At 48.7% G+C, this 287,114-nt stretch overlaps 3 protein-coding genes and 3 long non-coding RNA genes across 12 annotated transcripts in view; 2 read left to right on the plus strand and 4 right to left on the minus strand.

Moving 5' to 3' along the window:
- PACRG (parkin coregulated) overlaps positions 1 to 4,383 on the plus strand; it is a 469,671-nt gene extending 465,288 nt beyond the window's left edge. Inside the window, exon 5 of the mRNA XM_066371685.1 lies at positions 4,223 to 4,383. Within this exon, the coding sequence (XP_066227782.1) occupies positions 4,223 to 4,383 (161 nt within the window). The remainder of the gene's footprint in view (positions 1 to 4,222) is intronic.
- An 18,744-nt stretch (positions 4,384 to 23,127) lies between these two features.
- Positions 23,128 to 29,092, minus strand: LOC136398625 (uncharacterized). Its single transcript, XR_010750008.1, has 3 exons — positions 28,192 to 29,092; positions 26,310 to 26,857; positions 23,128 to 25,955 (listed from the first exon to the last, which is right to left on the minus strand). It is a non-coding gene; the product is annotated as an uncharacterized lncRNA (long non-coding RNA).
- A 58,096-nt stretch (positions 29,093 to 87,188) lies between these two features.
- On the minus strand, positions 87,189 to 91,082 carry LOC136398628 (uncharacterized). The gene is made up of 4 exons (XR_010750010.1): positions 90,994 to 91,082; positions 88,857 to 88,955; positions 88,427 to 88,483; positions 87,189 to 87,828 (listed from the first exon to the last, which is right to left on the minus strand). It is a non-coding gene; the product is annotated as an uncharacterized lncRNA (long non-coding RNA).
- On the plus strand, positions 90,465 to 228,083 carry QKI (QKI, KH domain containing RNA binding). Of its 7 annotated transcripts, none has more exons than XM_066372803.1 (8): positions 90,465 to 91,084; positions 131,076 to 131,218; positions 150,654 to 150,770; positions 190,888 to 191,031; positions 216,585 to 216,672; positions 218,080 to 218,376; positions 221,212 to 221,286; positions 225,107 to 228,083. In XM_066372803.1, the coding sequence occupies exons 1-8, from the start codon at positions 90,943 to 90,945 to the stop codon at positions 225,121 to 225,123; spliced, it is 1,023 nt and encodes a 340-aa protein (XP_066228900.1). In that variant the 5' UTR covers positions 90,465 to 90,942; the 3' UTR covers positions 225,124 to 228,083. The 7 variants fall into 7 exon arrangements, 6 of the variants coding, with proteins under 6 accessions (XP_066228900.1, XP_066228901.1, XP_066228905.1 ...); XM_066372804.1 differs by having other exon boundaries at positions 90,467 to 91,084; positions 218,101 to 218,376; XR_010750009.1 differs by having other exon boundaries at positions 90,469 to 91,084; positions 218,077 to 218,376; positions 220,430 to 221,286.
- Positions 228,084 to 261,588: 33,505 nt separating this feature from the next.
- On the minus strand, positions 261,589 to 262,344 carry LOC136398107 (uncharacterized). The gene has a single exon (XM_066372516.1). It carries the CDS (start codon positions 262,342 to 262,344, stop codon positions 261,589 to 261,591), a length of 756 nt encoding a protein of 251 aa, XP_066228613.1.
- A 3,637-nt stretch (positions 262,345 to 265,981) lies between these two features.
- On the minus strand, positions 265,982 to 269,054 carry LOC136397082 (uncharacterized). Its single transcript, XR_010749837.1, has 3 exons — positions 268,928 to 269,054; positions 267,522 to 267,614; positions 265,982 to 266,399 (listed from the first exon to the last, which is right to left on the minus strand). It is a non-coding gene; the product is annotated as an uncharacterized lncRNA (long non-coding RNA).
- Positions 269,055 to 287,114: the final 18,060 nt, after the last annotated feature.

Here is a 287,114-nt window from a genome sequence, read left to right on the forward strand (position 1 = left end):
CCCTTCGCAACGACGTGTCATGGCCGCCAGGCTCCAGGGCAGGACACTTTAAAGAGGGTTAGATAGAAAAAAGAAGAGCACACGTGTGTTAAACATACTGCATACACAACCAAGAACAATGTCAACGTGCAGAGTAACGAGTGCATCAAAATAATTCCTAACCAGGAATGACGTCCCATCCGTCGTCACATGCCTCTCGCACGCAAGAATCCCTGACGTCACATGCCTCCCAAGAATCTCTGATGTCACACGCCTCCCGCACGCACGCAAGAATCCCTGACGTCACACGCCTCCCGCACGCATGCAAGAATCCCTGACGTCACACTCCTCCCGCACGCACGCAAGAATCCCTGACGTCACACGCCTCCCGCACGCACGCAAGAATCCCTGACGTCACACGCCTCCCGCACGCACGCAAGAATCCCTGACGTCACACTCCTCCCGCACGCACGCAAGAATCCCTGACGTCACACACCTCCCGCACGCACGCAAGAATCCCTGACGTCACACGCCTCCTGCACGCACGCAAGAATCCCTGATGTCACACACCTCCCAAGAATCCCTGACGTCACACGCCTCCTGCACGCACGCACACAAGAATCCCTGACGTCACACGCCTCCCGCACGCACGCAAGAATCCCTGAGAAACCGAACCCTCCGGTTCTGCACATTCTCTCCCTTTAGGAGCGCAGACTGCTTTAACCCTTTCCTGCAGTCCCTCTGTGTTTGGTTATAAATAAAACATAGCTTTTCCTCAACATCAATGTGTCTTTTTAGCCACTGGTAATAAAGTAGACTCCTAGCTTTCTAAATTGAAATGGTATCTTCCTAATCAGCATGGACAGTTGTAGATAACCAATTTTTTTTTTCTTTTTTAAAGATCCTATGCTTACAACCTCATAGGTATTTCAGGCCATGAGCTCACATGAATCCCCTCAAATTCAGGTTTTTGATTTTTTTTTTTTTTTGGACAGAGACAGAGAGAGAGTCAGAGAGAGGGACAGATAAGGACAGCAGACAGGAAGGGAGAGAGATGAGAAGCATCAGTTCTTTGTTGTGGCACCTTAGTTATTCAATGATTCCTTCTCAAATGTGCTTGACTGGGGAGCTACAGCAGAGCGAGTGACTCCTTGCTCAAGCCAGTGACCCTGGGGTCATGTCTATGATTCCACGCTCAAGCCAGCAACGCTGCGCTCAAGCTGGTTAGCCCACAATCAAGCCGGCAAACTTGGGATTTCGAACTTGGGTCCTCCGCATCCCAGGCCAATGCTCTAGCCACTGCGCTGCCGCCTGGTCAGGCTCATGTTCAGATTTTCAAAGACGCTGACCCTCTTGCAGCTTTGGAAGGGAGACCTCCAGTACCCACCCGCCTCTCCACGTGGCTGGACGCTGAACCCGCCCTGGTGTCTCCCAGCAGGCACAAGAAAGGATTGTTCCTCCTCTGGCCTTTCTTTCTGCCCAGTGATACATATTCTGCAACCACAAACTATTTCAACTCCAACTCACTTGTTGAATAAGCAACTTCAGCTCTGTTCTTCTTATCAGGTTTATATACTGCTGAGAAACAAACAAACAAAAAAAAGCAACATAGTTTGCTCACTCCTACAGTCAAATATTTTTTAAAAAGTAAGAATTGGTTTTATTATTGGAATGAAGTGTTGCTTGTCGTGGTAGCATTCTGGAAGGCAGCGGAAAAAACCAGGGTGGGTTAAGCTTTCCTTTGTATGCGGACTTTCCAAACCCCCTCCGCCTCCACCAGGAAAATCTGTGCCATGGTCTATTCAGTGCTTGACCTTTTGACTAACATGCCAACAAGAGGCACCATTTATTAGTGATTAATTTACGCCTCTCTGTCCGTGAGGAACCGGTTCAAGCCTGTCACGACTTGGCACCGTCACCAGTTCTGTCTCGCATGTGCCTGCAGGGAGGTTTGCAGCCTGGGCTTGGCTGTCCTGTGCACACGTAGGTAATGCCACCTCCCACCTAGGTCCACCTCTCGTGACCAGGAGGGGTTCATCAGGAGTGTCACGTGGAGGACGAGACACACGACAATCGGCCCCTCTGACGGGAGTCCTGGGGAGCTGAAGGTGTTTCTGACAGATGCGTTCTCCAAGAGGCATCTCCCCTTCACACACACCATCTGTACCGTCCCTCAGGCCCCTCCTCTGACACCTTTGTGGCTTTTGTCCTGCCCTCTTTGGGATTTTCTTCCTTAACATGTTTTCTTCACACACACACCCCTCTCCCTTCTTCTTCTCTCTTAATTCAACCCGAAGACCTCCTATTGTAAAGTTCCCCCAAGTGGACTGGTACTACTCTGCCCTCTATGAGTGCAGGGACTTAGACTACTGTGTACATTTTTAAAAGAAAGAAAGAAAGAAAGAAGGAAGGAAGGAAGGGAGGGAGGACTGTTTACTTTGTGTATTTGTCTATATTTTGGTTTCCAAAAATTTTATCTTTTGCTGAAAAATGATCGGGCACAAACACTTTTGGTCAAACATCTTATCTTTGCTTTGTTCTTTGTAACTCTCATAGATGGGACTTTTAGATGATCTTCTCATCTGTAACTGAAATTTTCATTTCAATCCAGCTTTCCCTGTGACAGCAGGAGGGCTTCCGCCGTGAGGAAGAACTATCCCACCGCATTACAATGGTTCTGTGGACCATTTGAAGTCCCCCCCCCCCCGTTGATGAAAATTGGATAGGCGCTATAGCTGCATGACTCATCACCTCTTTCTCCTTCTATAAACTGGGAATAATTTCCCCAGCCTTCACCCTCACCCAAAGACACAGATCAGGAGCCCTATTCATTTTCTCTGTGCCGTGGAACACAGTGATCTTTCTCTAATAAGATTCCGGGGAAAACCACGCAGAAGAACTGTGTTTCTATGCTGTGTGGGACTGTAATTGTTACTTTGACTCCTATTCCTCAGCCTTTTTTTTTTAATGTCCAGAAAAACTAGGGGAAAAAGGCTTGAAATCCCATTTATTTTCCTTCTGTTATTTTCACGTCCAAGCAGGATAAACATTCCGGAGCCATGTTTGAAATGTGAATAAACTAAGTACTTTATGCGGTAAAGGGCACACTTCTGAGGCTGGCCTCCCCGCCCTGTCTTCCGAGCTCTGGTCCCCCACCCTGAGGCCCTCTCAGTCCACCTTGTGTCCCTTGACTTTCATTGTGGACAAGACGGGGTCACGTCAGCAGAGGCACAGGGATGTCTTGTCCACGGGAGTAAATGTTGTTGACGTCCTTGGAACCCGGGAGTGGCAGGCAGCCCGAGTGTGTGTAATGACTCGCTTTAGAGGAAAAGAAAAGCATACAGTTTTTATCCTCTGGATTGAACCCAAGGGCCTGCATTTTTGTCAAATGGCCGTGCACTTGGGTGATTCCTCCATAGGGCTGTCTCAGAGGCTGGGGGCCCCAGGCACCCCTCACCCACGTGGTCTGAGACTAGTTCCCTGGGTAGAGTAGAGAGCATCCAACGTGGGTCCCCGAGGCCGTCGAAGGCCTGCCCCAGGAGCCCTGCCCTGGCAGGGTGTCAGGGGCAGCTGCGGTGGTCACTTCAAGGCTCCGTGAGGCTGGGCCTTCGTAGGGTCCTCCAGGCCCCCGACCTGGGCTGCCTGGACTCAGACTCTAAAACCAGCAGAAACGCCCTGTGAACCATAATTAAAGCTGCCATCCAGACATTCAGGGGTCAGCCAGGAGCCATCACAGAGCTAAGACAGGGTGCATCCAGAGGGTTGGCACTAACTCCAGAGAATGAACGCATGGATTAGTGACACTTGGAGGAGAAAGAGCTGAAAAGTATGTGCAAAAGTAGCAAAGACACAGGGGTGGGCCGAGCCCCTCGTTCCAAAGTGTATCCACTTAGGGGACCTGGGCCCCCCCCAACGTGATGCTAGACCGCTGCTCATGAACAGTCTCTATGTCATTGTCAGACATGAGAGTGTCCCTGACGCGTGACCTGTACCGGTAGCCATGACGACCTCACTCTCAGTTGGTCCGTTATTTCTTCAGTTTAGAAGGATTTCCATCTGCTCCAACCTGGGACCTTCTGCTTCCGTACATTAGTCGCCCCTCCTCAAACCCTGCAAGATCATGCAAAAAAAAAAAAAAAAAAAAAGGTTCGGTGTTTGCGTCCCCTCACCAGCACGCAGAGGAAATGCCTAGACATGAGGTGGCGGAGAAATAACGGCCTCTCTGTGTGTTTGCCTGCCCCAGTGAACTCCGGAGACGGCATCGACTACAGCCAGCAGAAGAGGGAGAACGTGGGGGACCTGATCCAGGAGACCCTGGGGGTCTTGGAGCGCTACGGCGGGGAGGACGCCTTCATCAACATCAAGTACATGGTCCCCACCTACGAGTCCTGCCTGCTGAACTGACGGGAGTCGGGTGTGGGGGGGGGGCGGCCGGGGTTGGAGGGAGGTCCCCTCGTGTTCCCATCCAGCGTGTCCGCTGCTGTGCTCCTCGCCCTCTGCGGCTTCCCGGGCCGCTGCCGTGGCGGCTTCTGGGCCACTGGCCGGCCTGCCCTGTTGAGAGCGAAGCCCTCCCGACACATAAATAGCGCCTGTTTCTTCCATTACAATGGCGTACTGTGCTTCTTTCTCCAAGGAGAAGAATTACTCCTTTATGCGGCTCGGACAGAACAGGAGTCCGGGTTAAACCTTCAGTTGTATGTGAGACAATAAACTATAATTTTCAGACGCAATGCAGCAATTGCTGTTCTGTGTCTGCCTGCCCCGGGGGCGTGATGTCAGAGGCCGCGAGGCGGGGGAGGGGTTCAGGTCGGCTGCTTAATAGGTGTTTGTCACGGGAGACAGAGGCCAGCTCAGCGGCGCCCCCCGGGCAGCTGTGCCGGAGGGCGTGCTCTGACATTGGTAACACGGATAAACCTGTGTTCCGAGGACAGGAGGGTGGGTTTGCAGCCCATTCTGAGCCTCAGCTACCTTCGTAATGAGTGTTTCCAGCCCAGAGGGATGTGGGCTTGCGGGAGCTTTCCAGGTTATATAAATATGTGGGTACGGTGGAGTGGGGGTCAGGGGAGGCTGGGGTGGGTGGGTGGAGGGGTGCAAGGTTCGGTGCGAAAGGGTAACGTGGAAAACACGATTTCACATATTTTCAAAGACTTTGAAAACACGATTCCAATGCTTGTTCCCCCACACTCTGGAATGCCACACCAGGGCCTGGGTGTGCTGTTGACAGAGCGTCATGCACCGGTTCGTCTGGGGCTTTTGATCGTGTCTGCAGAGGCGTCTCCACGAGTCCGTCATCGCGTCTCAGTGGGTTCCCCTTGCCTTGCCACACACCGGCCCTCCTCCTTGGCTCTCCTCACGCCGCTTGGATGGGTTCTCAGAGCAACTCTCTCTGTAGGTCTGGTGGCAGCATTTTGAAATTTTATGGAGGCCAAAAATAAAAATAAAAAGGATAAACAAAGAACATGCACTTTTTCATTCAACTGAGTAAAACAGAAACAGGCCCCGAAAAGAAGACCCAATGGAGGGTTCTCAGCCCCAACAACGGCTGGGCAGGCTCGCCGGGCGGTGGGCTCGGAGCATTTGAAACTCAGCCCAGAAAGTGTCACGAAGCCGAACGTCGACTGCGCAGACGGCAGGAACGCCGTGACCGCCCAGAGACGCGTCCACGCCCGGCGGGAGGATCCCACTCCGCAGCCCCGCGCCGCCCGCCCTGCGCAGAAGTGGAGGTGGCCCGAGATGCGCGCACACCACGCACGCACGCGCAGAGCGTCGCCCTGGAAGGTATTAGGGCCGCTAATTGTTTAAGACACGGGTTTCCAGAGGCAGACACCGCCTTTGAAGACGGGCTCCTGACTCATCTTCCTGGACGCCCGGCTCTCTCGACAGGTGACATCCCACGTGGTTTCGGGACGCGTGTTTCAGGATAATAAAGGGAGGTGCGTGCCGGTGGGAGGCAAGTTGGCTTCCGTGAGCGATCTTTTGAAAAGACAGGACTAGAAGCGAACATCAGCAGGTTAAGGCAGGCTTTCCTCTGCTCTCTGATGTTCAGTCGTGCCCACAGCTCTGGTCCTGGCACCAGCGACGCGTGCAGAGGGGCACCGATGTCCATGCTGCCCTTGGAAAGTGGGCGGTTTGTTGGGGCCTCTGGACGTTCCTACGGGAATTCCCTGCATGGCTCTGTTAGGACTTGGAACGGCAGGCCTGGCCTCTCGCTCTGGGTCGCGCTCACAGAAACGTGCCTGGTGTAGGAGTAAAAACGACCTCCCCCTGCCCCGACTTAGCCAAGAGCCCTACCTTTGGTTTGGAATGAAAACATCTGGGGTTCATTTTCCAGCTCAGTTACTCGTGGGCTGCGTCAGCCTGGGCAAGCTATGCGACCTCTCTGAGCCTCCACTTTCCCCGGGGGGTACACGTGTGAGATGATGCCTGCCTTCAGGAATGCCGTGGGGACCGGAGTGGATCTATGCAAAGTGACTCACACTTTGGGTTCCCTGTCCCCACTGGCCTTTTATTTCAAAAAGAAGCCACCTATAAACAATGGCTACTCTCCACCCCTGCAAAGCAGTACGCCTTTGGAAAATCTTCGGAGGACAGAGTGCTTCCCCCAAGGCAACATGGAGGTCTTCGTTTCCAGGAGATAATTTCGCAGGAAACCGACATAGGCTGCGCAGTGTGTTGTGGAGACTTTGAAACGAGGGTTTAGTCGAAGGGAAGCGGGATCAGCCGCTTGTTCTCTCTTCTCTGCACTGTGTCTGCCGTCCTCTCCGCCCGGGTCACGTCTGACCAACCCAAACCGAAGCAGAGACTGGCTGGCTGCAGCCCCCCCTGAGCCTGCCTCTCCTCCCCCCCCCCAACCCCATGGCGTTTTTACATGGAAACTTCCCTTCAAGGGACAGAAGGGAACGCCATGGGGGGAAGTGGGATCCTCCTGGTGAAGAGCCCACCTGCGTTCTGAGAGGGAAAGGCCATTTTGAAAGGAGGCGGCCCTGCCCCCAGTCGACTCTGATTGTCACCATGATGTCCTAAGTCAACAGACAGTCCAGCGTCCTCTCTTCCCTGAGGTGGGGAATGTCACCGCACAGGCGTCCTCGGCCTGCTCAAGAGCCCTTTGCAACAGGAAAGCTCAGATTGCGTTGAATCTGATTCTGAAAACACATCTCCCGTGGCCTTTGTCTCTCGGGCGGCCTTGGACCGGTGAGCATGTCCACACCGGGTGGAAACACTGAGCCCCGCCTGGCCAGGCTTTCCTCCTGAGAAACCCTAGCTAAGACTGGTCCGCCCTCCAGTCTGAGCGCGGACAGGGGTGTTAAAGCCGAACCAAGTCCACAGGATCGCTCAGCGCAGTCGCCGTGGCAAAGGGCGACTCCGCCCTGTTTGCTCAGATGCCCTTGTCCAGTTCAGACCTCACCACTGATGCCCTTCGCAGCTTTTGAACTAGTCACTGGGCAACCCGACCGCTCTCCGTCCCTAGCTAAGGATGTGGACGGACAGAGAGTGGGAAATGCTCCTTGCACACTGGTCCATTTGCATCTCTCTGTGTCAGGGGTTGGCTTCTCTCGTGTCCCCGGTGGGAAGGTTTGGATTCTGTATCTGTTTTTACTTTGCCAAATTTCTGTAAGTTTAAATCTGGGAGAAAGGAGATTCTCCCAGATTTTTATATATATATATATAAAAATATATATATATTTCCCCTCTTCCTGTGCTCAGTACATCTAAAAAATTATTGCTTTAGTTTCTTTTTTCTTCAGAAACTATTGAGAAACAGCCCCGCGTCTTGCCTACAGAACAGGTTGGGAGCTGCACTCCCTCCCTGACGCTCGGCCTTTGGCCAGATTAGAAACTCTCTTGTTGAAAGGTCAAGCCAGGGTCACCTACTAAGAGATTGCTTCCACTAAGAGAAGGAGAGGAGAGGACGTGCTGTGTACGCGCTCAGTGGCCACGGCCCCAGGGACACTGCGACAAATTGTGTTAAAGAAGAGGCCTTGTGACCTTCAGACTCCTGTGCCGCCTGCTCTCCTGGGCTGGGGCCTTCCTCCCTAACCTCCGAATGTGGCTGTCCCTCCCTCTCTTTCTCCACCGGTGCCCTAGGTCGTGTCACCTCCAGTCCCACGGTTTCACATGTCATCTGGACACCCCCAGCAGTCCCATTTCATGCTGACTTCCCTGATCCCCACTGAGCTGACCACGGGCTGCCCAAAGGCATCTCAGACGTACTTGTGAAGTCCCCGGTTCCTTCCTCCCTGCAGTCTCCTCCTCAGTCCTCAGAGATTCACCCCTCACTCAGGTCAGATACCCAGAACCACTCTGAACGCTCTTCTTCCCTCCGATCCTGTCTATGAATTTTTCTGTGAAACCGTCACACAGGCCGGGTATCGAACGGGGTCCTGACGCCTCCCTCCACCCTGCTCAGCCCCAGTCCCCACCTTGCCCAGCGTACCACCTGCCTATGGGGGGGGGGCTTTGCTCAGCATCAGCGACCCTGAAAACACAGACCCCAGGGGATCCCTGAGCTCTCCTGCCTATGGGGTGGGGGGGCTTTGCTCAGCATCAGCGACCCTGCAAACACTGACCCCAGGGGATCCCTGAGCTCTCCTGCCTATGGGGTGGGGGGGCTTTGCTCAGCAGTCAGCGACCCTGCAAACACTGACCCCAGGGGATCCCTGAGCTCTCCTGCCTATGGGGTGGGGGGGCTTTGCTCAGCAGTCAGCGACCCTGCAAACACAGACCCCAGGGGATCCCTGAGCTCTCCTTCCTATGAGGGTGGGGGGGCTTTGCTCAGCAGTCAGCGACGCTGCAAACACAGAACCCAGGGGATCCCTGAGCTCTCCTGCCTCCGGCAGCTTCCACCTCCCATGGCGGAGGGTCTCGCTATGGCCAACGTGCTGCATGCCCCCTGCGGCCCCTGGCTGCTCCCGCACACCCCCCTCCCCCACCCTCCTGGTGTGGCAGCCTCCCCCTGTTCTCACCACACTGGCCTCCTCCCTGCCCCACACAAAGGCCCGGGACCTCCCCAGCCCAGAGCGTGGCACGCGCAGCCCCCCAGATGCGAGCTCGCTCTCTGCTGGCTTCTCCCTGGTCTCTGCCATGTGTCACTTCCCCAGAGGGGCCCTCCTCTACCCTCTTTCCTCGAACTCCATCCCTGCTTTTACCCTCCCCGCCTCGAGACCCAGCTGAGCTCTGGCAGGAACGTGCGCCCGTCCTGTGTGTTGACAGGAAGCGGGCAGCTCAGCGCGATGTCCCCGTGCCGGGAGGTGCGCCCCGTACCGTCGGCCCGTGGTAAACATTCATTCGTTGAGTCAATGATTCGTCCTCACATCAAATGGCACAGACGCCCCCCCCCCCCCGGGCACCCAGCCTGACGTAGTGAACACGGAACCTTCTCGGGTGTGCTGTGCCAGCACGTGGCTGTCCCGGGGGCGGCAGGACCTTCCGTCCCGCATCAGGTTTGTTGAAGATGCTCGGACAGACCTGGGTAAAGGCTCTGCTGTCCTGGGGAGGGGCAGTCGTCACTCTGTTCACACCGAGTCGGGGTAACGCCTTTCGATGGCCTCAGAGCTCCTGGAGACCTGGCCAGTCTGGTTTCTCAATACGCACCCGTGACCTTCGTGTGAGCTGTGACACAGGCGTCACGGGGCTCCCCCGGGAAAGCCTCCGGGCAGCTCGGATGAGTCCAGTGAGGCTTCGGCCAGAGTGCTACTTCCCAACACCCATCCGTGTGGATATTCCCGTAGGGGGCCCCGGGCACAGACGGACTCTGAGGTCCCTTTAAATCCATGTTCTCAAGGACGCTAAACAGAAAGAGCCCCAGTGACCCAACTCCAGTGACCGCAGAGTGACCCCAGCACGTGGCAGGCGGCACAGGGTCCTCAGAGCGGGTCCGGCCCAACGGCATCACGCCACCAGGCACCTGGCGGCCCCTGCGCTGACCCGCTGAGCCGGACAGACACTGCAGCGGGCCGGCCCTGTGTCTGAACCATGGTCCCGGGGGTTCCGGTGCACTGGGAAGTTTGGGGACCACTGTTCCAGACCAAGGTCGCTGCCCGACATGGATGCCAGCCCCTCGGCGGACCCAGTGGGGCTGGAGGTCAGGGTCCCACCAGGGCATCTCCGTCGGTGCCAGTGTCCACCCAGCCACCTCGCCGTCTCGCAGTGAGCGACGAGCCTCGCAGGGAGATGAGCCTCACGTAGCCTCTGGGAAGAACGGGCGAGCCCCCACTGCCCTCGTCGGGAAGAGAAACAAATCGTTGGCCTCAGTCTGCAGCGTGAAGGGAGGGTTGGTGTACATTCAGAGGACATGCTCGGACTCCCGCAGCAAGATGCCAGTGGTGAAAACCTATCGTCTGGCATTATCAGAAAAATAAAAGACCAAAGAGTCTCACTGTTCCAAAAAAAAAACCCACCAAAAATGCATTTCCAAACAGTCAATGTCATTGTCACCTTTCTACCTGAAACTCCAAACGTGAACAGGCTCATGAACATTAATAGAGAATAGGAACTTCCTTGGGAACGGCTCGGAATTCCAACGACTACCGTCAGGTGTTCTAAAACCAGCCACGGAGGACTACGCCCACTGGACACCCTCCCCCAGCCAGCGGTGAGATGTGTCTGCATTCGTGTCTGTCCCCGGCCCCAGGTGGGCATCTCTGTGGGTCCGCCAAAGCAACCTGCAGCGAAAACCATGTCCTCACTGTCCCCGGCCCCAGGTGGGCATCTCTGTGGGTCCGCCAAAGCAACCTGCAGCGAAAACCATGTCCTCACTGTCCCCGGCCCCAGGTGGGCATCTCTGTGGGTCCGCCAAAGCAACCTGCAGCGAAAACCATGTCCTCATTCAGCACGGCCGTGGGTCACTTGATCAAATTCAATGCATAATGGGAGCATTCTAGAGCAAGCGCTGTAAATGGCCTTTTTGTCTCCTCCCTCACACATCTGGGGCAGTAAACATTACATTAAAATTCAGCAAGAAAAATGTCCCCATAAAGAACTTTATTGATTAAAAAAAAAAAAAGGTAAATTTTTCATAACCCTTCAGCAGGCTCCATTCAGGAGGGGTGGAGGGTGCTCTGTCCCCTGGGCAGGACGGGTGTCCCTTCTCCCGGGAACTCTCCACGTTAGGAGAATGTTTTCCGTGTAGATGGAACCCAGCTGCAAAGCCTTTTCGAGCTGTGACAATCTCTGCCCCAAACCCAAAGTATTTGGTGGGTCTTTGTTTGCCGAGGGGGGCATATTTTTTTTCCCCCTTCCTTCAGAGACCAGCAAAAATGACCCAAAAAGTAAAACTGATGGAAGCGTGTTGTCAGGAGGATGCCAGCCGCACCTTTCAGACTTGCTTAAATTTCTAATAACGTCACCAACACAGCAAAGGCCAAATATCCAGCAAACCCCAAAGCATCTCACAAGAGGCTCCCCGTCCATCCGGCTGAATGAAGCCTTTCTCCGGACAAGGACCCTCAGGATCTACAAAGCATTCAGACCAGGCCCAACCGGGCCTGTTTCTCCAGCAGCCAGAGGGGCCGCTCCCAGGGGCTGGCCTCCCGGGCCTTCATGGGATAACTCCCGTGAACACTCAGCCCCGTGCGAACGCCGGGGAATTGTGAGCACCGGGCTCACTGAAGCTTGGACCTCGTGCTTGTTTTCTGAGCAGAGCTGAGAACAAGCCGGCCAAGATGTCAGGGTCTTTGTGATATCCCGGGGGGGAATGCTTAGAGCTGGAGGGGCCGGGTTTGGATGTGCAGGTATTCCAGGCCAGCTAGAAAAGAGAGAGCTCTAATTCTAATCTCAAAAAAATAAAATTAGGCCCTGGCCGGTTGGCTAAGTGGTAGAGCACCGACTCAGCGTGTGGATGTCCTGGGTTCAGTTCCCATTCAAGGCACACAGGAGAAACACCCATCTGCTTCTCCACCCCTCCTCCTCTCACTTCTCTCTCTCTCTCTCTCTCTCTATTTCTTCCCCTCCTGTAACCATGGCTCGATTGGAGCAAGTTGGCCCCTGGTGCTAAGGATGATTCCATGGCCTCACCTCAGGCACTAAGAAAAGCTCTGTTGCTGAACAACAGAGCAACATCCCAGGTGGGCAGAGCATCTCCCCTAGTGGGATTGCCAGGTGGATCCTAATTGAGGTGCACACAGGAGTCTGTCTCTTTGCTTCTCCTCCTTTACTGAATATAATAATAATAATAATAATAATAATAATAAGTCCAGAGATGAGTGAGGGCTGGAAGTGGGGAGGAATGGTGAGTTGGGATTTGGCTGGGATTCAGGCCGAGGCCAAGGCTTGAATGGTAGCTCCACCACCACTGGCTTTCCATCCATCGTCTGAGCCTCAGTTTCCCCATGTGAGAAACGACAGGAAAGAGTATTTCAGAAGGCATTGGGAGAAGTAAAAAAGATATTTGGTGAAAATCGCTTAAAACTGTGCCTGAGACTTAATGTCTCAGTAGAAGGCATCCCGAACACCTAGCTATCAATATTTTATAAACGTAAAACAGTAATGTGAATATAAATCCATACACGGAAATCCCAGACACACTCCTCTCCACGTTCGCTGCCGCTCAGATGGTGAAGAAGACACCACCCCGGCCCGTGTCCCTGCGATGCCGTGTTCCTTCAGTGTGGGACAGGGTGTCCCGTCGCTGACCCACTCACGGACGGGCCTGCTTGCTTGCAGCTGAAAAGGACATGAGATGCAATTATTTTTTCCCCAAGTTTCACACCTGCCAAGTGATTTTTGGTGTTACTACGGAATCTCAGCAAGCATTTATTTTTAGCCACAGGGAACATAAGACTATCTATCGCACGAAAGGGTTTCCTCCGCAGTGTATTAGTGAGCGTGTCGGCTGAGGCTCGGTTCAGCCTGCCAAGACGGGTCCCCACGCCTCACAGCCACCGCGCCTCTGGGTCTCCCTCGACTCGGGGAGGCTCGGTCCCTCCTGGCTTCACCACCGGCTGCGTGGTCAGGGGTTGGCCAGACCCTCTGACCTTCCTGAGAACCACAGGAGCCGGCCGAAAGCATGCCTGAGAGGTAATTTGTGTGTTTTCAGCTCCTGTGAAAGCCAGGCAGTTAGTCCCCACACTCTCTCCCGGGTCCTTAGTGTGCCGGGGAGGTCATGGGGGGGCCGCTGGCAGTCTCCTCTGCTTCCTCCCTCCCGCAGAAACGGGCAGAGGCTCCAGGCGTGGACATGGCCGCCTGCTCTGTGCCTTCAGCGGGAGGAAGGGCGCTCACGGGGCCCATGCGTGTGTTAAACCAGTTCCACCGCCTGTGGACGGGCCGTAGCCACTCTGCTCTGTCACCCGAGGCTGCTCCACGGCCAGGCCTCTTCGGCTGAGGCCGTGCTCCTGCTGCCTACGGTGCCTCCGCCCCAGGCCAGGCCCGGGAGAGTCACAAGTGACATCAAGAACACGCAGGAACCAGGACGTGTGGCCTGGAGAGTCACTGGGCACCACGTACTGGGCAGAGGTGCCCACTAACCGTCACAACCGCCCTGCAATGGGAGCGTTGGGGAAACTGGCGTGCGAGAAGATAAACCATGGGTCCGGGGTCACCCAGCTGGGAAGCAGTGACCTCAGAGGGCCCGGTGCTAAGCGACTCCCGGGTCCCTCTGGCCACAAAGGCTCCAGCGTTTCTGAGGGGGCCGAGGGGACGCTGGTCAGGCTCGCTGCTCTGGAGAGCGGAACCCCCCAGGAGCTGAGCTGGAGGTTTGGGGGAACACCACGGTCCGGGCCCCGGAGCTGCAGGCCTGCCTTCTCTCTGGAAGCCTCGGGGAGGGGCAGTGACCATCGGAGAGTGTCCAGCGGGGCTGCCCGCTCAGGACGGGCTGTTGGGCCTTGGACTCTCAGAAGTCCCTCCCCACCCGGACACCCCAGTGCATCCTCGCGGTAAAATTAGACTCTTCAGAAATTTGGTGGCACGGTGAAGAGCGTTTTATCGGAAGGACAAAGTAAGTAGGGGGGAGGGCGACGGCCAGGGCCCCCACCCACCCATGGGCACCCCTTCCTGGCCCCTTTGCCCTGTCCCCAGACGCGGATCTAACCGGGACTTCTCTCATAGGGTTCAAGCCAGGACAGCGTCCCTAACTGGGTCAGGAACGTCCCCCCTCCGTGTCCTTCCTTCTAAGGTCACAGGGTCTGCTCTGAGCTGGGCCTCAGGAGGCTGCTTTCAGAGCGGGCTCTGCCACCGCACAGCTGGGAGCACGTGGCCAAGGAGCTGCAACGCTCTGGGCCTCAGTTTCCCCCTCTGTCCCCTGAGGCGCGAGGGCCAGCTCTCGATCTCCAAGTTCCTTCCGAGGGGTAAGAGTCTGGGCTTCTACTCTGAGACAGCGGAGGCTCATGACTACATGGCATGTCCCCCCACGGGCCCTGGAAGGGGTAACGAAAGCGCAGTAGTCTGGGCCACTCCGCAGGGGAAGGAGCTGGTCCCCACCTTCCCTGCAGCCCCTTCCTGCCTGCCTGCCTCACGGAAAAGGCCAAGCTGTTCCGGGGGGGGGAGTGGGGGGAGGAAGTAGAGCTTGGCCCAAGGTTGTGTGCTGGGGCCTGGGAACCCGCCATCCCAGAGGGGGCGAAGCCACAAGCTTCCTGTGCCAGCCCGCGGCCCCCCTGGGTGCCGGGGGCCCCCGTGCCAATGGCTGCTTTCTCTGGGGCTGACAGGGGCCAGGCTCACACGCTCCCTGACCGTCCCCTCCGCTGGCAGCACACTTGCCATGGCAGTCACGCAGAGGAGCTGCTTTGTCCGCCTGTGGGCTGCCCGGTTTCCCCCCGCCTCCTCCGCCCCCCTCTAATCCTTGTTGGCCTGGTACGGGCATACCCCAGAGGCTGCGGCTCCGTCCCTGGTGACCTCTCGAGGCGGGGCCCCACGCTGGGCCTGTCCCACCGCGGAAAGGAGTGAGGACAGCAGCCTGATCCCGTCGCCACTGAGAACCCAGGAAGAGGGGACATCGTTTTATACCGCAGGCCCCCACCCTGTGACAAGGGCCCCGTGGTGACAGATCTGCTTGGGTTGCAAAGTCATCGTCTCATAACATCCATCGAAGCCATCGACGACATGGGTGTCACCAGACGTGTCTTAAAGCCACCGCGGAGGTAAAGAGGACCCTCCAGAGGGCTAAGGGCCGCCGGCCTCACCTGCCTCACGCCCCCCAGGGAGCACAGGACTCGGCGGTGGGCAGGAGCAGCAGAGCTGGGCTGGCACTGCCCACCCCTCCCCACGCACCTTCCTCCTTTTCCTTCTCCGTGTCCCGTTTGAAGGGCTTCGGGCAGGGACACGCTCGGGAGCTCGCAGGCCCACAGTGAGACGAGACATTGTAAGTGAGGGGGCATATCAGTGAGAGCAGGTCCGGGCACCTAGAGAAGGACAAGGATGGGGGATAAAGGAAAGGAGACTGGCCCTCGGTGCTGGCTGGGGCCCGAGTGCCCGGCGGTCACTTGATGACCAAGTTGTCCCCTTTCAGACCACCCGAGCCGGCGCAAAGGGTGATGATGCACGCCAGTCTCTATTGAAGAGCAAGGTCCGCTCTACCTGAGACCTGAAGGCAGCTGCTGGCTGTGGCTCCCCAAGGCCAAGAGCACACAGTCCTGGAGGCCTGCTCCCTTCGTCCCTGTTCTCGGCTCCCATCGCATCCCAGCCCACAGGTGACCTCTCTAGGGCAGAGCGGTCTTCTCCGCCCTCTCCCCCGCCCCCACCCCCGCCCCTGCAGCATCAGAACCCTCTACGCCAACGCCACACTCACAGCAGCTCCTGGCCCGCTCACCTCCAACACCTGCTCGCGAGGGACCCGCCGGAAGCCCGGGCGGCGGGAGTCAGAAATAACAAGGTGAAACCATGTGACCCGGCCTCCCCTCACAGATCCCTTCCCATCCACAGGTCTTGAAGGGTCTTTGCTAACAGGTGCGTGAGAAGTTCAGTGTCTGTGTCGAATGCCCGTCTGCGTCAGTTCGACCACAGCTCTAAAAGAAGAACAAGAAAAATTCACTTAAAAAAGTCACTGTCCCAAAAAATAGACACAAATGGCGATGAGCATGTAGAGAAGTCCTCGTCATCAACAGTCATCGGGGAAATGCCAGGCAGAGCCACACTGAACTACCACCCCACGCCCACCAGCAGGGCAAAAATAGGAAGGTTCAGACTAGCTGAGACCCCGTCCAACGCCGATCGGGGAGCAGAAAGTGCAGGCAATGCTTCGACCACGACCCACGAGTCTGTCTCGTGGATTTTGACCCAAGAGACTGAAAACATTGGCACACAGAATTACTTGTACAAGAATGCCCATCAAGACTGACCTGTGGTGGCGCAGTGGATACAATGTCAATCTGGAATGCTGAGGTCGCCGGATCAAAACCCTGGGCTTGCCTGGTCAAGACACATATGGGAGTTGATGCTTCCTGCTCCTCCCCTCCTTCTCTCTCTCTCTCTCTGTCTCTCTCTCTCTCTCTTCTCTAAAATGAATAAATAAATAAAAATAATTTTTAAAAAAGAATGCCCATTGAGCTTTATTCATCATCACAAAGAACTGGAAACTGCCCACGTGTCCATCCACAGGAACTGAGGGGACAAACCGCACGGGCTCACAGACGCAGCCCTGCTCAGAAAGGACGGGAGTGGTCTACACTGATGCCCGCTGCAGCACAGCTGAACCCCAACTACACGGGCTCGAAGGGACCGTGCTGTGACTCCACTTACGTGAAGTTCTGAAAGGAGCCAAATGGACTGAGGTGGAAGGAGATGAAATAGTGGGTACCTCTGGGTAGAGCGGCTGACTGGGCAGGGGCGCGAGGGGACCTTCTGGGCGATGGAATGTTCTGTCTCTTGATAGAGGTTTATGTTATATAAGTGGATGCATATGTCAGAACATCATCAAGTGCACATGAAGTTTGTGAGTTTCATTATAGATCGTTCCTCTAAAGCAGTGGTGGTCAACCTGATCCCTACCGTCCACTAGTGGTGGACAACCTGGTCCCTACAGCCCACTAGTGGGTGGTCCAGCTTTCATGGTGGGCAGTAGCGGAGCAACCAAAATAGAAATAAAAAGATAGATTTAACTATAGTAAGTTGTTTTATAAAGATTTATTCTGCCAAACTTAGCGAAAATCCAACATAAAGTACTTGGTAAGTAATTATTATTATTATATGCTTTAACTTGCTATAACTATGCTTTATAAATTTTATAAAGTTACTTCCCTACTTTATAAATCACCATGACTGTGGAACTGGTGGGCGGTTAGAAAATGTTACTACTAATAGAGATACAAAAATGGGCAGTAGGTATAAAAAGGTTGACTACCCCTGCTCTAAAGGAAGAAGAAGAAAAAAACACTGTAAAATGTTGGCGAGAAGGAGCTACGGTCCTTCCCGGAGGCGATCTAGGAGGAAGATGGCAGTCCACCAAAGCCCCGTGGACAATCACAGGGGCACAGGTCTGCTCTCACCACGCATCGGTGGACACGGTGTCAGGAATCTGAGGACAGGTTGGTCTTCATAGAACTGGGAGTCTCCAGGTCAATGTGATCCCCAAAGGGCACCCTGTGTAGCTGAGTGGATCCTGCACTTCCGCTCCCAGGACAGCCACCATCAGAAGAAAGGACAAGCCCCTGTCTCAACTATCAGAAACTTTCAAGATGCCAAGTTCTCAGTGTCACAAGGAGCATTCAAGGTTGTCAGACGCCAACTCCATTCAAAGCAGAAAGCCCCCGGGCACCATCCCCACACCTGGCAAGCCCTGACATGGGTCAACCAGATGTCCCGGGTCTCCTGACGTGAGGGACTAGAAGAGCCTGCTGTACTTTCCACCCAAAACCATTTCACTCGAGCCTGCAAACAGTGACCACAGGCCCCAGTTTACAGGCAGCGCCAGGAACAGACGGACAAGCTAAGCACCACCACAAAGCAGCAGCTGGAGCGTACTGTGTGGCCTAACCGGCCCCAACAAGTCACGGTCATGAAGAGACAGGCACGGATTACAGAGACCCCAGGGGCATCGTGGCAGAGAGTTACGACGCGTCGCGGTGGCTTGGCTATCGGTGTGTCGGTGTGAGCCAAGCTCCTTTACAGAACACAGTTGGCAGAGAGACTGGGCGTTTGGCGAGAAGAAATTTAATGAAGGAGAAAGGTAGAGGTCATTGAATAAAGCCAGCACAGAGCTGTATATAGAGTTTGTCCCTTTTTAAGATTTCTTTTTTTTTTTTTTTCAGGACATGCTTGAAAATATCTGTAGCAGTGATCTCTGAGCGTTGTAGACCTGTGAAAGTTCTTCGTTCTCCTTTGCTTGTCTCCATTGTGCAAGCGTCTACGGTGTGTATGTGCTACACCCGTTAGGGATGGCGCTGTGTCTCCCCCAAAAGTCCGTGTGTTAGCGTCCCGGCCCTCAGGAACCAAGAATGTGACCTTACTGGGAAACAGGGACCTGGCAGTTGTAAATAACTTCAGATGAGGTCACATACTGGAGCAGGGTGGGCCCTGTTCCAATGTCACTGGCTCCTTCTAACAGGGGGACATCGGGGCCCGGAGACACACACAGGCAGGGAGAATGCCACGTGAAAGTGGAGGAGGAGATGAGAGCCACAGAACGCAGAAGCCGGCCGGGGAAGCGCACCGGAAGCCGGGGGACCGGCCAGTGAAGCGCACCGGAAGCCGAAGCCCGCCGGTGAGGCGCACCGGAAGTCGAAGCCGGCCGATGAGGCGCACCGGAAGCCGGGGGACCGGTGCAGAGCAGGCCTGCCCTGACAGCCCCGCCCTCCGCAGCGCCCCGCCCTCCGCAGCGCCCCGCCCTCCGCAGCGCCCCGCCCTCCGCAGCGCCCCGCCCTCCGCAACGCCCCGCCCGCTGACCGCCGTGATCTTGACCTTCCGGCCTCCAGGACTGGGAGACCACCTGTGGCTGGACGTTCCCAAGGCCCCCGGCTTGCAGCACATGTTGCAGCAGCCTGACCAAGGAATAGAACGTCTATCACAAATAACAGATCCGACGTCAAACATTCAAGCAGGATGACGAGGGGCCTGGGTCAGGGGCCGTGCCGCGCGGGGTGTCGCTCTCACCGGGTCGGGAGCTTCTTCCTGTCTCTCGGGGCAGCGGTTTCCATTTTTATAAACAGCTTTAATGACGAGAACATTCTTCCCTCTGTGAAGCCGAAGGCTGCCTCCCTCCGCTGATCGCATGAGTCACCCCCGTGAGTCACGCTGCTCCCTGGAGCTGTGCACAGGAAGGTCTAGCTCCCGGGGGCCACCAGGAGAAGCCCCGCTCCACCCTCCTGGGGCCTCCTCTTCTCCCACCGCCTGCCAGCACCGGGGGCACCGGGGAGGGGCCAGGGCCCCAGCCAAGGGGGTCCCAGCCAAGGGGGTCCCGGCCCTCCTGCCTGAGCGCTGAGTCTCTTATTATAATGAAGCACCTCCTCGCGCCAGGACGTGGCCCCCAAGCCGGAGCACAGGAACCTGGGCCTAAGGGGCCGGCAGATCGCACCCGCTTCCCGGAATAACCGCGGCCGGCCCCCCGCGCCCTGCCCTGGAAGCCGCCCTGCCCTGGAAGCCAGCCGGCCGGCCGCCACTTCCTCTCCGCGCTGCCCGGGAATGAGGTTATCATGTCTCGCACACGGCCATTCCATACACTGAGACAATCGGAGGAAGTGTGGGCCTTTCTCCACACGGGGAGCCAAACGGAACCCTGCTTATCAAAGGGACTAGATTTATTCAGTTGCTACAAACGGCCAAAGACTTCCTTTCCCAAAAGAAAGGCCGGGAGGAAGGGCATGTCCTGCGGCCACCTCCAGGGACACAAGAGCCCCATCTGCTTTGCCTGAAGCCGGTCCATCCAGCACAAACCCCCCACCCTGGCTCCTGGATCTAAGGGGAGGGAGTGTCCACCAATCAAGGGGGCTGGGTGGAGGGACACGCAGTCTCCTCTCAGACCAGGCGGTCCGCAGGGACGGGAGAGCTGGGGGGACTGAGGCGTGTCCCATCTCCCACCTGAGGGGAAGGGACGAGGGCCAGAAAGGTAAGTGAGGGGGGGAGGGGCGGGACATGGGGGTCTGGAGAGGGGGAGGGGAGGAAGGGAACGAAGGGAGGGGCAGGGGCAGCAGGAGGGAGGGTGGGGAGGCGGCCGTCCATCCCCGGGGTCCCAGCAGGCCCATGTCCAGTCCTAGGTCCCTCACCTGCATGCCCTGCCCTCTCCTCTCCCGGGGGCCAGGTGGAGCCTCCCGCCCACCTCGCTGAGCCCAGGCCTCTGCGCAGGCTCTCTGCGCCCTGGGCCCCTCCACTGGCTGTGGTCCACCAGCGAGGTGAGCAGAGAGCACCCCGGAGCCGGGTGCAACTCCGACAGCCACCCCCTAACCTAACACCGATGGCGACAGTCGGACAGGGGGCACCCCTCCCATCTGCGTCGGCCACCTTGGCCCTGAGGCACTGCCCAGTGACCCCAGGACAGAGGAACCGCCCCCTGGGGCGAGAGCCGGTCTCACCCCGCACAAGGCTCACTGCGCAGCGTGGCCGCCATCACTGTCTGAGCAGGAGCCCGCCCGGGGGGGTGGGCCGGAGCAGACTTACCAAGACGGGGGAACCGGAGGCCAGTCTAGCGCTTCCACGGAGGTGGAAGCGCATCCCCCTGGCCCTGGAGGACACCGGCCTCAGAACCAGACTCCCGACTGGACGTCGGCCTTGGTTAAGAGACATATACAGCCACTCTTGAGAGAGTCTCTGCTCTGGAGTCTCCCTGATCCAAAAAGCCAAGAACCAGGCCCGACGTGTGAAGGACAAAGCTTTGGCCTGAATGTGTTGCTTCCCCGCCCATTTTGTGTCCACAGGAAACTCGAGGAAAAGTCCGGCTAAATGCAGGCGCCCCTTCAGAATCCCGCCCGACACTGCAGCTCACGCAGAGTGGGCCTGTAAGTGGACGTCTGTTTCCCCTGCACGCCGCCGAGGAGGACGACTCTACCGTGTCTCCCCACCCGCAGATTGGTACCCGGGCCGACTGGGTCCTCTCGGGGGCACGCCTCTCAGTGCAGCACCCGAAGGCCACCCCCCTATCCCCCCGCCACTGGCTCTAACATTCAGGCCTCTCTGGCTCTCCCTCCCGCACCCTGGCGGCGCTGAGCGGTGGGCTCGAGTGTGGGAATGACACACTCCAATCAGCAGGGTCCTCGAAACACGCTCATCAAATCCCCCCAGCACCTTGACAGCTCGGAGGCATGTCCAGGGTTTCTCTTCAGTCCGTCCATCAATCAATCGGTCACTATGCACTGAACACCTTCTGCACATCCTTCACCCGGGGCGGGGAGAGGAGGGAGGCTCAGACCCATTGGATCATCTAATGCAAACCCTTAATGACCATACTGATGGCATGTGTATCAGCTCTAAGAACAGAGGAAACACGAATGAAAGAGCCCTGAGACGTGGGCCCTGTCCGGTGTCGCACACAAGCTCAGAGGCAAGCGCTGAGGGCTGGTGGAGGCAGCTCCCGGTCAGCCAGGAACGTCCCAGGCGCTTCCCAACGTCCCCTTCGCCTCCTCATCGCATTGCAAGGACGTCTGGTGACGAGGCCTGCGCCCCCAGGTCTTACCCCACTGGTGAGGGCACCCTTCCCTGGAAATTCCCGGCCAGCGTCCCCTCGGACCCCACTGACGCAGAAGGTGACAGAAGTCCCAAGTCTACACCAGTCACCTACAGGGGAAAGGAAACCTCCCCCCTCAAACCCCAGGGGCTTATGTGCCTCCAGAAGCCACGGATCCCTGTTGGGAGGCCACACAGCCACTGCCACTATTGTCACAAACGTAGCCCGTGACTGCTAGGGCTTCATGGGCGCCCCCTAACATCTCTCCAGGGACCACATGTTAAGAACCTCGGGGCCCATGGTGTCAGCGTTGTGAACAGGACACAGCTCCCCTGGAGAAGCGTGCATTCGGTTAGGAGGGGCCACACGGGGGTCTGCTCGTTCCAGAGACACTGACCGGACAGTGATTCCCGTGGTAAATGTGAAAACAGAAATCGCGGGCCAGCCCACGACCGCCATGCAGACCCCACGGAGGCCGGTGGCAGGTGGTCTGGGAAGACGGGGAAACCGAGCTTGCAGAACGGACTGGATTCCAGGGGGCAAAGGCAGGAGGAGGCGTGGCCGACAGACTTCTGGACCCGAAAAAAGCCCAAGAGTTTTTCACAGGACAGAGGAGTTTGCAGCTGTGGTGGCAGCTAAGCCCCTGGCCAGCCCTCTGCTCTGTTTGCATTGAGTCCGTTTGACGACAGCATGAATTCTGAGAACAAAACTTCCAGGCTCGGGCTGTGTAACTAGAACCCAGAGACAGAAATAGCTTCTCCGCACATGCATGGGTGCGGCCTGGTCCGCGGCTCCAAGAACAGGTTTGTTTTTATGGGTTTTTTTTTTTTTTTTGTCTTTTATAAAACTTGGAGGTTTCCTCAAAATCCACAAATCAGGTGAATGACCCAGCATTTCTGTTTGGCTAGTTTCGTCCCGTGTAATATTCTTATAGTCGTCGGGTATTGTCCTAATTAGTTTTTCCTTCTTTAATTGGAAAATCCCGGTGACTTTTGAAGCCACGTTTTCAGGTAGAATAGAGAATAATTGAGCAAAGGAAAAGGTAGCAGTTCCTACAATATGTCATCAAAGGGAGTATCGGGAGCCAGGTGCAAATGTTGAGCAGTGAGTTTTCCTTAGAAAAACACACACATGTGCCCGGGTGGTGTTTCCAAGTCAAGTCAGGACCGGCCCAGAGAAGACATGGCACCCTGGGGCCGTCCCTCAGCCCCTCAGCTGGGTTCTTGTACGCTAATATAAGTCAAAAGAAAAAGTCAACCTTGAGGAGCCACAGACTCATCACGGGTAATTTGGAGAAATAAAGATCATTCATTATATGTATTTTAATACATGTATTTATTAATAAAACAATACACAAGTAATTATAACCCAACCTCTTTACCAATAGAAAATGAATTACATTTCCTTATACCTCCCTTTCTTCTGTATCCAAATATATTTGTTATTTTTAAAGTAGCAATAATTAATATATCATATGCTTACCTGACATTATTTTATACATACTCTATTTTGTGTACCCACATTTTTTTAAGTGAGAGGAAGAAAGATAGACACCTGCATGCGCCCTGACTGGGATCTACTCATAACCTGCCCCCCCCCCCCCGTCTTGGGCCAATGCTTGAATACTGAACTATTTTTCAGCACCTAAGGCTGACAATCAAACCAATAGAGCCACTGGCTAAGGGGAGGAGAAGAGGGAGAGAAGGGGGAGAGAGAGGGGAAGAGAAGCAGATGATTGCTTCTTCTGTGTGCTCTCACCAGGAATCGAACGTGGGACTTCCATACGCCGCTGAGCCTTCAGCCAGGGCTGTACACATACACAATCACCGTGTAACATGTGATAGAGTGAGCATTCTATGAAAAAGTAGCCATTTCCGTATTATGAAATGTTTAAAATACTTGCAATCTTACCTACACACCTCATCATAAGTATAGCTTCTTAATTTGAATTATTTCTTCCTCAGGAACAGAGTTATGGGAGCAAAACGTAGACTCGCATGGTTCTTTCAAACTATCTTCCAAAGTAATCTAATCTGCAGTTCCATCAGGAGTCCCTGAATGTTCCCAGTCAACCGCCGTTTTGCCAGCCCCTCTGTTGTTGTGACGGCACTTGGCATTGGCACGACTTTGTACTGCGCGATCAGTGAGTGTAGTGAACCAAGAAGAGGTGTTGTTTCTCTTTTTCTCTCTAATATTGAGTTCGTCCACGGACGTCTATCTCCACTTCCGTAAACGGGGAACCCTGGACCGCGTCTTAGGGATTCCCACGGGCAGGCCGAGCTGTGAGGGCCCTGTCTGAGTTTCGGTTTCCCACACTGAATCTGCTGTCACTGATCACACGGGCACTCGCTGCAGCCACCATATTATTCGTCGCCTTGGTTGCTACTCTGTGCTGAGGAACTGCATTAGTACAACCCTCTAAGGCAGAATTAGTTTAGAGTGGAGAAAATCCCCACTTTTCACTTGAAAGTAGACTTGGGGTGCCACCACCTTACATATTTTGGCCAACGTCACAGGGTTAGGAAGTATCAGCCCTGACGCTGGACGGTCCCTTACTGCCCGGCAGCCGCTCCTGAGGCGTTTGCCCAGTCTCACTGTCTTCCGGTGCCTTGGGTTTCACGACACTGTGGCTTTTAATTCCATGTGATCGTGTATGTCCACATTGCCTTACGTTTTCTTATCTGTGATTGTGGGGACCACTCAGTATACATGCATTGATTTTTACTTGATATGGGTATTTTCATAAGCCCCGGGGACCAGCCCCGTGATTATTTTGCAGAGGGATTTTGACATCCTCGTCACTGCTCCAAGAAGACTGTCACCGGACGTGGGGACCTTTCTGTTACACACAGAGCCTATCCAACTTCATTCTAAAATTCGCATGGGTAGTATCATTTTCCAGGTGGGAGAAGAAAAACGCTTTTAAATCATCGTGCTTTGGGGCCTGGGCCGGGTAGCTCAGTCGGTTAGAGCGTCATCCCCACAGGCCAAGGTTGTGAGTTTGATCCCCGGTCAGGGCACATACAATCAACCAATGAATGAATGCACAAAGAAGTAAAACAACAAGTCAATGTTTCTCTCTCTCTCTCTCTCTCTCTCTCTCTCTCTCTCTAAAAATCAATAGGTAAATTTTAAAAACAATTAAACAAGGGTGCTCTGGTCAAAGAGTAGAAATGCACTAACTGTGCAGATGGAGACCTGTCTGCCTTGCCCTCCTGTTCGGTCACCGTGGCCTGAGCCAGACCTGAACAGCCAGGCCCTGGCGACAGGCGGAGACGCCACCCTCTCGGAAGCCGCCCAGCCATCGCGGTGATTGAGAGCTTGAGTTCACACAGCCCTCCCTGGCTCCTGTGTCTCGCCTGCTGTTGACCTCTGGTCAAGTTCAGACACAACCCTGGAGCCTTTGGAACCTTCTCGTCTAATCCCAAATGGGGCCCTGGCTTCCAGCTTGGCACACGAGGTGTCCTGGGGTGATGCCCACATGTCCACGGCCAGCCAAGCGCTCGCTTTAGCTCTCCTGCCACAGGCCTGCCCGGACGGAGGGGGCCGGGTGCGGACCAGCCCTGGGCTGTGAGAACCCTGACTCGGCCATGTCTCCAAGGTAACAGCGGGATTCCTGAGCCACCCTGGCTGTCGCTTTGGGAGACAGACCCTTTGATGTCCAAAGGGCTGCTTTGTCATTCTGAGTGACTCTGGTGACAGAGGTGCTTATCAAAGCGTCAGTTCCCGGGATTGTCCTCGGCCCAGACATCAGATTCCTGACAGGTGGCTCATTCTCTCCCTGCCGCTGGGGGAGGTGACAGAGGGCACCCACGTGTCCCTGGGGTCCCGCTCTCCCCACGGCGCTGCCTCTCGGCCACTCAGCTCAGCAGTTCAGCCCCTGCTTCCTGCGGGAGCTTCCTGGACAGGCCACTGAAGCCCCTTCCCTCTCCAACCCCGGAGCTCGGACGCCTGCTGAATCCCGGGCCACACCCGCCTCTCCTCTCTGTGCTTGCCGCTTGCCTCTCCCGCCATCCTCAGCAGTCACTACCGCAGCAGGCCTGTGGAGCTCTCCATGGCGCCCGCCCGTGTGGGTTGAGCTCCCCGTGATTTGGCCGCATCTGACCGCCCGGCTGCTCCACTTCCGTGTGTGCGGGCTCGCCCTGCTGTGGACCTCACGCGGACATTCTCTCTTCTGGTCCAGAGTTTATGCTGAGGCTGTTAAGATGCCCCCCGCCCATATGACAAGAGCAACGTCCAGGTTTATCACAAGGTTGAATCAGTTTTTAGGAGTGAGTGAAACAGGCCATGCCAGTTTCCCAGGGCCACCGTCACCACGGACATAGCCCGAGGGGTGGACAACAACAGAAACCAGTTCTCTTCCGGTCCTGGAGGCCACGCGTCTGAAGTCCAGGCGTTGACAGGGCCACGCTCTCGGCAAGGCTTGCACAGGAGGGTCTTTCCTTGGCTCTTCCAGCTCCTGGAGGCGCCGGGCATCCCTTGGCTTGTGGCCACCTCCCTCCCTTCTATGTGCAAGGTTCTGTGCGTCTCTGGATCCCCCTCCTCTTATAAGGGTCCTAGTCTTGATGGATTAGGGCCACTCTAATGACCCCCGCAACAACCCTGTCTCCAAACAAGGTCACACTCACAGGTGCTGGCGGTTACGATTGCCACACATCTTCCTGGGGGACATAACTGAGCCCCCAACACAGGCGAAGTCTGTGGTTGGCCTCCTTCCCGATGATCCCCTTCAGCCCGCCCTTCCCCTGCCCCCCTGGTTCCCCTTCCTGCCCCTCCCCTCCGTCTCCGGCTCCCCGCCCCCTCCAGAACCCACCTGGCAGGAGGTAGGGGGCAGATCGGCTCATGCTGAGGTGGCACTCAAAGTGCAGCTCTAAGAGCACGATGCACACAGTGATGGAGCGGGGTGAGTCCATGAAGGAGGACCGAGGGGGGCGGCTCAGGAGGCCCCGAGGTCATTCCAGGAGGCACGGGATTGGCTTGCTGTCCGCGAAGCCAGTGCTTGTGCTGGAACCCAGACCCCCTGACCCAGGTCTGGGTGCCTTTGTCTCTCCCAACGGTCCTCAGCACGGGCCACCTGACTGTGGGATGGACCCTCAGGAAGTGCCCAGGCTCCTGAGGACCACGAGGGGTGCTGTGAAGATGCAGGGGGGGTCCAGACCGGGCCGGTCAGCATCCCCACTTTAATGGAGGAACCATGTCGGGGGACGCTGCGCTCACAAGCCCGGGTCAGGATGAGGAATATAAGCGACACGGGTGCTTGGGCCCCTTCCCGGCACCCACGGCTGACACCACCAATCAGGTAAGTAGAGGTGGCTGGTTCCTGTCCACATGGAGGTGTCCTTGAAATCCCCCCAACAGCTTCTGCAATTAGAATGAGTTGATACATTGATGAATGAAATGTATCAGTCATCCCTCGTGCGGTGACCCTGGGGGGGGGGACAAACATCTCTCACGTCTGAACTTGAGCTGCCTTTGACGCTGTGGCCAATCTGCCCAGCAGATCCGCCTTCCTCCTTGGCTCCTGGCTGGTGGGACAGGACTGAAGAGGAGGGTGAAGTCCCTGATTAAAAGTCCAGGGGCCACACTCCTTTAGGGAGTAGGGACCACTTTCTTGCGCCTACCTAGATTGGACACTGCAGCCTGGGCCCAGGGCTCGGGCCGGCCTGGAAATCGCATTGTTCTTTGACCTCTGTCCCCTGCTCAAGGTTAAAAATGAAATCCTGCTGGTCCTAGCTGTTGGCTTGAAAGGCTGGTGGTTAGAAGGGAACCTGGGACCGCTCACAAGCACGCTATTTGGAAAGTATTTATAGCTGGAGGATGTAGTATCTGAGATATTTTGGAATCAGCTATCTCTTCTAAAATTACACGTATATCCTGTTTTGTTTTATTTTAATTTTTAAATATGCTGCATCAAAATTCAAATTCAAACTAGATAGAGCAGTTACTCAGCGAAGAAGTAAGTTTGGGTGCCTCCCCCGGCGGTGTTCTTTCTAAAGAGAGGCATCCTGTATCCTTCTGGTAGATTCTTCTCACACATCTTCAAAGACTCATTCTTCCTAACAACCTGTTTGGACATAAGCTGCATGGGGTACAGGACGTCTGTCTGTATGTGAGGCGATAAATTGAAATACTCCGGTTTGCTGCATAAAAGTTCTTTTTCACCCACCACTTATAAGACATAGAAAGAAATGTCAGATACCTAAAAATAAATCTGTACCTTGGTGATCAGCTCTCTGAGCAGTCCAGTGAACCTGCCACCAACCCCTGCCCCAGGGGACACGTCTCCTGGTGACACACTCCGCCTCCCTCTAGGCCCCGCCTCCCTCTAGGCCCCGCCTCCCTCTAGGCCCCGCCTCCCTCTAGGCCCCGCCTCCAGGGCCTAGCTCCAGGCAAACTCACCAACTGCCAGTGTGGACTCAGGGACCCAAACACCAGCTGGGAAATGGGACACCCCCTTCCTGTTCCGACCCCCGACTGGAGCCCTGTGTTTAGAAACGGGAAGGCAGCATGCTCCTCCATGGCTGACTTGTTAGCTCACATGCAGCTGTTGGCTAGGAGCTCACACCCCCATTCCCGATTCCCTTCTGCAGGACATCAGCCACACGCCTTCCCTTACTGCCTGCCCCCCTCCCTGTAGCCCTGCCGCTCACCTTCGCCCCGAGGCCAAGCCTAGACCCCAGAAAGAATGCACTCACCTTGTCTGTACTGGGAGATAACCGGTCAGTTACAACTCCCAAGTCCACTCCCCTCTGTGCCCTGTGCCCGCCGGGTCCTCCGGCAAGCAGAGGCAGGTGCAGGGAGGGCAGGAGACTTGGGGGATCAGGCCTGGGAAGGAGGAAGGTGGGGAGCAGGACCAGACTGCGACGCACTGTGACCAAGCCTCCCCGCTCCAGCTCCGGGGCATGACAGCCCACGAGAGGACCAGAGCTGGGACAGATGTCTCACACCTCCCGCCCGAGCCCAGTCCCTGTGGCAGGAGCTCAGGAAGCGCGGGGCCTGGGCGGATACGCTGAGTCCAGTCTTGAAAGAGCCAGTAACTTCTTAAGGAAAGAGGATGTGATCCTGCTGGTTCACCCCCAAGGCTGCCCCAGCCAAGTGTGTTTTTGGGTGGGGTGTGTGTGTGTGTTGTTTTGCTGCTTCGTTGAGGTTCTTTCTAAAAAGGAGCCATCTCGTCTGTTCCCTGTCCTTGAGCGTTAATGGGGCCACCGGCTTTTCCCAGGTCCCTCTCCCCCCAGGGTCCATTTTTAAGGCGCTATGTGAGATCACTGCGTCATCACCCAGCCAGACACACCTTCCGCCTCGGAAGGACAGCGAGGCTCACACAACCTGGAGAATCAAGACCTTGCTTGCCTTTGCTGGGACTTTTCTTGCAGAGCCCGTGTGGCCGGCAGGACACTGAGCACCCCCACAATAACGCAGGTACGTGGGGGCCAGGCCAGGCCCGGTCAGCAAAGTCACGGCCACCTGGGAGGCCAGAGAGGACTGGCCTCTGCAGACCGGTGGGCCCACTGAGTCTGCCTGGCAGCTGACCCAACCGCTGCCCACCCACCAGGAGTCCCGGTGGCTCCAGCCCAGGCCTTCACGTGTCTCGGCCCCCAGGAAAGGGAGTCGCAAGGGTGACCCATCGGCTCTGAGGACTCCTTGGCTGCCCTGTCCGTCCATCCCTCTGTTTCTGGTCTCGGCAACCTGTTAAACACATCACATCAAAACATCTCTAAAAATAAGGGCTGATGTCATGGGGCTGGCCACTGAGGCTCAGAGAACAGGGCAGGAACAAAGAACAACCCCCAGGGGTGCTTTTTACTACTAAGTCTCTTTTGCTGGGGACACCAAAAAAAAAACAAAACAATGATTAACAAATGGTACCTTTCAACTTCAGAAATACCCTGAAATGCTTCCTTTACAGTGAAGTTTTTTACAACAGGAAACTTTTCCAAAATTTGTTTCCTCTGATTTGAACTCAGCACAAGTGTGTCCCTTCTACGCGGGGCCACACACGGTCCTCCTCCTCCTGGCGCCCCTCTCCTCCCCTCCCCTCCCCCTCCTGCCTCCCCTGCCCTCAGCTGTTAGGCCCCTGCGGGTCTCCAGGTCATCAGAGCTGATCCTGACTCCCGGGGCGGGCCAGCCCCGCTGTTAACTTCCAAACTGTTCTCACAGATGTGGTCTGAACAAGGCCAGGGACAGCCCCGGTGGCCTGGGCCCACGGGGGTCTGGGCAACGAGCAGGGTCAACACCCAGGGAGAAGCTTCCAGTGGGCCGGGGCCTGGGAAGCCCAGAGCGCCAGCACCAGGCATGGTTGTGCGTTGTGGACCTTAACACACTAGAAGCTCATGACACGGCCAAGTGGTTAGGAGCTCAAAAGCTTTGTGAGGGATTTTCTCAGAGGACCCGTTAATGCGGCCCTTTAATGGAATACTCCCCAATTGGAGTCCCTCACTGCAGCTATAAATAGGCTGATAAGGACTGGATGGGGAGACAGTCCTCACGCCCCCCACCCCTGCCCTCCTGGTCCAGTCCGGTCCTGTCCAGGGGCGCTGTTTGCAAAGTCCTCGGAGGGGGCCGGGCCTGGGGGTGGGGGGAGACAAGGGGCAGTTCTAGAAAACGTGCTTCTCGGCATTGAAAACACGCAGGAGCAGCAGGCAGGTCGGGACGTGCTACGTCCAGAGAGCAGTGTCCCGCGTGCTTCAGCCACGTCCCGCAGCATGCGCTGGGGAGCTGACTCCGGCACCGCAGTGAATTGCGGAAATTTCCACCCATGAACACAGCCGTGAGCATGAGCGTGGCCCCGCCCACCCCCAGGCGGCAGGTATTCCCGCAGCACCTGCGCTGTGGCTCCCCGTGGACGTCCCGGCCCGTCCTCCTGTCCTCCTGCCTAGAGCCCCGCTTCCAGCGGCCTTCCCGAAATATACATGCGGGAGGGAGGCTCCTGGGGATATTTTTGGGAGACAGCTGTTAGTGACTCTAGCGGAGTTAGGGGTGGCACTGGCAGTGGGGGCCGCGCAGGGAATGGGAGCTGGTGGAGGTGGGAGGGCTGGAGGAGGTGCAGGGAGGGGGGGAGGGCTGGTGGAGGTGCGGGGGAGGGGTGGGGGGCTGGTGGAGGTGCGGGGGAGGGCTGGTGGAGGTGCGGGGGGGGGGTGCTGGTGGAGGTGCGGGGGGGGGTGCTGGAGGAGGTGCGGCGGGGGGGCTGGTGGAGGTGCGGCGGGGGGGGGGGGCTGGTGGAGGTTGGGGGGCTGGTGGAGGTGCGGGGAGGGGGGAGGGCTGGTGGAGGTGCGGGGGTGGGGGTGGGGGGCTGGTGGAGGTGCGGGGGGGGGCTGGTGGAGGTTGGGGGGCTGGTGGAGGTGCGGGGGTGGGGGTGGGGGGCTGGTGGAGGTGCGGGGGGGGGGGCTGGTGGAGGTGCGGGGGGGAGGCTGGTGGAGGTGCGGGGGGGGGGCTGGTGGAGGTGCGGGGGGGGGGCTGGTGGAGGTGCGGTGGGGGGGCTGGTGGAGGTGCGGTGGGGGGGCTGGTGGAGGTGCGTGGTGGGAGGGCTGGTGGAGGTGCGGGGGGGGGGCTGGTGGAGGTGCGGGGGGAGGGCTGGTGGAGGTGCGGGGGGGGGGGCTGGTGGAGGTGTGGCGGGGGGGCTGGTGGAGGTTGGGTGGGGGCTGGTGGAGGTGCGGGGGGGGGGGGGGCTGGTGGAGGTGCGCGGTGGAGGTTCACAGTGTCCAGGAGAGGCTGCCCATGTGGCTGGGGCAGTGGGGAATGTGTGTGCTTGTGTGTGCGCACATGTATGTACATACGTGTATGCCTGTGCATGTGTGTGTGCATCGGTGTGTGTGTGCGCACATGCCTGTGTGCATGTGTGTGCGTGTGAAGAAGAAAAGATCCAGTGCTCATCCGCCGCCAAGGTAAAGTTCCAGCCAACCCGATCCCAGGTGGGCAGCTCCAAGATGGAAGTCCAGATTGTCACCCAGGAACGGCGCTTCCGCAGAACTCGGTTATCCAGGGGACAGGCGGTGGCCTGCTGGGAGTGTGAGAGCCGCAGGCCTTGTCCCCTGTGCGCAGCACGTGGTAGCAACACCCCCAACCGGGGTCAGTCCGTGGGTCTCCTCGCAGGACCTCGTGCTGCCCCCCCCCCCCCCCGTGCGTGCAGAACACTTTTTGCCGTGGGTGGTAGACAGAACAATGCCCTTCCCCCAACCAGCGCTGTCCCCATCCTAATCCCCAAAACCTGTGAACGTTTGCCTCACCTGGCAAAGGGGTGTTAATGATCTGAGTAAGAACCGTGAGATCAGGGGAGCCTGGGTCCCCCAGGTGGGCCCAATCTGATCACCAGGGTCTTTACACAGAGAGGCAAGAGGAAGGAAACACCAAACAGAGTTTGGAGCGCTGGGTTTGCAGGTGGAAGGGAGGCGGGGACCCGCACCTCAAGGTAGGTGGGCGCCTCCGGAAGCTGGCGGAGCCAAAGGAACCGGTCCTCCCCGGAGCTGCAGGAAAGATCGCAGCCCTGCCCACACCTTGAGTTTGGGGCCCGGTTTAGAGCTCTGACCCCCAGAAGCAGAAGAGAATGAACTCATGTTTACCTAAGCCCCTGCAAGCATGACAATGTGTCACCGCGGCAGGAAGAAAGGAGCACACAGAGTAAGTGTTTACGTCTCACATTCCACGCCTAGAATTCAGGAAGCAGAGGATGTCCCTGCTTCATGGTCGGCCGGAGGAGAGTCCCCCAGCCAGCCTCCTGGCACTCCCCACAAAGCTGGGCTCCAGGGTCCCCTGGGGTTGGGGTTGGTGAACATGGTCACGGTCGCGGAAGGAGCACGTTGTCTGGAATCAAGATATATGGTGTCACCCACTTTTTCAAATGCTGTGACCATCGAATGGGGTGGCAGGGGCTGAGTCATTTCATGGCCGGTGCCAAGCAAAGCTGTGAGGAGTTTGGCCCCGGGGAAACCCAGCCGGGAGAGGTGGAGGCTCTGCAGGGTTGTATCACGGGGTGGTGGTGGTGGTGGTGGTGGTGGTGGTGGGGTGTTGGGGAGAAGGTCTCCCGCAGTTTGGAATGCGTGTCCTCGACATCCTGGTGCTGCCGGGCTTCTCTAGCACGTCTAATTATCCGGGCTACACAAAGACACCTTCCTGATTCCTTCCAGAAGCAGGTCTAAGTCAGCCTTCAGGGCTAGGAGTCACAGTGGCTGAGATGCTATGTAACCAGGCCCTGAAGGTTTGTGGTGAAGGAAGGTCAGAGGGACTGGGGGGGAAAAATAGATAAAAAAAGCATAAAGCCACCCTGCCCAAGTGTTGCAAAGAACGGGATCAAAAACAGCATTGCTGGAGGAGAAGAATAGCTCCAATTCTTCATTCTCCACGTGTGGGGTGTTTCGTGCAAGAATTCAGTGGTGTTGTTGAAACCCACAGGCCCCTGGCTGTGGATCCCACGACAATGGATTGTCCTCCCTGGGCCGCCCCACCCAGGGGCTGAATGTCGCCATAGGCAGCTTCACACACACAGGCCTTTGTGTGCTGCCTCCGGCCCTTCCTCCATTGTTTTCTTTAGCACTGTCTCCCCCGTCTCCGGGCAGCGAGCCCTGCGTCCCCAAGGCCGGGCGGCTCCCATCCGCCATCCCTGACCCACCAGCCAGCGTGTCCCGAACTCACTGTCCTGGGTGAGTCAGACTGACCCATCCAGCGGCCATTCCCCACGCTGAGTGTCGGAATCACACGCCCCCCTGGGCCTCCTTCGGCCACCAGCTCACGGAGGATCTGTCCCCCTCAGGGTCGGGCCGTTCACACTGCAGACCCTGGACGCCCACGCCACCAGCTCCAACAGAGAGGGGGATGCGTTAGCTCAGTGGTCCCCAACCTTTTTGGGGCCACAGACCGGTTTAATGTCAGAAAATATTTTCACGGACCGGCCTTTAGGGTGGGACGGATAAATGTATCACGTGACCAAGACAAGCGTCAAGAGTGAGTCTTAGACGGATGTAACAGAGGGAATCTGGTCATTTTTTTAAACTAAAACATCGTTCAGACTTAAATATAAATAAAACGGAAATATGTAAGTTATTTACTCTTTCTCTGCGAACTGGTACCAAATAGCCCACAGACTGGTACTGGTCTGCGGCCCGGGGGTTGGGGACCATGGCTTTATAGGATAGGCAAGCTGGATCCTGAGAGTTTACCACACTGGAGTGAAATAAGACAGAAAAGGACAGCCACCATGTGATGTCGCTCTTAGGGGGGCTGTAAAACCAAGGACCCCCAACGAACAGACTCACAGCTATGGAGAACAGGAGGGTGATGACCAAAGAGGCGGGGCGTGGGGAGGGGCAAAGGGCTCAAATGCAGGGCAGTGGACGGACACTGGACGTCATCGGCGGTGAGCCCACCATAGGGTATACAGATGTTGTCTGACACCGCCTGAATGTATATAACAGGTGTCCCCAAACTACAGCTCGCAGGCCACATGCGGCCCCCTGAGGCCATTTATCCGGCCCCTGCCGCACTTCCGGAAGAGACACCTCTTTCATTGGTGGTCAGTGAGAGGAGTACTGTATGTGGCGGCCCTCCAACGGTCTGAGGGACAGTGAACTGGCCCCCTGTGTAAAAAGTTTGGGGACCTCTGGTATATAATGTTATTCACCGACGTGACCCCAAAAATCTAACTTAATAAAAAAAAAAAAGGAAAGAATGCTGGTTTATCTGCTGAAGCCTAAAGTGGACTTCGCCAGTTATCCGTCCAACATCCCTCCTGTCTTCTGTATGTGTCACTTTCCGAAGGTGTCGAGAGCCAAGGGATGCAGACGGTGGCCTGGACCACAGGAGTCTCACTGCTGTGGGGGCCGCACGTCTGAGATGGAGGTGTCAGCGGTGGTGGGTCCTGCTGAACCAGCGCAGTGAGGGAGGGGCTGCCCGGGGCTGTCCCCCGGCTCCCGCTGGTGTCCTGGCCCCCTCGGCAGTCCCGGGTTGTAGCACCGTCACCCGGACCCCGGCCTCCACCCTCACATGGCGTTCTTCCCGCGGGAGGGTGTCCACGTGTCCTCTCTTTATGAGGGCGCTGGTTCTATTGGACGAAGGACCCACCCTAATGACCTCATTTGAACGACTTACATCAGTAACTCGTTAACTATTTCCAAATAAGGACCCATTCTGAGCTACAGAGGGGGGGGGTGAGAGAGATGCAACTCAACCGCGACACTTTGTAACCGACCCAGGGAAAGAATTGTTTCTGTGGTTTGTTCCTAAAGACTATCATTCTCAATAAAAGTGACTCTATCTTACGAAGGAATGAATGAATGAATGAACAGATTGAGGTAGCAATGTGTCCAGTTAAAAATGCTTCTCTCCACACTTCCCGTTATCCAGAGACTCAGTTCTGGCAAATGAGATGCGAGTAAAACCAGTCAGATGGGGCCTATGGAGAAGCCCTCACCCGCCCCCTTCTTTCTCCCTGAGCGCGGACATGACACATGACACACAAGGTAATGACACACAAGGTAGGGAAGGCATCTTGCCATGTGAGGGCAAACTGGTGGGGACGGTGTCAGAAGCAGCCGGGGTCCCTGCTGACTTCTTCGAGCTTCTCTGAGCTGTCTTCAGCGCAATCTCTGGCCTGCCTCCTTGGCATGCGGGAAAAGAAACGTCTCCTTAGTTGAAGGAGTAGTTCTCGACCAGAAACAATTCCGTGCCTCCCGCCTCCGTGTCCTGGGAGACCTCTCGTGCTGCTGTCTGAACACATTTTTGGATGTCAGAGTGAGGGGGGGGCCCTACTAGTACTGGAGGGTCAAGGCCAGGGGTGCAGTGCTCAGAGTAGCCCCCCCTAAAACCACTGCATCACGCTGCCCCAAATGTCAACAGGGCCAAGGTTGGAGAAGCCCTGGTTAGTCACGGGCACAGACGTTTGCTACATGAATTGAACTGATAGAGGAAGTTCAGCAGAGCCTGAGAGAGCCCAGAACCAGGACTTGGAAGCCACCAGGAGACCCACTTCATTCCCTCCGGGGTTCCAGAACCCCCCAGCTCCCCTTTCTGTGGCTCTCCGCAAGCCTGTACTCGTCTCCTCTCTGTGGGCGGAGGTCCTTTGCGTCTCTAAGGACACAGCGGACATAGCAGTCCCTTCTCTTCCCAGGTCACCTGTCCCGACTTCCAGATGCTTAGGGGCTGACTTGTATCTCGGAGTCCAAATTCCTCATTTCTTGGAATAAAAAAAAAATGTGATGTGCACCAAATAAAGAATTTTAATAGGGCCCCAAATCAACTCTGCTCAAGGGAAGCAAGGTGTGTGTCTACACCAGGGGCGCTGGGACCCTCCCTCGGGGGGCGAAGCGGCAGGATCAGTAAGAAAGGTTTCTAAAACTGAGGTCACTGGGCGGGAAGACGCAATGCGTGTCCCCCGATGGGGAAGGGGGCACATTTTCTCAGGTCTGTACCCTTGCCAGCCCCCAGCCCGGTGACTTACTTGCATACGGAAAGAGCGCAATGAACAAATACCACGCGGCTCAGGTGACAGAAATAGCAAGGTGCTCCGTGGGTGGGGGCCCGTGTCATGACACTATTTGTTGAGGAGCCCCAGGGCCCCGCTGCGTGGTGAGGGAAGAATCTTTTCCACACACAAAGATGAAAAGTAAGTGCCCTCCACCCACACCTCCCTCCAGTGTGTTAACCCCCCGTTTTTCCAAGTTTCCAGAATTCTTTCAGGCCTGCAGTGTATTTATGGGGCTTCTATTCGTATTCACATTCGGACCCGTTGCTTCATTTTGAGGCTCTTTACCTGGAAACGCCTCTGGGTATGAATAAACATATATTGAGCATGCTATTTGAAAACAGTTGATACGCTGTTTAAAAATAAACGTGTCTGGGCCTCACAATCTTTTGGACGCGTGGCAAACCCCTCTTCCAGCTGAGCTCGTCCCCCCGATGCTGCCCTATTCCCACCTTCTCTCCTGCTTCTCCCCTGTTGCCTTTGGGGGGGCTTCAACCCTTCCCACCCACTACCTGAGGCGGTTCTCACACCACGCTGCAAACCGGTCTGCATCCTGTCCAGTTGTCAGGGTCCTGCTGGGCAGCTAACAGCTGACCTGATAAAACTCCGTCACACAGAGCGGTTCCTCGGTGGAGAAAGGGGTCTTTTCCCAGTCCCCTGTCCCCCACACCCCTGCCCCTCCCAACCTAGAGTACAGTTTGTGTTTCAACAGGAGCCTTTGAAGGGGGTAATCTAATGACTGATTGGTGGCCGGAGGGTCATCCATTGGCTCAGCTGGGAAGATAAGTTTGAGTGAGGGGCTTTTCCCAGGACCCACCGAACCTTCCCAACATCCCCTGCGCTGAGCCCTGGAAGTGGGGGACCAGCCGTGCCCACACACAGTATATCGCCCGCTAACAAAGACTCGTCAGGTGGACACAGCCGTCTGCCAAGTGCTGAGTTGGAAAAGGGGGCACAGGAATTAACCAACGTTCCCTCCCGAGGCCACACACAAATCAGGACTGGGCCTGAGGTCGGACCCGGGTCTGTCTCTTTTCTTTTTATGCGAGGCAACCCATGCCCATTACATTGTATCCAATTGGCTACTCAGTGAGCTCAACAATAGCCCCTTCAGAAACATGTGCGTGTCCCCATCGGGCCCCGGTGGGGGTTGAAACACAGTCGTCCCTCGCCATATCACGGTTCACTTTTTGTGGTCTCACCGCACGGCGGATTTTTAAATTGTATATATCTAATTTTGTATCACGGATTTTTTGCTATATCACGGGATTTTGTGGGTCTAGAGGTATTCTTATATATTTATTATTTTAATTATTGGTGCAGTAAAATAAGCATTTTCTAGCCTAAAATGTTTGAAAACAATGTAAAAAACATTAATTAAAACATATTAAAAGAATATTAAATCATCATCATCTTCATCATTCAAGTTGTAGTATATTCACTGGTGAGTACCCATATAGAATTTTGTATGTTGTTAAAATTACGTAGGTTTAAGAGTGTAGAAAGTGTTTAAGGGCACAGGAAGTGTTTATAAGAGTGTGGGAAAGGTTAATAACAGTGTGGAAGAGGTTTATAGGAGTGTGGGGAGGGTTTATAAAGCCTTAAAATGTATATAAATAATAAAATAAATATAAGGTCGCTACTTTGCAGATTTTCGCCTGTGGCGGGGGGTTCTGGAACCTGACCCCCACGACAGCTGAGAGACCACTGTATTACTTTCAGAGGGCAGGGTCTCCCTGCTGACCTCCTGCTGACCACCCTGGAGGAGGACCTGACCGCCACACAGTCACATGTGCTTCTGCACCTGCTGTGTCGAGACTAACCAGCGCCACCTCTTTCCTCCGACCTCTTTGTCCCCACGTCCAACTGTGAGCATGCTCCTGAGCCCCCTGGCCCGGGAAGAGACGCAGTGAGGCTGGGGGCCACTGTGACCGCAGGCTCCTCTTCTGTGGCCACTCCTCAGCTCTCCCAGGGAAATCCAAGAGGGCGTCCTCCATGGATTCTGAACCTCGGACTCAAAACTCATGGCCAGGCTGGATTCTGTACGTTATCTACCCTAGAACAATCTTATGTTCAAAGAATTTTTACAAATGAAATCATAAGCGCATTTGAGTTCATTATATACTACTATGAAGTTCACAGTTGTGTGAAAGTCTTGGAAAATGAAGACTCTTTTTCTGATTAAAATAAATAAATCTCAGGTCACCTCTTTGGCTTTCATTTTCTGTGACACCCCTTGTGTAAAAAGTGAGGCAAACTCACATTCCAAAAGTTGCTGTCAAAATGCAGGTTTAGGAAAAAAAGAAAAATTCTAGGAACTTTTGGTCAACTGGAATCCCTGTCCTTTCCTAAACATTGAACATCGTCAACAACAAATTTCAGCCTGCACTTTTTTTTTTTTTTTTTTTTCCCCAGAAGAGCTCAAATGTTTGGGGTTTGGGTGGATGGTGGGGGTGAGGTGAAGGAAAAAAGCTAAGGATTCAGTCTCCTTCTGTTGTGGGACGGAAACAATAGTCAGATGTCTGAAGCGAGAAATAAAACCCAAGTCTTCACTGAGCCCAGTAGCACTGAACTTGAGAAGAAAGCTGTGTACTGAACTCGGCAGCTGCGGAGGCCGCCTGCCTGGAGAATGTGGGCAGCCCGTCTTACGTAATTTGCATAAAAATGTCTGGAATGCGAGGGTGTGAAATATTAACAACGCGCCTTATAATTATTAAGGGATTTTTCTTTTCCAGAGTAAAAATAAATAAATAAAAGGATTGTGATGGAGCTTAAAGGCCAAGAAGACTGTTTCATTCACTCTGAAGTTTCTTTCAGACCAGTGGGAACTGAATGTATCCTCCCGGAGGTCTCCTTGGCAAAGCGTGAGGAGGCTGTTGCTGACGACGGCTACAAATGCTGCAGGTAGCTACTGTCGTTATTAAGAGAAGTCGCCTTCTTTCAAACGGGGAAAGCTGCAACAGTGAGAAGGGGGAACATATAAGATGTCCGAGTTTTTAAGGCACAAGGAACTTTCTTTAAATGGGATTCACGCCGGTCAGCATTTTGGGAGTGGGGGTGTCACTTTTGAGGAAGTGGCACCAGGAGATGTTTTGCCCTCAGAAAGCCGTGATCAAGAAAACGCCGCATGCTCTCTATCCACGGGTGCCGTCCAGCGCTGGGGCACACGAGGGAAAATCAGACACTGGCTTCTGCGTTTCCTCCCTGCGGTCCACGGACGGAGACCTGGCTTGCAGGAAGCATGTGCCAGACGCAGGAGAAACTGGCCTGCAGCAACACGCAGGGGTGTAGACAGTGCCCCAAGGGGTAGCATGCCCGCCTACGGGAGGGTGATGGAAGATGCACAGCTTGCTACATTCATTTCCTTTTTCTGATTTCTTGGGAGGCTGACTTTCACTTCCCCAAAATCCACGCAGGGCGGGCATGGAGCGCCCAGCTTGGCCAGCCCCCTGGCAAGAGCTGTGGATGAAACCCTGAGATTTGGAACCAACCGTTCAGAAGCACAAGACACTGTGAACTCCCTCAGACCTGGTGGCCTTGTGTGTGGTGGCCACGCAGCTCTGCAAACGTGGTGGGTGGAGGGCTGCGTAAGGAAGCCAGGTCACAGGGCTCGTGGGCACCAGCTGGCATCTGTGGGTGGCGCGTGGGGTCTGCAGCTTGTGAGCAAGAGTTTTCATCAGAAACATATTCCGAGGCACTTCAGGTCAATGTACAGCTTTTTAAGATACTTCCTGCCGGGCTACCAGTGTCCCGAGGAAGTGAATCTGCCCTCGCTGCCGACCTCATTTCCACCGTTTCTCAACAACGCGGCCACCCGTCAGGGGGACGCTTACTCAGCAAGTCGTTCAGGCTGAGGGTGGAGGACGGTGCCAGGGACAGGGGCTGCAGCTGGCGCTTTCTCTTCTGCTCCCCCTCACGCCCCCTCGCCCCCCACAGGCCCCCAGCCCCGCCCACCTCTCCGCCCTGGATGGAAAGGTCGTGACCTGCCGTGCCATGCCAGGTGACTGCCATGCCATGCCAGGTGACCGCCATACCGAAGAGTCAAGAGCCCAGGTGGACAGGATCCAGCTGATGGGTGCGGTGGTTAGTTATGTGTGCAGAGACCAGAACCGTGACAGGGATAGAGGTTTCCTGTGACCATGCCCTGGAATTAATCACCCAACGGAATCAGCAAAACATCTATTATTGATAAGGTTTGCCAAACTGGTGCTTTATCCTGACCCAGTGACAGTGACGAGTGACTATTATCAAATCAATAGATCAATCCAAAGCCAATAAGTCAAGACGTGCAGAGGTCGATCAAAGCAACGTACTGTCACAGGGAGCCCAGAGGTCAGCTGGCCACGCAACGAAAGGGAGCAGGGAACAGACTGAGACAGCCTCGCGGTGAGCAGAACGCTCCACCCACGGTGCTCCCTTCTCCGCTCAGTTCTTCAGCGTCAAAGAGGAGCAGAGACAGGCCCCTCTGCAGTTCTCCGCGTGGTTGGACGACGCACAAGAGGATGTGGTCACCGTGGGACCCCTTGGAAGGCGGCTCCGTCATGTTAAAGTCTTCCACCGGCAACGCCTCTCCCCGCGCCCTTTCTGTCCCACCCAGTCCTCCTGTAGGTTGTCCTCATGTGATTGTTGGTACCGTCACCATTTTACAAGGGAGGAGCTGGAGGATCCGGGGGTTGGGGTGGGGCGGGGTGGGTGACCATGCCGGAGACAGACGGGGGCACGGCGGAGCACGTGTCAGTGTGGGGCCCAGACCTCCAACCGCTGGACGGCCTCAGCCGGTGCCACGGCCGCAGTTCCCCGGCCGTGGTCACCGTGGAGGGAAGTGTGCCGACTCCGGCCTGTCCCTCCTCCCCCACCTCACTCTGCGCCCACCGCCGCCTGCCTCTGCTCCTGGCCAGCCGCGAGCAAGGCTGCACAGGGCTTCTGGCTGCTTTCCTCCACACACAGCACATGCATGATCATGAGTGCACACACGTGAACATATAGACGCACACTCTCACAAATGCACACTCACAAACCTACACACACACACACACACACACGCACGCACACACAGACATACACACACGCACGCACACACGCACACGACCCGACCCCAGGGCCGTCCCTGGTGGCGCCCCAGTGAAGGCCGGAGGTGGCTCTGTCCCTTTCCTGTCCCCCTAGTCCTGACCTTCTGCCTCGTAGGCTCAGATGGCCGGCAGGAGGTTGGGAAAGACCATTAGTTTTTCACGTGACCACTCGAAGAGAGAAGCAGAGAGTGTGAGCCAAGGACAGCAGCGGCCACTCTGAGTAGGAAAAAGTCCCGGGCTCCGTGTCGGAAAGAGAACCCAGCACTTACTGGGACCGGGTGGAGCGTGGTGAGCATGGCCGCCCTCTGGCCATCGGGCAAGAAAGGGAAATGCTGTGACCACATTTTTTTTAAAGGTTCCTCCCAGCTGGAGAAGAGTGGGGGTGTTTGAAGTGGGGTTTGGGCTTCCTGAGTACATACTGAGCGGGATGAAGTTGAAAGCGGGTCTGATGCTGGTGCAAGGCTCACAGATCAGTGTGGACGCTGTGTTTGTACTCCTGCAGCTTAGCCGCTCATGGGGCCCTGGGGTCTCTGTCTGCAGTGACTTCAGGCTGACTTGGATAAGTCTCCGGCTAGTGGATTAGATCTCCAGTTAGGCGGTGCCGCTTGAAGCCTGGCAGTGGACACCCCCCACCCCCCAACAACGTGAGCAAAATGCTCCTGCCAGAGAGGGCCCAGGGTGGGGGGGGAGGGAACAAGAAACTGAACAGACGAACGTTGTGTCTAATTGGACACTCCTGTGCAAACCACACTTTGCCAAGCTGCATATACAGGGGAAAAAAAATCCTGTCCAAATAACACTTCCCCAAACGCCATGTCTTTTAATAAAATAGGAAGCTCTTCAAGGACACAGAGCCTGAACCCAACCAAAATGCTTGTATTCAAGTCAAGCCCAGCAGACGAGGATTACAGAACAGGAAGAATATATATACATTTTATAGCTGTTCGTAAATGTCAAGGAGTCGCTGCAGCGGCTGGAGTGGCTTGGCATCCCGAAGGGAATGTGACTCAGAAGGTTCTTAAAGGCTTGTGATGAGGTGTGGGAGGAATGCGGGTTGGTGTCCAGGAGGGAGGCGCCCGCCAGAGAGACGCGCCGCAGGGAACACGCTGGGCCCCAGAGCCATGCGCCCCAGCCGCGCACGCGCACTTGGGGGCGCCCCCAGAACGGCTAGGGGGTACCTCCTCTGTCTCTTAGGTAGAAGGGACGCAAATGAGAGGCACTGAGACTTCCAAAGAAAAGGGCCCCTTGGCCAGGAAATTCTGTGGATGCAGAACAGGAAGGTGGAGGATTAGAACCGCCCCCTGCGCGGAGGGAACTGGGAAGAGGAGAGAGACGCCTTCACCGGTAACTGGAAGTTACTACCTGGATGATGGAGATGCGGTCCCTGAGAAACGGGAGAAGAAATTAGAGCAGGGGGGAAATGGGACGTGGATCTTGGCTGTCGTTCTGTTTAACTTGAAATACTAGTGGAATTCCAAGGAGACACTGCCTACCAGAAGAGAACAGTGATGTTTGGACGTGCTCCGGACAGCGCAGTGGACCACAACAGCCTTGGACACGCAGCGTTCTGGAACCAGAAACACGCATGCACTGCGGGTGGGGGGGAGGGGAGAGACATTGGGGATAAAGACCCCGTTTCAACGACTGGGAGAAGTCCAGTCCAGCGCCATCTGGCCCACAGGGAGGGAGAGGTTGGTAGTCAGATTCAGTTTAAAAAAAAAGTACTGATTAGCGGACTGGTACTCACTGGCAGCGGGGTCACCGCTAGAAAATCACAGATGTTTTCATCTTGTCTACTGAACATTATTTAAAATGTGATGTATCTTCCTTTGTTTTAGTTTTAATTTTTAATAATTTAGGGGGGGTAGAGGAATAATTCTACGCAGAAAAGTTGCAAGAATAGTACCAGTGCATTGCCAAGATTCTTCCTTGGCCTCCTCTGCTCTGTCAGTTTCTCGGGGTTTCCTTGTTTTTGGTGGCTTGACAGTTTTGAGAACTACTGGTCAGTTATTTTGTAGACTGCTCCTTAATCTTATTTTATTGATTTTTTTTTTCCTCATGACTGCGGTCAGTGACTTTGGGGGAGTGAAGGAAAAGCCACAGAGATGAAAGAGTCGTTCTCATCACGTCACATCAAGGACACACACTGTCACCATGACATATCAATAATGACATTACCCTTGATCACGTGACCAAGGTAGTGTTTAACAGGTTTATCCGGTGTAAAATTACCACCGCCACCCCCACCCCGCAACAAACACACAGTCACACGTACACACACACACTGTTCTTAGGAAGCAAGTCACGAAGTCCGACCACATTCAAGGGCAGATCGTTGGGGTGGGGGTCGTAGCTACACAAAGTATTTGGGATTCTTCTGTAAGAAGTATTTGTTCCTTTGCTTCCACTTCTAGGTTTATTTCTCTCACCCAGGCCTCGTGCTGATTTATTTTCCACTTTGAGTTAGAATACAGGTATTTATGTTTCTGCCCCATCATTATCACAGCTCTGGCCATTGAGAGCATCTTCGGGTCAGCCCTTGTGTCCATCTGACACGACCCTGTCCTGATGTTTTTTGAGCACCTCCTCACTTTTTGCTATAAGATGCCCCAGGCTCATCTTATATTTGCCCTGACCCAGTCCTGGGATGAGCTACTCTCCAAGGAGCCCTGGCCTGGCCCCCTCTCTGGGAGAACTGCACTGCGGAGCTGAGACGTGGGTCCTGGCTGTCCTTGATGCTCCTGGGATGTCCCTGCATCTAGGCCCCCTGAGCACACAGAGGGAGGAAACATGTGTATGTCCACTAAGGCACAGACACACGTATCTAAAGTGACCTTTTTATCCGCCCCTCTTCGTCTATGCTGTTGACGTGCGTACAGGGTGCTCACATGTCAAACGTGCGCACGGTGAACGTCTGGAGGAAGTGTCAACACCCACGAAGGAATCGGGATTCTGAAAGACCCCGGTGGCCTCAAACGAGGATCCCAAGTAAAATATGAACCACAGGACACACGCGTGTTCGGCAAGAAGTAGTTAACATTGGGGAACAACGGCGGTCAGCCTCCACAGCCATTCGTCGGCAAGGGCGAAGGGACGGAGGTAGCTGGCTGACCACCAGCTCGGGGCCTGGCCGGGCGAACCATCACCGACACCGGCGGAGCCCAGAGTCGGCACTCGTGCGAAGAGAATATCCCGTCCGAGGTGGGAAAGCGCTCGCCGTCAAGGTGCAGGTCAGACTCCAGCCCTGCAGGTGCCAGCGTCTATATCCATCCTGCAGAGGAGCGCGCAGAAGAGGGCAGAGCCACGCCGCAGGGATAGCATCACACTCCCAAAATACCAGCAGGGATTAGATGTACCCTGCGCCACTCCAGAGGACAGAGCGGAGGCCGAGATTCCTAGGATCTCTCCCAGACCAGTGGGGCTGGACAAGGGCGGGGCAGGTCAGCTGCCCCACGCACACGCCTGACGTGGGGACCGCCAACAGCCCAGCCAGGACCCGGCAGTCTGGAGGGCGACGCTGGAGGGCGTATCCTAGAGACGGCTCCCAGGGGTGGTCGGCTGAAAGCCCACAGGGTTGTGACTGACAGCCCTTTGGTGAGAAGCGTGACTAGGATGCGGAACCAGAGCAAAGGAGGTCAGGACGGTGGAGACGGGGCAGGAAGGCGGCCCCGGAACGCTCCTCAGGCTGAAGTCTCCCCCCTCCCCCCCCTGTTCAGTTTGGTCCCTGCCTGCTGACCGCCCGCCTGCGAGCCAGTGGGAGGGGCATGGGGCACACACGGGTCCGTGAGGACAACAGGGAGAGGAAGGCAGAGTCTGCGTCCTCCGTTAGAAGGGAAGCTTTCTAACGATCAGAGTTGTCCAGGTATAAAACGTGGTCCTTATCCAGAGAGGGGTTCAGACAGTGGGTCAGGCAACAGTAGCGGGATGGCCGGCCAGTGACGAACCAAGGCAGACTGGCCACGATGACCAGAGATGACCAGAGGGCGCCCAGGGAGGCCGGGGTCATTGGGGATGGAGGGCCACTGAGCCGGGGGAGTTGGTGCCCCCCCCCCCCCAAGGAAGTCAGCAGTCACACTGCTCCACACCTCAAGGTGTCGGGGGTGAAGGAACACGTGTCATTTCCACAGAGCACCAGAAACCTCTCTGATCTGCTGTGGCAGCAGGAGTTGATGTTGTTCTTTCTCATATATACATAATCTGTATTAAAAAACAAAATACACCCTGCGTTGAGTCAGGAGGCTCAGTCTAGGATCCCAGTCCCGCCCCAGGCGCACCCGTCCCAGCAGAGCTGGGGCACGCCCCACGCAGGCTCTGAACCTCCCTCTCCAGCCACGAAAGAACGGGATTGGCCAGAAGGGGTCCCAGGCCCCACGCAACACAGGCTCTGAACCTCCCTCTCCAGCCACGAAAGAACGGGATTGGCCAGAAGGGGTCCCAGGCCCCACGCAACGCAGGCTCTGAACCTCCCTCTCCAGCCACGAAAGAACGGGATTGGCCAGAAGGGGTCCCAGGCCCCACGCAACACAGGCTCTGAACCTCCCTCTCCAGCCACGAAAGAACGGGATTGGCCAGAAGGGGTCCCAGGTCTCACCAGCTCTGATATTTATCTTTAAGGAAAGGTGATGCTATTTAACATGAGACTATGTAAATTGTGATTTATTCTTCCCCAAGAAGACAGCCCAGTCCCTGTCCCAACCCTGGGCGTGCTTTCTTTGACACCCTCGTTAGCAGAAGGAACACGGGTTGAAGGAAACACAAGTACCTGACTTCCCTCCGGGGACGCTGGTTCAAACAGCTGGTGAGGAGGATAAAGATGTGGATGGAATTAAAAACTTACCAATAAAGGAGCCCAAAATGTCCGCTTGGGACACCCCCCACGTGTGCCCCCTAAAGTGACCACAACGTGTGAGAGGCGAGACAAGACGTGATGTCAGCTCGGGTTTAGAAAGGGATAGGGCCGCACAAAGGCCAGAGCTATTTTGGTGTGCGCACGGAAGACATCCTGTCATGGGGTATTATATTCCGTGTGGGCAGCTCGGAGCGGAGCAACAAGGACTTCCCAAGGGATGGATCGGACGGAAGGATGAGAATTAGCACAGCAGCCGGGAGGCGAGTGGGTGTAGCTCAGAGTCCGGGGCCTCCCAGGAGCTCGACAAACGTCAGCTGAATGAATCACCCAAAACCAACAGAAGAGTGGGGGGCCGGGGGGAGTGAGCAGATGTTTCATCTATAAAATGTGAATAAATAAATACCTGTCCAGCAGGAGACTAAACCCCGTCTGCTATTAATATCGGCACGCGTACATGTTTGCAAGTCTTTTGTGAACAGGTGTGACGCCTGAACCAAGATTCTGAGAGTAAACGTATGCAGACTCCCCAGCAGAAAGCAGACAGGGCTCCCAGGGAGCTGTGAAATTACTTCCCGAAAGGATCGGGGGCAGCCCTGCGTACAGTCAGAAACTATCCTGGGAGCCTCCCCCACCCCATCCACCTGGTAGAAGTCTTATCTTCACAAAGAAGTGTGCGCAGGGCTTGGGCGGAGCCACCTCGCGGGTCCTCTCTGTGTCTCCGTAGGTCTGCATTCCTCTGCAGACCCGACTGGCCCGGTGGCACACCAGGACCATGAGGGAGGAGGTTCCGGGGACCTAGGAGGTCCCACCGCGCCCTGCAGTTCTGGGGTTTGGGGAAAGACAGCGTGAGTTATTTAGAAGGAAAGAAAGGCGTGGCGTCAGGCCCTGCTGCGCACTCCGCTAGCCTGTCGGCACACCTGCTGAGCTTCCGGGGCGGCCATCACACTGAATGGAGGAAGGGAGTTGAAACAGAAAAGTCACCTCCCCCTTAAACTCCAATCACAATGTCCGAGGAGGAAGAAAGAAAACAGAACATTGATCATGAAAATGGGCAGCAACTTGAATCAATATTAAAGTAACAAAACAAGTATTTCTTTTTAATTAAGAAAAGAACAATAAAGGAACGTATGGAAATAGTTTGCAATTAAGATAACTGGTTATCGGGTCCTTGGTGATGGCCAAGGTGGGGTCAAGCTCTGCTGGCAGCTTTGTCCCCTGAGGAAGAACTTGGGAAGGCTGAGGGGGGTGGTCGACCTCGGTGGAGCACAATCCCGGGGGCCAGATTCACCATGCCCCCCCCCCCCTAGTTAACCCTGACCATCCTGAGAGCCCTGGTGAGGAGGATGGCTTTTAGTCTGCAGGTCAAGAGACGGAGTCTCAGAGAAGTGAGCTCACTTGCCCAAGTTCCCACAACGAGTAAGTGGAGGAGCAGAGATTTCGACCCCAATGGGCCCCAAGGTGCACCTTCCTCCCACTCATCTCCACGGCCACGTGATTGGGGAAATTGATTTCTAAACCGTGTCATCCTTGGGCGGCCACGAAGGAGAGACTCACATGCTGCTCCTGCCTTGGAGTGCCTGCCGGGCAGCGGCTCTGAGGACGGAGCGCACGCCCTCTGCCCCCACATCTCGGCGTTTGCCTCCATCTTTTCCACAATTCTCTTTTTCCGCCGTGTCCCCCGAGCAGGACCGGCCGTGGGACTCAGAGGGGGCCTAGAGTGTGGAAGAGTGGGGACGCTCCTGTCAGCCGTGTGTCACCTTGACGACCACGTATCTCTCCGCCCTGGGCCCTCCCTGCCCTCCTCTCCAGATCTGGCCCCACAGTCAGACGGGGAGCTCAGGGGCAAACATGGAAAGCACAGTTTGCTTCACATTTGTTCATCGCCTTTTCTTTGTTCGCCTGGAACCGAAAAACATCATCAGACTCCACGGATGGACTACTTGAGCGGAATTCCCACCCACGGAGAGAGAATCGCCGAGGCTGCTGGGAGGAGCTGTTTTCCCCTCCTGGGTCCCATTCTGCTTCCCATTGCCTCCTCTTTCCCCGGGGGAGTGGGGCTCCATGGGTAATTAATCCTGAAGAGGAACATTCTCTCTCCTCCAAGGGGGAACTTGCCGCCAGCGTTCAGTTTGAACTGAAGTCAACTCTGAATGTGAATGTCAGGGTTGAAGAGCTTTCCGGGGTCTGACAACATCATGTCAGATTTCCCCGTTGAAATAGCAAGCTCTGCATGAAAAGCAGGGGCCCAAATGCAAGTCCTGGTCATCGTGGTTCCCGGATGATGTGGTCCTTTGGGCCCTGGAGCTTTCCAGAGGCCCTTGCTCACTGCTCAGCGGCCCAGCCAGGGTGGTGGTGGGGTCAGATCTGATTTCTAGTCTTGCTACATGGTGCCACGTGATGGGGGGACAGGCCGCTTAGCATCTGTGTGCCTTACACAGCTTAAACATCTAGAAATCCCGTGACTCCAATGTCACAGGCTTGGCTCAATGCTTTATAGATGGCATTCTGCATATAGATGGCATTCTGGACACAGGTAATTAAGTATCTCCAATGCCTGGCCAGGCTGTGGCACAGTGGATCAGCGCATCGGCCTGGGACACTGAGGACACGGGTTTGAAACCCCGAGATCGCCAGCTTGAATTTGTAAGCTCACCAGCTTGAGCGCAGAGTCCCTGGCTTGAGCGTGGGATCATAGACATGACCCCATGGTCGCTGGTTTGAGCAAGGGGTCACTGGCTCGGCTAGAGCCCCTCGGTCAAGGCACATATGAGAAAGCAATCAATGAACAAGTAAGGTGCTTGCAACTGTGAGTTGCTGCTTCTCTTCTCTCCCTTCCTGTCTGTCCCTGTCTGTCCCCCACTCTGTATCACACACTCAAAAAAAAAAAAATCTCCATTAATTATATGTCAAAGGAATGAATGCCAGTCAGATCTGAAACATTTTCTCGCAAACATTGGAAAAACAAATCAAAGGCAAAGAGTTCAGCAACAAAAAACTGGACGCTTTGATTTACAGTCACCGGACAATTTGAAAAATCTCAGTCAGAGGCATTTGAACCTTTTAAGTGTCATCTTGTGGTAATAACGGCCTCTTGTGCATATTTATACACTTAGCTTCATAACAACCACTTGAAAGGTAACTTTCTCTCCCCCACCCCGGGGAATGCTGCTATGTGAAGTGGGACAAAATATTCCAAGTTCAAAAGGTCCAAGTATGTAAAATGCAAGGGTGCTGGAATTCCTTCCACGGAGAGAGAGCACCTGCGTGATTGTTGACTCCGGGGACGTTCGAACTCTCGACTCGCTCACGACTTGTCCTTGAAAGCCGTCGAAAGCTGGCCTCCCTGCGACTGCGAGTTCTTCAGGAGGAGAGCTGGCTGGCTTCCACTCAGTCTGGGTCCAGACAGGTAGCGTTTAGAGATGCAGAAAGCTGCTTGGCCGCGGAAACTTAACAAAGAACTACAAACGGTCCCCGCAGGCCAGGGCTGCTCTGTGAAATCTCTCTGTGAATGTCACCCAGTGTCATCCGTTACCCTCCCCAAGTCAAATCACATGACCCCATTTCCCCCCAGTAAGTTGATTATTTCATTTCATTGTATAAGACAAAACACTCCTTTTTCTTATTAATTAATACACTAAAATTAGGTTATGTCATCCCGAACATGTGAAATTGAATTAAGTCCTTTCAAATATATATATATATTTTAAAAAGATGGTTAGGCATAAAATGCTTTGAATGTCTTTTCTTTCTCCAACTGAGCGTAAATTTCCTGCCTGTGAAATTTCTTTTCTTCCTGCTGTTATAAATGACACAGTGCCATTTGTTTTCCCAGGGGAGGGGAAAATAATAATAATGGGACAGTCCGTGAACATTGCAAAATTCCGGTATTTAATAATCAAGGGGGGGGGGGTTAAAAAAAGGAAAATGCAACAAAGGAGAAATAATCACCCATGAATTTCAGAACCAAAATGAATTTTAAAATAAGAATTCTTTATTTTTGGACTAACTTCAGCTACTTAAGAGTCACCCCCTCCCCCCATCGATGGAAGAGGAGATGTAATAGGAAATTTGGAATTCCTCTTCTTAAACCGAAGCAGCAATAACACACCCATCCATCTGAGGAGAAGCAATATGTGAGTTTCACTCAACAGTGGGGCACACAATGGCGTGTCGACTCTGCCTCTCGGATGAAATTCCAGCTGATACATCTGCCATAGTGCCCTGTTAATTACTTTTCTATTTATTTAGTAGACCTATGAGTGGAAAGCAATCTCTTGCCCAGGAATTGTTTGACTCCTATGCTAAGGAGACGACATTCCGATCCGGTGAGGTTTATCTCGCCGCCCTGACAAATTAGCACCCTCGTGGGGACCCCTCGATACAGCCGGGGTTGGGCATTCTTTTAAAACTCTGCACAAGGTTGAGCGTTCTTATAAGTCAATCAACTGATGCGAGGCGGTCTCTGTGGTCAGGCTGCTTCTTTTTCCCCTGAAAAACTTTGGGAAGGATTCAACGTAGATAGAATGGACGTGGCAGGGAGGGCGTCTTCGTGTCACGCCGCAGAAGGCGCTCTTAGAAGTGCGCCGTGTCCCCCAGGGATGGACCAGAGAGCGTGTTCGTGTCTCACTGACCAACGACGGAGTCTGGGAGGTGGCGACGCGCCCCATCCTCTGCCCCAGCTTTCCACCGAGCAAACGTGGGAACCGTGGCCGCGGAGCTCCGGGCCGAACCTGGCTTCATCACATGGGGTCATTTGGTGGTCAGTGTAGAGGAAAACGGAGACAGAGATGAGGCTTATCTTCGCCACCTGCTTTGGGCTTCCCAGGAGCTGGGGGGAAAGCAGAGGCCGGGGACATCCAGCTACAAAGGAGGTCGCCGAGGCAAAGAGTGAGAGGCGCAGGCGGACGCAGGAGAGAACAGGCAGGATTCGCTCCAGCAGCGCGAGGTCCTACACGTGTGGCACCCTCATCACGCAGGGGCAGGAAGTGCTCCTGGGAGTCTCCTCTCCCACGTGCTCTGCTCTTGTCTGTGTTCTGAGTAGGACTGCAGGCCACGTGGTGTCCCTCTGAGACAGAACAGTGACCTAAGAGAAGAGGCCCAGGGAGACACGGAGGACAGCTGGCAGGTAAGCCAGTGCCCTGTTTCCATCTTCCAGTGAGAGGTCCTTCCTTCAGGCGAGTCGTCAGTCGGGGCCGAGGGCCTGTTCTGTCCCGAGGACCTCCTGTGCCTGACAGGCTGACTCAGAGGCGAGTCTGGATCTCTGAGTTGTGACCTGACTCGGGGACCAGGCGTCCCAGCTGTTCCCACCCTGGCCAGCCCCAGGCCTTGGTTTGGGCATTTCCCAGCCCTGGGTCAACTCTCCAGCCTCCGGGCCCGGCCGCTGCCCTTCCCATTGGGTCGTGGCCACTTCCTCCGGGTCCTCTCGCCCCAGGCCTGCATTTCCTGTGGCCTTCGGCTCCTTCAAGAAGCGTTTCCTGACGCGCCAGGGCCCTACCGGTGACGCCCTGACGGCCCGTTCCTTGGCACACAGGAAGGCCTGCCTCGCCATCCTTACCAGCTTGTATCTGCTTTGGAAACAGGAGTCCCCTGTCCTACAAGACAGGGCCCTGGTGGCACAGCCTGTGCGCCGGGGAAATGAAAGGAATGAAGACCTCAAAGCACCATTCTTCATCTCACAGCAACCCAGACGCCCCAGGGCCGGTCCCCTGTGGTTCACGTCCCTCTCCTCCCTCTTCCATCCTGTGAGGCCCTGTCCTCCTGGTGGCCACATCCCGGCCCAGGCTTTGCCCCCTGCTGCAGAGTGGGCCCGTCCCACGGGCTCTGCAGCCACGACTATCTACGCAGCATCCAGCCGAGATCCACGAGAGGACAGAGCTGAGGACCCGTCCCCGGCCACATTCCTCAGGCCGGCTCCTCGCCCCTCTCTATGCTCTCTGTCCGTGGGCACACACACCCAGTCACGCGAGTGTTACTTCTGCGCGGCCTAGGATTAGGTGCTCTCTCTTTTCCTCTCCCCGGGGGAGAGTCAATTATGCATCGGAGTCTATTCATCTTAGAAACAGTTATGGAGCTGAAGAGGCTGAGTCGAACAGCTGAGGTTTTAAGGGAGCCAGAGCACCGTGGCCATTATTATAATGAAGTTCCTGATGTATAATCATGTCTCTGGGTGACTGGGCGCAGTTCCTTCTGTCTGCGAAATCAGACACAACGCATAAGGTAGGTTTTATGTACACAAAGCGGCCTCCCCGAAGTGTGTGCTCATGACCAACCGTCCCCAGTCCCCTGTTGGGGTGGGGGCACTGATTCTTAGCCTGATTGACAGGTCTTCAGCCATCATGTCCAAGCTGACACATCCTTGGGCTAGAAGGCACCTCCTCATCCTCCCCCCACCCCGATACCTGGGGACAGGGCACGGGTAGGCTACTACTGTCCCCTCCTATTAAGACCTATTTGTTTGTCTCTTAAATTTGGTTTTAGTAGCATAAAAAAAAAAAAAGAGAGAGAGAGAGAGAGAGAGAATGTATCTTTCTTCCCAGATGCAACAAACAGACGCCGGAGACCAGAGACCTCGCACAGTCAATGAACGACAAGTTATAAAATCTATAAAACTGCTGACAGAAATCAGGGTTTCAGCAAATTCCAGGGCTTTCTTCAGGCTGCCGCTTTGATCAGCTACGGGGCAAGGGGGAGGCCAGTCATGCGTAAGCTCCATCTGTCATCAGAGCACCCCAGGGACGGGGTGGCGGGGACAGACTCGGAGGAGGGCGCGAGGCGTGAGCTGTGATGCTGACAAGGGGGCGATGAAGACGAGTCTGTCATCATCAATTACCATTCAACTCTCTGCACAGATCTTGGAGGCGATGGGTTCCTTAGATTTTTCATGGGCGTCTTCAAAGGAATGTGGTAAGCCGTTTAAACGATGCTCCCTTTCTTACAGCACTACATGATGGGATTATACAAACCCGTCCTCCCAGGCGGGAATATGCAAATGCCGCCGCAAAAAAAAAAAAATGATGTTTTCCATGTTTCGACAAAATTCAGCGCTGGCTGCAGTGATGAGGAGTGACACCCAGATTGCAGTCGCCTGTCAGTCATCCATTCCTCGGGCTCAGCGAGGCCGTTCCCGCTTTCAACGACCGCTTTGGGGAAGTCACGCCCTAAGAAGGGAAATTTGAAAACCTAAGACAACGAACACGGTGATGGGAGTTGGAGGTCAGACCGCCCTGGGTCTCATCCTCAGGACCGCCAGGAGGCCGAGTTTGGGAATGAGGCTCTCAGAGCCCCAGTTCCCCCACCCGTAACGCGGTCGTAATAAGACACAGCCGGCAGCAAAGTGACCAGGGTTCGCGATCAGCGTGGAAACACCTGGCAGGAGAGGAGGCGACACTCCCGTGGCAGACCGCCGCCGTTGGTGCCTCTGGAGGCCTGACTGGGAATAAAACCCGGGTTAATCCTGGGGCCAGACGATGTTTCCTCAACTCCTTTTCTGGCTCAGATGCTGTGCGGGGTGCTGTGGGTTTCAGAATATGGATTTGGAGGCGTAGAGCCTTGACCTCTCTAGGAGGTCACAGTCTCGCTGTGGAGGGAGGGGAGAGAAAGAAACCATGGCAGGAGAAACGCAAGGGGGACGCAAACCTGTGAGGTGTGGGAGCCCCCCGAGAGAGAAGACACCCCATCCTGCCAGGGCGGCCGCAGAAGGCTTCGCAACAGACATGGCATTGGAGTTGAGACCCAGAAGGGGAGTCAGTCGTGAGACAGACCAGTGTCAAGAAGGCCACTCTCCTTCAAGGACTGGTTACAGTCCGGGGGACATTTGGCACCCTCTGGAGACATTTTTGATTGTCGGGGCTTGGGGGCTGCTGAGGGCTGCTGTGGGTCGCGACTCCGGCGGGGGTCGAATGACCAAAACACAGGGGTCGCCTAAAGCCACCGGAAAATACATATTATGAACCGCTGCTCTAGCGGAATATGCTGCTCCAGTGTGTGGACAGCCCCCCCACAACAAGGAAGCACCCGGCTCCGAACATCAGTCGTGCCCAGGCTGAGCCACCCTGAGCTCAGGTCACCGTGGGAGCCAGCACCTGGGCGTGGCATGGGAGCGCACACCGGGCGTCTGGGAGATGCCAGGAGCCTCACGCCCTCAGCATAGAGGGGCGAGGAGTCCGGATGGGCAGGGGCAGATCCAAGCACGAAGGACCTTCCGGTCCTGTGTCTATGCTCCTTAAGCTGCCCCGGAAACAGCCCCAATGACAGCGGAAGCTACACTGGGCACCCCGTCTTGGGTCGCAATGGCCTGGAAGGCCCAAAGTATCTGCCTCCTCCTGAAAAGTCAAGAACATGTTGCTTCTCTTCCTAATGAAAACAAAAAGAACATAATAATCGTGTGGCCTTTTCCTCCTAGAGGGTGAAAGTCAGTAAGGTCGTGAAAACCGGCCTCAGGTGCGACCCAGGGTGAGCGGCCTGAGTGGGCTTAGAGAACTTTGAACAGGACAGAAGCACGTGTGCGGGTTCACGTCCTCCTGTCACTCAGGGCTGCACGAGCGTGGGTCAGGCCAACAAGGTAGACAAAACCCACGTCCCCATCGGACCGAGCCCTGAGGTGGCGGTGCCATTGAGGTCCACAGTCACAGGTCATGTTGAAGAGTCCACCAGCGGCAGAAGAGCAGGATCCCCAGGCACTGGGCCGAGACAACGGGAGCTCCTATAGGCTCGGATCTGACACTCACTAGCTGTGTGGCCCAGAGAAGATAGCTGCGCCTCTCTGGCCCCGGGGTAAGGAAGGCTCCCGGTTCCCAGCTCTCGGCCGTCACGGTTAGCCCTTCCGCTCAGTGGTCACACGATGGTGTGATCTGGGGAGTCAGCTGAACCCTGGCGGCCCTGGCACACCAAACATAGCACAGTTATGAGCTCAGGGGGCAGGGGAGGGGCATGGAATTTAACAGCTGCAGGTTTAACTTTCCACTCTCATAACTTCATTCCTGTGAGTGTCGAGAACTCTGGGGCCTTCAAGAGTCCCTTAGTATTATTATACACATCTCCTGAGTCCCTTATCAGCTGACATCGCGGGCTCCAGAGAGCCCTTCACCCCGGATTACCAGGAATGAGACTCAGAGAACAGGAGGGCGAAGCCAGCTTGTGTCGAGGAGTATAATTACTCTCCATGCCTTCGCAGACATGTTTACTTACCTGTCTGTCTAGGTGAGGCACTTTCCCTCTGGACTCGCAGCGCATCCTACAGAACTAGAAGTGGATCCTGTGGGTCCACCCAAAGGTCCGGCGTTGGACATGAGGCACGTGGAGAGAGAGGAGAGTCATGCCAAGATTCACCTTTGTGCCCGCCCCCACACCCCCTCCAGGCACGTGGTCACAGGCTCTGCAATGTCTTCCTTGTTATCCGCGCCTTTGTGAGCGAATCTGACTCCTCCAAACGGTCCTCAGCTGTAAACTAAGAAGTCGAAATGGATGCTTCCACCCCTCCTTCGCTTCCCGTGATTGTGGGAGGTGAGCCCACAGCTCCCGGCAAGCGCTCCGGTGAGAACCAGGGAGTGAACTGGCTGGCCGAGCCGAGGCCTCCAGGCGGTGAAGTGAGACGCAGGGCGGCTCTGTGGGCAGCCTGGACGATGCTCATGAATGATTGATAAGGACAAAGAAGGACCCCAAACTGAGAGTCGTCCCACTGGGAGGGAGGGGAGGAGACAGCAGGGGTGGGTGTGGTCACGACGGGGACCTAGGGGGCAGGAGAGAAGCCAGAGCCCCGGACCACAGGCCCTGCGGGTGCGGCTGGACGCCGGGCAGCGCGGCCCGTGCGGTTTGGGGAGACAGGCTAACCCCTGTGGGCAGTGCCCGTTCACCCCCACTTTCCCATCCTCATCCCTCAGGAGACACGTCGTCCTGTTGTCAGCGGGGGTAGCTAGGTGTCAATAAGGGAACGGGGCAATAAGGGAGTCAGGCGCTGAGTGTGATCAACTAGGGAAAAGGGCATCAGATACGAAGCTTAAAAACAGAGGGAAGAAGCTGCGTCAGTATGAAATGACAGCATTTCGTTCACTAGGCAACTCCAGCCGTTTACAGTCCAGGACACTCCTGGGGGTCGCAGCCTTGCCCCACTAAGGGGACTAGTACTTCTCCCTCCCCCTTGTAGGGAGGCCTTTTAGCGCCCACCGTCCCGGACTACGGGGGAAGCTGCTTCTGTGCCTGCACTCTGAGGAGTGCGCAGTGGGAGCCAAGATGGCGGGCAAAGAGGACCCTGACAGTCTAGTTTAGGAAAAGGATCTGATTGGCCAGTGGGAGGAAGCACAAAGGATCTGATTGGCTAGTGGGAGGAAGCGATAGAAGCCCACAGAAGATTAAGAGGCTGATTGATTGGCTTGAAGAAAACTCAGTCCTTCCCAGCCCAAGATAACATAAACCCAAACCTAACAAAGAGGTTCTCTCTCTCTTCTTGTGCTTGGAAACACGTGCTTGGCCTGCCCATTGGGGAGTTCACCAAGCAGCCACGGGGTCCTGAGAGTCCCACCGGCCGGCTGACTGCTGGCAGCCCTGAGGACTCCAAGTGTGGGCCTGGGTACAGAACACAGAGCCTGGCAGGACGGAGCTTTGGTATAGACTGAACCAGGGCACAGGATTTCTGGACTCTGGTCTTTGTCCTGGGCTCACTGAGGATAAGGCTGGACTTCTTCCTGGGCGGGACCAATGGGGATGAGACATCGGGAACCTCTGGGCAGCCTTGTGTTCCAACCCCGAGGAAGTCCTACCACGAGAGCCTCACCCTGCCCATCCGTGTGTCCTGTGGAAGGCCTTCCCTGTGACCCTGTAAGACAACACCATTCCCAACGGCAGCACAAAGACAGGGCACTTTCTCAGGGCGGGCAGGGGACCTGAGCGTGGCTCTCATGTCACGTGGCTCCTCCATTTCCCACCCCCAACCCCCTTCTCCCACTGGCTCCATCAGATGCTCTGTGCTACAGCCCCAATCGCAGAGTCAACCCCACTGAGCACCCCGGTACCTGGATTTTGTGGGAAAGACCAAGGTCCTAGCCCCTGGGTGGGCTGGCCCTAGACAGAGAGGCCAAGGTGAGGCGGGCAGGGCAGGGCAGGACCTGCCCGCAGGGCTGAGCCCTCGCCGAACTGACATTCAGGAGGTTGAGGCTTACTGACAGATCTTTAAATCATTTTTGAGCAATAGAAACTTAGATTTGTCACATATGAAATATTCATAAATTGGTCCAATTCACATTTTTATTGATCGATGCAGAGAAATAATGTATCTCAGCAATACAAGTCATCCTTACCATGAAAGAAGATTTTTTTTTTTGAGAACTGTCTTTGCTGAGATGTCAAACCACATCTCATCTCATCCATGGTTCCCCTTCCTCCTCCTGCCCCTGAGAATGATGCCCACCAACACCCCACGGCACCCCTCCAGGGCCAGGGCTCCCGGGCCAGGGCTGAGCCACTTCCCAGGGCAGAGCGACTTAGCAAGAAGCCCCAACACCGAGTTTGGGTTCCAAGGCCCGCCCTCCGGTCCTGTTCCGCCCGTGAGGCCCGGACTCTGGTGGCCTGGTGTGTGGCCCTTGCGTTCAGCACGCCTTCCTCCTGGTGTCAGGGACAACATGCCAGGGCTGGGCTTCCATCTAACCTGCCACAGCCTGCAAGGAGGCAGCACTGTCACCCGTGTTCAGGTGACAACAGGGAGGCACCGAGCAGGTGGGGACTTGCTGAACCAGCCATGACAGGAGCCATGTTCAGTCTCAGGAGGTCTGGCCCTGGAGCCCACATCCTGAGCCACTAAGCAGAGGTTCAAGTGTGGTCTGGACCCAGCAGGACCCCAAAGGCCCTTTCAAAGGGTCTCCAAGGTCAGGACTAACTTTATAATAACACTACGACATCACTGACCATCTCTCACTCTCAGGTGTACGCAGTAGAGCCTTCCAGGGACCCCTGAGGTGTGGCCACATCGTCGCTCTGACAACTAATGGCACGAGTGCTTACATTCTTGTGTCTTAAACACGTCTCCGGTTTAATGTCTAACAAGGTCAGCCCTGACAGAGTCCCCTCCCACTCCTCGGTCTCTCTGGAACTCTCAATGATTTTTAAGAGAGTGAAGAGGTCCTTTGTCTTCTAACCACAACACTGTACACCTGGAACTAATGCTAAATATTATCAAATGGAAACTGTAATTGAAAAATGAAATGTAAAGGAGAAAAAAAGGAGTATAAAGACAGGAAGGTTGGGGACCGGCTGCCCTGTGCCCGGCCACCCCCACTCTGCTCTCTGCTCCTGCCCCCTTCAGCCACCCTGCCCACCCCGCTGGGGTGACTTCTCCAGCTCCCAGCCGTCGGGCCCACGCCACTGATTATTCTCACACTTGATTGGGGCTACCTTCTCTCTCGGGACTCGGAAACTTAAAAGTGGACGCCATCAGAGCAGCAGGACGTCAGTGACAGAATCCTGAAAAACGGCCGCATTCAGTGACAAGGTGCTGTGAATTCTGGGTTGGATCCTGTAGTGGAGAGTTTGGTCTGTCGGTAAATTCTCTGCGCCATCCAGTAACTGTCAAATATCCTTCTTTACCACCTACGCTGGCTTGGGAAAACAGAAGGTTAATTACACTAATAGGAAAAGAATTCAACATGCCCTTCCTGGCTTCCGCACTCCCTGGCTATTATAACACCCTGACTGGCTCATCGCTGGTGGCCTGCCTGGAACCGCCCTGGGCCTGGCTCCCTGAGGCTGGCCTGCCCCTGCTGGGCCAGCTCAGCACCCTCCAGGCCCACCGAGTGCCAGCGAGGGGGGAGGGGGCTGTCCCCTCCTCTGCATGCCTCAAACTCCTGTTAAAATAGGACAAACAAAACCTATGGCCTGATTGCAATAAGCACCCTTCTCTTAACTTTGGGCTCAAATCCCCACTGAGAAACCTGGGCGGCCCTGTCTCCTGAAAAGCCAGATTGACGGCCTCAGAAGTCTTTCCTAGAAACAAGCTGTCCATCCTGTGGGAAGGAGGCGTTGCGGTAAAAGAAAACTAACAACGAGAGTTAAAGGTGAGATCACGGGAAAGACGCATGAAGCCCACGTTCCACAATGAGCATGATTCCCAGACTGTTGTGCACGGTGGATAAGTGTGTGTGTGTGTGTGTGTGTGTGTGTGTGTGTGTGTGTGCATGGTGGATAAGTGTGTGTGTGTGTGTGCATGGTGGATAAGTTTGTGTGTGTGTGTGTGTGTGTGTGTGCATGGTGGATAAGTGTGTGTGTGTGTGTGTGTGCATGGTGGATAAGTGTGTGTGTGTGTGTGTGTGTGTGTGTGTGGTGGGGGGTGTTGAAGGAGCTCCAATAGATGTGTCCCTGTCCGAAACCCCAGGAACCTGCAAACCTGACCTTGTTTGGAAAACAGATCTCTGTGGATGTCATTAAATGAGAGACCTGAAGAGGAGATCTTCCTAGATGACTCGGATGGGCTCTCACTCCAACAACAGCCGTCCTTAGTAGAGACACATGAGGACAGACAGAGAAGAGGGGAGGCCAGATGACAATGGAGACAGGGGACGGAAGGGTGCAGCCGCAGCCGGGGACCCCTGCAGCCCCCAGAAGAGGGGAGAGACAAGGAAGGCGTCTCTGCAGGCGCCTCTGCCGGCACTTGACTTTGGACTTCTGCTCCCGGACTGTGAGGGCTGCGTTTCTGTTGTTCGGAACCATGGAGTGGCGGTATTTGTTACGGCTGCCCCAGGACAGGTGGAGAGCCTGTGATTGATCTCAGGGCCGGCCCCTGATTCGAGGAGATGCCCCCGAGTGCGACACCACGCTCCGGGTGGGCTGTTCCACGGTGTCCTCGCTGTCACCCACCCTGTGATGTTCCCGACCCTCCCTCCCACAGCTTCCGGGTGGAGAAATCCATGTGGTACGGGACATTGTGCATGGGCAAAGTTAACGCATCTTTGGTCCACTGCCTTCCCAACGTTCTGGAGTTGCCAGTAGTGCCCATAGCTGTCCTTGGTCACTATCGTGCCCCACGTGAGTTTTAGCAAAGAACAAAGAGGAATTTGTGCTCTAGATAAACAGCCCCCAAGGGCCAGAAGCACACAGGCAGGCCTTACCGAGGACAAAGAGCGGAGGCTGATGAGCCTTCGGAACCAAGGCGGACGCTTGCTCGCTCATCAAAGCGGTTGTTTTTTTATTTTCTGTCTCTTCATTTCTCTCTCTGGAACCCACTTTTCCCCGCCTCTGTCAGACAGCTAAGGACAGCCGCCCACCCGCATAACATCAGTTCCAACTTCCTGAGGTGCCTCCCCCCAGTCCAAACCAGTAGCGGAGAGTCAGCACCTCCAAATTCCCATCCCAAACTCGGGGGGGAGAGAAGCTGACTGGGAGAGGCCCCAAGCTGGAATGAGCAGGCAGCATGGGGTAGGGCCAGCATGGCTAGTGGGACCGCTGGGAGGGAGGAGAGGGGGTCTGTGGGCTTGTTCCACACAACTACATAGTACCAGGAGGGGCCCGCCGGCGACGGCCACGCCCCTGCCGACGCTGCAGCTCCTGCACTCAGGGGCTGTCCCAAGGACGCCCTGGTCTTGAACCTCTCTCTGTCCACCCAGAGGCTAACCTGAGACGTTCTGCCCTTGACCTCGCCCCGCGGGACTCTTCACCCTCCACTTCCTTCCTTCTCAGTTGTCCCCTCTCGAGTCTATACATACAAATTATTGTTCAAGAAGCCACCTTGGCTGGCTTGACTCTTCCACACGGGGTGCTTCCCTTCCCCACCCCCACCCCGTGCCCAGAGGGGCTGAGCATCTTTTAGGAAGAGCCTCCGCTCCACGCTTGCGAACATGCCCACCCTCCTCTCCTAGTCCCAGGTCTTCCCCTCCTGTGTCCCTTTGACACAGGTCACATGGGGGAAATGCCACAGCCTGAGCCCGCCACACTCCTCCCGCATTCCAGGTGGGTTTCATCCTAGGGTGGCTTCTAAGTGCACACGCTGGGGACCCCCTCTCGTATCTCCCCCACTCCACATGCTCATGAAGGAGCTCCCCCCTCAGGGTGTTGTCCCAGCTGACCACAGGCCATTGACGTGGACATTCCTTATTCCTGAGGACCCTGGCGAATGAAGTGTTCTGGTTGTGTGGATGGGAGCGTGTGTGTAGATAAACGTGCAACACAAAAATTAAAATCCAAGTTTCCTAGGATGCGAGGAAAACAAAACTAGTTAGCAGGGGAAACAGGAAGTGTGGGGCCTCTGACGACTCAGGTGGGAATTTCCCCGCTGTGTGTGGCCGGCTTCACGGTCAGCGGCCTCGGCAGCCTTGACGGGATTAGAACATGCCTCCCAGGCAAAGGGCAGAGCACCTCGCTCGGGCTGAACTGAGTCCTGGCGAACCCCAGGCTTACTCTTGGTTGGATCAAGATAAGTAACATTAAATCTCGGAAATTTGTTTTCAATGGGTTGCTAATTGCTGTTGATCTTTAAATATTTGAGTTTATTAATTTCTCCCTCGCCCCCTGAATTATACTTCAGCAGCATCCCCCTGTTATTAGTCTATTAAATCAGGCATATCAAAAAAAAAAAAAAGAAGCAGCATTTATTTATATCTTCGGAGACGTGTACATCTAATTAAGAGAGCGTCACCGTGCATATTTTATGTGAGACAAGTGCCACCGTGGTTTCGGTCTCATCAGCTCTGACGGGCCTTCGGACGGGTGTGGGCAATGCGGCCAGATCCGTGTGAGAAGACACGCCGGGTCTTTCTGAGCGGTGGTTTCTTAAGAACCTTCGCCCTGGCAAAAGGAGCTGTTCCTAGACATCGGAAAGCCCGCCCCTTAAAGGACCCCAAAGGGCAGCCTCCAGAAGACAGATTTGAAAATCAGCTGCATTGCAGAATACTTCTGTGTGGATTAAAATAATGCAACTGGCCAACATGCAGCAAGCACTTCCAGCCGGCCAGGAGCGCTTGATGAGTATTCATAGCCTTCCTGACACCTTCCTCACAATGGCCCCAGCGCGGGGGGTGGGGGGGTGGGGGGATATTTTTTATCCCCATTTTGCAGAAAGCCAACACTAACGCTGAGGCTGACCAAGATTACGATGTGATCTACCCAAGAGGCAGAGCCAGGACCCCCACGGAAGCCTGGCGTCCTGGGGCCCAGGCCTTGTCCACATCACCTCCCTTCACTGCCTAGAACAGTTAACCCGTTCTAGAACATTCATCACCAAGGTGGTATCACCCTTTCCCCCTGGCAAGGTGATAAAAATTTGTTCCTGAGAGAAAAAAAAAAATCACATTCTTTCCCTGTATAAAGTGTGTGTAAACAGTGACCAGATCGGTGGTGCTGACCCTCCACGGGACGGGGCGGGGCAGGGCGGGGCGGGGCAGTCAGGACAGACTTCTGCAGGGCCACCTCCGAACGGTGATGATGCGAAGGATGAGCAATACCGTTTCAGGGCAATGGCAGGCACACAGGTCACAGACAAGTGGAACAACAAATGGATGCTTCTCTCTCCTCTCTCTCTCTCTCTCTCTCTCCCTCCCTTCCTCTCTCTCTCTCTCTCTCCCTTTCTCTCTCTCTTTCTCTCTCCCTTTCTCTCTCTCTCTCTCCCCTTCCCCTCTCTCTCTCTCCCTTCCTCTCTCTCTCTCTCTCCCTTCCTCTCTCCCTCTCTTTCTCCCTTTCTCTCTCTCTCTCTCCCCCCTTCCTCTCTCTCTCTCTCCCTTCCTCTCTCTCTTTCTCCCTTCCTCTCTCTCTCTCTCCCTTCCTCTCTCTCTCTCCCCCTTCATCTCTCCCTCTCTTTCTCCCTTTCTTTCTCTCTCGCTCTCCCCCTTCCTCTCTCTCTTTCAAATCAATAATTTAAAAAAAAAAGACTTAAACTATTTAGTGTCTGAGTGACAGGAGCAGTCTAGTTTTGCCTTTGTATTAGGTAGGTATATACTTACAGGTCAATGGCATTGTAGAAGTAATTAGATTATACTTGGGTTCTGGGGGGGGGGGATTTTTTTTCTTTTTAAGGAGCATGGTTAGTGTTGACGGCACGAGGGAATGGGTGGCCGGCAGCCTGGCCTGGCCACTGGACACTGATTTAGGTCATCCTTAAGTGCTCACGCTTCCTCTGGAAACTTACAGCATTGGGCACGCATGAAAACGTCCCCACAGGAAGAGGAGAGAAGAGGAGGAAGTGCATGAATAGTTAGTTAAAGCGTGGAAACTGTCACAAAATCGCATCCTGTCCGACCCCTCCACACAGGCACGGAGCGAGCAAGCGGTCACGCCCCCACGGGTAGGACGCGGCGTTCCACCGCGGAGCGCGGCCCTGGAGCACCAGTGACTGCCTGCCGCCCCTTCTCCAAGGGCACCCAGCTCTGCGCGTTCTGCTGGGGACACACGGGCAGGGGGCGGGGACGGGGAGGGCTGAGTTCTGCTGGGATAGAGGTAACGAGATTACACCTGAAACTGGCTCTGTGTATAACGTGGCTTGTTTGGGATCAGAGTAGAAGTTCCTGCCCCTCTGGGAAGAGCTTCCAACCGGAGTTCACGTGTTGGGCGGGGTCCCGAGCAGGCGGACGGATCCGGGAAGAGCGCGAGCAGGCTTTGGTCCTCGGGGGCTGCAGACCTGGAACCCTCCTGACCGGCCAGCTGGCCTGCGGAAACGCCTCGCTGCCCCGCCTGACCTGTGACCACGGGGACTGTCGCGGGTCATCCGTCTCCTCGTTCTCAGCTTGCTCTGGGCTCGGCACCCGCATTCTGGCTTTGTAACTTGGCTCCTGCTTTTCCAATAGCTGCTTTAATTTATGACCTGGTTTGGACATGCTTGCTGGCCATGACCTTGGCCCTCACCCCAGGATATTATTTTCAGCATTTATCTCTCAGCTCTCCCGTGGTAACCCTGGGCAGGAGGTGCTCGAGCCGGTGGCGGCCCCACGTCCCGGGCCAGAGGGACAAAGGCCAGGGCGGTCCCCTTCCCCCTCCCACCTCCAGCTCCAGTCAGGTGAGAGGCCCGCAGGAGGATGGGGCGGGGAGGCGCAGCTGGCGACGTCTCTCTGTAGCACCTCCTGCTTCCCCAGCGAGATGCCCACCGTGTCCGGCAGGCCGGAGGGGAGTGGACCCCTCCTGCAAAGAAGCTGACGGACCCTCAGGCTTGACCTCAGGAGACCAAACATACACGTGAGGTCGAGAGGTTTGGTGTGTGGCACAGAACGTTCCAGCTGGTCTCGAAGGACAGGATGGACACATCCCACCGACGGGCAGTGAGACCTGCACCCAGGACAGGGTGGACACATCCCACCGACGGGCAGTGAGACCTGCACCCAGGACAGGGTGGACACATCCCACCGACGGACAGTGAGACCTGCACCCCAGGTAGACGGTGCCCACGTGAGCCCATGCAGAGAAGGTGGGTCCGGGTGATGCTGAAGGAACTGCAGTTTGGGGTGCCAGTCTCCCACGGCCTGCCTGGGCACAGCTATGCCAGACATAACAGGTTCCATCGCAGACGAGAGTCGCCCCAGAGAAAATGGTTCCAGATTGGGAAAAGGTCCACAAACAGACCTAAAAAGGAGGAGGAAGAACGTTTAAACCGGCGCAGCATCAAAGAAGCTGTATTGCTGTTACCCCCCCCCCCCCCCGTTTCTTTAGGTGATCCTCGAAAAACCTGGTCGACTAAGTGTACGTTATAGATAATGTAATTTTTTTTTTTGCAATTTACATTTTTTCTAATTGAAAAAAAATGTCTGCCGTGGCCCCAAGTAAATCTCATGCATGATTTAACAGAAGATGAATAAAATTTTAAGTAGGGAGGAAAAAAACCCAAAAAGCCCTCTGAAATAGTGGTTTCCCAAGAAAACAGATTTAGAGAGGAGCCGTAAGGCCTGGCTCTGAACCTTTCCAGGGTGGTAAACTGGAACGGGTCAGGTGGCGACCGAGCTGCCGTCCAGGAGCGAGTCACCGAGCCCACCTCTCAAGTAGAGCTCTTGGGACTTGTAAGGCATGCGTGCACTGATGCTGTCGTGTGTCTCTCATGTCAACATAGAAGGCAGGAGGGGACTCTGTTCTGTCCCAGCTGCCAGAGGTGTCATGGAGGGACGGGAAAGCCACAGCTGGGCCAGCCCTCCACGCTTCTCGGTGAGCATTCGTAGCTTTGACTTCCCAGGACTCTCCTCATTTCTGGGGACAATCCCCTCTCTTTCGGGGAAGACCGCTCCTTTCTCTGGTTCAAGCGCGAGCTACCCGTGACACCCCCAGAGGGGGCCCCTGACCCTGACCTGAGCCAGTGAGGGGCTCTTCCAGGGAATTTTCAACCAGCGTCAGGCATGGAGCAAGACCGTGGGCAACTTCAGTCAAGTTTTTCCTTCTTGTAGCAGAACCGTGAGATGCGTTGCTGGTGGCTGTGTGTCCAGCCACGTGTGGCCAGTTTGAGAGAATAAGAGTACGCAGTGAGAAGGGAGGACAGCCTCGTGCGCACTCAAAGTTCTGGTTCCAGTGGGGTGTGAGGCTCCGTTGTTCCTTTGCTGAAGGTACTGGATAGTTTCAATACACACTTTTTTTTTTTGGCTTAAACTATTTCCAGTTGAGTTTATGCTCCTTAAAAATCAAACAAACAAACAACAACAACCAAAGGAGTCATAGCTAATTATCTGTCCTCAACATTGCAGTTCTACTGCCATGAACCCCTTCTACCCATCTGTCTCACGTGAAGGAATAAGGCTCAGGAAAGTTGAATAAGTTGCCCCAAATCTTATTATTGAGTTATTGGTAAAATGATGCCACTAATCAGTACATGTTACTAGGACACTATATATTTTAATAAAGTTTCACATACCCTATCTCCTTTGAAACGGATTGGACCAGCATTGTTAGCCCCGATGTTAGATGACAAAACTAGGTTCCCCTATATCAGGTGACGTCCCTAGTGTCCGTCAACAAGCCAGTGATGGAACAGCCGGTATGCACGCACCCAAAGATCATTCCACTGAAGACATGAAAACTGAATTCAGCCAAACACCCGTTCTTCTTAGGATTGCTTTTAAAAAGTCTCTGAAGATGTTGCTGCCCATCATGATCCGTGTCTTTACTTCGCGCCAAACGTTGGCTTGGAAACCACAAACTCTTCTGCAGATCACACTGGGATAAAATTCCTTTCTGTTATCTGGAGACATGATGAAATATCAAGAAAGCTTGTGCTTTGTCTCCCTTGGTTTTGATACCTAATGAAATGTGAAGAAGCAAGATGTCATATAAAAGAAGAGCAAAAGATGACTAATTCGGAGATTAACTTCGGCAAAGCTCCCAAATTAGATCGTGTAATTAGTGCACCATTTAGAAGCCTTTGGTGGAACTCGATTTATGCAAACACATTCCATTCACATAGCCTGGGAAGAATGAATGACTTTATAGATGAATCACACTTAACATGGAGGATTCCACAAGCCTTCTCCCTCCCTTCTCTCTCTCTCTCTCTCTCTCTCTCTCTCTCTCTTGTACCAATGGGTTTTAACAATTCAGCAAACCCAGGACTGAGCACTACACTGTTGGCTGGGACAATCCATGGTGGACGCAGCAATGGGGGAGGAGGTGGCCGCAACAAAGCCACGTGACAGCAGCTCTTGAGAAAGGTCGCAGACATTCCTGGCAGGCAGGTCACCCAGGCTGGCAGGCTCCCGTGTGGCCTGCTCTGGCTCCCTTCGCGTCTTTGCGCAACTCCGTACAGGGGTGAAGTCAGTCAAAGGCTGGGCTGGATCACCGGTTTGGACGTAGCAGTTTTATTGTGGTCGTTTCTGGAAACCTGACATACAAAGTAGGCAAAGGTGACACTGCTGTCTTTGCAGAGGTGGCAGAGGTCAGGGAGGGACACGCAGAAGCCCGGCGTCTTCGGTGGCCGCCGCCCAAAGCCACCTCTGTGCTGCGTCTTCCCAACTCAGCGCATCGATGACTAAACACTAGCTGCCTTTGACCATATGTTAAAATATTGATGAGAGCAGTGTGATCATAACTTAAAACACTATTCCGTGGACATTTTTTTTTTCTTTAGATTATGGAACTTCAGATTTAAGATTCAATTATGTGGATAACTTAATAACTAACCAATATAAAAGAAAAACATGCAATTGAGTAAGTCATCAAATATTAAAAAGAATATGTTTGCTTCTTTTTTTTTTTTTCCTCTACCTAATTGATTGGTTGTCTAGAGATAGACAAAAGAAGACACTTATTTCATTGTGCAACTACTTCTTGGACAAATGTCCCTCCCCCCTGTTTACAAACTGGCTTTTTTTCCCAGATGAGTCAGTACATGGACACACTGTCAGGGAATGGGGAAGACGGGTCAGGGAAGTTCTGAATTTGGTATTCAGCCAGAAAACTTTTCATTTCAATTTGGACTCAGGCTCAGCTGTGAACCACGTGTCTTCGTGTGGGGCGATGACTGTGCTGGGTTGGAAAAGCGTCCCGGGTGTGACTGCCGTCCAGGGCTTCCACGAGAACGGCCAGAGCCCCGGCTGCCGGTCCGTCGCCTGTTTGAAAACTCAGTGCGAACCTTCCGGAAGAGGCAGCATCTCCACACTCTCTAGTGAGTTGGGTGAAGGTTTCAAGGATCAAATATTTGAAAACGTTGGAGAAACAAAAGTCATACCCCAAGATAAATAAATAAACCCTTATGAAAATCGAGACTGAGCACAAAACGTTCGTTTTTAATATTTCGGTTCCGAGTCAAGACTTCACACAATTATCTCTGAGTTAACACCTCATAGAGTTATTTTTATTTATTCCTTGCTGTGTACAAATTCAGATCGGTTCTGGTTTGAGAAAAGATGCTTTTCTGCCGTGCTAGTCTATTTGCACAAAGCACCATAGTAATGAAGCTGCCTTAGAAAAAGCAGAGGTTGGCTAACAGAAGATTTCCAAGGTTTTGAGAGTGGAAATGCTAACTGTTGCCTAATATTTTGTGTGTATTTAGTTTTATTTTAAAAAGCAAATGAGAAATGATCATTCATTTTCGGAGGTACACATATATGAGATAATTACAACATTCCTATTTTGTCTAATTTCTCAAAACAGGTGCATTTCCCTGACATTCTTCAAGTCCTGTCTTGTTGTCGGGAGAGGCAGGGTCGTAGAGCATCTGCGTGTAGGTTTTCCATACGCGCTTGGACCTGAGCATTTATTTCTGTGACTCGGGAATAGTTTGTAGTTCCTGGGAGGGACTCTTAACCAGCAGACTCTAAGGAGTTCACTGACCACATCCAAAGCTTTTTTCCTTACCACATTTTATTGCTGACTTCATGTTACATAATGGATCGATTTTATTACAGAAAATACAGCTCAGCAAAAATAATACAATACACATTTTCTTCTAAGTCTCCCATATTAAAAATAATCACATGGCTACATCTTTGTCCATCCAGGATTATTTACACAAAACACATTTTCAGAATTGAAATTATAGCCCAAAGACACCTACGCCTCTAAGTCTTTTGCCATGTACGGTCAGAGAGCCTTGCAGAGGTCTCCCATCGATGTATCGTGTTAGCATACGGATGTGTTTCCTCGCTTTAAGAGCAGATTACATCATTAAGACACAGTTTCCAATTCCGTAGGTAAGAAACAGTTCTTATTTTCGGGGACAAACGTTTTCGTGGTACCAAACTAGCCCTCGGCTTTCCCGACCCTGCTGGACGCCTCCCTTCACTCTGGTCTCCACACACCCGCAAACGTGTGTCAGTTTCCCGGGGAACCCTGTTCTAGCACATTCTAGTCTGTTCCTCTGCAGTTGCGAGGTCCTGACCTGTTCTTCCTCTAGTGTAGTCTGTGTTTTCAAACACACACTTCCCTCTCTGTGAAAGTGAATCCGCTGTAATAATTTCAGTCGGGACTTAACAAAGACGGCATCCGTCCCAAACACATACGAGTTCTTCAAAGGGTTACAACGAATAGGGATTTTAAGAAGCAAATTATACTGGTAAGGGAAATCTTTTTTTCTCTTCTTTATTTTTTTTTCTTTTTACTGTAAACAATTTTACTGTTTCCACATGGCCCACAGCCTGGGCGAGGCTCCCGGGTGGGGAGAGGATGCCTAGTGGTCGCGGGGAGAGGCTCTGGCAGAAGTCACACTCCGGGGGTGCAGGGGGGCCCTCGGAAGCCTCAGGGCCCTGCAGACTCCGGGCGTGCTCGAGGGAGACCTGAGGAAGCGACCCTCGCGCCCCCCACCCCCCCGGGCCTGGCGGCCTGCACAGGTGGCTCAGGTGTTGCCCGTCTCCCGATGAGTTCCATCTGCTCCCCCAGGAGGCGGTTCTCCTGGAAGTCTTGGCGGGCGGAACCAGGGCCTGCAGGTCCACACGGGTCTGGGCCAGGTTCTTCTCCAGGGCCACGGCGGCCCCCCTGGCATCCTGAGTGCCACCCCACTCATCTCAGGATGGCTTCTGCACTTCCTGGAAGAGGGTGTGGCCGCCGGGCTGGCAGGGTGGCCCACGGCCCCCGGTGTCCCATCACGGCGGTGGAAACGGGGGCCCAGAGAGAGGCAGGTGCGGGAGCCCCGCAGGTGCAGGGTGACCAGGCGGGTGACGGGGCTTCCACTGGGTGGGGTAATTCTGATGAACTGCGGAGCTCACGGGTGTTGGGCAATAAGGAGTTAAGGTCAAAAAATGTTGTTGGCTGGTCTCGGAGGCTGAGGATGGCCGAGGGGGTTCTAAAGGCGGAGACTGGACAAGAGGTGGGAGAGTGGCCGGAAGCTGGAGGAAGGGACATCCAACGAGGGCACTCAGAAATCTTTCTTGAAGACCCTCCACTTACCCCGTGCAGGTCATGGCCTTCTAGTGTGCTGTTACAACCGGCCAGCCCTCTTGCTTCCTGTCCTGTGTCCGAGTGAAGGATGCCAGGCCCAGCCTCAGCCTGGTGGCAAGGGCGGTGGCTCTCGGACCTGAGGTTGACTTAGGGTGATGCCCCACGACTCACAGAGCCTGTGGCTGCTTGAAGTATGCGGCATGCGCTGGGTGTGAGCAACATACCATCCACAGGGCGATAGTTCTGCTACCTATCTTCACTTATGCAGAAGCTGATGACAAGATGTATGTGTGCATCTAATATTTTGATTAAAGTCATGCAATACCCATTTTAAAAAACATTCACTAACTACTCACACTGATTTTTCAAGATCTATACAAAATGCCCTTCTGAAATACCTTCCAAACGATATTTTTTCCCCCTGTAGGGGAAGTTGCGACAATGTTGTGAACCTTTCACTAAATTTTTCTCTAAAACCTAGATATAGTTTCTTTCAACTCAGATCTAGCCAAGTGTCTATGCAGTCAAGCAAGTGCGTAATAAATGGCTCAGGATAATGCTGAGCTAATACAATTCTTTGTCAGTGTAGCAGATGAAAGGCTGTTAAAAATTTCCGTGTGAAGGTTCTGTCTTGGTTTTTACCGATGAAACTGATTTATACAGACACTCTGTTGGTAAGTTAAGAATATGCAATGCTTAGATTTTTATCAATCGTTGCATCAATAGACTCAAGTCAATTATTAACCGAGCTTCATTCAAACAACTAAGAATCCAGCGCAGGGGTGTTGGGGGCGGGTTGAGAATATGAGTGCAGGCTCTGCATTGTACTCTAGTGATAAAGAAACAACAAGTAATACGAGCGATCAACAACTAATGTTCAGTTCATCACAAAAATGTGTCGCGAAGCCTTCGGTGTGTTCAGAGAGAAGTCAGAGGCTTTTTTGGGCTGTGGATGAAAAAAGGGGCCACGCACTCTACCCCGCACAGGCTCAGGGGACGCCCACGGGCAGGCCTTCCGCACACACTCAGAGATGGAAAGTAGCCACACGAGATACTCTGAACGCAAGCTGGTCCCGGCAGGTGGGCCCGTCCTAAGACGGCAGCTTCCTGGACAAAGGTCCATCTTCACCTGACGTGAGCCTATCTGTGGTCTTGGTGCATTGAGGAGAATGAACCCTTCAGAAGCTCAACCTCCCACCGGAGTAGGAGGCGACAGAACCCCTCCTTCTTACCTTGTTCCCACAGACCATCCCTGTCCTGTGCCCACCGAAGTACGAAAGCATGGTCCCTCCATGCCGCCCCTCACCCGTGTCCCTCCACGTGTCCCTCCGTGTCGCCCCTCACCTGTGTCCCTCCGTGTCGCCCCTCACCCGTGTCCCTCCGTGCCACTCCTCACCCGTGTCCCTCCGTGCCGCCCCTCACCCGTGTCCCTCCGTGTCCCCCCTCACCCGTGTCCCTCCGTGTCCCCCCTCACCCGTGTCCCTCCGTGTCGCCCCTCACCGTGTCCCTCCGTGTCCCCCCTCACCCGTGTCCCTCCGCGTCACCCCTCACCCGTGTCCCTCCGTGTCCCCCCTCACCCGTGTCCCTCCGTGTCCCCCCTCACCCGTGTCCCTCCGTGTCCCCCCTCACCCGTGTCCCTCCGTGCCGCCCCTCACCCGTGTCCCTCCGCGTCGCCCCTCACCCGTGTCCCTCCGTGTCCCCCCTCACCCGTGTCCCTCCGCGTCACTCCTCACCCGTGTCCCTCCGTGTCCCCCCTCACCCGTGTCCCTCCGCGTCGCCCCTCACCCGTGTCCCTCCGTGTCCCTCCACGTGTCCCTCCGCGTCACTCCTCACCCGTGTCCCTCCGTGTCGCCCCTCACCCGTGTCCCTCCGTGCCACACCTCACCCGTGTCCCTCCGTGTCACTCCTCACCCGTGTCCCTCCGTGCCGCCCCTCACCCGTGTCCCTCCGTGTCCCCCCTCACCCGTGTCCCTCCGTGTCACCCCTCACCCGTGTCCCTCCGCGCCACCCCTCACCCGTGTCCCTCCGTGTCCCCCCTCACCCGTGTCCCTCCGCGTCACCCCTCACCCGTGTCCCTCCGTGTCCCCCCTCACCCGCATCCCTCCGTGTCGCTCCTCACCCGTGTCCCTCCATGCTGCTCCTCACCCGTGTCCCTCCGTGTCCTTCCCTATCGCTCCTCACCCGTGTCCCATGTCCCTCCTCACCCGTGTCCCTCCGTGTCACTCCTCACCCGTGTCCCTCCGTGTCGCCCCTCACCCGTGTCCCTCCGTGTCACTCCTCACCTCATCTCAGAGATTCCTCCCCTCGGCTTCCTCCCGCCTCCCTAATCTTTCACCGAGGAATTTCACGGAAACCCTGCTTAACATCTCCTCCTTTGAGTCTGACGTATAAAATCAGACGTAGAGCTGCCACCTTCCAGGAGCATTTGCTTCAACCATTGAGACCTTGCCTTTTGCAGACTGTCATCGGCGGGGCTCACGGACACTCACAAAATGCCTCTCCCGTTTGGATGTGTCTTACGGAGCCCTGGCTCTCCCTCCCTCCGTCCAGGGCTGCGCTCTGGGCAGGGTGAGGGTCAGGGGCAGGGTTCCTTGGTCTTTTTCTTTTTTTTTTGGTATCCTCTGAAGATGGGATGAGAGCCAGCCTCAGCAGGTCTTGAATTCCAGCAAGAATCAGCAAAAATTACCAACACAACCTTGATCTCTTTGTGCCTTGTGACCCACACGTGGAAATAAATACCAGTGGAGGGGTAATATTTTTCAAGGATACTTTTTAATCTACTATCCTGCTATCGAAATATTAAAGATAACCACAGAGCCACCGGGTCCTTGGGGACGAGGGCCGTGGCCGACCGACTGCCCAGAGAGGCTGGGAGATGGTTAAAGGTTGGAAAGATGACAGTTTCGGCAGAGTGATATGAAGGGCGTTAATATTATCTGCCTTTCACTTCTAGTATGCAGAGAGATTATTCTGTCTATTAAAGTATCATACAGATGACCTAAAATTAAAGATGATTCACAGTCTAAGCCAGAACTCGATTATCATTTCATGCAACACATTTAGGGGTGAATTCACTTTTTAGTGCCTAATGAAAACAGTATCTCCAAGGCTCTGAAAAAAGACAGAGGGGGAGAAAGAAAATGACGCTAGTACGATAAAAATCCTAACAGCCGTTGTCTGGATTCGTAGCTAACTAACCTCCATGGAAGGGACACTTGTCAAGAAAGCACTGCTTACAAGGACATGTGGGTCTGGGCTCCGTGTGGGAATAAATGACTGAGTATCAATACTGGGACTCCGTGCCTGGGTTTCTTCATCACGGGGAAGAGCCCCACGACCAGCTCTCAGTTCTCAGGCACCCCCGTGTGTTTGCGTTCACATTTGTACCAACTTGAACAACAGTTACATTTGCAACTCCAGAGAGCGAAGGATGAAACTTTGTTCTCCCTTTTTGTGTGGAGCTGTGCAATTTATTTCTCTCCTGGCAACAGAGTTTTAACTCCCTCTTCCTCCCCCTCTCTCTTTTCTTCCTTTTCATGGGAACTGTTTGGAGAGTGCAGACAAAGCCGTGTGTGTGTGTGTGTGTGTGTGTGTGTGTGTGTGTGTGTGTGTGTGTGTGGTTTCCCTCCTTTGCCTGGTTCCTGGGCTGGTGTGTGCAGGCTCGCATTCATTAACGCAATTCCTCCAGCCCTCCAACGAGGGTGCATCATAAACCCGGGAGGAAAAAAAAGCCTCATAAATATTTAGCTGCTCCTTCTACCTTCTAAACTTAGGGGGAACAAGGGTATTTAGTGAGGAGTTGCTCTGGGTTCATCTACATGTGAATCAAGAAGGACACAAAAGGATGAAAGGTGGTGGAAACTGGAGTAGAAACGCAGGGTCTCCAGGGGCCATTCATCTTGCTCTCTCTCCTCAATGCCATGGTGGGCTGGGCTTTTCTTTTTCTTTCTTTTTTTTTTTTCTGCGCATGAGCACACAGAGCAGTTTTGTGGGTTGTTGTTTTTTTTTTCCCCCCAAAGACAGCTGGCAAGGGATGTGTAGGCTTTGTTCTATCTTGCAAGTTTTTAAAGGAACGGCATTGCTTCACCCTGTATCTGACCGACTTCTTCATTCTTCGCCGTTGCTGCTCTCTGAGTGATGCCTCTATCTTTAGTGATGTGTACACATGCAAAGACGGGAAATTTGAACAAAATTTCTTTCTTCTTTCTTATTGCGGCCAAACATAGGCATAAAATTGACCACTTTCACCATTTTTAAGTGTGCAATTCCGTGGCATCGGCTTCATTCACCAGGCTGTGTAACCCTCACCACTATCTATCTACCTCTAGCCCTTTCTCATCGCCCTCAACAGAAGCTCTGGACACATGAAGCAATCACTGGATTACCCCTCCCCCAGCATTCTTTAAAACAAAAACAAACCAAACCTTCCATTCCTAAAGTCTCTCCATGGATTCAGGACTCCGGGCACTTGATTTTGGACAGTTGTGTGTGTATGTGGGGGCGGGGGGGGGGGGGTGCATGCAGAGCAAAGCACAGTAACCAAGGGTGAAGATTTCGTTAAAAAATGAGATCAAGCTAGAAGAGTCTGTTTGCCTAAGTGTGGTTTCGCTGAACTAATGAACGCAAAGCCTGGGAATGAATATGGAAAAAGAAAGCCCGCCCGCCCGTGGCACAGCCAGCCTGAACGAAAGAAAACAACAGTAACAAGTTTAACAGCATCTTAAAAAAGTATCCATTTTCCTAAGAAATCGGTTTGGATAAGAATTTAAAAATAAAATTCAAAGAGAAAAGCCTTGTCATACGGATATTATCTGAGGCAAAAAGAAGAGGAGTATATGATTTACGGGAACTTTCACCACATGTTGAGGGGTATCCCGCACTTGGCCAACAAGACTCAAGTGAAGTCAGGGGGTGGGCGGGGGAGCTATCTAACTGGAAACGTGAATGATATTGTGATCTCCCATTCTGTACGTCTCTGGGCTGGCAACTAAGTGGCTTTAAATGAAAATCATTGCCAAAGAATTATTATTGATCAAGCTCCCTTACAAAGCCACGTGACATGGAGGAAACTTGTAACCCCAATCCCTAAATTCACTCCTACTTTAAGAAATCTTTCGTAATAAAAGTTCAGGGCTTTGGGACAGGAAAAACGTTTCTCTCACCCCTTTAGTTCTTTGGGCTGGTCAAATAATTTAACCAACATACAGCAGACTATCAGAAGGAAATAAAATGGTCACACACGTGAATAGGGAGTTCACACACGCATGACAATTCTAAAGACAGGCAGCACTGGGTGTGTGTGACACTTGAGACGAAGGAGGAGAAGGGGTGGGGGCAGGGTCTGAGATTTCTAAAGTGAGAGCGGGCGATTCGCAGGCAGTGGAGGAAGAGAGGAACTCACAAGGGGTAGGAAAATCCCAGCTGTGCACCTCAGACACTGTGGGACACAGGAGGTAATCTAGTTTAAAAACAAACAGGTGGGGTGTCTTCCCGACTGATGCTGGGGTGGAAATGCTCAAGGTGATCACACCAGGGTCCCCTCTCCTGAAGTGAGGTTTTCTACAGAAACTCTTTTAAGGGAAAGGGGAAGTAGTGCATTCTCCCTGTTTGTTGAGCTTTGATTTCCCTTTGAAATCCTCTGCAGGCCAGGGTGGCCCGTTCCGGGGAGCCTCACTCCCAAGCTCCACTGCTGCAATTAAAGTGCAGTGTGGGCCGCCCTGCTGGGTGTGCCTTCGGGAGAGCTCTCTGGTGGCACACACAGCCTGCCTCCCTTCCGACAAACAGTGGGCACGATCAGTTGAGACCACATGGAAATGACGAATACTCTTCTTCCCTCTGTGGAAGTCATGCCTGCTACTGTCACTGGAGACTGAAGGGATGTTAGTACATGTCGTGTGAAGCTGGGATGATCGAGACCGTTTTCGGGGCAGGTTCCGGGAGGGGGCGCCCAGGGTGCCGGGGGGGGGGGGGGCTGGGGTAAGGGGCGAAGTGGGCGGGTGGCAGCTAGCGATCCCAAATGCAGAGAAAACTAGACCTAATGAGCGGAGCCAAAAACGTTTCACCAGCCAAGGGGACTGGGAAACACGAATGAGGGACTTAAGCAAATGCAGGCGCTCGAACGAGGTCAGGAAGTTCCCTCCCAAGGCAGCACGGTCCTCCGTGTCGGCTTCTTTCTCTGGCAAGGTCTCGGTGTGCGGTAATGATCACCGCGGCCACTGAGTCCTTAAAATGTCTTCATCTGCCCTGGCCGGTTGGCTCAGCGGTAGAGCGTCGGCCTAGCGTGCGGAAGACCTGGGTTCGATTCCCGGCCAGGGCACACAGGAGAAGCGCCCATCTGCTTCTCCACCCCTCCCCCTCTCCTTCCTCTCTGTCTCTCTCTTCCCCTCCCGCAGCCAAGGCTCCATTGGAGCAAAGATGGCCCGGGCGCTGGGGATGGCTCTGTGGCCTCTGCCTCAGGCGCTAGAGTGGCTCTGGTCGCAACAGAGCGACGCCCTGGAGGGGCAGAGCATCGCCCCCTGGTGGGCAGAGCGTCGCCCCTGGTGGGCGTGCCGGGTGGATCCCGGTCGGGCGCATGCGGGAGTCTGTCTGACTGTCTCTCCCTGTTTCCAGCTTCAGAAAAATGCAAAATAAATAAATAAATAAATAAAAATAAAATAAAATAAAATATCTTCATCTTCCTAAACCAGCAATTCCACCGGGGGCTGTTCTGCGGAGTGACCGCAGGAGTGACCGCGGGAGTGACCGTGGGAGTGGGAGCAGCGGTCACTCCCTGGTCGGGGGGCGCCCCCGCAGGGCCTGGCGCCCTGGGCCCCCTGTCTGCGGAGGGGAGCGGGGTATGCTGACACACGGGTCACGAGACGCCACACCACACGAGAGAGGCTTTCCCGAAAGGAGGAGGAGAAAGGGGAAGTCGGTTGGGGAGACAGCTATGGCTCCGGCGGTTCCTCGCGGAAGCCGCCCTTCACTGAGCTCGTGGGTTGTCCGGGGAAGGGTTCCCGGGCCTCTGGGTCAGCTGGCCAGTCAGCCTGCTGAAAGCCTGCGACGCCCGCTAGCACACAGTGTGCTTCTCAGTGAGGCAGCAGGTGCCGTGCAGAGGTCTGCGCCGTGACCTTGCCCCACGCAGTCCTCCTGGGACCCACGTCCTCAGCAAGTCCCCACTCCTGTCGGCCCCAGGGGACCCACGCGGGTGGAGGCCACAGGGAGGCTCCTCAGGGCCAGGCCTGGAAGGGGGCACATCCCTTCAGCTCAACTTCTAGTGACAGAAATTCTGTCACATGGCCACACCTAACTTAGAGAAGTCGGGCGTGGAGATCAGCTGCGTCCTCAGGAAGAGGAGGAGACACCTTCTGGGGCCCACCCTGGAGCTTCTCCTCGAGGGCCACCAGTGTCCTGCACGAGGGGCGGGAACCAGAGGCCCGGGCAGGGGCAGCCACGGGCCGTGACTGAGTCCTCACGGTGTGTGCTCGGGCCTGGGCCCGGGGCTTTGTGTATGTCGGCTCCCGGGGGCCTCCCCTCAACTGCAGGGTGGGGCGGACATCCTCCTTGGAAGAAGAAGAGACGGAGTGTACTCAACTTACCCAAACGTGCAACACTAGAGACTGTGGGAGCCTCGATCTGAGACACGGCAGACCGACCGTGTGGGGGAGACTCAACGGGAGGATGTTTGTGAAGGTCCAGGCTGTGCCGGGCACGTGGGGAGCAGTCAGTGGGCAGCAAGGTATCGATCTCTTTTCTTTTTTTTTTTTTCATTTTTCTGAAGCTGGAAACAGGGAGAGACAGTCAGACAGACTCCCGCATGCGCCCGACCAGGATCCACCCGGCACGCCCACCAGGGGCGACGCTCTGCCCACCAGGGGGCGATGCTCTGCCCATCCTGGGCGTCGCCATGTTGCGACCAGAGCCACTCTAGCGCCTGGGGCAGAGGCCACAGAGCCATCCCCAGCGCCCGGGCCATCTTTGCTCCAATGGAGCCTTGGCTGCGGGAGGGGAAGAGAGAGACAGAGAGGAAGGAGAGGGGGAGGGGTGGAGAAGCAGATGGGCGCTTCTCCTGTGTGCCCTGGCCGGAAATCGAACCCGGGTCCTCCGCACGCTAGGCCGACGCTCTACCGCTGAGCCAACCGGCCAGGGCTCGATCTCTTTTCGGGGTCCACACTGCGTCTCCACGTGGCCTTGTCTGGAGGCCCAGCTCGAGGCGGAGGGGCGGGTGTCAGGAGGCACAGCCTCCAGAAGGCTCTTTGCTACCAAGTCCGAAGGGTCCGTGGGGAGCCTGCCTGCGTTCCTTAAATCAGAGCAATGGTGGAACCAGCCGAGTCTGTGCGTGTGCAGGGCCGGCCATCACCACCTGCACGAGTGGTCACCTGCGCGAGCCCTAACATGTGTCCATCAAGATCTGCGCCCTCCCCCGTCCTTGTCCTCAGGCGGGTCTGGTGCTCCTTGCTCAACATTCCTCAGGGGCTGGAAGCATGACTCCACAAGACCTTCCATCGCTCTGGCATTTGGGGTTTACTTGCCTTCTTTGCCAGACAGTTATTCGCTTTGTAGCCACATGGTGCATGCCCTAAAGCAGGCCATCTAAACCTGGTGAGGGGATGTGACTGATAATAATAATAATAATAATAATAATAATAATAGTAGGCAATACTTACTGAGCAACCGCTATAGTCCAGGGCTGTGAAGGGCTTTAAAACCACTGCCTCACTTCACCCACACAGTACGCTACAAAGGGGGCATTAAGAATACCCCCCTTTCTGCGACTGAGAAAACAGGACTGCTGAGTGAAAGCTGTCTGCCCAGCATCCCAGCAGAGCCAGGGCTTGTTCCCATTGCGTCACCTGGCAGGGCAGGCTTTAATTCAAGGACAGGTCCACGCCCGGCTCTGTCCCCAGCTGCAGAGAAGCACCAACAGCAAGAGGAGTGAGGAATGGCCGTGTGTGTGGGGGTGTCTGGTGCAGGAGGAGAGGCAGTTAAGGATAGATCCCCAAGTCCTCCACCTGGGAGTGCTCCCTTAGGGACCCTGGTAGCAAACTGAAGGTCAGACCAAGTAGCCTGACGGTCAAGGGCAGAGCCTGGAAGGAGAAAGAGAAGGGATTCCCTCATCAAAGGGTCAGAGATTGGGCCTGGGCCCCCTCCAAGACCTAGGGCAGCACACACACACACACAGAGAGAGAGAGAGAGAGAGAGAGAGAGAGAGAGAAGGTGCCCAGGGCCCTCTGACTACAGTCAAGATTAGTAAGAACAGTTGGGAAATACCTGTAATGGTTGACTGGTCTCCACAGAAACATAAAGAAGGAAAGCCCTGCTGGATTTTTCTGAGATTCTTGTAATTTTCCCAATGTGTGTAAATTTTAAAACTCTGACCTTCCTTCCTGACCTGTGGTGGCGCAGTGGATAAAGCGTTGACCTGTGAACACTGAGGTCACAGGTTTGAATCCCTGGGCTTGCCGGGCCAAGGCACATATGGGAGTGGATGCTTCCTGCTCCTCCCCCTTCTCTCTCTCTCTCTCTCTCTCTCTCTCTCTCTAAAAATGAATTAGTAAAATCTAAAACTCTGAGCTTCCTGTAACTGAAAGTCCTTGGTCCCTTTTCTGCTTTGTGTTTGTTTTGGAGGCAGCGGGGTGAGGAGGGGTGGGGGAAGCTTCGTCTGTCCCTCCTGCAGTGGCCCTGGGAGGGGTAGGAGGACAGCTGGGACAGAGACTCTGTGGGAGGGGCCGGAAAGGAGAAGTGAGCCGCTGGGGTGTGGGGCTCCGCGCTCCCCAGGGCTGCGGGGACGGCAGGGTGACACAGTTCTCTGGATACTCCTAGAGCTGAACTCTCGGGCCCAAGAGGGGTCTGTGCGGCACACAATCTCGTGTCCGCGTCGGGGGGAGGCCAGGACACACGTGTACCTGTGTATCACCAGCGGGGTCTAAATTAAATGAGGAAGGCATGACTATACGCTTTGCAAATCTCCTTTGCAAGAATCTGGGGTTCAGAGGCGATTGACAGCTGAAATCACTTGAGGCTTATCATTGCCAAGTGCGAACACTGGCTCCCGAACTCTGCGGTGGAAACTGCTGGGCCATGGAAGCTTCTGGTTGCCGTGCAGATGAGGCCCAGACAGAGCAAGCACACTGTGAGGTTTAATTAGCATGAAGATCCCCCGCCCCCAGATTTGAGGCCTCCTTCTGACTTTTAAAGAAGGAAAGTAGATCGTGAATGACAACACTGTTTAGTTCTGTGAGGTTGACCACTAATTTAATTCAATTCTAACAAAAAATAAATGACAGGTCCTAGGACTCTTTTTTTTTTTTGCTTCTCTGAAATGCTTTCCAATATTTTCCTGCAGCAACCGTTTTTGCAGAAACCCAGATCTCTGCTTCAACAATGCAGATCTTATCTCGCAAACAATTTCAGACAGAGCACGGAAGCTAGAGTCCCCTGGAACCAACCTGAACTTCAGGACAGACAGCAGGACTGAAGTCCCAGGCGCACAGTGGGGTCGAGAGCCAGATCAGGCCGAGAGTGGGGGTGTTTGAGCTTAGGACCCGAATAGTACAACTGCTCCTGAGCTCACTGCCCAGCAAGTTCGCCCTTGGGGACTGTTTCCCCGTGTCCTTCCTCCCGCAGTCCCCTCTCCTTTCTTTCTGGAGTGACTCATGAACCCATGCTGTCACAGTGGGGAGGCCCGGACACAGTGTCCCTGAAGGGTTAATGAACGGTAAGTTCTACGTCAAGTATGTGTTATAAAGCTGTATGAAAACGCCGGCAGAGCTTCCAGCCAGGCCGAGCAAGGGTAGCCATTAGGAACAAGGTTATGGATGTACACACTGCGGTGTCCACAGGGCTAGATTACGTGATGAATAAAAAACCCTGTCGCATCACACCAGCCAGTTTCAGGATCCAAGGAACTCAAGGCGCCTCTGAGACTCTGCAGAGAGGTGGTTGGGCTGGGAAGAAATGACCCTTGACCAAGATGACAGAGAAAAAGGGAAAAGGCGGAGGCGGAGCGGAGAACCATTGAACTTGAGACTGGCTGGGGGAGGGGAAGTACAAGGGGGAAGGGCCGAGCCCTGAGCTCAGAGGTGTGTGTCATTCACAGAGGGCTCAAGGGCATGACCGAGATTTTGCCTTGGGGAAAAGCTGGCCTGTTTGTTTTTTGTTTGTTTGTTTTTTTGCTACGGTCTATAACCTTACCCTCCCTTAGTGCCTAACTGTTGTAACGTGTGTTAGAATAAGCCATCTTTATAAAACAGACACGGAGAAGAAGATTCTCATCCTTGTCATGTCAGGGATTCAGACTGAAGCATCTCCTCAGGTATCTAGTGCGAAGACAAGGCCGTTTGCAACGAGGAAACGTAAGATGCACATATAAACTGTGCTCAAGGTTAGTCATGGAATGGGGCACGCGATTCTCCGTGATGCCAGACTCGTAATTATAAAACTGTTTGTGACAGAGATCATTTCCCTCCTTCAGCTACCGTGATTTGATTTGTGTGTTCCAGCCCTTATTTTGAAACGACGCTGTACCACCACTTCAGAGCCTCAAAAACCAGAGAGAGAAAGTTTTGGGTCCTGGGCATATTGGTCAAGGCCTCACATGTGTGGCCTGGCGGCTGGGTCCCAGTTTCGGATGCCAGGTCACAGCCACTGGGGTCCTGAGATCTAGTCGTGCTGAAGATCTAGGCCTTCTGGGGGCTCACCTGGCGCGACGGCCCGGGAACCCAAAGCTGTCGCTGTCTTCGACTTGCTTCATGTGTGACCCAGTGGGACCGAACTGCAAAAGCCACTTGTGAGAGTGTGTGCATGTTTCCCAGACCACTGTCGGATTTTACATTCCTCAAAGCACGGCCTATTTTGTCCCCTGTGGCGTCTGATGTGAACTATGGCGGGGGTGGGGTGGGGTGGGGGTGCGGTGTGGCGAGGGTTTGCAGCTTTGCTGACCAGATGTCTGTGGCCATGTCAAGAAAGCATGGCTTTGCTGAAGACAGGTTCACGCACCTGTGCCTCTGGCTGTCGTGGCCCTTGCTGGACCCTGGAGGATGCTCTCGACCTGGCATATGCAGCCCAGAGATAGGTGCTGGGACATCAATATTACACCCTGGGCCACCCCTGACTTCCGGTGTTAGAACACAGTAGTGGACTCAATGTGGTCGGTGTCCTGAATGCTCCCATGAGTCCAGCAGGGCGGGTGCCTGCCCATTCTGGTCCTGGACCTTCTGGAAGACGGGATCTTCCCAGGAGACCCTCTGCCAACTGCCGGCTTGTGTGTTTACAGGGCAGGTGTGTGTAGGGGGAAGGGCAGCCTCTCCTTCTCTCCAGCTGCAGGGCTGCTGCTATGGTCTGGCCGCTGAGCACCGAGCCCAGCAGATCACGGGGGACTCGGGCCACTGCTACTGCCGACTGTGCAGCCAGCCCAGGACCCAGGCCTCTCTTGTTCAGGCTATGTGTCCTTCACTTCCCGTCGTCAGCAGTCCTGGGGACAGGAAATGGTCTGTGCAATAGGAAGCAGAGGAAAACTGATGACTGACTACCCTTGAGCTTTGTGGATCCATTTTCAGCATAAGGTATTGGAGATAGTTCCACAGTGCCTTGGTGAATATGAGCTACACCCAGGCCTTCCTCTCTCTCATTTTAAACGGTGCCACGGACTGAAAGCCCATGTGTGCCAGGGTTGGCTGGGTACTACACTCTTGCTCCTCATGTCGTCCTGACAGCATCCTTCGGTGGCGTGATCTCTGTACAGGTGAGAAGACAGAGGCACTGGTAGTTAAAGGGCCCGGCCGAGATACGAACCCAGGACTCGGAGGCTACTACTCTAGACCCCTGTGCTCCGCTGCCTCCTCCCAGGACCAGCACACTCTTCAGGGCGGATATTTGAAGGCCTTGGTTTTACTGCTGGGGTTTAAAGACAGGGCACGCACATCACCTGCGGGAACAGCGTCTGGATGGCGTGGCAGGCGGTTATGTAGCGGGGCTGAGGTGTTACTACTTCATCTTTTCCCACTGCAGAAGGAAGTACGTACTAGACACCAGCCGTCCGAGCCTCCGTCCCCCGCCAGGCTCGGTGCTCAGCGGCCCTGACACCGAGACAGCCGGCCGCTGCTGTGTCCACTCAGTATCTGCCGCCCGCAGAGTGACGGGGCCGGGCTGGGGCTGTGTGATGAAGTGAAAGTGTACCATCATGAAATCAGGCACCGGACCAGCTGAAATGTCGAAACCTGGTCAGCTGGGGGAGAGGAGAAAGTCCAGTCTGGCTCCCGGTCCCTAAGGGACAAGAAGCTGGCACGGAGGAGGGCCAGCTGCCTCTGCCCACCAGCGCCAGGCGGCCAGAGAGGAAGGCTTGCTGGCGTGTCCACGCACGGGGCGGCGGACGGGCCTGTCTTTGATCTCGGTGACCCCAAGCCTTTTCTCTCTGCCCTCATTTCACAATGTAACATGTGAGTGTTTCTGACCCTCCCTCCCCCCATGGTCTTTCCGCTCCGTTAAAACTTCACCCGAACAGAGAAAGGATCTCAGTACCACTGTCTGTCACAGGGTCAGGGCACGACTGCCCACTATTACCTAATTCAGCTCCCACTATAAATAGAAGCATTAAACAAGAAGTGTTACTCATTTCACCACTACATTTTATTTCCATCTGGAAAAAAAAAATGGTGCTTACTCCCAGTGAATAAGAAGAGACCAGAGTGCAGTTACTGCCAGTCCACCAAGCTGGCGGTCTGGAAGATGTATAGAATGTAACTGTGACCCATTCACACAGACGGGCTTGGACAGGGTTACCAGGAAACAGTGGATGCTGGCATCGTCAGTGTTGCTTGTGGAGCTGAGCAAAGCACCGAACGTGGCTACACAGGGCTGGGGACACAGGGCCTCTCTGGTGTGAAGCACACAGACTTGACCATGAGGAGGATGAGGAACTGTGTTTCGACTCTGGCAACAAACCCTCTGTGAAAACTATTTGGTGGAAAACAGGAAGCAAGACAGGAGCCTTTGGTATTTAATTGTTAACTGGGTTAACACGATTTGCAGAAATCTTCTTTCTGAATTTGGATATATGCCCAAAGAACCTATGCATTTTTTTGACAAAAAAAAAAAAAAAAAGTATACACACACACACACACATTTTAGTTGGAATTAGACAAAAGTCATAAACTCTGGTCTAATAGACATGAGATATGAAATAAACAACTTAAATATGTAAACAAACTGACAGCAATAGAGGCACTATTTGAAATGTTTTTTCACAGTTGGCATGGCGGGAACACATGTGACCAGAGGGGCAGCCAGCCTGGTGGGGGCGGGCATCGGGTGTCACGCCTTCTGAGCTGGGTCTGGGGACCCTGGGCGGTGTGGCTGAGGGCGGTCACTGTGCCCTGGGTGGTGTGGAAATACTTCAGAACTTAAAAACCGATAAGCTGTATGGGTTTGTTTACTGGCTGAATATCAAGGCTGCGAATCTAACTGCTTTTAATAAACCCAAGTGAGTGATCGCGGTAACATGGTTCTGATAACATACTGTCGCGTAGCTAAGCTCCTTTCAGATGAAAAGAAGAGGTGGTCCAGACCCAGCAGAGCCTCAGGGGGCTATGGATCCTCTGGCCCTGTCTCCCCACAAGGTGTGTTTCTTGTGGAAGGAGGACATAACCTGGCAGTCCGAAACACTTCTCAAGAATCACTGAGTCACACAGCAAAACTGTTGCCACAGTGACGACTCCCCTCCCCTTCCCTGGGTCATGAAGGCAAAGATTTCCAGAGGCTGCCAGTTGCTCAGATCAGTCTCTGGCATGTGAGTGTGCGATGTGAGTGTGAGTGAGCAGCTTACACAGCTGCGGGCCCCTCCTACAGCCCAAGTCTGTCTATGTGTTTTTCTTGTTTTCTTTTGCTCGTTCAAACAAGACATTATTGAAAGTAGACTGCTTGTAAAGCCTCTTTTAAAAGAAGAGCAGAAAGGAAGGAAGAGGCCCGGACTCCACCCTCCGGGAATGTTTATGCTCTGCTGGCAGCAAGTTTCTCCACCAGGAGCCCTAGATGCGACTTTTGTTAATGCTCTGCTTTTGATTAAGTCGCAATGTTTTTTGTTGTTTTTTTTTAAAGATTTGACTTAATCATTTGGAAATTATAAAAATGTAACATTCTCAGTCAAATGTATTACCCAAGGGAAACAAAAATCCGTAAGTAAAATTTTTTTACTTTCAATAAGAAGTGCAAAATTGAACTCCGACAGCTTTAGAATTTGTTTCTCACTGTCATTACATGACCACACATATGGGCACAGGGTGATCTTAGACACAGAAATTCAATCACAGCAAATCCAACACACTGATATGGATGAGGGCATCTCAGCCAGAACTGCAGAACTCGGAAAGACTTCCAAGGCCAAATCTCGGAGAGGCTGACTTACTTACTCGATGCCGCACAGCTCATTAGGATAGCACTAATAAGGCCTTTTTATACCCAGCACAACAATCTTTTCCCTGTACAACACCGGCAGGATTTCAATGAGCTGACAGAGCTTAATGTTCAAAAGGATTCAACATCACCACTGGTTAGAGTACTGAAAAAACCAAAGACGCAAAGATAACAGTATTTTAGTCATTAAAAGACGTAGCTCTTGGGGTACACAAAGTTAACTTACAGAAGGGCCTGCCTCATGCCGTAGGTCACTCAGGGCTTGGAAGGTTTGGTTTGAATCTGGTCCCCAGCATTTACTAGCTGTGTCACAAGAGTCACATCATCTAGTCAACTCTGGGAGCCTTGGCTTCTGAACTATAAACGGGGGTAATAATTAACCCAGGGCTGCTGAGCACTCGGTGAGTCTCCCTGATCCCACTCAGAACTCTATTTAGAAAGCAAGAATATGCAGAAATTACTGGGACAAATGCAACATTAAAATATAAGTCAAATTAGAGTCAAGGATAATGTCATTTGATGAAATGTCTAGGACACGAATAGGACACCTCCCTTGCTCCTAAAATGTTCCCTCACCTTAGTTATTTAAAACTAACACCCAGATTATGAATCAAACAGTAACTCTTTAATATGTAAAAAAAAACAAAATGGAATCACAGATTTATCCTGAAGGAACCAGATCCTGAAGGAGGAAAACAAATCAACCCAATCCTGGGGAACGCTATGGAAACTGTCTTGCAATCTTGAATTAAACCATGAATCGGCCTGAAAGTTGATCAAAACAAAATGCATTTTTAACTCTCTCATATGCCTATAATAACAGACTTCTTTTTTAGTTACAGTTTCTGGTTAAATATGGAAGGAAGATTGGGTTACACGGCACAAGGGCCTGCCTCCTGGCTGAGAAGCTTTCTACCTCTAAAGTTTCACTGAGGGTCAAATGAGTAGAAACCCGACCCAGTCGGTTAACATTTAACTGCTGTGCAGTGGTTTAAACTAAACGTTAGTATTCCGTCTGCGCCCATGTCAGTGGTTTAGAAAGGCAGCCCGATTAGCATTAGAATGGCTGTGGAGAGTCTGCTTTTCTTTTCCCCAGTGTTGTGTTTGCCCTATCAGATAGAAATGGGCCTCACTGAGCCGAACCCACAGGACTATTTTATTAATTTGCTTGTATTCAAAAAAAAAAAAAAAAAAAAAAAAAAAAAAAAAAAAGAAAAAAATTCTCCTCTCTATGGACACTCTAGTTTGACATTCAAGGCTGACCAGAATCTGGTAGCGCCTACTCTCAAGGGAAACTCCTACCCTCCGGCCTCCAGCTTTCCCATCTCCAGGGACTTGTCAGGGCCCTCTCTCAGCTCCTGAACTGAGTCTTGGAGGCTGAGATGAATTGATGAATCCCGCCTCCCCTCCCAGCGCAGTCCAGCTGTGGCTCCCTGGGGAGGGGGGGGGGGTGCAGAATGTAGTGCTCATTTGCTTTACCTGTGGTTAACTTTTCATAGGTGTGTGACAGTAACTCTCAGCTTAGCCCTAGAATGTGTTGGGGTTAATGACAGGTACTCGGGTATTTGATGGTGGAAGATATACATGCTTAACATGTGCCAGTCCAATTGTTTAAATAAACCTGATAAGTCATCTCACAATTTTTAAAAATAATTTAACTTTAGAGAGAGTAAGGGGGGGGGGGGGAGAAACATCGATCTGTTCCTGTATGTGCTGACTGGTATTGCACCTGCAACCTCGGTGTATCCGGCCAGGGCATCATCTCACAATTTAAAAAGAGTCTCAAGAAATCTAGTAAGACAATAAAGATTTACTTTACTACAAAGAAACTGGGAATGTCTCACTCCTTTTTAGGAAAGTTTAAGGATTAGGGTTTTAATGAAGGATTAAGGTTTTGAGAAAGAACATTTTGGACAAAAAGTTATCAAACATCGATTCTTAAGTCCAAGGAACATTGTAGTTCCTGCAAGAGCTCTGTGGCAATGAAAAAAAAAAGTTTGGAATACTGTAATTTTCTATTTTAAATGTCAAGAATAGCAATAAGCAAATAAAGAGATTATAAGAGAACTTGTAGTTAATTACTGATGTTAGACGTGGAATCATTTTTAGGGTCAACCTATTGGATGACCTAATGTTTCACAACAAGAAAAGTTATTATGAGGATATTCAACTCATATTCTGTGTGCAGTTGTCACTTGCTAATGTCATATTAAGATAATATTTTTATAATGATGCAATTAAAGAATCTTTCCCCATTTTTAGATTTTTAAGCTTCTTAAAGGCAAGTGACATAACCAAAGACATGCTGTATCCTCAGTACGGGTCTGCCTTGGTTAATGAGTGGTGTACACAGACTCCGAAGGCCTGAGGCCGGAGCGTGGCAGAGAAAAGGCAGGGAACTAGGGATGGTGCTCTTGTCTCTGACAAGAGGAGTCTGGCTCTCATGCTTGCCACAAATGTCTGCTGTACGGATGAACAGAAATAACGTAGGTAAGGTTTTGCACAGTTCCTGGTGTATAAAAAGTACTCAATACCCGTTTAAACATATTTTGAACAAGTAACGACGCGTACCACACGCTGTTCTAGGTGCTGGTAATTCCAAATAGAACAAAATCAAGTCCTTTGCTCTCACGGGGCTTACAATGCAGAAGGAGGTGACACACAGACTTACCCGTAGAGAGCATGGGACAGGAGGAAATACATAAATGCCAGGAAAAGAAAGAAAAGGAGCGTAAGCAGACAATCACAAGGATATGCGTACACTTCTGAGCTGTTTCATTTCAAGTGGTCAAACACCTGGAGGCAGGCTTGCAGGTGTTAGGAGTAGACTCTGCAAGGAGAGGAAACACCAAGTGTAAAGCCCAGCTCACTCAGGAAGAGCTGACTTCCCCTTTTCCATAAAAGTAGCCCTGGCACAATCATCCTGAGCATTTTCACCCTAGCGTGAGTCAGGAAGACTCCAAGCATGTTTTACAATATTACCCTGTGTCCCCACTTTTTAGCCTGTTTAAGGATGCGGGAGGGGGTTCCAGGGGCTATGGCCCACTGTGATGGGCAGAGAGATGGACTAAAGAGGGGTAACCAAACACTGTGAGCAGAGGGAGATGAAGTGATAGATCTGTATTTGAAAAATACATAGTAACTCTTAGCAAATGTTGTAACCATAAGGACTTCAGTACACAGAAAATGAATACTGCCTATCACGGTTCTTTAACTCTGATCTGGTTCACTTAGTAAAGAGCTGGATGAGCTCTATGTTATTCCAGTTTCTAGGGGTCAGAAATGGTCAGTCGCTGTCAAGGGGTTCAATGTGACTTATTGGATAGGGTGAGTAGACAGGCAGAGAAGGAGGGCTTTGAATAAAATACAAGTGGATCTGAATCCCGGATCCAGGACTCACGAGCGGTAATCTTGGGCCACTTACGAACCTCTTTCTCCTTGGGTTTCCCGTTGAAGGAGAATACAGCATAACCCGAGCCACAAGGCTGAACCGAAAATGAAATGTTAGACATGTTAGTACAGGATCTAAAAGGTTAATATAGAAGTGAATCAATTAAGAAGGGGGATTAAAACTTTTACACTAAAAGGTCAAATAATTTACTACCTAAACCCTTTAACTACTTCTTTGGCTGGTGTTGAAGAAGCATACATCACTTTTTAGTGCTTAGAGACTTTTTCATCAAATTATTATTCCTTATATTTATACAATTCTTTCTTTAAATAGGTAATGAATGATTCTATGGTTTTTAGCGATGGATGCTGGATATTGCAAAATATTCAAGTTAAAAATGTTTTTACCTTTGTCTGCCAAGGCAATTTCTTTCAGTAAAGTAGCTTAATTTAAAAAAATGAACTCACTGTGTTCTTCAAAGGAACAGGCCAAAAGGTACTTGCCACTCGAAAGCATTTGTTTGAAATTCACTTAGTAGCTTCAATGCAACTGGATCTTAAGTGTTCCTAAGATTTTGAAGCAAGTACACAGTTACAACACAGTATACTTGATTAACAGAAAATCTTAGGTACCTGTAACTCTCAGTGGTCAGTGTGATGGTAATTTTGTCTAATCATACTGTACACATCATACAGGGCTTGCAATAAAGTATCAGTTTAGTGACCGAAAACATTCCAAAGAGAACGACATTGTTGTAGCTCAGAAAATTCGTTCCCAGACTAACCCAACTATTTGAAATCCATCCTACTGCTTGGAAAACCCTCTTGTCCATCGTACGGTTATTTCTGCAAGTTTGCACACAGAAATGTTGACTTTCGGTTTTCAAACCGGGCACACGCTCTTTTATTTCATTTTATTTTCACTGCGGCTGCATTTTATTACTGGATACCAATGCCATCACGAAAGCAGAAGACTGCAAAAACGCCATTCAGGATCCTCAGGGTTTCATGCGCAGCGGTGCCTCTTCCCAACCGCGGCCAGCACTCTGAGTAACGGGCTGCGGTAACAAAGCGCACCCCCCCCCCCCCGGAGGCGCGCCCGCCATCCGGAGAGGTCACCCACCCGCGGCGGCGACGCCGTCGGGGCGACCCGGCGCGCCCACAGGCAACCGCACTGCTCGAGCTCCTTCCCGCCGCCGGGCTCTGAGACCCGCAGGGACACCTAGGGGCTGCGGGGCGGGGGCAGGGATCGTCCTGCAGCCCCACCGGAGACCCGGAGCCCCCCACGGACAAGACCCACGGAGGCGAACCAGAGCCGTGGGAAGGAATGCTCGAGCCGAGCCCGGGAGCGCAGACCATTCCGCCGTCCCGTGCCCACCCCTCCGGGTCCGTCGGGCCCGCGCCCCGGGTCCCGCAGAGGCACCCACGCACTCCTGCCTCCCCTCCTTCCTCCACTCCCGATCTCCGGGCGAGACCCCTCCCGGCCGCGGCCCGCCCCCGCCCCACGCAGGCGCGCGCCAGGCCCCGCCCACTCCCCCCACCGCGCTCAGGCCCGGGCGGGGGCGGGGCGTCCTCGGAAGGGGCGTGGCCGCCGGTCTCCACGCGCGCACGCGCTCTCGCACCTTACCGCTACGTGTCGGGCCACGTGACGCCCACCCCCGAAGTCCCTCGTGAAGCAACAGGACGTTAAAAAAAAATTTTTTTTTTTTTTTTTTTTTTTGTTCAGGGCGGCGGGAAGAGCGAGCTCGGTAAAAAAACTCGAGTAACGGCGGCGGGAGCGCATGGGTCCGGGCGGCGGCGCGCGCGACCGCGGCGAGCAGGGGCGCGTCCTGCGGGGAGTCCCCGCCGCCTAAGGCGCCCGCTCCGGGGGAGGGAGGCGACGGCGCCCCCGCGGGCCCGCGCCGGAGACCCCGGGCGGCCCGGGGGGCGGGGCGAGCGCGGAGAGCGCGGGGAGCGCGCCGCCGGGGGCCCCGCCCCGCCCGTAACGGCCGCCCTGCGCGGCCCCGCCCGCCGCCCGCCCCCGGCCCTCCCGCCGCCCCTCCCCCCGCCCGCCGCCGGCAGCGCCGCCCGGACTGGGGCGAACTCCGCCGCCAAGTGAGTGAGCGGGAGGAGGCGGCGGCGGGCGGAGGAGGAGGAAGAGGAGGAGCGCAGTCGGAGCGCGGCGGCGGCGGCGGCCCAGAGAGACCCCGAGCCCGCGGCGCAGGCGGCGGCGGAGAGCGGGCTCACTAGCCCAGCGAGCAGCGGCCCGGCTCCCCCTCGTCCGGCGCCCGCACCCGGCCCGGCCCGGCCCGCGGAGACCCGCCTGCCCCGCCGGCCTCGGCGGACGGACGCGCCGCGCCGGCGGCCGCGGAGCCGCGGCGGAGAGTGCCCGCGGGGGCGGGGAGAGCGCGCGGCCCGGCCGCCCGGCGCGGGCGCGGAGCGGGGCGGAGAGGAGCGGGGCGCAGCGGGCGGAGCGGGGCGCCGGGTCCCGAGCGGCTGCGGCCGGGGCTCCCCGCCCTCCCTCCCCGGCGGCGGCGGCGGCGGCGGCGGGCGGAGCGAGCTGCGGAGCCCGAACATGGTCGGGGAAATGGAAACGAAGGAGAAGCCGAAGCCCAGCCCGGATTACCTGATGCAGCTCATGAACGACAAGAAGCTCATGAGCAGCCTGCCCAACTTCTGCGGGATCTTCAACCACCTGGAGCGGCTGCTGGACGAAGGTGCGTAGCCGCGCCGCCCGGGACCCGACGCCGCGCCGGCCTGGGGGGCGGGCGGGCGGGCGGGCAGGTCGCGGCCGGCGGGGCCCGGGAGGCCCGGGCGGGGCGCGCGGGGCGGGGAGGCGGCGCCGAGGCCAGGCTCGCGGGGCGCGGCGGGCGGGCGGGCGGACTGGCGGGACCCGCGGCCCCCGGATCTCGCGCCCCGCACCGCCCGGACTGCAGGGCGAGCCCCGGGCCTCCTGGGGAGGAGCCCGGCCCGCGCCCCCGGGCACCTGAAGGACACGGCGCGGGGCCGCTCCCGGAGGGCGCTCCCCGGGCGCCGGCGGCCGCGGCGCGGGGGACCCACGGGCTGTGCTTTGTGGGACTTGGCGGGGCGCGGAGCCGCGTGGGTCCGGAGAGCGCGGGGGACGCGCGTGTCGCCGGAGGCCGGCTCACCCTGACAGCGGACGGCACTTTCCGTCCTTTTGTTTGGGGAAGCGAGAACTGTTGGGGCGAGAACTTCCCGGGGGGGGGGCCCGGAACCCCGCGAGGACGCACCCGCCGCGCCGGAGCCACTTGGGGAACTTCGCGGAGGCGCTTCCCGCAGCGTGCGGGACGGGACGGGACGGGCCGGGGCTGGTGGGGCGGCCGTGCGGGGCCCCCGGACGCTGCGCCAGGGCCCGGGGACGATCGCGGCGGGATGGCGCGGCGGCCTGCCCGCGGTTTCAGCCCACGATCCCGGCGGCCGAGGCCGGGCCGGATCGGCCTTCCCCGCCGGCTCCGAGGATCGGGGCTCCCAGACGAAGAAAGGACCGGACTCGCTCCAGTCTGGTGTTAAAAACCGAGTGGAAGGAGTTTCTCCTCTGCGTCTGAGAACCGTCCGGGGAGGACCGCGGAGGTCAAACCGGAAAACGCTCTTTCCAGCTCAACAATGGATTTTCGGTTTGTTTTTCCCCAGCAAGAACGGGGACGTTTCTTACGGGGGCGCCGGGGCCGAGACCCACGAAAGGGTGCGAGTTTGGAATGTCACCGAAGAACAAAAGGCCGGAAATGTTTTAGTCATACAAAAGGGGGCGAAAGAAGAACCCCAGGGGCTTTTCTTGTCACGAAAGTCATAGAGACGATTTTTTAAAAGTGCGGGAGAGGTGTCACGGAACCGCTGTCTCTGCCCAAGTGGGTTGAACGCAGCGCAGCCACCATGTTGAGAAGGGCCGCTCTCCGCCCGCTGCGGGACCGCGGATCTGGTCCCTTCAGATCCGTCCGGAAAGCTGGAGCGGCCCCTTTAAGGGGGCTCTGCTGTTCCTATTTGTGTTGGCTTTTGAGAGATTGTGGAGGCAGAAAACTTTCTGGAATGTCAAAAAAAAAAAAAAAAAAAAAAAATTGCTGGAACTCTTAAGTCTAGTATTTCCAAAAGAGAGCGCTAAGGGGCGCCAGTTATTGTTTTTTGTTTTTCTTTTTTTTAAACAGGAGAAATCTTTGGAGCAAAATGTGTGACACTCAATCTGACCTATATAAATTTAGTTGGAACTGCAGTCATAGTGGAGTATTTCATTTGTCATTTTGTGCCCATGTATGTATTTACAAACATTATTTTCAACGTTTGTATTAAAGTATTTTCACTTTAAAACGAACAGGTTTATTCTATTTAAAAAATAATATGCTAGTATTTTCTACTTGGCATGTTTTGGTGAAGTTAAGACTTTTAGTGTTAGTACACATAGCTGTTAACGGTTGTTTTCTTCTCAAGAACAGCTGTTTAGAAGTAGTCCTGTATACATGTTAAAATGAAAATAGGCCCTGACCAAGTGTAGGGTTAAAGTTAAATTGCATTCTTTGAATTAAAATGTTGAATTCAATCAAATGGCTTAAGAAATTATTAAAGTGTGGAAATACCTCCACTTTATGAATATTATCTTAAAAAGCAAACAAATTGAGTTTCTCTTGAGTAGTTCTAAAATGCTTTCATACTAAGTTGACCTAAAACCTCTAAATGATAATTTTGGGATTGGTTTTCTCTTAGAAAGTGTCTAACTTTTTGGCTTTGATAATTTTAATCTTCCAGATCTAGAATTCCAATTATGTCATTGTCCCTAGCAGATGTTTATTTCTCTGTGGCTGGAAATAATAACCATTTGATACATTCAAAATAATACTTTTTTTGTTTGTTTTTAACGTGGTTAACATCGTTAATCTATCCTGTTGTAGCCTTTTCGGCTCCCAGCATAAAGATTGCTATGGTGGGGTCGCTGAGAGAATGAAATGACTAGGAAGTGTGGTTGTTTTTATCAGTACATACATGCAGGAAGGGGTCTATTCCTCGGCGTAGGGATAAGCTGTTTCCTGTGATTGTTAGCCTTATTACAAACTTCATTTGACAGAAGAAAAATACTGGTTTCTGAAGTGCATCACTTTTTTCTTCGTGCCAGATTATTTAATTCCGAAATTTGGCGAGTTGCGCTTTAGTCCTTTGTGGCCTGTCATTGTACAAAACAAATTAATCATGACTTATGTTTGGGGCTAGGAATTACATTTTTCTTTGTTCATAGCATGGGCCGAAAATTTATTTTTAAATTTATGTAAAACTATAAATTTTACTGAAGTTAATCAAGTTAAGATACTGTACTTAGTTGTAGTAGGTGTATTTTCTGATACCTAGAAATTTTGGGTGTTTAGTATTTTTGAAATTCTATTAAAAATTTTTTTAAAGTTTTGAAATTTTTGCTTGATTTTATTTGGTTAGTTAACATTTTGAGGTTTAGATGTTCTAGATTTTCTTAGTTGATTGATACCTGCTGAGTGTTTCAGTTCTTTGCCCAGTGACCCTTTAGCCCACTTTTTGACTGGGGATTATCTTTTAAGGGGAGCAAGGTAGAGTTGTCACTTTCCTCCCAAGTATCTTCAACAGGGTTGCTTTTTAAAGTTGTGCCTACATTCGAGGTTGGAGCCCTCATATAAGGGCTGTAACCTCAGTAACTCATTCCAGTACTTACAAATCTCTCTCATTGACAATTGAGATAACAGATAAAACTGAGGTCTTAAAGTCTTAAACTGTTCTCTCTTTAAGGAGGAGCTTCTACCTGAACTTAGGGACCATCTGTGGGAAAGAGTAGTTATTATAAGAAGTTTTTTGGGTTTTTTTAACTGTTGTCATGAAAATGAAACAACCGTATTTGAATGAAAATTCTGTTTTTACAAACTATTGCCATTTAGACTTGAGAAGATTGAGAAGAATTTTATTGAAAAGTGGAACAATTTTTCTTAAAAACTCCAAATTGGGGAAGATGGAGAGCTAGAGAATTTAAATTCAGATTTTTTTAGGCAAAGGAAGTTAAAGCTGCTGATAATGAAAACTGACAAATGCATGATGCTGTATGAGGAAGGTCAGCCTACATCTTTTTACTGTGAACAGCTGAAAAATGTGTGGCTTAGGGAGAGGAAGCAAATGTGTTCAGTTAGTTTCTGCATCACCGGTCTGAAAAATGCATTTTCATTTTCTTGTGGTCTTTTTAACTTATTTTTTGGTGGGAAAAATAATACAGTTTCTTTTTTATTTCAATTTACTCTGTTCTCCCTTAATGGGGGCAAAATTAAAACAAGCTTTGCTAGTTAATGTTTTTCCATGTTGACTTTTAGAAGGGGGAGAGAGAAAGAGAGAAGCAGTAATTTGCTCCACTTAGTTGTACATTTGTTGAGTGCTTCCGAATGTGCCCTGACTGGGGACTCGAACCTGCAACCTTGTCTGGGACAACACTGTAACCTACTGAGCTAACCAGCCGGGGCCTTCATGTTGATGTTTATTTCCACTTACTATGCATTCATTGTTGACTGTATCAAACCTTCAGTTTTCTACCACTTCTTTTTTCTTTGAGAAATCTTGCTTGTTTACAAACGCTTTAGTTTAAAAATTATTTGTTAGTTTTGAGAAACCTCTTGCTATGTACATTTATTACAATATTAAGGTTTTCTTTTCTGAAGGATTGTTGACAGTGATCAATATCTGCGACAAACAGATTTTACTTACGTTAAAGCAATTGACTTTTTTTCTTAATCTGTTCTTTAGGAACAAGGATTTTGCTTTTGTACACAGTCCTTTGAATTAGTAGTAGTAAGAAGGAAGCCAGTATTTACAGTCAGTTTTTATTATCTTTTCTTTTTCTCATCCAGAGGTGTCGTGTCACCTACTGTGTAACGTAATACTGGAATTGTTTGTATCATAGGTCATTTGTTCAACATTTCATAGTTTTGAAGCTTAACTCCACAAGCAGAGTATGTATTCAGATACTATGAGGAAGAAGGTGACTCCTTTTTCTTAATTTTTTTCCAATTTACATGTTTTGTGGTAAAAACTATACTCCCAACAATATAATGTAATTGAGTTAATAGAAATAGGACTTGTTGCTTAATAGCATTTGCTAGTGTGTTTGGTAAGATCACCTTTTCTTAAATGGCTTTAAGAATACCAGTGAAAAGTCAACTTGATTTTTTAAATGTTTTGTACACATGTTTCTGTTATTAGCCCCTCGCTAAGTTACTGTCCTGAAGCAATTGAAATGCATCATTTTTCATAAGAGCAGATGGGTTTGGTTTGCTCTTAAAGGGAAATACATTTGCTGCAACAAGACACAAGTGGAATAACCCCCACACCCTCTGCTTTGACCTTGCCTTTTCTGAGGCTTGATTGAGATTCTCTCTTTTTTTTTTTTTTTTGAGGCCGGTATACTTGGATATGAACGGTTTTACTAATTTTTTTTTTTAAAAATTATGGTAAGTGAGGTAGGGAGGCAAAGACATACTTCCACATGCGCCCAAGCGGGATCCACCAGGCAAACCCCCTTCTTGGCCCCCATCTAGGGCCGCTGCTCCATTGCTCAGCAACTGAGCTATTTTAGCGCCTGAGGTGAGTCCAAGGAGTCATCCTCAGCTCCTGGGCCCAACTTGCTCAAATGGAGCCATGGCTGCGGGAGAGAGTAGAAGAGGGAAGATTGGAGAAGCAGATGGTTACTTCTCCCGTGTGCCTTGACTGGTAATCGAACCCAGGTCTTCCTCATGCCGTGTCGACACTCTACTGCTGAGCTAACCAGCCATGCTGGATATGGAGTTTTTGTTTTGCTTTGTATCTTTACTTACTTCTTTATTTATTTATTTTGGTTTACAGAATTATACCAACTTGATCATAGGGGCAGCTTTTTATAATCTGACTAGAATGGAACTACATTTTCATTTTCTTCAGAAGTTGAGTTTGATTTGGGGTGCAGTTCTGTAGAACTTGCCTTCCTCTGCTGGAGATGGAACATGCTATGCCATTGTTGGTTTTATTTGTTGCTAACTTAAAACCCAGCCCACTGAGCAACTTTCTGCTCTCAGTATGCCAACTGCTGTGAAGCTATTCAAGGGTCCAATGGGTGGGGGTGGTACATGGGCCCATGTCAAGAATCATAATTGGAATTATGTACCAATTTTTTATTTGCATGACAGGACAGTTCAGTGTGAATTTTAAGTGCAGTAAGTTATTTTCCCCTCAATGAGAACGATTAGGGAATCCTTATACCCCTTTTAAAATTTGACATTTAAGTTTTAGGGCCCCAGATAAAATAGTTTCATTGTTTGATGTCCAGGTGAGATTTGTACACCTTTGTCTTCATTTATCAGATAGCAAAAATAACACCAGAATTTTTATAGTACAGGTTGTTTTGTTTTATGAAACTTGACTGTGGTGGCTAAAAATAATGCCTTTTCTCTCACCTTCTAAGTTCTTTTAGTTGGGCTGATAGTCAAACTAAGAGATAACCAAGAGAAAATCAGATTTTTAATACGTGTGCACAGGGAATTCACATGAGCATGAAAATGTCAAAGACAATGAGTCAACATTGGGATACATATTTGGACATCGGGAGACATGTTGGATGAAGGAGAGAAGGGGGGAGGGCAGGGTATTAGATGCAGAAGTGAGAGCGGGCGATTCTCAGGTGGTCGAGGAAGAGCCGGACACACAGGGCAGGGACGTCCTTGCTGGGCACCTCAGACACCGTGGACGCGGGGGTCTAGCTCACGGGCCCCTGCCTGAAGCCCCCCTGCCTTCCACACTTCATTCAAGTCAGGCTGGGGCTGCATCCTGAGGTGCCCTTCCTGAAGTAAGTCTTTCCATACAAATTTCTTAGATTCAAGGAAGGGCCAGAGGTTCTTTCTGAGTCTGTTGTTTCCTACTAACCAGCTTATAATCAATACCCCATATGGCAGCTGCAGGGTGGCAGGACTTTGGTTCCCTTGAGCTATAAATATATATAACCCAAGTCTGGGTTGGGTGTTCCTCTCTGTGTAATTATGCTCGACAGTGTAATAGTGTCTCTTTTTTTGTCTGTCTACCCTGTTAAAATTAGTTTCTTGAGGATGCCCACCTCCCAGCCTACCACATGTGCACTCTTAAGAAGTTTGTTGAATTAAAAACTAGATTGACACTTGATATTCTTTATTGAGTTCTGGTTTCTCTATGTGAGCTTAGGCAAATTGTGTAACAATTGGTGATGGTTTTGGGCAATTAGAAAAATACTTATTCCTAAAGATGCTATTTTTTAGAATCTTACAATATTATTTTCCCTTAAGTACTTGCCTTCAAGGAGCTTAATCTTAATTTTCTTTATTACCATTGGTTGGAGCGAGACTTAGAAGATAAAATCATTTAAGGTAGTTTCTAGCCGGTCCTTATACAGAGTGTGTCGTTCCATAAGCACAGGGCAGTTCTTGGAGTGTTCCTCTCCACTTGAAGGTTTGCGCATTAATGCATTTATATAGGTAAGCCTTTTCCTTAGGTGATTGCCTATAAATGTCAACGTTACACGTTATGTAGTCTTGTACTCTGTGCACTGCTCAAAAACAGGAAAGAGGCTTGTACCCTAACTGCTGCTTTGCTGTTTTCAGTATAAAAAAGATATTTTTGAGCCCTGGCCAGGTTGCTCAATTAGCCGGGGTTGTGGGTTCGATCCTCTGTCAGGGCACATACAACAGTCAGCCAGTGAATACATAAATAAGTGGAACAACAAATCGATTTCTGTCTGTCTCTCTTCCTCTCTCATTCTCCCTTTTTCCTCTTTCCCCCGCTTTCTCTCTTTAAAATGAATGACTAAAATTTTAAAAAAGACTATTTGAATGGTTTTTGTTAGAATTGCAAGAAAGCTGAGTATGAACTTATGTGGCAGATACAATAATTTAACATAAATAGCAAAATTTTTAAACGCAGGTGTTTCAGGCTAATTTAAACAGGGCCATTACTTAGAAAATAAATGAAAATTTTTAGTTAACTGTAACAGTTCTCTTAAAAGGAATCTACTTTTCTGCTTTAGTCTTTACAGTGTTTAAAATAAATCTGTCATGAGTTTTTAACAATATAGCTTATACTAGGTAAGTGATTTGTCCAGAATTCTTGTAATTAACAAGCAAGTGACTCTATTTAATGTTTTCACCCTTTCTTCAGTTTCCTGAAGCAGAAATTCTGGTTTGAAAATCCAGCTGTCCTATCAGATCTAACAAAACAAAATTTTATGTTTGTAATATTGCCTCATAGATTGATTCTAAGCTATATCTTTCATTAAACTAAATTTGAGGTTTGTGAATGGAATCTATTTCCTGTAACCTTTCTATTACATTATTTATGATAAACCAGAATTTGTCAGTTTGGATGCTTTACAAGGGTATTGAAGCGTCAGAAAACCAGTGCAAATGTGGGCCAGTGGTATGTGGCTGTGGTAATATGGAAAGGGCGTGTGTGAGCATGTCCCTGTGTGCAAGCGTGCATATGTGTACAGGGAGACGTGCAGTGGGTGTGCCTTGAAGTCCTTGGGAATGGGTGCTGGGATGGTGAAGTTCCGAAGAGGGTGGGTCTTGGAAGTTATGAATGTCTGAGTGGCCCCAGGATTGAAACGTTGATGTATTAACAGTGAGAAGGGGGATGGGTCTTATGTAAACACCTTGCTTTTGGCTTTAGTGCAGGACAAGTTGTTATAGGTCATCCCTGGTTAGTTGCAAATTATTGGGGGAACCCTTGACTTTTGGGCTAACTTAACAGGTTAAAATATATTGGAAAGTTAAATAATAAAAATATGTAATATACATATATTTACTACACTATGAGAAGCAAACTAGGCATTTTTTATTTAAAACCTCTTTTTCATTACCTCTTAATGTTACAATATTATATGGGGTCTCCAGTGTTTCACAAAGAGTATTTGAAGAGATGTATGTGAACAAACAAAAAGAAATACAAAGGATATGTGTTTGAAGTGTAAGGAAAGTTAAAGTACTCTCAGAACATGGCCTTGCAGAGCAGCAAGGGGCCTGAGCGTCCAGGGATGCTGTCCTCATGTCCTAGGCACAGAGACCGAGGTTAGAGAGGCTGTGACTTGTCCAGGTTGCAAGGCAAGATAGTATCAGAGCTGGAGCTGGGCCTCAGTTCTGCCTTCTGAGCTGTTTTGTGAATGTGCTTGCCATTCTGTAAGTGAAACCCAGGAAGAAAATCCCATGTGCTAACAAACGTCTGCCGTGGCCTCAGGTTGTGAATGTGATGAGAAAGCAGATGGCGGTTTTGTTACTTCTCTGATATGTAGGATTTCAGCAAGTGCTGGTCAAATTCTTGGGTTACAGTGTATTTTTTTGAATGGTAAATTTTAAGTTCTTATTAACCAAAGGATAGAGTCTTCTAATGTGGTACAAGTAGATCTAGTGTGCATTAGGTGTTGTTGCTGTTATTACTACAGTAACTAATTAACCATGCAAGCAGAAACAGCATTCTGACCGGCAGAGTTAATGTGGAGGTTTACCATGGATTGATTGCTAGGTCATCCGAGTCAGGTGTATATGCATATGTGCGTCAGTTTAGATCAACATGGGATGGTAACTGCCACATGACTTATCAGGTGTGACTGTGAAGAGTGACAGCTAGCATGCTGATTGGGTGGGCATGGGAGCCGCCTGGGGTGGCCACTCCAGCCCACTGCTGGTGCCTGCATCTGGAGTATGGACGGCTTTTTTCAAGTGGATTCAAAACAGCTAGGACCTACAATTCTTTGCATGGTGTGTTACAGTAACTGCATCCCTCTGATAGAATTGGTGCTACATGATGCAGGTGAATAAAATTTTTAAGAAATAAAAATTTCAAACCAAGGCCAAGTAAAATGACTCTGAAATGAACAGTCCTTGGTCTTCTGCGATGGCCCTTGCTACCACCATTGTTGTAGTGATGCTCCCGCTTGGTGACAGACATTCAGGTGTCAGTGCGGTAGCTGTGTGTGCATGTGGGCAGTGGGAGCCCGAATAAAGAGGGAAGTGAAATTGTGTTTCTGGGCCCTGGCCAGTTGGCTCAGTGGTAGAGCGTCAGCCTGGCGTGCAGGAGTCCCGGGTTCGATTCCCAGACAGGGCACACAGGAGAAGCGCCCATCTGCTTCTCCACCCCTCCCCCTCTCCTTCCTCTCTGTCTCTCTCTTCCCCTCCCGCAGCCAAGGCTCCATTGGAGCAAAGTTGTCCCGGGCGCTGAGGATGGCTCTGTGGCCTCTGCCTCAGGTGCTAGAGTGGCTCTGGTTGCAACAGAGTGATGCCCCAGATGGGCAGAGCATCGGCCCCTGGTGGGCGTGCCGGGTGGATCCCGGTCGGGTGCAAAGAAATTGTGTTTCTGGTCACATGTTGCAAAGTGGTAAGAATTCTTTGACTAGTAGACCTGAGATCTAATCATGACTTTGCAGTTAACTAATTAGTTTGGTTATCTTGGACAAGATATATAACCTCTGTAACTGTCCTGCTAACCTCAAATCCAAAGTACTCACTGAGAGGCGCGAGAGAGTTATATATATAAAAGATGTCCTCAGAGTATAAGGTGGCATCATCTAATTTGTGGCTATTTTTCGCTTGTTTTAGATAGGATAATCAGATAAACAAAGCAGGCTGTAGAGAACAAGGGAAGAAAAAAAGGAGAAAGGTAATTTATCTCGGTGCTGTACAATCACTCACTGCAGCAGTTTGATAGTTCAGAAGTCACTTGGAGCTTAAGTTTCTAGTGAGGTTATGTTTGGAAAAGTGGAACCTGAGTCGGTATTAATACTTGGTAGGTAGGGTTTAGTGAAGCGAATGGGGGTGAGGGTGTTCCAGGAGGAGGGAAAGAGCAGTGTCACACAGTGGTGATGGGAAATGGAGAGACTTTCCGGAGCTGGGTATGGATGAAGTTGTTTGGAACAGCAGATGCACGTGGAGAAGTAGTGAGAATTAAGAGCAGAGCCAGGGCCCTGGCCGGTTGGCTCAGCGGTAGAGCGTCGGCCTAGCGTGCGGAGGACCCGGGTTCGATTCCCGGCCAGGGCACACAGGAGAAGCGCCCATTTGCTTCTCCACCCCTCCGCCGCGCTTTCCTCTCTGTCTCTCTCTTCCCCTCCCGCAGCCAAGGCTCCATTGGAGCAAAGATGGCCTGGGCGCTGGGCATGGCTCTGTGGCCTCTGCCTCAGGCGCTGGAGTGGCTCTGGTCGCAATATGGCGATGCCCAGGATGGGCAGAGCATCGCCCCTGGTGGGCGTGCCGGGTGGATCCCGGTCGGGCGCATGCGGGAGTCTGTCTGACTGTCTCTCCCTGTTTCCAGCTTCAGAAAAATGAAAAAAAAAAAAAAAAGAGCAGAGCCAGAAGACTAGGTTAGGGCTGTGAGCACCAGAATGAATAGTTTACATTTTATTCTGAGTTTTAGAAAGAACCACTGAAGGCTTGCATTAGAGCAGGGTGTCAGAAAGGCTCTGGGTGTAGACTAACGAGAGTGTATATAGATATAGGGACCCAAGAAAGTAGAAATTGGACACAGTGTGAAGTGTTAGATAAAATGTTATCTAATCAAAATGTATTTTGAGTTTTCTGTATTTTAGGTTTAAACTCTAAGTATTTTTATGTTTTGCCAGAAAGAAACATAGACGTTATTTTTTTTCTGACCTCCCTGTTTCTGTGTTGATCCTGCGGTATTGAGACCTTGTGGGGCTCCTGTGTGTAGTTGTCGGCTCAAGTTTTGGTTACTTAGAATTGAGCTTTCATTTCTCTGAATTAAAGAGAATTGAAGAAACTTTTGGTTTAGGGGAGTTTTAGAAATTCTTAAATTAGTATGACTTGGAGAAAATTTTGTCCCAGCCTCACTTATCTGTTCTGAAGTCATTGTGTTATTAACTATAATGTAGACTTTTTGAGAATTTGGTACTATAACTCATTATCCATTTTACTTACTTTAAACATATTTTTATGTTGATTATTTTAACTAAATTATGAATACGTTGACATTTCATCTTTAAATGTTTATGTATCTTTAAAGACTAACATTTTCCTACATAGTGACATCAAAGAGCACAGTGGATTAGTCCTACATGTTGTAACCAGTCCATATTCAGATTTACCAAGTTGTCCCTAAAATATAGTTGGCTTTTCCAGACCAGAATCTTTATTCAGTACTACTCATTGAATCTGGTTGTTAATGACTTTTAAGTCTTTTTAATCCAGAACCATCTCTCTCTCTCTCTCTCTCTCTCTCTCTCTCTCTCTTTTGGGGGGGGGGGGCACACTGATATAACTTCCTTGTCATTGTTTTTCTTTTTTTTTTAAATTCAGGTTTGTTTGTTTTAAAATTGATTTTAGAGAGACAGGAAGGGAGAGAGGAGAAGAGGGAAAGCATTCATTTGTTGTTCCACAGAGTTGTTCATTGGTGGCTTCCGTTATGTGTCCTGATCATGGATCGAATCTGCAACCTTGGTGTTTCGGGACGATGCTAGGTGAGCTAACTAGCCCTGGCTGGACTTGTCTCTTTGTGCCTTGTGTAGTTATTACTTTGGAAGTGAAGTCTAAAGGTATAAATAACTTCACGTGTCACCTCATTGGGGATGCACTGTAAAGTTAGGTATTCATTAAAAGATAAAGGTTTCTTTCACCAGCAGGGGATATATTGCTATTCTGAAATTATTTACCAATGGAAAAGCCAGATAGATGCTTCCTTATTAACTATTGATTGGTTCTCAAAGTAAAATGTTGCTTTGCTAGCTGCCTCAGATGGTGACTAATGAATTCTTTCTCTTTCATGATCATTATGGGCTCTTGGATTTTCATAGACTTCCTCTATCTAAGCCAAGTACAGTTACTCTTTTTGATGTTCAAATGATCAGAACTTTGGCTAGCAATAATCTAATTGGTTCCTGTGACTTTTGAAATCTTTACTTTCTGGAACAGCTTCAGGTCCCAAGCTCATCTTGTACCTTCCCTGCCCCGCAGCAAGGTCGGCCATTTCTCCAAGGTTCTGGTTTTGGGAAGGGTTTAGAGATGGGAATTGAGTGCTGAACCTGCCCCTTGCTGTAAGGGGGAGGTTACTTCCAGGCCATTTTCTGTGGATGAAACGAAATGGGACAGTGTTGATTTTGAAATTCATGAGTTCATGTTTGTATTTTCAGTTTAATTTTAACATCACTTTGTAACATCTTTTTTCTGCCAACACCAAAATATTGGTAGCATGATTTCTGATGGTGACAGTGTTATTTACTTTCCCCTACAATATAAAGAAAATACTTTAAAAATACAAATACTAATAACAGTAAAACTACTGAATATGTTTAAGTTTTTAAAATACATTTTAGAAAGGTTACAAATTATAGGTACAGCCAGTGACTGCTTGTTTTTCTAATTTGATGACAATTTCCTTCTTTTTTTAGACTTACTGTATCTGCAGTAAATATTTTCTACCAAATTTTGTGTTTGACCTTATGATATTGTCACATATTGGCTAAGTTCTTTTGTTGAACTGACTTCTTTTACCCATGTCCACCGGAAATGAAGGGAAATATATACATTTATTTTAAACACAGGACTTAGTGAGTGTGTGTGTTCTATGGAGATGACCCTAAAGGTAACTAACTTACAAGAAGTTTTGTCTATTTAGACTAGTGCTTTGTGTCTTGAGCACGAAGGGTAGAAAAACAAGATAACAACAGGCAGATTGTTTTAATGTGAACTCTTCTGAAGGATATTGGTAAAAAAATTAGTGTAGCTGTTGAAGCTTTCCAAGTCTTCTGAGGTGAGAGAAAATCCCTAGGTAGAAATTAAATATTTAAATTATTTCTAAGTAGTTGCAAAATCTCTTACAGCAAATTTTTGTCCTTAAGAATTTTTAATAGTAAAGAAGTTATGATCCAGCAGATGGAGATATTAGTACACAAAAGGCAGTGTGCAGTGATTAAAATGTGTTGAGAAATAACTCTTTTGCTAGAATAGGAATTTTTTTCTCCCTTTAAACTTAAGAGAAAAGTTGATTAGGAATATGACTAATAGCTCTTAACTCAATTTAGTGTATGGGGTGGCATGTAAATCAGTTGTGATATTCTTTTAAAGAACTTTCCTTCTTTCTATGTTGAGTATATAAAGTATAACTGCTTTAGGACATCAAATTGGTCATAGCATTTTTTTGAAATGCTCTTTCTGTCTTTACAGCTTAGTTTGGAGGGTTTGTTTTGACAGGGGACTGAGCCAGTCTGTTTAAAGGTATTCTATATGTTTATTATCTTTGCAGATTTAAAGTCTTACACCAAATCATTGATTCTGTTTAATCAAGTCAAAAAACAGTGTGTGCCGTGGTTTACTACTGTATGTTATCTGAAGAGGAAGCTCTCTGGGAATTGCGGTTTTATAGTAGTAATAAAAATTATCAGCAGTAGAAAGGAAATCTTATCTTACTTTATTATAGTTTATAGCATTCGTTATCAGTTTTTTTTAGTTAGGTAAATATTATATAGTTACCTTTAAAATACACCTTATAATTGTCAAATAAATTGCTTACTCTTACGTTCCTTCCTAGATACGATATGGAAGTATGTGTTTTGTTAATTATGTATAAATTATATTTTCCTAGTTGTTGAGCTCTTAAAAATTGCCAAGTCAGTTATTAGATCTCCCATTTCCTTCAGTTACTTGGAATTGAACTCAGACATGGGAGACTAATACATATGTCCTCTTTGTTTATATTAGAGGACACGGGTGAAGTGATTCTGTTGGTCCCTTTGTAGAATGGTGCTCCCCCTCCCCCACTGTTCTTTCTCTCTTTTTTGTTATTGCTAAAATGTAGAAAATTGGAGATGCGAACATTTTCAATTTACTCTTGGCAGTAGCATGAGCTGTGGTCTCTGAGTACCAGTAATGTGAAGGCAGAGTGGTATCAGAGCAAACTGTCTTTGAACCTTAGTGTGAATTACTCCCCTCACCCCCCAGGGAAAGGCCAATTTTGGGTAAACATTTTTAATATTGTTTCTTAAAGTCACTGGAGAGTTTATAAGAAATTTAAGTTTCTTTCTTCTAGTAATCATTAAAAATGTTTTGTAGGACTGACCCGTGGTGGCGCAGTGGGTAAAGCATCGGCCTGGAATGCTGAGGTCCTTGGTTCAAAACCCTGGGCTTGCCTGGTCAAGGCACATGTGGGAGTTGATGCTTCCTGCTCCTCCCTCTTTCCCTCCCCCCTTCTCTCTCACTCTCTGTCTCCTCTCTCTAAAGTGAATAAATAAAATCTAAAAAAAAAATGAATAAATGTTTTGTAATACACACAATTTGCTTGTTATAAGTATTCTTCATGCAACAATTATCAATTAAAAATTGAAAATCACCCATAATTCAGTGATAATCACTCAACGTTTTGATGGGATTTTCTAGTTTCCTCCCCTTACCTATGGATATAACAAAATTTGGATTCCATTGTACTACTGTCTTTTGTGTTTTTTAAAATCAATTACTTTGTGAACATCTCCCTCTGCCATTTTACATTTGACAGTCTATGTTTATGATAACAGTTTATCTTGTAGAGTTATCATTGACTCAACTGTTCTCTGTTGGACATATCGCTGCTTTCAGGAAGCTTGTGTGATATGAAATGGTTTAAAAAGTTATTACTCACTGTTTACAAAGCCTTAAGTTACTAAGTACGGTATTGTAGCTAGGCCCTGTGAATACCGAGCTTTTATTTTTGCAATGTGATTAATTGGACATCAGCCTTCTAAGTTTAAGTTCAGGCGAGTGACTACTGTTTTATGACATGTAATTTTTGAGTAATGTCAGTAGCATGTTTCACATTTGTTTTTAATGACTTAACATACGTGAATTTATTATTCTATTTGCAAATGTTTGAGCACATGCTGTGTGTAAGGTGTTCTAAGAAATATAGCAGCTTCATATTCATCTACTTTCAGGTAGTCTGAATAGGAGAGGAAATATTACAGAAGTAGATTAAGTAGTACAAAAGAAAAGAAATACTGTTCACAAACATTAGGGGATATTTCAAAATGAATATGAAGTGATAAAAGCATTTGATTTTTTTATTATTAAACAAGAATATCAGAAAAGCAAATGAAAAGTCAAAGGAAGTTGTTATACAAATGAGATGCAAAACCAACTTTTATTTCATTGGTGAAAATGCATTAGACAAAAGGCCGAAAGTACTGGAGTATCTGCATGTTCCCCGATCCCCTAATTTTTGTGAGCAGTGTAGTAACAAACGTCCAGAACAGGGCTGAAGCCTGGTGTTAGAGGTCGCTTATTCTGGGTAGGTGAGGGGATGTCTCAGGAAAGGCAGTTTCACCTAGCTCTTGAAGGGAAGGGGTAGATAGGGTTGAAGTGGAAAAAGGTTAAGGGAGTAGTGTTCTAGACACAGGGAACAGTACGTGTACTTGAATGTGAGAACATGTCAAGCAGGAGAAAGCAATTCTCGGCTATAGAAAGCTAAGTGCCTGGCTGTCTTATTGGTAATGGGATGTTTATTTATATCTTTCTCTCACTTTTTTTTCTTTTATCTACCACCCTGTTTCTGTTTAGTATGTATACATGTGATAGATTCTTGTGCTTACTGCATTTTTTCAGACTTTTTCTTGAGCTTTCAACCTCTGTATTTTGGCTACCTAATCTCTATTTTAACTAGTTTTAAAAAATCTGTGTATACTTTGGTTTTCTATTGTTTCCTTACCACATTTAGATTTCCTTAACTTTTTATTGTGACGCCATTTATTTTAGTTCTTTTCTGTCTGTGTACGTTGGTGGTGTGCTGGGCTCAGGTGCATAGAAGGAGAGGTGCGTGTGCGTTAGCATGTCAGTTGTGCGTGTCTTGGGCTGAGGGGCGTGGCAGGGGTCTTGCCCTGTGCCTGCCTCTCCTCCTCCCCTCCTTCTGCTCTTGTTCTGACTTAGCTCTGAGTCAAAGGAGGCTTCAGGGACCTGTGTGCAGTGTGTTCCATGCGCTGTTGACCTCCTGAGGTGGTCGGAAAACAGGAGGATTCCGTAGTCAGAGTGCTGCAGTTGCCGTTTGTTAAATCCACATGGGTTAACGGGGTAAAAATCCAGATCTGCAGGAAAGAAAGCTGACTTGGCCTAACTGAGCTTTTTCTGAAGTTACTTGGTAAAGGAATGCCTTTTTCTTTTCCTTGTGAGTGAGTGGTCTGAGGATCCATTGTGGGAAGTATTGGGAGGAGGGTCAGGAGCACTGAGAATCGTGGGGGATGGGGGAGGGCTTTAATTGTTTGGGAATCTTATTTTGGAGTGAGAATGCTGGTTCAAGTCAGATCAAAGTACCCTTTGAAAACAAGTAGTTCAAATTCATTTAGTTTGAGAGTATTTCAAATTCCATCTGAAAGGAAGCAGGAAAAGTGCTTTTTTGGTTTTAATTATGTAACCAGTTGAGGCAAATGATTTCAATAATACATTTTGTTCAGTCTATTTTGCTATTTAAATAAAAATTTAAAACTGCTTTTTTAAAAACTATAATTCTCTAATGTAGAATACCAACAACTTAAACATCAAGTTGAAACATACTTTAAAATAGATGTGCATAGAAAAATCTGTTCATGTTCTAACATATGCTTGGATTAAGCCTAAATATTTTTAACTTGGGAGCTATAAGGTAAAGGGAAATTGTTAAATTTTGGAAAGGAATATATTTATATTTGCTAGATTGCAGTAGTTTACAGCTGTTACTTAGTCATATAATAAAATGACATTTTGATGACGTAGTTTTCAGCAGCTGTTATAAAGCAGGAAGTACAAGGTTAGATGGTAGAGCAGCATTTGACCAGGAAGTCCCAAAGGATACTTATTGAATTTCTGTCCTTGTTCAAAGAAAACAGTACGATTCTGAGTTTTTACATCTGGAATGGATCTTAAAGATCACAATCTATTGTTTCACTGTATATGCAGTTGCAGTGTACTAACTGAGGGTAGAAGGAAAGGAGTTTACGTCATAGAAACAGCTGGTTTCAGGAGGTAGCTCCTTCGGCTCTCCTAGCAAAGGCGTCCGTTCGTGATGTTGCCGGCCAGTCAGAGGACCTCTGGGCACGAGCCCTCTGCGGGGAATTACGTCAAGACTGACAGTTTGTGTGATGTGGTCACCTTCTGATGTGCGTCATCTCAATTATTTAAATTTTATTTTATTGCTTGAAATAGCTAACGATATTTTTAACTTTTCTTTTAAATAAGAAAAAATAAAATAGTGCACAGAGTGATGTTGTCAATAAACGGTTACAAGTCAAAGACAAGGCTCTCCTGGGCTCACGGTACTCGAGCATTTTCCAGCAGGCTGAATCTAGGTCTGGGACCAGTTCATTATGTATATTTGTAAGAACTTTCACTGTTCATACTTCATTTATCAGATATTTAAAAGTCATCTGTTTAAGCTGTTCACTTCCCAACTTCTTTGTAGATCTAGGACATTTGCTCTAGAATAATGTGGTAAAAGACCAAGAAAAAGATGAGGGACTGTGAGAAAGCCACTTGTCTTCTGAAGACTCAGTCTAGCTCCTCGTTGGTGGACTGGGACATGTTTGTGTTGACGTCTGCACTGCTGTAGTTTTATAGGCTAGTGTAGGCTTAGCTAAATTATGAAGGGTGATTATTTTAGGAGAGATGACTCTCAAAACCTGTTGGCTGTTCTTTTATAAATCTGAGTAAAAAGAAATATGAAGAGGAGCAGGTAGTAGAGGGTTAAATGTATCCTGTAAGACAGTGACAGTCATTGGGAAAGATGAGCGTAAGGTCTTAGTTAGAAAATCCTAGGTTTATTTTTATGTTATAGAAAATTTATTTTACATGGTGGTATGGGAGGTGAAAAATCTTAATTTTCATATTTCATTATTATTCAAAGACTTAACAACTTTGATTTACTTGTTTAAATATATTAACTGAACATGATAGGATATACCATATCAGCAATTTATTTTTTTTATATAACTGCAAATGTGTCTCAAGTTGTCCAAATTTGAATACTAAATTTTTAGTTACTTTATGGATGTTTAAAGGTGGATGGCTCAGAGCCAGGGAAAAGTCAAAGAGTAGAAGTGTTGGAGCAAGTAGTGATGATATTTAAGAGGATTCCCAAACTGGAAGTCTTTCATTTTGAGAGTTAGGAGTCTCTTTGGTAATACTACTTACTGAATATGAGTACATATAACCTGATAATATAAATATGAACTAGAAAAATAGTATAAACATGAACCAGAAAAGGTATGGATCTTAAGTTTTTAAAATGCTACCTAGAAGAGAGATATTCTGTAGATAGGCATATATTTATATAATGAAGTAGCTGAAATGGAAGTTTCATGAAGTATTTTTATTATCCATGACATAATGTAGTATTTTCTTGTTCTGTTCTATTTTTAAAATGCTGGTTGTGACTAATACTATAGATTTAAAGGGTTGTGTGTGACCTATGCAGTTTTAGGAAAACTGATGTTGACTCCTGGTATAATTTAGGTTTCAACAAGTATTTTTTAAAAAATCCAGCACTTTGCTAGGAGCTGGGATACAGAGACGCACAGGCTGAGTTCAGTCCTTAAGGAGCTGTGAGGGGTGTGGGAGCAGCGGGTAAGAAACAGCAGTGAAGACTGTGGGAGCAGCGGGTAAGAAACAGCGGTGAGTGGTGTGGGAGCAGCGGGTAAGAAACAGCGGTGAGTGGTGTGGGAGCAGCGGGTAAGAAACAGCGGTGAGTGGTGTGGGAGCAGCGGGTAAGAAACAGCGGTGAGTGGTGTGGGAGCAGCGGGTAAGAAACCCCGCACCGTGCTCTGACTTCCGCGCAGGCCCACCCGGATTAAGTCTGAAGGGACTACATCATTTCTTAGCAGGAAAAATAAAACTTCTAGGTTCACATATATGTAACCTGTTAGTTCCTCTGATTACAGGCTTCACTTAATGTGAAGTTTTGTTCTCTGTTTTCCCCCCATAAATTCTTACATGAATACCATCACATTTACTTAAATACAAGATTTCTGAAATTTTGGCATATAGGCCAAGTTTGGAGCAGTAAATGTTATGTATAATCTTCAATAAATCTAAATCTCACAAATGAGACATTGTTTTCCTGAATATGTCATGGTGACTAGCTTTAATGTTTATTTGGAAATATTTTCTTTATTTTCCCTCTGAAGCTTATTTTGTGACTTAAAAAAGAAGATAAACTCAGGAAGAAAGGTTATATAAATATAAACACATATCTTATAATTATTAACCTTTTACCATTGACTGTCCAGATAATGAAAGATAAGCTACAAAATAAACCATGAACTTTTAAGGAATGGATAAAACATGAATACTTAATGATCCAACACTTAGAAACGATTTTGTCTTACTGAAATTTGGAAGTATTCTGTATATTGACTATTTTTATCTTGTGGTTAGTTCATTCACAGTAACACTGAATACAAAAATTAGGAGTTTGGTTGCATTTTCTCCAAGAAAACTTAAAGCATGGCATTTCTATAGAATTTAGTTTCTGTGACAATTTTAGTTGTTCCAGGGTTCTCCTGTGAGCGATGGGCTTCGACATTAGGTTGAGGAAGCTAATGTCTGAGTGGATGTGGTGGCTGCCTGAGAATGATTTTGCCGTTAGCAATGAAAAATGTTTTCCTTATAGTTCTTGTGCAGCAGGCCATGGAGTAAAGCACATTTTTATAATAAAGGTGATGAATTTAATCGCAAACTGGCAGCCAAATGGAAATTGCAGACCTTGATACTGGGAGAAAATTGCCTATAAAGCAACTCTTGAGAGAACAGGCTTTAAATTTATCCACCCCTTTCGACATTGAGGAGGAGAACATGGGAATCCCAGGGTGTTTGCTTGGCCTGCTTAGTTCAGATGAATGACACTGGAGTGTTCTACTTAAGAGCTAGAGATAGTTGTTTTAAAGTTGCTTATGCTTTGTATATAAAGCCTTTAGCACATACATTTTTGCATTTTATTAAGTATCTAAAATATTTCTGTCTTCTTAAATTTTAGCACATGATACGTCTAAAGAATTGAAATCCACTTTACACGTTTATGGTTATATGGTACTATGCAGTTCATACTGTGTGTATCATTGGCTGCAGTCTTTTTTATTTATTTTTTCTTAAATTATTAAGTGAGGGGCGGGGAGGCGAGGCAGAGAGATAGGTTCCCACATGCACCCAGACCTGTATTTACCTGGCAGGCTCCACCCATCTGGGGCAGCTGCTCCATTGCTCAGCAACCAAACTATTTCAGGGCCTGAGGCGAGGCCATAGAGCCATCCTCAGTACCTTGGGCCAACTTGCTCGAACCATTTGAGCTATGACTGCAGGAGGGGAACAGAGAGAGAGAAGGAAGGGGTAGCAGGAGGGGTGGAGAAGCAGATGGTCACTTCTCCTCTGTGCCCTGATTGGGAATCAAACCTGGGACTTCCACACGCTGGGCTGATGCTCTACTGCTGAGGCAACTGGCCAGGGCTGTGGGCTTCAGTCTTAAATGATGCACAATATTTTGGGTTTATCAGTAACATTGAAATGATAGAATATCTGTCATAAACTCTCAGTCTTTACTGTTTCACAGTATATTTAAATAATTTATAAAATTTAGACACAGAAGGTAGAATATCTATTATGGGAAATCTGGATTTTGTTACGTTTTATTCTAAGGGATTAATGCTTATTGCTCCTAATCTAACCCTTGATCCAGTATCTATCTGGTATTTAGAGTATTTAACTCTGGATCTTGATATGTTTTTGAGGTGCCCCCCCACCCCCACCCCCTGTGATACACATATTTGTTAACCGATATCTGTGTTCAAGTTGAGAATTATTTGTGACAATTGGAAAGTGAGACCCACATGAGGATGATAAATGTTTACAATGTAAAAGTGCTCATATAAACAATAAAATTTCTCGGTATACTCATTGAAACGACTGTGTTCTGGAGGAAAATAAGGATGACTTCTAGGAGGCTGTTACTTTATGTGTGGGTACATGATTACATTTTCTGGGCATTGGAGTGCCTTACCTATTACAAGTGTAGCTATGGTAGGTCTGTGTTCTTACCTATAAAATTATATAAGTGTTTTGTTTTAAAGTATATGAGCGAGAATAGAAGTAAGAAAAACAGTTTTACAAATTTTCTGTATTTAGGAAACAATTTATTGAAGTTGTACAGGAGACTTCAGGTATGAAAACCAAGAAGAAATAGCATTATTTTTTTCTTGTTAAAATATGTAGCAGTTATGGTCTATTTGTCATTGAAAGTAGTTTCCCTTAAATTATTCTAAGTGCTAAATTGATTGTATTACATCTATAGGAGAAGTAAGCTTAAGAGAAGATAAATTAGAATGTTTAGCCACCTCTGAAATTTATAAAGTTTAAAATAAATCAACTCCTCTATTCCCTTATTAGTGATTAGTTGGTAAGTTATTTGGTTTATTTGGCTTACGTAAGCTGTGGCAAGTTTAGCATTTAGAGATAGAGCCCAAAGGTAAATATTCTTTATGCCAAGTCTTTGTGAGAGAAATAAAGTATGTTTTTATTTTAACTCTAATGTGGCTCATTCAGTAAATCAAAATGTGGAAAGCTTGTAACTTTAAAAAGAAAACAGAGACTACATATATTTTAAAATGTATAAGATGAAGCTAGAATAAGATATATTTAATACATATTATGTACATATATAGCATATAAGTATATTAATGTTAAAATATTTATCTTATATAATGAATATATATTATGGAAACATGTTATATACATAATGATACAAGTGTTGTGTATGTATATGTGTGTACACCTGTGTGTTCATGTATATATATATAGAGTAATACCTCATTTTACCACTTTTCTATAGTTTTGTGTAAGCTGACCATTCAGTTCCCATAGATACTTTTCAAAAAGGGCTTTTTTTTTTTTTTTGATGTGTTAATTCAAATTCATCTATTCTGTGGTGAAGGTAGCCACAGTTTTTTTTAAGATTGTTTATACCAGAGTGTGCAACACCTGAAATATCTAGCATTTTGAGTTCTGGAAGGATTTCAGAATCATGTTTGAACAGTCACATCGCTGATTAGCTCAAGCTTACAGAATTGGCAGAGGGGAGTGACATTAGGGGAATGTTCACCTTAATACTGCACTTTTATGGTGACAGTCTTAGATATGATCCTTTTCTGTTATTTTTGTTTATATAACTGTTTTAACAAATTGAGTTGTAGGTATGCAGATATGCATTACAAGCTAGAATATTTCCCCCAACTATTCTTCCCTCAAGTTATTCATTTGAGGTTAAAATAATCTTAAACTCCAGAAAAGTGTTTAAATCCAAACAGGTCAGATCCTGGAGCAAAAAGCTCTTACCTTTTTAAAAGAGTGTGTTGTAGGACAATTGATGCAGAGACTGTTTGCTTCTGGTATTTGAGGGTCATTTTTAATAAGCTGCATATACTATGGGATTATATTTGAGGAGTTTGTAAAGTTTTCTTAATTGAATATTTGAGGAGGAACTTTGTAAAAATGAGGGGAAAGTTAAACTGTACTTTTGTTCTATCTGCCTGCACTTTGCTATTTATGATGAATTTACATGTGAAAAGTTATTTGCAAATAGTATGGTTATTTGGTAGGTGCCCTTTCTAACTATCTTTTATGCCTATAGATCCTAGGAAAAGATCAATCAAAGATTTTAGGCGCTGGCTGGTTGACTCAGTGGTAGAAGGTCAGTCTGGTGTGTGGATGTCCTGGGTTCAACACCCAGTAAGGGTATACAGGAGAAGCAACCATGTGCCTTTCCCCCAGCCCCACAGCTATGGCTCGATTGGTCCGAGTACATTTACATTGGTCCTGGGTGCTGAGGATGGCTCCGTGGAGTGTCCCCTTAGGCATTGTTATAGCTCCTCTGTGAGCATGGCCCCAGACAGGGCTGCCCCTGGATCGGGGGCAGGGTGCCTGTGAGACTCTATCTCCCCTCCTCTCACTTAGAAAAGAGGAAGAAAAAAAGATTTTCAGTAACTGAAATTCATCAGGTCAGCAGATAATTATCTTTCAGACCTATTTGTCAAGATGCCGTATTTCCAGAATATATCATTTACATCACGGTCATCACAGAGGATGGGCACATCCTTAAGTCTGTGTGTCAGACACTTGACACATATATGCAGTGTCTCTGTTTAATCTTGACAGCAATCCTGTAAGCTGGATACAAATCCATTTTCTAGATGAACAAATGGAGTCAGACTGAGACATTGCAACTAGTTTTTTCCCCCCAAAATTGCACTTCAGTACTTTGTTTCTCTATTCCTCAACACAGATCAACCATGTAGTTAGCTGTTCTGTGAATGTTTTTTAAAAAGGTAACATTTTACCTAGCATGAACTGATAGTTTGGTTAGTTCTGGACAAAGACAAAGAGGAGGCAGCTCTTCTTTTATCTTGAATTGTCCTCTTTTATATGCACATTAAATTACTTGTACAGCTTTAAGGATGGTGGTGGTCTGTTGACTGTAAATAGCTTGCTTGACTTGGAAGTATTTTTTCATAGGAGCTTGTGCGTGTCATGCTGACCACCTGAAAGTGGCTTTCTGTTACGTCTTGATTCTGATGTGCCTGTCTACTAAAAGTTACTACTAGTGCTCCAGGTGGCTCTGAATTGGCCTACTTTTGAGAGATTTTCCAGCCTTTTTCACTTCCCTTGCTTTTATAAAAAAGTGTACTGCAGGTTCCAATGCATTTGAAATCTCTGCTGCCTATGAAATTACCCAGCTAAAAATGGTAGGTAATATTTATTGATTCGGGGGGGGGGGGAAGAAACTGATTTGTTCCATTTACTTACACGTTCCTTGGTTGAGTCTTGTCTGTGCCCTGACCTGGGATGGAAGCTGCAGCCTTGGCGTGCTGGGGACCACGCTGTATCTGACTGAGCCACCTGTTCAGGGTGAGATGATAGATCTTGCTGTGGTCTTCCTAGTTAGTTTTGGTTTTAATGGCCCATGAGGGAGAGGGTCATCCGTCATCCCTAATGAGTGGATTTCACTCATTTTCCAGTGTGATAGTGATGGTGGAGTGCCATTTTTGAAATAAGGTTGTTTTTTAGATTTTGATTTAAATCAGTGATACTCTCCCTGTCTTTATCAGTGCGGGCCTTGGTAAAGATGGAACTTTGTTCTTAGAAATTTTGTTCATTTTGAACTTCCTACTGGGAAATAATACATACTGGTTTCAAGGAACAAACACCAAATTTGAATGGTAACATGCGGATCTTTAAACCTTAGTGTGACTACTTTGAAATACCCAACTGTTCATTGGCCTCTGTTCTTAAGAAGCTTTTGCGTAAATGGAAAAAGTACCTTGAGCAAGAAGAACAGAACCACTTACCTGGATAACCATAGGCATTGCTAGAAATGCCAGTCTAGTGCAGAGAGAGGATTAGGAGTCCAAAAACTAAGGTTTGGGGAAATCCTTGAGAGGGAGCAGAAAAGCATGTATTTTAAGCTTTTTTTCATGTATCAGATCCGTCAACATAATCTTGTGTTGTCAGAGTGATAAATCTACATCCATGTTTTTCTACTTTTATCTGTCCTTCATAGTAATTAAAGCGAGGGCTTAAATATCCAGAACCCAGTTTTCTCTAGCTTGGTCCTTTCTGCTACAGAACCAAATGAAACCATAGAACTACGGTTGACTCTCTTTAAAAGTTGCTTTATGTAGGGTACAGGCCCAGTGCTTACATCCCAGGGTCCTGGGCCTCATCTGTCAGGCAGGGCTAGCCCACTTGTCTGTCTGCACAGAAACCACTTCTCATGACCGGAGGGATTGTGATGACGGCACCATGTCGCTTCCCAGCTGGCCCCAGGCACCCAGCTCCCAGCCCCGGGCCTCAAACCGTAGGAAGATAAAATGTACTCAGTCAGTAATAGCAGTCTGTATTTTACACATTAACAGTCTGGGAGTACTTGCTATTCAGTGAAGTAGTTTTTCAGATTCAGAAGTTTAGTTGCAGACTTATCTTAGATGCCTTTATAGGTGAGAGTAAACATGGACCCTGAACAACACGAATGGCTTGTTGAAGGGTCCGCAGCACTTTCCGGGCAGATGTTAAGTGAGCATCTGGTCTGACTTGTTTTAGAGTTAGTTTGGTTATGCCCTTCTTTCTCCCTTTCCTCTGTGTGTGTCTTCTTTGCCCTCTTTTCCTGTTCATCCCGATCTTCAGTTTCTGCCCTCCTGTTTCTCCGTCTTCACAGCCTGCCCCCGCCGCCCTGCTCCCTGTCAGGGTCCCCCAGCCTCCGCCAGCGCCATTTCGGGGAGTGGGCGGCAGTGCTGGAGAGGCAGTGTGCTGTGGGTAACAGAGGACGACTTCTGGACGCAGAGCTGGGCCTGGGCCCTGACTTACAAGTTGCATTCTCTTTGGTAAAGTGCTTATCCCCAAATCTCAGTTCCCTACTTATAGAACGGAGATGAGAACGGCACTCACCTTTAAAGAAGTTCATGTCACCAGACTCCGGATGTTCAAGTGCTGACTCCAGGGCAGACTTTGAAGGGAGACTCATCACTTAGAAGGACATCAGACCTCCTTGCTCTCACGTCTGAGTTTAAGCGTGCTCCTCCCCGTTGTGTGCTGCCATTCCTGCCACTGTCTGTCACCTGTCTCATTCCCAGGAGCAGGATTTTGTGGCATTTAAAGCAGCCTCGGGAAAGGTTTTTGTGCTAATGGTCTCTAATAAGGTTTGTTTAGGTGGTGTTTTATCTGCCATCCAGATTTTACGTTCTCATGTAGGAGACAGGGCCGTCATCAGTAAGTGCACTCGACCGTAGTAGGCAGTATGAAATATGGAAAACCTTGGGGTTGGAGTGTTCTGGATTTATTGGGACAGATTTATTTAGTAAGCTGCAGTGACTAAATGAAGAGGCCTAAGAGGGCCTTGTTGAGAAAGTGACTTTGGAGCAGAGATTTGAAGGAGGCAACGGAGTGAGCCATTGCTGCTCTCTGGGGAACAACTTTCCCGCTAGAGGGGACAGTCAGCATGGGAGTGTGTGGCTGTAGCTGTGAATGGCCTATGGGCAATGGGGATGGGGGGTAGAGTGGTTAGGGGAGACGGTCAGAAAGGTAAGAGGGGTGAGGGTAAGAGGGAGCCTCGGGGTGTGTGGGTCCTGGTAGATCTTTGTGGGGACGTGGGCCTTTACACTAACCGAGATGGGACAGCATCAGCACCCTGGTTCTTAGCCATGGTTATCACCCCTTCAGGGAGTCTGTGAGGTCTATTTTTATAGCAGTGCTAATTGGCTTCTTCACTCCTTCTCACATGAGTATACAGTGGAGTGTTGGAGAGGCTATGTGCTACATGGTATTGCAACATACTGAATTTAGAAGATGAGAATCTGCTGTCTCTCTTAAGAAAGACATTTAAAAGATTTGCATAAATATAAAATGCTGCTTTTTCTCACTATTTTGTTGGACAATATCTCTTTTTCGTAAAACGTTTTTATTAGCATGTAATGGGTTTTACTATTATCATAAAATGAATCAAAAGTAATTTAAAGTTTTGATTTCTAGTACAGTAAGTATTAACAGATATAACTGACCAATATAAGCTTTTTAGGTTCCTTGTAGTAATTTTTTAAGTGTGGGCTCGAGACCAAAAAGTTTGAGAACAGCTCCACTGGAGGGTTTTGAGCAGAGTAGTGACACAGTGCTTGGATTCAACAGACAAGGGGCTGCGGTGGAAGCAGAGACTAGTTACATTATCAGTAGTTCAGGTGAGAAATAACTGTGCTGGCCGGAATCAGAGCGGTGGAGATTGAGGTGGTGGTGAAAAGTGGGATTTCAGGTTCATTTTAAAAGATGAGTCCATAGAGTTTGCTGTGGCTTTAGCTGTGATGTGTGCAGGAATGGATTTGCCGTTTTCTAGTATCAGTAGGAACAATTTGGGAGGCAGATAAGGAAGTTTGCTTTTGAATGTGTCCAGGCGACATGTTTATAAGGCAGATGGATGCAGGCATTTGGAGTTCAGGTAAGTTTGTCTGGAATGTCCTTGACCAAGGTTTTTGTTGGATTGTTTTGATAATATTTTTATGATAGCAATTAGTTTTCATTCTAATAAACTAAACCTTTATGATCTCAACAAGAATGCTGTATTCTGCATTTTAGAACCCATTAAAATTGCTTTCCAAAAATATATGATAGTAGAACGTACACTTACAGGGACAGCAAATTGTAGTAGGTGAAGTTCTGTCAGTAGCGTGAGGTGTCCTCAATCTAGTTCTCTGTATACATTGGCTTAATTAAAGGGGATTGCATTGTTTTGTCATTTTAAGGTGGTAGTGTTTTGAATTTTAGTCACGTTGACATATGAGGGTACTGTAGTGTTGCTCTTGTTAGAAAAATAGAAGTTTTGTTTTCTTTTCTAATTTAATCTTGATGCTTGCTATAAGGGACCTTTTGGAATATTGTGGACAGTAGATTGTCAATTGACATTCATTGGCTTTTGTTTATGAAATGAAGGTGATATTCACGTGGTGTGTGATTATGGATCTTAGGTTTCTTTCTCCATTGAGCTTTGTTGGAATTTGGAATACAGTTGAAAAGGATAATTAAAAATTAAAGAAATTATTACCTAGGAAAAGCACTCCCCCATACGCACAGATAAAATTTCCTCAAAAGTTTTTGAACTTAGGTTTCATTTTAACTCCATTTTACCAAATTGCTTTAAATCCTTAGGGATTTGGGGCTTGAAGAAGGTGAAATGCATAGGGACCGATCCCTCACTTCCTCAGATACAGATGTATAGAGCGTGGTTACAGTAGGGTTCAGTGCTTCCCAAGGTATCGATAGTTGAAGACATTGTGGAATGGGTGATTCTGACAGTAGTGGTTCTCAATTGGCCATGGAGTATTACAGCCCATTCCTGTGGGGCATTGATGCAGACGGGCCACAAAAACGGGTCTGTGAAGAAAAGGAAGGTGCACAGACTGCTAATGGATAGATTTGTAGAACAGGAAGTAACCATAAATGTGATCGGGTCTAACTTTATTTTGCTGAAGAAGAAACTGAGACCCGCGGGGTGAAGTTCCGAGCCACACAGTTAGATCCCGGAGGGATTCCGGAGTAAGTTCTAGGTTGTCTAAACTCAAGGCAGACCTTTCCCTGCTTGTGCAGCTGTCAGGTTTGCTAGATTCGCTTTCTACGGAAAGGTCATTATTGATGGGTTGTAGTTTTTCTTGATGTTCTTAGGGTGGGTTTAAAGTACCTGGGGTTTTTAAAGCGATACATGTTGAAGAAAATTAAAGATTATTATGAACTATTTTGGTGGTTTTGAATTAGAGATTATTTTAACTGCTTTTGGGATCCTCAGTTTTGGTAAGCAGGCATTTTTATTTTTTTCAAAAATTAGACAAGCCTGACCAGGCGGTGGCACAGTGGATGGAGCGTTGGACTGGGAAGCAGAGGACCCAGGTTCGAGACCCCAAGGTCTCCAGCTTGAGCGCAGGCTCATCTGGTTTGAGCAAAGCTCACCAGCTTGGACCCAAGGTCACTGGCTCGAGCAAAGGGTCACTGGGTCTGCTGACAGCCCGCGGTCAAGGCACATGTGAGAAAGCAATCAGTGAACAACTAAGGTGTCGCAACGAAAACCTGATAATTGATGCTTCTCATCTCTCTCCGTTCCTGTCTGTCTGTCCCTATCTATCCCTCTATCTGACTCTCTCTCTGTCTCTGAAAAAAAAAAAATTAGGACACTTGCGTAGCTTTCGTTTAGCCAAAACAAATGCTTTTATATATTTTGGAATAAATTTAGACTTTGAAAAAAATAGAAAAAAATAATGACAGATTAATGTAACTCATAATAACAATATTACAGTTATAGGAACCAGGAAATTAACATGGATACAATACTATTAACTAGCAAGTGATGCCTCTCATTTATTCCAGTCTGTGATGGCATCACATTCTTTCAAGATACTTTTATTGATACACTTGAGGATTATTGTGTATTTTTTTGTAGAATTTCTTCAGTTAGGTTTGTCTGATTTTTTTTTGGTAGGAAAACAGCAGTAGTGTCTGGCTGTTTGCACTGCGTCATACTAGGGGTATGTCTTTTTGGTAATATTAACTTGGGTCACCTGGTTAAGGTGATATCTATCTGCCAGGTTTCTCCACTATACCAGTAGTTGGCAAATTCATTAGTCAACAGAGCCAAGTATCAACAGTACAACGATTGAAATTTCTTTTGAGAGCCAAATTTTTAAACTTAAACTATATAGGTAGGCACATTCCTTATCGAGGTAGCACCCACACGTGGTACTTTGTGGAAGAGCCACACTCAAGGGGCCAAAGAGCTGCAGGTGGCTCGCGAGCCGCAGTTTGCCGACCAGGGCTCTATACAGTCTTGTTTTTGTTTGTTTTTTTTTTGGGGGGGGGGATTAATAAATGCCTTGTGGGGAGATACTCTGAAACTGTATAGATAGCCTAATTCTCATTCTTCTGTTCACTAATTTTAGAATCCATTGAATGGTTCTTGCCTGTAGTAATTATTACTGTGGTCTTCTATTGGTGATTTTCGGTATCTTTACTTCGTACTTATTAATTAGAACTTTGTAAAGATGTCCCTTCCCTCCCATGTATTTATTCAGTTAGTATCATTGTGGTCTCATGGATTATAGTTTACTACTATCATTATCATATTATAAGTAAGAATTTCTAAGAAAAGTATTTTTGAGATGTTAATACATTGAGCTGATTAAAAATTCAAAAGCCTGTAAGTATGTGGTGAAAAAGAACCCCTCCGTTTCCGTATCTGAGGTACCCATTTCCATCGAGAGGAGTTTATTACTGTGGGGAAAGAGCAATTAATAAATAGTAGTGTGTTTTACCTGGATTCTAATAATGCCTACTGATTTGCTGTTATATCTTCAGATATTTTTAATAAATGTTTCTTAACCATTGGATTTAAATTTAAATTTTCATACAGTATATATTGTATTTCCCCTGAGTATTCTAAAGAATGAAATGACTGGAAGGCAAAAATGTTATTAAATAATGCTTGATATTTAACTCATCTAACATAGTTCAAAAGAAACCCCCAAACAAAATTCAGTTTAAATGAGAAAGAATAGGTTTTTATTCACTTAAACAAAATCCTCTCCTCCACTCTGTCCTGTCTTGTCCTGTCCTGCCCTAGTTCTGTCCTGTTCCATCGTGTCCCCGTCCTGTCCTGTCCCATCCCGTCCTGTCCCGTCCCATCCCGTCCTGTTGTGTCCTGTCCTGTCCCATCCCGTCCTGTCCTATTGTGTCCTGTCCTGTCCCGTCCCGTCCCGTCCTGTCCTGTCCCATCCCGTCCTGTCCCGTCCTGTCCCATCCCGTCCTGTCCTGTCCTGTCCTGTCCCGTCCCGTCCTGTCCCATCCCGTCCTGTCCTATCCCGTCCTGTCCTATCCCGTCCTGTCCCATCCCGTCCTGTCCCGTTTCATCCCTTTCCGTCCGAGCACTGGCCCGTGTCACTCAGGAATCCCTCAGTGACAGGAGGAGGCTGCAGAGATGTGCAGCCACCAGGACAGTGGTGAACTTCCTGGGCTGCACCTGCTAGATAGATAGAGTCCAGCCAGTAATAAACCGGAAGTCGGTCTTTCCCCTTTTCTGTACATTCTCTAATTACTGACAAAGTAATTTTGAGGTTCTTATTTTAGGAAATCCCTTTATGAAACTGTAAATAAAAGGTGGTTGGACTTAATGGTGACCTCGGACCAACTTTTTAATCTCTGAACGTTATTATTTATAAAATGTGTATTCTACTTCAGATTCCGATGAGGATCAGGTCATAATTCATATAAATTATCTTAGCATAGTGTAGGTGCTCATATATTAAAAAATAATTAGATAGGTCTTTATGGGTTTTTTTATGAGTTGGGAATCAGTAACTTTATCCTTATTATAATTTTGTGTAGGGAATCCAATAATACATGCAGCATTTTGACTTAAAGTACTTTCTGTTCTCCTAATAAGAGTATCTTTATTTTTTAAGTGATAAAAATATTCATATTCAGTAGTAATGTAAAAGCCAAATAGTCCCTATAAAGCTATAGCCCAGAGATGACTGTTGTTAAGGATCATTATATCTTTACAGTTAACATATAAATTATATTAGTTTAAGGTGTACAATAGTGTGAGTGGACATTTATGTAACTTATGAAGTGATCAGCATGGTAAGTCCGGTACCCACCTGACATCATACAGAATTACTACAAATTGTTGATTGTATTTCCTGGGCTGTACCTGACATCCCATGACTGTCTGACAGTTTGTACTTCTTAATCCCTTCACACCCACCTGTACCTGACCATCTACTTGTTCTCTGAATGAGTTTGTTACGGTTTTGATTGGTCGTTTATTTTTTAGATCCCACATTAGTGAAATCATATCATTTTTGTCTTACTCTGTGTGACTTATTTTCACTCAGCATAATACCCTCTAGGTCCATCCATTTGCAAATGGCAAGATTGATTATTTTTTTATGGCTGAGTAACATTCCATTGTGTATAAGCACCACTTTGTCCATTTTTCTTCAGTGGACACTAGGTTGCTTCCATATCCTTGCTTTTGTAAACAGTGCTGCAGTGAACACAGGCGTGTCTGTCTTCTTGAATTAGTGTTGTGGATTTCTGCTGGTACATACCCAGACATGGAATTGTTGAGTCATATGATAGTTCTGTTTTTTATTTTTTGAGGTGTGATATTTTTTCTTTTTACTTCTATTTGTCTGTCTAGAAAATCACATAGTTAGTATAAATTGGATCATAATACTAGACATTTTTTTCTGTAACCTTTGCAGGACCTTTTTCGGGAAAGTGCAGATACTTGAAATGCCCTACAAGCTACGGAACAGCTGCTAAGAACAGTCAGGGAAAGAGGAGGGCGTTTCTGTGGGACTTGCTGTTTCCCATTTCTGTGGAGTGTATCAACAGTTTGCACAGTTGTTAATTTTGGCGGTTTAAAGGAGGGCTATGATACTGAATTTGATTTTATGGTTTTTCTTTTTGTGCTTCTAGTTCTGAAGTACATACACAGTTGAACCTAAAACATCAGGTTGCACCTAGAGAGTCACTGATGGCTGACGTTTTTCCTTGCCACTTTCAGAGCAATTAAATCAGATTTAATTTCTTAGGTGGTTCTGAGCAGCCAAAACATAGCCCACTACATAGTGCATATTTTCTAGTGACCTGCTTTTTAATGTATTTGCTTTCCATACCTCATGAGTCGGGCTTTTTTAAAATGAGCACAGTGATGTTGTATTATTCCATGGATTTTGCTATGCCCAAAATATCTTTAAAGCTTTTCCGGTGTTTAGTAAACCCTGAATGAGAGGCTTATTTGAACAGAAGAGCACTTTGCTGACTGAGAGTCCGTGGCGCCGCATCTGTAGGGTGGCCGCGGTTCTGCAGTTACAGACACACCCCTGGTATTACTGTCTCACTGGCTCACGAGTGTCGTGTAGACACAGACTCAGATTGGCAGAGGGGGACCTCGGTAAGTGCAGTCTCACGTGGCTGTTGGCGTGAGAGTGCCGGCAGCGTCCAGGTGCAGAAGAATTGCCACAGTGAGGAACGGCTCGTTCCAGCTGCGCTTGGAAAGGCTCTCCCTTTAACGTCACTTAAAAAATTTATAATCTGGGCCCTGGCCGGTTGGCTCAGCGGTAGAGCGTCACCTGGCGTGCGGGGGACCCGGGTTCGATTCCCGGCCAGGGCACACAGGAGAAGCGCCCATTTGCTTCTCCACCCCCCCCCTCCTTCCTTTCTGTCTCTTTCTTCCCCTCCCGCAGCCAAGGCTCCATTGGAGCAAAGATGGCCCGGGTGCTGGGGATGGCTCCTTGGCCTCTGCCCCAGGCACTAGAGTGGCTCTGGTCGCGGCAGAGCGACGCCCTGGAGGGGCAGAGCATCGCCCCTGGTGGGCGTACCCGGTGGATCCCGGTTGGGCGCATGCGGGAGTCTGTCTCTCCCCATTTCCAGCTTCAGAAAAAAAAATAAAAAAATAAAAAAATAAAATTTATAATCTGGACATCAAAGCATTTATATATGTATTGATAAATAGTTGGCTCTCATTCTACTGCATAAATTAATAGGAAATGTGAAATTTAAAAAATGAGGCAATAATGGTCAGATTATAATATAATATTTTCATTTTAGCTCCAGCTGTGTTACAGCGATATGGCAATTTGTGTGTGTGTGTGTGTGTGGGGTGTGTGTGTGTGTGTGTGTGTGTGTGTATTTAAGTGTAAAGCACAAAGAAAGCAGACAGATGCCCAAATAGAATTTCTGTAATATCAGAATAGCCGGCTGGCAAACCAGTTAGAATTAGCTACAGTAATATTGAGTGCAGGATGTGTATTGTACGACATATTTTTAGTACTTGCTAATTTTTAATTTCTTGTTTTAAATTGGTTGAAAGAGTTCTAAGCCGGAAAGTGAAATGGGGCTATATTTATTCTCCTGTCTAGTCTCCCGTCAGTGCGGGACGGGATTTAGCCATAGTTATTACCTGGCTTGGGAAATGACTTAGTTTTCTATTCAGGTTTTTCACCTTTTATTTTTCTATTCTACATTATTCATGTTGTCTTGAATTCTGACATTCCACTTTTCCATGGAGTGGTTGATCCCTTCGTTAGTCCAGTGGTAAAGATTTTAAAAGAACGTCCGGAGTGTGCAGGCGGCGGAGGATGGGGCTCCCTGCAGTCTTTCTTCTGCAGTAAAGGAGGCGTGGTGGTGACGGCACAGCCAGAGGTGGAAACGCCTGAGCTGGTGACACGTGGGATGGTTTTAAAACAAAACTTGTACTTGAATTTAGAGTTAGGTGAATTCAGGGGAAGAGGAAAGGCTTAAGGTAGGTGACTTGTAAGAACAGGTCACGTAAAACAACTGCTGTGGCAGGCTCCTTCCTGGGAGGAGGAGCAGCATCAGCAAGTTTTCAGTCTCAAACAGAGAGTTTCCAGGACATTGAGGTTTGAAAAGATGTGGTACCTGAGTATTTGTTCAAGAAAACGCGGAAAAATGGCAGGAACCTGGGTGATGCAAAGGTGGCGACTATGCCCCAGAACTGAAAAGGTTATATTCTGAACTTGCTGGCACAACCTGTAGTCTGAAACAGATTATTTCTTGCTTAAACTGATAGATTCAGAGGGAGGTTCGAGTCCTAATGTAGCTTAGTTTTGTATCGGATAGTTGGTAAAGGTGTGTCAGTATTTTAGTGTCCAGGCTCGAGAAGTTTGTGCTCTATGAAATGGAAGTTGTCAGACCCTAGACTCATAGCGTAGTCACCCCTAAAGAACCGACCGATAGATTCATGTAGACTGAAGGGATATGTCTAGTAGAAAACAGTCATGAAAAGATACTGACATGGTCCCAGTAGACATGCAGTTGTGCCTGTATTGGTGGTAAAGGCTTGGGTTGGCTGTGGTGTGCTGTGCTCAGCAAAGAAGTCAAGGTATTCTTAAACACGCTGTGGCAGGTGAGTGTTGAGGACTAGAGCTGGGCAGTTAGTGTACTTACTGGTTGTTGTCTGACAGGATGTATGCAGAAAAGGAGTTTCCATATTAAAAGGGACACAGACAAATGGAACGTGTGTATCTCTAAATGGGCGGGTATAGACCCATTTTGATGGGCAGGTTTGAGAAAAGGACACTTAGATATTACAGAACTCTTCTAGTATTTGTGTGGCTGTCACATGAAAGAAGCATTTGACCTGTTTTGTGAGCTTTGGAGTGTTGGGAAGGGTGGGAGAAATTTTAGGCAGGATTTTGATTCAGTAAAATTATAACATTTAAAAACTTCAGAGATGTTTAAAACAAATTGTCTTGATCTTGGGGATATTTTTGGGGTAGCATACTGGGAATTTTTATATAAGATGATTAAACAAATGGTTCTGAACTTTTAGTTCTCTGAACTGTTGCTTCAGGTTGGTGAAGGTAGTGTGGAGATGAGGGGACATTTAAGCACTGTTGTGTTGTGTTTGCTACAACACAAGACTGTATGAAATGTGCCAGTTCTGAAGCGTTCCTGCATTTCATGAGTGAACACCGGTGAACCCAGCACCTCTGAAGGAACCAGAGCACCACCCATACCCATGACATGCTTTTTTGGCTGTGATTATGTCAACTTGGTATCAATGTTTACCAAAGCTCTGATTGCCAGGACTTACAGAATGGAAATTTCAGGAGACAACTTTTTAAAGCATGAGGGAAAATAAGTGGAGTCCTTGCATACTGAAGTTGGAAACCAGTGGGTTCAGCTGAGTCACTCAGAAAGCAGCCTCTAATTATATGAGGTACAGGCACGCAAAGGTTAAGTAAGAAACTTGTCTAAAATCACACAGGCAGTTACTGTTAGAGCTGGAATCAAAACTGGTTCTAACTTGAGTTTGTTAATAACATGCCAAGAAGTGCTAATGATTTGCTGGCTAGAAAGCTGGTGTTACTAAAGGGTAGTACTCATCCTCAGCTGGTTAGAGCCACAGTGAATTGTTAAACACACCGTGACAATCCACAGTGATCGTAAATTCCTTGAGAACTAGAACTGTTGCACTCATCTTTTGTACCCAGATGTATTCTTTTGTATATAATTTTTGTTCTATTATTTTATTGAGTGGTATGACTTAGAGACAGAAAGAAACATGGTAGAAAGACGTTTTATCTTAAGAAAAAATAGAATTTGTGATTATATTGTTTGTACTTTTGCTTTACATAACTCCTTGTGATTAGAAAAAAAAAATGTCAGTTTCTTTCCTCTTGACTTCTTTCTTGACCGTAACACCTACAGTAGTTAATGACTCCTGCTTTTGTGCTACCAGTGTCTCTGGACCTTACTGTTCTGATGCCTTTGGTCGTCTGTTTACATACCTTTTCTGTAGGAGCAAGTTCTCTCAGAGCTGGGACCGTGACTTGTTTAACCTGAAAGTCCTAGAGCAGGGGTCCCCAAACTACGGCCCGTGGGCCGCATGCGGCCCCCTGAGGCCATTTATCCAGCCCCTGCCTCACTTTCAGAAGGGGCACCTCTTTCATTGGTGGTCAGTGAGAGGAGCATAGTTCTCATGGAAATACTGGTCAGTTTGTTGATTTAAATTTACTTGTTCTTTATTTCAAATATTGTATTTGTTCCCATTTTGTTTTTTTTACTTTAAAATAAGATATGTGCAGTGTGCATAGGAGATTTGTTCATAGTTTTTTTTATAGTCTGGCCCTCCAACGGTCTGAGGGACAGTGAACTGGCCCCCTGTGTAAAATGTTTGGGGACCCCTGCACTAGAGCCTAGCTCATTCCTCCCTTCATTCCCCCGTCCGCTGAGTATTAACTGAGGGCACGTGTGTGTCAGGCAGGATTCTAGGAGCTGGGAAGACAGTGGATAACAGATTTTCATGGAACTTTCAGTTATTAATTAAAAGAATCTCACAAATGTTCATAGAAATATAACTGAAGTTGTAACTATATCTTCCATTATATCATTTAATTAGATATATGAAGATTATATGGTTTTTGTATATCTATGTTTTTAAATCGAGGCATTTGACTTTTCTTATTTATAATTGACTCTTGGTTTTTCTAAATTTGGTAAAATTGTTTACTTGGAAAATCATACCCCCACCCCAGAATGTTATATTACTCTGGTTACTTACAGATTTTAAAAATATTTTTTATTTTAAATTTTTATTAAGTGAGTGGCTGGGAGACAGAGACAGACCCCCGCATGCGCCCGACCGGGATCCACCTGGATCCACCTGGATCCACCAGGCATGCCCACTGAAGGTGTTGCTCTGTTCATCTGGGGCATTGCTCCATTGTAACTGGAGCCATTCTAGCACCTGAGGTGGAGGCCATCTTCAGTGCCCGGCCAGCTTGCTCCAATGGAGCCCTGGCTGCAGGCAAGGAGGAGAAGAGAAGAGGAAGGGGAGAGAAATATGTAGAGAAAGGCGAGAGGAAGGGTGGAGAAGCAGATGGGCGCTTCTCCTGTGTGTCCTGGCCGGGAATCAAACCTGGGACTTCCACGTACCAGGCCTATGCTTTACCCCTGAGCCAACCGGCTAGGGCCAGGAATTTTTTTTTTTTTGGTATTTTTCTGAAGCTGGAAACGGGGAGGCAGTCAGACACACTCCGCATGCGCCCAACTGGGATCCACCCGGCATGCCCACCAGGGGGCGATGCTCTGCCCATCTGGGTCATTGCTCTGTTGCGACCAGAGCCATTCTAGTGCCTGAGGCAGAGGCCACAGAGCCATCCTCAGCGCCCGGGCCAACTTTGCTCCAGTGGAGCCTTGGCTGCGGGAGGGGAAGAAAGAGACAGAGAGGAAGGAGAGGGGGGAGGGGTGGAGAAGCAGATGGGCACTTCTCCTGTGTGCCCTGGCTGGGAATCGAACCCGGGACTTCCGCACGCCAGGCCAACGCTCTACCACTGAGCCAACCGGCCAGGGCCAGGAATATTTTAAATATTGAACTGTTCTTGCATTTATAGTATAAGTTCCACTTTGTTTATGTGCCTTATTTTTAACATGCTGGTGGAATCTGTTAGTGTGTTTGCCGTCTGTATTTATAAGCAAATTTAATATATATTTTTTAGGCTATTATCAGGTGTCAGGTTTCTATATTGGTATTGATTAACTTCACAACAAGAATTGGGCAGTTTGAAAATTTAAATGTAATAAATTAATACTGAAAGTGCTTTTATATAGAGACTGGAACTATATACGTGTAATTTTGATTTGGTTAAATTTTCCTAAATTCTTTTGTTTAATTGCTGTAATTACGAAAGCAGTCGTTTATGCTTAACTTATTACCTGGTTGTTGAAAACTTGATCAGAGAATTGCTATCGTATGCTAATTAAGTAAAATTAATTGATACTGGACATCTTTAGGATGAACCTGGAAATATAAAAAATATAGAATTGGATTCTTGTCTTTATAATGTACTATATTTTTCGCTCCGTAAGATGCACCTGATCATAAGACACACCTACGGTTTTAAGGAGGAAAATAAGAAAAAAAAAATTGAACCAAATGATGTGTCAGAATATTTAATAAAATACCGTATTTTTTGCTCCATAAGATGCACGGGCATTTCCCCCTCCACTTTTTTGGGGAAAAATGCATCTTATGGAGCGAAAAATACGGTAGTTCAATCCAAGATACCTTCTTTTGATTTTTAATAAATTTCATTTGCTTTCAGAAATAAATACTTAGCTTTAACAAGCAAATTGTTTTTTAAGGGAGAAAATTTGTTATAAATATTTCTATCATTAAAACAGAAAATGTGTTAATGTAGTATTTTCACTGTTCAAGACTATGCCTAAGTAAGGACATGTCTGATAAGGCATTTTTCCTGTGTTGGGTTTTATTTAACTGAAAGTGACTTAAATAACTAAAGAAAACTAAAGCGCGCCTTCATATTTGGTAGTTTCTTAGTAACAACAGGTTGAAACTTTATGTTTAGAAAGCATATAAAACATTTTAAAAATTAAAAAGAAAACTTTAGTTACAAGTAATAATGGACACAAACCTGACCCCCAAGGAGGATGTAATCTATAGCGTGGAGAGATGGTTACAGAGGGTGTAATCTATAGCATGGAGAGATGGTTACAGAGGGTGTAATCTATAGCATGGAGAGATGGTTACAGAGGGTGTAATCTATAGGATGGAGAGATGGTTACAGAGGGTGTAATCTAGAGCGTGGAGAGATGGCTACAGAGGCAACTTGCTAATTTAATAATGACAACCTTTATTATCATGGTCCAATGGTCAGGAGACTATTTTCTAAGCGCATTGTGGATGCTTAAAGAATTCTCGAAAGAATGAGTCTCTTTGTACAGGACTTGATTCATTAAAATAGATTTCTCATATTTTATTTTTAATCTTTAATACTTTTCTTTGAAAGAAGTATATTTATACTGGGGATGTCATAATAGTCTTTTAAAAAGGTCATTGACTAGGTATCTCTGCATTGTTTTATTCTATTTTATTCATTAACCCAAGTGTAGTTTAATCTTCATTACCATCTTTTCCTTAAAACATCTCTGATCATCAATGCCTTAGTGGTCAATTCCAAGGTATCGTGCTCTTGACCTTAGGAAACCTTGGTGGTATTTGACCCTGGTGATTGCTCTGTCCTGGAGTCTTGGAGTCTGTCTCCCTTGAACCTTTGACAGCTCTTCCTACTTCTCTTGCCTACCTCCGTGTCTTCTTGGTTTGCACGCCTTTTCCTCAGCCCTTAAATACTGCTTTTTCTCAGACTCATTCAGTCTCCCTCCCTCCTCCTACCCTCTCCGACACATCTCTTCTGTCCCAGAGCTTGAACTGCTAAGTCTGAGTATCAAACTCGGACTTCTGCTGAGCTTAAAATGTTCCGTGTCTGAAGTAGAAGAGAGTCTGTGGTATTACGTTTTGTCTGATAGGCATTCTTCTCATAGTTATTTGACTGAAGCTGTCATCTGGAATTACTGGCCTCGTTTACCCATGGAGAAATTAGATAAAGTAATATGTCTCTATCATAGTGGGTAAGAACTTGGACTCTGAGGTTTTAATGAAATACATTATTAAGTGTATAAATTTGATTTCTAGTAGAAATTAATTGAGGCTATAGTCCTGTTAAACATAAACTTAATTCAGAGAATGATAGAATAAGTCAACAATTCTTTGAGTTTTAACACTTTACCAATGAAATCCTCCCTTACGTTCTTTTTTTTCTGGACTAGCAAGACTGTTCTCATCTAACACAGTGAAAATTTTTACTTTTAACAGAAATTAGCAGAGTACGGAAAGACATGTACAATGACACATTAAATGGCAGCGCAGAGAAGAGGAGCGCGGAGCTGCCGGACGCCGTGGGCCCGATTGTCCAGCTGCAGGAGAAGCTCTACGTGCCCGTGAAGGAATACCCGGATGTGAGTACCTTTCGTTGTCTCAGTTGGGGTTTTTTCTGCTTGACGACCTGGGGAGGTGACACATCTGGTGGTAAACACGCAATACAGTGTCAGTTACCTTGAAAGGATTTCATGAGAGGATTAGAGGTGCGAATAATTTGGTGTGGATAACTTGAAAAATTTCTGTGTTGTCATGTGAAAGCTGCTGTGTCACTTTTGGAAATGCGTGTGGTTGAACACTTGGTTTTAGATGTCAGGTCAAGGCTAGAATTAAGGAAAGGGCTCCGGCTAGAATCCTGGAGGCACCAAGCGCGGCTCTCAGCTCCCCTGACCGACCTCAGAGAAGCCACAGCCTGGCCCGCACTGTCTTTTCAGGAACCTGGGAGAACAGACCCTGTGACGGCTGAGATTTCTTTCACTAGAATTTCTGTGATGACCACTGTTTGTCACTTTTTTTTGTTCTTTTTAATCCCTTGCTCAGCTATTCTGTATAATTATTTTATTGCGAATAGCCCCCTGTTCTATACCAGTTAGCTTATACATACTCTTTTTTTTGTTGTTATAAAAAACTTGATACAGTCCTTTCTGTCTCCCTGACGTCATTATAAATTTTTTTTCCACAATACACTGTGTAGTTACATTGGCTCTTAAAACATGTTGAGCCTGTTTCCTGACTAAGGACCTTTATGTTAACTGTACACTGATTGATCTCTGCTAGCTGACTTCTTGTTATTAAGATTTTAATTTAAAAGTCACTTCAGAGTGGCATCCCCTGACCATTTTATCTAAAAGCAATCTGGTTACTCACTTTTTTTCACATTCAGTTTCTTTATTCCTCTGAAGTAGCATTTATATATTGTCTAGTATTGTTCTTTATTTTTCTGTCTCTCCCCAGCAAGATATTTAAAGGCACTAAGTCAGGAACCTGTTTCTGTTACTAATCTCTGCATTGCAGGCGGCCATGAGACTGGACATGGTGGGTACCCACTGCCTATTACATCCATAAAGGCAGAGTTACTGGCTTTTTGCCAGGCCTCAGAGGACTTTCTGAAAACTAATATGAGAAAGAGTTGTGTTGTAAGGTAAAAATGTGATGGGTACTCTAACGTTCAATAATTGTATGGACAGCGTATACTAATCAAGAGAAGGGAATAAATTTTTTAACTTGGATTAATGGAAAAAGCTTTGATATCTCACAAATTGCCTGTCCAATACAATTTTCTGTAAATCAAATACATTTCCTGTTTTATGAGTACTTTTGGTTGCAAAGGTCCAAAACTCATTGCTAACATTGACAAAGAAAGGGCCTGTTGGAAGAGAATTGGTATAGTAAAGAAGGGTTAAAGACGGGAGTGCCGGCAGCAGTGAGAACCTCCCTCAGAGTTTGGACTTCTCTGTTGAAAGCCTTGCTCTTAACTTAACTTGGAATCAGTACTCCCAGACTGTATCTGAACTTCAGAGTCTTAGGAGAGGGACTGTGTTTTGGACCCGTCTGCCGTGACTGGGGGCATGATGTTACCTAGCAGTGTAGACATGACCGCTGTGGTCCTACGGGGACATTGGGATGGTTCCTAGAGATGGGCAGTTGTGATTTGAGCAGCGCTCTCAACTGAAGTCTGCTCTTGTCTGGTCTTTCAGTGTATCCTAAAGGTGTGTACTAAAGGCTGTCACCTTCTCCTGTGCTTGTTTAAACTCTATAGGACCAAGTTTCTGTGTTAGCCATTAACACAGAATACTTTTAAGACCTTTTTACAGCATATAACCTTGATCCACTTGGTTCTCATTCTCCTAATATTTTTTTATTTTTTTATTTTAGAGAGGAAAGAGAGAGGGGGAGAGAGAGAGAGAGAAAGAGAGAGAGAGAGAAGGGGGAGGAGCAGGAAGCATCAACTCCCATATGTGCCTTGACCAGGCAAGCCCAGGGTTTTGAACCGGCGACCTCAGCATTTCCAGGTCGATGCTTTATCCACTGCGCCACCACAGGTCAGGAGGTTTCATTCTTAAATAAAGAAGTCACAGCGCTATCTAGAGCAGTGGTTCCTCAGGACTAGGGCGCCCGCACCTCCTGGGAGCCTGTGAGTGAGTGTTCAAGTCCCGCTCCAGCCCAGCTGAACCAGAACCTGGGGGCTGAACCAGAACCTGGGGGCTGAACCAGAACCTGGGGGCTGAACCAAAACCTGGGGGCTGAACCAGAACCTGGGGGCTGAACCAGAACCTGGGGGCTGAACCAGAACCTGGGGGCTGAACCAGTACCTGGGGGCTGAACCAGTACCTGGGGGCTGAACCAGAACCTGGGGGCTGAGCCAGAACCTGGGGGCTGAGCCAGAACCTGGGGGCTGAACCAGTACCTGGGGGCTGAACCAGAACCTGGGGGCTGAACCAGAACCTGGGGGCTGAACCAGTACCTGGGGGCTGAACCAGTACCTGGGGGCTGAACCAGTACCGGGGGGCTGAACCAGAACCTGGGGGCTGAACCAGTACCTGGGGGCTGAACCAGTACCTGGGGGCTGAACCAGAACCTGGGGGCGCAGCCCGTCAGGCCGCCTGCCAGCCCGGAGGTGTTCTGACTGCATGGGAGAGAAGCGCTGCTCTCCCTTCCTGTTGTCAGAGTAAGCCAGGAGACAGGGCTTGTCCCAGGAGGCAGGCAGGGGTGAACGGAGCAGTGTCCCTGCTTCTGGGGGGCAGTCCTGGCAGTGACGAGGACAGACACTAAGCAAGGGTGCTGAGGTCGGCGCGGTGAGGGCTCTGAGAGGTGGGGAAGCAGTTGGGTGGGGACCACGTGTTTACAGTGCAGACTCTTACAGGGTGAAGGGAAGGGGGACACAGGAGCAGAGCCTCGGGGGAAGGGCACGAAATCGCACTCGCTCTGTGGAGCAGCACGCCTGGGAAGGGTGGTCAGACAGGACTGCAGAGAAGGAGCAGAGAGGACACATTGTGCGGGGGCTGCGGGCCCCAGTCGGGCCTTCACGTTCTGCTCTGAGTGAACTGGGAAGCCATGGAGATGTTTTGAGCCAAAGAGTGACATGAGCTTAGTTGGCTTCTGGTCGCTGTGTGGAGAAAGGCTGCTGGGTGGTGGTGCGGCAGGGAGACCCACTGGGGACACAGGAAATGCTTGGGTCCTGTACAGATTATCAACTCACAGTCAGTAGGATTTGCTGACTGCACAGTGTGGTGTGAGGGAAAGTCATGAGTAGCTTAAAGGTTTTGATCAGTTTGAGCTAGGGAGGTGGGGTGAGCAGTTCTGATTTAGGGGTGCTGAGTTGGAAGTCAGACGTGCAGGTCCGGCCATGTTCAATGGACAGGTGGGGTGGGGATAGGAGTTGTGGACTGCTCCTGGCACCCCTAAATGTCTATTTTAACAAAGCTGTTTAAATGAGAAATTTAGTTACAATTCATTGGAGAAAAGAAATTAATATGAAATATTTTAGGCTTCCAGATAATTGTTTTAATACCTTGATTTTAAATTTGTTAAGTTTGGCAAAATTAGGATATGCATGTAGTTTTGAGATTTTCTTTTTTGAGGTTATCAATACATATCAAAGGAGTAGTTCTGTTTTGTGGTATATTTTAGGAAATTTACCTTGCCTTTAAAAAGATAAAATATTAGTAAACAAAACAAAGGACTTTGTGTCAGATTTTGGCTTCATGGGAAAAGATTTATTTCAGAATGATGAATTAGATATTGGCCAAAATGAAATACATTTCTTCATACTTTAGTTTTTTCCCCATTGTATATCCACATGCTCCTAATCTGTTATTCAAGTTTCAAAGGGGCATTGCAGCGAAATGGTCAAAAGTATGGACTCAGACCCAGACCCTGCTGGCTCAGCTGTTTTGTCTTCTGCCTTTGGTCAAATTACTTGTCATTTCTGGTTCTCGGTTGACTCATTTCTATAATGGGGGTAGTAATAGAGTTATTCTTTCATGGAGTTAGGAGGAGTCTTAAGTGAGTTATGAATGATTTTATACATACAAAGCACTTGGAAAATGTTTTTATGCTGCCAAAGTGTTAACCAGAACGCAAGCTCCATGAGGGTGGAGTTCTGTTTGTACATTCCCAGTTACAATCTGGACAGTAAATATTTGTTGTGCATATCTCTGTGAAAGCCTTATTCTTTCAAATATTGGTAAACTTAAAAAGAAAAACCTTCCATCTGACATAGCAGCATATTTATAGAAGTGTGAATTAGGAGCTGTTGTTTTGGTCTTTGCTGTGTATAGCTTTGGGATGGTAGGAGAAGAAAATCTTAAATTCTGTATTTCAGAAAGGAAGGAGTACTGTGTAATGCCCTTCACAATGTTTTTAAATCAGTGGCTTGATGTGGGGATTGGAAGGACTGTACTGTGTACCAGTTGCATCCTGGGGGTGGGGATATTAACTTAGTTGAGATAACTCAACATAGTGGAGATAATAGTGGGTTTTTGAGTCAGAGACCTGGATTTTGAATCCAGGCTTTATTCTTGCTGGTGACATTTGTCAGCAAGTGCCACCAGAATGCTCCATAATAGGCTGTCCTAAGACTCAGTGTCTTAAGTAACACAGGCTCATCTCTGTGCTCTTGAGCCTGTGCTGTGTGTTGAGGAAGGTTCTGATTGGATGGAGCCGAAGTGATGGAAGCCTGGCCTAGGCCGGCTGCTGGCGGTGTCCCTGCAGGGCTCGGCCCACAGGGCAGCACCTGCTTGGAGCTTCTCTTTTTGTGGCAGGTCCCTGGGGTGCAGAGTGAAGCCATACTGCCTCTGCTCTTTTCCCATCCAGTGACATTCTGTTAGCTCAGCGGTTGTCAGCTCAGGAGGGATTCTCCCCTCAGGGACATTTGGCAATGTCTGGAGATATTTTTGCTTGGCAAAACTCGGAGGGGTTCCTAGTGGCAGCTAGTGTGGATGGCTGCCACTTAGCTGCTCACTACCCTCCAGGGCACAGGGCAGCCTGGACAGCAAAGGGTCACCCTGCCCAGGGCCGGCTGTGCTGCGTGCAGCAGCTGCGGCACTCGGGCTGTGCCCACAGCGTGGCAGAGAGGGAGGCGGGAATACGTACTCCAGGGCAGAAGCGAGGCTGTCTCACTGGCTCTGAGCACATGTTCATTTCTTAGAATTTGTGTCCTTGTCTATGAAATTATAAGAGCTATCTCAGAATTGTCTGGAGAATAAAGACAACAAGTGTGTGGCCCCTGATCGAGTCCTCACTGTGGTTCTTGTGATTGTGAATAAGGAAAGAAATTCTACCTGGGAAGGAGTCCACAGTCTTTCATAGAAGATAAAGGTGTTGCATTAAATCACTTAATACTATTGACGTTTATCATACATTAAAAACTGGCAGACATGAATGAAGATAAAAGTTATACATAGGCCATCAAATTGGTAATTTGGCCCCTTAAGTTTCTAAGGACTTGTTTGAATCCCTGGAGAGCTTAGAAGCAGTGTGTGAATGGATTTAACTCTGATCAATGCAATGAGTCAGTAGTAAATCGGTCCATTTTTGCATAGTTATCAATTTTGAATTAATGAGAAATTGTTTTATAGGATCTACCAGAATGGTATATAAGTTCCAAATATGCAAGGTCTAGCTATTAGGGATATTAGTTCTGTGTATACATGAATGGGCTTGATTGGTAAACTGTTGCTTAGGATATGGTATTATGAAATAACAGGGAGACTTTTCCACTTTTCCCAGAGGTTTTATGAGGGTGACTCTGTTTTTCTGATGTTTGTCCATTGGGTTTTCATTTCAAGTGAGTATAACTCAAAAGGAGTATGCTGGGTCTAGGCCAGGGGTAGTCAGCTTTTTTATACCTACCTACCCACTTTTGTATCTGTTAGTAGTAAAATTTTCTAACCGCCCACCGGTTCCACAGTAATGGTGATTTATAAAGTAGGGAAGTAACTTTACTTTATAAAATTTATAAAGCAGAGTTACAGCAAGTTCAAGCATGTAATAATAATTACTTGCCAAGTACTTTATGTCGGATTTTCGCTAAGTTTGGCAGAATAAATCTTTATAAAACAACTTACTATAGTTAAAGCTATCTTTTTATTTATTACTTTGGTTGCTCCGCTACCGCCCACCATGAAAGCTGGCATACCCACTAGGAGGCGGTAGGGACCAGGTTGACCACCACTGTTCTAGGCCAGGCATCCCAGACTACAGCCCGCAGGCTGCATGCGGCCCCCTGAGGCCATTTATCCGGTCCCCCCGCACTTCCAGAAGGGGCACCTCTTTCACTGGTGGTCAGTGAGAGGAGCACTGTATGTGGCGGCCCTCCAACAGTCTGAGGGACAGTGAACTGGCCCCCTGTGTAAAAGGTTTGGGGACCCCTGCTAGGCTATCATGATGACACGCATGGTCAAAGGTTTGTGAGTTGAATAAATGCATTTTCAAGTGTTTTTTTCAAGCTTCTTAGGATCCCAGCCTGGCACTATAATAATTTAGATTTATAATGTTTTTCACAGTACCCTCTGTTGTCTCGTAATAATATTCTTTGTTAATGAGGGAGTATGAGTTTTAAGTTCCCTTTCAACTTAATTTTCCAGGATTTGCAGAGAAAATTTGGCTGGTCATAGCTTCGGAATTAGTATAGGGTCATTGGTGGTTTTCTTCTGTTTCTAGATTGTCACTTGCAGACTGGCTGTTGAGCCAGCATTTGTTGTGGAGGGGTCACGAGAAGAGAGGGGCCCTGCAGAGACCTCTCCTCAGGCTTGCGTTCCTTTGACTGTTGTGGCTTTCATTGTGTTGAAGGAATGAAAGAGTTTTGATATACACTACTTCCACCTTTGTTCTTCTGAGGAAGAATTGGATGTTAAATCAAAATTCAATAATCTTCAAGATCTCCTTTTTCAGTACTTAGGTTACACCTTGATTTTTGCCTGGGTATGATCTTAATTATGAGTGAAGATGCAGTATTTTAAAATGAAGAACTGCACTCTCTCCTTTGGTAGTATACACAGGGCACTATTCATGCATAGATTCTTGATTTGAAGAAAGTTAGTATATATTTTTATTGACTAGAGTTAGAAGTGTTTCAGATTACATATTAATCTGTTGAAGTTTTTAATTTAGTGGTATGAATTGGTAATTTGAAGCATGTCTTTAAGTTTTAGGTAGAGAAATTGTTATTATTAACTTAGAACTTTAAACAGATCAGTTTAGTAAAGGTCAGTTTCATGACTTGGTTCAAAACCAAGTTTTAAAGTGTACTTTTTATTTCACTCTGCAAGAATGTATTGAGAGCCTGCTGTGTACCAACTATTTAATAGGTTCTTTTTGGTCTGAGATAAACTAAATTTCTTAGGATGTTAATAGAAGTTATTCCAGAAAGGATCTTGAGATTTTAAAAACAATAAGTTTGTTTAACTCTCGGGGTTTTCCCCCCCAGCATTTAATAGTTTTAAGAATAATAAGCCTTTACCAAGTCTTAAAATGCTGCTTTCTTTTTGAAGTAATTTATTTAATATTTAGACTATAATGTTCAGAAGAACAAAATAAAAGACCAAGTTAATTTGTAGGGAGAAATTATTGCTTGTAAGCAAATATCTTCAGCCTCAGTCGAGATGCAGTTTTGTCTGTATGATTTTTTTTTCCAAAACATTTAAGATTGGCCCTGTTAAAATTCTTGTTGCAAAAGACTTCTAGCAGTTGGATACCAATTCCAGGTATTTAACACCCGTATCTCTAAGATTCTCACTGAAATAACCAAAGTAATAGGGCACAAAAATGAAAAATGGGAGAAGCCCTGCTTCTCAGCACTGTTCGCATTGTGGGGACAGTGGGCAGCGGGGCGTTTGTCAGACACGAGGGGAAGCGGGGGTGGTCTGCTCTCGGCCTGTCTCTGCAGAGCAGTGCCCCTGAAACCAGTGGAGAGTCAGTCTTCCTAAACCCGCCTCCTCCTCCCTAGCTGGCAGTCCGTGCAGGTTGTACTTGAAGTCGCCCTCACCTTAGTGCCCGCCCGCGTCTGGGGGTGGGGGGGGGAGACAGGACTCATCATTGAATTTGAGCAGACAGCTCCGGTAGTTTTTGGAGAACTTGCTTTAACTCCACTCTAGGGATGATGAAATCAGACTGACTTCTAAATAAGGAGCTTTGGGACTACATTGAGTTAATTATTTCATTGGGAAAGCTAATTGTGTGCCTTAATAAAAACAACTCTTTATATATAAGCAAAATAGTTTATATATAAATTAGAGATTTCTGAAATCTAGTTGTGACTGCTGTAGAGACTGCTTTGCCCAAGTCCAGGAACAATGTTCGTGAGCAGCCCACCTTGTGTGAGTTTGTCCATCTCTGTTTCACATTGGAATGATACTGGTTTTTTATGTTTGGTAGGGAATTCATTGAGCTTAAAAATATATCTGGGTTGTATTGCTTGCTGTTATACAACAGTGATAGTTTTGATTAGTCTCTTGCCTTTTTATTTGTAAGGCTGTACAAAAGCAGTATAAATTTGCAATTTTAAGGCTAGATAAAAAAAAGAAAAACAAATTTGAAAAGTTATTAAGAACATGAAGGCTTAAAGAAGAAATCTGAGTATAAACGAGTAACATTTCGATGATATTCTTCCAGAATGTTGTGTGTGGCCCGGGATAGGCACCGGCCCGGGAATGGGAGAACTAGTGTTAAAGCCACAGGCCTGAGCAGAACAGTGGCAGCTGCAGCGATGACAAGGGGCAGGCTGACGAACACCTACTGTTGCTTAGTCTGTTACCCGCAGAAGCTGAGAGCAAGAGAGGCCTGCGGGTGGTGCTGTTTGTGGAAATGAGACACGGGGGAGAAGGTTTCTAATTGAACATTGTAGAGAAATGAGAACTAGAGATGATGAGCATACCATAGTAACAGAGTATCACTAACGGAAAGCCACTGTAAGGTGAGTGGTCAGGAGAAACACGCAACAGGGTAATGGAACAGTTATCAGGAGGTCAGATATGATTAAAATTTGTGCCCAAAACACATCACTTGCAGAACTGAATTAATACTTTGTATCAGGGCAAAAGGCAGGTAAAACTTACCCAGCAAATCTTTGAGAAGTCGATTGCAGAGAGCTTAGGCAGTCTGCATGCTGCATCTCCGTGACTCATCCTCAGGGTCTAAGGTGACACTTGTAAGCTCAGTCTTGAATCAGAAAACCATTTTCTTCTCTTTTTGAAGTTAATTATATTTGTCATTGAAATATGCATGTGAAGTCACCGCATAAAGGTTTTCATTCATAGAAACCGTTCAATTCAGATAAAACGGATGTATATCATAGTTAAAACAGTAATCCCAGTCCTTAAAGACAGATGAAAATATTGCGACGGGAAGATGAGGTTATGTACAATCAGTACAGTAAAAATTTATTTTGGGTTGTAGGTGAAGATGAAATGATAAAAATGATAAGCTTGGCCCTGGCCGGTTGGCTCAGCGGTAGAGCATCGGCCTAGCGTGCGGAGGACCCGGGTTTGATTCCCGGCCAGGGCACACAGGAGAAGCGCCCATCTGCTTCTCCACCCTTCCCCCTCTCCTTCCTCTCTGTCTCTCTCTTCCTCTCCCGCAGCCAAGGCTCCATTGGAGCAAAGATGGCCCGGGTGCTGGGGATGGCTCTGTGGTCTCTGCCTCAGGCGCTAGAGTGGCTCTGGTCGCAACATGGTGACGCCCAGGATGGGCAGAGCATCGCCCCCTGGTGGGCAGAGCGTCGCCCCTGGTTGGCGTGCCGGGTGGATCCCGGTCGGGCGCATGCGGGGGTCTGTCTGACTGTCTCTCCCTGTTTCCAGCTTCAGAAAAATGAAAAGAAAAAACAAACAAACAAACAAAAAACCCGATAAGCTTGAATCTGAGGAGGGTTTTTATTAAACTTTCCACTAAACATTTTGAATGAGCAGTATGAATGAGAAAACTAAATGTGAGTTTCTGGTGTTAATCAGGGTCTATGTTTAAGGTCTTTAGGGGAATGGCATTATACTCTGGTTAACCTGGGTGTCCTAGGATTTGGGCTACTTTTGTAACCTCTCCTGTGCTAAGTATAGATGAAATGATAACTGCCTCCACTGTTAGGCTCATTAAGTGACTTACTGTATGCAGGGCTTCCAAGCATTAGAAGCGGTTCACACTGGAACACACACTGATGAAACATACTTCTGCATACTCAGCACCTAAGAGATAAGGAGTGATGTGGTCTTTGCACTCAGGAGGATACTTCTTATGACAGTGGAAAGCGGAAGTAATAATTTTGTTTTTATGACATTATCTGTCATTTGGAATTTATCCTGAGATCAGTTAAGTTTACCATATGAGAATTTTCTGAAATGTATAAGAGTTCTTATGCTGCATAATAGTGATTGGATTTTTTACTATGGGAATGAAATAACCATATGATTTCTGTGAGCACTTTTAAATTGTATTATTTAACAATTTGAATAAGAATTAGTTTCTTCTGTACTGCATATTGTGTGAGGCTCTGTGTAGTAAACAAGCAAACCCAAAGTTCCTGACTTAGGAATGCCCTGCAAGAAACGTGTGGACCATTGCATACCATGTCATGGGGCTCTCAGAGGCTGGGTGCAAAGCACTCTGAGGTGGTCACGTTGGAGGAGGAAAAAAACTGTCTAGTAATCAGAGAACATAAGGAAACCACAGAAGGAGCACTTGAGCTCAGTATTGTGTGATAGGAAGATTTTGACATGGTTGATGGGAAGTAAGTCAAGGAAGGTGTTAACAGGGAAGATTAAAGTACCTGCCATTTTTAGAGGACAATTGAATTACTTATGTGTCAAAACAGAAGGGTGATAGCAGAAGTAAAGGTTTGAGGAGTAGTTTGGGATCTTTTAAATGGCCTCTGTATAGTAAGAATTTGTACTCTGCTCTGTCAAATATATTCTCATGTACTTGTGTCATAAAACCCTTGTGGCTTTCATTGCCTCATATTTTTATTTTAATTGACTAAATAATTTTTTTAAATAAGTGAAAGGCAGGAAGGCAGTGAGACAGACTCCCACATGTGCCCTGACTGGGATCCACATCCAGCGCGTAGACCCCTTGGTAGGCGATGCTCTACACATCTGCCCATCTGGGGCTGCTGCTCTGTTGCTCGGCAACTGAGCTATTTTAGCACCTGAGGTGAGGCCGTGGAGCCATCCCCAGCACTGGGGACCAACTCGCTCTAGCCATTCATGCCATGGCTGAGGGAGAGGAAGAGAGAGAGAGAGAGAGAGAGAGAGAGAGAGAGTAGAGAGGGGTAGAGGGGTGGAAAAGCAGATAGACGCTTTTTCTGTGTGCCTGACAGGGAATCGAACTCAGGACTTCCACACACTGGGCAGACACTCTACCACTGAGTTAACTGGCCAGGGCCAATACCTTTTATTATATATAGCTTCTGGAAGGATAATTATCTGTGTTATTCACATGATTTTTTAAAAATGGTTTTAGACTCTTTACGAATTATATCTATATTCAAAAGATGAGTTGTCAAAATTTAGGATATCCAAATTCCTGTGCCATCTCACAGATGTCATATTTGTATTACAGGTTACTGTTTCCCTACTTAAGCTGCTGGTGTGAGTGCCTCTTCTTATATAGCTTTGTTCACCCACAGAAGATGTGTATAAAGTTCACATATGTGAAAAGTTTTCCAGAATGATTCCTATAATAATTATGTAGCATTAGAAGACATATTTGGTTGTTTATCTAGAATTAATATGAAGATAGAAAAGGGTTAAGACATTTGCCTCCACCTAAAACAAGACATTGTGATATATTAATTCTGGCTTTTAATTAAAAACAGTTGTCCAGTGAAGTCGTCACTTAATGTCATCAATAGGTTCTGTGACTTTAAGCAAAAATGAGGTATACTGTAACTAATTTTTACCATAGGTTAATTGATACAAAGAAGTATTAAGTTCCTACACCTCATTAACTTTGTAGAGAAACAACATTGAGTGAAACGGTGCCCTGTGAAGACCCGCTGTGTGCTAGGTGGTCCCAGCTCCTCACCTTACACACGGCTGTGAGGGACTCACTAGTGTCAGCTACAGTTGAGGTGGTTCTTTTTCTTTGTCCTTTGCTGAGTAAAGGCCTCAGAAGCAAACACGTACATGTTCATGTCATACCTATGATGTTATCTGTGTGATACAATGTAAGGTGTCTAATTAAAATCTTTTCAGAAATAATACATACAATATCTAAAACTGGTAATCTGTTAAAAAAATAAAATAAACCAAAGAAGTGCATGCTAAAAATTTTTTACCCCCAAAATTTGAAGTAGAAATTACTCTAGCATTTCTTAGACTTGTTTCACTGAAATGCTTTTGGTAATGCATTTTCACTACCCGTCTTGATCATGCGTCACAGGAGGCTTTATATTTAACTGGAGGTATCTTATGAGGTTAATGGAAAGATTTGCCATAATGCTGTCTATTGTCATTGGTAGAAATCTGTTATTTCTGTGTAAAGTGAAGTGAGCAGCAGCAGTAGCTTTAGACACGATTTTTGTTCACCTGTTCTTGGAGAATAACCGCCACTTGGCATAAATGTGGTCAGCGAGCCCGAGAGAAGGTCCGTTCTTAAATAGTAGGGTTAATGAAGGTCTTTTTCTTTCTCTTCCCTCTTTTGGTCTTTAAAGCTGCAGTTAGCTCAGGCTGTCTGAAATGATTTTCTTTGAATATATTGTGACATTGTTTTAATTGAATGAAGCTGCAGAACTAGCATGATAAATCAACACAGAATGAATTTTAATGCAAGGCAAACGATATTAACTTGGAAATTGGTTGCAGTAGACAAAGCAGCTGCTATGATTAATTTTTTTTCATTCTCTACTTACGACATTCTGAGGACGACCTTGACAGTTTCAATTGTGTTCGAGTCCCAGTGGTGCGCACTTTAACACACTTGAGCAGTGTTTGTTGGTTCTTGGGTAATAGAGATTGGTTGATTTTTAAGGTCACCAAACCTTTGTGTAACAGGCTTAATATGTTGCTTTTGACTGATTTTTAAAACATTTCTTATTAATAACTGACTTGGAGGATTATTTAGCTGTGGTGAAGTCTTATGTAATTTTAGTGGCTGTGGTTTCAGCAGAAGAGGTTGAGTATGTGAAAAGAATAGGGTGTACCACACAGGGTCTTCTATGTCATGAAGTGCGAGCCAACCGGTTTGGTCAAGGACACAAGGCAAAAACAGTCAGTGATTTGAAGTACTAAAAAGTACTTGTATTCATAAAGCATATTCTAGATAGTCTTGGCCGTCTTTGAGATACATGTTTATATCCAGTATCTAAGTTGCTTTGGACAAGGATCTGTATAGAGCACAACTATTACTGAGTTATAGCCAGCAAGGCCAGTTAATTTAAGAAACAGTTAAGGTAATAAATAGAGTAAAGGAATTTTCACAGATTTCTTGAGAGCAGGGGAATATATCCTCTTTTTAAAATCTCTATCATCTATTTCACTCATATGGCAGATTTTGAATAAATGTTTTATTGAGTTGAATTTGAAAATGGGAGGCACTTTCTATTCAACCAAAAAAATACCCAGAGTAAAACCGGAGTAGAGATTCTTGTCTCTGTGTAGGTTGCTGTGAGGGCAGAAGGGGAATGAAGTTCTGTAAGATCTGTGACTGTATAGAAAGGGGAATGAAGTTCTGTAGGGTCTGTGACTGTACAGAAAGGGGAATGAAGTTCTGTAGGGTCTGTGACTGTACAGAAAGGGGATGAAGTTCTGTAGGGTCTGTGACTGTATAGAAAGGGAATGAAGTTCTGTAGGTCTGTGACTGTATAGAAAGGGAATGAAGTACTGTAGGGTCTGTGACTGTATAGAAAGGGGAATGAAGTTCTGTAGGGTCTGTGACTGTATAGAAAGGGGAATGAAGTTCTGTAGGTCTGTGACTTTATAGAAAGGGGATGAAGTTCTGTAGGGTCTGTGACTGTATAGAAAGGGGAATGAAGTTCTGTAGGGTCTGTGACTGTATAGAAAGGGGAATGAAGTTCTGTAGGGTCTGTGACTGTACAGAAAGGGAATGAAGTTCTGTAGGGTCTGTGACTATAGAAAGGGGAATGAAGTTCTGTAGGGTCTGTGACTGTATAGAAAGGGGAATGAAGTTCTGTAGGGTCTGTGACTGTATAGAAAGGGGAATGAAGTTCTGTAAGATCTGTGACTGTACAGAAAGGGGAATGAAGTTCTGTAGGGTCTGTGACTGTATAGAAAGGGGAATGAAGTTCTGTAGGGTCTGTGACTGTATAGAAAGGGGAATGAAGTTCTGTAGGGTCTGTGACTGTATAGAAAGGGGAATGAAGTTCTGTAGGGTCTGTGACTGTATAGAAAGGGGAATGAAGTTCTGTAGGGTCTGTGACTGTATAGAAAGGGGGATGAAGTTCTGTAGGTCTGTGACTGTATAGAAAGGGAATGAAGTTCTGTAGGGTCTGTGACTGTACAGAAAGGGAATGAAGTACTGTAGGTCTGTGACTGTATAGAAAGGGGAATGAAGTTCTGTAAGATCTGTGACTGTATAGAAAGGGGATGAAGTTCTGTAGGGTCTGTGACTGTATAGAAAGGGGATGAAGTTCTGTAGGGTCTGTGACTGTATAGAAAGGGAATGAAGTTCTGTAGGGTCTGTGACTGTATAGAAAGGGAATGAAGTACTGTAGGGTCTGTGACTGTATAGAAAGGGAATGAAGTTCTGTAGGGTCTGTGACTATAGAAAGGGGAATGAAGTTCTGTAAGATCTGTGACTGTACAGAAAGGGGAATGAAGTTCTGTAGGTCTGTGACTGTATAGAAAGGGAATGAAGTTCTGTAGGGTCTGTGACTATAGAAAGGGGAATGAAGTTCTGTAGGGTCTGTGAGTGTATAGAAAGGGAATGAAGTTCTGTAGGGTCTGTGACTATATAGAAAGGGAATGAAGTTCTGTAGGGTCTGTGACTATAGAAAGGGGAATGAAGTTCTGTAGGGTCTGTGACTTTATAGAAAGGGGAATGAAGTTCTGTAGGTCTGTGACTGTATAGAAAGGGGGATGAAGTTCTGTAGGGTCTGTGACTGTATAGAAAGGGAATGAAGTTCTGTAGGGTCTGTGACTGTATAGAAAGGGGGATGAAGTTCTGTAGGGTCTGTGACTGTATAGAAAGGGGGATGAAGTTCTGTAAGATCTGTGACTGTACAGAAAGGGGAATGAAGTTCTGTAGGGTCTGTGACTGTATAGAAAGGGGGATGAAGTTCTGTAAGATCTGTGACTGTATAGAAAGGGGAATGAAGTTCTGTAGGGTCTGTGACTGTATAGAAAGGGAATGAAGTTCTGTAGGGTCTGTGACTGTATAGAAAGGGGGATGAAGTTCTGTAGGGTCTGTGACTGTATAGAAAGGGGAATGAAGTTCTGTAAGATCTGTGACTGTACAGAAAGGGGAATGAAGTTCTGTAGGGTCTGTGACTGTATAGAAAGGGAATGAAGTACTGTAGGGTCTGTGACTGTATAGAAAGGGGGATGAAGTTCTGTAGGTCTGTGACTGTATAGAAAGGGGGATGAAGTTCTGTAGGGTCTGTGACTGTACAGAAAGGGGATGAAGTTCTGTAGGGTCTGTGACTGTATAGAAAGGGAATGAAGTTCTGTAGGGTCTGTGACTGTATAGAAAGGGGAATGAAGTTCTGTAGGGTCTGTGACTATAGAAAGGGGAATGAAGTTCTGTAGGGTCTGTGACTATAGAAAGGGGAATGAAGTTCTGTAGGTCTGTGACTGTATAGAAAGGGGAATGAAGTTCTGTAGGGTCTGTGACTATAGAAAGGGGAATGAAGTTCTGTAGGTCTGTGACTGTATAGAAAGGGGAATGAAGTTCTGTAGGGTCTGTGACTGTATAGAAAGGGGAATGAAGTTCTGTAAGATCTGTGACTGTATAGAAAGGGGAATGAAGTTCTATAGGGTCTGTGACTGTACAGAAAGGGGAATGAAGTTCTGTAGGGTCTGTGACTGTATAGAAAGGGAATGAAGTTCTGTAGGGTCTGTGACTATAGAAAGGGGAATGAAGTTCTGTAGGGTCTGTGACTGTATAGAAAGGGGATGAAGTTCTGTAGGGTCTGTGACTGTACAGAAAGGGGGATGAAGTTCTGTAGGGTCTGTGACTGTATAGAAAGGGGAATGAAGTTCTGTAGGGTCTGTGACTGTACAGAAAGGGGAATGAAGTTCTGTAGGGTCTGTGACTGTATAGAAAGGGAATGAAGTTCTGTAGGGTCTGTGACTGTATAGAAAGGGGAATGAAGGTCTGTAGGGTCTGTGACTGTACAGAAAGGGGAATGAAGTTCTGTAGGGTCTGTGACTGTATAGAAAGGGAATGAAGTTCTGTAGGGTCTGTGACTGTATAGAAAGGGAATGAAGTTCTGTAGGGTCTGTGACTGTACAGAAAGGGGGATGAAGGTCTGTAGGGTCTGTGACTGTATAGAAAGGGGAATGAAGTTCTGTAGGGTCTGTGACTGTATAGAAAGGGGGATGAAGTTCTGTAGGTCTGTGACTGTATAGAAAGGGAATGAAGTTCTGTAGGGTCTGTGACTGTATAGAAAGGGGAATGAAGTTCTGTAGGGTCTGTGACTGTACAGAAAGGGGGATGAAGTTCTGTAGGTCTGTGACTGTATAGAAAGGGGAATGAAGTTCTGTAGGGTCTGTGACTGTACAGAAAGGGGAATGAAGTTCTGTAGGTCTGTGACTGTATAGAAAGGGGAATGAAGTTCTGTAGGGTCTGTGACTATAGAAAGGGGAATGAAGTTCTGTAGGGTCTGTGACTGTATAGAAAGGGAATGAAGTTCTGTAGGGTCTGTGACTGTATAGAAAGGGGAATGAAGTTCTGTAGGGTCTGTGACTGTACAGAAAGGGGAATGAAGTTCTGTAGGGTCTGTGACTGTATAGAAAGGGGATTAGTAAGTTGCAAAAAGTAGGAAGGGCTTGTGTAAGTGAACAGAGAGCCAGGTCTGCTGATAGACTTTCTGTGAAATGTGTCTTTTTCTCTTCCTCTAATTTTTATTCTAATATTTTTACTTTATACTGCCTGAAGTTATGTCAATTCTAGATTTATTTAGATTAAAAGGCAACCTCTTAAAAACCACACGCTTCTCAAGGACTCACGGTGGTTCAGACTAAGCAATTCCAGTGAAATAGGACAAAGTAGGGGGAACAGTCTGCTTGTGTGCATCAGAGAACCAGCAGCATTGTGAAGAATGACTGGTTTAGGAACCTAAGGAAGACAGAGAACCCAGACTGGAAGCAGGTCTGGGGAACTCTTTCCTCTGGGTGTGTCTGCCCTCTCCAGAGGGCAGCGGGGCTGAGCTCTGAGCCAGTTTGAGTCCACAGCCTGTCTGTGGCTCCTTCTCACCTCCAGTCACAGCTAGGGGTGCAATGATGGTGTTCCCCGGGCCCTCGCAGACCCTGCGTGTCAGCACCAAAGGTTTTCAGGCTCAAATGAAATTGTTTTGAGGTGATCCGGGGTCACTGGTAGCAGTAAGTGTCTAGCAAAAGGTGCCGTCTATCCAGAGGCATCTGGAGGAAGGTCATATTGTTTCAGGCCTTGTGCTATTTCTGTGAGCTGTTTAGTATGTACAGTATCAGGCTCACACTAAAAAGTAACCAAACGCACAAGAAGGAAAGATGATATTAACAAAATGTGAAGAAACAAGAGAACAGTAGAAACAAATTCATAGGAGCTGTTGACATTAGAAGTATGAGACCCAGACTTAGCATGAGCTAAATTTATCATGTATGAGACAAAAGACAAGTTGGAGAAACATGGCAGAGAAATGGGGACTACAAAAGAAATATTAAACTCAAACATTCCTCAACTGGAATATGGAGGTCTAACAGAAGATTAAAACCAGTTGAAAAGAGAATTAGTGAACTGGAAGATAGATCAGAAGATAGTATTGAGAGGCAGAAGGCTGGAAAAACAGGGCAGGGAGTGAGAAACCACCGGAGTGCAGTGAGACTGGGGGGTGCATGGGATGGGAATATCGGAGGGGTGGCAGAGGCCCTGTCTGAGAAGGTGGAGAGGCTTCACTCTGGGGAAATGAGGTCACGGTTATGAAACTGAACCACGAAACGGAAACCACCTTGGCTCACCAGAGGAAAACTGCTTAAAACCATTGTTTAGGAAGAAATCTTGAAAATAGGAAAAGGTAACCTTCAAAGGATCGACAGCTAAAGGTCTGTCGGGGCTTTAGGTTGGGTACAGGGGGCAGGAACTAAATGCTGAGAAGCCGGTCTTGGAGAAGGGGGTGCACTTGAACATACAGAGAGTTCAGGCACGTCTTAGAGTTTGGGATCTTGTCAAGCTAGGCCAAGTGCTTCCAGGATCAGAGTCTCAACTTGGGATAGAGAAAGTCCTGTCAAGATCTGAGTGAAGAGGACTTTCTTCCTGCTGTGTACCCGTCTTTCCTGTACGAGGCACGTTTTGGGCTGTGGCACTTGTGGTGAGCGCTCGGGGAGGCCGAGAGCCTTCGGGGTGCAGAGAACGGAGGAAGTGCCCTCACTCTTCAGTCGGTCAGCAGTGAGGTCCAGTGTGTGGCTTCTGTGTGATGGCGTCCCAACAGGGGACATCCGCACAGCGGGTCAGATGCGTGGAGAGTAGGTAGGGAGCTGTGAGTGTAAGAATCGTCACCTGTGGGTTTTTGTGGAGGGGACAGTCAACAGTCGTTTTTGTCTTTTATGCAGATGGCAGGTGAAGGAGGAAGAGTTACTTTTTAGTATTCAGAGTTAATCTGTTTTTTACCTCGGCCTTTTTAGCCCCTAAAAAACTAAACTTCTGTCTATGAATGCTAACAGTTTCTGTTGAAGGGTGCTTCACACAATTATTTTTATCACCGGCCTATTCGTGGAAAGAGTCAGATCTCCTTGCAAAAATAGTAGTATAAGTAAAGGCAGAAATGCAGAAAAGAAAAGAAAGTATACACATGTAAAATTTTGCAAGGAATGTGATGAAAAATAATATACTTTCAAGACTCACACATTTAGTACAAGGTGTTATCCAAATTGGGCCATCAGAGTAGAGTACTGACAGGCAACCCAAAAATAGTCTCTGAACCAGTTGCTTTGGAGAAAGTATAACTTGATAAGTAACGGGAATTTTCCCCAAGGATTTCAGTTTTAAAAAACAATTTTCAAACATAATGTTTACATAATGAAGAATTCCCTGAACACCATCATTACAGAGTTTTGTGAAAGCATTTGCATTCTTGTGTGGCATCCAAGATTTTGTCATATGCTTTGATTCCATGGTGATGGTCAGTTCAATATAGTGTCTTGTATTGTTCCTAATTTGTAATTTGTGTTAATCCGTATGGAAATTTTGTACTAAACAATGAGTTATCACACTTATACCCCACCCACCACATAGCCCAACTTGGCAGAAATTTATAAGGACTCTTAATTTTATTTCAATTTAGTATTACAAAGTATTTAATTTGAGTAAGTAAATATATACTTTACAGCTATAAAGCCAAGTAAGAGAATAATATTTGGTGACTTTTTTTTCCAGTTTAATTTTGTTGGGCGAATCCTTGGACCTAGAGGACTTACAGCTAAACAGCTTGAAGCCGAGACGGGATGTAAGATTATGGTCCGAGGCAAAGGCTCGATGAGGGATAAAAAGAAGGTGAGTGTTTGAAAATGGAGGCAAGTCTTGATGTGAATCACTTACACTTTTGCACTCAAATAGAATATTCAGATGCTTCGTGTATAAAGCACTACGCAGTATTTCCCGTCAGCAACGGGAACGTTTTAAAGGTGTTGCCATGATTTGCTCTGCTGATGACTGTTCTTCACTGCAGCCACCTGAAGTGTCGCCCAGACCACTGTGCTCACTTATTTTGCTTGTGCAGTTGAGACGCTTCTGGTCTGGGAATTAGTCTGACTTTAATGTTGTGTTTATAAAGATATGTAACTGAAAGTTTGGAAAATCTAAAATGTTTTGAGGTTTACGTGAGAAGTCATAAATAAGTTTGTATGTATGTCAGATAATTTGGAGAGTGAGTCAACAGAACACTAAAGGTTAGAATTAGCCTGATTTTCGTTTCACCAGCATTTTGTGTTGATCATAAGTTTTCTAGACTTTTTACTTTAAACTGTATTGTTTCTGTTTTCTATTTTGTTTTCTCATTATTATTAATAAAGACCTATTTACTTAAAATATTGCTTTTAGGATGGGTGTATTTGCCTAGTCTTCCTTTATCCAGTGAAGCAGAATACTTTGGACTTTCTGTAAGAAAAGTTTGACTTATTTTTAATATATAAGCCAGATTTTGTTGCCAGTGATTAAACTTATTGTTAGGAAGGTTTTTAGTTTGTTTTTTTAAAACGCCCTGAAAGGACTCTCAGGGCAGAGACCTGTGTCCCTGACGTTGAAATGTGTGCAGTGAATCACTTTGTGGAGCTCGTGTATTCTTTTTTAATCATCTTTTACATTTAAATTACAGCTGATGTATAATATATACCATGTTTCCCCATGGATAAGACACTCTCTTTTCTGAAAAATTTGGGGTCTAAAAACTGGGTGCATCTTACACAGTGGTTGTAGATTTTTTACTTGCATTTCCCCCTTTTTCATTCTTGTTTTTGTGCTCATTGTTGAAGACAGTGATTCGTCATCAGACACAGATGAGGACAAGCTAATGGATGGGAGTTTTGACAGCGATGAGGGTTGTATGAATTTTATGATGAATAAAACTTGAGTTCAATAACTTTTTGTAATACATTTGTTTTCCCAAATTTCAGGCCCCAAAATTAAGGTGCGTCTTATACATGGGATAATCTTATACATGGGGAAATACGGTGTTAGTTTTAGTGGTACAGCCCAGTGGTTAGACATTATAGAACATACTAAGTGTTGTATCCATCTGACAGGATACATAGTTATTAGAACATTATTGATGGTATTCCCTGTGCTGTACTCTACATCCCCATGACTGTTCTGTAACAACCATTTGTACTTCTCAATCTCCTCACCTTTCTCCCTCTCCTCCCCCATCTTCAAACCATCAAAGTGTTCTCTGTATCTCTGGGTTTCTGTTCTGCTTGTTTATTTTGTTTCTTAGAATCAGTTGTTGATAGATATGTATTTATTCCCATTTTCTTGTTCATATTTTTGATACTCTTTTTTTTCTTAAAGAAGAGACCATTTAACATATTTCATATAATACTGGTTTGGTGGTGATGAGCTCCTCTAGCTTTTCCTTGTCTGGGAAGATCTTTGTATCTCCTTTGATTCTAAATGGTAACTTGGCTGGATAGAGCAATCTTGGTTGTAGGTCCTTGCGTTTTCTCACTTGGACTGTTTCTTGGCACTCCCTGCTAGTCTGCAGAGTTTATGTTGAGAAGTCAGCTGACAGTCTTATGGGAGCTCCCTCCTTAGGAAATTTACAACTGCTTTTCTTTTGCTGTTTTTAAGATTTTCTCCTTGTGTTTACCTTTTGCATTTTAATTATGCTGTGTCTTGGTGTGGGCCTCTTTGGGTTCATCTTGTTGGAGACTCTGCTTTTCCTGGACTTACATATAAATAGGTTTTTAATTTCTTGCCCTCTTCTTCCAGCACCATATGATGTGAACATTGATACATCTGAAGTCGTCAAAGGCTCCTTAAACTATCCTCATTTTTTTAGATTCTTTTTCTTTTTGATGTACTGATTTTTGCTTCCTTATATTCCAAATTGTTTGATTCTAGACTTGATGTACTCTACTGTGGATTCCCTGTAAATTATTATTTATTTCAAATAATGTATCCTTCACTTCTGACAGGTTATTTTTTTGGTTTCTATGTCCCTTTTATGCTTATTTTTTCTTTGTTGAAGTTTTTGTAACAGTGTTTTGAACACTGTATCGGATAGATTGTTTGCTTCCATTTTGTTCTTTTTCTGGAGATCTCTACTGTTCTCTCATTTGTGACATGTTTCTTTGTCTCTGCTTTGTGGCTGCTTCCCTGTGGCTGTTTCTGTGTTTTCAGTGGAGTGGCCTTGGCTAGTAGGTGTCCTGTGTGGGTTGTGTGCTGGTGTCACGGGGAGGGACGGAGCCCCAGCCGGTCAGCCTTGAGGACTGGCTGTGACTGCTGTGGAGCAGCTGCTGTGCAGGCTTGGCCCTGCGAATAGGACTTGCCCACTGGGGCTCTGGTGCTGACGGAGTCCACTCCTTGAGTGTGTGGAGGTGGCAGGGTTGTAATATGGCACGGTCTGGAGCTGGCCACCAGGTGCACTGGCTCTGGGGCCTCCTGGGAGGTGGAGGTCAGCCGTCACCTGTGCCCTGCCTGGGACTGCCCCACAACCACTACGGAGGGATATGCAGGTGGCTGCTCCTTGTCCTAGGCTTGGAAGTGCCCAGGAGAGGCCAAGCTATGAACCAAGACCGGCTGCCGCTAGGGCCTGGCCTGGGGCCACTTAGCAGAAGGGGTGGGTACACAGAGGGCAGATGCTGCTGTTTGAGAGAGTTAGGAAAGTCCAAAACAGGAGGCAAGATGCACCATCGGTATGGCAGAGTGACTGGACCTTGGAGGGAAAACACTGTGAGCCAGGTTAACGGAAGTTCAGGTACGGTGCCCACCTGCTGGCTCTGTGGGGCTGGAGAGGTCTCAGAAAAGGAACAATCCCTCTGCCAGCACTTTGTGGGGAGAAAGCTGTCCACCCCGAAGCCTTGTCCCCACCCCACCCCTCTGCCAGCTCTCGTCCTGATGCCAGACAATCCCGTTCCTCCCCACATGTCCCTGGTGCCTTTCGAGCTGCTGCCTCAGCCCTGGAGCTCAGAGGACGTGAGACCAGGTGCGGGCCCTTTAAGAGGACGCCTGGGGCTGCCGCAGCCTCCCTCTCACCCAGCCACAGTCCCTGCTGGATTTTACAGCCAGAGTTGTGGGGCTTCTCTTCCTGGCCCTGGAGCCCTGGGCTGGGGGGCCTGGTGTGGGGCTGGGACCCTCGCTCCCCAGGGGAATCTGCCCTGCGGAGATGTCCCTCCCGATTTTTTTTTTTTTACTATAATTTTTATTTTTTTGTATTTTTCTGAAGCTGGAAACGTGGAGGCAGTCAGACAGACTCCCGCATGCGCCTGACCGGGATCCACCCGGCATGCCCACCAGGGGGATGCTCTGCCCATCTGGGGCATCATTCTGTTGCGACCAGAGCCACTCTAGCGCCTGAGGCAGAGGCCATGGAGCCATCCTCAACGCCTGGGCCAACTTTTGCTCCAGTGGAGCCTCGGCTGCGGGAGGGGGTGGGAGAGACAGAGAGGAAGGAGAGGGGGAGGGGTAGAGAAGCAGATGGGTGCTTCTCCTGTGTGCCCTGGCCGGAATCGAACCTGGGACTTCCGCACGCCAGGCTGACGCTCTACCACTGAGCCAACCGGCCAGGGCCTCCCTCCCGATTTTTATCTGCCGCACGTGGGTGTGGGACCAGCCCGTTCTGGGTCTCCGCCCCTCTACCAGTCTCGGTGTGGCTTCTTTCGTTCCCTAGTTGTGGGACTTCCTTCAGCCAGACTTCAGGTGGTCCTGAATGACGGGTGTCCTGTCGTTCAGTTGTGATTTTGACGTGGTCGTGGGAGGTGCGAGTACCGCCTTTGCCTGCTGTGCCCGAAGTCCCTGCATTCCGACTTCACACTGCAGGCTGCTTCTCTGAGCTTCCCGCCCTTGTGTTTCAGCTCTCTTGTAAGCTGACTAAATCTCAATCATTTCTTTCTTCTTGTAGACAAATAATGAGTTAGTAGCTAAGAAGGTGAGGTAAAAAGTCTTCACTGATGCTGTTTATCTCATTATAACTTGTTCATGTCATCTAAATTTAAAGATACTTGGAGGTAAGCATGTGAGTTTCCCTTGAGTACATTTAGATGTTGTATTTAAAGCAGTTTTTATTAGTATTTTAAATATTAAGGCTTTCAATCAGTGGTAGTCAAACTGCTCCCTGCCGCCCACTAGTGGGCGTTCCAGCTTTCATCGTGGGCGGTAGCGGAGCAACCAAAGTATTGTATATAAATAAAAAGATTTAACTATAGTAAGTTGTTTTATAAAGATTTATTCTGCCAAACTTAGTGAAAATCCGACATAAAGTACTTGGTAAGTAATTATTATTATATGCTTTAACTTGCTGTAACACTGCTTTATAGATTTTATAAAGTACAGTTACTTCCCTACTTTAATTAGAAAATGTTACTACTAACAGAGATACAAAAGTGGGCGGTAGGTATAAAAAGGTTGACTACCCTGCTCTCAATTCTGTTTGATATGAGAGCAAACAAACCCTGTCTATTTTATGGGGTATTTCCCTGGGGTGTAATGACCACCTGGTTTATAGTAGGACCTGGGAAAAAACAGCTGGGCAAGGGGTAAATGTTTCGGTATTAATAAATGAAAGGTGTAGATGCTTCTCCCTCCCCAAGTCCCCATAAGAGATTTTATAAAGAGAAAATTATAGGCCCTGGCCGGTTGGCTCAGCGGTAGAGCGTCGGCCTGGTGTGCGGGGGGACCCGGGTTCGATTCCTGGCCAGGGCACATAGGAGAAGCGCCCATTTGCTTCTCCACCCCCCCTCCTTCCTCTCTGTCTCTCTCTTCCCCTCCTGCAGCCAAGGCTTCATTGGAGCAAAGATGGCCCGGGCGCTGGGGATGGCTCCTTGGCCTCTGCCCCAGGCGCTAGAGTGGCTCTGGTCGCGGCAGAGCGACGCCCCGGAGGGGCAGAGCATCGCCCCCTTGTGGGCAGAGCATCGCCCCTGGTGGGCATGCTGGGTGGATCCCGGTCGGGCGCATGCGGGAGTCTGTCTGACTGTCTCTCCCCGTTTCCAGCTTCAGAAAAATACCAAAAAAAAAAAAAAAGACAGAGAAAATTATAAGCCCTACGTGCTTTTAATTCTTTGGGGAAGATAGGCACCACTGTGCCATCTGAGGTGCTGGTTTTAAGCAGTAGAGTGAATATGCCATTTCAGCTTGTATTCTCTTGGATTGTCATTACTTCATCATTATTGACGGGCTCAGCTGTGGTCCAACTTCGTGAAGGCCGGGAAGCTCAGTGATCCCAGCCAGCGTCGTGCACAGCTGACCTCAGACAGGCTGGCTGCACCTCTGTCTCTGGTGCTAAGTTTGTGGGCACAGGGCATCTGCAAGTGAAAATCAGTTCTTTATGGATAGTACTTTTGATTTATAGTACACTTTGAATCATGTGTTACATAATCTGAGTTAAATTTAATTAATCTGAGTTTTGTTATTTCTATTTTGTAGATGATTAAACTGAGGCTCAGGGAGGCTGAGTAATTTGCTGAAGGTCAGATGCCAGAAAGTAGCAGTCAGAATCGGAAACCAAAGGCTGTGTTCTGTTCTGTGGTTACTGTCATCTCATTATAATAAACCTTCCTAAGAGTGGTATCAGAGTCAAAGTTTAGAACCACTTGAATATTGAGTTCTCTAAACTTTTATTTTGAAGTCAGTATGATTTCTTTAAGCTTTTTGTTTATTCCTTAAGTGATAATATATTTTGAAATTTTTCTCTTTTCAATTTTCACATACTCTTCTTTAGACACGATTTTAATCCCTTGTTTTCTGATGCAAAACTATATACTTGAACAGGTTAGCGATGCTAGAAGATTAATTTTGATGAGAAAGAAAGAGATTGATTATTTGTAGTTTTTCAGTTGGGGGTAGGAGAGGCTTGGATCACATGAAGGGCTGTGGTGGGAAAGATGTCTCATGCGAGAAGGAATGGTCCACCTTCAGAAAACAGAGGTCACTGCTGGTTTCCAGTGTAGCAGATGAAACCATGTAAGTTGTTAGAACAGAAGTGTGTTTTGTGCATAATTAGAAATTTAGTAAATTACTATGGAATTACTGTTATTAGTACAGTGATGAACGGAATCCACCTTTGGGAATGGATGGTATAGTCTTTACAGGGAACATTCTTGGAGGTGTGTCTTATCCACACCCATTAGCTCTTTCTTTTCTGAGATCTCCCTGGATAAACGTGGGCACTAAGTAGCCATACTTGTGTTTCTGCTAGGAACTCCCACCCCCAACCAAAAATGTTGATGGTGAAATGTATACAGTTGATTAAAGCCAGCTCAATCAAATATTGTGTCTTCTGGAAATTTCCAATGAGACTCAGCAATTGCGGTTCGTTAGAGCTCTTTGCCGAGAGGAAGGAATGTGAACCCAGAGGACGAGCTGGCCATTCAAGGGTTGCTAATAGCCATGGCCAGATGGTATCAGTACTTCCACAATGTGTGTGAAGTCTAACTCGGACTGTGCCTTTACTTTTCTAGCTGTGGAGGCTTGAAGAGATGAAGTAACTTATCTAGTTCCTTATTTCTAGGTAACAGCTGCACAGAATACAAACCTGTCTCAAGACATTCAAATTCAGTTGTAGAAATTATTCTCGTGAGAATTTGGGCTTTGACTTTTGACTTTTAACATCAGATAAATCTGTAATAAAGTTTTAAACTTTACATTTGTTTTCCAAATATATTTGATCGTACGCTATTGTAAGAGAAATGTTTCTTTAACTTCTTGAGAAACTTCAGTGTTTTGTGGAATATGATTTATGAAATGTTACTAGAGAGCACATGGTATAATTGTAAACATAGGTAGAATTTTATAAGATTTTTAACATGCTACTTTACATACACATTACACATTTTTCTTAAATATCTTATAGCTTTATTTCTTATGGTTAATATATTTTAATAGTGGTAGTTTTAGAAAAGTTTAAAGTATAGACGGTCTGAAAAAATATTAAACGTACCTGATTCTTTTTAGATGCTACTCTGTTTTTGACAATTTTGGTATGTCTTATAGCTTGCATGGTCACAAGTGTTATAGAATGTCATGTACATGATGCTCTACATCAGGGGTCGGAAACCTTTTTGGCTGACAGAGCCATGAACGCCACATATTTTAAAATGTAATTCCATGAGAGCCATACAATGACTCGTGTACGTTAAGCATTATCCAATAAAAATTTGGTGTTGTCCTGGAGGACAGCTGTGATTGGCTCCAGCCACCCACAACCATGAATGAACATGAGAGGTAGGAAATGAATGGATTGTAATACATGAGAATGTTTTATATTTTTAACGTTATTTTTTTTTTTTATTAAAGATTTGTCTGCGAGCCAGGTGCAGCCATCAAAAGAGCCACATCTGGCTCGTGAGCCGTAGGTTCTGGACCCCTGGTCTATATCAGCATTTCCTCCCACAGCTCTCTACATCCTGTCCTGTGTCAGTGCACAGATAAATTACTAGAGATTTATAACGTCTAAGACTTGGTGCTGGGGGTAGTAATTCTAGAAGTGGTATTACAGTATGTCATTTTACTAGCTAGAGCTCAATTCCTATTTCTAGAGATTCTTACTTTGCATTACTACTATGTTGACTGTGTGAGGTACCAATTTCTTAACAGATACACCAACAGATTTGAACTGATATTTTTGAAGGAGATTGAACATCTGTTAAGGCGTCCTAAAGAAGCTGTTCCCTAAGCGTGTGTGTGTGTGTGTGTGTGTGTGTGTTAGGAAGTCCGTGCTCCTGTGACCACTGCAGCCATCTCTGGTTTCCCTGTAGTCATTTGTTCGCTGTATGTTGCTTGTTTTCCTGTCAAGCTCAGTAATGAATAATGTTTAGATGTACTTGAAATGGTGTTATTGTAACTGGTCTTAAGATACAGTATAATTGTCATGAATTTCTGGTTGGGCCTACTAAACTAATTAGCTAATTAAAATGTTTCCAAGAGGAAATACTGTGATTTTCTATTAGGTTACACAGTTAGTTTGTTGTTTTTTCTCCAGCGAGGAGTCCTGATATGAAACACAGAACTTCAGACGTTCTTCAGTTTTACTGAGAGTGGTTCAGAATGAGTACCATTACAGATACGTAAGAAATGAGTTAGCTATATATATAATTTATGCCGTGGGCCAGGCATTGAGACTTGATTCTCTCGTAGAATCCTCAGTGGAGAGAGACGGGACCCTGTGAGGAATGTTTTCTTCTTCTCCCTGTATCCCGCCTTACTTCCCCCTTCCCCGTCATGGGTACCTTTGACTCACTGCACTGGAGAGGAGGAGCTTCATAGTGTCTCAGTGTTCATCTTAGAAAATGCACACTTCCGTGAGTCTGACTGAGTAGTAGTATTCGTGAAAACAGATCATTTGCTTTAGAAGAGTTAACCACCCTGATGATGTTATATGAAGATATGGGCCTAGTAATCCTAGTCGAATTGGCTTATGTTCAGGGCGATTGCCACTTACCAGACTGTATCGTCAATGAAAATACTATTGAGGTTGTCTTAGATATCTGTGGAACTTGTAGGCTCATACAAACAACCTTTTGCACCATGCAGAGCGTTTACAAGTCATACGCAATAGACAAAAAGCATTTGGACAAACTTACGTAGAATTCAACACATTATACATGAAGAGTTCAGAAATCAACCTCCAGCTTCTAACATATCTCACTGCTATGCATGGTAAGGTCAAACTTTATTTGTTCCATGTTTCTGGCCAGCTAGGTCACTGGTCTCCAAGTGTAAAAGGTTGAAAACCACTGCTTTAAGTAACCTGTAAAACTTAGGCTAATTACTCTGCCATAGATCTAATACCAAGAAGAGTTAATGGCCCATGTCTAATGAAATGAGACATGAGTTTCAGTGAAAGGGGACAGTCCATTTTATCACTAGATACTGTTAATGAGCCTTTTAAAAATTAAGACCTAGTTGGATTGCAGTCTGTTTAGTTAAGGACTATTTGAGCACCTTGTAGTTGGGGTGCATATAACAAATTTTCTTTTTCTTTTTTTTGTATTTTTCTGAAGTTGGAAACGGGGAGACAGACAGACTCCCGCATGCGCCCGACCGGGATCCACCCGGCATGCCCACCAGGGGGTGCTGCTCTGCCCATCTGGGGCGCTGCTCTGTTGCGACCAGAGCCATTCTAGGGCCTGAGGCAGAGGCCATGGAGCCATCCTCAGTGCCTGGGCCAACTTTGCTCCAATGGAGCCTCGGCTGCGGGAGGGGAAGAGAGAGACAGAGAGGAAGGAGAGGGGGAGGGGTGGAGAAGCAGATGGGCGCTTCTCCTGTGTGCCCTGGCCGGGAATCGAACCCAGGACTCCTGCATGCCAGGCCAACACTCTACCACTGAGCCATTCGACCAGGGCACAAATTTTCTTTATAGAGGGGTCAGTTCTCTGGACAGAATTAGTAGTAGAATGTTGCCTGTGTGTATATCAGTATGCTGCATCAATTGACTTAACAAGGAACTGTGGTTGGAAAAATTTTCACTCATATTAATGAGAAATTATTAGGCTGTTTCAGAAATTTATTACAATTATAATGGACCTTAAGCCCAATTTCATAAGCCTAGTGGCCTATCCTATTGTGTTCTAGTTTATTTTTCTGTTTACTCCTTTGGTTATGTAAAATCACTATTTAAAGACAATGTTGCTCTTTTTATTTTAAAACATGTTAAGTTTAATTTCAAATTATATATAATTGTTAATTCTTGCTTTTAAAGATGTGTGACTTGGTCTTTTTCAACAGCAGGTCCATCTGTTTAAAGCTAGGTTAATATAAATGACGAGCAGAACACACTCGGCAAGCCAGCACGGGATCTAGATTACAGCACATTCCAACTTGCAACTCCAGCTGGAGTCCCTTCTGAGTTCCTCGTCGTAGGCTGTCTTCCCTAAAGAAGACCAGGACTGTGGCACACTTTGGTGTCCACTGCTCCCTCTCCTCCTAGTATTTAAAGAATTGATTTCTCTGGGGGAGCAGCTGTTCTTGGGCTGAAAGGCCCATGGAGCCCTGTGGCGGCAGCGGCAGCGGCGAAGTCCGTTCCTGTGGTCCCTCTGAGTGGGGCTCTGTGCCGGCACGTGTTGCCCTGATAGGCACCGCCCATCAGAGGTCTGTGTCAGCTGGGAGGCCGTCTAGCCTCACTCTTCTTCTCCGGGAGTGTCAGCTTCTTTGACCATTTGTAATTCCTTTTTTCAAGTCATAAGTTGTCATAGGACCAGGATGACATCACAACCTGTGGGTCCAGAATAATTAAGACTGAGTATCGGATTATTGAAGTCACTCATTTTGTGAATTTTTTGATACTTAGAAAAGAATAAATAGAAATTACGCTAGATAATTAGGATTGTTTTTAAAAGGTCTTCATAAGGTTTTTTTAACTTAAAGGTTTTGCCAAATTCAAATAGCTATATTCTAAGTATAAAAGACTGATCACTTTGCATAGAAAATACTTTTAAGAATTGGATGTGAAGAAAGTTTTATCTAATTTCACCTTTGTGAATAAGACTAATTCCTCACTAGTGACTTGTGTTCATTTACAGTAGAGGGTTATTGAAGGTATAACAGTGAGTACATGGAATACAGAGTGTGTGAGGACGCGTAGTGTGGCCCAGCAGTTCCAGCGCAGACTGAAGTCACGAGGAGTAAAAACAAATGATCTTTGGCAAAATAAAATTATTTTCTAAATTATAAAAACCTTTCATGCGTAGTATAGTAACAATAAATACTGGGATTTACTTGAAAAAATAATCTTCCCCATTTAGTGGTGTTATTTATATGCTGATACCTATTTTTTTTTTTTTTTTTTTTTTTTTTTTGGTATTTCTCTGAAGCTGGAAACGGGGAGAGACAGTCAGACTCCCGCATGCGCCCAACCGGGATCCACCCAGCATGCCCACCAGGGGGCGACGCTCTGCCCACCAGGGGGCGATGCTCTGCCCCTCCGGGGCATCGCTCTGTCCCGCGACCAGAGCCACTCTAGTGCCTGGGGCAGAGGCAAGGAGCCATCCTCAGCGCCCGGGCCATCTTTGCTCCAATGGAGCCTCGGCTGCGGGAGGGGCAGAGAGAGACAGAGAGGAAGGAGAGGGGGAGGGGTGGAGAAGCAGATGGGCGCTTCTTCTGTGTGCCCTGGCCGGGAATTGAACCCTGGACTTCCACACGCCAGGCCGACGCTCTACCACTGAGCCAACTGGCCAGGGCCCTGATACTTATTTTGAGGCAATATGTTTTTGTGCCCTGATTTATTTTATCTGTATAACTCATACATACATTAAAGTTAATTGTTTCTACTATGAAAATGGGAAGAACATCTGCACATATACCATTATTAGGATACAGTTTATAGAAGTGTGATTCACTGGTTGAAAATGTATGACCAGAATCGCCAATTAAAATCTCTGTTTAGAATTAGAAACCCGCTTAGTAAGAAATGAAAATGTTTATTTAGGAATTGCCTCTTAAATTGGGGATATCAGTTTTTTAAGGGGATAAAAATAAACTTTCTGTATATTTTTGGTTCGGTCGGTTCAGTCTGTTACTATACATTTGGATGGTGATGTTCACTTTTGTATTGCCAGGCTTGTCATTGCCACTACTACAAACCTCCACTTTGGTATTTTGTTTTAATTATCATTTTGAAAAAATAAGATTATACCTGTAGAAAAGTTGTAAGTGCTACAGGGAATTCCCATAGAGCCTTCGCCTCGGTTTCCCTTTTTAAGACAGTTTCTGTGCATCTCTGCACGCTTGCAGCTTTCTCTCTGTGCATGTGTATGTGCATACATGCGTGCGCTTACAGGGTTAATGCCCATTATTTGCAGGTTTTATATTTGTGAATTCACCTACTTGCTACAATTTATTTGTAACCTCTCAATTAATATGTGCAGCCCATGGTTTCCCAGTCATTTATGGCCATGTGCAATGTAGCAGAATACTGGGAGTCACTTCACACTGGGCCAGCCAAGGTCCAATGAGGTGATACCCATGTTCTTGATTTGGGGCTCACACTGTGAAGAAGTGTCCTTTTCATTGTTTACTGCTATGCTGTTTGCACAGTTATGCTTTTTGTTGGTGATTTTGATGTAAAAAATGCCCCCCAAGCTAGTGCTGAATGCTGACTGGTGTTTCTAAGCACAGACAGCTGCTGTGTGTGTGTTAGAGAACCTTCCTTCAGGAATGATTACACTGCTGTCGGCTGTTAGGTCAGTGTGAACGAATCAACCATGTGTGTTAAATAAGAGGTCTTGAAACACACACATGCACGGAACAGTTGTGTTGACTGGTTGATGAACACACTGATCGAAGGCCAGCCTGTGTTCCTCAGGGACAGCGGCTCCGTGTGCTCCCGTGCAGGGTCTGCAGGGACTAGAGAACACGTGAGAGCTGACACGCGTGCGCGCCCGTGTGCAGTCCTTCTGTCACAGACTCCTGGCCAGTCCACACACCGCCCATGTGTCTGCTCCTCATTTTGAGGAGTTCCTGAGCTTTTTCGTTGTCTGTGATGATTTGGGTTTATTATTTTCTCAGGGTTAGATACAAGCTGTGCATTTTTGCCAAGAGTGTTTCAAAAGTGATGTTGTGTCTTTGGCACTCCGCATCAGCAGTCATGGGGTGTTCGTCTGTTCCATTTTTGACGTAAACTTAGGTCACTTGTTCAGAATGGTGTCAGTCATAGTTTTTCCCTGTAGAAGTGCACCCCCTTACATTAATAATTGAGGGGATACTTTCCTGTTCCCAGCCAAATTTTGCTCCATGGTTCTAGCTTTGATCAATGACTCTTGCTCAGATCCATTGCTCTCACACAGAGTTGGCACAGTTACTTTCTAACTGCCGTTCCCTTTCCATGGAGAGCTGCCATCCAGTTGCAGTGAAGATACTGCCTGTCACTTCAGACGGGCTGAGATTTCTTTCTCAGTCACCGAGGTGCCCCTCCTGCCACCTGCTTGTTGACTCTTTCCAGTCTGCATCTGTGACTGGAGTCTGCCAACCCTGGGCTGCAGACCGAGCACAGCCACGCGCCGTGGTGGCCCGGGGTGGGCGCAGTAGCGACCACAGTGCTGAGTGGCTGGTGCAGAGGTTGCCCTGGCCGTTCCATGTCCACTGACCCACGACGTCCGCACACAGGCCTCTGATGGAGCTGCCACTGCCGTTCTGGGTTCGTCCAGCAGGAAGTGGAGGCCTGGGGCAGTTCACTGCCTTCTAACCTGGCTTCTGAGCTGTTCCCGGCCTGCCTTCCCCGTAGCAGTGTAGTCACTACATTGTGCCTTTTCTCAGTCATCTTCTGATGTCTTGATGTCTAGTCTTTCTGTCTGTCCAGCGCCCCGAGTGGATTTGGAAGCAGGCCTGCAGGGTATCTCCGCGTGTCCAGTAGGAGGCAGCCCCTTCCTGTGGCTGCAGGCCCTTACCTGGCCGCCTCTGTGGCTGCCCTCCCAGCTGCCCACCCTCCGCCGGACGGGGCTGCCTTCGGGCCGCGGTCCTGCAGGCCCCTCGGCCGGGACTGCTCGTCCCCCAGGGTCTGCACTCAGGGCGGCTCTATTTCAGGTTTCTGTTCACGCTCTCTTTCCGGGAGACCCTCCGTAGCCACGCTGCCCCATTGTGAACCCTCCCTCTCCTCAACTCTCAGCCTTTGTGCCTGCAGTTTTTGAACTCATTCTTCATTAATGTTGCTTTTTAAAATAAGTAGTAATTTCATAAATTTGATTGCTTTTGATAATTGAATAGCTTTCTCAGTATGTGAAAAACGTGAAATTTAAAATTTTGAAATTCTTAATTTAGTAGCATTTAAAAAAACTAAGAAGTGTGTATGTGCGTGCACGCAGTGATTTAATTTTTGAAAGAATTGGCTTTTACCATATAGATAAGAATTTGCCCAGTTTGTCTTATTTTTGTTCACATGTTATATTTATTACCTAATGATCTAGGAAAAAGAAGAGTAAGTGGTCTTTTTTTATATATATCTTTGTCTGTAGTGTTTCTAAATCGTGTTATCTTTAGGCTTTGCTAGCAGGCTGTTTTTCTTCTCGGTGTAGCTCTGGAATGGTGACATTAGGTTTCGGTGTGACACTCTCAGCTCTACTTCTTGTCTGGCTGTAATTTTTAGCAGCATCTCTTTCCTCTCAGAGCCTGGCTCGCATGGCACAGTCACTCAGGTGTGGTGTTGTTTGGTGTTCATTCAGCGTTTTATTTAAAATATTAACATCATTAAATCTGCTCTTGTGCTGGCTTCCCTGTGAGGTTTGAATGATACTGTGGACTTAACGAAGTTTTTGATGAAGTTTATATGTGACTTTTAGAGTAGGAACTAGCAGGGAGTAAGTATAGAAAAAGTTGTTTGCCGGAGTATGTATCCATCCTCTGATACTTAATTTCTTGCTTGAACATAGGATTTGATTCATGTTCTTTCTTAGTTTGCTCTTACTTACCAGCAGCCATGATAAAAAATATACGTAGGACTTTTATCCGTGTTCACCTAGATGTGTGATTTCTATGGGAGCAATCCGCAGTAGTAGATATGCCATTGGTAAGCAGAGCCTAATGTGGACACAGCAGATGAGTTTTACTGGAAGCCAAAATGTGAATACTGTCACTGACTCATCATTTCTGCGAAATTTTCCTTTGAAATGACAAAAAAGAGAAACAGCTCACCAAGCTGGCAGAGAAGACCAGGTTCTATGCGACATCAGGTGCCGCTCGCTGCGGGTCTAGGAAGCAGGAAGCAGCGATGGAAGCATCGCTCTGCACACGGCCTGTTTCCTCATCGCCAGCAGCAGTGTGCATTTAGCCTATGCACATCAGTGATCTGACCAAGCCCTTTATCGCCGCTGGGCAGTGTTATTTTCTAGTATCTTCTGAGAGAGCAGGTCATCCTTATTGCCCCTTACATGTGTTATTCACATACTTTTTTCCACCTAGTTTTTATTCTGCACTTCAAACTTTATTAAATAATTCAATAAGGCGCTTTTTTTTTTTTTTTTTAAATTTCTACAATGGGCCAGATAAAAATCCAGGAGGTTCTTGTTCTTGTGGATCATAACTTACAGAGGAAAACAGAGAATACGTAGGGAAGGAAATGATGTGGACAGTTTCAGATGGTGAAAGTGCCCCGAACGAGTAACCTCAGGTGATACAAGTGTGGGCAGTGTTGATTGCTTTGAACCAGGGTGGCCTGAGGAGACTGGCAGAGAGATGGTTCTGACCCCAGGGCCCAGGGCCGTGGGTGGCCCGAAGGCTGACCCGGGCCCGTGGGGCAGCCTGCAGGCTTACCGGTGACCCGGGCCCGTGGGCAGCCTGCAGGGAGATGAAGGCCAGCACAGAGGCAGCAGACAGGAGGGAGAGGGGGCTGGTGAAGTGGGGAAGGGTGGGAGGAAGTGACGAGGGCTCTGTCCAGGTTTCTGTGCACGGGGACAGGACTGACTTACTGGAGGAGCAGCTGTGAGGCAGTGGAGGGTTTTAGGCAGGAGCGGCCTGATCAGGCGTATTTTTTAGAAGAATCATCAGGAGACAGAGTGGATTGCAAAGGGAAGGAGCGTGCGGGGCGAGCTTCCCGAGTGGGCACACAGTTAGGGCATGGGGGGGCGTGCGGGGCAGGGCTGAGGGGGACAGCAGGCTTCGCGGGTGGGCACACAGTTAGGGAAGGGAGAGGGGCGGACAAGCGGCTTTCTCCCATTTCTTTCATTTCTGCAACCCTCCGCCTTCACCAGTCTTCTTCCCGGAGCTTCCCCTTGTTCTCTAGATACACAGTTTCCTCTTTATTGTTTGTCCCGTGCCCATTCTCCATGCGCAGCGCCTTACACTTCCCATTCCTCAGGGAATGGTGGACAGAACGGGTGCCCTTTAAAAAACTGGTTTTTTTAAACCAGAAAAATTTTACCACAGCCACTTTGTTGAATTTTCTAAAGTGTAGGAGTATCAGATAGATAACGCAGAAGAAACACTTGAAAAATTTACTTAAATATAAACAAATGATACCTGACTAAATTACAAGAAAGAGAGGCAGTAGGCACTTTCTAAGTTAGTGGTTAACATTGAAGATGAAATTTAAACTCTAAAAGTGAAATTAATTGCCAGTGTGTAGACAGGACACAGGACATTTTGCAACCACACCAGCGGTCACACCCCCAGACAGGTGACAGTTTTTGATCTTGAGGTGCATGTATTTATACCCACGTCCCTTCAGAACACGCGTGATCTGTCTCCACACTGATGCCTGCCTACAGCTCACAAAGCAAACCCATAAAGTAAGATGAAAAGACATTCTCAGTGATTGCAATATTTAGGACTACTTGGCAATATTTCATGTCAATAGATGTCAATAGAAAGTTTTAAATTATATGGTTTAAAAAATGTAAAAATCTTTTCGAGAAGTCTGGGAATAACTGAGGCTCTGAGTGAGGGTGTCTTTTTTCTTTGGCCACTTGCCCATGCTACCCATCCTGCACACGTACTAGGTTGACAAGAGAGAGTTATTCCAAGGATGTGTTTTGAATGTTTTAACATTAAAAAAAAGAAGGCATTTGAGGCAGAGATGGTTCTTAGACAATAGTTGTTTAATGAGCTGCTTGTGTATACGAAAGAAGAGAATGGGCCTGATTGCTCACAATCTGATGTTTGAAAAAGTATTTTTCCGGATCTTATGCATTTGCTATCTAATTGCTATGTAATCAAAACTAAGTGAACTGTAACTGCTTAAAACTCTCAAATGAAAGGCAATCATCTATACTGGGAGGAGGGGAAACCCCCTTCACATGCAAGCTAGCCTGAGTATTATTAGCATTATAGTCTTCTTGTGTTTAATTATAGGTGTCTCAGCAGTGAATGTATGCTTGTGTAATAGAGAAGTGAATGTGACCCTGGAACACCAGCTCTGCTTTGTCCTAACAGAGCACTGGCTTTGAGAGAGCTTAGCATTTATTGTGTGTTTTGGTGATAAGGGATTGTGTCAGAATGGTTCTAATTACTTGCTTTGTTTGATATGGAAAGTGGTGGTTCCTACCAGTGACAGCACTCAATTAAAACATGGATTAAGCAGCTAGAATGCCTCGTTTATCTGTTGGGAAGACATGAGGTGAAGAAAATTAACTTGACTTTTTCCAGCTGTTTGTTGGCAGCTTTGTTTTTGGTAAAGCTTTTGCGAATAGAAGACTACTCCATGATGTCCTCTTTCTGCCTGTCTAGTCTTAAAAGTGTTACTTCAATACTTCTTACTGCCTGGTAAAAGAGTTACAAATTTAAAAGAGACACTTTATTCTTAATATTCTTAAATGACCTTTTGAAGTTTTATAGCCACTAATTACCAGAGTTTCAGACTAGTTAAAGCTCTTTTTATATTTTACTCTTTGGAAGTTAGGTATCTAACATAAGCTTCAAGTTCTGTTTTATGTTTGCTTGTTTTAGTATTCTTATTGTCAAATTGTTAAAATACCAGTTTGTTTGGTATCCATTTACCTTCCTAATCGGGGTCTTCAATCTGTGGATTTGGGTAAATGACAACTGCTGGAGGTAGATGGCAGGTGATCTGTGCGGAGGGTGGAAAGGCAGATAGATCCCTGTTCTGTGCTCTGTGCTCTGCGTCCATACTGCTCTGCTCAGTGCTAATTCTTCTAGTGTTTCTCTCTGAAATAATTTTTTACAAAATGTGTTTATAAATATATTACAGTAAACTGCCACCTTACATGTTTTCTGTGCTCTGCCTGCTGTCCTGCACTCGCAGCCAGTGACCACTAGGATGTAGTGCCAACCACACTCCATACCGCGTGACGCATCATACACAGTACTCAGCCACATGAGCGTTCTGTGTCGTGTGTGGTTTGTTCTCATCTCTTCGCCATTTGTTTTTTGTCCTTGAAATTAGGTTTGCCCTACAGTCATGCTGATAAAAGATGTGTAGGTTGTAGTTTTGGGTAATACACTGTATGAGAAAATGAGATTTAAGGAGAGGTTTGGTCCTCTCCACAGGGGAGGGAGAAGCAGAGGCTGTCAGCAGGAATAAGTAATAAATCTATGGCCTGGGAGAACTGACCACAGAGAGCTGGGCAACAGGGTGTGGACAGATACTGAATCATTGTATCAGTTAAAATGGGAGGGGTATAAAATATTTTCAGTGTTTTAATAAAGACAGTTTGATAAACTTAAAAGCATTGTACTTTGCTATCATAGTTAGCCTATGTAGAATTTAGGGGCCAAGAAGACTTACTGTATTAAAAAAATTGAACATCTAAGCCCCTAAAATTTTGAAGAAAATGTTTTTGCAGTCATTCCCAAAATATTTTATTTATATTGTTTACTGTTAAAATGTAGAAGTAGGGTAGACGTTATTGGTATATAGCAATTTCTTCTGTTTAAGTACAAGGTTAAGTTGAGAATATTTAATGACATACTAATCTTTGAATTTTTTGGAGGTATTTGGAAAATACTTTTATAACTTACTGAGTTTAAACATGTAAATAAAGTTAATTCTTGATTAGTGCTGAGATGAGATAGCAGGTTCAACTTGGACCAGAGTTAAAGCACTCAGAATTGGACAATACAAAATATTAAGCACTTAGACAAAACTTTCAGGATTTCTTTAAGAAATCTGATATATGTGCCCTCCAAAAGGTTTTGTGCATAAAAAAGGAAATCTACTATATTTTGAGTTTAATAGAAGAAACATGATTGTTCTGTTTAGGATAAGCAATGAAACTTATATTGTCATTTTAAACGTAACTTTTATACATAAATTCATTTATTTTTTTCTCATTTAAAATAGCTTATTGCTTCTGAATACAAACACTTTCAAGCTTCATTTTAAAAACACTGCTTATTCCTGGCCTTCTGAAAATTCTGTTTCCTAATAATTTGAGAAAAAAAGATTTATATTTTAGTAAACTTTGTCAATGGAGAGAAAATTATCACAGAGAATTAGTTCTTCTTGTGAGGTTTTCCTAATTGAGTTGACATTTCTGTTATTGGTCTGGTTATATAATTATGTACTTGAAGTGTTATTTTATAAGTAACTCAGTAAAACACGAGTGTGTGAGAGTTTTGTGGTTAAAGAACTCTCCTAAGTCTTTTGAGGGCTATCTATAGCCAGAGGAAGTTTTATTGTACAAACAAGGAGGAGTACCCTGTAAAAACCATCATTTGTGATCTCCGTGAAGTTTTCAAGTGCCTAGTCTATGTTTTGGATCCTTGGCTCTTTGAAATTCCTTTTGTCAGTCTCAGGCAGTATGTTCAGACTAAGTTGTTTCACACTCTGCTGATCCCATACATATTCAGACTTCATCAAAGCACTTAGCATAGTTTTGGTTGATCACAGAGCTCTCTAAGAGTGGTACCTGACTCTTAGTAATCGCTGATGTGCACAGTGCCTGGCACCCTGTAGACCAGGGGTCCCCAAACTACGGCCCGCGGGCCACATGCGGCCCCCTGAGGCCATTTATCTGGCCCCCACCACACTTCCGGAAGGGGCACCTCTTTCATTGGTGGTCAGTGAGAGGAGCATAGTTCTCATTGAAATACTGGTCAGTTTGTTGATTTAAATTTACTTGTTCTTTATTTTAAATGTTATATTTGTTCCCGTTTTGTTTTTTTTACTTTAAAATAAGATATGTGCAGTGTGCATAGGGATTTGTTCATAGTTTTTTTATAGTCCGGCCCTCCAATGGTCTGAGGGACAGTGAACTGACCCCCTGTGTAAAAAGTTTGGGACCCCTGCTGTAGACACTCGTGATGCTTGATAAGACCTTTAGTACCTTGTATTTGAGTTAGTCATTGGAGCTCGTCATCTCTACTGTTGAATTAGTTTCTGTTTTTATACATGATTTCAGTTCTTTCAGTGTGTTTTAAGATTTATGTTTCCCAACAGCAGTGTTGGGCAGTGTGTGTGAGGTCTCTACCTCCATGAGTCAGAAACACGTAGCTCTCAGCAAGGACTAAACTGGAAGGCTCCCTCTGCTCTGGGCTGGGTAAGTGTTAGCTGGCAGGGTAGTGACTCGGAGCATGGGCAGTGGGTGCTGGAGGAGACTGGGCTTTGCATTGGTCTGAGGGGTCTGTGCCGCCTACCAGTGGAGGCTAAAAGAAGGGGAGAGAATGTTGTGACTAAAACCAGGGCCAAGCTGCCTGCTGATTGGAACATTGGGTCATTGCTATCCCTCTGGAGAAGTGAGCTTTGAAATAAGAACTTGAGCCCCTCTGTTTTCAGGAATGAATGGAGTCAATTGCTATCAGACTGACTGATGTGCAGAAACTGTAAAATGGGTATATAACATAAGCCTATCCCTGTATGACACAAGGCCCGGGGCGCTTGGGGAGTGACTGGACACAGAGCTGGAACAGAGACAGCCCTTTGAGTTGAGAAGTTTATACTTACTTACTTGGCCTTTAGCCTGGGGTCAAGCCCAGTAGGCGGCACTGATTTCTATATAGAGTCTTTTATAAAAGATAGAGAATAGAACACTTTATTTTATTACCATAAATTGGTAGTTAGCAGCATTACTCTGATACTACCAAAAAAAAGAATCAGTATTCTTCATAGATGCAGAAATTCTTAACAAAATTTTAACAGATTGAATATGATGATACAGAAAAAAGATACTACATTTATCCAAATAGGGCATATCTTGGCAATGCAAGATTAGTTTAACATCTGGGAATTAGTGTAATTCATCATATCAGTATAATAAAAGTAAAATAAAAACTATGTGATTATTTGAGTAGGTGCATAAAAAAGAATTGGTCAAAGTTTAATACACTTTAAAATAAACCAGAAAACTAAGACTCGAAGAAAACTTTCTCAACTTGATAAAGTTTGTCTGAAAATTCCTAAGATGTCATGCTTCACTTACTGGTGGAGACAGTTCTGAGAAACATGTCCTTAAGCGGTTGTGTTGATGTGGACATCACAGAGCGCACTGACACAAGTATGGATGACACAGCCTACTGCACTTCTGGGCTGTCTGGTAGGCCGCTGTCCTGTGCCGCCCACCGTGGACGGAAACATTGCTCTGCAGCGTACGGCTGTGCTAACACCGTGCTCAGTCCTGGGAAGCTTAATGCATTTCTGCTAAGATCATGAACAAGGTTAGAATGTTTGCAGTTACCATTTTTATTTCAATTTGTGTTCAAGGTCAGCAAGTGCAATAAGGTAAGAAAAAGAGATAAACAGGCATACAGATTGGAAAGGAAGAAGCAAAAGTCTATTTTCAGTCTGATTGTTTATATAGAAAGTCTGATTTATTAAAAGTCTGACTTTATATAGAAAATTTTAAGTTATATAAAAGATCAGTGCAACAAGAAGAGATTCTGATCTAAAATTTGTATATAGAAACTAGCATAGCTTAAGTGTGGATAAAGTAAAAATTAGCAGAACTCAAAGGGGAAGTTTTAAGAGGCGGCTACATAAACTGGTAGAACAAGCAGACAACTCAAGAATACAGAGGGCCCGAATAGCACAACGAGCAGACGTGCCCTCTTTCGCAGGAAACAACATTGTGCCCACCAGGGGCACCCTGTTCTTCCAGTGCATGTGACTGCTGGGCCAGCAGAGCCTCAGCCACGGTCGGAAGTCTGAACTGTCACCCTGCACTTCAGTCCCAGTGGAACTGACCTGGAAATGAAAAATTAAGGGTTGATCTTAAAATTAGGTACATTTTAACATAAGGATCTAAAAGAAAATTAGATTAAAGCGACGGAAAAGAAAAAAGTAAATCAAAGCAAAATTTAATGAAGAGAAAACATCGCCCTGGCTAGATAGCTCCATTGTTTGGAGGATTGGCCTGAAGCTCAGAGGTTGCTAGTTCAGTCCCCAGTCAGGGCCCATACAGGAATGGATCCATGTTCCTCTCTCTCTCTCTCTCTCTCTCTTTCTCCTTCCCTCTCTGGCTGAAATCAACAAATAAAAATTAAAAATAAAATAAAATAAATAGAAAACATACTGAGTATCACTGATGATTCAAAAAAAGATGTTTCTTTGAAAATTTACAGAATAGGTAAACTTGTATAATTGTGATTAAGAAAAATGGACTGCCTTTTCACTCAGCAATCCTACTTCTGGGACTATATCCGCAGAAACACGAAACCCTAGTTTGAAGGAATATGCACCTCTGTGTTCATTGCAGCATTATTTACAATAGCCAAGACTTGGAAGCAGTCCAAGCGTCCATCAGTAAATGAGTGACTAAACAGCTGTGGTACATTTATACAATACGATACTACTTGAGGCTTTAAAAAAGGAAACCTTACCCTTTGGGACAGCCTGGATGGACCTGGAGAGCATTATGCTCAGTGAAGTAAGCCCGTCAGAGAAAGACAAGTGTGATTTCACTTATATGTGGAATCTCACGAACAAAAAAGCAAACAAAATAGAAACACATTCGTAGAGAGAGGGAACAGACTGACACCTGTCAGAGCAGAGCTATACCGGTTGAAAGAGGTGAAGGGAGTAAGCAAAAAAAACCAAAAACAGCAGTGTGGTGCATACTGGAGGGAAAGGGCAGTTGGGGGAGGTAGAAGAGGTGTGGGAGCGTAAATGGTGATGGAAGGAAAAAAAAAATTTTTAATTTATGGGTGGGGAGGCAAAGAAACAGGCTCCTGCATGCGCCCAGCCGAGATCCACTCGGCAGGCCCCCTGCCCATTGATGCTCTTCAGCAGAACTATTCTAGCGCCTGAGGCAGAGGCCATGGAGCCATCCTTAGCGCCTGGGACCAACTTGCTCAAACCACTCTAGCCATGGCTGTGGGAGGAGAAGAGATGGGGAGATGGGGGTAGGGGAGGGGTGGAGAAGCAGATGGGCGCTTCTCCTGTGTGCCCTGGTCGGGAATCGAACCCGGGACTCCTGCATGCCAGGCCAACGCTCCACCACTGAGCCAACTGGCTAGAGCTACTTAGTCCTATCTTTATTTTACTTTGTGACATATGTTTAGAGGAAAATAAAAGTGAGAGTAATAAACTTCTCAGACCTCCTTAGAGTTTGCCATGCCCTGTTTACTCAGCGTGTGTTCTATGCCATGTGGTAGCCTATGATCGCAGGCATGTGGAGGACTCAACCTTTTCAAAGGCGTGCTCCCTTGTTCTTCCCTAAGTTTAATTTATTTTGTAATAGTTTCTGCTGTTTAAAAAGCAATTATTTCACATGGTATCATGAAAATAAAACGCTCTGTTTTTCAAAGACATGGTAATTCTATAAATTTATTCTCCCCCCCCCCCCACCGAATGTCAGTGTTGTATTTTGGCAAGTTCTGAGGTAAGACTAGGAAGGCCCCCCGAATTCACCTGTTTCTAGCTTCCCCAAGTGCAATAGGTTTGAACAGGCTTGTGTGTTTTTTAATGGCCGTATGAATTTATTTAGTATTTTTCATTCAGGCTTTCTGTTCGCTGGGAGGATTTATTGGTACACGTTCTGCTCTATAGATAAACTTAGAAAGCTTAATTAGCTATAGAGATGGTGTTCATTGACATAGTATTTTTCTCTCCCAATATCCCCAGGATTCTCTTCATTTCACTAAATAAACATCTGAGTGTGAAGAATATTCTAAAAAGTTTTGGGCAGGAATCCTAACCTTAAGCTGCCTGTAGTAGAAATGAAAGAACGAGATTTATGGCTATATAGAGTTACCATATAAAAACGTGTCATTAATAAAAATTCAAAGACTGCTCGAGAAATTCAGAAAGAAAGAGTTTTTGAGATAGCTTGACACAAAGGGGCCTCAGAGATGTCAGGTTTCACGCGGACCCGAGAAAAGAATGGGTTCAGTACAACGTTTTCATTTTGTCACAGTGTAGGGACGACATGAGAGTCAGAGTTGCTGTTAGTTTCTGGGTCATTTACTTAGTGATTGAAGGACTTAAGGCAAGTTAGTTATCATCTCTACAACACAGTTAATGATATCTGTCATTCAGAGCTACTAAGTACTAAAGAATTATCTTCAGTATACTTTATATGTGTTGTTTTAGAACATAGTTCATAGATCCTTAGGTATCATATCTGCGGTCATTTTCAAAAAGATGTTTTCTCCAACTGCAGTGATTACTAGTAACATTATTTAAATTAAACCTCATCCTCAAGATTAACCACATGAATTATTAATGGTAGTTTAATTTACAATTATTATAATGATTTCATACAATTGTCATAAAATTGGTTTTATACCTCAGAAAATGGTTTTCATTGCATTCGTATTTCCGTTAGATGGTGAATAGCTTTTGCTACAGCTATTTCTTTAATTAAGATGAAGTGGAACAAGGATATTTTGGAAGAGTGGACTTGGGTGGCCTGTCCACACAGATCTCTTGTGTTAGGTACGATGCCTTGAATCACTGGTGGACAGCTAAGGCATCGTTCCCTGGGCACTGAAAGCATTACCTTGGTTGCTGTGGAAACATTTTAAAGCTCTTATCAAGACTTGGAAGGAAATAATAACCTTTTGATTATACAGTTAAATGGATGTCAGTTGGTAACGGAATTTAAAAGGCTGACTTTAGTATTTCTGAAACTTGAACATGCTTGAAATGATTTCTAATAAACAAAACATGGGTTCTGTGAACCTTTATATTTGATTCTGCTGAGAGTGCCCTCTTAGCTGGTACAGTTGAATTCTCGGGTAGTTCCAGTAAAATGGAAAGATAACAAGATGGCTAACATTTACCTTGAGCATCAATTATGACATTGGATAATGTATAAAACATATAAAGTGACAGTTTGTAGTGGTAAAGGTCATTGTGTAACAGGCCATGTTTTAGTTACCAAATAGGAATTTTAAAAAAAAACCCTTTATAGCCCTGGCCAGTTTGCTCAGTGGTAGAGCGTCAGCCTGGCATGCAGGAGTCCCAGGTTCAATTCCCGGCCAGGGCACACAGGAGAAGCACCCATCTGCTTCTCTACCCCTCCTCTTCTCCCTCCTTTCTGTCTGTCTCTTTCCCTCCTGCAGCCAAGGCTCCATTGGAGCAAAGTTGGCCCAGGTGCTGAGGATGGCTCTATGGCCTCTGCCTCAGGCACTAGAGTGGCTCTGGTCACAATAGAGCAGCGCCCCAGATGGGCAGAGCATTGCCCCCTGGTGGGCGTGCCAGGTGGATCCCAGTCGGGCGCATGCGGGAGTCTGACTGTCTCCCCGTTTTCAGCTTCAGAAAAATATAAAAACAAACAAACAAACAAAACAAAACAAAACCCTTTTTAGGGAAATTATATATGTGTTGGATGCATCACTAATTTATAAAAAAAAGGCATTCCTTCAACTAGATATTTTTATCTATTAAAACCCCTACAGAGTGAAAATAATGCTATTCTAAGAATTATGCTAGCTTGACCACCACCTGTTAGGTTCAGATGTTTGAAGTTGTGCTTTGAGTCATGTTCATGTTTATTTGTGTTCAAACTGTTGAAACCCACGTAAGTCATGCTAACAATGTCCTTGAATAGGACCTTTTTAACGTTCTCAGTTTATTAACATCTCTGAACATGCATAGCGGTCTTACCTCTGGGTTGGCTACATTTCAGTGATTTCCACAAGAAATGAAACTAGTTTACATTTGTAAAAGGAGAATTGCCTTCTGTAAGATACTGGGCCACACCAACTGCATCCTTTGTGTGGTTGTGTTTTGCTCATCAAATGACAGTGAAGGGTTATAAGAAAGGTCACACTTTAGTTCATGGTTGTGCGTTGCTTGATGACACAGTTGCATCCTTGGTTGATCTGGTCCTGTGGACGTCACGGAGTGAACGCGTACAACCTAGGCCAGGGGTCAGGAACGTATGGCTCGCGAGCCAGATGTGGCTCTTTTGATGGCTGCATCTGGCTCGCAGACAAATCTTTAACAAAAATAATAATAACGTTAAAAATATAAAACATTCTCATGTATTACAATCCATTCATTTCCTACCGCTCATGTTCATGGTTGCAGGTGGCTGGAGCCAATCACAGCTGTCCTCCGGGACAACACCAAATTTTTATTGGATAATGCGTAATGTACACGGGTTGTTGTGAGGTCAGGGAGTAAACTTCCCTCCTTTTAATCAAGCAGTCAGCTAGCTAATTGCAGACACCCTTTTGATGAAGAAGATGGCTAAAAGAAAAAAGATGAGGAGTATCTACTTTTCAGCAGGAATGGACAGAGGAATTGGCCTTTGTGAAGAGAGCAGGTTCTGCAGTGTGTCTAATATGCAATGATAAAATTGCATCGATGAAATGGTCAAATATAAAGCGGCACTTCGACACACGCCATACTATATTTGCATCGAAATATCCAGCGGAAGACAGCTGGTAGAAAGCATGTCAAGAGCTACTGTGCAGAGTGCAAGCTAGTCAGCAGCAACTCCGTGTTTGGACCCAACAAGGTGAATGGAATTCAGCTAGCTTTGCTGGTACTTTAGCAATTGTGAGAAACAGGAAGCCATTCACAGATGGGGAGTATGCCAAAACATTCATGCTTGATGTTGCCAATGAACTTTTTGACGATTTTTCGGATAAAGATAAGATAATCAAACGAATAAAAGACATGTCTCTGTCAACAAGAACTGTTCATGATCGTACCATCATGATGGCAAATCAAATTGAGGCAACACAAGTGAAGGACATAAATGCAGCACCATTCTTTTCTCTCGTTTTGGATGAGTCAACAAACGTAAACCATTTATCCCAGTTCAGCGTGATTGCAAGGTATGCTGTCGGTGACACACTATGTGAGGAAAGTCTTGCTGTTTTGCCTATTGAAGAGACAACAAGAGGGGAGGATTTATTCAAGTCTTTCACTGAGTTCGCTAAAGAAAAAAATCTACCGATGGATAAACTTATTTTGTTGTGTACTGATGGTGCCTCGTGCATGGTGGGGAAAAACAGAGGATTTGTAGCATTTCTTCATGAACATGAAGAGACCCATCCTAAGTTTTCACTGCATCGTACATCAGGAGGCGCTTTGTGCTCAGATGTGTGGAGAGCAACTTGGTGAGGTGATGTCGCTGGTCATCCAGGTGGTCAACTTTATTGTTGCCCGAGCTTTAAATGATCACCAGTTTAAAACACTGCTGAATGAAGTTGGGAATGATTATCCTGGTCTGCTTCTGCACAGCAATGTGCATTGGTTGTCAAGAGGGAAGGTGCTCAGCCGTTTCGCGGCTTGTCTGAGCGAAATCTGGACTTTTCTTGAAATGAAAAACGTCGAGCATCCTGAGTTAGCTAACAATGAGTGGCTCCTGAAGTTCTACTATCTCGTGGACATGACTGAACATCTGAACCAGTTCAATGTGAAAATGCAAGGCGTTGGAAATACAGTCTTATCCCTTCAACAAGCAGTGTTTGCATTTGAAAACAAGCTGGAACTCTTCATCGCCAACATTGAAACAGTTCGTTTACTACACTTTGAAAAACTGGGAGAGTTTAAAGATGCATGCACAGCAAGTGACCCTGCTCAACATCTTGATCTCCAGCTGCTAGCGGACTTCACATCTAATCTCCTACAGTCATTCAAAGTGCGCTTTGGAGGATTTCGTGAGCGCACTCGTCTCTTTAAGTTCACCCATCCACACGAGTGTGCAGTGGACAGCACCGACCTGAGTTACATCCCCCGGTGTCTCTGTCAGAGATTTTGAGCTACAAGCTGCTGAACTGAAGCCCTCAGACATGTGGGTGAATAAGTTCAAGTCACTGAATGAAGATATGGAAAGACTTGCACAACAGCAAGCAGAGTTGGCGAGCAAATATAAGTGGGGAGAAATGAAAAAACTTCAACCCGCAGACCCGCTGTTTGTCAAAACTTGGAATGCACTTCCTGTCACATACCACACACTGCAGCGTGAGTACTGCTGTACTGACAATGTTTGGCTCTACGTATGCATGTGAGCAGTCTTTCTCACATCTAAAGAACGTGAAGACCAACCTACCATCATGGTTAACAGAGGGAAGTCTCAACGCCTGCATGAAGCTTAACCTCACCATGTATCCACCAGACTACAAAGCCATCAGCAAAACCATGCAGTACCAGAAGTTGCATTAATGGTAAGAAGTACTTTATTCATCATTGGTTAGCAACAGCATAACAACGTTATTAAAAAGAATTTAGAGACTTACTGTACTTAAAAAGTGTTGGTCTTACATAAAATACACACATTTACTTGTATTTAGTGTTAAACATATTGTATGGCTCTCATGGAATTACATTTTAAAATATGTGGCGTTCATGGCTCTCTCAGCCACAAAGGTTCCTGACCCCTGCCCTAGGCTGTGTGGCGCCCCCACTGTTCCTGGGCTGCGAGCCGCACAGCCTGCTGCTGCACTGGGGCTGCAGGCAGCTGTGACACTTGGGGAACACCTGGTTAGAACAACAATAACAGAGTTGAAGTAGCACATGCCAGATAAAATGGCGCACCTGTTAGGGTGCTTCCCGGGTGTGGCGCTTGCTGGTCGGGAAGATGCTCTGGGTGAGACGGTGAGTGGGGAGTGACCCTGGAGGCCACGGGCTCGGCCCTTCACGGCTTTTGGCTTGAAACCCTATAAGCTATAACACATTACATTTATTTAAACAAGATTTTTCAAAAATAAATTAACTTTGGCTTACTGTAACTTTTGCACTTGATGAATGTTTTGATTTTTTTCAAATTTTTTTCGCTTGCCCTGGCCGAGTGCTCCAGTGAATCAAGGGTCGTGCCTGCACCTCAGTGTCGTCATGGGTTTGATCCCTGGTCAGGGCACATATGAGAAGCAGTGAGTGAGTGCTCAGTTCAGTGGAACAATGTTTTTTTTACTTTTCAAACTCTTTGTTTAAAACTAGAGACGGGCACACACATTAGGTCAGGAGCATCAGTGTGACTGTCCCCTACTTGCGTGTCCTGTCCCCCCGGACGGTCTCGTGGCCATGATGCAGAGTGCTGCCTTGTCCCAGGACAGCAGGGCTCCTTCCGGACCTCTCCTGAGCGCCTGCAGGAGGCTCTTCTGGGCGGGGTGCTCTCCACAGATAAGCCCATGCTGATCCACTGGCTTTGTTGTTGTTTTATTCATCATAAATTTGCTAGTAAGCAGATAACGCACCATGAACATTTCTCCCTATTAAAGAAAACCTTTTGGTGTTGGGATTCATGTTTCTAAAATTTGTAAGGAACTTGTTGAGATCTGCAAAAGCTTAAGCTAAAGCATTCACTGTTAGTGGGGGGTGGGGGCTTGTTTTCATTTGTTCCCTTTGCCTCCTCTTCATGTCTGTGTTCTGATCCCGCCTCCTAGCTCCTTGACACAGTGTCACTTCTTCTGGAACCACCTCTAAAAGCTCTTCGCTGTTACCCTCGCCTAGACCAGGTTCAGGTTCTCTGTCTTGTTGGTTTGGGCAGTCTTGGCACTGCAAAGAAGAGACACTGATGTACTATGCTAGGCGGTAAGATTATAATGGTGACAAGTTGCTGTGGGACCAGTGTCACTTATGCAGTCTAGTGGCCAGAATGTCACCCAGCTGTATTCTCTGAGCCAAATTTTAGTAAAAGATTGGAAGAAAAGTCTTGGAATTTTATAGATTTTAGGTGATAGAGGCAGTGTAATGTAGAAGAAATGTAAGCCTAGACCCTGTACTCACCAAGTTGTTGTAACTAAAATTGTCTTTGCTTGTTGTCCACTGAGAAGTGTAGATATGTTACATATATGTTAACACTTTGGAATTCTTAGGATGAGAAAGAACTCGGCTTTCACTTTTGGTCACCATCGGACAGTAAGTATGTCATGCAAATTATTAGCCAAGGAGTGTAGAGGTGTGTTATTCACAGGCATTAGACAGCTGCTTCCTAGCTGTGCATTACACCTCTCGGGGGTGCTTTGTGACAGTGCAGGCGCTCTGGCTGGCCCTGTGCTGGTGTCTGCTGTGCTCTGGGCGCCAGCCACCTGTTCTTTCCAGTTGAAAGCAGAGGGAGAATCTTAAGGTCCTTAAATATGCCAGATAATCTTAATTGCTACAAGTATTTCAGATACTAAACATACAAAGATGAGTGATCATGAATTTGATTTATTTTTATCATTCTAATCTTAATTCTAAAACTTTCCAAGGTGGAGAATCACTATTAAGAATTATGACATCCCAGGCAATTTAAGGTGGTATCTGTACTTCTTATTCTCGAGGAATCATTGATTAATTCCATATTAATTTTACTAAGTTAATTTTTTTGCTGTGACTTTGAAGGTTAGTGATTGAGAAACAGACTTCCGGTGCTTGGCTGTAGTGATGTGACGACCAGACAGGTCCTGCAGTGAGTACAGGGAGCCCCTGCCACGGGGTAGCACACCTCCATGTGCTAGTGAGTCGCTCACTCCTGGACGTCCTTTCTTCCACTTGACCTTCGCAGCCCAGTGACCTCACAGCTGGCAGGATGGATTGCCAGGAGGTAGTGTGAGGACGGGACCGGCAGGCCTGGTTGCTTTCCCAGCGCAGTGCATTGTGACGTCGGGTCCCTCTGGACTGACAGGGACGGTCTCTGTTACTACTTCGTGTGTGTGCGCCTTGCTAGCCTGGCAGGACCGTGAGGACTTGCGTGGCTGTCCTGTTACCTCTCATAGTTTGGGCACTAGCACAGGGCCTTCTGTGCAGTAGAAGAACTCGGCTTATGGAGTCAGAGAATGACTCTGAGTGAGGGGCTCAGTGCTGCAGACCCCCGAGATGAGGGGGGCGTCAGGCTCTGTTCCTTCGTCGTCCTGTGCACCCTGTCTGCTGAGGGCAGTGGCTGCGGAGACACCAGCTTGGTGGTTGCCTTTCTCTTTTTATTTGCTCTCTCTTCTCTAGTGAGCAAATGCTGACTTAGGGTTTGGACCAAACTGAACACCCCAGTTATCAGCAGGTAGATGTGAATACTTGATCGGTTCTGAAGTCTCTGGGGAGGCAGTGCAGTTATAAACGGCATGCCTTGTGTCCCTACGAAGTGATGACATCATACTCTCCCCTCTTCACAGATATGCTATTTCACACCAGCCGTCATGAATTAGTCATTATTCTATAAAATTGTAGAGTTTTGATGCTCTTTATCACTGATGAGTTCAAAATTACAGGAGAAAAGCTGTGAATTAGTGTTTGGGCACCATGCATGCTGTCAATACTCACGGGGGCAGCAGATTGAACGGCGCGTGCCCGGCAACAGCCACAGCACTGGCTCTGCTCTGTCTTCACCCTCCTGACGGCGCGGGGTGAACTGCAGTGGCGCCTGCACTGCTGCTTCCCCTGACTGACATCAGGAAGAGGCTGCTCACGCGGGTTTCCCAGGGTAACCTCGCTTTGCTTGGGGTTGAAGTTCATCATCCGATTCAAGTCTTCATTTTGTGTATGTGGTGTTTAATTTTACAGGAAGCAGGTGAAATACTCGGTTTTGGTATTGCCTGATTGCTTTTTTTTTTTTTACTAGAAATTTAATTTCAGATGTTAGCTTACTATATAAAAAGCATGTGCCAGATGTGCTAGATAAGTGGTTTCTAATATCTAAGGACAGTACTGTTAAGCACCTGTGAGTCAAGAAAATACCTAATGATTAAAAACCCAGTGAAATCTCTACTTGCTTGAGAAACTAATATAACATTTATGTGTGACACTGACACGTTGTTTCATTTGTAGAATATGTGTACATGTAAGAAATACACAGATACTCAAGAAGCACTGAGGAGACACGGTAAAAGGTGCAAGTTCAAGTCTGCAACGTCACAGAGCAGAAAATAAATAAAGCTATTGAGTCAGCCGCCAACTTGCTTTTTAGGTGTTTTTAAATGCACTGTGAGCAGTAGGAAAAAAGTGCATAGGAACCATTTTGCTCTCGAGATGCTTGCTACTCTGTTAACCGGATCAGAAGACTAGCACGGGGGGAGGTTTCAGTGTCAAGTCATACAGCTGCACGGAAGGGAACTGGGGGAGATGAATTTTGATAGAGGAGGTGACTTGGGAAAATATTATGAAGTAGTCGGATTTGAACCAATTCCTCCATTTCATTAATTCGTTATAAATTCCTTTTCCTGTGCTTTCAGTCTGTTTTGTGTGTCACGCTCCTGACATAGTGACGGTGGCTCCTCTCTCTGGGACGCAGCCGCCCTCTTCTGTGAGCGGTTTCTGTCCGGACCCTGGAGGGGGCATCGGTCAGTGTTCTGGTCTGCTGGGCCTGCCCTCTGTCCTCAGCCCCGAGTATTACAAGGTCTTCGTTAAGCTTCTTTCCCATAAAAACTATATTATGTTCAATATATTTTTATAGACTAATTAAAGAGTAGTTTATCTTAAGCGAGGACTCTATCCCGACAATACTTTTTCAGTTTTATTTTTCTAGTATACCCTCTAGTCCCGTTAGTTTACTTGCCGGGGTGGTTCCCCCTTCTCTGCAGTCGTGCGTATGCCGTTTCCGGCAGTCCTCCATCCCTTTGACGCTATAGAGCAGCCGTTCACACCGTGGTCACGCCAGTTACACAGCTTTTACCGGAGCCTGAGCCCCTCCCCTGGGCTGTGCCCACACCACGCATTCGGGCTCATCACAGCCTGACACCTGCACTGTTTCCCCTGGTTTCACAGGAAAGGAAACCGAGGTTCAGGTATTTTGCAACAGTAACTCAGCCCAAAGTTTCCTTAAGGATTTTCCGCCAGATCTTTATTTCTGTTCTCTATTCTTAGATGGCCGCGTCCAGAATTGTTTTTGCATACTACACACAGCTCTGACCTAGAGAAATCTTAATTTTGGGCAACATTGTGATGGGCCGATTCTGTTTGTCCAGAACTGGGAATATATAAATTTATAAGAAAATTGCAAGGAGGTCATTACCTGGCAGTCTTTTTAGTATTATGCTTAGAGGAGGTAGATGTTTCTTGTGAAGGAAAAATATTAATAATACTTGTTTTGATTTTAACTTGGAAAATCATTAACATAAAACAATTTGCATTGTTTTATCAGCAAATTGTTTCATTGTATCTAATTTGGTAAACATTTATTGAATTTCTGCTGCCTATAAAGACTTTCCTATATGATAATTTCAATAACCTGAATATAAAATTATTCTAATCTTCATATATTGGAAAATAATTAGCTTTGAAAACATTGTTGGACTCGGGGTCAAGTTAAAAAAGTTTTTGAGGTCAACTTTCTAACTAGAGCCATTGAGCAATTATGTGAAATCACTTTGTCCAGTTTCTCAGTGAATATTTCCACAATGACCACAGATGCTCATCTAAGTTTTATCACTTAGCTTAAAATGTATATATTTTAAGAGTGTTATTATACATTTAAGAGTGAACCTTGATTTACCTAAATAGATAACTCTTAGGAATTCCCATCTGGGAGGCTTTGGCATGTGAGCTTTCACATTTAGAGCACCATAGGAGAGAAGTTTTGTGCTCCTTTGCTTGACTGCAGACCTGTAATTGGAAGTCTCAGCAGGGGATGGGACAGTCAGTGTGCTCTGATGCTTTATATTATAGAATTACTTTGTCGTTCAAACAGATTCTATAATTAGAGCATAATTTACAACTTTACAGGGCAGTGACTTGTCAGGTATTTTTTGTTTTTAATCAAAAACCAATCAGCCTGACCAGGCGGTGGCGCAGTGGATAGAGTGTCGGACTGGGATGCGGAGGACCCAGGTTCGAGACCCCGAGGTCGCCAGCTTAAGTGCGGGCTCATCTGGTTTGAGCAAAAGCTCACCTGCTTGAGCCCAAGGTTGCTGGCTTGAGCAAGGGGTCTGCTGAAGGCCTGTGGTCAAGGCACATATGAGAAAGCAATCAATGAACAACTAAGGTGTCGCAATGTGCAACGAAAAACTAAATGCTTGATGCTCCTCATCTCTCCATTCCTTCTGTCCCTATCTATCCCTCTCTCTGTCTCTAAAAACAAATAAATCAAAAATGGTTTCTCAAATATTAAGAATTTTAAAAAATATTTTTACATTGCTGTAAACAGCAACTTTAAAAATGAAATGGAGGATGTTTTATTAAAAAGTAATGGTTAGAACTTGTTTTGGGACAGAAGTTTTAGTTATCCCTAACTAATAATGTTGAATATATATATGTATTGTATGTAATATGTATATGCATGCATTGTGTATTAAGAGCAAATTTTAGTTTTAAGAACCTCACCTATTGAAACTTTGGAGGAATTCTGTGTAAGTGGCCACAAATTTATCATTTTTATGTATTTGTAGCATTGAAATTTGCTAGGCAGTTCTCTCTCATCTTGAAAAAAAATTAATTTTTGTTGGTGTAAGAGATCTGTTTAACCAGTGCTCTCTGCCCGTTTTCCACACTGTTCATGTGACCTTTTCAGAAACTCATTTATTGAGAAAGACCTAGATGTGTAATTAGGAGATAGGACCCAGTGCGAAAAATAAAACCCAAATTTACCAAACAATCTCAATTAATGTGTTTCTTTATCTGCATCCAAAGTCCCTAGCATATATAAAATTTTAGTAGGACAGAATGTACTCAGAATTTCATACCCCCCCCCCCAAGTGTTTAAAGGTAAATGGTAGAGTAGAAAAAAGTTCTAAAGATTCACAATCTCGGTGGTCTGTGTTTGGCTCTTTCACGCTGATACGAGGCTGTAGGGGAAATGTGATTAATTTTAGGGCTCTCGTGCAGGTCGGGTCTTACATTAGGAACTAGCTGTTAGAAGGCAGGCTCCGTATTTCTGCCGTGTGGAGCGTTCCTGTACGTATGACTTGCAAGTCAGACTTACCTCAGCGTCTTCATTAACATGTTAGTAAGAATAAGAGAACTGCGTTCATGGATGTTCGGGGGATTGAATGAGGTGGTGTGTTCATTACCTAGCATAACTAGTCAGCAAGCAGTAAGTGTTCAGTAAAACTTTTGTTGCTGTCATCATCATCTTCATGTCTGCATCTGTTTCTTTATCATTGCTGGAAAAATGTAGTGTGACTTGGAATTTATTCCTCTGTAGCATACTTGTTGAGAATGTAGACCCATGATAAAGTGTCATTGGTAATCATGTCTAACTGCTCCATAGTCAAGTGTGGATGGTATTGTTAAGTTGTTTTATATGCTACTAAACTTTAATTTACTACATAAAAAAAGCTATATTTCATTGCCTTGAATGCTCTCTTGTCATTTCAGCCTCCCTCAGACCAAGGGTCAGTGGTGGTGTGCTTTGAACAGATTTGTACATATAGTAACTGTGTTTGTTTGTTTTTACTGTCACTTTGTTATATTAAGATATAACTTTAGTCCTGTAGTTTAAAAAAGATGTCTGACCCTTATACTTCTGATATATTGAAACAAGGTTGTATAGAGGTGATCAAGGAGAAGCAGGGTTTTATGAAAATTGGAAGTCCATCAGCATTATTGTAGAAAACCTGGGAGCGTTAACTAGAAGAGAACAAGAATAAAAGGTAGTGTTGAAGACTGTCGAATGTAACTGGTAACTTAAATAGAAGTGAAAAATAGGCCCAGAAACCAGCATCTGCTCGAGGGAGGCTGTGAGGAGTTGAAGACAATCCAGGCAGACACAGGACTAATGAACATGGCAGAGCACTGTGGGGAGGCTGCAGCCCTCATGCACAATTTGATCCTTGATTTTAATGACACTTCTCAATAATAGCTCGGTTGTTGAAGTAAGTAACTACTTGTTTAAGGTCAGATATGTATAAAGACAGTGTATACATACTGTCCAGGGTATAAAAAGCAGTGAGACCAAGTTCTGGTATTTAACTGGGATCAAACTTTCGAATAGCTAGAATAAGACAGGTGCTTATAGCCACAAGTTACAGTATGATTCTTAGAGCAAAAGACAAATAAAAGTGGAAAGTAAAGAAGATGAAAGAAGAGGCATTCTGGACACAGTGTTAATGTGCATAAAGTTATAGGCATCAGCGTCTGTGTTTGGGAATGGGCCAGTTTATTTACAGTGTGAAGTGAATGTGAGGATCTGTGGGCAGGGAACGAGAGAGGGCACCTGAGGCTAGCGTGGATTGGAGTGAGTGGGGGAATGTCAGCAGCTCTCTCTCAAGGCACAAGCCAATTTAGGCTACATTTCAAAGATTTTTCTACAACCAATTGGCCTTGTCCTCAAGATTTAAAAATCTACATTTATTCAGAAAATTCAGGATTAATAATAGCTGAGACCTAAACTGGACAGATTTGGAGAGGAGTTCTATAATGAGCTGCAGTCTGGACATCTGAGTGAGAGTGCTTTGTCAACGAGGAGGGACACGCCCCATCGGCAGTCTAAGGTAGAGTTCTAGAAATCAGGAGCCGATCTGAAGGCGGGCATTCTGGAGTACAGAGGAACACACCCTGTGGTCTCATTCTAATTCTTGTTTGTTCAGGACTGAAATAGAACCTTTATAGGTCTGTTTTATAGATTTCTATAGTATTTGCTGATCCCAGATTTTCTTTATTACCTATTTAAGAAACAGAGAACACAGGGAAAAATTATATTCATATTGATAATTACTTGATTGAGAACTCAGTGTTGGAGGAATTTACTTAACCATAACTCTTTCTGAGTTAGAATGGACTGCAATTGAATAAATGTGACTTCTGGGTAGCATTACCTTAAAATCCTTTTTTAGATAAAGTCTGATTGGTTACAGATTAAAAATAGGTAATTCTGTAAGGCCTGATGTGGAATACATAGGGTTCTTCCTTGCTGTCTAACTACCCCGTCCCCCAACTTCCTGCTCTTGAGGAGTCTTCCAGTGTTTATTATGTTACTACATTATGTGTTTATTGTGCTTCTATAATAGTTAGACTTTTTAGTTTTCTTCTTAAATATTCATTGTGGTGAGAGCTCAGTGATCTCTTTCCATTTAAAAAGCTCTTATTCTTCAGTTTTGTTTTAAAAATGTCATATGTTGATGATTTTTCTCTCTTCTGCTTCCTTTTTCTTGGTGAGACATTAGTTTCTGAACCTCTTGGACCAGACCCACAATTTTTACACTACTACTCCACCATTTCCTCTATGTGTGTCTTTGCTTCCAGTTGAAGGAAGAATTCCTTAGTTTTTATCCTATAACCTCTCCTTCCAGTCTTTCGTTTCTTCTATCATAGTTTCAGTGTCTTTTTTTTTAATGTTTGTTTTGCTTTTATTTTCTTATGTTTTGAATTCTTTTAATAGCCATCTCTGCTTGATTGAAGGATGCACTATCTTCTCTTAACTCTGCAGATATCTGAGTTTTTCCTCTCCCTGCTCAGGCATTGTTTTCTTTATTCAGGTTTTCTGTTTGCTCGTTGGGCTGGTTGGACTCCCCACAGAAAGGTCTCCCGGTCACCTTCCCCTGGTGTGTGGGCTGGCATTTGCTGTGGGTGTGGCGTGGTGGACAAGATTGAATACATACTGCAGACTTCGGTGTGTGAAGGATCTCATCACCTGCCCCTCAGACCCTTCCAGGAAGTGGGACTCTTTGGGGATGAATTTCTGGTCTTTTGCTGGGAATTGGGGAGTGCTGGCTAGCCAGCTGTTTGGGGCAAGGATGTGAAGAATTCGGTGTCAGTGAGAATTTCAGCCATAACTCCCACCCCACCCCCATTGCTGCCATTTTCTCTTGCCTTTCTTGGTGGGGGGGCTGCAGTATAAATTGGTTCCTTCTCACTTGGGGTGAGCTGAGTCTTACCTAATTTAGCCATCTGCTTTCTGATTCCTAAATTGTTTCCCATTTTCTTCTTCCTTATGAGTTTGTACATTTTAAACTCTGTAGTATTTTAGGAGGGAGTGAAGAAACACCATTGAATTCATTTCACCATCTTTGTCTATAAGGTTTCTTTCTTTCAACGGTTTTTAAATCTAAGCAGAACTCTATTTTGAAGCAGGGAGAAAAGTATAAGTGTAACTGTCTTTACTTTTATATTTTTAATTGAAACTTAAATTGTTGGATTGAGGATGCATTTACCAAGGTGGTTTACAGCTCATAAATGTATTCCTTAAATAAAGCACAATGTGACATTATATACTACAACTTTGTTTTCTCTTCCTGTCACACAAATAAAAATCCTTCCCTTTTAAAATCCTCTGGCTTTTGCCTTCTCCGTGTATAAAAGTTTCTGTGGTTGTTCACTTACCATCTTAGTTTTCATTCTTAGGCCTTTCTGAAATATTTTGAATTATATATATTCCTGTTCTTATAGTAGTATTATTTCTACATTAGTGTCATTCAGACCTACACTAGCTTTTAGTGTCTTTTCTATTAATTGTAACATGTACGTCAGTTCTCTGTTGGTTTCAGTATGTTTTCTGTTTCACTGCTGGCCTATCTATCTCTAATAATAACAGTGTGAATATTGCCTGGTTGGGCAGTTACTTGTCTGGTCTTTGTTCTGGGACATTGACTGGCTCTTGTACTGGAAGTTTGGAACACCCCGTGGTAGGTCCGTGGGCCCCTGTGGAGGCACACAGACGGCCGGCCGCAGGGCGTGCTTTGTCCGGTCTCACTCCCCTCACGGCATCTGGATGCATTGCCATGGTGATGGTATGAGCGGAAAATTACTGGGCAGAAGCACATATCTGACTGCTAGAACTTCTGTTCTTGATGGCTAAGCTGCATAGATGCTTTTTTCTAGCATGACCTCTGGAAACATGGGGGTTGTGGTAGAAAGTTGTTTTATTGCACCAGCTTTATTAATTTATACCCGTTTTACTTTTTAATAGGGTCTCACAATTTAATAACTACAGGCCTAGAAGAGGTATTATTTATTGCTTATATGGTAACTTGCACTGAGCTAGGTGCATTGATGCCATTTTTATATTTAAAATAAGTTTATAGTTTTATTTTGTTAATTATTAAAATTATACTTATAAGTTACATGTTATAAATTATTTATAAATGTATTTATAAACTTAATACAAGAAGCACTTCTGAAATTATTGTATCTTAGGTGAAAGAGAAATGTGGCCAACTTGATACTTCTCAGCCTCTTTGTAGCTGACAGTATTTCTAGCCTGGGAACACTCCCAGGAAGGGTCGGAGCACGTCATGGGGATGGATACAGATGTTCTCTGTGGAACTAGATCTTGTGGGGCGATGTAACTAAGGAGTAACCTTATAGTTCACTGTTCTTAAAGTAAGCTAATGCTGGAAATGTAGTTTCTTACTGTGATTATAACAGAATGTTTTCATAAATTCTACTTGAAATAAAATAAATGGCACTTTCTTTACACAGTGTCTGTTTGTAGAATACTTTCCCTGATTTTGAATTCAGTCCATGTTAACTAAAAAGTATTTGTAGCAAAATGAAAAGATCACTGAATTTGAGTTTTCATAACTTTGAGCTCCTGAATTAGCAAGTTATTAGCTATGTGGCATTGACAATGACAAACTTAATCTGGTGACCTTATATTTACTTATTATAAGTAAAACACAGAACTAACAGCATGCTTTTTCACGATAGCCCACGGGTAACACTGAGGGAGTTTCTCAGTACGTGAGAGCACAGCGGGGGGTAGGGTGCCTTGCTCACCACTGTTGCCATAACATCTGGCTCCATGCTTGATGTATAGTACATGCTTAGCAAATATTTGTTAAATCAACTATCAGTTGACCCACTGGGTGTAATTACACACAGGTTTTTGCCAGAAAAATAATTCAAAATACAGGGAGTCCTTGGGTTATGGACACAGTTCCATTCCTACGACAGTGATGTAACCCGAATTTTGGTGTAAGACGAAACACACCCTAGCCTAAGTCACTAACCTATCCTAACACAGTTGTAAAATCATCATCTAGAACAAAAAAACCACAACTAAGCCTCAGAAAAAGGAAAAGGACGTAAATGCACTGGACTGCATATTCTTCTGCGCACGGCCAAACTAGTTTGCCCACGCAGTCCCTAAGTACAACACTGATGGCGTAAGCCGAAGCACTCACTCACATCTCAATGTTTTAAAGTTTTTATGGGAGTGAGCGTCGTAAACTTAGAGCCTCGTATGTCGAGATTGTTGTAATATGACGCCTGTGTTCATAATGTCGTCATAGAAAAACAATGCAAAGTTAGCTTAAATAATTGACAACCGATTAATATTACAAAAAACATTTTCTTTTTGAAAAGAAAAATTTGTAATAGTGTACTTTGAAAATTTTTTAGGAGGAGCAGAATAGAGGGAAGCCCAATTGGGAGCATCTGAACGAAGACCTGCACGTGCTGATCACCGTGGAGGACGCACAGAACCGAGCGGAGATCAAGCTGAAGAGGGCGGTGGAGGAGGTGAAGAAGTTGTTGGTGCCTGCTGTAAGTCTCTTTTCCCCGGGGTGAGCGCCGGTGGGGCGGGGCGGGGCCCACCCCCACCCTTTCTCCAGTGTGGTGTAACTAGAAGGGTATTGTGATAAACAGGGTCTCAGTTGTTAGACATTTTACTTAAATAAAATAACCAAAATAATTTATGACTTCTTGACTGTGATATGGTAGACAGACATTGCTCAAATCCACAAATGGGAAAGGGTGTTTATCTTCTGGGGGGAAGAGTTGTGAGGGGGCAGACTCGGCGGTACACTCTTCAGAAGTACTGCTCCCCTTGCCTCACTGCTCCCAGGTGGAAACGCTCTTTGTTTAGTGGGACATGTTTCTGTACGCAGGGAATGCGCCCGCAGAGGCGGGCTTCATGTGGGTGAGCTGTCAGGAAGGAGCATGTTGTTTGAACTGCCTGTCGGTCCCCAGTACTGGCTGGCTGTCGTTGGCTCCCTCAGAAAGATGAATGTCCTGCAGTGAAGTTGTCTCGTAGCTTGAGAAAACGCTCTTGTATAAGAATCAGAGCTCCCCTTGCTGATGTCCAGGGAGCCTCTGTGCTGACACCCTCTCCTCCTTCCTCCGTCCTTCCTCCTTCCTCCGTCCCGCTCTGCCCCCTCCGTCTCCTGCTGCCCCCTCTGTCCCGCTCTGCCCCCTCCGTCCCACTCAGCCCCCTCAGGGAGCCTCTGTGCTGACACCCTTTCCTCCTCCCTCCCTCCTTCCTCCTTCCTCCGTCTCCTGCTGCCCCTCCGTCCCACTCAGCCCCCTCCGTCTCCTGCTGCCCCTCTGTCCCGCTCTGCCCCCTCCGTCTCCTGCTGCCCCTCTGTCCCGCTCTGCCCCCTCCGTCCCACTCAGCCCCCTCTGTCCCGCTCTGCCCCCTCTGTCCCGTTCAGCCCCCTCCGTCCCGCTCTGCCCCCTCTGTCCCGCTCAGCCCCCTCCGTCCGCTCTGCCCCCTCCGTCCCGCTCTGCCCCTCCGTCCCGCTCTGCCCCCTCCGTCCCGCTCAGCCCCCTCCGTCCCGCTCTGCCCCCTCCGTCTCCTGCTGCCCCTCTGTCCCGCTCTGCCCCTCCGTCCCGCTCTGCCCCCTCCGTCTCCTGCTGCCCCCTCTGTCCCGCTCTGCCCCCTCCGTCTCCTGCTGCCCCCTCTGTCCCGCTCTGCCCCCTCCATCCCGCTCTGCCTCCTCAGTCCCCCTCCTTCCCGCTCCGTGCCCCCCCATTCTGCCTTCTCATCCTTACAGAAACCTGTAGTAACCTTGGAATAATGGTTGAGCTGCTGCCAGAATGCTTGCTTTCTCAGTAGGAAATAAAACAATATATTACTGGTTTTCTAAGACATTATTGAAATTTTTTTATATTAGTAAAATATGTGGAAATGTGGACCCTGGCTTGTGTTGGAAAAGCTAGGAACACCGTTAGTATTCGGTCCAGCAGAACTTTGCTGCCGTTGCCGTGGCCGTGGGACGCCCTCTGCTCTTCGTTCCCCTGGTGTCTGTTTTGCAAGGGCACTAGCAAACATAAACGTTTCCACTGGCTTCACAAAACGAACTCCTTGGAAGAAAAGAACTCCATGTAAATTCTGTTTGATAGCTCTTGTGAGAAGTATCAACAGGTTAAATATAATCTAAAATCTATAATTGTACACTATTAAACCACATAATTTTTCTCCTTTTTAAAAATAATTGTGCAGTATTCAAATGATGTGTAGAAAAGGGTTGTTTCCCTGCTATACTAGGCCATTAGTACTGTGAGCAGAACAAGTTGTTTAACATTGTGTTTTTTGCTAGATATCACTGAAAATATTCAGTTCATATAATATAACTAAACAAATGATTCCACCTAATATATTAAATAGACCAGTGTCTAATAATTAAAACTCTTACTGACCTATTCTGTTATTCTAATTATTCTAGAAGCTACTTTAGTTAAAAAGATTATTAACCTGAGAACATTCAACTAGAAATCTACTGTGTTATTAACTATCTCTGTGTTTTTCAGAAAGTAAGGTAACTTCTCTGCGTCTGTTTTTTCACTTACAAAATGAGAATTGGTGCAAATTTCCTCTTGAGACCATTTTGATTTTAAAGTAATGTATCTTTGAATATTAAAAAAATGTAGCAATAGATAAAAAAGACAAGTTTTTAAAAATATTCAGACAACTTATATTTGAAAGGAAAATAGCACCTTACATGAAATTCAGATTGCATTGTTCACTAACAAATGTTACTGAAACAGAGCAGTACTCTTCCATTTCCACGTGGTCTGTGGCTGCTTTTGCGTTTCCATGAAGGACTTGAGTAGCTGTAGTACAGACCATATGCCCAGAAGAGCAACTTACTGTCTGGCTCATTGCAGACAAAGTTTGCCAGTTTCTGGACTGTTGTATTAGTCCAGACGAGAGATGACAATGGGTGGGCCAAGGTGGCCGTAACAGTGAGGGGGGAAGCATGATCTCATTCTAAGAACATTTTTACAGTGAAGTTGACAGGTTTTGCTAGTGGATTGTCCATGGGATGTTAGAAACATTGAGTCAAGAATGACGTCAGGTTTTTAGCCTGAACAACTGGAAGGGTATAATGATGTTACCTTGAGGAAGAGGATGTTAGTAGGAACAGACTTTGAGTCTGTTTTGGACCCAGAACATTTGAGATGCTTGTTGCTTATCTGAGTGTAGCTATTCTAGTGTTCTATTCAGATGAACAAATACTTATTCTGGGCTGACTGTTTTAGGGCAGTGGAGTGTAGAAACAGAAAATTAAGGTAAGATCCTTAGAGCAGTTGGCATTTCCCTGACTGTACTGTGTGAGACACTTTTCATAGCTACTCTGGTCAAGGACATCTATAATATGCTGGTTGGTATTGTCAACCTCTGGTAGGAACCATTTCCAAATTTAATTGGCTATCAAAATTTTTTTCTAGGAATACTTTTCACATTTAATGTTCTAGACACAATCTGAGAAATAATATGGAAACTCTTGGGTCTGATTTAAATATAGTTGAGCTACATTTTTTTTTATGCTGAACGAATCCTTTTGAAAACATGAAGAAAGAAACCTCTTGAGGTTTTTATTCGTTTATTTTTAAACATACAATGAAACCCATTCATTTGAAGAGTGCAGTTTGCGTTTTGAAGCTGTACACACTTGTGATAACTGTCTCAGTCAACATTTCTACCACCCCATACGGTCTGTTACTCTTAGCCTTCAGTTAACTACTTCCTGCAGCCCCCAGACAAGTACTGGGGTTCGTTTTGCCTTTTTTCCCCCTTACAGTCTCTTTATTTTTCTCAGTTGTATTGACATGATTGACAAAAAATATACATAGAAATTGTGAAATGATTATCACAAGTTAACACATCTATCACCTCACATAGTTACCATTTTCTAAGATCTGCTCTCGTAGCAAATTTCAAGATACAATAAATACAGTGTTATTAACTGTTACCACCGTGCTGCACATTAGTTCCCGATAGGAGATTCATTGCATAATTGAAAGTTTGTATCCTTTGGCCACTTTCTGCCATATCCCAGCCACTGGCCACCACCTTTCTACTCTCTCTGGGTGTATGAGTTTAACTTCCTTACTTACTCAGTTTACCTTTTCTGAATCTCATGTAAATGAAAATTATTTTGTGCTTATTTTCTTGGAATCAGCATGGCTATTTTGGGGTTCATTCATGCCTGTTGCATGTATCATTGGGCTGTTCCTTTTTGTATATAATTAGTATTCCACAGAATAGGTAGATCACAGTTTGTTTATCCTGTCAATTGTGTTGTTAATTTCCATTTGTATAAAGACAACTGATGTTGAGCATGTGCTTCTTGGAAATTTGTATATGGTCTTGTCTTTTATACTGAATTATAGCAGTTGTTTGTATATTTTGGGAATCTTTGACCAGACAGATATTTTCATCTGTGGTTCACCTTTTATTTTGTGTTTTTGTGGGAAGAATTTTAATTACAAATTCAATTTGCATAGAACTTTTCTGATATTTTTCTTGTTTTTGTATTTTTCCAGGAATGTATTCACTTTAAGTTGATAAGATTTTTGTCAGGGAATTGTTTGTAATATTCTTTGTTTATCTTAAGGTCTGTAGAATCTATAGTTGTGTTTCCTCTTTTTTCTCTTGATCATTCTAGCTCTAGAGCTTTATTAATTTCATTGATCTTTTTTGAGTATCAGCTTTTATTTTTGTTGATTTTCTCTATTCCTTTTTTAATTCATTAATTTAAAAAAAAATGGTTTTAGAGAGATAGGATGGGGGGAGGGAGAGAAGCATCCATTTGTTTTTCCATTTAGTTGTGCACTTATTGGCTACTTCCCATTGGTGCCCTGACCAGGGATCGAACCCGCAACCTTGGCGTTTTAGGATGACACTTTAACTGACTGATGTAACCAGCCAGGGCCTGATTTCTTCTTTTATACTTTCCTTCTACCCGATTTTGGTTTAATATTATTGTTACTCTTCTTAAAGGTGGCAGAGTAGTGACTAACGCTTTACCACACCCCCGGACAGAGCTGTGTTGTGTTTCCATTGCCGTTTGGTTCAGAGTACTTACTACTTTCCTTCCTGATCTCTTCTTTGAGTCATGTGTTCTTCTGAATATTTCCAAATATTCGGGACTTCTCTAACCGTGACTGGTTTCTGATTTAATTCTTTTCTGCTCAGAATATGTATTCTATAATATTTTAGTCTTTTTGAATCTACTTAGAACTGTATAGTCTAGCATACGACCTATTTTGGTGAATACCCCACGTACACTTAAAAGCATGTGTATTCTGTAGTTTGTATGTATCGTACAAATGTCCTTTAGGTTAAGAGGGTTGAAAATGTTGTTCACAGCTTCTGTTTTTCATATCTTTTTCCCCTAGTTTTGTTATTTACCGAAAGAGGTGTCCAAAGATCTCCATTCATTCATTGGAAAAATACGCACTCTGGTGTGTTCTTGATCTCACTGAAATGGCAAAATAATTTGGTGTACTCACCATATGCATTCCCAAATATTATATATAGGTGTATATATAGCTGACGCAATTTACTTGACCAGGGTTTGTTTGGCATTATTAAAAGATTTCACTTAAATTTTATATAATGGTAACTGTTCCCTTGTAATTTGAAGGTTTTGTTTATTTTTCTGAAAAATGCCAATTCTGTTATGCAGTACATTTTCAGAGAGATAGTACCCAGGCAGTACATAGGTGGCAGTTGGTGTCACAGAAAATGTTATAGGGGTTCATAATAGGGGACCAAGGTGAGCAGGGTGCTTACGGAAGAAGATTTTACATAGGTCAGTGGATTTGAGCTAGAAGTTCAGGACACAGATTCATAGAGACAGAGATTAGTGTATATGCTTCTTAGGGAGTTGTACATTTCAGGTTATTAAATTGACAAATAAAAGAGGATGACACAAATGGTCAGGGCCATCACTTCTTTATTTGTCAGATTGGGTTATTATTGCTTACTTGACTTGGAAGGTAATAGTTATTATTTTAACTAGGTGGAAATGCAAGGCGGGCTTCCTCTTTCCTCCTCCTGGTACAGGGCATGGGGACTGGTTCCCTCAGCCGCGTCAGGCCACATCCATGACCACCTCCGTTCCTGGGCACAGTAGGCACTGCAGCAGAAGAAAGGAATTAGTCTTATTCCCTACCTGCAGTAACCCTCAGTGCTAATCCTGAGCTCAGTAAAGGCTTTCTTTTACATCAGCATAACCAGCAAGGAAACCAGGAAACCATCTGTTCCCATTAGCACTGAAACAGCATCGTTTGTAAGTGCTCCCTCCTCACCACACCGGTGCGTGCATGCGCTCTCCCTCGCTCTCCCTCGCTCTCACTGTGAGCATGCACCTGTCATCTCAGGCATTAGATACGATCCTTCCTTCAGTTAACTCTCATCTTAGCAAGTTATAAAATAATGTGTGTTATTTTTAGTATTCATTAGCTAACATCGTACGGCTGTATATATTCTGTGACCTTTTCTTCACTTCTCCAAAGACCCCGACAACACCAGCAGTGTGCGTGGGGACTGCTGTGCCGGGCTGTATTGACAGGAAAGCTGCGAAAGGAGAGGTGCGAGATTCTTGCCAAAGTCTCCTCTCCCTCACGGTGGTAGAAACATGGTGGAAAGGTTCTGTTGAGACAGAGCACTCACCTGGAGAGACTAAGTGAGTAGCACTAACCCGTCTTGGAGAAAGGAGGTGATTTCAGGCACCAGAAGTTGACGTGGTCTCGTAATTGAGTAAACAAGATGTCACTAGTTCCAGAGAATTCATGAGTGTTTATTTCAGGCTTTTAATTTTATGGTGGGTATAATCATGTCTTTTTTTCTTTGGTGTTTTGTTTTCTTTTAAAGTTTACTTATAGGTGTTTGAGAACTTGAACACGAATCAGTTTTGAATGTGTAGCTTATCTCTTTAAGAAAAAGCATTTATATACGTAGAGTTCGGTAATATTAAACTAAATAATTGACTGAATAGATTCTGACAAATTTCCAGCTTGGGATTTTGAAATTTAAAGTTGTTGCCAATTATTTTTAGAAATAGCATGAAATTTGAAAATTTTAATCAAAACAAGAGTAATTTTAATTATTTTAAAAAACTCTTAAGTGTCATGTCAACAAAATTTAGGAGAGTCGTAGAGAGAAGGGGAGTCATAACAAAATATTGTTTTGTTTGCATATGTTTCTGACACATTCTCTTCTAATGCTATGTGCATTTGACAGAGTTAACTGAGTTATGATTATAACCTGAGAAAGAAGTAAGATATAGGACGAGAAATAACATATGACTCCAGAAATTGAGTAGACATACCGTGGCAGGTTTTCACCTGGGCTGTGAATGGACTGGCGGCTCTGCATTTAGTTCTTGACTAAGGAACCAGTCATTAAAACCTATGGTACTATCGGCCTCCTTTTTACTTTATTGGGAAAGAAGGCAAGGTATTAAAAGATATATTAAAAGACATCTAGCTGTAATACTCTCGTCCCTTGATTGAGCTGTGTTATGAGAGACCATCTCTTGTGTAGAGAAAGGGTTGCTGCTGCCTGCCGCTGTGCACAGCCATTTCAATCTGAATGGAGCTCTGTCTGGGGACGCAGAGCACAGTCATTAGCAGTCTCTCCGGATGTCGGAGCAGAGTTGCCATTGTGATGGTGTAGCTGCGGGATAAAGGATTGAAATTTGGGTTTGCCAGTCTGCCAAACTAAATGAGTTGCCATGAGAATTTTCAAATGTGAGAGGCGTTTACTTAAAGCAATTTGGCAGGTTTGAATAAACTCATGAATTACAGGTTTGAAGGAGCCGGTCCTGGCTTTCTGTCCGGAGGCAGGACCGTGCGGCAGGTTGATCCATAAGCGTAAAATGAAGGAAAGATATTTTGTTTCAAACCTGGAGGAAAGGGAAGATAACTCTACATATAACAATTCCTTTCTGTATCTTCAAATGATGCTAGTAAAATGATTGGTTTTAGTAAACATTAAGTTGGTATTAACTTTAATTTTTCTCAGTGCGTATAATACATCTGTATTTAATCTAGATCTTTGCACGTATCATATTTGTCTCACAAAATGAGATGGACATTTATAGTTTTTTTTTTTTTTTTTTTGGAAAGCAAAGGTACTTAAGCTCATACACTGTATTGTGCAGGTCGCATGCGGGTATTGTCAGAGGGCACGCCGCTCTCGTCTCAGAGCTGGGTTCAGCGCAACGACCTTTCACTGCGCAAGTGCTCCCTGACACGCAAGTGCTCCCTGACACCCGTGGTGGGGCCTGGCCCGTGTGCTCGCGGCCTCACCAGTCCTCACGGCATCAGCAATGATAATATTTCTTGCATTAGTGATTTCTGTCTGCCCTCCAGAAAAAAACACTCAGTGAAATTGAAGTACTTAAAATTTTGAGACTATAATATATTCTCTTGTAATAAATAAATAAAATAAGGTCTTTGGGGAAGTCTGTTAACATTTTCAAGCCTCTAAATTATAGTGATATAAGGAGAATAATACCTTGGTTCTTGCTCATTTTTTGTGGCCTGAAAATATGGATGCATCTTTCAAAAATGTGTCACAGGGAGATGCAGGTATGTAGAAGGGTTGATTCAGATGAGAATGTAATCAACATTCTTAAAAATATAATAATATTGTTTCTATATTAATCTTTACTCCTTAAATTATTATAACTACATATCAAAGTAATCTGATTAATAAAATAACCCAGTGGCAGATAAGATTTTCTAAAATCTATTTAGATTTAGAATACAGCAACCATCATTGAAGTCCTTACCAGAGATCTCTATAACTCTGGAGTCAAAATGGCATACATATTATATATTCTGTAAGGTACTCTGATAGGAGTATGTGCGTGTTTACTGTTCTAGGAAACAATGAGAGGAAAAACATGCAGAAATTGACATGTGCTGATTAATTTTTTCTTGCAGAGAGGGACCATGCTAACTGAAATTTAATTTGATTCTAAATATCTTTTTGTACTCCAGTTTATATTGTGGCTGGTTGTTTATTCTGCATGAGGGCGGCCACAAGGGCATGGTTTCAGCTGGAATCTTCACAGATAATTAAAAGTATTGGGCAGAGGAAGAACTGTGACAGGGTGTAGGTTTTAAGACTTCAGTCACTGCATACCAGAATTCTTCAAATCGCTGACAGCTGTATGCGCGCTCTGCCTCTGTCGAGCCATAATGCTGTCTGGCAGTGAGTCAGGCTGTTAGAAACCAACAGAGGGCCTTTTCCGAGCTTGGAGCTCCTTCTGGTGAAGCTCCTCAGTGATCATAATAGAGTGTGTCTCGTCTAGGGCAGCTGATGGGGCCCTCACCAGTGTAGACTTGGCATGGATACATCCTTTTCTTTCTTCTTACAAGGATTCATTGAGGAGTAGCTACTTTAAATACAAAATTTTCTTGAGAGTGACATTTTAGATAAACTTTAACTTGAAATTTGAGTGTTGTGAAATTGGAAAAAGAGATTCTGGGCATAGAATAATAAAATGTGTTAATTTTCTAAGTAGTATTTTTGCAGTTCATATAGGAGGACATCCTTTCATTTCAAGCTTGTAATCCATCCCTCAGAATATGGGTGCTTAATTTATTATATAGCCCTTTTTTTTTTTTTTGTAACTATGCTTCTTACTGGCTAGGATAATGGATTTTGGCTCCTAAAACATATATATTTCTATTAAATGTATGATATTCTCCATAGATTCACTAAAATGAATTTAAAATCTAAACTCACTGAAGAATTAATTACTTAAATAATTTTAAGAAATATTTAAATAAACGTTAGGAAAATAGGTGAGTGATTCTCACTGTCTTGTAGTTCACCGTTCTCGCCGCCTCTTTGTTCGCACGCCCTTGGGAAGGCTGTGGGCGGTGGCCTCATGCTCCTCAGACCAGGTGAAGCATTTCCCATCCATCCACTCGTATTAATAAACATTGAAATGGAATTGGCAGAAAGTTACGAAAAACATAGACTCCTTATTTAATTTGCTTGTAATTTTAACCGTTACATTTAATATTTATTGATAGCATTTCAAGAGCTGTGATGTATATTAGTAAAATTATTCAAATAGTGTTGTGAAATTTTAATAGTATATTAACGATTCAGATAAGCATTTCAATATAAAGCTTTTCAGATAAACTTATTTGGTAGCTCATCATATGGCTTAATTTTCTCTGTATTTTAGATAACTGAATATAAAAAATTTAATTTCAGACATGACACTTACTAATAATCAACTCCTCCTTTATGGGAATTACTCTGAATTCTGTATTGCAAAGTATATGTGTTGTGTGGTTTTTTTTCTCAGTTTCTAATGCTTTTGTGGAGGAAGGCATTTAATCTTCAATATATATTTCAAATAAAATATAAATTGAATTGTTTTTAAAGTTCTTCCTTTAAACTGATATGGCATCAACTTATTTTGTTAAATTGCCTTGTGGAATATACCTCTTGAATAAGCCAACAGATTTATGAATTAGCTTACTTTGCGATATTTATTTTATGAATTCACCTGTGAATGATGGCAATACACTGTTTAAATCAAATGCTTTGATTACTGGATTCAGATTCTGTGAAATTGCAACATACTGTGGAGATTCAGAGACATTGAATGGCTGTCAAGGAAGTCACCTCACAAGCCTCTGCTGAGACACTGCTGACCAGCAGGCAGAGACCAAGACTTGAGTGCATGCGCACATCTCGGGCTAATCATGTAAATGCATTTAGGGCAGAATGACTCAGTTTTCGGTTACTTATTGATCCTTGTTCTTGAGAAGTGGCCTGCTCTCACTAAAGTTGGGTGCCTTCTAGAATGGTCTTCTCTCTGGGGTGTTCATGGTCACGCTCCCCCAGCCTCAGCGCAGGGGTCCCGGCTGTGGGCTCGTTCTTCAGGACGGTTCTGATGGTGCCGCCCGGGTCACCAGCTCCTTGAGCATCTCCCCTCGAACGGCCGGTGCCGTCTCTGATGTAACCATCTCAGAGATGCGCTCACGTGCATGTCTGGCCCCACGCAGCCATCTGCCCCCTTTTCCTTCTTCCTCCTGGCTTGTCCCTGTTCCCCTCCTCCTGGCTGCTAGCCCCGTACTCCCTCTGTCCTGCCTGTCCTCCTGGGAACTGGGTCCGGCGGTGGACTCCCTCCCAGTGTAGCCAGAGCTTGTTGGACGCTGGGATTATCACCACCTACCTGGCTCAGGTGCTCCCTGGCTCTGACGCTGCGTGGTCACGGTGCTGCCTGGCTGACATGGCGCTGGTGGCCAGTCTCTTCCGGAGGGGTGGGTCCCGGTTCCCTTTGCAGTTCCGTGTCCTGTCGTTTCCCTGCCCACTTTTACCCTCCCCGTCTTAATAAGGTGCCGTTTCCAGAACACGCCTTATTTGGAGTGTTGGAGTGACCTCCGGAGTAGGTGTGGAGGGAGTTCTTAGTAGGTTTCCAGTGGAAACTAAGGCTCGGAAAACCACAGGAAAAAGTTTGTCTTTGTGCTTTGAACAGTTTGCGACTTGTGAGAGATCAGCAAATAGAGACTCCCTAGAAACATTACAGGTATTTGTCAGGTTTTGTGAATAGGTGCATATTAATATGCAGTAGAAGTAGCCTTCTCTTTGTTATTCATAAACTTCAAGGAAAAGCCCTCCTTTTAAACCACCTAACACAGTACTGTGGTGTTCAGAGCATCTACATCAGTTCATTGAGCACGTCATTATTATGTTGTCTTTACCAGGAACCTAATAGTGGAGTTGTGTCAGATTTGTTTTCCACCAAGCAGAGACATGTGCTCCTACTGATAGTCAGCACTTTGGCCATAAAAGGCATTTTCATGAGATATTAGGAGAATTCAAGAATCAATTTACTTTTTCCTGTGGGAACCTCAGTAATCAGAGATTTTTGGAAAAGCTCTAAATCTAGATCTATAAACCCAGTGTCAGATCCAGAGTGGAGTGACTTCAGACCCCGGCACCAGCGCTGTGGTCTCCGCTGTCGGCAGCCGTCTGTGGAGCAGCGGGAGGATTTCTACCCTATGCCGGCCGGCCAGTACGTGTGTTCTCTATTGCTCCCCAGCCCCATTGTGATCAGGAAGATGCACCTGTGGAAGATACCAGTGATTGTATATTGATGCCAGTGTAAGAATTGTGCCACCACTCGTAATAGTTGCACAAAACTAACACACCAGCCAGCTGCGTGGGAAAGTAATTCTGCTGCCGTTCAAACACCAACCAAGGCGACAATGCTTAGATTTGATCCTGATGGTGGTACAAGCCAGTGAAAGTGTCTTCCAGCCATTTAGTGTAATCTGTGTTTCTAAATTAAAGAAATGCAACACAGCAGTTTCTTTCTAAAGCATATTTCTATTACATGAACTTCATTTTAGCTACTGGTTTTTATAAATTAGAAGTTATTTTGAGAATAAATATAAATATCTGTCACTAGAAATATAACATTTAAGAGCATACTGATATTTTTATATGTCTGATTATTTTCTGTGATAGAAAGAAAAGAACCTAAAAGTACAGGTAACTTTTAAAACCTGTGTACATACAGATTGTACATCTATCTACATACACATATGTATGCATACATATTATACATTATCTACATACACATACTATGTGTGTGTAGATATTGTACATAGATCTACATACACATAGTATGTGCATGCATATTGTACATAGATCTACATACACATACTATGTGTGTACATATTGTACATAGATCTACATACACATAGTATGTGTGCGTACACATTGTACATAGATCTACATACACATACTACCTGTGCATACATATTGTACATAGATCTACCTACACGTTTGTATACATATTGTACATAGATCTACATACATATACTACGTGTGCGTACATATTGAACATAGATCTACATACACATACTATGTGTGCGTACATGTACATAGATCTACATACACATGTGTGTGCTTACATATTGTACATAGATCTACATACACATACTACATGTGCATGCATATTGTACATAGATCTACATACACAAACTACGTGTGCATACATATTGTACATAGATCTACATACACGTTTGTATACATATTGTACATAGATCTACCTACACATACTATGTGTGTGTACATATTGTACATAGATCTACATACACATACTATGTGTGCGTACATATTGTACATAGATCTACCTACACATACTACGTGTGCGTACATATTGTACATAGATCTACATACACATACTATGTGTGCGTACATATTGTACATAGATCTACATACACATAGTATGTGTGCGTACATATTGTACATAGATCTACATACACATGGTACATGTGCATACATATTGTACATAGATCTACCTACACATACTTTGTGTGCGTACATATTGTACATAGATCTACCTACACATGGTACATGTGCATACATATTGTACATAGATCTACATACACATACTACGTGTGCGTACATATTGTACATAGATCTACCTACACATACTATGTGTGCGTCCACATTGTACATAGATCTACCTACACATACTACGTGTGCATACATATTGTACATAGATCTACATACACATACTACGTGTGCGTACATATTGTACATAGATCTACATACACATATTATGCATACATATTGTACATAGATCTACATACACATGGTACATGTGCATACATATTGTACATAGATCTACATACACATACTATGTGTGCGTACATATTGTACATAGATCTACATACACATAGTATGTGTGCATACATATTGTACATAGATCTACATACACATACTTTGTGTGCATACATATTGTACATAGATCTACCTACACATGGTACATGTGCATACATATTGTACATAGATCTACATACACATACTACGTGTGCGTACATATTGTACATAGATCTACATACACATACTTTGTGTGCGTACATATTGTACATAGATCTACCTACACATACTATGTGTGCGTCCACATTGTACATAGATCTACACACACGTGTGTATGTGTACATATTGTACATAGATCTACCTACACATACTATGCATACATAAAATATATGAAAACAGTGGTGCTTAAAACTGAGTCTAAATATAAGCAGCTTAGTCTTTGTACTCTTTTCTTTGGGGTTACTCGGCTAGCTTGTCAGGTGAGTGCCCCCTGTCCCCGAGTGACCAGTTCTATCATGCACATAGCCACTGTAGTGAACTGGCATGTTTTAATACAATCTCCATTGACCGTTTTCATAGAAAAGACAAAGTGGGGAATCACAGCTTTTGAAATGTCTGGGAAAAGTCCATTTTGTGCCTTCATTCATCCAGGGGCATGTTCTCATTTGGTCAGCAATTATTTTATTCAGATTAGATTTTCACAAACCGAGTTATTGAAGGGGCCATAAAATCACTCCCCATACATCTGTGTGACCACATACATCGGAAAAGCCTTCTTGGGGCACGATTTCACAGTGTGTGCATCTTCTGGGATAAAGTAGATTAAATAAAAGCATTTGTTCTTGTTGGTATTTATTCAAAAGAAGTAATCCTCAGTCAGAAAAGCAGTTTGTAGCAGTCGTGTTTCTGAAGACAGAAACCCTTAACTCCTCTTCATGGGAATCACCTGTTTGGGATATCATGTGTTGCCTCTGAATCTCTGTGATCTTACCTCTCAAATACAGTAGTCCCCATTTATCCATGGTTTCAGCCAACTGTGGTCTGAACATCTTACATGGAAAATTCCAGAAATAAACACTTCATAGATTTTCAATTGCATACTGTTCTGAGTAGCATGATATTCTCGTGCCTCCTCCTCCTTCCCGCCGTATACGTGAATCATCCCTTGCTCCAGCGTGGTCCCTGCTGTGGACACTCCTCCCCCATTAGTCACTTAGTAACCATCTCGGTCATGTTGACGGTCAACTCACTGCAGTGCTTGTCTTCATAGAACCCCTACATTGCTCCATAGTGGGCCTGAGTGCAGGAGCAGAGATGCCCGCAGTTCACGTGTGCCGGGGGAGCCACACACACAGCTTCCTGCAGGTGGAAGGACAGCGTACAGTGAGGTGCGGGCGAGAGAGCACGTCATGTGACTTCATCACCAGCGTTGTCATTGTCCTAGACACCACTGTTGCTCTTCTACTCTGCTCATTTATAAGTTAAACTTTATCGTAGGTATATATAAGGAAAAATATAATATGCATTAGTACACAACCAGGTGTCGGTCGTGTCCACTGGTTTCATAGGTCCACTGGGGGTGATCCATACTGGATCCATACTGGTTTGCAAGCCATGCTCAAGGGGGGTGCACCCTTGATAGCGGGCTGCTGCGGTCTCCATACTGGAGCTGAAGCCGCGCTTATGAAATGAGGCCCTAACCCCGCTTGTCCTCAGGTCAGGACACGAGGGACTCGTTCCCCAAGGTGCACCCCCTTGAGCATGGCTTGCACACCAGTCTCAGCCTACCAGCCTCTTCCTTCCTGACACCCCCGCCCCCGTGCTGGAGCGGGTGTGAGGTATCTGTGTCCTTGCTCAGCACCACCATGCCTCATCTCCTTCCTCAGCTCTTCCTCGTCCTTGGCGTCTCGCCTTGGGGTGTATTTCTAGCACACTGAAGCCCTGCAGCCTTCCCTGCCCTGTCCCTCATCAGCCCAGACGTAGTTCCAGCCCTTCCAGAATGTTCTCGGAGACTTCTTACTATTAATTTGTTCAATAGCTTTATTTTTAAAATTGCAAGAAGTATGTGAAAATTTTAATAGAATATTTTATAAAAATATTAAGTTTAAAATTATATAACAGCCTGACCTGTGGTAGCGCAGTGGATAAGGCATCAACCTGGAATGCTGAGGTCACCGGTTCAAGGCCCAGGGCTTGCCTGGTCAAGGTACATAAAAGATGCTTCCCACATTCCCTTCCTTTCTGTCTCTCTCTCTATTCTCTGTAAAATCAATAAATAAAATATTTTTAAAAGTAAAATAAAATTATACAACTATTAAAGTAAAAATCCCATTCATAATAAAATCTATATAGATGGGGAGACAAATATTACATTTCTCTAGAGTAGTAGGTTATGGATAAATTTGAAAATGCAATGTTAAAGTAACATAGAAGCACCTAGATTTGGAAAGACAATACCTTAGCCCAGGGGTCAGGAACCTTTTTGTCTGAGAGAGCCACGAACGCCACATATTTTAAAATGTAATTCCGTGAGAGCCATACAATGACCCGTGTACATTATGCATTATCCAATAAAAATTTGGTGTTGTCCCGGAGGACAGCTGTGATTGGCTCCAGCCACCCGCAACCATGAACAGGAGAGGTAGGAAATGAATGGATTGTAATACATGAGAATGTTTTATATTTTTGTTATTATTTTTTTTTATTAAAGATTTGTCTGCGAGCCAGATGCAGCCATCAAAAGAGCCACATCTGGCTCTCGAGCCATAGGTTCCATGGTTTTGTGAGTCCGGATTGTTTACGGGCGTTCCGTAGCTTTGGTTTCTGGACACATCCTACGGAAGAGCAGTGGTGTCCTGTTCTTGCAGCTCAGGTTCTGCCAGTGTTTCTCCCCCGCACGTCTCCAGAGTGGGTTAGTTCTGCACACATGGAGAGAAGTGTTTTGAGCAGGTGACGGCCTTCCTTGATGAACTCCTCGGTGTCATGGGAGATCCCGGGCAGCCTGGAGACGTGCCTGTCCCCTTCACAGTGCTCCTGTGACTCAGGTACAGTTCCTGTGCGCACGCCCTGCAGTTCTTGTCTGCGACTCAGCCTACCCCTGTCTGAGTTTCCCATCAGAGTCCTTGAGTTCTTCACATGCTTTCTCGCATCTGTCATTTTTCACCACTTCCCAGTTTCTGTTTCTGTTGACAAAGTTTATGGCTTATGATTAGTGCACTTGCTAGGTCTGGTGCCATTTCTAATGTCCATAAAACAGCTCAAAAAATGGACTAAATAAACATAGTAGCTCCAAAGAATAGAGGAGAAGCCAAAAGTCAAAATGACCGTGCAGGATCAGTTTGCTTAACGAGAACGAGAGAGGAGTTGGCGGTAAAAGCAGGTTGCACAGTTCCTGAGGAGGGGAGCTCCTCACCCCTCAGCTGTGCTCCTCGCCCTTCAGGGCAAGTTCCCCGGGCAGCCGCCCCGGCCGTGGGCCTGCTCTGGGGGACACGTTCCTCAGGGCTCGCTCTGGGCTGCTCCCGCCCCCCACTCGCCTTCCCCACGTGCTTCATACCTACTTTCAAGCGAGGTCTCAGCTGGCTGTGCAGTTTCCCGCCGAGGAAACGGGGCATGCTGGCAGTTCACCTCGGAAGTGAAATGGTGTCCGTTCCAGAAGTGTTGACTCCGTCTGACTGTTCAGCAGTGTCCAGATAAGCCTGGCCTCCACTGTCCTGGGAGAGCTGAGCTTCATGGTGGGACGCGAGCTTCGGTGGCACCTTGAGGGGCAGTCCCTGTCCTTCTGGGAGCCAGCGCCTGTTTTATCTGCCCCGGGGACTTATTAGCAGGTGAAGTGGGATCAGGAAGCTTATATTCTCTACGAACGAGGGGCCTTTGAAATAAGGGCTTGTATTCAAATCCCAGGAAATAGAGCTCTTTAAATAACAAAATATTTAATTAGCCCTTTTTTTTCTGACCAAGGAAATCAGATGAGTCTCAATCCAGAACAGAAATTACATGCAAAAGATGTCCCTGATCTGCCTGCAGTGCGGTGTCACACACCACAGGCATCAGTGCTGCCAGAGGACATCTGAGGAGGTGACCCCTTCTTCGCCCGGGGCCTTACTTTGAGGTTTGGATTGTTAGTCAGCTGATGACAGTGAAGTGAGGCCTTTAGATATCTTAGGAAACAAATAAAAAAATACTAAGGTAGGAATCAACCAAAATCAACAGCCTCGGTTGTTGCCATGATGACACATCCAGAAGTAGTTGGAGTGTGAGTGAAACGAGCAGCAGTGAGTTGGGGCTGCCCGAGAGCCGGGCGGCGTGGGCTCTGCTCTCCCTGGAGGGGCTGGCTCGTGCTCGATGACTCAGAAGTCTTGTGCACATCTTCTATGAAAAACAAGGGACTCTAAAGAGTCCCTGTTAGAAGATGGACACGATATAGCAACGGTGACCAGAACTCTCTTAGGGTCAGTTGGGCTGAGTTAACAGTGTTATCACAGACACTCCCAGGTAAGTTTGTTCCCACTACTAACCCCCTAAAGTTTTCTGAACATTTGCACGTGTGCTCTCGTCTGTGTCAGCACAGACCTTACAGTGACTGGGACCCTGCCGGGCTGTCTCGTGTGGTCTTCAGTTCACCGTGGAAACTTGCGCGTAGCACCTGTTACACTTCACGGAAGCCGTGTTAGCCTCTGTCTCTCCCCAGTCGGGACCGTAAAACCTGCAGGCAGGGACCACATCGAACTTCTCATATCCTTAGGCAAGTGATTGGTCTTTGGTGTGGAATCAGTGTTTGTAAAAATAAACTTACTTTCCTTCCTTTAGACTCAGTGCTCGTTCTGAATACACATGCATTTTATATGTTCTTATTTTCAGAATTTCATGTCACTGTGACCCTGCAAGCGTCTGTGAGCCCCCAGCACCCACACTGCTTACATTCTCTGCCTACCACTCCCATGTGCCTCTCACAACTGACAGAGTCGAGGTCACCGTTGTTTTCAGGAGCCTACTCTTCCTCTGTCTGTAGAACAAGGACTGTTCAGCTTGCAATTTGTATTTTTATGTCTTTCCTTCTATTGCCCAACCAGATAGTCTGATCATATCCATTTAAAATACAATTAAAGGTTCCTTTTCCATAAAATAATGATGGGGCCTTACTAATACTAGTATATAGCCTGAGTTGTAGGTCACGTAAACCTTTCAAAAGTTTGTCATCCTGTCATGCTCACTGTAAAGAATAAAATCTCAAATTATGGCATTCTATATTTTTACATAGGAAGAAATAAATACTTATTGAGACACAACTTTTTTTTCTGAGGTCATTATTACTTTTAGATGAATCTGTTTCTACCTTCATAGAAAAAGAACATATCCTACAGTAGAACTATTTGAAATATTTTATAGATTAGTAGTGGATGTAATTCAATAGTTGATGATGTCATAAGTCCACAGTGCAGGTACCGTGGTGTCTAACCTACTGTGGTGTCTAACCTAGCCACGCCCTCCGCCTGGCCTTCCTTCAGAGCCCAGTGCATCCATGGCCTGCAGGCGGTAGCTCTCTAGGGCACTTGTGACCGATCGCCCTCCTCCTCTTACCAGGAGCAGAAGAGCGTTTGGCTCAGTGAAATAAGCCCGTCAGAGGAAGACGAGTACCACATGGTCTCACTCCTGTGCAGGATCTAACCAACAAAACAAACAAAATAGAAACCGACTGGTGGATACATAGAGCAGACTGAGAGCTGTCAGAGCGGGGGGTTTAGGAGGTTAGGAGGCTGGTGGAAACGGTGAAGGGATTAAACAAACACACCCTTAGACCCCGAGTGTGATGGCCAGAGGGAAGGGGGGAGGCCGGAGAGGGAAAAGGGGACCCGTGCTGGGGAGGAGACTTGGCTTGGGCTAGGAACACACAGTACAGTGTACAGAAGATGTAGTGTAGAATCCTGCACATGAAACCTGTGTGATTTTATTTACTAGTGTCACCCCAATAAACTCAATGAAAATTTAATAAAGAAGAGGAAAAAGAAGGAAAAAAGAAGCAGGGGACATAGTTGAGCATTTGGGAAGCGAAAGCCATCCAAAGACACTGCGCATTGCGCACCGTAGGTGGTGGGGCTCCCCGCACGGCCTGTGCCCGGCTGGGAGCAGCGGCCCCGCCCGGCAAACCGGCCAGCGCAGACGGGTCATGCTCCGCAGAGCCTGGACCCAGCCTTCGGGACCATTGAACCCGTCAGTCTAGAACTTAAGAAGATCATCAAATGTTGGCTACTCTTCCTTTTCTCTACTACTTTCTTGTTCAGCCTTAGTTTTTACAGGTGAATTAGTCATGTAATTTTTGATTTGTTTGAAAAACCTTTTATACTCATTTCAGATTAGAAATGTCATAATCAGTTTCTTAATGTGTTGAGCACGTTCACCTGTGCAGGGTATTGTGAAGGAGTGTCCTAATTGATTAATGATGGATACAGGTCAGACATTTTCTAAAAACAATGTGAAAGAATAGAAAAGATGAAATAACGCTGGCTGTCTGTGGGTGCTTCTCCGCAAAAGGAGCAGCGTAGATGTAGGGAAGTGGTACGTAAGCGTGGGGATGGTTGGCAAAGGCTGCCCCTGCCGAGGACAGTGGTACGTTAGCGTGGGGATGGTTGGCAAAGGCTGCCCCTGCCGAGGACAGTGGTACGGAAGCGTGGGGATGGTTGGCAAAGGCTGCCCCTGCCGAGGACAGTGGTACGGAAGCGTGGGGATGGTTGGCAAAGGCTGCCCCTGCCGAGGACAGTGGCCTAGTGTAGGCCAGGGGTTTTCAGCCCCCGGTCCGTGGACTGGTCCGCAAGGAATGTGCTGTTCATAAGAGTTTACCACCCTGATGTATGAGGATCCTAGTTGAATTTGCTTAGCTCGCGGTGATTCCTGCCTTAGTAGTCCCCAAAGCATTCTCCTATTTTCACGTGGAAGAAGGTTGAAAACCACTGGTCTAGGCTGTCAGAAGAAGGATGCTCAGGACCGTGTCTAACGGGAAACTGAGAAGCACAGCTGTGTCGTAAGGGACAGCGGACAGGTGATTCTAACCCGGCACAAACATTGGTAAATAGAGCTAGCTACTTGTGGGAGTTGTTCAGTGCCTTGAAAGCCAAGCTGGAGAGTTGGGGTTTTTCTTGTAGACAGTGGTTCAAGTTTTATTACTTGACACATTTTTAATGGTTTGGAAATATTCATACGTTTATTTCAGATCTCTATTATTACAAGTTACATTGTTATAGTGGGTTTTTTAAAATACGTTCTTTATAGATTTTAAAATACCAGTTAAACATTTTTCTTATGTGAGATCTTTTAGAATTCAAAGGTCCTTCTCACGTGAAGGCGCCACGGCATTGGAGAAGGTGTAGGAGAGACTTCGGAGCTGGTCCTCTGGCCAATTCTGCAATGTGACCTTTTCTCATCTTGGTTAAGCTACCTAACCTGTCCTGGTTTCCAGGGTAGTGCCGACGTCATAGGTCTGTTATGAAGCGTGAATGCTTGTGGAGAAGATGAGTATCTAGTTCTCACAGTAGAGCAGTACAGGGCAGTGGGTCCATATCGAAGTTAGCAAGTGTTGGTTGTATTTTTAAACTTTTACATTTTAAAAGTAAGGTGCTATTCAGAGTGTTTTAATAATCTTTATATGTTTTCAATGCAAAATATAAGAGAAATATTCATCTACACTATGACCCAGCAAAATTCCACTCATATTTATCCAAAAGAAATGAACACTTACGTTCACACACAAAAAACTGTATAGAAATTTTCATACTGGCTTTATTCATAACATTAAAAAACTGGACACCGCCCCGGGCCCGTGGCGGAAGAGTGGACCAGTAAACACGTACTGCTCTGCTGTTACTACAGCAGCTGCTGGTGCACGCGCAGCGTGGCAGGGCCTCGGAAACACGCCGAGGGCAAGCCGCTGGGCGTGCAGGGGCCGTGCATGGGGCGGGCACTCCGCAGCCCCCCCGTGGGAGAGTGCTGGACCGGACCCTGGACAGAGGCGGCTGGGCAGGTGGCCGGGCCAGGCTGGGCTGCGGGGAAGGGGAGCAGGCAGCCTCTTCTGAGGGGCAGAGATGTCCTGTGTCTGGATGTGAATTCCCCAGAGCTGATTGAGGCTGTGCTTGAGGCCTCAGAATTGACTGTGTACAGATTACACTTGATTTTCTAAATGCACATGTTCTTGAGGAGTGAGAGGAGTTGAAGCTCCCGGTGACCACCTGTGCTCGTTGTCGTGCGATGGCATTGCATGACCTGCGGTCTGGTTGCTTCAGAGCAGCCCCTGGGTGAGACGGAGAAGTCAGTTCCGTGCCCACGGGGGCGCTGACTCTGCTCCTGTTCTGCAGGTGCAGCTGGAGACGTCCGGGTTCAGATGTGTGGCTTCAGGAGGGCACGCAGGCCCCCTTTTCTCTGTGAGAAGAGGGGTGAGGTCGCGTTCGCGTAAAGTAGTCTGAAGCCTGGCTGTAGAACAATGCGTGGTCGCGCCACCTTCACAGACCAGCAAGTCCCCTCTCTGAAACCATGTTTGAAAAAGAGTGGCACGCTCCACCCGTGTCGGGGAGGGTCTGCCCTCAGGGTCTTTGACAGAACCGGGCCAGAAGGTTGAAGTACCCGCCTCTCTGAAAGGAAGTGTGTCAGGAAGTGTGCCGTTCCCGAGACCCAGGGTGTCCCTCTGAGTGCCTGGTGGGGGCGGCGAGGGTGGCAGTGAAGCTTGTCCACTGAGACCCCAGGGTCAAGCCGGAGCGCTCCCACCCAGCCCTGCGCTCTGCTGGGCGCTGTCCGTGGGCCCGTGGTGGTGTGATGCATGAGATCCCTAGGCTGTCGGCCTCCGTGCTCCTAGTCTGCGGTGTACCCCGTCACTGCCAGGGGGGGCCTGCCGCTCTGGGCCTTCTTCTTGTTTCAGGCGTGTCTGCTGATGTCGCTGTGTCTGCTCCCCAGGGCCCTGCTCCCTGCAGGAGGAGCACACGTGCGTGGACACCCATGTACACGTGTCCGCCATCGTCTTCCTCTTTGGCTTTCTCCGTGTTTGACTCTGCAGCCAGCTAGTGAGCAGTGATTAGTTACCCAGAAGCAGCAGGCAAGGAAAACACGTGTTCAAGGGCCTCTTCCCCAGACAGAGTTCTGTGTGACGCCGCGTCCCTTGTCCCGCCTTCCTGTCTCCTGATTATTATGCCGACGTGTTCAAATGTGGGCTGTTGTCACTGTGGAAGGTGACCTTGGTAGCTATTGCTTTTCTTCTGACTTATATAAAGAACAGTATACATTCTTTTTCTGGTATTATGTTATGTAGACAGATTTAAATTTGAAATGACATGATTAGTTTTGATTTATTTAGTATTACTGGTTTTCAGTAAACAAGTTTAACGAATTTTATTGTAATGATTTCTAATTTTTCCTTTCCAGTACTAGTAGTGCTTACTTGTTTTTAATTTTCATAGTTAGTTGCTGTTCTTTCAAAGAAATCATGTTGCTGCATTTTTTTTTCTTTCGTCTGTACGAATGTATAGGAAACAGTAATCTCGCAAGCATGCGAGCGTCTGCATTGTCTACAGCAGAGTTGGTTTTGACGAGCTGTTAGTGGCACGTGAAGCGTTGTCTAGTGATGTTTTTACTCATCTTTTTCTTCAACGTCTTTGCGTTTTATTTGCTCCAAAGTATAGAACCAGTTCTCTTCACGGCAGATTATGGCACCCCGTTTTCTGCTGCAGTGCCAGGGTCAGCGTCTCATGTCATTTGCAGTTGTCACAGAAAAGGGGGCTGTCCCACCAGTGCTGGGTGTGCCTTCCTGAATCAGGAAGGACCAAACTTATGTTGGAAAATGCGTAATGGGTCACTTTCTAAATATTAATCCCAAGCCTGAGATAATGCATAACCCTATGACCAGCACAGAGGGCCTTTTCTGCCACCATCCTCAGGGTGGACCTTCACCTGCCACTTGTTCTTGCTCTTATAAAGTTTATCCTGTAGGATTTACACTTTGGAGATTGAGGAATAGAATTAAAGATATCTCATACCAATCATTTAAAAAATAAATTCCAGCAAATAACTTGGGGGGGGGGTGGATGAGGAGACGGGCGAAGGGAGGAAGCAGTCTGTTCTCAGGGGCCCTTCTGGTAAGGATGGTGAGCAGCACCCCACCACTCAGGGCAGAAGCAGTGCCGTCAGGGGTGGCCCTCTGAGAAGGTGCATGGAGGTTGAAGTGTGCAGGGAGGGGTTAGGCAGGATTTGGAAAGTGCAGGAGCGTTCCCGGCGGGGGATACAGGAGTATGCCCAGAGATGAGTAACAGGCAGTGATTTGGTTTGACTTATAATCAGAGGTAAGTAAAACATAGTGGATTAATGAGTTTAATTTGAGAACATACATAGTTTGGAGCCAGAGCATAGGTGGTGTAAGTGGTTCCTGCTTTTAGATAGTAAGATGCCATGAAGGGTTTTGAGACATAAGATTGGTGAGCATTTAGATGAAAGTTTCATTTTGGTCAGTTAATCCGGCCATTGTGTATAATTGGTGAACAGACATCTTTAACATAATTTTGTAGTAGTTTTGATAATACTCCAATAATGACTGAACGAGTGTGACATCAGTAACTGAAAAGCAAGGCTGGTCAAGGTAAATAGGCTGGCTGAACGCGTGGGTAATCAGAGGTGACCTGGGTCACCTGTGTTCACAGCCTAGTTCTCAGTAGCAGCACTGTTTGCTTTCAGAAGTTTCACGGTTTGGACAGGACATCAAATGGTGACCCTGAAGATAGATTTGCTTTAGAATTTATAGCACTTGCTAATTTGAGGGACAGAGGGATGTTGGGAGAATATATACACGAATTTTAGAAATTTCTATGACTTTTTTACATTTTTCTTTTTTGAGAATTAAACAGAAGATTCTCTAAATACCACAATCAAATCTTACATGTTTAAAACTCCTGTTTTTGTTTTTTGTCTTTTAATGAGTATATTCGAGCTCTGGAATCTTCAACAAAATGATAGCTGCTAAAGAGAACATATTGTTTGGTCTTAACCTAACATTTTAGTTTGTCCCATTTACAATCAGAGCCTTTTAGGAGAACTTCAGTAATTCTGTGTATGTAGCGTACATTTAAAAAATCTAAATAGCAGTGCAGCAAGCAGCTGTGAGAGCCAGCTTCCCGGGCGCGGACAGGCTTCTGGGCGTTGTTCTGCACTTGAACTTGTGTCAGTTGGACAGGTGCAACTTGGATGGATGTTTGTCTTAATATAGTGCTTATTTTTACCTCCTGTTTATAAAAACACCATATTTTTTGCTCCATAAGACGCACCTGACCATAAGACACACCTAGGGTTTTAAGGAGGAAAATAAGAAAAAAAATATTCTGAACCAAATGGTGTGTTAAAATATCTCATAAAATGCCGTATTTTTTGCTCTCTCAGATGCACGAGCATTTCCCCTCCACTTCTGGGGGGAAAGGTGTGTCTTATGGAGCGAAAAGTATGGTCAACGTTTTCAGCCCTGCAGAGCCGCTCTGTGTGTCACCTGCCGGCAGCCTGTGTCCCGGGTGCCCGTGGTGGGGCAGCGGCCGGCAGCCTGTGTCCCGGGTGCCCGTGGTGGGGCAGCGGCCGGCAGCCTGTGTCCCGGGTACCCGTGGTGGGGCAGCGGCCGGCAGCCTGTGTCCCGGGTGCCCGTGGTGGGGCAGCGGGGGAGCAGCCTGTGTCCCGGGTGCCCGTGGTGGGGCAGCGGGGGAGCAGCCTGTGTCCCGGGTGCCCGTGGTGGGGCAGCGGCTGGCAGCCTGTGTCCCGGGTGCCCGTGGTGGGGCAGCGGGGGAGCAGCCTGTGTCCCAGGTGCCCGTGGTGGGGCAGTGGGGGAGCAGCCTGTGTCCCGGGTGCCTGTGGTGGGGCAGCGGCCGGCAGCCTGTGTCCCGGGTACCCGTGGTGGGGCAGCGGGGGAGCAGCCTGTGTCCCGGGTGCCCGTGGTGGGGCAGCGGCCGGCAGCCTGTGTCCCGGGTGCCCGTGGTGGGGCAGCGGGGGAGCAGCCTGTGTCCCGGGTGCCCGTGGTGGGGCAGCGGGGGAGCAGCCTGTGTCCCAGGTGCCCGTGGTGGGGCAGTGGGGGAGCAGCCTGTGTCCCGGGTGCCTGTGGTGGGGCAGCGGCCGGCAGCCTGTGTCCCGGGTACCCGTGGTGGGGCAGCGGGGGAGCAGCCTGTGTCCCGGGTGCCCGTGGTGGGGCAGCGGCCGGCAGCCTGTGTCCCGGGTGCCCGTGGTGGGGCAGCGGGGGAGCAGCCTGTGTCCCGGGTGCCCGTGGTGGGGCAGCGGGGGAGCAGCCTGTGTCCCGGGTGCCCGTGGTGGGGCAGCGGCCGGCAGCCTGTGTCCCGGGTGCCCGTGGTGGGGCAGCGGGGGAGCAGGCTGAGCCGGGCGGGGGACAGGGCCGGGCGGTGACGACCCCCTGAGCGCCCCTGCTTGTGTCCCTGTGCAGGCGGAGGGGGAAGACAGCCTGAAGAAGATGCAGCTGATGGAGCTCGCCATCCTGAACGGCACCTACAGAGACGCCAACATCAAATCACGTAAGGGGAGCCCGGCCGCGCCGCCCTCCTTGGTCCCAGCCCTGCGGTGGGGACCCCGCATGTAACAGTTCACAGTGAAGAGCTGGGGCAGCTGTCCCTGGACAGGGACGAACTGTCCCCTTTTCACTGTTTCACTAACTGCATTCCTGATTGTATTTTATTCCATCATGTCTTAGGTTTGGAGTTTATAAACTTTTATTCTTTTGATGAAATTCCAACTTCTGAATTTAAGAGTTCAATCATAATTTTCTATTTTGTTAAGTACAGATTTAAGATTTCTTATTAAAGGCTTCTAGCTTATTTTGTTAGATTTATGAAAAGGACGGAAAACATTCAAAACGTTTGAAAAGCTGATTTGGAGTGTGTCTGAGTGCAGCCTGTCCCCAGCTCACTCGCCTGGGTCCCCCGCGTTCCGGGGACGGTCCCGGGAGCTCAGAGAGCAGGCTGCGTGTGGGGAGGGCTGCAGGCTCCTGGGCCTTCCCCCGGGGCTGTGTGTGCTCCCGCAGGCTAGACGAGGACCGCGTTTTTAAAAATTTATATTTAAAAAGAAAAAATGTGAAATTTAGATATTGAGAAAATCTAAGGTTAAATTATTAATGTTTTTTTTAATAAATTTTAAAGTTTTAGACAATTTTCCAAAATATAGACAAACCTGTTGGTTCATAAACGGTCACTTAACAATGGCTGGCTTCAGTTTACTCATGAGTCCTCTGTCTGAGCCTCGTGTATTGAGGAGTGGGGCACTGATTGTGCAAGGGGGCAAAAGTGGGCTCACAATCGTGAGTGTGCAGAATGCGTTTATCCTTGTGTTATTGTTAATTGCTGTTAATCTTCATGTGGATAAATGGAAACTACTTTTGCCCCACCCTGTATTGTTTTTCTATAAGAAATTCCTACATATGCAAGAAATTTATATATATAAATAGTGGTTAGTTGGCTTACTTAATACAATAAAATTATTCTTTGTTTACTTTGAAACTGAAGCTGCTCTACTAGAATGATACCCAAACCTGTGTCGTGTGGACTCGTCACACCACGTCCATAGACACCTGTCCATGCAGGTGTTTTCCGAGCTTTTGCACACACGCACCTTAGCCTCGAGGTCTTAGAAACAGGGGATCCAGGAGATAAGCTGAATGTAACCTGTTGTAATGGCCTCGTCGTTGTGTTTGTTTTACAGTGGCTTTTTAATTTTTGCACATTGATTCTTAATCACATTGGGAAAGGGGGAGCTGTTTGCATTTGATTGGTGTGCTTTGGCATTGTGTGATCAGTGCATGAACTAATGATTTCCTTTTATTTTTCTTCTTTCCTGCTTTTTTCTTTCTTCCCCCTTCCCTCTCACTTTCTGCGTTTTGCACTGCTGTCTCTGCACTTCCTTCTGGATCTCCTTGCTTACTGTAGCAGCCCTTGCCTTTTCTCTTGCAGCGACAGCGCAGGCCGCCCCGAGGATCATCACCGGGCCCGCGCCGGTCCTGCCCCCAGCGGCCCTGCGCACCCCGACGCCGGCCGGCCCTACCATAATGCCTTTGATCAGACAGATTCAGACCGCGGTCATGCCGAACGGCACTCCTCACCCCACTGCTGCAATAGTCCCGCCCGGGCCCGAGGCCGGCCTGATCTACACGCCCTACGAGTACCCGTACACGCTGGCGCCGGCCACGTCCATCCTCGAGTACCCCATTGAGCCCAGCGGTGTATTAGGTAAGCTGTTTTCTTGGCAGGGTTCACATTTTTCTTCAAAACTTGGCTGCCCCAGAATTTGAAATCATTATCTCAGTTTTAGAGAGGCAGATGAGTTTCCATTGGGAAAGGCTGAGACTACATTTCATTTATTTAAATTACTAGTAAAGGTTCCCCGTTGAAGTAGTTGCATCCCAGCCTAGTTCAGACGAGCCCCGGATGGAGGGCGACGGCACGCCTCAGGCGGGAGCTGGTCCCCACCGCTGGTCAGGAGGCCTGCCAAGCCTCTCGCCCCCACCAGCCTGGCCTCCCGCCTCCAGCTCGGCCACAGTCAGATTCCTTTGGTCTCAGATTTATTTGTTGGCTAAATTTTAATTTTCTATGTGAAATATTTTGAGATTTCTAAAACTGCTATAATTGTGTTTTCTAATAATTTTGCTCGCTGAGAATATGAAAGGATCCCGAGTATATAGCTGCCATCTTCAGGTGTTTTCAGTTTTTCTCTTTTGAAGTCCTGCTCAGTATTCAACAGAGAAGCCCTAGTGTCCGTAGCACAGTATGGAGCTGATCAGTAAGGACCAGGCCACCGAGCTAGAGTCCCTTTGGAGGCAGACATTAGGATCGTGCTAGAAACGCTCAGTTTACGTGAACGCAAAGTGGTGTACATGAAAAAGCCGTTACTGATGCCTTTGTTTTATAGAGTGGATTGAAATGCCAGTCATGCCTGATATTTCAGCCCATTGACTGTGGACGAAGGCCTAGCGCTCAGCCGCCACTGTCACAGCCACTGTCACAGCCACTGTCACCGCAGCGGGGCGGCTGCCTCCTGCCGCCCTCTGTCCGGCCAGACAGAGCCGAGTTCTTTTTGCCTTGAATTGTACATGACCTTGGTGCTGCATGCATGCTGTTGACGTTTAGGACTGGAATCTTTTAAGATTTTTTTTCCAGCAATAATACTGATTTATCAAAATTTGAAAGCCTTTACCGAACTCGGATAAAGATTGAAACTTGAGAATTGTTCAGTTAAAGCCACGACGCTCTGTATGTTATCTGTGTGTGTGCACACACTCAGGTGCCTTTTGTTCCGTGGGCAAATACATTCACTGTACATGTTCTCGGTTATCTCTCCATCCTGTGTGAAGTATTCCAGGCCAGAACCACACGGTACAACTGTTTCTGAGCGGCTTCTTTCTGTTGCACATTTCTTGAAGCATTTTTAAAATAACCTGTAACCTATAACCTGTTTACATTTCCTTTTCTGTTAACGCTCTGTCCTGCGGCCCAGCCTCCCCCCCCCCCCCCCCCAGAGCTCCTCCCTGCTGCACGCACAGCGTCTGTTGGAGGAGTGGGACTGTCGCTTCCCACAGGGTGGGGCTCTCAGACGCCACCAGTGCTCGGGGCTCCCAGGCAACATCGCGCTGGCCTGGCCTCCTGGGGTTAGACTTGGGGAAGATGAGTGTGTCTGGCCTGTAGCGGGCGATGGACCAATGTACTGCTTAGAAACAGCAAGGGGCACTGCAGAATTCGTTTCTCATTTTAAAGCAGCGGTTCTCAACCTGTGGGTCGCGACCCCGGCGGGGGTCAAACGACCAAAACACAGGGGTCGCCTAAAGCCATCGGAAAATACATATTTATTATACAATACATTTTTAAAGCTATGTGTTTTTGGTTGTGTTGGGAAATTTTTATTTATAATATTTAATTATTAGACTGACAATTAAAAGCAAAATATACAGATTGGCTTTCATAAAGATGAATTATAATGAGTCCTGAATGACAAAATCCCATTTTGATCAGTCTGATCTCTCGTTTTGCCACCTAAGCAGTAAGTAGAACATGAAAATGATTGACCACCTGGAGAATTCAGAAAATTATTTCAAATTGCTAAGTTGTAGTAAATAAGCACACAGATAACATGCATGCTGTATATCAAGTCTTACATTATATTATTTTTAAATAAGCAGTGCCCTTCAAAACAGATGCAGACATGTGTGTTGGTGGTAGTGAGGAGATTGGTAATAGCATCAAATCTTCATCGGTGACTAATTTTTAATTCCCTTCCTTTTATCTTTAGGTATGGCTTTCCCAACGAAAGGCTAAGAATTCAAGAACGGTCTTAACTGAACCCTCATCAGATCTGAATTTAACCAATGCTTAGTCTCAGCAGCCTCCGGGGTGGGAGGGAAGCTTAGCCTAGCAGTCAGTGACTTACTTGCACTTTTTGCACACTGATAGAGAGTAAAAGTATGTTATTAATTTGGTTTAGTCTATAATCCTACAAAGTAACGGTAATTTATAAAGGAGTGTGTAGTAGACTGACTGCTAAGTGTACTATACTGTTTGCTTTACTAATCACCTAATTCATTGCAGTTCATACTTATTGACTCAAAGTTTAAAACCACAATCCATAGGCTTTTAGAATTACTTATAAACCTTTTTGAGTGATAAACTCTGGAAGTGGTCTTCAGGTTAGCAAGTAATTGTCAGTATTAAACATGGCATTATTTTCAGTAGTCCTGCTGCGAAGCGAGGAAGGCGCTCCAGTGAATAAGTGACTAGTAAAGCGTGGTGTTTGGGTCTCAGTCCGTGGAGCACTGTGACTCGGGATTGTACCTGAGTGGATGAAGTAGGTTAAGGCCAAGATGTCTGAAATGAATGCAATATTAATAGACGCACATATACGCAACGTATTATGGTTAATTTTAAAACTACTGTGCCTTAACGTATTTCTTAAAACGAAATTTTTGTAGTAAATGAACATTTGAAATCCATTTTGATAAACCTGCTGTTAATGTTTGTTTTCTTTTCCCTTGTGACTGTTTTCTAACTTTGTCTTGGTCATTGCGATTTAACTAGGTGCGGTGGCTACTAAAGTTCGAAGGCACGATATGCGTGTCCATCCTTACCAAAGGATTGTGACCGCAGACCGAGGTTAGTTTAGTTCTGCAGTTCTTGTTCATGAGCAATGGCGCTGGGTGTCCACAGGGTTTGCACACCACACCTGATGGGAATGTGTAACTGTTACTGCACGGCGTTTCTCCCCTGCTGAAATTAATTTATAGTCACTGACAGATGTGAGGGTTGGGTTCTTTGGGTGGAGGTTTTTTTTTTCCTTCCTTTATATTTTAACTTATTGAATCCTATTAGTATGTGCTATGATTTATTCCTACTAAACATAAATTAGTCCATTTGGGGAGCTATTTTTTTCACTTTAATTATTTTTCAGTAATAACTTTTGCTAAAAGTTACCTTTTAATTGTTCTGAAATTGGGGGTTGGTTTTACTAAATGAACTGAGCGGCTGGTGCTTTAATGAGAGAAGTAAAGGGAGAAATGCCTCCTGTGTTCTTTCGGAGAAAACTGAAGATTGATTTTCCCATTTTCCTCTTGAACGCGGTATTTGAGCCACTGGGTAAACGTGAGGTGGTGGCCGCCAAGCACTCGACGCCGCAGGGTCAGGGCTGGGGAGCCGGCCCTGACGCAGCTGGGTCTTGTAGAAGTCAGAAAATCAATTCCCTTTCGTGCTCAGATTTTCTTCCAAAATGGATCCTTTGGTTTTTATCATTTGCTGCTAAAATATATTATCTAAAGGTAAACGATTTCTTGAAGTTCTGTGGTGACATGAGCCCAGCTGTTGGAGTCTCTCTTGACTAACCTGTGACTGGAAAAGAAGTCTTCATTTTTCTCCTTGTCCACATTTGTAATCTGTGTCCTGTCTGTGCCCTCGGGCCCTTTCATATAAGTTATTTATGTTTATTGAGGAGTGATATTTTCGGTTTATTGACATTGAATTGTTTTTTCTGAGTCACAAGGTAGGAATCTGAAGCAAGGTAGAGAGGATTTTTGCAAGCTTTTTAATGGCACATTTATTACCTACGGACTAAGTTGATCTAACTGATGCTAGTGGGGAAAGTGAAGGGCTGCACCCCGCCCCGTCTTCTGTGCACCTGTGGAAGGCCTGCCCGCGCTGGGCGGTTGCCTTGAGTGCTGATGGGGACAGCGGACACCAGTTGTCCGCATCGGAATCAAATACCTTTCCAAAGAAACCGATGATATTTATTTAGCATCCTATGTGCTTAAAGAGCCTTGGAGACTTTGAACTCATACCTGACTTATAGTGATTGCTTACCGACCAGAACCCATCGCCCCCCGCATAGCGGTCCCTGTGTGCTGGTGCTCCCCGTCTGTGTGTCCTTTGCAGGGCGCACAGCACCTCTCCCAGTGAGCAAGGGGTTTTGAAACGGAAATAAAATAATTTAGATTTAAAGAATCCAGATAATTCCATCAATAATTTGAAGCTTTCCCCCCCATAGTTACTATCTAGAACAGGGGTGAGTGTTCTAAATAGTTCCTCGTCAGTGAGCCTCTCCCTGTGTGCCCCTTCCGGCTTTCATCACGTTAGTAACACCATGATTGTTGGCCTACTTAATACTCGGAGTACCTTGAGATAGTTGAAAATATTAGGAAGATGTTACTGTATCTCAAAACAAGAACACATTCCATGCATGGTTCTTTTGTGGTGATGTGTGTTTTGATGAGTCCTGTCACTGATTTTATTCAAAATGCAATGTCAGCAAACCGAAATGCTATCTTTATTTTTCTCTAAATAACGGATACTTTGTACACTGCTGTGACTGTCACTGTATGCTCTCACTGGGTCTGAGGGAGATGGCTGGAGTCCTTCACTTCAATTATTTTATGATACTACTGTTTTCTCTATTTTTGAGGGTTTTTTATTAGTTTTTTTTTAATCTTTTGAAGGGAAGATTAATACAACGTTCATTTAAATGGAAGGAAACGCAGCCCTTGGACCCCAACCATGTAATTCTCTGGGATCATTTAGAGCCTAGCATGGTTGACAAGTGTCTAGTTCTTTACTAAAAATAAACCCACCTCTACACATTTCAGAACTAAGTTTGAAGCCTATAAAAGACCAACTGACTTTTTAGTTGAAGTGACCCGCACGTGGTCTTGCACGGCTGACGCCTGTGTGTACTGTAGGAGGCCAGGGCTTGGCAGAGGAGGCACCGGGCGTGCTGGTGCGTGGGGCGGTGCCAGTGTGCTTTGTCTACGGAGCCCACATCCAAAACCAGGACGAGTGTTCTGAATGACGATTTCACAAACACCATTATTGACACAATTTGTGTAAGGAACTTAATACAATTTTAATCAAAATTTTTGTTCATAGCAAAAATGCTTTAAGATTCTGTATTTCTGAAGTACCTGTGAAATGGTATGATTACATCATGTGAAATATTTATTTTCTTTTTTCATTATGAAATAGCCGTTTGTATTTTAAATAAAATTCCACTATTTTAGAGATATTCAGGGAAGATTTGGTCACACTGAAGATACAGTATTTTTGTATCGTTTTGTAAATGATAGACTATAGAGAGCAGTTTTGTCCCACGAGGGTAAACCAGGCGATGACCTAGATTGTTGAACTCTGTGAACATTAAACCTGCTGGGCTTTGGTCCACAAAGCGGCACAGACCTACCTTTGCACTGGCCTGTCTCCTGTCTCCTCTGCCGACGTCAGTGGCCACAGTACAGAAGAGGCTGTCAGACCTCAGAGTATAGTAGAAAATAATTAAGCTGTTGAATGAGTCTTAAAAATCATACTACTGTTAAGTGGACCAAGTTTGGGGAAGCAGAATGTGACAGTCTGATTAAGGAAGGAACAGCTCGAGCACATTGGGGACGATAACTTTTCCACTTGAGAACTACTTTATGTTTTACTGTAATTTTTAAAAAGTTTTTTGTTCTGTTTGTTATTTTGCAAAAGAAAATAGTATTTACAGGTGGCTTCTTTTAAAATATATAAAGCAGGAATGTATATGAAATGTCAGATTTTATTGTATTTGCAGAGAATTAGCTTTGAAATTGAATAAAGAAAGCTGTTTGTAGTTTTAAAATGCCGTATTGGTATCAATTAGAAATTTCCTCTATTTTTTGATGTACGTAGAGCTTTTTGAGTATAGAATTTTAAATGGCAGGATTTTACAGTGTTTACATGCAAGTGCATTTTATAAGTGTTCTATATGTGTAAAATAGTATTTTCAACTGGAAAGTGTTGGCTGGCACAAAAGGCCCGGCCTTTTTCCTGGTTCCCATGATGTCGCCACACTGCTAGACCACAGTTTAGTGTTGCTTTGTATCATGAGGCCAAGAAATTCCATGTTGTTTGTAAATAGAACAATTGAAAAAGCAATAAACATTTATTGAACAAAAGAAACCTTGTTTGGCCCAGAGTTTATGTTGAACCAAATTGTTCACAGAAATCTAAATTTCTCTAGATTCATATTTCTTTAATCATCAGTTATTAATAATCACATCCATCATTAATAGCCGCTTCGATGCTTGCCTCTGAGAGAGTACTAATGCCAAGTCGCAGTCAGGCCCCGAGAGCCGCGCTGTCGGGTCCGTACACGGACCTGCTCACTGTGTTTCCAGTCCCTCCATCGAGCTACTAACTATAGTCACTAGTCATATTTTATTTCTGTTTTTTCCTGTTAACCAGTTTTTTTTTGTGGGAGAGGGCTCTCCTTCATTTGTTCAAATCATGATATGGAATTGTCATGATTGCGTGTAATCCGTAGACGGTGTCAGTTTGTCAGAGTTACACATGCTTTTTATTAGTTGTGATTAGTTTTCATGTTGTCATTGAGCCGTCACTAGCTGAAACTAATCTCTTCTCTATCTTTTCTTTTCTTTTTTTTTTTTTGTTTTGTTTTTTGTTTCTAACCACCCAGCCGCCACCGGCAACTAACCTATGACCTTCTGACCTCTGAACTCTTCACCCAATGATGACCTGACCATGCCTGCCTGCTGATCAGTTAACTGGTAACTGGTAATCGCCTTGCTTGCCTGGCGTCAGTGCAGCGAGCTGAGGCCCTTGTCCGTTCGTCTTACCATCTAACCAAACAAAAGACAAAGAAATTGTCCTCCAACTCAGCTTTTGTTTCGTTTTTCCTGTTTGGGTGAAAATGGTTCTAGAACTGCACTGAATAGTAGTAAAGCAATAAGGCCCACGTCACCCCTCAGCACTGATCATCTCTGTGTCCCACCCTCACGAACGGTAAGGAGGCCTCACTCAGGAGGGGGACAGGTGGCCCGTAACGACTCAGTGACAGGCAGTTACTGTGAGAGACTTGTAGCGAGTCCACGCTCTGAATGTACTGTGTGGTGATGCATCATGCATGGACCTTCGGTCAGGGATGTCACTGGGGAAGGGATCTCCAAAAGTATTCAAAATTTGACACGCTCTTTAGTCACTACAGCGCCCTCCAAGGGCAGCGGTCGCAGCCTCTTTTATATTGCCTGCCAAAACCTGAAGCATCAGCAGTGTGCCATGAGAGGGACGTAACACGGAGTTTTGAAAAGTAATGCAAAGAACAAAACTGCAACACTATTTTTAAAAAGAGAACTATCTGAGTTAAAATTACTGACCCTTTATTTCACAGCTCCTTGAAAACACGAGAACAAGGTACATGCATCATGTGTCACGTTACTGGGCAAACTGTTCCGATGTTCTTTGTAAACCTCCCTGTATAGAACAGAATCATTAAGGATGTAAAAGCCATGCTTGCCTACTTGCTGTACACATGTAATGACTTGTAGATAAAGTGTAGTGCATTGAAACAAATGAGCAAAAGTAGACACTTTTACTATACAAGGGTGCTGGTGCAGAAAAATATATATATTTTTGGAAATGTAGCATTTTATACTTTCAAGTGTTATAAAAAAAAGAAAAAGAACAAAGAAACCCTTTATTTCATTAAATGATTTTTTCTGGTGGTTGTCAAGAAACAAAAGACCAAAAGAGCCTTTTTGTCTTTCTTTTTTATTTTTAAGTATTGGAATAGTCTAAAGAAAAGGAAGTGCCTTATTTTTCTTCATGGTCATTTAGTCAAGTGTCTTGTAAGATCAGCTCCTCCCTCAGAGCCCCAGTTAATGCATGCTCCTCAGTCGCCCAGTATGTGGAAGGATGTGAGGGAGACAAATGAGTTGATAGTCTGAATTATATAATTTTTGCCACGTTACCTTGATACAAATTTGCCAAATCTGATACTGTGAAAAAATTTGATAATTTTTCTAATGCCTGCCACGTAAGTTCTAAAACATCGTTCTTTTAAAATTATAACTGATTGCTTTTGGTTATTGCATCTTTAATGTTACCCCAAAGGATTCTGACATGAAAATTATGTGTGATTTGAACATCAGTTTACAAAGTAAGAGCTTTGTTTTGTTCAGAGACGAGGGTATATGTTGGATTCTGTCTTACTTAAAGATAAGTATTATACGTAGCAAACATTTTCATGAAAATGAATTTTCTTGATTTTCATTCTGGAAAGCGGTGTTTTTTAAATGCCCCAAACCTAATCAGATGTCCTTCTACCACGTTGCTGGTTTAGTCACAAGCTGCCCCACACCCTCCACGCACACCTTTTGGGTTTTTTCCACTTGAAAGGAATGTGAACAGCTAGCGTTGTGCACGGAACTCCTCAGCGAGGCCTGAGCGGAGGCTTCCCGCCTCCCGGCTCAGTGAGTTCTGGGGGGGGCGGCGGCCGTGCACGGGCCCGCGTGGGGGCAGCACGTCGGCAGTACCAGATGTGGCAAGTATCAAGGGGCAGTGGCCCAGCTCATCAGCCGTCCCCTTCCATCCCTTCAGAATCCCAGGTCAGCAGGAAGCTCAGTCAGCACCTCCACGGTGACCTCCACCGCCTGGTCTCACTCGGAAGCCGTTTCAGTTTCTTTACTATGCAATAGCCACCGTTGCGTGTAGCGGCCAGCTTCAGTTTCACGTGCCACTGCTTTGTCTTTCTGTGACACACAGGTGTTACGGTTTATTTACAATGTATGCTGTGCCATTTTGATTTTTATTTTGTTTGGTTGGTTGAATAAATTTGCGACACTCAAAACACTTGAGGTGATAGTAGTTTAAAAACAGTACCAGTATTTGATCCAGTTTCATCTCACTGTGTTCTACTGGACATCTTAGATGTTTATCAAAGGTCTTTCATGGGGAAGAAAGTACATGTATGGAACAAACGTGGGACATTGATGAGTAATGTTGGCTCTGAACAAACTTTTGAAAACTTAGTTGAAACAATTTTGGATCAACTGAAAATAAGCATGACTTTTGAAATCTCTGAATGCCTTGGTTCTCAGTATTATCATTCTTTATTGAATTTATTTCTTATTAAACTATGTAGTTTTTAAGACTTTTTGACAGTATTATGTAATTTTTTAGCGTGGGTAGATGGGAGTGTCGCTTGTATGTTGCGTACAGCTGACATGTACTTTGTCTGTTCCCTGTGTCTTAGCGGCCCCATGCTGTGTGTACCATAACCAAACTATTGCCTATGAGAGACATGTAAGATATGTATTTACAGCCATTGTTACAAGTTTATAATGTATTTTTCTATCTTGTTTTATATGTATGTTATATAACATTCAAAAAGAATTTTTTTCCTGATTGAGAAAAAGGATACAAAATGCAAAATCCACAATTTTGATAACTGAAAATTGCCAGTTGTTTTGCAGTACTTTATTACATTGGGTGTCTTGTCTTTCTCGGGCTTTTTGGTTAGCTGATGAATGAATACATTAGATACTTTGGGTTTTAGTTGGGATTTTACATAGCTTGCATTTTAATTCTTTGGTTCTTTGCTGTTTCTATTAACCCATGGCATTATTTTAATAAATGTTACAATACCAACCTACTAACTCTGGACTATGTCTGTTTATTAACCTTTACGTGTTTAATTAAAATAAATAAAGATGAGAGGATGTAAAGTCTTGAGTTACTGGACTAACCCTGGAGAGCGTGACCACAGATAACATAGCGTGACTTGTGTTTCTGTCGTCTGTCAGCTGACAACTCCGCACACTCCTGTCCCAGCGGCTTCGTTCATCCCTGTCCTCTGAGGGGACGGCCCAGAGAGACGGCAGCACGTGGCCTGGGGGGCGGCGTCTCTGTCTCGCCACGAGTCTTTCAGCCTCTGCCTTACTAATGCCACCCTTTCTCCTTCTCCGAAATAACTCCTGTCCGCTCACAGCATCGAGAGTAAGGAGACTCGTTAGGGTGATGTGCCCCAAGACACCAGTTTGATTCCTTGTGGAGCCACCCCGTCTCATTCCCACCGGTAGCTCATGTCACCATCACATTATAAAGCAATCTGCTGACGCTTTGTTGTTTTGATTGGCCATCTTTCTTTTAACGAAGCGTTGAGCTGTTTTAGCCAGCTGCTCCTGTGGGGGGCGCTTCGCACAGGTGATGCCCCAGGGCGGTGGCTCTGATTCTTGGTTCTGTGCAGAGCGGGCCGCCAGTCAGGCCTCCTGGCCGCTCTTTCTGTCCCCCTCCTGTAGGACAGCCAGAACACGGCGTTAGCACAAGACGCTGAAGGGACGAGAACACTGGCATTTGAAACATTACCTGTCATTCATTTCCTGCACACAGGTCCATGTGAGAAGGTCGGTTGAATACAGCTGCGCTCCCGGCCGCCTCTCCCTCACAGACCCCATCGTGTAACTTGAAGTGCATTTACTTCCCAGGCTTCCTCTGCGAATTATCTGGGAAGCAGGTCTCCTGAATAATAAAAATTCTAAAGGACAAATTTTTACATTTGTAAATAATGGCATATTTTTATAAATTACATTTTATTTAAAGTTCTAAAGTCGGGGGCTAAAATGAGTCACATGTTACAGAAACAACTATGCCAATGTGTGTGGAAGTCCTCAGAATGTCAAGTATTCTCACTTTCTGTTGACTCCCCCAGTATGTACACATATATATGACACAGTAGCGGTTTAGTAACAGCCAGCCGATTTAGTCGTGAAGAAGGTGGTCGTCTGGGTTAAACAGATGTTGCAGTTTCTCCAGTGGGGGCAGTGTGCTGTTAGGTGACAGAGCTGTCATATGCCACTCACTCTCAGTGAAAGTCCCCTTGCCATGCCGTTCGGACATTACTCTGACAGTGTCTGTCACACCGCTGACCTACACGTCATCAGGGCACCCTGTCACTTAAATCAGTGCATTTCTATGCAGTTTACTACACGTCCCCTGAAACCTGTGGATGCAATCTCATCTCCTTTTTATGTAAGGGTACTTGACGTATAATCATGTCATATTGTCACCTTTTGTGTTGGAAAAGATGTACAAGGCCGTTTTTAAAAGGTGGAAATAGAATTATGCGTCCCATTTTTATTCAGGCTGTAATAGCATTAAACGTGAAACTACTGCGTTCTTAGAATGAAAAAATGCTCGAGTCCATGTTTTTGTTTTTTCTTTTTGTTTTTCTTTTTACAATGGAAACTGAAGTTTTCAGTTAAGAAGTTCACTAGCCTGACCAGGCGGTGGCTCAGTGGATAGAGCGTCGGACTGGGATGTGGAGGAACCGGGGTTTGAGACCCCGAAGTTGCCAGCTTGAGCGCAGGCTCATCTGGTTTGAGCAAAGCTCACCAGCTTGGACCCAAGGTCGCTGGCTTGAGAAAGGGGTCACTCGGTCTGCTGCAGCCCCATGATCAAGGCACATACGAGAAAGCAATCAATGAAAAACTAAGGTGCCACAACAAAGAATTAGTGTTTCTCATCTCTCTTTGTCACTGTCTGTCCCTGTCTATCCCTCTCTCTGACTCTCTCTGTCTCTGCCACAAAAAAGCAGTTGCACTAAAGGTATTCACATAGTAGCGGAGCACTTTTTTTCCTCCTCAGGCGAAGGGTCAGGGAAAAGGTAGCCCGACAGTAGGTGGTCACATAGCCTAGTGCCGTGGCTTCTGTGCAGCAAGCAGAGCCCACCTGCAGGGGCGACAGGGACCCCTCCCGGGAAGCCGGCCTGGGCGGGTGTGCACACGGAGTGGGCGGCGGGTTTTCTCAGGTACTCGGAGTACAGGGGAACTCCAGTTTCTAGCGCACCCAGAGCAGGCGGGAGGTGGACACGGAGATGCTCACCAGATGAACTCGACCAGTCAGCTCCCTTCAGTTCCTCTCTCCGGAGGGGGGGGGGGGCGGGGGGTGTTTCTTTATCCGGGTGAAGATCTCTATTCCTTGATTGCAGTTACTTAGTAGTATTTACAGCATGTGATTTTCAGTCGAGTGAAATCTATATTGCTAAATTATAATCCAGTATTTAATTACAACAAGTACTCAAAATGAAAACTTTTGGATTGACAAATTTTCTTCAAGTACCAAAGGTGTAATTTTTTGACACTGTCACAGATTCCTCAATACCTTTATTTAACACGGAGAAATCCATTTGACAAAAAACGCTCATGGTACACGCATGTAATTGCTGCTGTGGTTTCCTTCATACAGAAGCTAAACGGAAACACCTCTCAAGGTTACATCTGAAGAGAGACTTAAAGTCATGAACACCTGGTCCTCAACGCTGAATCACACTGGTTCCCCTGAGCACGGTCCTCTCTCTGCTGTGTCTGTGCTGCCCTCATGGCTGGGCTGAGGGAGGGGAGGGGAGGAGGAGGGGACCGGAGTGGGCGGGGGATGTGGGTGGCAGGCGCAGCCAGTGGCGTGGGGGTGTTGACCTCGGGTTCCTTCCTCTCTCGCTGTCCTTTGTTAGCCAGGCCCCACATGGTGCTCAGCTCCCAGGGTAAAACTTTAAAAATAAATAAAAGCTTGTCTTCTTAAAAGTGCTACTATTTAGGTTTTTGATTACCAAGTCCTTTATGGTTTATGTTGTAGTGGTGTGTATGCGACATGTAGGACTGTCGCTGTGGGAATTGTATACACGGAGGTTGGACTGGGTCATCCCCGGTCACGTGAACAGAGAGCCCGCAGTGCAGTACCCCCCCCCCAACGCCGGCTGCACTGAAGTGCTGCTTACAACCCCACACCCCGCTCTCCAAAGACGGGTGTACATGTCAGAACAGAGAGTGCACACTTCCAGCCTTAGTTTCTACCAGTGCTTGACTATTTAAAAGAAAATCTGAGAATCCGACTTGGCAGGGCTCTAATAGCACGTAACTGAAAGGTGATCATCATATTTTGCCCTGATCACAGTGATTCCAGAGAGGAAATCAGTCAACAGACGTCCTACAGGGCTCTCAGTTGGGCATTCATCCAAAAAAAGTTGCCATTTCTGATTGAGAAGCCCTGGTACAGTGTGTGTGGCATTTCTTGATGGAAGAAAGGAAAAAGGAATGCCAACTGCACCTTGCTCTCGTCGGCTCTGTGAAGAGGGCTGGTGTCATCAATTTCTTGAATAAGTTTAAAAAAAAATAGTTTCCAGTATTCTGGAACCTTTTCTCTAAGATTTCATGTTGGGATCTTCAGTTCTCTGTCTCCCTGCACCCTGAGTGTGCCGGTCAGTCCCTCTGCATAGAAGCTCCCAGGTTCTCTTCCCTCCCTCCCCCTCACTCACTGGAACCTGGGTTCTCCGGCGAGGTGCGCTGCCCCCACCCTCCCCGAACGCCGCGGGGCGCCGACGAGCAGCCCTCCGCGGAGTCCACTCAACCTCAGAATAGGCGGAAAGTGGATGCGTGTCACGGCATGCGTCAGAAACCTCCGTGCTGCTCGCTGTCTAACACGGACTGCCCACGTGGTCCCCGCCCGCCTCCCGCCTGCCCCCTGCATCGCGCCTGGACCGCTGACCTGCACCCCTGTCCTCGCGCACGGGCTCCCCGCGCCCTCTGCGCCTGGCTCTCCCGGTCCAGGGCGGGACTTGCGACTCTCAGACGCCTAACTGGCACTCGAAGGGCAACGCATTCAACAGGTCTGCACGGTCTTCCTCCCGAAAAATCAGACGGAGCTGGTCCCTAAGTCAGAAATATTTGTCCTGAGTCAGATGTTAATATTTAATGAGAGAAACTCCTATTGAGTAGAGGCACTAGGTGACAGTTGGGTTTCCTCCCTAATGGAATTGTTTTAAACCTACCTTTTTATAGTAACTTTTGGTAGAAAGCAGTTGAGCCAATTTGAGTATTTACAGTTGTGTTAAAAAGATTCCACAGCTAGAAGAAAATATTAGCGATAGTAAGTTTGGGGTCCTATGTTTCTAAGGCATGGCGATTAAAATGAGATGATTCCAGCCAATTGCTGTTTTTGAAGTACTAGGGAGTACACGCCCCCCAAAGGTGCTCATTTTAATATGTTGTTCATTCGTTCCAGTTCCAGCGAATGTCAGTCGGGATGCAGGCTTCACTACGGTGGTTTTCTTTTCTTTTTTTTACAGAGACAGTGAGTCAGAGAGAGGGATAGACAGACAGGGACAGAGAGAGAAATGAGAAGCATCAATCATTAGTTTTTCGTTGCGCGTTGCGACACCTTAGTTGTTCATTGATTGCTTTCTCATATATGCCTTGACCGCGGGCCTTCAGCAGACCAAGTAACCCCTTGCTGGGGCCAGTGACCTTGGGTTCAAGCTGGTGGGCTTTTGCTCAAACCAGATGAGCCCGTGCTCAAGCTGGCAACCTCGGGGTCTCGAACCTGGGTCTTCCACATCCCAGTCTGACGCTCTATCTACTGCACCACCACCTGGTCAGGCACTACGGTAGTTTTCTTAATGTATGCTCTGGTTACTTAATGAAAGTTATGGGGGGGGGAGAGGGGTAAATGTAAGAAAACATTTTCAAATGAACCTGCAAGTACTTTCTTACAGAATTATTCCAGTTCACGCTGAAAATCTTAATGATCGCACAGTTAACTTAGAACTTTGTATCAAGGTTGGGAGTCAATTAAGGACCTTGGCTAGGCTTGAAACCTGAATTGTGAAAGTTGCTCTCATCCACCTGTTTAAATGACGTCATCTTACCAAATTAAAATAGACACATGCAAGCGGAAGTTCCTTTGAATACATTTTCGTTCAGTGCTGTTAATGAGTGATTTTTTTGCCTGTTGCTTCCATGCCAAGGTAAAAAGGGCGTTGAAAACTTGTCCCAAGCTTCAACTCTCTCTAGAATGGTGGAAAGTGTCACACGGAGTTAGCATGTGAGGGAGAACTGTATCAAGTCAGATGTACAGATGTCCCACCCCAGATGTATCTAAGCACCAGTTTGGGGGATATTCGCAGTAAAGTCTTTTTTGTGTCCAAGGTAAAAATTGAGAAGCCGGGAAAATCTGATCACGTCTGGAAGTCGTCACCCCTAAGTATTGATGCTCTAAAGTGCACTCAGTATTTCCCATTGCTCTTGGCGCTCTGACAACCAAGCAACCGGCTGTGTGTGGAGAGAGACAAGAAAAAATGTGTAAGTTTTATGTGTCCCCAGGAAACACCACTGTGGATTCCTGTAGTTACCTGTGCGCCAGTAAACCAGTCAACACCCAGAAGGCTCTGTAAATAGCATTCAGTCCAGAGAGGCGTTAACCCGAGTTTCTCTAAACTCCTGTGACAGTCAACTAAAGAGTCTTCCATCTCCATCCTAGAGGGTCCATAGCTCAGGAAAGTCACCCAATCACAGCCTAGGTTGTGTTTGCTCTAACACTAAAGAGACGTCACCACCAGGAGGTATAGCTTGTTTCGATTACTGAGCTATGTAATTTTTTATGAGGGTCCAAGTCTGAGCAGCTACGCAGGAAGCTGCGGTCAGAGCACTGGGTGTGTGAAGGGCGACAGTGGCAATCTCATTCTTACTCCTGTGTCCCCTGAACTCAGAGAAGTGCTGTTTTCTCCGAGACGGCTCTGAACAGAGCTGATGGGAACATAGGGAAAATACAGATTTAATAGAATTAGTATGAGCGTGAACAGGGACTTGGTGACCGCATCAACTTCCACTTCCTGAAATAGGTTTTGTCAGCCTGCTAGTGCCGAAGGGAACGAGTCACGGATGCCGCTGGACACACGTGAGCGCCGGCTGGTGGCTCGCGGAGGATTGGGCAGCGGCGTCACAGCGAGCCGTCCTGCGGGAAGCCCTCGGCGGGTCAGACGGGGTGCCTCCAGCTGACCCTGCGCAGGGGGCTCTGGCCTCTCCTTTGCCAGCTCAACTGTCCCCTACATTCCCCCGTGAAAGTTTCCTCAGGGGACACACTGGAATTGCAGTGATGAAATTAAAATACAGAGTCACCGGGCGAAAAGTGCTTGGGCGGGCTGCCGAATAAAAAAGGATTTGTTGTCGTGTTACTGTCTCCAGTGGCTTTCAAGGCCAAACAGTAGGTAAGAGGCATCGGAAAGTAGCCCATCAGGGACCCGGTCCATGTGGTAGCCAGTGTCACATTAGCACCCCGGTCAACTTCTTCAGGGCCGCAGAGGAGTCAGTCAGATGCTACGATCAGTATGTGATGCAATCAAGTCAGTAGCATACAATGAACAAAAAAATAACCATTTCTCTGCATATGGAAATGCACCAAATGTGTTAGCATATTTAGTAAAGCCGTGAAATAAAGTCAATTAATGCCTTAGAGTCAGAAACCAAGAGGAACCCCTGTGCTTTGGATGTCCACGTCCTTTCAGAAATGCTCCCTGGTGGCCTGCATGGGGACCATAACCCTCAACCCTGTCTTCCGGTTAGGCACGGAGGGGCGGAGTTGGCACCAAAGACATCTTTCCTCTCCTAAGGAAATTTTAGCCTCTTTAAAAGTTACAAATGTTGTGCTGTCACCCCGAACGCTGTCCAGGCAAAGCCCCAAGGAATTTAAAGGTAAAACGCTTGTGAAAGGCCGTAAATTAAAAACAAGTGTACGATACGCTTGCTGTGCGTTTTTATTTTTTAGAGCAATAGAGATTGCTTTCCATCGTTCCCCGGTGGACTCAATTTGCCAAAAGCACCCAAGTGTCCCAAAGCCCCAGACTATGGTAAAGCCAGGTGCACATCCCCTGCTTAACAGGAATCTATATATAAGTATATATATATATAAAGTGTATGTCCGATGTCCAGATAAAGACTCCAGTTCTACATTGAGCGGGTCACATACCAGGTTACCCTGAGACACGTGTCTTTACAGAGACAGTGGACACAGTTACTGAGGCTGGCTGACGGGTGGTTTTCCTCCTGTGGCCCTTTCATCATCGGAGACGCAAACAGGGCCTGTTTTGTCTGCGATACTGGTGACTCCAGCGCAGTGTTTTTGTTTTGTTTTGTCTTGTTTTATTTTTCATGGACTTCATTTCTTAGGGCCGTTTTGGGTTCACAGCCAACTTGAGCAGGCGGTACAGAGATGTTTCCTATAACCCCCTGCCCGCCCACCCACAGGACACAGCCTCCTCCGTGACCAGCGTCCTCCACCAGACGCCCACGTTCGCTCCAGCTGATGAGCCCACCAGACTCCTGTCCCTCGAGTCCATAGTCCGCCTCGGCGTCCCGTGTGGCCGTGCCTGTCCTGTGGGTTTGGACAAATGGATACCTGACATACTCACCACTGTGGATTCTTATAGAAGGAGTTCCATGGCCCTAAAATTTCTACCCCCACCCCAGTCCCCAACGCCTGGCCACCCCGATCTTTCCACTGTCTCCACAGTTTAGCCTTTTCCAGAACATCTTAGCGTTGGGATCTTACAGAATGTAGCATCTTCACCACGGCTGCTTCTACTTAGTAACATAGTAACAATATATGTCTAAGGGTCCCCCGTGTCTTTCGTGGATGGATGATGACTCATTCCTTTTTAGCGCCGAATCTTATTCCGTTGTCTGGACGCATCACAGGACATCTTGGTCGCCTCCCCGTTTCCGCAGTCCATGAATAAAGCCGCTGTGAACACTCGTGTGCAGGTTTCTGGGTGGATGCACGTAGTCTGTGTGTGAAGATCCATCCGTACGGTGACCGGGTCACAGGGTAACAGGACGTTTAGTTTTATCAGAAATTTCCAAACTGCCTTCCAAAGTGGTGGTTCCATTTTTTTTTTCCTTTCAGAATGGAATAGGGTGAGGATTAGGAGGGTAATTAAAAAAATATAGAAGAGAGAAATTTCCAGAATGAACCCTGTTACCTTATTCCAATAGACAAATGCAATTTGGCATTTCTGCTGCTTTGTTAACCCTCCAGACAGGAGGGAGAGGCCCAGCATCACTAAGCCGTGGGCTCCACACCGGAGGGGTGTGTGCTGATGTTGCTGAGTACCACGCCCGGCCTCTTCAGACAGAGCGACCCCGTCTAGGACCGGGAAGACAAGTCACTGTAATGTAACCGGGCGTTACTTACCCGGCCTGTCGCCCGACAGCGTTGCGTGACCCCTGTCCACCCACACCCCGCGGAGTCACAAGTCTCGAAGAAGCCAGTCAAGGGTCCGACGGCTAAAAGTCAGTAGAAAGTCTTGCTTCTCTGTGTGACCGTTTTCGAAGTAACCCATTTCCTACAAGCCTATCTTATTAAATCACCATTTAACCAAACCACCTCTAGGACACCAGGTTGGGGGGGGTCAGTCTTAGGAGGAAGAGCCCGTTGACCTCCTCCGTCTTTGGCTCCCTGACCAGGAAGGCCTTTCCCAGGACGGGGCATCTCGGGTCCTTGTTGTCCGCACCCTCGGGCCCGGGGCCTCCTTTCCGCCCGAAGCCCCCCTCGGGTCGTGGAGCCCTGCCCGGTAGTGTGCTCATGACCAGTGTGAGGCTCCATCACTAACCTCAGGAGTCTCTCCTGTGCCCCTGGCTGCAGCCTCGTAAAACACTGAGCTGGAGCCCCTGCCCTTCGATCCTTTTGCCAAGGTCATTGTCTGAGCAGAGGAACTGTGTCTACAAACGGCGCCCTGACATGTCATCTTAGTCGTCGATGTCCTTCCAGAATAAGGCGTTCTTCTCTGGGTAGTTCTGATCTGCGAAGCCGACCTGAGTGGGAGGGTCCCCCGCCAGACAGGCACTCCCGAGTGCAGTTCCCCTTCCGTTTCCCGTCTCTCTGCGTTCCACTGCGGCCGAAGCCTGAGTGCCCAGTAGACATGCTCTGAGTGGACACTTGCCACCCTGTGCCCTGTTTCCAGAGCTGCCCCTGGAGAACTGTCAGATCAAGCAGTCGACCTGGACCTCGAGGCTGGTGTGCAGACAGCTGACTGTCTGAACCACACCCCGGCCCCCGCCCGGAGAAGATGGGGTGAAGTCAGGAGATGTGGGACACCTCCAAGCCTGTGTCTGTCCCGTCTGCGGACATGAGGACAGAGCCGGGCTGCCTCATCCCTCCCACCTGCAGAGCTGAGCCCCCGAATTCCTCACTCCCACTCTGATCTTCAGGACTGCCTTTCATACTCGTGTGGAGCTCGGAGCTCGTGTTAGCATGAGTCACTAAGGAGGAACAGCCAGCAAGTGCACCCAACCTCCCACCTCTGAGACACAGCCTGGGCTCTTCTTGGGAGTATCATAAAAACGTTTAGAAGAAAACAATTTGATCCAATCCCCCTTAGAATAAAGCACCTTTAGTGAGCACACATGCAAACATGATGCTCTGCCCATCCTGGGTATTGCTCCATTACTCAGCAACCAAGCTCTTTTTAGTGCCTGAGGTGGAGGCCATGGAGCTATCCTCAGCACCCAGGGCCAACTTACTCTAATTGAGCCATGACTACAGGAGGGAGAGAGAGAGAGAGAGAGAGAGAGAGAGAGAGAGAGAGAAAGGGAGAGGGAGAGGGAGGAGGGAAGGGTGAAGAAGAAGATGGGCACTTTTCCTGAGTGCCCTGGCTGGGAATCGAACCCAGGACATCCACATGCCGGGCCAAGCTGACACTCTACCACTGAGCCAACTGGCCAGGGTCCCCAGGCACCATATTGATTTCCCTCCATAAAGGTGAGAGAAAAGGGAGGAATCACTGGTATGTTAGGAGGGAGGCTTGGTACCTGCTCCCAAACGAAGGGGCAGGTGGGTTCCCCAAAACAGGGCTCCTGGAAGTTTCTCTCGTCAGAGCACTGGAGGTAAGTAATTGAGTGGTGACTAGGAGCAGCTAGCCAGGCCGCTCTCGGCCTGAGCCACAGACACCACGTCAGGTGTGACTGCTGAGGGGACAGCGTTTGGGGCGTGTCCGCAGTCCCCACCCCTGAGAATGGAGATGGCAGCAGCAAGGGGCTCTGTGGAAAGGCGTCCAGGATGAGAGCCCACTCAGGGTTGGCCGCGCAGTTCAGAGCAAAATACAACCTGGAAACGAGGGGCGCTAACCTGCCTGCTCTGCGTAGACCACGGCCAGCGTCGCGGCGTCACTGACGGTCCTGCCCGTGTTCGGTAGCAGCCACAGTCAGGCTCATCTGTTCCTCCACATGGTGGGTGGTCTTCCTGGTGTCCAGCCCCTACATTCTCGTCACAAATCATCGGTCACTGCAAGTCCCCTCACCGTTTCCACCCGGCTGGCAGCTACAGTACAGTCACAGGACATCAGGCACACCACAGCCCAGGGGACAGCGTCATTAATGTGGGGATGACTCTGTCTGGTGCCGCGCTGGTACAGGAAATACGAGGCGGAACACGTTGCAGAGTAAATGACCGTCTAACCGCTGAGCTGTACCCCGAAAACCAACACGCGCTAGAGTGGAGAGAAAACAGCAAGTAAATCAGTTATTGGTCACCGTCTCCTGAGTCGTCAGAGCACTCGAACATTTTAACCAGGACTGGGCCCTCTGGGAAGTTATGTCACACGGCTGCGCACGGCGGGAGAGCTACCGGACACAGAAGACTTAGGAGTTCCGAGGATAATCCAGCCTGCTTGCCCAGAAGCTGTCCGTCGAAACCATCCGCTTGGTTTCAGTGATTCTGAAGGAGCTGTGTGTGTGTGCGTGTGCATGTGCATGCGTATGTGTGTGTGTATGTGTGTGTGTGTGCGTGTGCATGCGTATGTGTGTGTATGTGTGTGTGCGTGCGTGCATGTGTGTGCGCGCGCGTGTGTGCGTGTGCGCACACGTGTGCGTGCATGTGTGTGCGTGTGTGTGCATGTGCATGTGTGTGTGCGTGCATGTGTGTACGTGTGTGCATGTGCGCGTGTGTGTGTGTGTGTGTGTGTGTGTCTCTCTTTTTTCTCCCTAGTAACTGGACTCAGATTCACCATTTAATTTTGTGGGATTTCCGTTTCCTCGAAGCCAGCACGACTTTCTCCCCTCTTCACCCCAGAATGTAATTCTCTGCAGCTGATCCCACACGGCGTGGTGCTTGGAGGCTGCGACCTCCGCTACAGTCAATGTGCCATAGACGGGGACACTTTACTGCTAAAGGACGGGATCATACATGCATGTCCACCCGAACCCTCAGCTAGCTGGGCCTGTATGCACTTCCAAAGCTCTTACGACCAACGTGGGCTTCTCCAAACCGCGGAGTTGACTGTTTAAACAGAACTGGAGATACTTACCGTTAGAACACCACACCACATCTCAGCTGAGCCCTGGACTACAAAATCTTGCTTAGTTAACAAAAAAAAAAAAAAAAAAAAAAAAATGACTTATAGCAATAATTACCGGGGAGTACAAATGCCTCCTTCTCTTAAAATTTTAAAAGTTGCTGGCTGCCCGCTACTTGCAACAACACACCGGATACAGAAAAGCACTCTACCGTTTTTGGCCTCACGAGGTGAGCGGTTGGGCTTCTAAAGAGAGCTCCGCAAGTGTGTGAGCAATGGCAAAAATCAATGGATCTTGATTTACTTTCATTGATAAATCCTAGGGAAGTATAGGCTTAGATGAGGACTCGGAGAGAGAATTGAAATCACCTCATTTTAACCACTTCTCGGTAATCAGGGAGCGCAAGGCGTAGATTGAAAGTGAACCGGCCAGCACCAGGCCTCTGACAAGAAGCAGCCAGCAGGCGCTGTGACCCTGGCCCTGGAGGGAGGGGCAGGGACAGCCCTCTACCACCTGCCCCCAGGAAACCCTGGGAAACAGGAAACCGGGAGCTTTAAGAGAGGCTTATTCTAATTCTTCCTGCTGAGAGGTTTGTAACAATCCCTAACCCTGTTTCTCTGTATGACCTTTCATTTCTCTCCTTGTCCTTAGGAAGGGGAAAAGACTTTCTTGAGTTCTTCCTCCCAAGTTCTTTTATCTGGATTTTTTATCAAACAAGATAGAGGGGTTTAGGCAATCTGCATTCCCCCCACCCCACAAATATTAGCCATAGGTGATGTTTTTCTTTTCTGCCACTTTTAAAGAAGAATGTCTTTATTTCTTGCCCTGTTAACGGTTTCTGTAAAGGGTTTCTAGGTTAAGTAAGAGTCTGTTGTCTACAGAAGCCAGCACTCCTGGTCACAGACCTGCCCCAAGGGGACCTGGCCACAGGCCCTGGAAAACACTGCCTTGAAGAGCCGTGGTGTCACCCAGTGTCCTACCCAATCTTGTCCATGACCGTGGTCATGTCTGCAGGTCAGCCAGGGGAGACTCAATGGAGAAAGAAACAGTGCTTCCTCCCGCGGCCCCAGGGTCTCTGAGCTCAGAGTTACTAAAAGATAAGACACAGTCGTTTTTTGTTTTTGTTTTTGAAAGAGAAAGCACTTGTCAATCACTGAGCATTTCCAACTAGAAACCTATGTTTGTAAGGTGTTTCATGAGTGACTTTCTCACACCGAAGTGTATCTCTGTATCAACATAACACGGGCTATTTGGATTTATGGCTACTTTTTGCCTCTGGGTATTTTGGACAGGTGATATCCAATCTCAGATTTCTTATCTATAAAAGGAGGACAGAGTCGACACTATGGGGCTTACTCAATGGTGACCACCCATCAGGACTTGGCCCGGACCTGGGGTGGGTTCTGGGGACCTTCGTCACCATGTCCTGTTGTTTGTCCTGGTTCTGCATAGAAGACCTGTGTTTGAGACACCCTGGACCCACGGGGAGAGCGGGCAGTTTCTAAGTTACCGGGGTCTTGAGAGCTGGCAACGTGACTTCCTGAGCGATACGTGAGCATCACGTGCCCAGGGCCCCTCTGAAGTGGGGAGATGCGGAGCACCCACTCCTGCTGCGTGGGTCACATGTCCAGGGCCCCTCTGAAGTGGTGAGATGCGGACCCCCCTCTCCTGCTGCGCGGGTCACGTGTCCGGGGCCCCTCTGAAGTGGTGAGACGCGGACCCCCCTCTCCTGCTGCGCGGGTCACGTGTCCGGGGCCCCTCTGAAGTGGGGAGATGCGGAGCACCCACTCCTGCTGCGCGGGTCACGTGTCCGGGGCCCCTCTGAAGTGGTGAGACGCGGACCCCCCTCTCCTGCTGCGCGGGTCACGTGTCGGGGGCCCCTCTGAAGTGGTGAGACGCGGACCCCCCTCTCCTGCTGCGCGGGTCACGTGTCCGGGGCCCCTCTGAAGTGGTGAGACGCGGACCCCCCCTCTCCTGCTGCGTGGGTCACGTGTCCGGGGCCCCTCTGAAGTGGTGAGACGCGGAGCACCCACTCCTGCTGCGCGGGTCACGTGTCCGGGGCCCCTCTGAAGTGGTGAGACGCGGAGCACCCTCTCCTGCTGCGCGGGTCACGTGTCCGGGGCCCCTCTGAAGTGGGGAGATGCGGAGCACCCCCTCCTGCTGCGCGGGTCACGTGTCCGGGGCCCCTCTGAAGTGGTGAGACGCGGAGCACCCACTCCTGCTGCGCGGGTCAAGTCGATGCCTTTCGTGAGCTTAGCCAGAGTTCTCAGATAGCACGTAGCAAGACTCCTCCTGCACGTGCCCGGGGCCTGTGTAGCTGGGATTTCCCAAAACGTCCCCGTTCCCAGTGGCATCTAAACCTATGTATCCTCAGACTAGATTCTACTTTGTGTTCAGTATCAGGTTACCTGACCTGAGAATCTCAAAGATAAGCAGAACCCCCCCCCCCAACAATGAGTCTACGATGTTCATTCCCAGGCCCTGAGCCTCCACTGTAGGAAGGGATATTCGTTTGAGACACACGCCTGTGCACGATTTGATCAGGAACCAGGAGAGGACCCAGCACGTGCTGGCCACGTGCCCACAGCCTCCAACACATCGCCCAGGGACTCCCATCAAAATGCTCTCCACGCTGTCATGCGCGGCTCAGCTATGTCATCCTCATATCCTTGCCCACTGACCTTCGACCCGGCACAGGGCAGGGCAGGGGGGTCTAAGGGCCGTTGTGGGGGAAGTGCAGGAAGGGGAGGCTCTGGGATGGCCCCTCAGCTGCGCTCCTGCAGAGAAGCCCCGCCTCTCTCCGCAGCTTCTCAGGGGGTGCCTGGCCCCGCCCCGGCCCCACCCCCACGGCCCACGGTGGGAGGACAGGGCCACCAGGATGCTTGGGGACAGACTGCCAGGTCCACTGCCTCTCCTCACTGAGAAGAGCTGTGGAATAAGCAATCCCCCCTGCGCACCAGCTTGGTGGCTTTTCTTGCTTATTGGGATGCAAATTTTGTTAATGTTTCTATGGAAGAGAGCTATTTATGCCTGAGAACCTTCAAAAAAAAGAGGATGAATGAGGGGTGAACTCAACCCTCCTGCTAGATAGAGCAGGGGTCTGGAACATTTTTGGCTGAGAGAGCCATGAATGCCACATATTTTAAAATGTAATTCCGTGAGAACCATACAATATGTTTAACACTAAATTCAAGTAAATGTGTGTATTTTATGTAAGACCAACACTTTTAAAGTACTATAAGTCTCTGAATTCTTTTTAATAACGTTGCTATACTGTTGCTAACCAATGATGAATAAAGTACTTCTTACCATTAATGTGACTTCTGGTGCTGCATGGTTTTGCTGATGGCTTTGTAGTCTGGTGGATACGTGGTGAGGTTAAGCTTCATGCAGGCGTTGAGACTTCCCTCTGTTAACCGTGATAGTAGGTTGGTCTTAATGTTCTTTAGATGTGAGAAAGACTGCTCACATGCATACATAGAGCCAAACATTGTCAGTACAGCAATACTCACATGCTGCAGTGTGTGGAATGTGACAGGAAGTGTGTTCCAAGTTTTGACAATCATCTGGACCACGGGTTGAAGTTTTTCATTTCTCCCCACTTGTGTTTGCTCGCCAACTCTGCTTGCTGTCGTGCAAGTCTTTCCAAATCTTCATTCAATGACTTGAACTTATTCACCCACATGTCTGAGGCCTTCAGGTCAGCAGCTTGTAGCTCAAAATCTCTGATGGAGACACCGGGGATGTAACTCAGGTCAGTGCTGTCCACTGCACACTTGTGTGGATGGGTGATGAAATTAAAAAGACGAGTGTGCTCACAAAATTCTCCAAAGTGTGCTTTAAATGACTGCAGGAGATTAGATGTGAAGCCTGCTAGCTGCTGGAGATCAAGATGTTGAGCAGGGTCACTTGCTGTGCATGCATCTTTAAACTCTCCCAGTTTTTCAAAGTGTAGTAAACGACCTGTTTCAATGTTGGCGATGAAGAGTTCCAGCTTGTTTTCAAATGCAAACACTGCTTGTTGAAGGGATAAGACTGTATCTCCAATGCCTTGCACTTTCACATTGAGCTGGTTCAGATGTTCAGTCATGTCCATGAGATAGTAGAACTTCAGGAGCCACTCAGTGTTAGCTAACTCAGGATGTGCAACATTTTTCATTTCAAGAAAAGTCCAGATTTCGCTCAGACAAGCCGCAAAACGGCTGAGCACCTTCCCTCTTGACAACCAATGCACACTGCTGTGCAGAAGCAGACCAGGATAATTATTCCCAACTTCATCCAGCAATGTTTTAAACTGGCGATCATTTAAAGCATGGGCAACAATAAAGTTGACCACCCGAATGACCAGTGACATCACCTCACCAAGCTGCTCACCACACATTTGAACACAAAGTGCCTCCTGATGTAGGATGCAGTGATATAGGATGGGTCTCTTTTCATGTTCATGAAGAAGCGCTACAAATCCTCTGTTTTTCCCCACCATGCACGGAGCACCATCAGTATACACCAAAATAAATTTATCCATTGTTAGATTTTTTTCTTCAGTGAACTCAGTGAAAGACTTGAATAAATCCTCCCCTCTTGTATCTTTCGTAGGCAAAACAGCAAGACTTTCCTCACATAGTGTGTCACCAACAGCATACCTTGCAATCATGCTGAACTGGGATAAATGGTTTATGTCTGTTGACTCATCCAAAGTGAGAAAAAAGAATGGTGCTGCATTTATGTCCTTCACTTGTGTTGCCTCAATTTGATTTGCCATCATGATGGTACAATCGTGAACAGTTCTTGTCGACAGAGGCATGTCTTTTATTCATTTGATTCTCTTGTCTTTATCCGAAAAGTCATCAAAAAGTTCATTGGCAACATCAAGCATGAATGTTTTGGCATAGTCCTCATCTGTGAATGGTTTTCTGTTTCTCACAATTGCTAAAGCACCAGCAAAGCTAGCCGAATTCCAGTCACCTTGTTGGGTCCAAACACGGAATTGCTGCTGACTAGCTTGCACTCTGCACAGAAGTTCTTGACATGCTTTCTTCCTGCTGTCCCCCACTGGATATTTTGATGCAAATGTAGTGTGGCGTGTGTCGAAGTGCCGCTTTATATTTGACCGTTTTATCGATGCAATTTTACCATTGCATATTAGACACACTGCAGAACCTGCTCTTTCCACAAAGGCGAATTCCTCTGTCCATTCCTGCTGAAAAGTATGATACTGCTCATCTTTTTTCTTTTAGCCATCTTCTTCATCAAAAGGGTTTCTGCAATTAGCTAGCTGACTACTTGATTAAAAGGAGGGAAGTTTACTTCCTGACTTCACAACAACCGTGTACATTATGCATTATCCAATAAAAATTTGGTGTTGTCCCGGAGGACAGCTGTAATTGGCTCTAGCCACCTGCAACCATGAACATGAGCGGTAGGAAATGAATAGATTGTAATACATGAGAATGTTTTATATTTTTAATGTTATTATTTTTGTTAAAGATTTGTCTGCGAGCCAGATGCAGCCATCAAAAGAGCCGCATCTGGCTCACAAGCCATAGGTTCCGACCCCTGTGCTGGAGAATTCGAAAGCCACTGTCCTCACCGTGGACGGCAGGTGCCGGGACAGGGGCACGGGTGTCGGAGGAAGGGGGGACTCACATCAGGAAACAGGTCTCAGGTACACGAGAGTTTAATGTGAGACAGGGCAGCCCTCCCCACGGGTGTACAAATCGCAGATTATAGATAGGTGATGATTGATGTGTGATTATTGATACACAATATTCCGGCATCGCCCGTCCTCTGTTTGTGAGAGGACAGTAAAAATCAATAAAATGCACAGAAATCCCATCTTACACCATAGAAAAACAAACTTGGTGCAAACTACATTTAAAAAAACACCCAAAGAATGATAAAACACATCAAGAAAAATAAACGGCTGTTTACAATCTAGAAGGAGAGACAGGTTCTTATGTGGCGACCCTGAAACAATGTAATAAGAAAGAGACTTACGTGACTATGTAGAAATTAGAAAGTTTTGTACAGAAAAGAAAAAAAGAAAGCTCACAGAAACGAACCAAATAGACAAGGCTGAGGGAGGGGTTTACTCTACCTAACATGGAAAGAACTCTTAATAATTGGCAAGATGTGTACATAGCCCAATTAAGAAGGGGCAAGAAGTTTGGAGAGGCAGTTCCCCAAAAGAGCAAATTTAGAAGGACAAGGGTATCAACAGGCAACCCCATGCAGACGGAAATGTGTCAGTCTTTCTCTCGCCACTAGCAAGGCTGCTGGTGCGGAAACACTAGAGGCGCTTTCTCCTTCTCCTTTTCTTTTTACTGTAAACAGTTTTACTGTTTCCACATGGCCCACAGCCTGGGCGAGGCTCCCGGGTGGGGAGAGGATGCCTCGTGGTTGCGGGGAGAGGCTCTGGCAGGAGTCACACACTGGGGTTCAGGGGGGCCCTCGGAAGCCTCAGGGCCCCACAGACTCCGGGCCTGCTCGAGGGAGACCTGAGGAAGCGACCCTCGCCCCCACCCCCCTTGGGCCGGCGGCCTGCACAGGTGGCTCAGGTGTTGCCGTCTCCTGATGAGTTCCACCTGCTCCCCCAGGAGACGGTTCTCCCGGAAGTCTGAGCGGGCGGAACCAGGGTCTGCAGGGCCACACGGGTCTGGGCCAGGCTCTTCTCCAGGGCCACGGCGGCCCCCCTGGCATCCTGAGTGCCACCCCACTTGTCTCAGGATGGCTTTTGCACGTCCTGGAAGAGGGTGTGGCCGCCGGGCTGGCAGAGTGGCCCACGCCCCCCGGAGTCCCATCACGGTGGTGGAAACGGGAGCCCAGAGAGAGGCAGGTGCGGGAGCCCCGCAGGTGCAGGGTGACCAGGCGGTGACGGGGCTTCCTCCTGGGTGGGGTAACTCTGACGTATTGCGGAGCTCACGGGTGTTGGGTAATAAGGAGTTAAGTTCAGAATCCCGTGGTGGCCGGTCTTGGAGGCTGAGGATGGCTGAGGGGGTTCTAAAGGCGGTGACTGGACAAGAGGTCGGAGGGTGGCCGGAAGCTGGAGGAAGGGACATCCCTGAGTCTGTGCCGTCCAAACGCTGCTGAGTCAACGGACAGATCAGGACGACCAACGAGGACACTCGAGGGGGCCTTTCCTGCATTGCTGGTGGGGAAGTAAAAATTCACAAATTGGCAATATCTGTTAAAATGAATACACGTAACCCAACAGGCCAGTCCCGGGGCCGCTGCTTGTCCCAGGGTACTGATCGCCGTCGCCTTGTTCACAGTGGAAGAACCAACGCAGCCGGGAAGCCGGGAGATGATGGAGTAGGTGTTGGTCCAGCTGCCTGGAGTGGCGAGGCACCTGCTACACGAAGCACGGGATTGTGCATGAGAACTCCTACGAGTCAATTTGAGGGATTTCATTTTTCACAAGGTCTCGCTGAGCGTGAGACGACTCAGAGGACTCTCTCTGGCGTGGTCTCCCCGGGACGAGCTCCGTGGTACCCGAGCCGCTCGTTATCTCTGCGTAGGTGTGGGCGGGCCACCCATAGGCCAGCGAGCGCAGGGTTAGATGAGCAGAGGAAAGATATTCAGAGCTCTGCCAGCCGGTGCTGACGGCGTGGGGTGGAGACCGGCTTCCTCCCCGCGCCAGCCGCTACCTCGGTGTCCCTGCCGTTCCCACCTGACCCCGTCCGTCCTGCCGTCCTCTCCCAAGGTCACTGGTGAGGACACCGTGCCGCCTGGGTAGTCCCAGACAGTCCCACAGAGGGGGAGGCAAGAAAAGGAAAAGACAGCAAAAAAAAAAAAAAAATTAAAAATTAGACTGGACATTGATATATCATATATGAAACGACATGGGTGTATATGTCAACAAGCGATTTTAAAAGAAAAAAAAAAACAAACCAAACCAACCCTTGAAATAAAATAATGAAGGAGACAAGAGAACAAAGAGACGGAAGCAGAGGAGGAAGGGAGACTTGTTTCCAGGGAGCGGTGTTAGCTGTAGGTCCCTTCATGCCTCCGGGCAGGCGGGGAGCTCATAAGAAATCACTTCACACTTTCACTTCCTGTCGCCTGTGTCCTGTCCCCTGGCTGGGAGCAGAAAGGCAGGCAAAGTCACGGATGGGGATTTTTATTTTTAAAAAAGTTCCCAAGGAGCTGCCTTTCCAGAACAGAAACCCACGGCACTCTCTTCATTATGAATCAAAATCTTTTTTCTTTTTTTTTTTTTTTCCCCTCCCACTGCTGTTCATTGAAGACGTTATCTGCCTGACAGACAGGTTGGGTTTGGTGCGAAGCTTGCCCACTGACAGGTGCTGGGAAGCCAGCTGTCCTTTAAGGGTGGTATTGAGAAAGAGTAGCAGCTAAAAAAAGCTTCTTAAGAGACAGACTCTTTTGGAGAGAACTGCGCTGGAATTAGACATAATAGCTATTTTTATCTTCTTGAAATTCAGATTCTCTGGAACCAAGAACACCATGACTGTGCGAGTCGTTTTATTGAATTCCGAAAGAGCTTTAAGAATAATCACGTCCTTCCCCCCGCTCTCTCTTGCCCTCAGACTGGAGGCTAGGAGTGTTCTCGCAGGGGCCACCCGTGAACGCGTTAGGTTCGTGGGCATCCCAGATCAGGATGCCCGTGTGACCACGGTGGCATCGTGCCCAGGGAACTCCGGCAGAGCTTCAGGAGCCTTCTCCACCCGGTGCTCCAGCCGTCCGCCAGGGCTGACGCTCCGGGTGGAAACCGATTTGCCCCCCACCCTCCACGTTCAATGGAACGGGGACCTTGATGGCCCATTGGACGGGAGTCAGGAGCACAGGAGGTGGGTGAGTTGGGGGAAGAAGGCAGGGAGGGGGCACAGAGCCAGACCTACGTCCGGGCAGGACTCACGGCACCGGGACGGGAGTCAGGAGCACAGGAGGTGGGTGAGTTGGGGGAAGAAGGTAGGGAGGGGGCACAGAGCCAGACCTACGTCCGGGCAGGACTCACGGCACCCGGACGGGTGTCCTGGTGGAAGTCACAAGGTTGGAAGTTCAGAATGAAACTCCGGTGTGAAGTTGCTTCGATGCTTGGATAAGTTAAGGCTCAAGCTGTTGGTCCGTGGGCTAATTGAGGTCCTGGTTTTCAGGTTTTATTTAGAGTCCTAAACAGAATCTTGATGGAAGTGTGTGCCTCTGTGTATGCACGAGTATGTGCACGTGTGTGTGTGTGTGTGTGTGTGTGTGTGTGTGTGTGTTGTTATCAATTTCCAGTCCAGGCGGGCCACAAAAGACGTAACACTGGTGCCCGCTCCTGCCCGAGTGGAACCGACAAGAACCCCTTTCTCTCAGGCTGTTCTTGGTCTAATCCACTGCACTGATTCTGATGGCATCTGTAGAGACTCAGTGGGAATTTCTACTAAAGCTACAGCCGGGGCCGCCGGGGGCCACGGCCTGTGTACCGGAGTGTGGCATTGGGGGGAGGGAGGACAGTGGGGGACCCTGCCCAGGGCCGCCTCCCGTTTAGTGTGTACAGGCGCACGGAGTTTGGACTTGGCGTTGTCACCCGTACCCACCCTCTCTGTTCTTAAACTCTTGTAGTGATGCAGACTGGACTTCTTCACCAATCAATGTATTTTTCAGCCCTAATAATAAATCAAATGTTGTGTTCTTTGAAATCTGTCTGTCTGGCTCTCCCTCCTGGATCTGCTCTTTGGAGCTCTAACCCCTAAGGAAGCCCTTCAAAGAGCTAATATTTCCAGGTGTTTTAGTCACTTTTTTGTTTGTTTTTTTGTTTGTTTGGTGACAGAGACAGAGACAGAGAGACAGAGGAAGGGACAGATAGGGACAGACAGACAAGAAGGGAGAGAGATGAGAAGCATCAATTCTCATTGTGGCTCCTTGGTTGTTCATTGATTGCTTTCTCATATGTGCCTTGACCGGGGGGCTATAGCAGAGCGAGTGACCCCTTGCTTAAGCCAGTGACCTTGGGCTCAAGCCAGTGACCTTGGGCTCAAGCTAGCCATATGCAGTCACCATGATCCCACGCTCAAGCCAGCAACCCCACACTTAAGCTGGCAATCTCATACTCAAGCCGGTGACCTCTGGGTCTTGAACCTGAGTCCTCTGCGTCCCAGTCTGACGCTCTATCCAGTGCGCCACTGCCTGGTCAGGCTTAGCCACATTTTAACATGGAAAATACCATGACAATTATTTCTTTAATGGATGAAAACATTTCCAAACTTTAGTAATGGTTTCATTCCAAGGAATCTTTGGTATGAGAATATCACAGTGCCACACTGGCACCGAAGTAGCCACGTGGATGTTACGACTCAGAGTGTTTGTGACTACTAGGTTGTTCCGTGGTTGGACATAAAAAAAAAAAAAAAAAACAGAGCAAAGAGATAGATAAAAATCAAGTAATATATTTTTAGGAGCATAAATTGGCCAACTGCTGAAAGGTGACAGATGGAAGTTACCAACAGAACGAGGCATGAGTCAAGGGTTCCAGCGAGAGTGGGGAAAATGGCTGCATTCTGTAAAACACGCCATTGAATAGTAAGTTTATCCCACACTTAGGCGATGCTGGCCTTGACAGACGCAGAATCTGTGTCTCTGCACTTCCTTTTTCCTCTCCTGTTTCTGATAAAGAAGGTCATACCACCCACAGAGTTACCTTGAAGTGGATTAAAGACTGAAGAGTAAGACCCCAAAACCCTAGAAGAAAGCATAGGGGGAAAGCTCCGTGGCATTAGGTCACCTTGGCAATGAACTTTTATTTCTGGCTACAACGTGGGAAGCACATGCAACCACGTTAAAAACAGAGGGGCAGGACTGCGTGGGGCCCCCGCCTAGCAACAGCGAGACGGGAACACGCGGCAAGGCAGCCTGTGGACCAGGGGGACGTATTGGCCGGCCACACATCCTGTAACAGGTTATCACCCAATGGACACGAGGCCCTCGCACGACTCAACCGCCAGAACCCTCCCAATAACCCATCGGAAAAAGGGACGGAGGACCCGAACAGACATTCTTTCAGAGAAGACACATACCTGACAGGCGCGTACACGAGCAGGAGCTCAGCCCACTAACCGCGGGGGACGGCACAGCAGGACCGCCGTGAGACGTCACCTCCCACATGGCAGAATGGCCGTCATATAAAAGACGAGATGGCAGGTGATGGAGAGGGTGTGGAGGGAAGGGGACCCTTGTCGGCTGTTGCTGGGAATGTCAACTAGGGCAGCCACTGTGGAAAGTGGCACGGAGTTTCCTCAAAACCAACCAACAAACAAAAACTACCCTATGATCCAGCAATTCTGACTATTTATCAGAAGAAAACAGAAACACTACCTCGGAAAAAGATCTGTAGCCTCATGTTCATAGCGGGGATGGTTACAACAGCCAAGACATGGAAACAGCCCCATGTCCCCAGACGGATGAGTGGATGAAGGAAAGGTGGCTGTATAAAGGCAACGGAATGTTATTCAGCCAAATAAATGAAGGACGTCTGCCCTTTGTGACAACAGGGATGGGCCTTGAGGACATCATGCTAACTGAAATAAGTCAGAGAAAGACAGATACTGTGTGGTACCACTTACGTGTGACATCTGAAAATAACCCCGCCAAACTCTGACCTCATAGAAGTGGAGAGTCGGTGGGTGGGGGAGAGTCGGTGGGTGGTGGAGAGTCGGTGGGCGGGGGAGAGATGGTGGGCGGGGGAGAGTCCGTGCGTGGTGGAGAGATGGTGGGCGGGGGAGAGTCGGTGGGCGGTGGAGAGTCAGTGGGCAGTGGAGAGTCGGTGGGCGGGGGAGAGTCGGTGGGCGGGGGAGAGTCGGTGGGCGGTGGAGAGTCGGTGGGCGGGGGAGAGTCGGTGGGCGGTGGAGAGTCCGTGCGTGGTGGAGAGATGGTGGGCGGGGGAGAGTCGGTGGGCGGGGGAGAGTCGGTGGGCGGGGGAGAGTCGGTGGGCGGGGGAGAGTCGGTGGGCGGGGGAGAGATGGTGGGCGGGGGAGAGTCGGTGGGCGGGGGAGAGTCGGTGGGCGGTGGAGAGTCCGTGCGTGGTGGAGAGTCGGTGGGCGGGGGAGAGTCGGTGGGCGGGGGAGAGATGGTGGGCGGGGGAGAGTCGGTGGGCGGGGGAGAGTCGGTGGGCGGGGGAGAGTCGGTGGGTGGTTGCCATGGGCAGGGTGTGGGGGGCGGAGCCTGGGTGAAGAGGGTAACAGTACAAACATTCACTCATAACATGAGTCGGTCTTGAGGCTCTAACGTGAGCCACGGTGACCATTGGGAACGACGCTGTGTTGTAAACTTGCCTGTCACTAAGAGAGCACATTACATCTTAAAAGTTCTCACCACATCAATCAAAAAAAAAAAAGGGGGGGGGGGACTGCATGGTGACGATGTGTCAGCTGGCGTTATTGTGGTAATCATTATTTCACCGTCTATACATACATCACACCGTTACACAGCCCTCCCTAAGCTTGCAGTGTTATATGTCAGTCATTTCTCTATAGAGGGGGGAGAAGGAAGATCATAACAAGAACTAAGGACACTGCTGACAAGATGGAGTCTGGGCTTGGGAGCTCGGGTCTCATTTCCCGCGCTCTACGTTCGACCCACATGAAAAGAGGACAAAGGCTGAGAAAGTTAGCATCACTCTTATTAAAAAAAAAAAAAAATAAAAGCTGGGAATTAGATCAGAAGAACTAGAAAGGTTAGCGACTTCACAAAGCACCAGGCACACATCCTTCTTATTGGTGTCCCAAAGGTGCCATGTTGAATTCAGACACTGGAGGTGGGATTTCCACTGGGTTGGGCTTGGAACACACAGCATTTCTAACATTGGAGCATGGCTGTGTGTTTGCCGGCCAGCAGGCCTGAGGTCTCGGTCCAGGCGAGAGCCCACCCTTGGCCCACTCACCAGAGGTGGGAAGAAGGGCTCACGCGGCACAAAGCGTGGCCGTCCCTTAGGAGGGACTGAGTGTCGGCCAGGGCCCTGCGGGCACAGCCGGGCAATGTGACACATCAGAACCTGTAAACCCTCAATTATCATGATTTCTTTTCACATTGTTAAAATTAAAATGTTTTCAGTCACAGTTCCCATTCAGCAGTATTCTGTGCTGCTTGCAGGGGGACAGCACAGTGGCCAGTCACGTTCTTTACAAAGTGGTCCTTCCCGTATTTCAAGTACCGACCAGACACCGCACAGAGTCATGACGGTGTTATTGACTGTGTTCCCTGCGCTGTGCTTTACGTCCCTGGGACTGTTTCATAACCGCCCGTATAGACTCAATCCTTCCACCTTTTCCACGAAAAGTGACTCCTCCGTCACCCCCTCCCCTCTCAACCATCAGTCTTACACCTCCGATTGTCGTTCCTCAAGTCTGTCGTGCTGAGAAGACCATCTTCCTTCCCTCCCCGGGACATCGGTCTTCTCGAACACGTCACCCCTTCTCGAACACGTCACCCCTTCTCGAACACGTCACCCGTTCTCAAACACGTCACCCCTTCTCTAACACGTCACCCCTTCTCGAACACGTCACCCCTTCTCGAACACATCACCCGTTCTCAAACACGTCACCCCTTCTCTAACACGTCACCCATTCTCTAACACGTCACCCGCTCTCTAACTCGTCACCCCTTCTCTAACACGTCACCCCTTCTCTAACACGTCACCGCTTCTCTAACACGTCACCCATTCTCGAACACGTCACCGCTTCTCTAACACGTCACCCCTTCTCGAACACGTCACCCCTTCTCTAACTCGTCACCCCTTCTCGAACACGTCACCCCTTCTCTAACTCGTCACCCCTTCTCTAACACGTCACCCCTTCTCTAACACGTCACCCCTTCTCTAACACGTCACCCGTTCTCGAACACGTCACCCGCTCTCTAACACGTCACCCGCTCTCTAACTCGTCACCCCTTCTCTAACACGTCACCCGTTCTCTAACACGTCACCCCTTCTCTAACACGTCACCCCTTCTCGAACACGTCACCCCTTCTCTAACTCGTCACCCCTTCTCTAACACGTCACCCCTTCTCTAACACGTCACCCGTTCTCTAACACGTCACCCGTTCTCGAACACGTCACCCGCTCTCTAACACGTCACCCGCTCTCTAACTCGTCACCCCTTCTCTAACACGTCACCCGTTCTCTAACACGTCACCCCTTCTCTAACACGTCACCCCTTCTCTAACTCGTCACCCCTTCTCGAACACATCACCCCTACTCGAACACGTCACCCCTTCTCGAACACGTCACCCGTTCCTAACACGTCACACTTTCTCTAACACGTCACCCCTTCTCAAACATGTCACCCCTTCTCGAACACGTCACCCCTTCTCAAACACGTCACCCCTTCTCAAACATGTCACCCCTTCTCAAACACATCACCCCTTCTCGAACACGTCACCCCTACTCGAACACGTCACCCGTTCTTGAACACGTCACCCCTTCTCGAACACGTCACCCCTTCTCGAACACGTCACACCGATCCTCTGAGGCTGTCCCCTGTGAGCAAGTCAGCAACGTGACTCCGAGCCTGCCTCTCCTTGGCTCACCGGAGTGGAGTGCCACCCTCCTGTTGGTTCCTAAGAACTCGGGCTTGCAGACGCAACGGTGCTTTCCAGGTGACCACGGCTGGGGGCAGTCGCACGGGTTCTGTGCCGACCTGTGAACCCATCGCTACCCCAGCTCGAGACTCTTTGGTTCCAAAAGATAAATCCGATGCTTACACACTCCCCTCTGTAAGTTGCCACCATCCACCAGCCTGGAGAAATACGGCTTTGCTCAAGAAGGCATTAGAGCTCAATTATCATTTATGTTTGTCACAGGGGCTGCAAATGTGTAATGAGATTCCAGAGCTAATGTTTTGTACAAAGCACTTAGGAGAGCCAGGGAGAAATTGGCTTGGAATTCTGATGGGGTGTTTTAATTAAAGATAGTTTCTAATCAAGGGTGGGTGGAACGCGGCTATTGAGAAAATGTCAGTTCATCGTCCATTCCGCCAGAGCAGCGGGGGTCGGGGGAGGTCCTCCTGCCAAGGGGGAGACTCAGAGGGGGGCCGTTCCCCCAGAGGGAGACTCAGAGGAGGCCGTTCCCCCAGAGGGAGACTCGGAGGGGGGCCGTTCCCCCAGAGGGAGACTCAGAGGGGGCCGTTCCCCCAGAGGGAGACTCGGAGGGGGGCCGTTCCCCCAGAGGGAGACTCAGAGGGGGCCGTTCCCCCAGAGGGAGACTCAGAGGGGGCCGTTCCCCCAGAGGGAGACTCGGAGGGGGGCCGTTCCCCCAGAGGGAGACTCGGAGGGGGGCCGTTCCCCCAGAGGGAGACTCAGAGGGGGCCGTTCCCCCAGAGGGAGACTCGGAGGGGGGCCGTTCCCCCAGAGGGAGACTCAGAGGGGGCCGTTCCCCCAGAGGGAGACTCAGAGGGGGGCCGTTCCCCCAAGGTGCCTCTGACAGCCGCGTGGGGCCCCGTGCACGCACGTGGCCGTGGGCACCACCTTGCTGTCAGTGGCTCTGTCCCTGGGCTCCAGTGGCCGCTGGTTGGTCAGCATTGCAGAGGAGCCCCGTGCAAGCGGCCCCAGCCCCAGCAGAAGGGTGGGAGCCCACCCTGCACGGGCACAAGGTCCACCGGGCGGCCGTCCTTCCCGGGGTGGCTTCCCCAGCCTGGACGGAGCAGGGGCAGGAGCAGGGGCGGGTCCCCTGGGCCCCACACGTGCAGGGCCCTCCGCAGCCTGGAGAAGGCCCCTCGTGGTCTGGGGGGCTCTGGGTTGAGACCAGCATAGTTGAGTAACATCGGGACGCACAGAGACCCAGCGTTTGGGCTGTTGATGAGTGAGAACCACCAGTGTGCCCACGCCCTGGTGAGCTGCTCCCGTGTAACTGTCTCCCGCACGCAGAGGGCAGGGTCTCTGAGTGCTCACCCTGTTCGGCGACCCTTTCCCACTCAAGGTCCCACCCGAGAGCGGGGTCTTCTCCGAGTCCACGGGCTTGGGGCTCCTCCTCTCATCGCTGTGATGCCCTCCAACACCGCGCGACCCCTTCTCCCCGCATCGGCCCCCGTGGGCCTCGGGGGGAACTCCCTGGGGGACAGGCCAGCGTGCAGGCCTTTGGGGACTCGGGCATGGGGCTCCCGCCTGGCTTCTCCTGCCCTCTGACCACCTCCCTGCGTGGCCTCCTGTTCAGCATCGGTCGTTCCTTGTCAGCAGCCGGGGGGGGGGGGGTCTTTCAGAAAACGGGTCGGACCAGGTCACTCTCCTGCCCTCAGCCCGCTCTGGCTCTCCTCACACTCAGAGCAACAAGCGCCTGAGCAGTCCTGCCTCTCCCATCCTCCCTGCTCACCTGGGACCCCCCTGGACCCCCCTGGACCCCCCTGGACCCACCTGGGGCCCCCTGGACCCACCTGGACCCACCTGGGACCCCCCTGGACCCACCTGGAACCCCACCTGGGACCTCACCTGGACCCACCTGGGGCCCCCCTGGACCCACCTGGACCCACCTGGGACACCCCCCACCATAGACCCACTTGGACCTACCTGGGACCCCCCCTGGACCCATCTGGGACCCCCCTGGACCCACCTGGAACCCCACCTGGGACCTCACCTGGACCCACCTGGGACACCCCCCACCATAGACCCACCTGGACCTATCTGGGACCCCCCTGGACCCACCTGGACCTACCTGGGGCCCCCTGGAACCTACCTGGACCCACCTGGAACCCCACCTGGGACCTCACCTGGACCCACCTGGGACACCCCCCACCATAGACCCACCTGGACCTACCTGGGACCCCCCTGGACCCACCTGGACCCACCTGGAACCCCCTGGAACCTACCTGGACCCACCTGGACCCACTTGGGACACAGCCTAGACTCACCTGGACCCACCTGGACTTGACTTTACACCCAGCTGGGCCCCCCCGGACCTCCCAGGCCCTCCCAGAACCACTGCTCCTCAGGCCCACGGGGCCCCACACCCCAGCTCCTTCCCTGACCGCAGGGAGCCATGCTCGCCCCCCACCCCCGTCCCCCGCCTGGGCCTTCGGCAACCAAGGGCCTTGGGCTGGAACTTTCTCCGGACGCTTCCATGGCTCCCTTCTCGCCACTCACGACTCAGAACCACTGTCTCCTTGTGGTGTCCTCCCCACGAGTGGCAGCAACGGGGACGATGGCAGCTGCAGCGTGCTGGACCACAGTGGTCTCCCCTGTAACCAGGTGGCCGGGACACATGCGGTGAAGCGCGAGGCCTGCCTCGCATTGTGACACCGTCTGCGGGTGACCCTCAGCACCTCGCGGCCCCCTCAGGAGGCGCCTTCCTCACGCTGGGGTCAGGACACCAAGACCACCCCGCGCAGTGTCCATGGGTCAGCGAAGTGGCGTTGCGGACGGAACGGCGGTTTCAAGATTTTCTCTTCCAGATTGGGAGGTGGGCAGACTGGTGTGAGCTACAGTCAGTCCGCCGAAGTCTGGGCAACAATGAGCTTCGACACACTGGCTTCTGGGTCCCTTTGGGGGCTGTGGGCAGAGCCTAGCGCTCCCCAGGCAGGGAGCTTTGTTCCCCTCTGAGTGGAGCCCAGAGCACCATCTCTCTCTGCCCGTTTTCACCGTGTGCCCGCTGGCAGGGCGGGCAGCCACCACCCTCGCAGGGACCTGCGGTGCTACTTAAAGCAGGAACCGTAACGGGGACCTTGCATTCGTGTCTGACGAGGGCTAGCCCCTGAACAGGGTTGATGTGGAACCCAGGATCTGGGCCCGAAGCAGCCGATGGCGTCTGGGCACAGCTCTCGTTCCGTTAACGCCATCGCCCAGAAGCTAAATTAAAGCCGATGGAGTTAATTGAGTGAAACGCTGGGAAACAGACATCTTATCTCAGGGTCGCAGCTGGCACCGGCTCTTGTGGGAATCGCGAATGCCTATATTTGATGAAAATGATTTATAAGGGTTTCCTTGAATATTTAAAAAAACATAAATTAAAGTTCTAGCTAGCCTGTGTCCTTGTCCTGGGACTGGCCTCGGCCCAAATCTACACCGATAAGCTTTAAAATGCATTTTGTGTGTGTCTGTGTCACAGAATAATAGCATCTCAGATGGTCCCAGGAGTCAGGTCTTTCTTTGTTCATATAGGTCACAGTCATTTTATTATTAACTGTCAGTAATTAACATCAGCTCGGACAAAGTTGTGTGTGTGTGTATGTGCGCACGCGTGTGAATTTGGTCTACAGGTGAAAATGAGGTTGAAATGAATAACAAATCTACCTCTGCCCCTTCCCCAAAGCAGGGAAGGTGGCGGATATCGGGGTGTCTGGGGAAACCTGGGGGTCTCACACAGGACACAGCTGGCCTCGATCTCCTCGTCTGAACCCCGCTCTCCGTGTCTCCAGCTCCGCAGGTTTCTGGTTCCTGAAATCTTCTTGTTCCAGGATACGTTCCTAAGAAGCGAAGTTCTGTCTTTCACAGAGATGCAGCTTTACTTCCCTGGGAAAGGACACCGTTCGATCCTTGTAGCTCAGGACATAGGCTGGTCTCATCCTCACTCTGAACGGAGGTTGGGAGTGGAGGCCGGGGGATGGGTGTGGAGGGGGGGCCGGGCCCCTCCCTGCCCCTGTGCCCATGGCCACACACCCACCTGCCCGCGTCCCCATGGCCGCACACCCACCTGCCCGCGTGCCCATGGCCACACACCCACCTGCCCGCGTCCCCATGGCCACACACCCACCTGCCCGTGTCCCCATGGCCACACACCCACCTGCATGCATCCCCATGGCCACACACCCACCTGCATGCATCCCCATGGCTGCACACCCACCTGCCCGCGTCCCCATGGCCACACACCCACCTGCCCGTGTCCCCATGGCCACACACCCACCTGCATGCATCCCCATGGCCACACACCCACCTGCATGCATCCCCATGGCCGCACACCCACCTGCCCGCGTCCCCATGGCCACACACCCACCTGCCCGCGTCCCCATGGCCACACACCCACCTGCATGCATCCCCATGGCCACACACCCACCTGCCCGCGTCCCCATGGCCACACACCCACCTGCCCGCGTCCCCATGGCCACACACCCACCTGACCGCGTCCCCATGGCCACACACCCACCTGCCCGCGTCCCCATGGCCACACACCCACCTGACCGCGTCCCCATGGCCACACACCCACCTGCCCGCGTCCCCATGGCCACACACCCACCTGCCCGTGTCCCCATGGCCACACACCCACCTGACCGCGTCCCCATGGCCACACACCCACCTGCCCGCGTCCCCATGGCCACACACCCACCTGCCCGCGTCCCCATGGCCGCACACCCACCTGCCCGTGTCCCCATGGCCACACACCCACCTGCCCGCGTCCCCATGGCCGCACACCCACCTGCCCGTGTCCCCATGGCCACACACCCACCCGCCCGCGTGCCCATGGCCGCACACCCACCTGCATGCATCCCCATGGCCGCACACCCACCTGCCCGCGTGCCCATGGCCGCACACCCACCTGCCCGCGTCCCCATGGCCGCACACCCACCTGCATGCATCCCCATGGCCGCACACCCACCCGCCCGCGTGCCCATGGCCACACACCCACCTGCCCGCGTCCCCATGGCCACACACCCACCCGCCCGTGTCCCCATGGCCACACACCCACCTGCCCGCGTGCCCATGGCCACACACCCACCCGCCCGTGTCCCCATGGCCACACACCCACCCGCCCGTGTCCCCATGGCCACACACCCACCTGCCCGCGTGCCCATGGCCACACACCCACCTGCCCGCGTCCCCATGGCCGCACACCCACCTGCCCGCGTCCCCATGGCTGCACACCCACCTGCCCGCGTCCCCATGGCCGCACACCCACCTGCCCGCGTCCCCATGGCCGCACACCCACCCGCCCACGTCCCCATGGCCGCACACCCACCTGCCCGCGTCCCCATGGCCGCACACCCACCTGCCCGCGTCCCCATGGCCGCACACCCACCTGCCCACGTCCCCATGGCCACACACCCACCCGCCCGCGTCCCCATGGCCACACACCCACCTGCCTGTGTCCCCACGCCTTTGTTCTGCGCGCCCTAGTTCTGAACTGTCTGCTTTGAAAGCTTCAGTCGCCGGATCCAGTCATTGCAACAGCATCTTCCGTCCTGAGGTGTTGATTTAAATCATCTTTTCCTTCCCCATTGTGTTTTACCCATTGTCCTAACATCGAAAGGCAAAAATAAGTCTCCCGTGTTCACGCAGGGGTGTGAACTCAGGATTTTTCAGCTGTGCAAGTTACTAACAGTCTGTCATCCAACACTAGTCTGCGTTTCACTGTGAGGGAGAGAATTTAGTGATGACGCGTATCGATAGTGGAGTGATCACTCCCGCTGATATTGTCACCGTGCCCTCAGAGGTGGATACTCAGTCCACTCGCCGCTCTTATGGGGACATGCCTAATTATTTTATAGGTTTCTCTCTGCTTCATTCTCCTTCACCTTCTTACTGCTCTGCTCACATAAATGTTTCTGTAATTGAGTTAATAGGAGGCAGGAGGGAGAAAGGCGTGTTTGTTACTTGATAGGAACATGGGGGAAGTCCCTTTGGTGACCGTTGATCTCTCATAGGGCGTGTGGACTTTATAGTATGTATTATTATTATTATTGAAAACACGTTTGATTAAGGAACAAAGGGTAGTTTCCATGGTCTCAAGTTCCAGATTGGGTCAGAAGAAATAACTGTGCGCAGCACCAGGCCAACCACTGGTTTCCTCCTCGTCCCTGTTTTTCTGACCTCGGGGGAAAGGCAGGGTGTTGGCGTGGAAGGTGGTCAGCCATCTTCTTTAGGCTTAGTCCTCCCTGCTGCGTGGTCCTAGTGACGCCCGGAGCTTCCTTACCTGTGTGTGTTCATCTGACAGAGTGTCATGCTCCCTCAGGGCTGTCCCACTCTCACACCCTGCCCGATGCGTGTCCCCCTGGTGTGAACCACAGTTCTCAGGGAAGCGTCAGCCCTCCTCCTGAGAGCACAGCCCTGGCTCCCTGTGGCTGTGGCCACGTTCACCCCGAGAGTGAGTCCTCCTTTTCTCCCTCCCAACTTCCGGGCCAGTCACAGAGGACATAACTTGTAAGACCCTGGGGCCCCCGGGACAGCGGAGGCCAGCGGAGGCCAGCGGAGCCTCCTGGTGTGGGGGTGGCCCTCTGGAAAGAGGGGGTGGCCTGAGGAGGCTCTGGATTGCTCCTGCCTGGGCCATTTGTCCCTGGAATGTTCCCCGGGCCCTGTGACCCCTTCCTTCTGTTGAAGTGGCCAGTCTGGCTTTGAATTTCAGGACCAAGAACGACTGAAGACGCCTCCGGACCCTGCCTGGAGCCCAGCCTCACCTGGGACTGACCCGTCAGCTGTAAACAGTCCCAAGGGGAGAATGTGGCTGGGGTGGATCTTCCATAAATAGTTCCCTGTTGTTTCTACTTACAGCAAAAGCAAAGAAAGTACTTGTGCTCTAGCCCTGACTTCAGGTGTGCCAGCTGGTAAACACCCCGTGGAGGTGAAACTTACTGATACCTGTGGGTGCAGCTGATGACGGGGCAGGTGGACCATGGGGGCAGGGGGACCATGGGGGCAGGGGGACCATGGGGGCAGGAGGACCATGGGGGCAGGGGGACCATGGGGGCAGGGGGACCATGGGGGCAGGGGACCATGGGGGCAGGGGGACCATGGGGGTAGGGGGACCATGGGGGCAGGGGGACCATGGGGGCAGGGGACCATGGGGGCAGGGGACCATGGGGGCAGGGGGACCATGGGACCGTGGGGGCAGGGGACCGTGGGGGCAGGGGGACCATGGGGCAGGGGGACCATGGGGGCAGGGGACCATGGGGGCAGGGGACCGTGGGGGCAGGGGGACCGTGGGGGCAGGGGGACCGTGGGGGCAGGGGACCATGGGGGCAGGGGGACCATGGGACCGTGGGGGCAGGGGACCGTGGGGGCAGGGGGACCATGGGGGCAGGGGACCATGGGGGCAGGGGGACCGTGGGGGCAGGGGGACCATGGGGGCAGGGGACCATGGGGCAGGGGGACCATGGGGGCAGGGGGACCATGGGGGCAGGGGGACCATGGGGGCAGGTGACTATGGGTGCAGGTGACGATGGGGCAGGGGGACCATGGGGGCAGGTGACGATGGGGCAGGGGGACCATGGGGGCAGGGGGACCATGGGGCAGGGGGACCATGGGGGCAGGGGGACCATGGGGGCAGGTGACTATGGGTGCAGGTGACGATGGGGCAGGGGGACCATGGGGGCAGGTGACGATGGGGCAGGGGGACCATGGGGGCAGGGGGACCATGGGGGCAGGGGGACCATGGGGGCAGGTGACGATGGGGCAGGGGGACCATGGGGGCAGGGGGACCATGGGGGCAGGTGACGATGGGGCAGGGGGACCATGGGGGCAGGGGGACCATGGGGGCAGGGGGACCATGGGGGCAGGTGACGATGGGGCAGGGGGACCATGGGGGCAGGGGGACCATGGGGGCAGGGGACCGTGGGGGCAGGGGACCGTGGGGGCAGGGGGACCATGGGGGCAGGGGGACCATGGGGGCAGGGGGACCATGGGGCAGGGGGACCATGGAGGCAGGGGGACCATGGGGGCAGTGGACCATGGGGGCAGTGGACCATGGGGGCAGGGGGACCATGGGGCAGGGGGACCATGGGGGCAGTGGACCATGGGGGCAGTGGACCATGGGGGCAGGTGACGATGGGGCAGGGGGACCATGGGGGCAGGGGGACCATGGAGGCAGGGGGACCATGGGGGCAGGGGACCATGGGGGCAGGTGACTATGGGTGCAGGTGACGATGGGGCAGGGGGACCATGGGGGCAGGGGGACCATGGGGGCAGGTGGACCCCAGTCGTCCTGAAAGGGTGCTCCCTTGGAAGCAGGTAGCCAAGCGGACGGGCATCTTCATTTCCTGCCTTCCCGGCATTGAACTCTGAGCATCTTTAATAAACACAGCACCACACAAGCGTGAAACGAGGGGACAAACCTCTCTGCTGACGTCACTGTCACGACCCTCGGCGCTCCTGGTCGTCCATCCTGCTTGAGCTTTGCTGACTTGTAGGATGCGTCCAGGGCTTTGCAAGGAGCCCCCACAGTGCTGTCCTGTCCGCTGGGTCCGCCCAGCAGACCCCCTGGTCTTCTCAGGGGACCAGTGGAGCGGGGTGGGGGGGAGTTATGGAAAAGTTGAGAGAAAGGACAGTTTCACAAAAATATTTGGAAGAAAACAAAATGAAAGGTGTTTTTCTCCAGGGTGTAGACCAGGGGTCCCCAAACTATGGCCCGCGGGCCGCATGCGGCCCCCTGAGGCCATTTATCCGGCCCCTGCTGCACTTCCGGAAGGGGCACCTCTTTCATTGGTGGTCAGTGAGAGGAGCATAGTTCCCATTGAAATACTGGTCAGTTTGTTGATTTAAATTTACTTGTTCTACATAAAAACGAGACTAAGAGACATGGACAAGAGTGTGGTGGTTACCAGGGGTGGGGGGAGGGAGGACAGAGGAGGGAGGGAGGGAGAGAGTTAGGGGGGAGGGGGAGGGGCACAGAGAACTAGATAGAGGGTGACGGAGGACAATCTGACTATGGGCGAGGGGTATGCAACATAATTTAATGACAAAATAACCTAGACATGTTTTCTTTGAATATATGTACCCTGATTTATTAATGTCATCCCATTAACATTAATAAAAATTTATTTAAATAAATAAATAAATAAATAAATTTACTTGTTCTTGATTTTAAATATTGTATTTGTTCCCATTTTGTTTTTTACTTTAAAATAAGATATGTGCAGTGTGCATAGGGATTTGTTCATAGTTTTTTTATAGTCCGGCCCTCCAACAGTCTGAGGGACAGTGAACTGGCCCCCTGTGTAAAAAGTTTGGGGACCCCTGGTGTAGACCAACCTGGGTAGAGTGCAGGCAGCGTGCGGACGGCAGGGGTCTGAGGAACCCACTGTCCCCCGAGGGGTGAGCACAGAAAGCCCGCGGGGCTGGGCGGTGCTCTGGCCAGTGGCGCCTGGGGGCCCAGCGAGGACTCCTCTCCAGAGTCCTGCTCGCTTTGGGGACAAGGACTTTGTAGGGTTTTTTGTGAATTCAAACTCCCGGCCAAGGTGAAGAGGGGAGCATACACATTCGGATAAATTCATAGTTCTTGTCTTCACTTGGAAAAAAATGTGTCTGAATTATTCCTTTGAAATTGGGGAATGAGCCCAGGTGGCTGCTTCCCTGAGGCGGGTCTGGTCCAGGTCACCCAGGCTGTGAGCTGCTCCCCCACCACACCCCCTAACCCACGGGTGGCCGGGCAAACACGTGAGGGGTGTGTCCAGCTGCTGCTGCGCGACCACAGTAACAGTAATGACCATGATCACGGTCGTTGGGAAGGACGGTCGTCGTGGACGCGGTCAGGCTGCAGGATGACCCCAGTGCTCCGCACACGCCCGCCGGGAGCGCCACCTGCAGCAGGTCCCCCAGGGAGACCCCTGTGGCAGGATCACCCGGGGGCACCACTGAAAAGGACAGCAGGCCCCACCCGGTTTCTGACTCAGCAGGGCTGGGCCGCTGCCTCCCCAGGGAGCATTTTTGCTGGGTCCCCAGGCCAGGCCGCTGGTGCTGACTTGGGCCGACCCTGAGAACTCCAGTCCACATCGGCTAATCCAACCCTGACGCGGTGATCTGCGGCAGCCCGTCTCATGCCCACTGGCCGGTCGCGAGAGCTCAGGCAGAGGGGTGAAGCCACGTGCCTGCGTCCAGCCGGACTGGGTCTGCCTCCGAAGGCTGTGGCCGGAACCACTGCGGTCCACACTGCAGGAATGCCACACCTGTTCCGCAAAGGAGCCGGTATTGGGGACCATCCCACTGGGTCCCCAGGTGCCTTGGGGGTGCTGGGGCAGGTGAGACCCCACCATTAACCTTGACTTTGAAAACTGCCATGAGTGTTTCTCTGAGCAGAGGTTTCTGAGTGACCGTTCTTATCTACCTCTGTCTGCAAACACCTTAACCTCAACCGCCTTCTTCTCCTCCTCCTCCTCCTTCTTCTCCACCTTCCCCTCCTCCTCCTCCTTCTCCTCCTCCTCCTTCTCCTCCTCCTCCTTCTCCTCCTCCTCCTTCTCCTCCTCCTCTCCCTCCTCCTCCTCTCCCTCCTCCTCTTCCTCTTTCTCCTTCTCCTTCTCTTTCTCTTCCTCCTCCTCTTCCTCCTCCCCCTCCTCCTCCTCCCCCTCTCCCTTCTCCTTCTCCCCTCCTCCTCCTCCCCCTCCTCCTTCTCCTCCTCCTCCTTCTCCTCCTCCTTCTCCCCTCCTCCTCCTCCTCCTCCTTCTCCTCCTCCTTCTCCTCCTCCTTCTCCTCCTCCTCCTTCTCCTCCTCCTCCTTCTTCTCCTCCTCCTTCTCCTCCTCCTTCCCCTCCTCCTCCTCTTCCTCCTCCCCCTCCTCCTCCTCTCCCCCCTTCTCTTCCTCTTTCTCCTTCTCCTTCTCTTTCTTTTCCTCCTCCTCTTCCTCCTCCCCCCCTCCTCCTCCCCCATCTCCTTCTCCCCTCTTCCTCCTCCCCCTCCTCCTCTTCCTCCTTCTCCTTCTCTTCCTCCTCCTCTTCCTCCCCCTCCCCCCTCCCCCTCCCCCTCCTTCTCCTTCTCCTCCTCCTCCTCCTTCTTCTCCTTTTTTCTATTTTTGAGAGAGAGAGGGAAAGAGAGAAATCCCCTCTCTTTGCCTCACTGTTCTATTCAGCCTCCACATATTGGATGACCCCCATCCCCACTGGGGAGGGTGACCCCCTTGGCTCAGTCGGCTGATTCAAACATGAATCTCCTCCACCCCCCCCCCATAAGCCCCTAGACTAATAGAGGACACGCCGGTGGCATCCTGCGGCCTTGTCAAGATGACACCGGAAACTAACCGTCACAGGAAGTGCAGCTATTTTGGGCGTTCTCAGAGTTGGTCTTTGTCTGCTGCAGAGTCCCGAGAGCCGTGTGACGTGGACTTCAACTCACCTGCCGGGCTTCTGAGGGACCCTCTGGGCTTGCGGGTGGCTGTGTGTGTTAAGGACACGTGTAGAATATTGGCTCTCTTGTTTGAATGTGTTTGGAGAACGGTGGAGCAGGTGAGGCTGCTTGTGTGCTTCCGTCGTAACCTTGACCTGTCACTCTAAGGGACAGTGATCAGGGACCAGTCAGAGTGTGTCGGGCGCCTGAGGCCCTTGAGAGAGCCCGCCAAGCCACAGGGCTGACAGGCCATCGTGGGGGGGCTGTAACTCAGGAGCGTGGGCGAGGGACACACTGCTGGCCTTGACGCTGGTCCGTGTGGCCGCGTGGCCAGAGCTGCGTGGGAGCCCCGGGCCCCTCGCCCCGCCCTGGCAGCTGCAGCCCCTATGGCTCAGGGAGACCTAGCCGGTGATGGCCTTTTATCTGAGTCACCTGAGCTCACTTCCTTGAAACCACTGAGTCTGGCTGTACAAATAAGAAGTCATTCTATGTGAGTTTTTCAGCACTTTGATTTTTCTGGACCTATGGCGTCAGTGAGGGAAATGAATAGAATGAGGGGGTTGTCTCAGGCCCCGCCCCCTGTAGGAGGGCACTGGACGCATGCCACCCCTGTCCTCCCTGGCTCTGGGCTGACCCTGGCTGCTCTTCACTGAGTGGCTCTGCAAAGCCGAGAATGAAATATGAGTCAGAAGAGCAGAGGCCACCAGCACGGCTCCCTGATGGCCCCTGGGGTGCTTCTGTGAACCCCACTGAGCCTGCAGCTCCTCCTCTGTACCCATGTGGCTTCACACGTCGACCCCACGTCCTGGCAGCCGGTCTCACGTTTCCTGCCGGGGCTGGTCCGTCACATCAGAAGTTAGGTGGAAGCCACGGGTAAGCAGTGGCTGCAAATATCTCCGTGGTGATGTCTACAGATGCAAACCTGGAACATCCAAATCAAGTTCGTTTCCATGAAAAGACAGACTTTTCAACATTGCTTAATGTGGCTGTTTTATGTTAGCAATCCGTTCTGAAACTCACTAGAGTAAGTTAACGATAAATGCAAGGTATTTAAATAAAATTGAAATATGTTATGAAGGGCCATGAAATATGACCGGAATGGGCAGAAATGTGTGTGGACATCTCTACTGTGGGATGGTGACAGAGTATCGTAGGAAGTTCCCATTTGCCTCCCGCTAGTTCATAAATTCAGTTGCGATTTTTACTTTCATTACAATGACTTCCTTGGCAACTTGACAAAATAATTCCAAAAGGATTTCAAGAAAAAAACATATGCAAAGAAGTTTTGAACAAAGAGAGTAACGACGAGGGCGTTCTTATACAAAATAATCGCTAAAATAAATGATAAAGCAACTATCATCAGATCAACGTGGCCCTCGCTTGCATGAGAGGGCCCACGTCAGCGTCAGAAACTAACTTTCGGCCCTGGCTGGTTGGCTCAGTGGTAGAGCGTCGGCCTGGTGTGCAGGAGTCCTGGGTTCGATTCCCCACCAGGGCACACAGGAGAAGCGCCCATCTGCTTCTCCACCCCTCCCCCTCTCCTTCCTCTCTGTCTCTCTCTTCCCCTCCCACAGACAAGGCTCCATTGGAGCAAAGTTCGCCCGGGCGCTGAGGATGGCTCTATTTCCTCTGCCTCAGGCGCTAGAATGGCTCTGGTCGCAACAGAGTGACGCCCCAGATGGGCAGAGCATCGCCTCCTGGTGGGCATGCCGGGTGGATCCCAGTCGGGCACATGTGGGAGTCTGTCTGACTGCCTCCCCGTTTCCAGCTTCGGAAAAATACAAAAAAAAACAACAAAACAAAACAGAAAAAACAACTAACTTTCAATTCAGCGTCCATCAGTTATGTATTTTGCCTTTCAGATCATTGGATGTTTCGGGGTACATAGGCAAAAAACGCACTGGCCGGTTTAACAATGGGAAAAATGCACTTTAAATGCATACCTCACACCATGAAGGCCAGACCCTACAATGAACTTCACGGGGGCAAAACTGTTCAATGTTAAAAACCAATACAATAAAAAAAAAAGGAAATAAATATTTACCTGAATCTGGAGAAAGAGGAGGAAGTCCTTTCTGGTTCTTGAAGAATCGTAGGGTTCCTCCACGCAGGGAAAATCATCTGGAAGTACAATAAGCTAAATAAAATCAAATGAGAAATTGGGTGAACACATAAAATTTAGTTTCTCAGCACATAAAGCTTCTAAAGTCAAATTTACGACAAGACCACAACAGTAGAAAAACAGAAGTTGCAAGAACAATGAAGTCACCAAACAAAAATCCTATACAAATGGTCACCAGACCTTCAATATGTAAAACTCTGTTTTTTGAAAGTGTCATTAAACAATGACGTGATTTTCCCCCCACCAAACTGACCATTTAAACACATCAATCATTGATTGCCTCTCATGTGTGCCTTGACCAGGGGCTCAAGCCGAGCCAGAGATCCCTTGCTCAAGCCAGTGACCATTGGATCACGTCTGTGAGCCCACGCTCAAGTCAGTGATCCCCGGGTTTTGACCCTGAGACCTCAGCATCCCAGGTTGATGCTCTATCTGCTGTGCCACCCCCGCTCAGGCCAAAACGTACTCTTTCAGGAGGGCAATTGGGTAGGACTTGCCTGATGCCTTCCTCATTTCTGTCCCCCGAGTAATTCCACTCTTCTATGAGTGAGACAAATGAAATAACCAATACTCGATCATTCTCACCTACAGAAACGGCAGTTTCACAGGAGGCGAAACTATTCATTTATTCTAAGACAATGCAGGGGTGGGGACAACGATTTAAGAGCAAGGATATCACAGCGGCATTACTTACAGAAAAGAAAAATGAGAAGTCAAATAGGAACAGTCCAGAGTAGGAACCGGTTAATAAAATACAGAATTCCTTATGGTGGGACATGATATAGCTACTAAGTTATTCTTGCAGTGTTTGATTCCTGTTTGGATTCCAGACCGGGAAAAGTAGCTATACCTGTACATATAATACTAGGATAATGGGAGAAATCTGAAGATGGACTCTAGATTAAAGTATTTGTATCAATGTTCAATTCCTAGATTTTGATTATTATACTGTGAGTTTTGTAAGAGATGGACCTTCTCAGGAAACACACCCTGAAGTCACTGGGGATAAAGGAACGTGATATTTGCAATTCACTCTCAGATGGTTTAGGGGGAAAAGTGTATACATGTCTTTGAACTCGTCTTTGAACTCATCTTGAAGTTTCCCCGCAAGTTGAAAACTCTATCCAAGTAAAAAGCTACAAAAAAACTGTGTTTTCAATTTAATGATAAAATGAAAAATTCTCACTCTTCTTTTAGATGAAAAAAAAAAAAGAGCAATCAAGTCTACCAACCTGTCGGTCTGTCTAGCTATCTCTCTTCAGATGTCTAGCTCTTCTTCTGCGTATGAAGATTTGTATCCATATAAATGTCAGTGAAAGGGTGCTCACCCAAATGTTAATGATGTGTTTCTTTTTTTTTCATTTGTTTCCTGTGGTGGAGGGCTTCCACGGCAATTTCTTCCTCTACTTTTCTGCATTTTCTAAGGGTTTCAAGTTTGGGAGAGCCTAGAGATGCAATTCCGCTTTAAAAAGAAAGAAAGAAAACAATAAAAACCTTTTGTCCCGTAATGCGGTGATGTCTTTCTTTGACCCGGCCTCGGCGGTGAGAAGTCACGGTGCTGAGCGGGATTCACGGTGGGATTTCGAGATGCTGCGGGACTCGGCGATGTCACGACCCTGAGCGTTTTAGCGCGTGAAGTGCTCGTGCTCTAGCTGAGGCTGGTATCCCGTGGAAGCCCCAGCGTGTCTCCAGAGCAAACCTTGATGGTGCGGCGTGGGCTGGTCTTACTGGAGAGCCCAGGGTGTTGTTTCAGGAGGTGCAGGAGGACGGATGTCAGGGACGGGGGGGAAAGGAAGCCTCGTCATGTGCCTTGAGCACTGACGGAATGGGACAGGGACACAGGGAAGCTGGTCCCCAGGGAGCCTGGAGAACTAAGGGGCCAGACGGAGTGCTCTGGTTGACCCAGCGCTCCTCAGATGGGCGAGCCCGTGAACTGGGTAAACTGGGTGTTGTGGCATCCAGAGGGGCCCCGTGACCCCGTGCTCGTCTCTCTGAAACGGCGGCGGCAGCACAGCCGTGAATCCGGGCGCTCCCTCATCCATGTGGGGTCATTCTGAAAATGGCCGTCGGCTTCCCTGTGCTGCCCCTGGTTGTGGTGGTTTTCCCCCTGCACTGTGGAGGCAGAATCAACAGCGGGATTGCCGTGAAGAGCGGTCCTCCACTCTGTTCACTGTAGGGTGGGTTCGAGTCTGGGTGCCGAAGAAGAGAACAGGGAGGGACCCCAGGTGGCCCCCGGGGGCAGCGGTGGTCTCAGCGAGGCCACCATCCCTCCAAAGTGACCAGTACACAGCCTCGGGGGGCTCTTCGTTTCCTGCTCAGTGTCTCTCCTTTCTGGTTCATCACTGTGTCCAGACTCTTCCCTCTTCTGTAGAGCCAAACAATTCGTAGGGCTCGTCCTCCAATCCCTAGTGCACTCTGGAATTGGCGTTAGCCAGCGGGACACGGAGTTCTCCCGGGAACCACGCCGGTTTCATGGAGGCCTATGATCTAGTCTGGCTCATCGGACGGACATCCACCTCTGGTCTGGGCGGAGGCTTTGTCCTTGCTCCCCTCCGCATGGCATGGGCTCCTGCTCACACGGGGCCGTGGTGAGTTAGGGGGGACATGGTGGCCATCCACAACAAGCCTTGGGAAGAAGCTGATGCTGGACCAGGAGCGGGGAGAGGGGAGAGCCCCCTTGGTCTGCGATTCCTTCTGCTCAAGCCTGCGCCCCACCTGGCTTTCTGTGTCTCCAGCTCTGTGCGCTAATAATCACGTCCTTGTTTCCTGAGCTAGCGGGGGGGGTGGGAGGGGCAGACAGGAGCAGAGCGAGGACAACAGGCCAGGGCAGAAGGTCACCAGGGCGGAAAGCCCTGGGTGCCTAGCAACAGGTAAAACTGGGCAAACAGGAACCTCGTCCCTGTCCCTGTTCCCGGGGTGACCTTTCCTCCCGCCGCATAGCCCTGGTCACGTGGTTTGCACCCCTCGACCTTACCTCCCCTGGCATGTCGCTGGTCATGTGGCTTAGACCCCCTTAGAGGGGCATCCACCGAACAAGGGGGCTGGAGAACAGCCCTCAGGCACTGAGCCTCCAGGGCCCTGACGCTCTGACTCACATCACCTACGTTTAGGCCTCAGCTGTGTTTCAGCCTCCAGCCCAGAGAAGCTGCAAAACCAGACAAGTGACACCTGCGCTGACCTCAGGACCAGCTGCAGTGACTAATGACGCCCCTGCTCTTAGCACTGACCAATCAGTGGAGACCAGGACCTTGAAAACACACAGCTGGAGAGCTGAGGAATATTCTATTGAGATCTTCCCCTGGAACCCCCCCCCCAAAACCTCCACTCTGAGAGCCCTCAGGGTGGGGGACCCAGCTGCTCTTCCTGGGGTGCTGCACTTCCTAATCGCCCCATTTCCCCCCAGGCGTGATCACCTGTCTCTCTCTCCTGAGCTCCGAGGGCCCTTCCTGTGCCCGTGGAACTGGTTTCTTCTCCAGCTCTCTTCTCCCTCTGTGACTTTCTGAGTGAACTTGCCCTTCCAGTTTGAGGCTTGGCTCTGAAGGTCCTTCCTCCACTGTGGGCACAGGGCTCTCCTCGGGTGTGGGCGGACGCACTCCCAGTAGCAGAGGGCACACACCCCGCCTCCCTTTTCTGGCGGCCCCTCAATGCGCCTCTTGTGGATTGCCTGTCTTGCTGGTGTGCTGGCTTTCTCTAGCCGTCTCCGTGGGTGTTTGAGGTTTGTGAAGACCCGTATTGTAACAACACCTCGTGTGCTGAGGTGTTTGGTCACATCTCTGCCAACACATCTGCAGGAAGAAGGTGTGAGCGGATCAAGAAAGGGGGGAAAAGGAGCTGAAAAATCTACGGCATTGTTATTCAGAAGGGCTTTTCTGGTAGGGTGATGTTGGATTTTTTTTTCTTCCAGTAAATTAACGTTAAAGACTTTTAAAGGATAGCTTTTAGATGAATGGGGAGATATTACTCGAATTTAAATTCAGCCCATTAAGTCATCAATTATATTGTTGTTGCGACATCATGTGTTTAATGTTGATGATGCACGCATGCACACACACGCGCACACGCACACACACACACACACACACACACAGAATGACACCAGAAGGCTGTGCTTACTGTGCTGGGCGACCTGAGCCAAATGCTTGGTAAGAGTCGCCCCCAGCAATTAAAGGCGGTCTGGCGCTGTGAGAGACGAACATCGGACCGAGCCCCGATGCCATCAGGAGGCGTTCTGCACCGTGGCGCGAGGGAGGACACAGCCACGGCCACCGAGCGAGGAGGAATACGACTTTCTCCCACGAGTCTCTTCTCTGTCTTCCTCCATTCTGTCTGTCTTCCGTTCCTCTGACCTGTTAACGAGCCCTCTGGCTCCTGTTCCGACTCCTGGCTCCTCATTGTACTTTTTCCCCTGCTTCCGTCTTCAAATACCCCTCAATTCCCACATCGGGAAGGCTGCCACTCCACCTGGTCACAACCCCCTACTCTCTTTCTCAGGTGGTCCTGGCTCCTTGCTGTGACCTTCAGCCCCACCTGCAGGGTGCTTTTAGGTAAACCCAAGAAGATGCTCTCCTTCGGGCAAGCTAATTGGGAAACAGCCCCCCTCTCCGTGGTCACAGACCCACAGGCTCACACTTCCACCCCACTCGTCTCTTTGGGTGGCCTTCCCGGACAACGCAAAGATGGCTCCTTCAGCTCGGAACCCCTGCTCTGGCCGCCTGAGGTCCCCTTTCTCAGCTCCTCAGGTTGCATTGGTCCTCACCACCTTGTCTACCACTGGACCCCTGACCAACCCTTCAAATACGCTCTTCAGAGTCTCCGATTCCTCTTCCTCCTCCTCCTCGTCTTGCTGGACCCCACCCAGGAGATCAGAGATTGCGAGTATCTGATGTCATCTCAGCTGGAGAGGATGCCGTTACTGTCACAGGAGTCCTTCCCCAAGAGCGTGGTGTTTGTTGAATGGATGATTACATTGTTTCCGCAACCCACCCATCAGTCAGTCTCACGTGACCTTCTCTCTCACTGCGGTGGCATTTTGTACAGAGAACTCTCTGTGAGTCCGGGAAGTCTGGCATCGTCCCAGACTTAGGCAGTGAGACGGGGTCAGCTCTTAGCACCCCCGGGACAATCTTTTGCCTCATCTCAAATGCCCTCTTCTCATAGGTCTGACGGGACGCATGCCCAAGACCCTCCCTCTTCTCACACCCTACCTCAGAGTCCTTTTTGGGGAACAGAACGTCTTCCTTTCCACCTTCCTAAATCACCTCATGGAAACTTGAGGCCCTCTGAGCTCTTCCAGCTTCTGGGGTCTCCACCGTCTTCCCCTCTCTCTGCAAACTGGCTCCTCCTTCACACCTTCCTCCTCTCCCCGCCCGACCCCGCCCACACCCTTAACCAAGGCGCTGGCCGTCCTTCTGCAAACTCACTGGCCATTTTCCCCCCGCGATGCCCTGTCGATGCGGGCTCCTTCCTGTGCCTGCTCCTCATGGTCCTATGCCGGCTCCCGGGTCTGGTCCCCTTGACCTCTGACCCGATGGTCTCAGCAGCTTCCCAGCAGGGTGTCCCTTGTCCAGATGCTACATCTCCAGCGCTTACACACGAGGCCGGGCTGGTCCTATAGGAGTGCAGTTTGGGCTGGAGCCCTTCGCCACCAGATCAAGCCGTCACAGGTTCCCCGGGCGCGGATACGGAGTGAATGCCGAACCTCGTAGCCTGTCCTTCCAGGGCCGAGGAGTCCCGGGTCCCATGGAAAACTACAGCCTTTGCTTCCATGATTCACTTTCCCCGTTTTGACTACAACCGCATAGAAAGACATTCTCTTCTTTAACCATGCCCGTGATTGGAGCCTGAGGTTTGCTTCATCATGGGTAGGTGCTATATTAAGTGCCTTTGCTCAAAACCCACAGATCAGCATTTTTCCGTCCCCCATAGCAAAGATGAACAGTCCCCCTGTTCCCTCAGCCGGGGCTTTGCCTTCCCTGTGAGGAGCGGCTTCTGCCATCCCGGGGTTTATACAACAGGTCGCAGTCTCCTTCTCCTGGCTCAGGGTCTCTCTTTCCTTCTGGACCATAAGGTTTCTTGAGGACACAACCCCACCCAGGTCATCTTTGTGGCCACCAAAGCCCTCCTACTGTCCCTCACACACACAGGGTTTTCAAGAAATACATATTTAACAACAATGTTGTTTCTTTTCCCTTATTTCTTTATCGTTCATATGCTGCTTGCTTCTTTAAAAACATTCAGGGCATCTTATCCTGACGGCCAAGTGTACAGGGGACGGATGAAATAATATCAAGGGTCAGACCCAGAGGCGGAAGTGGGCAGAAGCTACGGGCAGCCTTGTCATCTCTGTCACCAGGGAGTGACCCCCTCGTGGCACAGTGGCCATGCCTGGGCCTCCAGCGTGCCGGGTGCACTGGTCCTGGCTGCTCCTGGCCACGCCTTTTAAATGTCGACATGGGGAGAGGTTGGCACAGAGCTGGGTCTGAGGACATGTCACCCCAGCGAGTGGCTCTGTTCATCACACTCAAGATACGTGAGAGGCTGTCACACGGGGGGCCGAGCGCCCCACACTCGCTCGCTCCTCCTTAGAACGACACACGGACCTTTCTTCTAATGTCTTGCGTTGTAGGATGGGCTAACTTTTTTCTTTCCACGTTTCCAATTTTTAAAAGCTTTCTTCTTCTCTGTGCTAATAATCGTATAATCCAGTTACTTGGGCTGCTGGTGTGATGTGCCTCCTCCACCCCAAGATGCGCATCTTTCTGTCTTTCTGCTCAGCAACCTAAGTCCGTTCATCCCTTTATTTGATCGTCATTGCTGTTTGACAGCCCTGTGCCTGGCATGTCCAGGGGAAGGTGACAGAGTCACCATCCTGCTGGGCTTTGCGTTCGAGGAGAAGGAAGGTGCCCAGGAGGCAGTAGGGACATCCCTTCAGGTGGTGATGGAGCGCGAGGGAAAACTCACCGGGACGAGGTGGGGGGACAGAGAATCCAGGGAAAGGGGAGCCGTTTCTATAATGGGCCAGGGAGGTCCCTGCACCCTAAAGGCAGCGAAAGGGCCACCAGAGGGAGAGCTGGGGGGGAGCATCGTGGACAGAGGAGCCAGCCCCAGCTCTGCACGGAGGTGAGGAGTTCTGGCCGATGGAGTCCACCCCGTGGGCTCTGACCACAGTGCCCCCGCCCTCACCCCGAGACCCGAGGGCTGGGCCCTGCTGGCGAGGGGGTTCGGGGCCACAAGGGCTTGACTGGTGGAAGTTCCCCTCCTCTGTGCTTTTATAGACCTGATCACGGTATTTCCAGCACTAGCAGCTTTTGACGGAGGATGTACTTCAACGCTCCAGAAGGTTGCTTCCGTTTTTCACGGTGTTTTTTTCTTCTTCTTTTATTTATATGGGGACACAGTCTGATTCAAAGCCTCTTTCATGAGCACCGCTTAAGACTCATCCTCTCTCTGCAGAAAGCGCCCAGGACAGACGGTTAATAGGACAGATGTGGCTGAGAGCGGAGTCTCGACCTCGGGGTTGAAGTTGGTCAGGGTGTTTGGTGGTGCTCAGCATAGCCAGCCTCTGGGGCCGGAAAGAGAAACATGTCATGATCCCGTAACGCACCCGCTGTCACTGAAGCCTCGTTTGACCCAGTAACCGGGGCTCTGCGTTTTGCACAGAGATTGCACCGTGGGGACAGCTAGAGCAGGAGGGACGAGGAGGAACAGCCTTTTCAGGTAACGCAGGGAAGAAGCCGATTTTGCAACCTGGAGAGAGCAAGAGGCTTGAAACCGAGGCGGAGGGGAGGGGCATCCTCTGTTTAAACGGACCGGATTAGACCCGCAGAGTAAAGATCTCCGGCTCTCCTTTTCTTTATTCCCTTTCATTGTTGAGACTTAAAAATGTAAAAACTTAAAATGTAAGGGGCATGTATTCAAGTTCTGCTCAACGCAGCGTAGAACACGAAAAAGGTGATTTTCACGGTCGAGGCTGAATTTTGCTTTTTTGATTACACACACACACACACACACACATATGGGCAGCTCACAAAATTTTTCACTGTGTAAAAATTAAATGACCACATCAAGGGCCATTCTTCTCAATGCAGGAAGGTCGGAAGTTACTTTTTAAAGAAAATAGCGCATGGGCATGGTGTTAGTTATTTCTTGTTGTATAACAAATCATCCCAGGGCCCTGGCCGGTTGGCTCAGCGGTAGAGCGTCGGCCTGGCGTGCGGGGGACCCGGGTTCGATTACCGGCCAGGGCACATAGGAGAAGCGCCCATTTGCTTCTCCACCCCCGCCCCCCCCCCCTTCCTCTCTGTCTCTCTCTTCCCCTCCCGCAGCCAAGGCTCCATTAGAGCAAAGATGGCCCGGGCACTGGGGATGGCTCCTTGGCCTCTGCCCCAGGCGCTAGAGTGGCTCTGGTCACGGCAGAGCGACGCCCTGGAGGGGCAGAGCATCGCCCCCTGGTGGGCAGAGCGTCGCCCCTGGTGGGCGTGCCGGGTGGATCCCGGTCGGGCACATGTGGGAGTCTGTCTGACTGTCTCTCCCCGTTTCCAGCTTCAGAAAAATACAAAAAAAAACCCACAAAAAACAAAAAACAAAAAAACAACAACAACAACAAAAACAAATCATCCCAAACTCAAGGGATTTGCATAACAGACATGATTCTCACAGTTTATGTAGGCTAGGAGTCACCTGTATCCGTGTGCCCCACTGGGCTGAGGTCTGGGTGTCACCTGGGACTGATGTCTCTCATCCAGGGGCTGGACTTGGGGGACAGTGACTTCCAAGCTCACGGACGTGGTTGCTGACAGGATTCACTTTCCTGCTGGCTGTTGGCCAGAGGCTGTCCTCTGTTCCCTGCCACGTGTCCCTCTCCACGGGACAGCCCACAGCATGGTGGCTGGTGTCCCTCAGAGTGGGTGTGAGAAAGCAGGAGGGCGTGGGAGCCGGAAGCCACAGTCTCTCCACACCCTAATCTCAGAGGTGACATCCCGTACCTCCTGATGTTCTGTGACCCGCCAGAACTTCCCAAATCTTGGTCCATTCATGTTGCTTAAGCAGAGGACAGGGAAGTCAGTGCCTATCACTTTACGGAATGCCCAAAAGGATATTTTGGGCCAAAAGTATGTGTTTGATAGTTAAGAAAGAGGGAAGCAGAGAGAGGTGGATCTTTGAGGCATTCCAGGCTGAGTATTAGATCTCACGACACTTTGAATACGTCTCTATAATGAGTGGTTTCAAACAGCAAAGCGCTTTCCCCTTGGTGGCTCTCGCCAGGTGCCACGAGGCCACGTGTGGCCCCGGTTCTCAGTGGAGCCCCTGGCGCTCACCACGCTCTCTACTCCCCGTCCTCCGCTCTTGCGGTTTTCACAAGAGGGCGTGGCCAAGGAGGCGATGTCATTCTGAAGTTCGGGATTACAAACAGAGCTGATCAAGGACAGTTAGGTAAGTTAATGTCTCTAAATCTGGTTCTATTGCTGTAAATCTCGGTCCGTTTGGCTCTCTGCCCCCTTTCCTGCGATGGCACTGGCATTCCCGGGGAGGGTGGGCGTGTGCTGTCCTGGTGGTGATGAGGGAGCAGCACACCTGTCCTTGAGCGTGATGTGTCCGCACGTGCATCTGGACACGTGCATTGCTCTGACATGTCCCTGGGGGTGGCTGATGAGCCACCAGCTGTCATTCAGGAGTTTCCTTCAGGACCAGGTCCTCTCACGAGACCGGAGGCTACAGGAGACCCTTTCGCTGGTCTTGAACCGTCGGTATAGCTCAGGGCAGGTTCTGAGGCTGCCAGGTGGCCCCTGCCCAGACTCAGGGTGCGGCCGTTTCCTCTGGAGTGCCCCCTTCCCAGAGCCCCCCGGACACGGGGCGGGGGTCTGCCCGGGTGTGGGACTGCTGTGTGTGCCCAGTGCATGAGACAGTGCGTGGGTGGGAACACAGTGCGCGAGTGTGTGCCTGCGAGTGTGCTCCGGTGAACACTGAAGGCCACTTCCTGGCCACACAAGAAAGAATCATGAAGTCTCCAGTCCTAACAGGAGTTTGACAAAAATAATTGGGGAGGGGCGGGCCCTTAAGAGTTTAGGGCAGTGGTCGGCAGCTGATGAGTCAGCAGAGCCAATTATCAACAGTACAACGATTGGAATTTCTTTTGAGAACCAAATTTTTTTAGGTAGGTACATTCCTTATCGAGGCAGCGCCCGCACGTGGTACTTTGTGGAAGAGCCACAGTCAAGGGGCCACAGAGCCGCCTGTGGCTGGTGAGCCGCGGTTTGCCGACCAGGGGTTCAGGGAATGTAAGAGCTTGAGGGTAAAAAGGGGAGCTTGGGAGCGGCCCCCTTTGGCAAAGAGAAACAGGAGACCCCCACCACTCTCTCCCCCACGCCTGTGGAAACAGGAGACCCCCACCACTCTCTCCCCCACGCCTGTGGTGAGTCATGGCAGGAACGCGACTGAGGTCGAAGCCGCGGAAAGTGGGCCCGAGGAGGTCTGGGTGGGGAGGGCCCCCGGCCCCTCCGCTCTCTGGCGGAGGCCCCTGACCTCGGCCCCCACACCACGTCCCATCCCTGATCGTGACCGAGGGCTTGACAGGGCGGTGGGCTGGGAGCCTTGTGACCCCGCGGGGGGCCTGCCCATGCATCCGTGTTTTCTAGTTTGAGACCATCTGAGGGGCCTCGGGCCGGGGAGACCCGCCCACCATCCCTGTACACCAGGGGTCCCCAAACTACGGCCCGCGGGCCGCATGCAGTCCCCTGAGGCCATTTATCCAGCCTCTGCCGCACTTCCAGAAGGAGCACTTCTTTCATTGGTGGTGAGAGGAGCATAGTTCCCATTGAAATACTGGTCAGTTTGTTGATTTAAATTTACTTGTTCTTTATTTTAAATATTGTATTTGTTCCCGTTTTGTTTTTTTTACTTTAAAATAAGATATGTGCAGTGTGCATAGGGATTTGTTCATAGTTTTTTTTATAGTCCGGCCCTCCAACGGTCTGAGGGACAGTGAACTGGCCCCTGGGTAAACAGTGTGGGGACCCCTGTGTAAACAGTGTGGGGACCCCTGGGTAAACAGTTTGGGGACCCCTGGGTAAACAGTGTGGGGACCCCTGGGTAAACAGTTTGGGGACCCCTGTGTAAACAGTGTGGGGACCCCTGGGTAAACAGTGTGGGGACCCCTGTGTAAACAGTTTGGGGGCCCCTGGGTAAACAGTGTGGGGACCCCTGTGTAAACAGTGTGGGGACCCCTGGGTAAACAGTTTGGGGGCCCCTGGGTAAACAGTGTGGGGACCCCTGTGTAAACAGTGTGGGGACCCCTGGGTAAACAGTTTGGGGGCCCCTGTGTAAACAGTGTGGGGACCCCTGTGTAAACAGTGTGGGGGCCCCTGTGTAAACAGTGTGGGGACCCCTGGGTAAACAGTGTGGGGACCCCTGTGTAAACAGTGTGGGGACCCCTGGGTAAACAGTGTGGGGACCCCTGTGTAAACAGTTTGGGGACCCCTGGGTAAACAGTGTGGGGACCCCTGGGTAAACAGTGTGGGGACCCCTGCTGCACACTCAGCTTCCCAAAGCCAGCGTCACGAAGGCGTGGGGGCCGGAACACCGCCGTCAGAGCTCGTCCTCCGCATCGGGGAGAAGGACGACGAAATGACACAATCTCACCGCAGCTCTGTGTTCAGAGTTTGCATGAGCAAGCTCCTCTCTCCATATGGCTCTCGGTGGCCATGGTGTGTCACCCACAACGGTCCCTCTGCTCATCTAGGGACCGAGTCACCGCTTTGAGGGTGCAGTGCCGGCCCGGGGGGCCCCCCACCGGTGGGGTGCTCACCCTGCCCAGCCGGGCAGCTGGAGCAGAGACAGACAGGCACCCTGCCCAGTCTTCCCACGAGAAGGCGGAGCTGGCATCGGACGCGGAAGAGGGGACGAGGTGAGCACCTCTGTTTTCCCCACCTGAGCTCTGCCTGTGATGGTCGCTGCGCTTTGAACAGCGACCGTTTCCACGGTCCGTTCACACCCCCGGCCGGCATACAAACCTTTCTGAGGTAGCCACTTGGACACAGCTGGTAGTGTGTAAGTTTTGCTTTGAATAAATAATTATATGTGCAGGAATTCAATAACGGGAGAGATTCGGCGTAAAAGACAAGTGGTTGTATGTTGAGGAGCCAAGTTGTTTTTTATTTGTTCTTTTTTTTTTTAAAAACACAGATTCTGTAAGAACCTGATATTTGTAAAGATAAATCACGGCTTAAGCGCCAAGGATGCAAATTCACGATTGACCCCAGACAGCGGCGTTGCTGCTGACAAGTAACATTTGCTCAGACAGAAGAGCTTTAGCGTTAGGGATTATTTCATTTCTCCTTCAACATGGAAAATAAATTCTGATCCCCTCTTTTGAAAATGTCAAGTGCGATGCTGAGCCATCTCCCCGGGGACCCTGCTGGTGTGAACCAGGCCCCGCCGGGGACGCGCTTCCTGGGTGGTCCCCCTACACACACACACACACACACCTCCACACACACACACACACACACACACACACACACACACCTCCACACACACACACACCTCCACACACACACACACACACCTCCACACACACACACACACACACACACACCTCCACACACACACACACACACACCTCCACACACACACACACACACACACACACCTCCACACACACACACACACACACCTCCACACACACACACACACACACACCTCCACACACACACACACACACACACCTCCACACACACACACACACCTCCACACACACACACACACACACACACCTCCACACACACACACACACACACACACCTCCACACACACACACACACACACCTACACACACACCTCCACACACACACACACACACACACACACCTCCACACACACACACACACACACACACACACACACACACCGGCTCAGGGAGTGTGTGACCCTTCAGCGCCACCTCAGCATCCTGTCGTGTCGGGGAGGTGACTGAGAGACGAGTACGGGAGGAACCGGAAGTCATCTATCTGCCTATGTGGAAGCACCGGTCAAGGATGTGTTCAGTGGGACCAGTGTCCCCACTGAGATCAGGAACAATGAGGGCGTGGGAGACAGAGGGTGTCCTCACAGAGGGGGTGCAGGACAAGCCTGTTGGGGAGAATGGCCACGGAGATGGCTGCTTCATTCTCAGACCAGCCCCGCCAGGTGCTGTGAAGCCCATGTGACCAGCGAGGGGACCGCGTCTCAGCGCGCTAACGGGCATCCTCAGGTCTTCCCGCGCGAGCCCGGGGTGGGCAGGCAGGCGCCCTGGGCTCAGCCCCCACGGGTGCTCCTCGCCACAGCAGGCTCTGTCCTCTGAAGCCCCGGGACCCATCTGAACGCCTTCCTCAGTGTTGCGCTTCCCTCCGCAGTCGGTGTGCGTTTCAGAGAGCACACACGTGTCATTGGCCTGCCTTCAAAATCTTGACGTCCCCTGCTGCTTCTGGACGAAGTTTCACATTGATGACGTGGCTCCACAGCCTCGCGGTCACTCGGTCTCTTCCGGGGGAGAAGTCGGTCCAGGGAGCCGGGCCTCAGGGTCAGGCTCCCCCTCCAGGGTCTATCCCCGTGACCCTGAGCAGAGAGCAGTCCACGCGATGCAAGTGGTCGTCCACTGAGACGGCTGCCTTGACCGAGGCTCAGCGTGGCACCAGCGCCACATTTCTGCTAAAATACGGTCCACGCGCAACAGTGCTGCTTTAACGCCTTGAGAGATGGGGCCAGGTGGGATTTTATTTTCCCCAAAGAGGGGAGCTATACACCTTCTCTGCTTGCCCCCCACCCCCCACCAGGAGACTCGGGGCTTAACCGCATGCTCCGCTCATCCCTATGTTGAAATTTCCTCGCCCACTACCTCTGCGCGCGTGGGCGAAGCGCCTGGCTCCTCGCGGACTCTCCCGCTTCCCGGGAGCCGCTCCACGCTGCTTCGAGGATCTTCTGCACATCTCCAAGCGGGGATTTCCTCTAAGCCTTCTCTAAATCCTTCCTGGACGTCTGTGGGTGTTGAACTCTGAATGTAAGTGCATAAATATTTCACTCAACACATACAGCTCATCCTACACTCCGCTTTGTAACGAGATCAGCCCAGGGGGTGCGGCGGCTACTCCCTGTCCACGTGCCCCCGCCCACGCAGCGGGGGCTGGACGCCGGCAGCGCCAGGGCCACACGCGGGCCCCTGTGTGTTTCCGTAAATAAAGTTTTGTTTGAAGTACAGCCATGCACGTGTGTTTATGTAGAGTCTATGGCTGTCTTCCCGTTAAAGGGAGTAGTGGGGGGACTTGCCCCCCCAAGCCGTCTATGCAGCCTGCACGTCCCCGGATATTTGCCATGGGTCCCTTTATAGAAAAAGCTGGCTGACCCCTGAAATAAAATGTAGAAGGAAGGTAACACAGACATCCATGTCTAAGATGATTTCAGCTGAGCTGACAGTAACATACCAGAGGCGCCCTTCCTTCTGTGGGTGGTGAGCGCCTGTCGGCATCGGTGAACGTTTCCATTAGGAAGCACCTCACTGCAGTCGCTGGTAAGAGTGAGCTGTCTGGCTTCCGAAAGCAGGCGAGCCCCCCTAACCTCCACCCCCCTGCCGGAAGTTCCCTCCCTGGATGGACATCCAGGGCCTCTGGGAAGCCCTCCACGTCCCCAACACACCTCAGCGGCCATGCCTGCCTCTTACCGAGGACTGAGGGGCAGAAGAGAAAACGGGTGAGTTTCTCTACAACAGGCTAGTGTGTGTGTGTGTGTGTGTGTGTGTGTGTGTGTGTTGGGGGGGGGGGTGGTTTCAGAGCTCTGTTTAGTCCTGAACTCTGATATTTCCCAAAAGCAGTTTGTCTGGGGACGCATTTCAATCAACAACCCTCTACCATCTTCCTCAGCCTACTCTCGTATAGATTTAGGGAGCTGTGCATTAAATTGTGTGTGTGTGTGTGTGTGTGTGTGTGTGTGAGAGAGAGAGAGAGAGAGACAGAAAGAGGGACTGATAGGGACATACAGGAAAGAACAGAGATGAGAAGCATCAATTCTTCGTTGTTCACTGATTCCTTTCTTATAAGTGCCTTGACTCGGGGGGCTCCAGCAGAGCAAGTGACCCCTTGCTCAAGCCAGTAACCCTGGGCTCAAGCCAGCGACCATGGGGTCATGTCTATAATCCCACACTCAAGCCAGCAACCCCGTGCTCAAGCTGGTGACCCTGCGCTCAAGCTGGATGAGTCCCTGCTCAAGCCGGCAGCCTTGGGGTTTTGAACCTGGGTCCTCTGAACCGCAGTCTGACGCTCTATCCCCTGTGCCACTGCCTGGTGAGGCTAAATTATGTTTTTATTATAACTTTCAATCCAATTTATGAGTGTGGGGGAGGAGTGTGAGCCACTTATTCCGTACGTGAGGGAGAGGATTTGACCGCTGTTGTACTGAAGCCATAAACAGAAGATGGTAAAGGACGGAATCGGTCCTATTGTACAATTAGGATAAATCTGTTTTTAAAGTGCTTGAGTTAGCCAGATAACTTTCTCCTCGTCCACTTTGTCTACGAAGACACAGCCTTCGTTAACTAAGCTCATAAAAAGTCAAGACGAGGAAGATCTGTATTAGAATGAATTTTCGGTATGGACTGAACGCAAGAACCCATAGAGATTTATTGCTATTATTTCAAACATCGTTGAAATTAGACTTAATTATCTGTGCAATTTGCTGAAAATAGCATTTTTGATCAAGTACATGTCATTAATTTTAAAATAGAAATGTACCAAGCGGCTTTCTAAAAATTCCTCCAAAACGTAATTGCTAAATTGCCCGTGTGAAAAAAGTCTCTCTTCGTCCTTTTCCCATCCGCAAGATGTGAAATTGGGGGAAAAAAAAAAAAAGGTCCTTTTTGTTTGTTGGCTGTATCTTTCAACCAGGACAAGTTTGAGGGGTGGGAAGGCTTCCCCAGATATTCCCGTTAGAGGGGAAAGGAGAAAGATTTGCTCCTCAGAAGGTTCTCGACTTTGAAAGGAGACAGGGCCAGGTCTTTCTGCTACTGGGCTTTTCCGTGGGGAAAAGTGATGTATTTTCCCAGAATATGGCTCTGTCTACACTGCATTGAAGAAGCTGGAGTCTGTCAGGCTCATTAACTCGGATAGTTCAAGTGGCCAATCAGACTCCTCCGTTGGCTTTTTCAACAGCTCCTCTCCGGCAAGGTCCCAGTGTCAAGGGCCTGTCGCTCACCCTGGTGGCCTGGGTGTGTTCTGTGGATGCTGCTTCCTCCCGGAGCCCCGTCCCTCGTGGGTGAATGGTGCCTGTGTCCCCGCAGCGGTCTGTGGGACGCACTTCCTGTGAATGACACGGCCTGGGCGTGTTTACAGCCCGGTGTCAGACTGGCGTGGGCTGGCATCGCTCGCTCGGAATCACCTCCCGGGCTCCCCACCCCCCCCCCCAGGGCCAGCGGACATTTCAGCGTCCATTCCCCCAGGGCTCCCCACCCCCCCCAGGGCCAGCGGACATTTCAGCGTCCATCCCCCCCAGGGCTCCCCACACCCCCCCAGGGCCAGCGGACATTTCAGCGTCCATCCCCCCCAGGGCTCCCCCCCCCCCAGGGCCAGCGGACATTTCAGCGTCCATCCCCCCCAGGGCTCCCCACCCCCCCCAGGGCCAGCGGACATTTCAGCGTCCATCCCCCCCAGGGCTCCCCACACCCCCCCAGGGCCAGCGGACATTTCAGCGTCCATCTCCCCCAGGGCTCCCACACCCCCCAGGGCCAGTGGACATTTCAGCGTCCATCTCCCCCAGGGCTCCCACACCCCCCAGGGCCAGTGGACATTTCAGCGTCCATCTTCCCCAGGGCTCCCCACACCCCCCCAGGGCCAGTGGACATTTCAGCGTCCATCCCCCCCCCCCAGGGCTCCCACACCCCCCAGGGCCAGTGGACATTTCAGCGTCCATCCCCCCCAGGGCTCCCCACACCCCCCAGGGCCAGCGGACATTTCAGCGTCCATCCCCCCCAGGGCTCCCCACACCCCCCAGGGCCAGCGGACATTTCAGCGTCCATCCCCCCCAGGGCTCCCCACACCCCCCAGGGCCAGCGGACATTTCAGCGTCCATCCCCCCAGGGCTCCCCACCCCCCCCAGGGCCAGCGGACATTTCAGCGTCCATCCCCCCCAGGGCTCCCCACACCCCCCCAGGGCCAGCGGACATTTCAGCGTCCATCTCCCCCAGGGCTCCCACACCCCCCAGGGCCAGTGGACATTTCAGCGTCCATCTCCCCCAGGGCTCCCACACCCCCCAGGGCCAGTGGACATTTCAGCGTCCATCTTCCCCAGGGCTCCCCACACCCCCCCAGGGCCAGTGGACATTTCAGCGTCCATCCCCCCCCCCAGGGCTCCCACACCCCCCAGGGCCAGTGGACATTTCAGCGTCCATCCCCCCCAGGGCTCCCCACACCCCCCAGGGCCAGCGGACATTTCAGCGTCCATCCCCCCCAGGGCTCCCCACACCCCCCAGGGCCAGCGGACATTTCAGCGTCCATCCCCCCCAGGGCTCCCCACACCCCCCAGGGCCAGCGGACATTTCAGCGTCCATCCCCCCCAGGGCTCCCCACACCCCCCAGGGCCAGCGGACATTTCAGCGTCCATCCCCCCCAGGGCTCCCCACACCCCCCAGGGCCAGCGGACATTTCAGCGTCCATCCCCCCCAGGGCTCCCCACACCCCCCAGGGCCAGCGGACATTTCAGCGTCCATCCCCCCCAGGGCTCCCCACCCCCCCCAGGGCCAGCGGACATTTCAGCGTCCATCCCCCCCAGGGCTCCCCACACCCCCCCAGGGCCAGCGGACATTTCAGCGTCCATCTCCCCCAGGGCTCCCACACCCCCCAGGGCCAGTGGACATTTCAGCGTCCTTCTCCCCCAGGGCTCCCCACCCCCCCCCCCCCGGGGCCAGCGGACATTTCAGCGTCCATCCCCCCCAGGGCTCCCACACCCCCCAGGGCCAGTGGACATTTCAGCGTCCTTCTCCCCCAGGGCTCCCCACCCCCCCCCCCCGGGGCCAGTGGACATTTCAGCGTCCATCCCCCCCAGGGCCAGCAGACATTTCAGCGTCCATCCCCCCCAGGGCCAGCGGACATTTCAGCGTCCATCCCCCCCAGGGCCAGCGGACATTTCAGCGTCCATCTCCCCCAGGGCTCCCCACCCCCCCAGGGCCAGCGGACATTTCAGTGTCCATCTCCCCCAGGGCTCCCCACACCCCCCAGGGCCAGCGGACATTTCAGCGTCCATCCCCCCCAGGGCTCCCCACACCCCCCAGGGCCAGCGGACATTTCAGCGTCCATCCCCCCCAGGGCTCCCACACCCCCCAGGGCCAGCGGACATTTCAGCGTCCATCCCCCCCAGGGCCAGCGGACATTTCAGCGTCCATCTCCCCCAGGGCTCCCCATACCCCCCAGGGCCAGCGGACATTTCAGCGTCCATCTCCCCCAGGGCTCCCCACCCCCCAGGGCCAGCGGACATTTCAGCGTCCATCTCCCCGCCGCCCTGCATCCGTGTTCTTTTGCTCTGGGTCCTGCTTTCTGCCCGGTTCTTGTCGATGGTCATTCCGCCAAGTCCTGTCCCCGTCGGGCCTGCCCCTTCTGCCTCCCGAGCTCGACTCCTCCCTGACTCCCGCTGCGATGACCCTGCGTGGGACAGGGAGGCCAGAGCCTTCAGCCGCTGGGCCTTTGGGTCCTACAACGGGGCCTGGGTTTGCACGGGGCTGCTGGGGGAGCAGCTCCACGGGGGAGTGCCACGTGACCCACGTTTGGGACAGAACAGGACCCGCTTCTCGGATTCAGACATGACGGGTCGAGTCTGGGCGGTGTGGCCTCGGGATCAAGACGTATAAGAACTCATCACGCAGGACAGGCGCTGGGCAAGGTCCCAGGGACACGGGCCTCTGAGGACCCACACTAGCACTCCTGGGTCCGTCTCCTGGTCCAGGACCCGGTGGCCCGTGTCTGAATTCAGCGTGTGGGGGATGGGAGAGGAGGCTGCCCCCCGGAGCACGGCGGGGGGAGGGGAGAGTGAAGGAAACGAGAGAAGAGCCCGCGGGCAGGTCGATGGCGAGTTCCGTCTCGTCACTCTTGTCCGGGTGGTGCTCCCTTAGCAATGAGAGTGTGCTGGTCCCCATCAGGCCCCTGCGTCCGCTGCGCCCCAGGCCTCCTCTGGGCTGGCTGTGCGATGACAAGCTTCCACCAACAGACCGTGTGGCAGTGATCCCGTGACTTCTGAGATGGGGCCTCCAGAGCCCGCACCTGCTGCCTGTCTCCCGACCCTGACCCGCTGCAGCGGGAGGACTCTGGCCCCCACACCGTCCCCAGACACGCTGACGAGGCTGTCACACAGGCCCACAGCCCCGCCTGGGGCAGCTGCATGATGGGTGAGCCCCGGAAGCCGCCCAGGCCGCCCACAGACATGCAGACCATGTGAACTCGTCCTGCTAAGTCACTGGGGTCCGTCTGGACCGTTTGTTAGGCTGCCTTACCATCGTCCCCGGGAGAT

The sequence above is a fragment of the Saccopteryx leptura genome, chromosome 3 (assembly GCF_036850995.1).
Source record: "Saccopteryx leptura isolate mSacLep1 chromosome 3, mSacLep1_pri_phased_curated, whole genome shotgun sequence".
NCBI lineage: Eukaryota > Metazoa > Chordata > Mammalia > Chiroptera > Emballonuridae > Saccopteryx > Saccopteryx leptura.

What these genes read in the sequence shown, in the direction of transcription:
- QKI (XM_066372802.1), top strand. Translation starts at nt 90,943, where the DNA reads ATGGTCGGGGAAATGGAAACGAAGGAGAAGCCGAAGCCCAGCCCGGAT. An exon ending in CCGTGAAGGAATACCCGGAT is followed by an intron (nt 131,219 to 150,653) that starts GTGAGTACCTTT and finishes TTTTTTTTCCAG; the next exon opens with TTTAATTTTGTTGGGCGAAT. An exon ending in AGAAGTTGTTGGTGCCTGCT is followed by an intron (nt 191,032 to 216,584) that starts GTAAGTCTCTTT and finishes GTCCCTGTGCAG; the next exon opens with GCGGAGGGGGAAGACAGCCT.
- LOC136398107 (XM_066372516.1), bottom strand. Translation starts at nt 262,344, where the DNA reads ATGGTCCCCCTGCCCCCATGGTCCCCCTGCCCCATCGTCACCTGCACC.